General features: G+C 50.9%; 1 protein-coding gene across 1 annotated transcript; it reads left to right on the top strand.

The window, feature by feature from the left end:
• The first annotated feature begins 51,627 nt into the window (after nt 1-51,627).
• GALNT2 (polypeptide N-acetylgalactosaminyltransferase 2) lies at nt 51,628-243,344 on the top strand. The gene is given in 17 exon segments (XM_030334895.1): nt 51,628-51,797; nt 151,083-151,104; nt 151,107-151,175; nt 174,622-174,775; nt 206,525-206,623; nt 207,118-207,185; nt 207,404-207,469; nt 210,954-211,075; nt 213,522-213,609; nt 217,206-217,293; nt 217,896-217,999; nt 222,225-222,351; nt 227,495-227,587; nt 227,913-227,996; nt 230,484-230,610; nt 236,700-236,819; nt 240,878-243,344. Coding segments are annotated over 17 exon segments (1,713 nt in total). The 5' UTR covers nt 51,628-51,671; the 3' UTR covers nt 241,034-243,344.
• The last annotated feature ends 13,817 nt before the right edge of the window (nt 243,345-257,161 follow it).

Here is a 257,161-nt window from a genome sequence, read left to right on the forward strand (position 1 = left end):
TTTGACCAACCTCCAACCGTGAGGATGAAGTTTTATTTATGCCTGCCCTTCTTTCCAACATTCCTTATCCCCTGCCCCTGCTTAATTTTTCTCCTTTGCACACATCCTCCTGCAGCATGCTAAATGTTCTGCTTATTTATTTATAACCCGCATCCGGGGCAGGCATTTTGGTCTGTTTTATTCGCCATTATCTTACCAACATCTAAAATAATGGCCGGCCCGTGTTACGTGCTCAATAAATATTTGTTGGAGGAAAGCACGTTGAGAATGTGGCTCAAGGTCTACCTGTTTTACGTAGAATGTTTGGGTAGATTTATTCCTTTGTTTACGAATCTCCTACTTCGCCTTTGTGCGCCCTGTAACCTACTCTTTCCTTCCCGGTTCAGTTTCCTTACTCCTGACACATACACTTAGTCATTCTTTCGGTGAGCTTCTCTTGGCAAAAAAAATTATTGTAATCCCTGTTTGTACGAAAACACCTTTGTTTCTCCCGACTCGTAAATAACCTTTACATGGACGTAGATTTCCAGGCTATCGGTTATTTCCTCCTTGTACTTTAAAATGAAAGTCCAGTGGAGTCTATGTTCTGTTGTCGCTGTTGAGGACTGTGCTGTCGCTCTAATGGTGTTTACTTTGTTTACTGTCTCATTTTCTGTGGTTGTTTTTAAGGTCTTTAGGTCGGGTATTCCGTAGGTTCAATCTGATGATCCGCATGCCGATTTACTTTTCTTGATGTTGCTGGGCATTACTCTATCACAGGCTGGGCTCTTGCCCTAATCGCCCCAACTGAGGTACCAGACAATTAAGGGAACCAGAGCCCCCAAATTAGCCAGTCCTGAGCCTTCTTCCCCTACTTGTTCTTTCCCATGGAAACTACAGTCAAGGTTCACATTTCCCCCTGCTCTGTCTGCCTCCTGACCGACCCTGGTGCTGGTGTCCCACATAGGGTGGCATCCCCCTCCTCTTGAAAGCTGTGAGCATGACTCTTTGTATATCTGTCTTGAGGCCAATGGAACAAAATTCCAGGGATCAGGTGGCTCATAAACAATGAGCGTTTTATTCCTCCTAGCTCTGGAGGCTGGAAGTCCAACATCATGGTGCCAGCAGATCCAATGTCGGGGGAGGTCCCCCTTCCTGGTTCATCGATGGCCATCTTCTCACTGTGTCCTTACAGAGCAGAAGAAGCAAAGGAGCTTATGGTAGAGTAGGCAGTGAGCTGGAGGCAAGGGTAGTGATACATAAACTATGCATTAGAAGCCTAAGGGCACAACATCCTGACTTTGTGGCTTCTAAGACTCCGGGGCTAAGATATCAAGAGTCACAGGTGCAGGACATGCTCTCTCCTCTTCCACCCTTGCCGCAGAGTAACCCCTAGACTCATTATAATTCCGTTGCATTGTGGTCATGCCCCCCCCCCCCGACCATGGGGGAAGACTGCCATGACAGTTTGGTACAAACCTTGTAGGGTCAAAACCTCCCTCTTCCTGACCTATGGGAGGAGTCCCTCAAATGATTGGAAGCAGCCTCCATTAGAGACCACCCCGGCCAGGACCCCAGAAAAGAAAAATCCCCTGTGGCCTCAGGGCGGTTGCCACCTCTGGGCCTGCCTCTTCTCCCATCTTGAGAGTGTGCTGTCCTTAATAAACTGCTTTGTGCTCGCTACCTTCCTCCTGGCTGTCTTTTGTCAAGCGTGGATCCTCATGTAAATCTTCTCTTCTCTTGGGAAACCCGAGAACGGAGACCTCCATTCGCACAACACAGACTCTCCCACCGGTGACACTCTCTGGGCCTCTCCTATAAGGACGCTGGTCTCATTCATGAGGGCTCTGAATCCCAGAGGCCCCATCTCCAAATGCCATCACACTGGGCATTAGGTTTTCAAGACAGGAATGGGGCCGGGGGGAGCACACAAACATTCAGTTCAGTCCATGGCAGTAAGAAACTCTCTTCTCCATGGCATCATCTCCTGATCTGTGGGCCTCACGATAGGTGAAGAGTGATAAAATCTGTATTTGAAAACAAAGGGAGAAGAACACTCCTGATTCCAGGAGCACTAACGTCAAAGAACCTGGTGAGCTCCAGAAACTACCAAGGCCAGTGTGGCTGGAGCAGGAACACAAGGTCTTGTGGGCCTGTCCCTGGTGCACTGGCAAGGGCCAGGGGCAGATGGGACCAGGAAGGGCCTGATGCCCTTTTCTTATATTTCCTCATTAACTGTACCACACAGCGCTACTCCCCAGTCACCTTGCGACTTCGTGCTTTCCAGAACCCCTTCACCGGGCCTATCCCAACCCGTTCCTTGAGAATCACACCCTGTTATGAATCTTCCTCCTCCTTCCCTGAACCCACTGCCCCCCTTTCCTCCCCTTAAAAGCTCTGTTATCTTTGCCCGACCACTTGATCCCTGATTTTTAGGGTAAATTCATCCAGCCTAATTTATTGTTGGTTACGAGTGGGTTACTGGGATCTCCCTGGTCTAGAAGACACATTCATCCATTTATTCAAAGAGTGGGTAACATACCTATTGAGCGCGTGTTACGGGAGAGCTGTATTACACAACTACAAGGCAACAGAAGACATTCCAGGAAAAAGAAAACAAACAGTTGAATTCGAAGGAGCGACTGGAAGGGAGAATGGTAACCACACCAAAAGAAGCTGTTGGAGCAGACACTTGGGAGGAAGATGGGAGTGTGCCTGAGTAGCTGACGGTCTGCCCTGCTTGCGTCCTGGTCGCTCTGGCGTTCCGACCAGCCCAGGTTGACCCTCTGGTTTTTATGCACCTTCGTATCTCTACTGGTCTCCTTTGTTTAAGAAACAAAACCAAGTTCCTTAGGCTTTTGAGTTTGCTCCCAGACAGCTTAGATCAGAGGGTGACTATTTGGCTCACATATCATTGGGTCTTCTGGCTTTTCACCTTGTTCATATCACAAACAGCCTCTTGGCCTTGCCCAGAGATTTGGATTTTGTATTGGCATAAGTCAATAGAGAGCCATAGAGAGGTCTAAATCCCAGGAGTGGTTTTAAAAAAGTTATCTTGGCAGCAGCATGGAGAGCGTCTGGAGGAGAGAAATTGTCATCTGTTACAGGGGAATGAGAAGGCCCCACAGAACGCAGGTGTGGCATGGATGAAGAGGAGGTGACCAGACAATTGGGAGGTGAGTTTGGGTGCCATCACGAATCGTGGCGGCATTCGTCAAAGAGAAGAAACATTAGGAGAATATTTAGAAAAGAGGGCAACGAGTTCGATTTGGGAGAGATCAACCCTGAAGTGCCCGAGGGACATTTGGCAGGAGATTTGATAGGTATGGAGAGTTGGGGGCCCAGAGCTCCATGGGCAGGTTCCAAGCCACACACTGCGGTGTGAAAATTGTAAGGGAAGAGATGGCAGGGTAGAGCCATGAGAAGAGACAAGCAATACTGAGACACAGAGACTTCGGGGAAGGATCCACTTGCAGATGGAAGGAAATGAGCATCCCTATGGCCTGGGCACTGGAAGAGGGGATGTCTTCTGCAAGAGTCAAACGGCAACAAACATAATCGAAGACTCTGCACTGAATCGAACCACCGGGCACTGGGAAATGTGGGTGGCGCCATTTGAGAGAAATGCTAAGGCGAGGTGTCATGGGCTGGCAGGCCGCTGAGAGTGAGCAAGAGACCACCGACAGCCTGCTGATGGGTTCACTTTTCCAAGCGGGAGGTGCTGGTGGGGGTGACTACGGAGAAGGTGGAAAGAGGCCCCTTCTATGGTTAAGGATCACCTGATGGCCAAGCAGGGAGTTTGATTATTTTTCCGTTAAGGAAAGGCAGCCTTTCCTCTTCATGCTACGTATGGATGGGGTACTTATGAACCGGCAGGAAAGGGAGAAGTGGGTCAGTTCCTAGATGGAGGTGGCTGAGGGAGAGGGTCCAGGGTGGAGACCTTGAGGCACAGGAGGGGGGCTGGCTGGCTTTGGGAGCACGGGGACAGGAGAATGCTGCTTCCAGATGGGCTCCATTTCCCCTGTGGAGTAAGAGGCACCTGCAGGGGCGCCTGGGTGGCTCAGTCAGTCGAGCGTCCGACTTCAGCTCAGGTCATGATCTCGCGGGGCGTGGGTTCGAGCCCCGCGTCGGGCTCTGTGCTGACAGCTCGGAGCCTGGAGCCTGCTTCCGATTCTGCGTCCCCCTCTCTCTCTGCCCCTCCCCTGCTTGCACTCTGTCTCTGTCTCTCTCTCAAAAATAAATAAACATTAAAAAAAAAAAAGAGGCAATGTTGTTCTACAAAGAAGGCACAGGGAGGTTTGAGGAAAACGATGGGGGCTGGAAATACTCACTGACAGGAAGGTGTGAGTGCAATGGTTGTGACAAGGAGACCAGGGCCCTCAGAACCCGGTGAGGTGTTCACTGCACCCCCCCTGGGAGCCCAGTGAGGGCCGTAAGGACAGAGACCACATGGGGACAAGTGGAGAAAGGCCACCGAGACTGGACCACACATCACGGAGGGGGTGGAAAGAGAAAACCGGAATCAGAGCCCGGGGGAAGACCAGAGTTGAAAACTTCCCCTCCGATTCATTTCCACAAAAGGCTTGGACAATATAACTCCCAGAGGTGGGGGGGGGGGGGAGGATCTTCAGGTTAGTGTAATTTTGTTTTAATTACAGCTTTGTCACAATGCCCTGAAATTGGGGGATTAATGGTTTGCGTTTCAGCGTCCTCGAAGACTCAAGATTCAGCTGTTTCCTGTAAGGTGTCACTCCTTTGTAGATTTCCTCTTTGGAGACGGGAAGATCGATGCTGCTTTACAGATGTCGAGGGTCCTGGAGTTGAAAAAGTCAACATGGAATTTTGGGACATCAGGGTGAGGGGACAGATTCCCAGGGACCCCCACCCTCTGACCCTCATCTAGCCCACACGCACCTGCAGCATTGTTTAGGTCTGACCTCAGACGGGCAGCTAGAAATTGTGCCTGGGGGGGTTGTCGGGAAGGGGAAAGCCAGAGTTGTTACAGTTGCATGAACGGAATGCTTAATTTGCACACACCCGCCCTGCCCTCCTTTGAGAGGCCGATGTCCCCATCCCTCTATCACCCACCTTCCAGATGAGGACTACAGCGCAAATCCCAACATCTTCAGTTTGAAAGTGAGTAAACAGATACCCAGAAAGACAAGGTGACTTCCCAAGGTCATAAGTCCACCCACCAATAAGGGAGGCGAGACAGAATCCCGACCTCCTGATCTCGACCACTGCACCGATTCAACCGACAGTGACCACCTCTCTTTTCCTTCCACCCAGTAGTATACGTGGGGGATAAGGAAACAAAGAGGACGAGTTTCCATCTTGTTTCCAAAGTGAGAGCATGCCGGAAGTGAGCCAGTTTAAGCCTCTCTGCCCACCCGTTCGCGGCAGGTGCCTCTTACTAGCCGATCTGGGCTGATGGGGGCTATTCAAAAGTGCCTTGGGTTTTGCCCTTGTGCAGCCCTCTGCCCAGACTGACGCGTTTTATTCCCTGGAATCGTCTCGATCTTAAGAAGCTTCAAAAAGTCAAAGGCTTTGGGGAGATGGAACTAGGGTTTCCACCGGGAGAAAGAGCTGGGGGGGGGGCGCGGTCATAGACTCTTGTCAGGCTCAAGGCAGCCACGTGATCTGTAATCTGGCCGCCTGAACTGGCACAGCTCTGGAACTTCTCCTGGGTTCCCTCCAGGAGCTCTCAGAAGCGCCCCCGAGCTGGGCGCTCTGCCGTTCACATGCCTCTTAATCTGCTCCCCACATATGGCTATTAGGGAGGTGAACGTCCGCCACAGCACAAGGAAAGATTTATTCATTCTCCTTGGGTCTGTCTTCAAGGGCAGCGGCTCCGCACCCACTGGATCAAAGCCGCACACTCATTCGGGCTCCTTGATCGGGCCACAACCCGCCTGTTGGCTCTTCCACTCTCTCCCCTCCTCTCTCGGCCGCTCTTGTCTCTTTCTTTTGGATGCTTTCAGAGCTGGCTCGGAAGGTTTAAGTATGCACTGCACATTTCTTGCCTTGAGGCATTTGCTCCTCTGCCTGATACAGATCAAACACACAATAGACATTTGTTGAGCAAATAATTTTTTAAATGAGTGAATGAATACTGTGATTTTCGTCTGCCCAGAAGAGCGCCTTCCTCGGCCTCATGGATTTAAAACCCTCATGCTCCTCAGACTTTACCTACTTGTCAGAACTAATCCAACACCCGTTGCCCAAACTTCCTGGTTGAACCCTTTTGGTTTTTTTAAGAAAAATATTTTTTTTAATATTTATGACTCTTGAGAGAGAGAGAGAGAGAGAGAGAGAGAGCAGGGGAGGGGCAGAGAGAGAGAGAGACACAGAAACGGAGGCAGGCGCCAGGCTCTGAGCTGTTAGCACAGAGCCCGGTGCGGGTCTCGAACTCACGGACCGCGAGATCGTGACCTAAGCCGAAGTAGGATGCTTAACCAACTGAGCCACCCAGGTACCCCCTGGTTGACCTCTTTTCAAGGCGGCTAGGCATGCTGGGTATTATGTCCTTGGGTGCCATTGCGTTCCCTGTTCTCTGCCATCGCAAGGTTCCAATACACGTTGTTGATTATTCAACTGTTTCCTATGCCTGTTTACTATATAAGCAGTGTCATTTATTAAAAATATCTAACATCGCTGTAGTGCTTTAGAGCTTATCACGCTCTCGGACAACCCGTTCATTCCCCCAGGCGGTGCCTAGAACAAGATGGGTAGGGATTGGGTCCCCATTGGCCAGATAAGAAAACCGAGGATCCTGCAGGGAGTTGTAGAGATTGAGACAGATCTTCCAGAGGCAAAATTCAGTCCCCCTTCCACTGGCCCCACAGGCTGTGACGAACAGATGGTCGTCCTAGCCCATTCTTGATGTCCTTGCTTGTCCTTGAATTTTCGCTGGTTTTCCTGGTCTGCCTGGGCCAGGGGTTCTGGTTCAGTAGGCGGGCGCCTCATTATTCCCCAATAACCAGGTGTTAAAAAGAAAACCACGGGCCCAAAATGGCGTCACTGAAGACAAGTTTCAACTTCCCCCAGAAATGTAATTCTAACTGGTCAGGAATTTTCTGACCAGGGAAAGTGACCTTGCCTGAAACAAGCCTTTTGTTTGTTTGTTTTGCTGGTAAACAATCCTTTCTTTTCTTTTGCTGATAACTCCTTGGCCCATCCTCCTTCCTATAGAAACCTTCCATTTGGTACAACTCCACAGAGCTCCTCTCTGTTAGCTAGATGGGATGCTGCCAGATTCACGAATCGATTAATAAAGACAATTAGATCTTCACATTTTTTCAGTCGACTTTGTTTTTGAAAACAGGGAACCCACAACACATTCTTGATCAGCCCCCTAAATTAATTCCACCTTTCCTCTTCTCCAAGAGTTTGTTCCCAGCAAGTGGTAATTATTAGACACTTTGAAACTGCTAATTATTCAGGTAAATATATTTTTTCCTTGTTTGTACATTATGCAAAGGGTAGAAATCCTGGATTTCCACATTGTGTTGGTTGCTTCGCCTGATTAAGTTTTTAATTAAATTAACTTTTGCCCTAGTCAGATGAAATGCAGAAATAAATTGGCTGATGCATGAATACTTAGGATGATCAGGCTTGAGGACAGCCAGGGTGGAGAACAGGAGGAATAAAACAACACAAAAATGGGGTTCATTTATATTGGCTTCAAGTGAGCCACTCAAAAAAGGGGCTCCCAGTCATTTTTCTCTAGAACCATCCTGGGTCACAGGTGGAGCCCCAGACTCTGGGTGCCCAAAGAACTCTTTTTTTTGGACATGTCCTTCAGGTTGAGGGTTTGGTACATTTGTTTATTATTATTATTATTTTAATGTTTATTTATTTCTCGAGAGAGAGAGAGAGAGAGAGAGAGAGCGTGGGGGGGGGGGGGGCAGGAAGAGAGGACATACAGAATCCAAAGCAGGCTTCAGGTTCTGAGCTGTCAGCAGGCTTCAGGTTCTGAGCTGTCAGCACAGAGCCTGATGCAGGGCTCGAACTCACAAACTGCGAGTTTATATCCTGAGCTGAAGTTGGGATGTTTAACCCACTGAGCCACCTAGGTGCCCCTGAAGGTTTGGTACATTTATTTATTTATTTTTTTTAGTTTATTTATTTGTTTTTGAGAGAGAGACAGAGAGAGTGAGCGAGGGAGGGGTAGAGAGAGAGAGAGAGGGAGAGAGAGAATCCCAAGCAGGCTCCGCGCTGCCAGCACGGAGCCCAATGTGGGGCTCGAACCCACAAACGGTGAGATCACGACTTGAGCTGAAACCAAGAGTCAGAAGCTTAACTGTCAGAGCCACCGAGGGGCCCTGGTACGTTTAAACGCAAATGTCCGTGGGGGCAGCTCACACCTTAAGGTATTATTGGCAATCTTGGTTTTTCTTTGAGAGTACCCGGTGGGGGGTGGGACAGAGGCCCAGAACAACCTTAGTTTTGCATATCAGTCCAGTTAGACGCCAATTCTCAGTGGTACCCAGCTTGCACCCTAGAAAGATTAAGAACCGGACACCGATTAAGTTTAATATTTTTTCGGGTCAAGCTTCTCCTTCAGTGTGTTCATTTTATGCCTAGGGAGGCAGTGAGGGCGGGGCGAGTTGGGGGGGGAGTGGGGGACAATGTCATCCTGTGGTTACTTCTCTTCCAAAAGCAATTTAAAGAAGGGCTTGGCTTTCCCAATTTGTATTTACCCAACGGCTTCCTGGAGCTTTATGTTTGCAAGCCTCAGCGTGCTGGATCTTTCTCTGGACAAAGCCTGCTTGTCTAGATTTCATGTATTCTATTTAACTGTCTGCCCCCTGTGATTTCAAAGCCTGCCCCCCGCCCCCCCCCACCCCAGACGCTGAGATGGGGAGCAGGGAAAAGAGCCTAGTTCAGCCCTGTTCTTGGATGTCTGATTATCCTGTGAGCAAAGCAACTGAATGGAAGAAGAATCCCCTGGGAACTCTCAGGTGCTTCCCTAGGAGGGTCTGGAAACCTGGGGCCTCAAGTTTCAGAGGCTCACATCCAGCAGGGGATTTATCTTTTTCCCCACACGTGGCTAACACTGTTGCCTCTCCACCTGACACCACAGTAATTTAAGGAAATCTGTGGCATGTCAACCAACAGAAGACACAGAACCAGTCCTCCAAAGGCTGCCTCAAGGCTGAGCCCCACTCCCACCCCATCCACTTAGCCGGTGTCCCGACTTTTATTCGCAGATGCAAAGCACCACCCAGGATGAAGGGCCTTCCATCCCGCTCCGGTATTTTCCGTCACTTCCCTGTTTGTTAGCTCCTTGTTCTGCGTGTTAGTTCCCCCAGTGTGACGGCAACCAGCCCGAGGACGTCACTCACAGGTCTCCATGTGTTGTCGTGCCCCTCCGACAGCCCCTTCCCCTAGACGGCGCATGCTTTTATATTGCACTGAGTCGCCAGTAATCCAGGAAACCCTAAAACGAACCCCAGGGAAGCCTTTGAGCTGCTAAGGTCTCTCATGAGCCAGATCTTTTTTTCCCCACCAGTTTTATTGGGATGTAATTGACATAAAACAGGGAGTCAGTCCAAGGTGTACAACAGAACGATTTGCTATATGTATGTCCTGTGAGATGATCACGACACGTTTAGGTAACGTCTACGTATAATTAGTTTTTCTTGCGTTGTAATTATTTTTTCCGGTGATGCTGAGAACTCGTCAGGTCTACTCTCTTCGCAACTTTCAAATATGCCAATACAGGATCGTTAACTCTACCCTCCGGGCTGTAACTTACACCTCTATGACTTAGTTATCTTGCCCTGGATGTTTACATCCTTTGCTCGCCTTACACATGCCCACTCCGCCTCTGCATCAGGCCATTCTCTGTATCTATGATTTTTTTTGTTTTGTTTTGAGATTCCACATATAAGGGATATGATACAGTATTTGTCTTTCTCTGACTTATTTCACTACATATACACGCACATTAGGTTGTTTTCATGTTTTGGTTAATTACCTAATTCGTTGGTTGCCTAACGCTGCCGTGAACACAGTGGTGCAGATATCTTTTCAAGACAGTGATTTCCTTTCCTTCATTTAAATACCCAGACGTGGAGGGGCACCTGGATGGCTCAGTCGGCTAAGCATCTGACTCTTGATCTAAGCTCAGGTCTAGATCTCACGGTTGGCGAGCTCAAGCCCCACGTCGGGCTCTGTGCTGACAGTGCGGAGTCTGCTTGGGATTTTCTCTCTCTCCCTCTCTCTCTCTGCCCCTCTCCTGCTCATGCTGGCTCTCTCTCCCTCTCCAAATAAATAAATAGACTTTAAAAACAAATAAATAAATACTCAGAAGTTGAATTACTGGATCACACGGTAGTTCTATTTTTAATCTTTGGAGACGCTTCTCTACTATTTTCCATAGTGGCAACCCTAGTTTGTATTCCCACCAACCATGCACGAAGGCTCCCTTTTCTCCACGTTCCGGCCAACGCGAAGACAACATTCTTGTCTTGTGAATGGCAGTCATTCTGACAACTGTGAGGTGCTATCTCACTGAGGTTTTGGTTACATTTCCCTAACGATCAGTGATGTCGAGCACCTTTTCATGTATCTATACGTGTTCGTCGGAAAGGTGTCCATTCAGTTCCTCTGCCCGTTTTTTAATCAGATTGGTTTTTTGCTATTGAGTTGTAGGAGTTCTTTACATTTGGGGAGTATTACCCCCTTGCCAGATAGATGATTTGCAGAAACATTCTCCCACTCTGTACCATCGCTCTTTCATTTTGTTGGTGGTTTCCTCCGTTGTACAGAAGCTTCTTAGTTTGGTGTAGTCCCATTTGTTTGTTTTTTCTTTTGTTGACTTGGTTTTTGCTATAAAATTCAAAACAACAACAAAAAATCACTATTAAGACCGGTGTCAAGGAGTTTACCCTCTATGTTTTCTCTGAGGAGTTTTATGGTTTTAGGTGTTAGGTTCCATCTTTAATCCATTTTGAGTTGATTTTTGTGGATGGCTTGAGATAGGGGTCGAGTTTCATCTTTTATGGGTGGCTGTCCAGTTTTCCCAATGTCCTTTATTGAAGACACTGTCCCTTTCCCATTAAATATTCTTGGCTCCTTCGACATAAAGTAATTGACCTCATATGTGTGGGCCTGGTTCTATACTCCCAATTCTGTTCCATTCGCCTATGTGTCTGCTTTTATGACAATGCGTATTGTTTCATTACTATACCTTGGTAATATAGTTTGAAATCAGGAAATATGATACTTCCAATTTTATTCTTCTTTCTCCAGGTTTCTTTGGCTATTCAGTCTTTTGTGGTTCCATACACATTTTGGAATGGTTTTTCTTCTATTTCTGGGAAATATGCCACTGGAATTTTAATAGGGAGTGCATTTACTCTGTAGGTGGCTTTCTATAGTAGTACATTTTAACAATATTAATTCTTCCAGTCCATTAACACAGAATATCTTTCCATTTATTTGTATCTTCTTCAGTTTCTTTCATCAACATCTGATAGTTTTCAGCATACCTCTCTTTCACTTCTCCGATTAAATTTCACCCTAGGGATTTTATTCTTTTTGATGCAATCACAAAGGGGGAGAGGGGCAGAAGGAGAGAGAGAACCTTAAGCAGGCACAAGTTAGGGAAGGTTTGGAACGAACTTTTCTGTAAACGTTTGGGAAAATTTCACCACTGAAGCCATCTGGCCATGGACTTTTGTTTGTTGGGAATTCCTTCGATCACTGATTCAATCTCCTTACAATAACTGGTCCGCTCGGATTTTCAATTTTCATGATTTGATCTTGGTGGGTTGTATTTTCCTAACACGATCTTATTTCTGATTACTCTCTTATCCAGTCTCTGATGGCTACTGGGCTCCTCCTGGTCTCCTAACACTCTCCAGGGCTTATATTCCCCTCTGACCTTGAAGATCGCTTCAGAACTCTGGTTCTTACTTAACTGATTGATGTTGGCACGAAAACCGAAAGCTGTTCTTCCTTGGCATAGCCCCTTTAATGGCAGAAGGGCTCATCGCTAGTCCAGAGAAGCGGATTTTGGTACCGGGTGATACAATACAATAATTTTGGCAGAGAAGAAGGGTAACGGTACAGATTAACGTTCGTTCATGATACATTAAGAACGTAGGTTGCAATTCCTGGGGTAACCACTGAAAGCATAGAAACATCCTGCATAACTCCTCCGCCAAGAGGGGGCAGCTGGAAAATCCTGAGAGCTGGAGACGGAGCTCCAACTGGGCAGGAGCTCGAAAGTGAGAGGTCAGAGCACCAGCAGGTAAACGAGCCCGTGGGATGGGTGGCCATGTTGCTCTTTCCAATGGGAGCAAAAGTTCTAGGGGAACAAAATGTACTGGACAACTGCAGCTTGTCTCATACCTGCTTATATTTGATCACCTTTTTATACACAGCACTACAAGCCAAACAATACTATTGCTGTAGCCCCAGGACGCCCTCAGCAGGGGAAGGGTTCACGGTCGGCATCAGCGGGGGCCTGTGCTCTCCGAAACAGTTTGACTGGGGCGCCTGGGTGGCTCAGCTTGTTAAACATCCTGCTTCAGCTCAGGTCACGATCTCACAGTTCATGAGTTCGAGCCCCGCATGGGGCTCTCTGCGGTCAGCACAGAGCCCACTTGGGATCCTCCGTTCCCCTCTCTCTCTGCCCCTCTCCTGCTCGCCCTCTCCCTCAAAAACAAATACACATGAAGAGAAATAAGCAGTTTGGCTTCTGGAGACATTTTGAAGAGTCATCTGCCAAAGGCTATTTTCTTTCTTACGTCTCCAAGATTTACTTACGCCTTCACTTTTTTGACCCAGAGATTAGAGTTCAATAATTACCACGCCTACTCTGAATCCCATTAACAACACCACCACCACCACCAAGAGTAATTCTAGGAAATAATTCCTGACGATAGCAAATGATAGCCAGAGAGAGCCTGCACAGCTCAGACAAATGTCTAGTGACTAATCATGATTCCTGAGGGCCTCCAGTCACTCAACTAGCACCTACTCAGGGCTTATCATGTAAAATTACATTAACAAGCATTTACTGAGCACTCGCTATGCCTCAGACATGATTCCAAGCATATTACACATATATACGCATTTGATCCCCCTGCCAACCCCCCAAAGTAGGTCCTATTGTCATGTCCATTTCACAGAGGAAAAAAAACCTGAGGCATGGAGAAGTTCAATAATGCACGAGATAGTAAAGGGCAAACTTGGGAATTAAACGCAGACTGTCTGGCTCAATTTCATACTGTTCTCCACGCTACGTATGTGACGGTTCCCAGAACCGTCTCTGGGAATGTCTCAGCAAGCTTTTTGTGAAGTAAGAAAGTAAGCAAGCACATGCACAGCTCTGAAAGCGGACAGATGGGATGAAAAATATAGTCACAGGTGGGGTAAGAAAAAGGGAGGGATTATGCAACAATAAGAAAGAGAGTAGCTTTGTAAAGATAAGGAGGATTCAGTTCTACCAGCCTCATCAATAAATACTAGCCATAAAGTTTAGTATTAAGAAGAGATGAGACAGGCATGCCAGGGGCAGAAAACAGTGTGAGCAAAGGCATGGATCAAGGAATCAGTTTATGTTTGGGAAATGGCCAGCAAGGCTGGTTTTCCTGGAATGGAATAGTAGGAACGCCATTTTGCACAATGAAGGAAACCATAGACAAAACAGAAAGGCGACCTACTGAATGGGAGAAGGTATTTGCACATAATATATCCAGTAAGGGGTTAATATCCAACGTATATAAAGAACTTCTACAACTCAACAGCAAAACAAACAAACAAACAAAAAAAAAAACACAACCAAATGATCCAATTACAAAAAGGACAGAGGACCTGGATAGGTATTTTTCCAAAGAAGACATCCAGATGGCCAACAGACACCTGAAAAGATGCCCAACATCGCTCATCATTAGGGCAATGCAAGTCAAAACCGCAATGATATACCCTTGTACACCTGTTCGAATGGCGAAAATCAAAAGGACAAGAAATAACAAGTGTTGGTGAGGATGCGGAGAGACTGCTGGTGGGAATGGTGCAACCACTGTGGAAAACAGTGTGGAGTTTCCTCAAAAAATTAAAAATGGAAATGCCATATGATCCAATAATTCCATTTTGGGTATTTACCCAAAGAGGGTGAAAACACCGGTTCGAAAAGATACGTGCACCCCTATGCTTATTGCAGCATTGTTCACAACGGCCAGGCGTCGGAAACAACACAAGTGCCCAACACAAGGGACTGGAAGCCTGTATCTCCCACTCCCCTTCCGCCATTTTGCCCGTCCCTCCACCTCCTGCCCCCATGGCAACCGGCAGTCTGACTGAGAAATACGAATACCAAATGGCTTCACTCATCTGTGGAATTAAACAAATGAATAAGCAAACAAACAAAAAGCAGAATCAGACCTGGAAACACAGAGAACAAACTGACGGTGGCCATGGGCGAAGGGAGTGGGGGCTTGGCCAAAACGGGTGAAGAGGAAAGGGAGACACAGGCTTCCCATTATGGAATGAATAAGTTACAGGGGAAAAAAGGCCCAGCATAAGGAATATTGTCGATGACATTGTCATAGCCTTGTATGGTGACAGATGGGAACTATCCTTGTGCTGAGCACAGCATAATGTATGAACTTGTCAAATCACTTTGTTGTACACCTGAGACCAATGTAACATTGTGTGTCAACTACACTCAAATAAGAAACGAGTTTTTTAAATAACAATTAAAAAAAATCTTCCCCCATATGTTCAAAAAAATGCCTTTAAGAACTTTATGTCCACTTACACCTTCAGCAGTAGAATAAACGATGCCTGTCTTGCTGGCCCGTCACCGGCACTGAGTGTTACAGCGGTTTGAACGATTTCTTGCGTTAATTTGTAAAGAAAAAAATGTAATATATTGCCTAATTTGCATTTCTCGAGCTTACCCGGGAGGTTGAACATTTTTCACCTGTTTAAAACAAAACAGTAAGAACCACGACGATGATGATGGTGATGGTAATGATAATAAAAGTAATTAATATTCCAATGCTCCAGGCATAAGTCTGCACACTTTATGTATAGTCACTAATTTAATCTTTACCACACCCCTGTGGGGTGGCTACTGTTATTACCCACATCTTAGAGATGAGGAAACAAATACAGACAGAGACAGTAACTCACGTGAGGTCACAAAGCTAGATGTCAGCCCAGGGTTCGAATCCTGGCAGACTGGCTCCCGCACGTGTGACAGGTTCCTCTCTCCCGTGGAGGTTGGGTGAGCATTAGTGACAGTCACCGAGGAAAAGAATACAGGCTTTGCAGATCTGGATTCAAATACCCATTAATTAGGGATATGACCTTGGGCAAGGTATCAGACTTCTCTCAATATCAATTTCCATACCATAAAATGATATCTGCCTCCGACCACTTGTGAGGATTAGAGATAATGTGTGTAAAGTGCCTGGTACATAACTAGAAAAAGGGTCTTGGAACACCAAGTTAAGGAATAAACAGCTAATTCGGTACGTGCCCTTGAAGGCCTTCCGCAAGAGGCAGGGTTACAGCTGAGCTCTAAGAAGACTCATTTGGAAGAGTGTATTAGAGGCACAGGCTCTTAATTGGAATGTTCCAGACCTTAAGGGAATTTCAGACTCCTCGGTTCATCTCGTCAAAAATTGTAGGCATATCATACATGTGTATGAAAGATCACTATGCAAGGACATGATATTTATAAGCAAATAGAAACCACTGAAACTTTTTTTTTAAATATAAGATCTAGTTATAGAAATGATACAAGGCATATGATGGAATGCTACCATAGATATTAAAAACACTATTTTGGAAGAGTATATGAAGACTAAGTCCACTAAATGTGAATTATTAAAAGGAGAAGGTTATAAAACAGTAGATATAGCACGACCACATAAATCCTTGCAAATCAGTTGTACATGTCCATAAAAAAACTGGAAAGCTATAAAACAATGTTAACAGTAGTCCTTTACCGGTGGAATTATGAGTAATTTTAGCTTTCTTCTTTGTATTTTCTCCATTTCCCCAAATTTCAGAGGGAACATTTATTACTTTTTATGTTTTAAGAAGTGTTTACATAGTTTTTGTATATTTTTAAAACCTTGGATATATAGCTTTAATTAGAAAAAATTTTTTAAGTTTATTTAGAGAGCGAGAGAGAGAGCTCGTGTGTGTGCATGCGTGAGTAGGGGAGAGTCAGAGAGAGAGGGAGAGAGAGAATCCCAAGAAAGCTCCTTGCTGTCAGCGTGGAGCCCGACTTGGGGCTCAATCCCACTAACTGTGAGATCATGACCTGAGCTGAAATCAAGAGTCAGGTGCTTAACTGAGCCACCCCAGGAGCCCCAAGAAATGTTTACTACTAATAATAAGCCCATAAGAAGGAAACCGATTCCGAAACATCTGTCTGGCCAATATGGCAGGTTACCAGGTGCTTTGTTTTGTTTTTGTTTTTATTGATTTATTTTTTTTAAGATTTTGTTTTATTTAAGCAATCTCAACCCCCAACACGGGGCTCGAACTTACAACCCCCAAGATCAAGAGTTGCATGTTCTACCAACTGAGCCAGGGAGGCACCCCTGTTTTTACCCTGCTATGGGCTATGTGTTTTGGGGTTCAGGGCAAAGGCTCATGATTTGAAATGACTTAAAAGAAGTCCGACCACGTGCATACACCAAAACCTTTTTTCTTTGCCTACCTTTTTGAGAACCGGGGCTTTAATCTCAGTGAGTCAGGGAGGTGACGGGCGTCCGAAATCGGCACACTGGTGGGAAGATTTCCACGTGGTCATGGCACAAGGTTACAGAAGAGGCATTAGTTCCGCGGCCTTGGTAATGGGGGAGGATGTAGGCTTCGTCTTACTGCTGACTTTCTGTTTCGGAAAAATCTTAGCGTCGTGGCAGAAAAAAACATTAAATTATTAAAGTCTGGGCTTAGGAAGCTGAGGAGAGGTGCTTTATGAACACCACTGTGTTAAATCCATTTCCCTGTGGACTGGTGATTTTATTTTCCGAAATTCACGGTGACATGCCCCTTTGACTCATGGAGGGTGGCAGGCACATTGCTTTATGAGGTAGTCTCCTGGTTGAAAAAAAATGCCCTGGAACCAAAAGGAGAAGGCACAGCAAAAGGGGAGTTCTCCCGTCTGGAAAAGAGTCCCAGTGGGCAGCTCATCTCACAGTTAGCTATGCAGGTGAGCTGAGGACTCAGCCTAAGAAGGCATAGAATTGTCGCGATGAATTACATTGTACGTATGGGGGGAGGGGGCAGAAGGAGTTGGGGGGCCTTCCGCCATCATTCAATGGCAGGTGGGGGTCTCATCTGTGTGGCTGAACTTCAGACCTCACCTAGCTCGAAGCCACGATTATAAACCTTTCCCTGGAGTTGCAACACTAACATTCATTGGATTTTGCTCACAGATCTCTTCCAGTTGTGGGTATAGGCTGGGTTTAATTAAAGCGAACTTGAATTCATTTCGTCTCAGGCTTTCTTTATATCCCTTGACATGATTTAAGACACGCTGGATGCCAAGACTGAGTTGGTCTGGGTTGTTATGTTTGGAAACGATGAGCGAGGTCATGTGGGGATGAGATCAGTCGTGCCCAGCATTTAGAGGAGAGCGGAGGACTGAAAACAGAAGCATCTCAGCGAAGACCAACCTCTGAGGGGCAGACGGAGAAGAAGCTTGGAAAGAAAACCAACATGGAGCAAGAGGTGAGAACAACCCAGGACACAGGACGGTTACGAAAGCCAGCAGAGAAAACATCGGCAAGGAGGGAGTGATCAAAAACACGTAGCTGGCAAATGAAGGCAGAGGCAGCTAATGAACCCGGAGAAGTCTCCGTAGAAAGGTGGGGACAGAGCCGATGACTGTGTGGGCTGAGCCGTGGTAGGGAGCAAAGTAGAACAAATGTCAAGTTACTTGCTCTGTGGATGTGTTTTTTATTTATTTTACTTTATTTTTTAACGTTTATTCATTTTATTTCATTTTATTTTTTTTAATGTTTATTTATTTTTGAGACAGAGAGAGACAGAGCATGAACAGGGGAGGGTCAGAGACAGAGGGAGACACAGAATCCGAAGCAGGCTCCAGGCTCCGAGCTGTCAGCACAGAGCCCCACACGGGGCTCGAACTCACGAACCGTGAGATCACGACCTGGGCCGAAGTCGGCCGATTAACCGACTGAGCCACCCAGGCGCCCCTGTGGATGTGTTTTTTAATCAGCTTTACTGAGGTGTAATGTTATAGCCAATAACACTCACCCATTTTACGCGCACATTTTGATGACTTCCAGCAAATATATATAGCAGTATAACTGCCATGCTATGGAACAATCTCATGATACCAGAAAATTCTCTTGTGTTCTTTTCAGTCAATCCTCTGTTTCCACTCCTGGCCCCTGGCAAACACGGATCAAACTATTACTTTCTGTCCCTGTAGTGTTGCCTTTTTTTAGAATTTCATTTACATGGAATTACTCATTATGTCGTGTTCTGTTTCTGGTTTTCTCCACTTAGCGTAATGCTGTGAAGATACATCCATGTTACTGTGTGTCGGGGCAGTTTGCTCATTTTTCTTGCTGAATACCCTTCCCTAATATGCCAAACAATATATTACATTTCTAATATCCCGCAAGGTGTTGATCCATTCATTAGCCAATGGACATTTGGTTGTTACCAGTTTGGGACTATTATGAATAAAGCTTCCGGGAACATACGAGGCCATGTGGACAATATTTTCATTTCTATTTTGCAAACACCTCGTTAAAAAAAAAAAAAAAAAAAGCTTTCTGGGCATAAGGTAAGTTTGCACTTAACTTTAGAAGAAATTGCTATACTGTTCATTAAAGTGGCCATACCATTTTGCATTCCCACCAGCAATGGGTGAGAGTTCCCCCCCAAAGTGGCAAATTTAGGCAAAGGTGCCACGCATCTTTACCAAAAAACTTGATATTAGCAATCTCGTTAAATTTAACTGTCCTACTGGGTATGTGGTAGAGTATCATTGGGATAGCAATTTATATTGCCCTAATGACAAATAATGTTGAACATTTTTTCAGAGGCTTATTTACGTATCTAATTTGGCGAAGTGTCTATTCAAAATGTCATCTATTTTGGGGGGCGCCTGGGTGGCTCAGTAGGTTAAGCATCCAACTTCGGCTCAGGCCATCTCATGGTCCGTGAGTTCGCGCCCCACGTCAGGCTCTGAGCCTGGAGCCTGCTTTGGATTCTGTGTCCCCAACCCCCTTGGCCCCTCCGCCACTTATGCTCTGTCTTGCTCTCTCTCAAAAATAAATAAATGTTAAAAAAAATTTTTTTAATGTCATCTACCTTTTAATTAAGTTGTCTTCTTTTTGAGTTGTAAAAGTTATTTATATATTCCAGATTCAAACTCTTTATTTATCACATGTATGTTTCGCAAATATCATTTCCCTGGCTGCAGCTTGCCTTTTCATTTTCTTATCAGCATTTTCCAAATAGCAAAATCTTTAATTTTGATGATGCCCAATATATTTACTCTTCCTTGTCGACGATTCTTGTGTCCTAAGAAATTTTTGCTCAACATGAGTCAAAAGTTTTCCTATTTTGTTCTGAGTTTCCTCTATAATTTTATTCTTAAATCAGGTTTATTATCCAATTTGAATTAATATTGAACATGGTCTAAAACTCTTATTTATTTATTTATTTATTTATTTATTTATTTATTTAATTTTATTTTATATATAGAGAGAGAGCATGAGCAGAGGAGAGGGATAAAGGGAGAGAGAGAAAGAATCTTAAGCAAGCTCCACAAAGCATGGGAGCCCGACGCAACGCTCAATCCCACAACCCTGGGATCATGACCTGAGCTGAAATCAAGAGTCAGATGCTCAACCAACTGGGGCACCAGGCACCCCCTATTTTATATTTATATTTATATTCGCCCATGAAGTTACCCCTACTAGAACTCTTTATTTTTTCATGTGGATTCACATTACTGTTTGCCCTTTCACTTAGGCTGAAATATTCCCATCGGTATTTCTTGGAGAGCTTGTTGGCTAGAAAACAATTCTCTTAGCTTTTGTTTATATAGGAATGTCATAATTTCTTCTTCATTTTTGAAAGATTGTTTTGCTGGATATAGGATTCTTTTTGTTGTTGTTGTTAACATTTATTTATTATTGAGAGACAGAGCATGAGCATGGGAGGGCAGAAAGAGGAGGAGACACAGAATCCGAAGCAGGCTCCAGGCTCCGAGCCATCAGCACAGAGCCTGATGCAGAGCTCGAGCTCACAAACCGCGAGATCATGACCTGAGCTGAAGTCGGACGCTTAACTGACTGAGCCACCCAGGTGCCCCAGGATGTAGGATTCTTAATTCACATTCTTTTTCTTTCAGCTCTTTGAATATGTCATCCCATCCTTCTGGCCTCCATGGTTTCCGATGAGAAGTTCACGGTTAATCTTCTTTTTTTTTTTTTCAACGTTTATTTATTTTTGGGACAGAGAAAGACAGAGCATGAACGGGGGAGGGGCAGAGAGAGAGGGACACAGAATCGGAAACAGGCTCCAGGCTCTGAGCCATCAGCCCAGAGCCTGACGCGGGGCTCGAACTCCCGGACCACGAGATCGTGACCTGGCTGAAGTCGGACGCTTAACCGACTGCGCCACCCAGGCGCCCCCACGGTTAATCTTCTTGAGGTTCAATAGAATTGTTTATTTTTTCCTGCTTTCATGGCTCTCTCTTTGTCTTCAACTTTCAACAGTGTGATTACGATGTGTCTAGGTATGGATCTCTTTGAATTTATCCTACTTGGACTTCACTGAGTTCTTGAGTATGCAGATTAATGTTTTGCATCAGATCTGGGAAGTTTTAAGCCATTATTTCTTCAAATATTCTTTCTGCTGATTTGTTTTCTCCTCTCTAGAAGTCTTATTATGCATATATTGATTTGTTTGATAGTATCCCACAGGTCTCTGAGGCTCTGTTTTGTTTTCTTCATTTTTCTTTCTCTTGCTCAGGCGTTCTTTGAACATACTCAAACTACCTGACTTACAATCTCGTCTAGTAAGTCCAATGTCTATAATCCATTAGAGATAGTTTTGCTGACTCCTTTTTTGCCCTGTCCATGTCCCAGACTTTCTTGTTTCTTTGCTTGTCTCATTCTTTTTCGTTAATATAGTGGGGCAATTCTGGAAGTCAGAACCTACCCCTTTCTAGGGTCGACGGCTATCGCTGCTGTTATTTGTTTCGTGACTTTTCTGAACGAATTCTGTTGAGGCTGCAGTTTTTGTCATGTGTGGCCTCTGAAGTCTCTGCGTGAACAGCTTAATGGTCAGCTCATCAAAAAGTTCCTTACACGCTTGGAACCAGTAAGTGTCCCAGTCTTTGCTGTGGGGCTTTGTGTATCTATGTCGAGGAATATATTCGACCCGCAGCCAGGCAGCCTACATTTCTGCTCTGGCCTTCACTGATTGCTTGCCCCAAGGTCACACAGCCTCAAGGTCAGCCAGAGGTGAGAGTATAGAGCCTTCTCAGGTCGTTTCTGAGGATTCTCATAGGCCTGGGCATGCGCCTAGCCCTACAGGTGCATGTGAACTTCTAAATTCCCAGGAATATCTCAGAGCTTTTCAAAGCTTCTTATAGACATCTCATTCCCCAGCTTTTACTTCTAAGCTTCTGGGTAACCTTTTGTTTTCCCCAAATGCTAATCCACTGCTTCAGACAGCTGCAAGGTTAAGCAATTACCCCTGGCTGTTTCTAACAAACACCCCTTGAGAAAAGGCTTTTCACACTTGGAAAGCTCCTAGTCAGATCAAATAAAGAGAAACCTCGAGAGTGGTCTCTTTTTAAAGAACCACCAAATGGGTCAAATGATGACAATTCTCTGGGAAAGGGGCTTCAAAGAGTTCCAGCCTTGTTCTGCCCCCTCTAGCGGCTACCAGGCTGCTGGTTTTCTTGGGATGGCGAGCTGTTTGCTTTTCAAAGCTATTGCAGAGCTGGGGAAATGGGGATGGGAACAGGGCAAGTTACAACACCACAAAACTCAGTGTTCTTACTGATAGTCAGCTGTTTTTCTTGAATAGAGACTCCCCAGTTTGCTGCAAGCTTTTGGGCAATTTCCACAGATCAGAAAAAGTTGAACCCGACCCATTTTTTTCAGTGGTCTCATCGCCCTAATGAAAGAAGGGCTTTTTAGAGGTCCTTAATCTGTCATTCTTGCTGAAATCCTGTACCCTTGACCTTCTACCTAAACACAAATGCCACACTCTCTCAAATCGCGTGTCCTTATAGTAAATCTTAAAGTCAGGCAGTGTGAGTATTCCAACGTGGATCTTAGTTTTCAACATTATTTTGGCTTTTTTCTAGGTCATTTGCGTTTAATTAGAAAATTTCGGTATGGCTTTCCAGTGTTTACCCAATGAACTGCTGGGATCTTGATTGGAATTCTCTAAATCTATAAATCAATTTTGGGGAAAGCGACACTAAAAAATATTGAGGCTTCCGGTTCACGAACATGATATATCACCCCATTTATTTAGGTCTTCTCTAATTTTTCTCAACACCAGTTTGTAATTTTCAATGTGCAGGCCTTGCCCCTATTCTGTGGACTATAACGCTAAATAGTTTTTGATGGAATTATAAATGATGTTATATTTTTAATGTCATTGTTCATTGCTGGTATACAGAAATACAGTTGACTTTGGAACCTTGATAGTGCTCAACTCACCTAATAGTGTGAGTTCATTAGCATTTGATACATGAACAATCATGTCACAACATCCGTGAATATAACCAGTTTTATTTTTTTGCGTTTGAATTCTGTGCATTTGGCTTCTTTTTCTAGACTCACTGGATCAGTGAACACATCCAGTACAAAGCGAAATGGAAAAGGCAAGAGCAGACATTTTTGTCTTGCTCTGGATCTAAGGGGTGAAGCATGTGTCTTTTATCACTGAGTATGATGTTGTTTCAGGGTGAGGAAATTCCCTTCCATTTCTAGTTTGCTGAGTTTTCTAAAACCGTAAACGGATATTCAATTCTGCCAAAGACTGTTTCTGCCTCTGTTGCGATCATCACATGGTTTTTCTTTCTAAATGTTAACATGATGACTTACATTGATTTTTCACATGGTGAACCAAACTTGCGTTCCTGGTTTAAGCTATACTTGGTAATGACGTATTCTGGATTATGTTACTAGACTTTATTTACTAAACTTTTGCTAAGAATTGTTTCTACGTCCCCAAAGGATCTCAGTCTGCAATTTTCTTTCCTTGTGATGTCTTTGTATGGTTTTGATATCAGGACAACACTGGTCTCACAGAAAAAGTTGGAAAATGTTCTTTCTTCTTATTTTCTTGAAGAGCTGGTATAAAATTCGCATTATTTTATTTATTTGTTTGTTTATTTATTTTAAAGACAGAGCGTGCACACGAGTTGGGGAGAGAGAGAGATCTTTTTTTGATGTTTACTTATTTTTGAGAGAGAGAGAGAGCGCGCGAGTGGGGCAGGGGCAGAGAGAGAGAGAGGGAGACACAGAAACCAAAGCAGGCTCCAGTCTCTGAGCTGTCAACATAGAACCAACGTGGCGCTTGAACCCACAAACCACGAGATCATGACCTGAGCTGAAGTCGGGCACTTAACCAACTGAGCCACCCAGGCGCCCCAGAGAGAGAATCGTAGGCAGTCTCCACAGTCAGCATGGAGCCTGACGCAGGACTCGATCCAATGACCCTGAGAGCATGACCTGAGCCAAAATCAGGAGTTGGATGCTCAACCAACAGAGCCACCCAGGTGTCCTGGTGTTATTCCTTTAAAATGTTTTATTGAATTCACCAGTGAAGCCTCCCGGGTCTGAGTTTTCTTTGTAAGAAGGTTTTTTTATTTTTCTTTTTTTAATACGCTTTCCATTTTAGGAAGGTTGTAGACTTACAGAGAAGCTATGATGATAGTTCAGACACCTTCCATATACTCCATTAAGACGTTTGCATTGATATGGTACTTTTGTCACAACTATTAGCTGACATTGGTTTTTGCCTTTGGGTTTTGTTGTTGTTGTTGTTGTTGTTGTTTTTCTTTTTGTTTTTGTTTTTGTTTTGGTTCCAGAATCCCGTCTAAGGTACCACATGAGCTCTAGTCATCATGTCACCTTAGGATCCTCTGGGCTGTGACAGTATCAGACTTTCCTTGTTTTTGGTGGCCTCGATGGTTTTGAGAAATACCGGTTAGGTATTTTGTAGAGTGTCTCCCAGTTGGAATTGGGTTTTTTTGTTTTTTGTTTTTTACTGTTTTCTCCTGATTAGACGGTGGTGTTGAGTTTGGGGGAGGAAGACCACAGAGGTAAAGTACTATTCTTATCACATCATACTAAGGGTACATGCTCGTAACATAACTTATCACTATGGATACTAACTTTGACCACCTAACTGAGATAGTGCTTTACAGGTTTCTCTACCCTAAATTTTCTTTTTTTTTGTTCTTAGAGAATTTTAAAGTATAAATTTAATTTCATTAATAGGTATAGGGTTATCCATAACTTACTTCTTCTTCTTTTTTCTTTTTTTAGTTTATTTCTTTTAAGAGAGAGAGAGAGAGAGTGCACAAGCAGGGGAGGGGCAGAGAAAGAGGGAGAGAGAGAATCCCAAGCAGACTTTGCACTGACAGTGTGGAGCCCAATGTGGGGCTTGAACTCACAAACCATGAGATCATGACTTGAGCTGAAATCAAGAGTCGGACGCTTAACCAACTGAGCCACCCAGGTGCCCCATAACTTATTTCTTCTTAAGTGAGGTTTGTTTTCTCAAGGCCTTTGCCCATTGTATTGAATTGGCATTTTATTGAATTGAGTTGAGTTGAGTTTCTTGATATAAATTATTCGTACTATTCCATTATATCCTCTTAATGTTTGTAGAATCTGGAACAGTGCTCCTCTCTCGTACCTAATATTAGTAATTTGTGTCTTTTCTCATTTTATTCTTTATTTTTCTTTTCATCTCTTATCTTTTTTAATGCTTATTTATCAGTCTGGCTTGGGGAGAATTATAAATGTTATGGATCTTCTTACAGAATCAGCTTCTGGTCTCATTGTTCTCTATTATTATATTTTCTCTTCTATTCATGTCTTTTGTCTTTACTATTTCCTTTTTTTCCTGATTATCTTGGCCTTAATTTTCTCTTCCTTTTATAGTTAACTGAGAAGGAACCCTAGTTCATTGGGTTTTGGAACTGTCCACGTATACCATATAAGCATAGAATGCTATAAATTTCCCTCCAAGCACTGCTTTAGCTGAAACCAAAAAAATTTGATATACTTCCTTTTTTTGTTGTTCAAATATTTTGTAACTCCCCTGTGACTTCTTTGACCCGTGGGTTATTAAGAAGAATGTTGCCTAATTTCTAAATATTTCCAAATACTTTACTGGAAATTGATCCAAATTTCCATCAAATATCATTTTTCTTCTCCCTGAAGAACTAACTGCCTGTAATATTTCTTATGGTGCAGGTTTTCTGGTGATAAAGAGCTCGGCTTTTGTTTATCTGAAAAAAATTTATTTCTATTTCATTTTTGAAAGCTATTTTGAAAGGTGTGAGGTTCTAGATTGTCAGGGTTTTTTGTCAAAACTTTATGTTTTATTTGGACAAAAACATAAAAAGAAACCATTGTCATCTGGATTACATAGTTTCTGGCAAGAATTCTTCTGATATTCTTATTTAAGTTCCTCTGTGTGGTTTTTTTGTTTGTTTGTTTTTTGGTTGCTTGCAAAATTTTCCCTATATCGTTGGTTTTCAGCAGTTTATTATGTTCCTTGGTGTCATTTTCCTTATATTTCTTTTGCTTGGATTTTGTTGAAATTCTTAAATCGGTGCTTTGTAGATTTCATCAAATTTGGAAACGTTTGGCCATTATTTCTTCAATTGTTTTTTTTTCTCTCTCTTTCCCGCTCCTTCTGAAACCCTAATTACATGTGTATCAGACTGCTAGATATTTTCTTACACACCACTGATATTCTTATTTCTTTTCTTTTTTTTCTGTCTGTACTCAATTTTAAAGAGTTTCTATTGCTATGTCTTTACTTTCATTGATATTTCCTCTTGCTGTATTTAATCTACTATTAATTATAGTGTATATATATTTTTTATTTCAGACATTGTATTCACCATCCTTAGAAGTTCTATTCAGGTATTTTTATATTTCCCATTTCTTGCCTCATCATATTTACTTTTTCTGTACTTTATTGCACAGTGAATCATATTTATAATAACTATTAGTATATTTTTCTGCTATTTCTATTACTTCTATCATTTCTGTACCTGTTTCTATTGACTTTTCCCCTAATCAGAGTTCATATTTTCTTGCTTTTGCAAGGAATTTTGATTGGATAGGGGACATTGTGAATTTTACATTTTGGGGGAGCTGGGGGGTTTTTTGTGTAGTCCTTTAAAAAGTGTTGGGCTTAGTTTTAAAAGGCCGTTAAGTCGCTTGGAGTCTCTCCTCCTTTCAAGGCTTGCTGTTAAGTGTTTTAGGACAAGTCTTCAGAAGTCTTTAGTTTAGGCTAATTTATCCCAATGACTAAGATAGTATCTTCCTGAGGGCTAAACCTGATGTCCTGTGCATTACAATGTCCCTTCACTCTGGCTGGTGGGAACACAAATTATCCCTACCCACATGTGAGCTCTAAGAATGTGGGGCCTTCCATTTTACGGGGTTCTCCCCCCACCCCCACCAAGATTCCAGTAATTTCCTTTCCCACCTGGGCATATCAGTAGGTACCTAGAGACTTGATTGGTTACTTCTACTGATACCCAGACCTCGTTCTCTGTGAAGATCTTCCCCCTCCCCCCGCCCACCGTGTTACGTCTTGTGAATTCTAACCACCTTGCCCCATAACTCCAATTTCTTTCTTTTCAACTCAGTGTGATCATCAGACTGTTTGGGAACCCCATCCCTGCAAGACAGCCAGGAAATTCTCTCCAGACACTAAGCCGGGTCACTTGTAGGACTTAACCATGTTTATTTCCCTTCTCTCAGCAATTCAGTCATGTACTGCCTGTGTCTGAAGGATTGCTTGTTATAATTCTTTCCAACTTTCTATGACACTTCGTTTAAGGTAGGGAGGAACATTCAGTTCCCGTCCTCGATCATGGGAAAAGCAGATTTCTATGATATTCTTTTAAGTTTTGCGGTGAGATAGGGAGACAGCGGGGGAAACACTAACTGAAAGCTTAGACAGAATCAGGGGAATCTTTTTCTTTGGGCTGGAAAAGATATCACCTCCTGCACACAAGAGAAAATGAGCAAAGGATAAACACCATTAGAGGTCAAGTTTGCAATTAAAAGACAAAACAACTGTTTTTCTATACTCTCACTGTATCTCTGATACCAAATGCGTGGTGGTTTTGTTCTCACGTGAGACATTTCTTACAATAACTACCTAGAGTTAGCGCAGACCCCACAGGTTAAGGGCTCAGTCCCACAAGGTTGTCCCCTACGTTAGACACTAACCTCAGGTCCCAGGCTGTGATCTCTACTTCTGACTGATCGCCTGTAAATCACGGTCCCCACGGCTCCCTCCTTGTGTTTAATAACTTGCTAGAATGGCTCACAGAACTCAGAGAAACGCTTACTTATATTTCATATATTGTAGAAGACACAACTCAGGAAGAGCCATAGGGCAAGGTCTGGGAGTGGGGGTGCTCAGAGCTTCCACACCGTCTCCGTCTGCACCACCCTCCTAACACCTCAATGTGGTCATGAACCTGGCAGCTCTCTGATCCCCTTGGGTTAAATGTTTAGGGAGGTTTCATTACATGAAACGATTGATTAACTCACTGGCTGTTAATGATTAACTCTCCCTCCCGCCTCCCTCCCTTCCATGGAGGTAGGGAGTGGGGCTGAAACTTCCAACCCTCTAGTCATAGGCTTGGCTGCCCTGGAAAATGGTCTCCCATCCTTCGAAGCTTTCAGAAATCCACTTCGTTAACATAAACTCGTGTGGACGATGGGATTTGTCAAGAACAACAGAAGATACTCCTTCCGCCTTTCTCACCCCACTCTTGAGCTTGGACAAAAACCAAATATTATCAGGGCACCTGGGTGGCTCAGTCAGTTAAGCATCCAACTCTTGATTTCGGCTCAGGTCATGATTTTGCGATTCGTGAGATCGAGCCCCACACTGGGCTCTGTGCTGACAGTGCGGAGCCTGCTTGGGATGCTCTCTCTCCCTCTCTGTCTACCCTTCCCCAGCTCTCTCTCTCTCTCTCCCAAAAATAAATAAACATTAAAAAAATATATATAATCATGGAAATATGTCCCTATTACTCTTTTTTTAAAATTAATGTTTATTTATTTTTGAGAGAGAAAGAGAAACAGAGCGTGGGTGGGGGAAGGGCAGAGAGAGAGGGAGGCACAGAATCCGAAATGGGCTCCAGGCTCTGAGCTGCCAGCCTGTGGGGCTCGAACCCATAAACCGGGAGATCGTGACCTGAGCCGAAGTCGGTCGCTCAACCGACTGAGCCACCCAGGCGCGCCCCCCCCCCCATTACTCTTATCACTTAGGAAATTACAATGGTTTTAGGGGCTCTGGCCAGGAACCACAGACAAAATCTGTATTTCTAGGGGCACCTGGGTGGCTCAGTCAGTTGAGGGTCTGACTTTTGATTTCAGCTCAGATCATGATCTCGCGGTCGTGAGATTGAGCCCCGCGCTGGGCTCTGTGCTGGCAGCGAGAAGCCTGCTTGGGATTCTCTCTTTCCCTCTTTCTCTGCCGCTTCCTCACTCATGCGTGAACTTCCTCTCTCTCTGTCCCTCTCTCTAAAATAAACATTTAAAAAAAAACCCATGTGTTTCTAATTATATCTAATTATATCTAATATATATACAGCAAGACTGGGTAGAAAGTTTCAAGGAGCTTATTTCTGGGGACATTTATTTTCTCTGAAATGTGGGAAACACAGCAATCCGGTAAAGATGGCTTCAGATTTAGAAAATGGAAAGATTTGGGGCGCCTGGGTGGCTCAGTCGGTTGGGCGTCCGACTTCGGCTCAGGTCACGATCTCGCGGTCCGTGAGTTCGAGCCCCGAGTCGGGCTCTGTGCCGACAGCTCGGAGCCTGGAGCCTGCTTCAGATTCTGTGTCTCCCTCTCTCTCTGACCCTCCCCCGTTCATGCTCTGTCTCTCTCTGTCTCAAAAATAAATGAACGTTAAAAACAAAACAAACCAAAAAAAAGAAAATGGAAAGATTTAAAGAATGGTAGGGGCGTCTGGGTGGCCCAGTTGGTGAAGCATCGGACTTTGGCTCGGGTCACGATCCTGTGGCCCGTGAGCCAGAGCCCCACCCCGGGTTCTGTGCTGACAGCTCGGAGCCTGGAGCCTCGGCTTCGGATCCTGGGGTCTCCCTCGTTCTGCTCCCCCCCCACTCATGCTCTCTGGCTCTCATAAACAAATATTAAACAAATTAAAAAAAATTGAAGAATAACTGCCGGAGGCAAGGAGGGTAAAGCAGGCTCGAATGAGGGGGAGGAGAAAAAAAAAGTCTGGGTGACCAGATTAGGGGACCCATACGTTCGTAACGGTGGCGAACGAAAAGAAAAGGAACTTGAATGGCAGGAGTAAACCCCCTCTAAAACCCTTGGCCACGAGACCACTGGTCACCACCCAAGGTTCATCTGCCTGCGTCGACCCTTATTGAACGTCACTGCCAGAGGCTCCCTCAGCCACCGGAAGCCCAAGCAAAGACTGACACCGCAGAGCTTAAACTGCGTTAGTGCTACATTTCCAGCCCCATTCCTAGGCCCGCCCGTAAAGCCTTCCTGAAATCCCTGGCTCTTGTCACTCTATTAAAAATAGAGCGGAGTTCATACATGGCCAGACGCTGAGGTCAGAAGCACGCCTTTAGCTCTTATGAAAGGGCACCACGGGGTGGGCACTCGGGGCTTTCAAAGAGGCTCTGTCTGAACAAGACGGTTGGCTTCCCCTGGACGGACCACAGGTGAAGCCCTGCCTCTCTGCCTTGTTTGCCTGGCAATCCCTGCCGGCTTTAGATTTTGGGTTTGCCTACAGTCTCAGCTTACTTCCCAAGCCCTGCCCAAATTTGCTATGTCAAATGTGCTAAGGGGCGCAGCCGGGTGCCCCCATTCGTCTTTCGTTTCACAAGCCGAGGTTCTACTTCACATCCGTGTAGTTCTCCGCTTTTGCACGAATGAGTCAAAGATACTCCTTTGCAGAGGTACACATAGTCTCATACGAGGGCTCCTAGCTTGGCAGGTGGATGTAGGCTAGATTTCAGCCCCTGCCCATCTCCTTCGCTAGTCACCCTGGTATGGTGCGCGACCCACACGACTGCACACAGCTGGCACGGTACCCTCGATCTTCCCGCCTTGGTTTCCCAACTTCTCTCTTGGCATTAGCAATTAATAATGGCTTTGCCCGCCAGGCTGGGTCCCGGCCGCTCAAGTTGCTGGTTTTTATAAGTCAGGACAGTTGTCCCTCTGGGTTGGCCCCAGTTCTACCTGCTGGCTATTTGTCCCATACTGCTAACCCCTGAATCAATGAAGTTCAAGACAAGGAATGTATTAGGAGAAACTACCTCTCTATTGGGGCATATGGAATCTAGGGCTAATGTCTGCTATGCAGGTTGTTTAAGGTGATCTGAGTTGCTGGAGCCCCTTGTGGGAACACGGCTATGGCTTCCCACCCACCCCACCAAAGGCTGTCTAATCTACAGGACCAGCCAGGCCTTCTATCCCTGCATGTCCCTGCTCCTTTCCAGTAGAGCCTGGGCCGTGCCATTCAAACTCATAATCTGGGGTTCTGTTTGGACCCCACACCTGGTTGCTACCAGACTTGCTCCTGACCCCCGCCCCCCGGCCAGGATCTTCTTAGTAAGGACTTCATTGCAGGTGGGGTCTGGGCGTTCTCCCGACCTCAGTATCTGGGATCCTCTGTTGCTCCTAGAGCATGGGTAGCATTAACACACGAAAGTCCAATTTCAAACTGGAAAGTGGTTCTCTGAGAAAGTTTTGCTAGGAGAAGGGTCTGAAGCTGATGGCCAAAATGTGGCCTGAAAATGGGCCAAGGCAGTATTTCTCAAATTGAAACTCTAGTTCCGCAGGCATATTACGAGTGAAGGAAAAAAAAAAATCGTCCGGAGAAGTCCGGGATTAGCGGCAGTGAAACGGATTTCCTTTGTCCGCAGGACTTCTCAGGGCTTTTACTATATCGATGTCCGTCGTATACCTGGAGGGGATTCAGAGTAAGGAGCATTTCCCAACCTTAGATGATTATAGAGCATCTCATGATACAAGCGCTGCCCGGAACAGTCTTGGGGGGAAGTGGGTGTGTGGATTTTTGTCTCTCCCGTTTCCCACGGTTGCTTCCTCTGGGATTTTCAAGAGGGACTGTGGGCTCTCCTCAGGTGAGGAGGAAAGGCCTAGGCCCCTCTGCAGTCACGTTAGCTGCATGTGAAACTAAGAAATAATTACGGAAAACGTCGGCTGATGAGGTCTCTGAATCCAGCCCCTTCGGTACTGAGACCTGATTGATCTCCGCTTAACATCCGGCATTTGATTTTCCTGCTTTCGCATTCTCCAGCCCGCTTTAACAATGCTGTTCTGGAAATATGCTAATAATTTCCTTTGAAACAACTGGTCTGCTCATTTAAAAATGACAGGTTTTTCTCTTTCAGCCCTTCTACAGAGCTCTCTTTGATTAGAGGTGTCTTAAAAAAAAAAAGAAGAAGTTGTCTTCTCCGCTCCCCTCCCTACCCCACCGAGGAGGGAAAGTGACGGGGAGGCTTGGCGATAATGAGCCCTCACCTTGACTTCAAACCGCTTACTTTGTGGAGCCGACTGGAGAGCCCCTTTCCACATCAAAGCCAGCTCTTGACCACTCTTTCACCCCACCTCACTCAGTCTCGCACGAGCAGGGAAGGGCCTAGACCTCCCGGGAGGCAGATGTTCCAAGACGATCGATTAACCAAGCCGTAGCAGTGAGACAAAGGGTATTTGGAGACAGCGGAGGCCTGAGTCCCCGCGCCGTGCAACTAACAGAGGCGTAAGTCAATACAGAGTTGAGCTGTTCCTGGTTTCATAGCGCAAGTTCTCTCTCTGAGCAGAGACTTCGCACGGCACAAGTCCAGGACTTTGAGAGGGCTCTTCATTCATCCACTCGTTCATTCATTCACTCTCTGCCGTTGGGCGCAAGGCAGCGTGCAAGCGTGCACTGCCGGGAGCTTGCAGGGCACGCGGGGAGATGAACAGGTACAAGAATCATCGCCTGCGGATATGAACGTCCGATATACGTGAGCGTGCCGTACCCAATAAGCAGAGAATCAGAGCCCAGGGGAGAGGGAGTCCCTGCATGTCGGGTCTGCGGAAGGCTACATGCACGAGGTCACGTTTGAGCTGAACCTCCAGTTCTCATAGGCCGCAGGGGCAAGAGCCACATGTGATGACCCTCGTTGCCTCCCCGGTCCCCACTCCCGCCCACCCTTCCGCTTCCTCACAGAAAGTTGATTTTAATTCTGGTTATCTCCTCCGTGCCAGTACAGTCCACGTCCTTTGGGAACCAGTTAACTCACCTAAAGCCCATTGGCACCTTCCATTCACGGAGCCACGTCAATGTTTGGGGGGGGGGGGCGGGGAGGAGGGGCTATGGCCCGAATCCGTCCAATCAGGGTGAACTTCTAGAGTCTTGCTTGGGATCCTGGGGTAGAAACACACTCTCTCGCCCAGTAGACACCAATGAGGAAAACCCACAGCTCGTGTTGCATGCGACGGCCATCCTACAGTCACAAGGGGAGTCACCTAAGCTGGACAACTGAGCGGAGAAACGGCGATGGTCTCTGATGCCATTGAGTCTCGGATGAACTAAACCAGAAGCCACGGGCTTGTCAGCCACGGAGCTCCCTCTAGCTAGCTCAGGGCAAGTGATACCACAGAGAACATTCGGAAGCCCAGAGCATGGCTGAAAATAGGCTCTAGGCGGCTTATAGACACGCACGCGCACACACACACACACACACACGCACGCAAACAGAACGGCACGAGAGGAAGCTTCTACCGCCATCACCCTGTGCCCCAGGCCAACAAACGGGATGCCCCAGCCCCGCCTGTTCCCACGCGTAGGTAGCCTCAGATGGGGTGACCAACTTGGAGGGGTGTGCCCCGGGGCCTCGGCCGATTTTAGCATCGACGGTGTCACGTGTCCTCAGTGCCAGGCCAAAAACCAGGATGGCTGGTCACCCTACTTCCCAATCGAGGCTCCAGGAGAACACAACTGGTGGGTGGATCTCAGGTCCCCCGGCAGCTGAGGGGGGCTGAGGCTCCGCATCGAGAAAGCGGCAGTCACAACGCGGCCGGCAATCAAACTTCAGGGAGGACGTTTAAAGGGTTTTGAGGCGCCATGCTAGACAGGCATCCAGTAAACCATCACCAGACTTTCCGGGTCCGCGAACAACGTCATTCACCACTTCTCACGGGACCGGCAACCAGAGGTTCCAGCCGGATCCGGGAGGCTTGTAGCAGCTTCGGTGTGAGACCCCTTGTGCTGACCTGGGAGACCGTGCCCTAGTGTTATCCACACGGGTGCGGGGCCATACCGTCCCGGGCCCTCCGCGTAGGATTGCGGATCTGGCACATTCTCCCTTGGGGCGCGGGGGACAAAGGAAGAGAACCAGAGCTGAATACATAGAAGGGGGAGTAACAGAATGTATTTTACTCGTTGAATGAAAAACAAAATGGGTTTGGTGTGTGAACCCTTGGGGACAGAGAGCCGCGCTACCTTTCTGCGAATGTGGCATTTGGACCCCGGCCCCCAGGTCCAGACCACAAAGCAGTAAAGCCCAGGAGACCCTGACTATACATCTCTGCGAAGTGCTGAATGGGCAAATGAGGGCGTGGGAGACGTGGTTTCAACTAATCGTTTCTATAAACCTGCACCGTAGCATTCGGCGCGTGGAGTTCTGGTCAACGTCACCGACAGTTGCTGCTGAAATACACGTGACATGACAAGTCCCCAGCCGGTCCAGGAAGCCAGCCAGCTGTAGCCACGCCCGAGGCGAAGCCCCTGTTGGCGGTTCAGGCAGATGCATTTCATTCTAGAGTGGATGGGTTTCTGCCCTGGGGCTGAACTACTCGATAAACCCGTTCTCCGTGGCATTGCCCCGCCCCCCCACCCCCTTCATTCCATCCAGAAAAAAATTAAGTTGCCTGAATTAAGTTGCCTGTATTTTAAGCCCATGAAAGGAACGACACCAAGATATTTGTTGCAGCCCCTGCAAAGTGTCTGAGGCCTCACTCATTTCTCTATTGTTCTGCCTCATTATACGCAATCACACTTGACAAAGCATTACCTAGCCTAAATTGTCCTTCTCTGGGGAAATTTCACTTTCTTTCTTGCGTGTTCCTGATTCTCACACTCCCATAGCCATTCAGACCCCGTCTTGGCTTTCCTTGCTCTCCTCTGATCTGTACGCAGGCTCCTCTTGGTTTCTGCAAGCCCCCGGCTCGGATTCATTCCACCCCACCCGCCCCACTCCTTCCCTGCCCCAGGAGACGCCTGAATTCACCTTCCCGTGCCCTCTCCACCAGCAGCCTACAACGGACCCTCGCTTGGATTTGTTTTCTGTGGTGCCTCCCCCACGCGGAGAGGGGGATGCATGTGACTCAAACCAGCCAAATCTTCAGCTCCTCACTGTTGAGCCTCAGAGAGCATCCCTACAATCTGCAGGTGGGAGGGCTGGGAAGTCATGTGAGGCCAGGCGGAAGAGGGCCACGCCTGGTCTCGTCAGCCCTGAAGTGCATAAAGCAGGTGCTTGAGGGGCGCCTGGGTGGCTCAGTTGGTTGAGCTTCCAGCTCTTGATGTTGGTTCAGGTCATGAGCTCAGGGTCGTGAGATCGAGCCTCGTGTCAGGCTCTGCACTCGGTGCGGCAGCTGCTGGGGATTTTCTCTCTCTCTCTCTCTCTTTCTCTCTCCTCCTGTCCCTCTCCCCTGCATGTTCTCTCTAAAATAAGTGAATAAGAAAGAAAGAAAGAAAGAAAGAAAGAAAGAAAGAAAGAAAGAAAGAAAGGAAACAGATGCTTGAGAGAGAAGAACGAAGCCGTGAGCGGGACTGGGGGTTACGCGATTCGTGGGATTCTCAGTTCAGAGAATCAGTTCCTCTGGAGCCCGGCCGCATTTCCTGTCCCCCCATTTGCTGCTTAAGCGGAGAGAATTCTGTTTATTGGACCCCTAACCGTGGCTGCTCTTGACCTCACTTTTAATTTGGTGGGGAGATTTCGCTGACGGCATCCGCCCCTCGCTCCACCGCCGCTTTATTCTGACACGGGCTTTGCCATCTCGGGAGGAAATGTGGTCCTCATCTAATCTCTATGTGTTAAGGGCTGAATTGTGCCACCCCCCAAACTCTTATGCTGAAGTCTTAATTCCCAGTTCTTCAGAGTGTGACTGTTTGGAGACGGGGCTTTTAAAGAGGGTAAAATGAGGTCGTGAGGGTGGGCCCTAATCCCATCTGACCGGTGTCTTTATAAGAGGCCATTGGGGCACAGACACCACCCGGGATGGCCATGTGAATACACAGAGAGAAGACGGCCATCGACAAGCCAAGGAGAGAGGCCTCAGGAGGAGCCAGGGCCGCCGACACCTTGACCTCGGACTTCCAGCCTCCAGAGCTGTTGTTGAATGACTTGTTGAAGGCCTGACTCTGTGATAGTTTGTCATGGCGGCCCCGGCAGACTGATCACTGTAGACCTCCATTCCCCTTGTCTGGGGCCCGCTCTCACCATTCCTCACGAGGCCGGTCTCTACCCTTCCAAGGAGTCCGCCCCTGCCCTTCAACACACAAGGCTGATGTCTCTTGCTGAGGCTCCCCCGGCCCCGTGTCACCCCTTTCCTTCCTTTGACAGGCCACGTAGAGGGGTCCTTTCCACTTTCTCTCCATTTTAAACTCCCTTCTGCCCCCTCCTTCACGTCAGAGACCAATCCGTCATGGCGGCTAACTAAGGAAATGAATGGGGGAGCCCCAGGGCACTGCTGGGGCCAACTGCTCCATCCCGGGGACCCCAGGGAGCTGGACAAATCAGAAGGGTAGCTCCCGGCTGGGTTCGCCAACCCTGTTGCAGAACAAACTCGGATAAACTTGTCGCCAGAGAAGGCAATAACACAAGGGTTGGGGTGAGAGAAAGGGGGAAATTCATTTCGGGGCCAGCAGCCTGGGGAAGTAGCCGGCTCAAGCCTTAACTGACCTCATAAAACACCAGACTTTCATGGGAGAGGTTCAGGGGGTATGTGCGAGAGAGCGGGCAGAGAGCACGTGTTCAGCCCACGATGACGAGCAGGGAAGGAGATGTTTGGTTGGGGGGGGGGGGGTCTTCCAGGCATTCTATTGCCATCCAGGCTCTTTTGCTCCAGAGGTTGGGATGTTCCGGTCATTGCAAAACACCTTCATCAATGCCTCAAGTAAGTACGATAAGAAATAAGCACCATGGGTTTAGGTAGAGAAGGAGTTAAGCGGTCTCGTCTATTTCCGACTTCAACTGTTGGGATCCACAGTTGAGCAAGGCTAAGACCCAGCTGAGTAGGGCACTGGCGGCCCCGCCCGTACGATGGCCATTCTCAGGGGGCCGTCCCACTGCTGACGGTGACTGGCATTTGCACCAGATGGCCTGCCATCTCCTCAGACTCAAAGTCATCTCACTGTTCAATCTGGTTCACAGACTCCCCGTCATTAAATGCAGTGCTCGTTTTTGGATCCCCGTCTCACCGATCGCCCCATTGCTTTGTTCCTGTTTGCAGCCAAACGCCAGGGTCCGTTCAGTTCTCTCCCTCCGATGCCCCTCCTCCATTCTCTTCATTTGCATCCTAGGCTTACAGTGGATTTGACTGTATTTAACTTTTTCCAAAAAAGGTTTACTTCTTGATTTTGAGCGTGCGTGCATAAGCAGGGGAGAGGCAGAGAGAGAGAGAGAGAGAGAGAGAGAGAGAGAATGCTGAGCATGAAGCCTAACATGGGGGCTCAATCCCATGAGCCCGAGATCAGGACCTGAGCTGAAATTTAGAGTCGGATGCTTAGCCAACAGAGCCACCCGCGCGCCCCTGCCGTATTTAACTTTTAAGTAATGTTAGAGAGAGCTCAGTCCTTGGCCCGCCTCATGGTGTTTTCTGTCATCTCTTGCCTTCTACGCCCCCTCTACAGCCAGACCCTCCGAGGTCTCTCTTCCCCGCTCCAGTCGTGTGCATCCAACGGTCTCTTGACTTGCTCCCTGGGGACTCTCGGACACGTCTCAGACTCCACACATCCCACCGCGAACTCCTGACCAGCCCTCAAGAGCCAGCCCTGCCTGCCCCCTTCCCTTCTCAGCCGAGGCAGCTCCTGACTGGCAGGGTCTCGGGGCCAAACCCTCGGGATCGACCTTAGCTGCTCCTTCCCTCCCGTGTCCCACCTCCTTCCCCGCAGGAAATCTTGTGGGCTCTACCTTCGAAACATCCACAGGCCGCCCCCCTAGAGCGCTTCCTCCACTGTTCCCACCTTGGCCTGAACTAACCTCCCGTCTGGGTCCCTTCCGGAAGGATCTTCCTGCTTCCGTCCCCGCCTCCTCCGATCAAATCTCAACCCAGCAGTCACTGCCACACCGGGTCACTCTGCTGCCCCAAGCCCCACCCCTGGAGGCTTTTTGCTTCGCTCAGAATAGAAGCCAAAGTCCTTAGGGTAGCCCACATTCTCAACTGCGCCTTTGGCCCATCTCTGACCTCTTTTCCCTCACCATCATTTTGCTCCAGCAACAGTGGCCTCCCTAGGTTCATCTCACACGCCAGACAAGCTTCCGCCCCAGGGCCTTTGCACTGGCCACTCCGGCTCCTGCTTGGGGAGGCCCTTCTCCTAGGTACCTGCTTGGCTAGTTTTCCCCCCCCCCCCCCCCCCCCCATCCAGGCTAGGATCTCACCTGCTCCACGGGGCCTGCCTGACCACGCACGCACATGGCCCACCCCTCCCTGGTTCTGCTGGTCCCCTATCCAGTGCACCTTCTAGCTCCCGGCATGCTGTTTACTTCCTGATTATACACAACGCTTGGGGCCAACCCCTCCCCTCCCTCGTCTCATCGCTCTGTTAGACTGGAAACTCCAGAAGGAACCTAAGTATGTTTGTCCCTGGTGTAACCCAAGTTGCTGGAACAGTGCCTGGCACCGAGCATGTGCCTAATGGGCCTTTTTTTTCTTAAGTTTATTTATTGTGAGAGAGAACGAGAGAGAGCACGTGCATGCCAGCGGCAGAGAGGGAGAGATGGAGAGAGAGAAAGAGAGAGAGAGAGAGAGAGAGAGAGAGAGAGAGAGAATCCCAAGCAGGCTCCGCATTGTCAGCGTGGAGCCCGACGCGGGGCTTGAACCCACGACCTGTGAGATCATGACCGGAGCTGAAACCAAGAGTCGGACGCTTACCCGACTGAGCCAGCCAGGACCCCCTGCCTAACAGGTTTCTGTTGAAGGAAGAAATAGAACTCTCCCTTATGTCCTCCTATTTCCTGAACTCTGAGGCTTTGGAGGCCTCTCTCACCCCGAGCCTCCTTCCCCTCTTCAACATTCCTACCCCCTCGGTGCAGCCGACCATCCCAGGGCGTCCTGGAATGACCCATTATTCCATCTCTTGTAAAACGCTGCCTGTGGTCTATCTCGCTCCGCCATGGCCTGTTGGGTCAAATTTGATGTCGCGGTCACCCTGACGTGGCTGTCCCTTCTCTGACTTCTCATAGCCGCCATCCAGGGCAGCCTCTGATTTAGAGCCCGATCAATACAGCAGGAGATTAAGCACATTAAACCTTTTTTCACTCGGAAATTCCAAAGAGACTCCGAAAGCAACCTGGCTTGCTCTCTATCATGTATATTGCATTTTAACTTCTCCACTGCCCCCTTAATTGTCCGTACCCGGCCCTGTGTCGCTTTATTTACTGCCTTCCTGTCTACTCCACGGGTGTGTGCTCCGTGTGTCTTTCAAGCAAGGCCGTAAGTTCCTTGAGGGCAAAGGCTGTTTTATACGGCGATGCCTTGATTAGAAATTCCTCAGGAACAAGGCTCATTTACTCAAAGTCAACTACGTGCAAAAAAGAAAAACAAAGCATCTTCATAAATCATTCTAAGCAGAGCCGCCTGCTTACAGCTGCGTGTCAGAAATACTTCAACGCAATTTCTGTTTGTCTCCGCGGATGCTGAAGGCAACAGGCCCGTCACCGCGGGGGGGTGTCAGCAGCCTAGAAGATTTGTCCCCGAGCCTGGCGTCTCTTCGTCACCATCTTTAGGCCCCTCAGGCTACTCTTGAGGACGTACCCCCCCAGGTCCCTGCTCCCACAGCCCGGTCTAGAGTAGATGGGTCGGGGACGCTGTCTTACTTGTTCACCCGTGAATTGTTGTGCACGCTACCCTAGATGCTATGAGGTTTTTCTGAAGGCTGAGACTTTTCTCTCCATCAGTGTGCTCCAGTAATCTAGAGCAGAGCCTGGCCACAAAGCACATACTCAAAAACGTCTTTGCGGAACGGGTGACTGTGATCTCTGTAGGAGTTGATACTCTGAACCCTTTATCCCCGATTATTCCACGAAATGTTCGGGAATGATCAATTATCTTCATGGGGAGAAATGTTCTTCTACGCCCTGGTAAGCAAAAATACCCTCTGAAATTACCACTAGGCTTGTTCACCTGATCCCTGGCCTGACAGCTGACCTGACCGGCCCCGGGGTGACGTGATTCCCAGAGACTTCCTCGCCCCCCCCCCCCAACCTTCCCTGTTCCTTGCTGGTCCCTGGAGGAGGACGGGATTTGGCTGTGTCCCTCTCTCAGGAACCTTCTTCATCGCGTCTACAGGCTCTTTAGGCCTCACTCTTGAGCTCTCTTGTCTCCAGGGCTCCCCGCATCCCTCATCCTGGCGGAGGTCAGACCTTGCCTCCGTCCACCCTTGCTGTTGACCCAGCTCTGCTCTCACCTCCCTTCCTAGGCCTTCCAGACACAGCATGTCACGTTTCCAGAACATCTGGCCCTTTGGGGGGAATTCAGGGATTTTCTTAGCATAACCTCTCCTTTCTGACATCCTGGCACGTCCTGTATTATTTCTCTTCCCGGTTAAATTTCTGACAAGGACAGTCTTCCTGGGACTGAAAAGTCTTTGCCTACAGAGGTATAGCTTAGGTGCCGTTTTAGACTCTCCCAAGGAGTTAGATCCGGAGCAAAAAAGTTTCATGAAACGGAACTTAATCATCAGGGCCTCGGGGACGGGAACTCCGTAGTGTACAATTTTGTTTCCTTTTTACTGTTTAGAGAAGTTCTAGACCCAGCACAGGCCTGTAATAAACACCTGTTGAATAATTGATTGCCCGACAGCCAGCCAAGCATGCCGGATGTTTCTGTCTGGCTACAATGTCTGTGTTTTTGTTTATTTTCTCAGGAAAAAATTGTGGTTCTTTTCACTGTAATTATTCACCAGATTCCCCTCATTTGTTCTCTACTCTTTCTTTTTCCCCCAATTTTTCATCTTGAAAAATTGGAAATATAGACAAAGCTGAAAGAATAGAACAGTAGCTCCCCTAATGCTCTCCACTTGGATTCAACAATGAACTCTTCTCTTCCTTTGCTTTCTCTCTCTCTCTTTCTCTCTCTATACCATAGATCTATCCAGGCTTATATTTTTATAACCCTGGATAAATATAAAAACTTGGTTGCACGGTCATTTGATGTTGCAGACGTCATGACACTCCACCTTCCAAATACTTCAGCCTGTACCTCCCAAGAATGAGAACATTTTCTCTACGGCCACAACAGCATTCTCACAGCTAAACAATTAATGATCACTTCAAACCAGAGTCTAGTATCGTTTCGTTTATTCTCGAGTCGGAGATGTTTGCTTTTGGACCACATAACGATTGTGCTTTCCCAGACCGAATTCTAGGCTTTGTTCCTTGTAGATTCAGGGTTTTGCAGGTGTGGTAAAGACCTGTGGTTCACAGGGCGTCGTTGTGTTCTCTGATCCTTGGGTGATGAAAGGTTGTTTGGGCCCCAAAGATGGGTTGTTTCCGGAATAGACCACGTCCACCCTCAAGCAGGCGCAGGGGAAGTGTTGTTTTGGGACATGGGGAGCTGCCCTGGGCCCATAAGAGTTTCTCAGTCCATGCAGCTATACGATGTATGATCTCTCTCTCTCTCTCTCTCTCTCTCTCTCTCTTAAATCTGTCCCTAGTCTCCTGTATCTCCTTGTATTGTGGAATAAAAACAGTATCTACAAGTCAGCTCCTCTCTTGGCAATTCTGATTCAGTAGGTCTGGGATGGGAATCTCAGGAAATTATATTTTTACAAAGCTCTCCAGGATTAGAAATCTGGCAGGGGGAAGGGGGGGAATGGAAAATCCCCCATTACATGGTCTGCCTACACAACACTTCTCTGAACATCTTATGTATGTGTGTTTGTGGGTTTCGTAAGATGGTTCCAATTATCTTTGGAAGTGAGTGGAGTATAAACTATAAATAAGCCAGAGACTTCCTCAGAACATCCACGCGTACCGGAGCCGGTCTTGGGACTCTGCAGCTGGTGTGGCCAGGGGGTGGGGGAGGAGGCTGCGGGTTTACAGTGAGGTGACCAGGCTCTGCCCTTGGTGCTGCTGTCCTCTAGCTGTGCGAAGGGTTTGGGAGAGCTTACCCGAATTCTCCGGGCCTCCTAGATGAGCAGAGTAATACGTACCTCGTGAGGCACTCGATGGGACGGTGTGTGGGGGAACACGAAATACGGAGCAAGAGTCTAGTTGAGTTGGAGATCTATTCACCCGGGACCCAGACCTCTCCGGGGGACTGTGGGGGCAGGTGCACCGGGAGTTCATTCACCCGATGAACTGAGGGGCCCCCTGGTTAGAAGCTCTTCCCCAGGCTGCAGGGGAGGAAGGGGAGGAGCATCTAAGGTCGGGGAAGCTTCCGCTCCTTCTTCTGCTTGACGCCCAGGGCCCAGGGAGAGAAGGGCTACCATACAAGAGCGTGCAAAAACTAAAGGAACCAGTTCTCCGTCGTCTCTGTGGAATGCGGCCGGGGCAAGGTGCCAAGCGTCCTTCAGGGGTCCCGACACTGGACCCCTACTTCCTGGGCCAGCTCTCAAGCGCACAGGCAGCCCAGGCCTTTCATCCGGCAACATGACATTGCCTGGAGAGAACGTGAATACTACGGAGGACTTGGAGGCGCTGCGGGGGGGGGGGGGGGACGGTCACTTCGAAGCCATCAACCAGAATTCCTTTTTAGGGCTGTTGTGGTGATGCCCGTCTTTCCCCCAGGCCCATGTGGTCTACGACCCAAGCATTTCGGGGAGTGGGGACGGGGGGGACAAGAGCTATGGGGATTGACGGACTACGGGGCCGCCGTTCTGGCTCTTATCTGGAGCTCGTCTCCACACTTCTGGACGGAGAGGCTGGGGTGAGGCCCCAGGCAGAATGATCCAGGAGATGACAAGCGAGAACCAGGCGCGTGAGCACCAAGGTTCACCATCCTTAACGGCTTGACGTTCCCCTAACGCGGGCTGAGGGGCTCTGTGTCCACGAGCCCAGGAGGCTGCGTGAAGGTTGCTGGGGACGTTTCCAGCGGTGTTGGAACAGTGCCTGGCATACAGTAAGCACATCATTAATGTTTATATTTTTAGGGCCACTGGATTCCTTAACTTAAATCACATTGATGAATTCTTATTTCTCAGTCGCGATGCAAGTCAGGACATCTCTGGGAAGCCTGTGGCAGGTGGCCGCCACACGCATCCACGGGGTATGGGAGTTGTGAGCTTCTGTCCCTAAGAGTGGCTCTTTTGAGAGACGCCTGGGTGGCTCAGTTAAGCGACTGACTTCGGCTCAGGGCATGATCTTGATCTCGGGGTTCGGGCCCCGCAGCAGGCTCTGTGCTGACAGCTCAGAGCCCGGATCCTGCTTCAAATTCTGTGTCTCCCTCTCCCTGTCCCTCCCTCGCTCACACTCTGTGTGTGTGTGTGTCTCTCTCTCAAAAAAATAAATAAACATTAAAAAAAATAAAATTAAAAAAAGAAAAGAGTGGCACTTTGGGGGGCGGTAGTCCTTGACTCGTTATGGATGGAACTTTCATAGTCCAAAATGTCCCTTCCCCTTAAAGCCAGCCTGTGGTACGTCCTGTGACTCCGATGGGACCTGAGCAGCTCACTTTAATATCCCCTTTTTTACAAAAGGCTCTGTAGAAACACACTTCAAATGTGGGGGAGGGGGGAATAAAAGAAGTTCTGATAATATGATCTTAGTGTTCAGTATTTTGGTCCTACGTAAGTTGTTGTAATTTTGTTTTCCTGCCCTCTCTTAGTTGGGTGTTTTGCCCTCATTTAAATACTGGAGGCAAAGGCAAATTGAGCTTCTAATAGAGGTTCTGTTGTATAAAGACACAAGGATCGTGAAGTTGTACAGGGCCCTTCACACTTCTGACGACAGTAGGCCTGGGGAGACCGATGTGGTGGAGTTTTGAGTTCCCGGTTGCGTAGCCTCAGCTAAATGATTTCGGGATTTGCCTCTTTCCTAACCTGCAAAATGAAACTAATAATCAGGGTCCACACACTGGAAGTTAAATCACTTTTTCAAGTGACTTCAAGCCTGGGTGGCTCCGTCGGTGAAGCGTCCGACTTCGGCTCAGGTCATGATCTCACGGTGCATGAGTTCGAGCCCCGCGTCAGGCTCTGTGCTGATGGCTCAGAGCCTGGAGCCTGCTTCGGATCCCGTCTCCCTCTCTCTCTGCCCCTTCCCCGTTCACGCTCTGTCTGTCTGTCTGTCTCTGTCTTTCAAAAATAAACATTAAAAAAAATTTAAAAATATAAAGAAACCAATATCGATATCAAATAATATCGCCCTTGCAGAAAGTTGCAAAGAGAATTCCACACGTTCTTTACCCAGACTCACGACTTTCTAGTATTTGGCCACATGTTTTTATTATTCTCTGTCTATATTTCTTCGGAAATTTTGGGAGTAACTCGTGTATGTCTTTGCCCCTTTAACTTTGGATCCTTCAGTTCACATTTCCTGAGAACAAGAATCTCCTGGGTAACCAGAACGCGGTTATCAACGTCAGAAAGTACAACGCCGTACGATAGGCTAAGGTGTGCTAGGGTACGTAATGCTATCTACCGTTTCCTACTCTGTAGTCCGCAGTTCAATTTTGTTAATTGTCCCATTCCTGTCCTTCACAGGCTTCTTTGGTCCCTCACACAGGATCGCGTATTGCATTTAGTTAGCATGTCTCTTTAGGTCCACTAATCTGGAACAGATCTTCACCCTTTCCTTGTCTTTCTTTTTTTTTTTTTTATTTTTTTTTTTTTATTTTTTTTTTCAACGTTTATTTATTTTTGGGACAGAGAGAGACAGAGCATGAACGGGGGAGGGGCAGAGAGAGAGGGAGACACAGAATCGGAAACAGGCTCCAGGCTCTGAGCCATCAGCCCAGAGCCTGACGTGGGGCTCGAACTCACCAGACCGCGAGATCGTGACCTGGCTGAAGTCGGACGCTTAACCGACTGCGCCACCCAGGCGCCCCTGTCTTTCTTTTTTTAAAAAAATTTTTTTAACATTTATTTATTTTTGAGACAGAGACAGACAGAGCATGAATGGGGGAGGGGCAGAGAGAGAGGGAGACACAGAATCGGAAGCAGGCTCCAGGCTCTGAGCCATCAGCCCAGAGCCTGACGTGGGGCTCGAACTCACGGACCGCGAGAGCGTGACCTGAGCTGAAGTCGGACGCTTAACTGACTGAGCCACCCAGGCGCCCCCTTTCCTTGTCTTTCATGACAGTGACATTTCTGCAGAAGACAAGCCAGTTATTTTACAGAATGTTCCTCAGGTTGGTGGTTTTTTCTTCTGATATTGATTCACGATTAGATTCAAGTGAGGAATCCTTGGCCAGAATACCCAAACAGTGATGTGTCCTTCTTGGGGTATCTGCAGACACAGGGTATCTATCTGACCCTCATGAGTGATGTTAATGTTTGGATCACCAGCCAAGGTGTTGTCCAATTTTCCCACTATACGGTTACTAATTTCCCTCTGCGATGAATAAGTACTCTGTTGAAAGATAATTTGAAGTCATTGTGAATATCCTCCTTCTCATCAAACTCCCCTTTCCCATGCACCCCCCCCCCCAAACACACACATTTTAGTGTCCATTGACGGGTCTCCACCAACCAATCTTTACTGTGATGGTCGCAAGATGGTGATTCCTCAATTTCACCCTTCCCTTCACATTTATCAGTTGGCATGCTAGGGAAACGATTTCCTTCATTCGGTTATCTATTTATTATCAGCATGTACTCATAGATTACTATTTTATTTAATATTTATTTTGATACATATACACTGGCTAGATTTAGCCAGTGGGGACCCTTCCAGCTGGTACCTGTGATGTTCTAACATTCCTCCACCTCTATTTCTTACTTTTCATTACAACAAGATCTTCTAGGCTCATCTAGCACCTTCTAGGCTCTAGTCGTTCAGTCATCTCTCCAAGGAAAACTTATGGTGGAGAATGGTGTTAGAAACCAACATCTGGTTGCAAGATGTGCTCATTGCCACTGAGGTATCATTGCTCTGGGATCTTTTCAGTGGACAGATCCAGGAAATATGTACATATAGGTATATGTATATGTGTACGTATATCTATATGTATATATTTACAGCTCATACTGTTCATTCTAATTCCAGGTTTACTCTACAGGAATCTTCCTTGCCTTCCTCACCCTTTCCTTGTCTTTCATTATACATCAGTCCGTCTCATATCTCCCTTCTTCCACAGTGAAAACCCTAGCTCTCCAAGCAATACATTTTCTTTTATGCTCAATCACACAATATGCATAAAACAGCTTAATTGCCACATCATAACACTATGGGAAAAAAAAACCATAAAGGAGAGTTCAAAAATTGTTTGAAGTTCTTTCATTCTCTAGGCTGAGGTTATACAGCCCAAGTACTTTGTTTAAAAGGTATACATATTCGTTCTTTCACTTCCTTGCAGTCTAGGTACGTTATTCATTTGTAACATAGTTAGGTTCAGGTCTTTCTCTTTGGATTCCATTTTTAGGTTCCCCCGTCCTGCCGTCTTTGTTGATTTTATTTGAACATGTTTCCAAAAGTCAAAGCCAGGAAAAAGGTATACTGAGGGAGGTGTAACTCCTTTTATCCCCTCTACCTTATCCTCTCGCCCTTTATAGGTAACTAATTTCATTGTTTTCTGGTATATCATTATTGTATGCGCGTGAGTATGTGTGTGTGTTGGCAAAATAGGCAGATACTCATTAAAAATGTGTAAAATTTTGGGGCGCCTGGGTGGCGCAGTCGGTTAAGCGTCCGACTTCAGCCAGGTCACGATCTCGCGGTCCGTGAGTTCCAGCCCCGCATCGGGCTCTGGGCTGATGGCTCGGAGCCTGGAGCCTGTTTCCGATTCTGTGTCTCCCCTCTCTCTCTGCCCCTCCCCCGTTCATGCTCTGTCTCTCTCTGTCCCAAAAATGAATAAAAAAAAAAGAAAAAAATGTGTAAAATTTGTAAAAAAACAAAAAAGAATACCCTTTAATTTAATAATAGCAAGAAGAAGGAAGGCTCCTGTGAACAGATATGGGCATATTATGGAAGACTTCTGTAAATGGATACGGATATATTATTAAATATAATATGTAAGATATTACTTTTCAAAGTTCATTATTTTGAGAGAGAGAGAAAGAGAGTAGGGAAGGGGAAGAGAGAGAGGGAGAGAGAGATTCCCAAGCAGGATCTGCACTATCAACGCAGAGCCTGATGAGGGGCTCAAACTCACAAACCGTGAGATCATGACCTGAGCCAAAACCAAGAGTCAGACGCTTAACCAACTGAGCCACCCGGGGGGCCCTATAATACATCATTAAATATAATGGATCCATAGCTGTTCTCAGAAGCCTTCCTTAGTCTTTCTTATAGTCCGTTTTCTCAAGCTTTTGAATTTTTGCCAATGTCTCGGGGCAGGGGGTGGGGGGGCTGGTTTCATAGTTTCTCTGTAGTTTTAATTTGCAACTCTATTATGAGTGAAATTTAACATATTTTTTCATACGTTTACAGACCCTTGAGATCTTTGCCACGCGTTGTCTTACTATGTTCTTGGCCCATCCCCATATTTAAGTTCTTTATATACTGGATCTTACTCCTTTATCCCCACATCTACGATGTGTGCGAAACCAATTGCCACGTCATTTTCTTAATTGAGGGAAACTAACATAACGTGAAATTTCCCACTTGAACCGTTTTCAAGTGTGCAGTTGAGTGACACGAAGTACATTCACACTGTCGTGCTACGCATCACCCCCACCCACCTCCAGGATTTTTTCATCTTCCCCAACCGAAACCGTGTACTTATGAATTTTTACTACTCTGGGTACCTCATATCAGCGGAATCATACAGTGTTTGTGTTTATGTGACTTGTTTATTTCCTTGACCCCACATGCTCAAGATTCTGTGACTTCAGTGACTCCAGACCGCCACATCTAGGTTTGTTTCTGTTCTTGTTTTTTTTTTTAAATGCCACGTGTGCACATTATAGTGATTTTAGACCTGTTACCACACACAATGGAAACAGACTTCCACTGACTTCTTTTCTGCCCTCAACATTGTACAAAGTTTAAACCCTATCATAGGTCCCTTACTCTATAGCATTAATAATGGTTTTACTTCTCTGATCAATAACTGTACATCCTGATAGGTAGTTGATACACCTTCATTGGGACTTGAAGTTTGGGCTATAAAGTGTCTTTCTTTGTTTCATTTGGTCTTCTTTGGTCTGTTCTACTTTGATATTAGGATCACAGCTCCTGCTTTTTGTAGATTTGGGTTTTCTTTTATGAACAAATTTGAAAATCTTTTCGTAGGCAAATTAAGCCCATTTGTAAATGATATAGTGATATGGTTTAGTCTCAACTCTGTCATATTATTTCTTTTATAATTACTACATGTATTATGCCATACTTACTGTGGTCCCCCCCCCATTATCTAGTATGTATTCTTTGCTTTTTTTTAAAAAATTTTATTTATGTTTGATAGAGAGAGACAGAACACAAGTGGTGGAGGGGCAGAGAGAGAGGGAGACAGAATCCGAGGCAGTCTCCAGGTTCTGAGCTGTCAGCACAGAGCCTGACACGGGTCTCAAACCCACGAACTGTGAGATCAGGACCTGAGCTGAAGTCGGACGCTCAACCGACTGAACCACCCAGGCACCCCTGTTCTTTGCTGTTCTAAAATTTTTTTCTCTTAGGATTTTAGAATAGGGTTTCCAATATTTGGGGATATTTGCATTTTGCTTTGTCTTGACGTTTTACCTTTTTATATCACCTTTAGTTCCTTCCTTTGTTTCTTAATCATTTTTTAAGTTTATTTATTTACTTGGAGAGAGAGTGAATAAGCAGAGGAGGGGCAGAGAGAGGAGGACAGAGGATACAAAGCAGCCTCCAAGCCGATAGCAGAGAGCCCGGATGTGGGGCTTGAACTCACGACGCTTAACTGATAGAGCCACCCAGGCACCCCTGTTTCTGAACCTTTTGACATCTGGTCTATCTATCCATTTTATGTGGTCTCACATAGATGAGATCATTATGTGACTACCATTATGTGACTTATTACCTATTTAATAGACAACGATAGGATTCTGTATTCCCTTTTCTCTTCCACTTCTCCTTCAGTTGCTTTAGTGGCACCCATCTTACTTAATCAGAAAGTGTAATATGTACATACTATTCTCAATTAAATATATAAATGCTCTCCATCAGTCATTTTGCTGTTTCCTCAGTTTTCTCTTGGTTGGGGGAAGCTCATTCTCCAGGAAAGGCATATAATGGTCTCTGATATTTGCATCCAGTTCCGATCTGTCTGTCTGGAGCTGGACACAAAAGTCCTTGGCTGGTATTTTCTTGCGTTGAGTTTCTTGTAAATGCTGCTTCCCTGTTGCCTTGCGTTGTATTACTCTACAAGTAATTTGATCTTGTTGCCTTTAAAATCTAATCATTTGACTAAGATACGTTTGGAGCTGATTATTCCAGAACAGTTTTCCAAGGTACACGGAAGTTACTTTTGATATGTAATTCAAATTTTCTTTTATTTCCGAATTCTTTCCTGGGATTATAGCTTTCCCCCATTTTTAATTTTATAATTGGCATACTGCATAAGCACTGTATCAATGGCACAGCATAATGATTTGACTAACATATACTGTGAAATGATTACCACTTTCAAGTTTAATCTCTGTCGTATGTATCCAAATGAAATATGGATACAAAAAAGACAACAAATGTTTTTTCCTTGTAACCAGAAGTCTTAGGACCTACTCTCTTAATCACCTTGAAATATATCATACATGTTACCATGTATCTTTCATAATAGAGTTATCATGTTGAACATGACATCTGGGATTGCAGTTTTAATATTCACTCAGTTTCACTGTGTTTCTACTTTGAGGGCTCCGGTTATATGTATTTTGGTTCTTCTTTACTGCCTTTCATTTCAACCACTTATCTCTGAACACTTTTTACTTCTTTATCTCATTTTCAACTTCTTGATGATTTTCTTGCCATTCCTCAGGGTCCTTTTACATATTTTTATTTGACTCTATTCTCCCTTGGACATTTTGTAATTTTTCTTTGTTTCTCGGACAGTTTTGTCTTATTTTCAATTGCTTTCCTGCATTTGGCCAACTTTTGCTGCGTTTCTTCCTAATTTTTGTCTAGTCTGCTCTTAGTTTTCGAATTTCGGATTGTAGTTGTAGATATGTAGGCATATGTGCACACACGTGTGTCCAAATACATGATACTTTGCTCAATTTGGTAGTTTGATGTGTGGTGTTACAATTTCTCCTGCTTCATGGTTTCGTGTGTGTGTGTGTGTGTGTGTGTATTTTCATCAGCTGAAAACGTTAGGATTCATTTTTTCATCATAGGAAATGCAAATAATGTTTTGCTGTCTTTTTGAGGTGGCTGGGTATGCAGTCGATTTGATGTTATTCTGTTACTAGGAATTTTGACACAGGGTTCCTAGTTCAGGAATGTTCTCTTCTATCTGTACAGTGAAGTGCGGTTTTTAATAGATAACAGTGGCGGGGGAGGGCCTGGCTGTCTTTTATTTCCGCAGGGTCTTTAATTTGCCCTTTTTACTTCCTTCTTTCCCTTTACTGCCAGGCCTCCAAAGGGCATTACCCTTTCTTTATTTATTTGACTTTTCCCAGAAGCAAGGCTTCTTCAAGGCGGCCACCTCCTGTCCCATTCTCTTTCAAGCCTCTTCCCTGTTAAGTACCCGACCTGTGTTCAGTTTTTAGTGCTTGGTGTCGGACTTTCTCTTTGTAGAGGATTTAAGCCTGGACTTCACTTAAGTCCTTGGCAACAGTGGAGGGAGCTGTGCCGGAATTTGATGTCTTTTCTTTCTTCTACTTAAGAAGCAATTAGAAGTTCAGATCACGGCATTCCCTCGCCTAGTCGCGCTGAAGGCTTGTTTGTTTGTGTTTGTATTTGCTGAAGATGTGAGTAGGGATTCAGACTCAGGCAGTTGCCATTATCCTCCAGACCCGGAAGCCCCCGATACCACTTTTGAAGTATCGAGTGCCAAGTAACATTTCTTTCTTTCCTAGGAGCACGGGAAAGTTCGCGTGTTGCAAGGGCATCCTCAAGGTGACAGCGATTCTGTTACAAGACAGGAGTGTTTTCCTAAGATGCTTATGTCGTAACTCCTTTCTTCTTTAAGAAAGCAGCAAACGGAAAGGAAAAGATTTAAAAAATATATATTGCTTCCCTTCTTCCTCTTTCATGGTTATTAAAAACAATATAAAACAAAATAATCCTGTTATTCAAGTGCTGTGCACCCTCGGAAAAATGTTCCCTTGACCTCTCTTATTCGACCTCTAGACCCTCCCCCCCCCCCCCCCCCCCGCACACCTCTGACTAAATGGACACATAAAATTGACACCTGGGGATCGGGGATGTTTTGCTGTAAAATTAGTAAGAAAACTGCTGCGAGCAGCAGCTAAGTCGGGGCCAGGAGGCGGGTTTGCAGCAAAAAAAAAAACTCAGGTGGGCCGGCCGGCGGTAAGAGCGAGCCTGTTAAGGGTCTGAGGAGGTCCCAAAGACCCAGGACCGAGGAGATGACAGCCTCGGCGGGGCGGCGCCAGGCAGCCGTGACCGACGGCGTCCCCGGTGCGTGTGCACGTGTGTGTGCGCACGTGTGCGCGCGCTCCGCCCGGTCCCGGGCAGCCACCTGTCACTCACGGGGGGCGGAGAGGGCAGCGGCGGGGAGGACGCAGAGGAGGCGGGGCGGCGGCCCGAGCGGGGGCGGCGCCGAGGCCGGCCCCGCGGAGGCCCTCCCGGCGGAGCCCCGCGTGCTGCAGCCATGGAGACGCGGTAATCCCCTCCTCCGGCCCGCGCCCCGGCCCCGCAGCCGCCGCCGATTGGTCGCCCTTTGCTCCCTGACCCGCTCGCCGCCTCCGAGGCCGCCGCTTCCTGCTCGGGCGCCGCGCCGCGCTCCCGGCCCGGGGCGGAGCTCGGGCGCCGAGCGCGCGCCGCCTCCGCCGCCGCCGAGCAGCAACCCGCGCCGGAGGAGGAGCCGCCGCCGCGCCCTTCCCCTTCCTCCGCTCCTCCCCCGGCCCGCTCCCCGCCCGCGCCGGCCCCAGGCAGCACTCGCGAGCAGCGGCGGCCGCGGCCGGCGGCCGAGAGGGGAGAATGCGGCGGCGCTCGCGGATGCTGCTCTGCTTCGCCTTCCTGTGGGTGCTGGGCATCGCCTACTACATGTACTCGGGGGGCGGCTCCGCGCTGGCCGCGGGCGCGGGCGGCGTCGCCGGCAGGAAGGTGAGTGGGGCGCCCTGCCCGGGCCCGGCTCCCCCCCCCCCAAGCCCCCGACTCCCCTTCCCCGCCGGCCCCTCCCGCGCCGACGCGCCCCCCGCCCGGCCGCGGACCCCCTGTTCGGACGTGGCCGCGGGGCAACGAGGGGGGCTCCCTCCCTTCCCGCTCTCCTCCGTCCGGATCTCCTCTCGGGTCCCCGCTCCCCGCCCCCCCCCCGGGCCTCCCGGCCGAGTCCCCAGGGCAGGGGGCGCACCCAGCCCTCTGCGCTGGTCCGACTCGGGCGAGGGCGACCCGGCGCGGCCCCGCAGGACTGGGGGCCCCGGACGCCTTTCTCGTCGCCCCCCCCCTCCGCCCGGCCCCCTCCGTCTGCCACACGTAATTGAAGTTGAGTCCTGTCCGGCCGCCGGGAGCCCATCCCCTGCGGTGGGAAGTTTAAGCGGTGGGGGTGTGGGACACACAAAAGGGGGTGGGGAGGAGAGGAGGGAGAGGCGGCTGCCTTTCCAAAGTGTCATGTACGGGAGAGAGGAGTCCAAGTTCTTCCCTTGCGTTTGATGCGAGCCGCTGCAAATCCTCACCCGTTTCCCCTTGTCACCCCGCGGCGGGGAGTGTTGGGGGGGGGTGCATGTCGGGGGTCTCTGCCCCTTTCTCTGCCATTTACCTCTGGGGGCGGGGGGCGCAGCCGGCCCCGTGCCGGGTAAAAGAGACTCCCTGGGCGGTTGTCAGCGGAGGGGCAGCGCGCCTCTGCGCCCCGAGTGAGGCCGGCCACGGACATCTCCGCCCCACCCTCCCCCGACCTTCCCCTCTCGGCCCCGGCGCGGCCCGGACGTGGCCGCCTGCGCTTGTCTTCCCCAGCCCCGCTCGCCGTTACGCGGGGATGGTCCCTTTTCTGTGGGCGCTCTGAGCAGGCTCCCAAGGGTCGGGCGGTTAGGCCGTGGGGACCGTGTAAGCCAGTCTGGACAGCCGGGCGTATCCGGGAGGAAATCGAGCGGCCGGAGGAGCCCCGACGGTGCGGTCCTGCGGCCGTGCTGGGAGAGGAGGGCTTTGGCCGTGGACCTGCTGCCGGCTGGCCTGTGGTGTTCGGTGGCTAATAGGCTTTGAAAGCAGCGTTATCTTTTCCACAATCCTGGAACCCTCATCGCTGTGATGTTTAGTGTCACCGCAAACCCAGGAAATTCTGAGTTCACGGAGGTGGACCGCGGGTTGGGCAGGAAGCAGGGAATGGTATTCGGGAACAAGCCAAACGGGACTGAGTGTCTATGAACGGACTTTTTTTAGCCATACAGTCAGACCTGTAAAGTCCGTGATGGGGTTTGGCTGCTTCAGAGGTTTCCCTTGTTCGTTTGTTTGTTTCAATTCATTCATTCACTCTCACCTGAAGGAATTAGATAGAGATAGGTATCTTGTTTTAATCTTGGGGAATCGTGTGGAGTTGCTTTGTCTGGAGGGAGCAGAAATGAAGTCGTTCCGTGTGCTGAAATGGCCTAGCTGAGTTCTGAGCTAACAGTGTGCCCTTAGCCCCGTTCTTTTGTAATGCAGGGAAGTGCTGTATATGTACCTGAAGGCTTTTGTTTGTTCTTGGATGGTAAAGAGCCCGGCGAGCAGCAGGAGCAGTGTGGCCCTTTGAAAACTGTGCTCTCGTTAACCTGGAATTATTTTCAAAACTTTTGCTGTGCAGTAAGCCGGGCCTTGGCAGGGCTGCATGGCTTGGTGTGCTGGTGGGACCTGGCAGAGCCTTCTGCCTTTCATGCAAAAGAAAAACAAATAAACCACACTGGTAGAGCTTTTCCTCGGTTTGTCGCTTTCATGAGAAACGTGTGATTAGAAACAGCAACGGTGTGGCCTTAGCATCCAGAGAAGCTGACTTCCCCTGTGGGCTTCAGCTGCAGGGTTTTGAGGGGGTCTCCTGTGTTGGCCTCTGAAGTGGTATCCTTAATTAAAAAAAAAAAAAAATCTCAGAACTCTTTGTGACCTAGTGGGAGATAAGAGATCAGGTAGGAAAAAATGTGTGGGAAATGAACAATTATACATGGATTGGTGATTTGGGATTCTATTCTTTCTGTCAACGAACCATAAAATTTAATCCCGGCCCTTAGAATGGTTTAGTGATTTGTCAGTTGAGGAAGAGGTGTGTAAATGCAATAGCTTTTGAAATCGCAGTAAAAGACTCATTAACTTAGTGTTGTGGACCCTGGTATGAAAGTCGAGCCCTGAGACCATTCTGGAGGACCTGAATAGAAAACCCCGCCGTCTTGAATTTCCTAATCTAGAGTATAAAACTGTGTACTCTTCCTTCCTTCTGAACTGTTTCCAGGGATTTAAAGACTAAAAAGCTCTCTTCAGATTTAGTTCATCCTTATGATAAAAGGAAATACGTAGTTTTTTTTTTGTTTTTTTTTTTTTAGCTTGTAAAGTATGGACATAAAAAAGATAATGTGGGACGAAAGGCAGAATTTAAATACTAGCTATAGTTTTTTAGGTGCAAGTGGAATTAATGTTTCTTCTCTTGTTTCATAGTATGCAAGTCAGTGCTTAGCCTGTGTCTCTCGGCCCTGATGTTTTTCACGGGTTCAGTATTAGACTTCGGGGGATTGTCTGATGGGAGCCTGCCTGGTATTTCTGCTGCTTCAGCACCCCCGCCCGGGCTTGTCACTGTGTGCCCTGCCTGTTAAATAACTCATCCCAGGACCGTTACTCTCCCATTTGGCAAAACCCAGAAAGCGTGCCGCACCTCGGATTGCAGATCTAATAAGGTGAACGGGAGGAGCAGGTGCTCAGAAGCATCGTGGGCATTGCCACACCATTCGGGACTCAGTGCTGAGGCATCAGGTGTGAGGTCAATCGGTTTACGCGTAATATTGTTTAAAAGTATTTCCTTTACATTTATGTAGATCACCCTCCCATAGTTGGCTCTGTCCCCTGAATTAATAATTTGCACTTCAAGGATGTCTCTCCTTTGATCTTAAATGCTTTACAATTTTAATCACGTTAAGTCTCCCCAGGCCTTGGCAGGTTGGCCGTGGGTGAGGCTGTAAGGAGAGAAGAAGGGATATCTGTTGAAGCGCACTTGCCTAAGGGTTAAGGGTGGCCGTGGAGGACGGAAAGGGAAGGGTTTCCCGGGATGTAAAGTTGACGGCTGTGTCAACCCGAGGGGCACCTGGGGAGCTCAGTAGGTTAAGCGTCCGACTTCGGCTCCGGTCGTGATCTCTCGGTTTGCGAGTTCGAGCCCCGCGTCGGGCCCTGTGCTGACGGCTCAGAGTCTGGAGCCTTCTTCGGATTCTGTGTCTCCCCCTCTCTCTGCCCCTCCCCTGCTCATACTCTGTCTCTCAAAAATGAATAAACATTAAAAAAAAAAAAGAGAGTCCGTCAACCTGAGACCCTGGTCTGCGCTGCTCACGTCCTCGGGAGGGAAGGGAAGGTGTTAGCTGAAGGATGGACCCCGGGCCCGGGGAGCCCGTTCGCTTTCCACCACCCTTCCTTGAGGGGCTTCGGGGGTGGTCCTGTCGGAGGCATGTGGGAGATAGAGGGAGTGGTGGGGGAGTGTGGTACACGTCAGGGCAACAGTAAGGTGTGAAACTGGACTTGGGACTAGGCTCTAGAGGGCCTCGTGTGCCGGGCTGACTGGCTGGTTCTTAATTTGGTTGATCACAGGGAGACAGTAATGCGTTTTGAGCTGGGCAGGGGACGTTCACAAGAAGGCATGGCAATGAGTCCATTTATTGGCACTGAGCGACCCTAGCTCTCTACCCGCTTCTGCTTAGTGACCTCTACTAATTTAACTGAACCTCTCCGACCCTCCGTTTCTCATCTTTGCAGCGGGGATAACCATTTTCACCTCGTGGCAGGGCGCTAGATGCCATTAGGAAGGTGTTGAGAAAGAGTAGACACCGGATGAATGGTTTTGGGGCGGTAGGGGGAATAAAGAAAAAGTAAAAACCCCAAATGACTCCTTGAAAAAAAAATTTTTTTTTTTAATGTTTATTTATTTTTGAGAGAGAGACAGAGCATGAACAGGGGAGGGTCAGAGAGAGGGAGACACAGAATCTGAAACAGGCTCCAGGCTCTGAGCGGTCAGCACAGAGCCTGACGCGGGGCTCGAACTCACGGACCGTGAGATCGTGACCTGAGCCGAAGTCGGCCGCTTAACCGACTGAGCCACCCAGGCGCCCCCCAATGACTCCTTGAAAATATAGTGAACCAGGAATCTCAAGTGTCTTCTTGTCCTCTGGAAACCATTGATGCTTTTGTTTTGTGCTTTCATCCTTCACCCGTTCCTCCAAGATTGATTGGTTTGGTTCATTGGGCTTGGATCAAAGAGTGACATTAAGGACCGCCTTCTTGGGAAGGGTCAGGATGCGCCAGCTCTCTCGTGCCCAGCTGTGGTGTCAGAGCGGGGGTCCCCCCTGGGATCCGGGCGGCCCTCCTCGGCCTTGCATCCCCCAGCAGGAGGGGAGATGGCTGGTATTTCCTCCAGCGTGAGTGGTGTGAGGTTGAACGTGAGGCTGCCATGTGTTACGATGGGGGTCTGTGAGCCTGTCTGTGGGTGGAGGCCAAGGAGGGTACCCAGAAGACACCTAGGCACCCCTATGAGCAGGGTAGAGTCGAAGGAAATTCTGTTTGAGATGGGAGTGTGAAGCCGAGGGTAGGCAGGGCAGTGGTGGGGGGAGAAGGCTACAGCCAGAGAATCCGACACGTGGCACCGTGATACCAACTTTTCTCCAAAGCAAGTCCAGGGTCCTTGTTCCGGAGCTATGTCGTGGCTGCTCTGGGTGCTCGAACATGAGGGAAGCAGGTTGTGGCTGATAAGCTGTGCAGAAGTAACGGGCGCTTCCCTTAACCCTCTGGCAGAAACGAGCAAGAAGCTGCTGTCCCCAGGGGTCGGCTGGCTCAGGCTGTCAGACCTCGAGGTAGGGGTGGGGAGACCTGGCTGGTAAAGGCTGTGCGTGGGCTTCAGGCCCTCTACCCCACCTCCTGGTGAATGGTGGGTTTCCTGTTTGGAACGGGGGGGGGAGAGGTAATGGAGAGGTGGTCGGGGGAAATGACTAGCCAGGGATATTTATACATTTATGTTCGGATCGGTAGCTATGTGTACACATAGTATCTTGTTTCTGCCGGAGCTGGAAGTCACGTTTGGGAAGACGTCGACTTCAAAGCAGGCAATGCTGTGCTGCCTACCTTCTAGCAAATCCAGAGACAGTTGGCTTAGTGGAAGGAGGGAGGGGGAGGAGAAGGGGAGGAGAGGGAGAGAGGGTGACCGCTGCCTGGGCTGGCAGAGACACAGGCAAAGGCAGGAGCTGACTTTGAGATGCTGGCTGAGATCCCGGGGAAGGAGGTGGGGTATTCCTGGGGAAATAACGAAACCAGACCAAACCTATGAAGTCTCCTAGCCGGCCCAGCCGAATTCATGGGATGAGAAAATTGCCACACCTGGCCAGATCCGCTCGCCTCTTTTAGTTCTTCCGCTGTGCTCCTTGTGAATCCTGTTCTGGAAGGTTTGTCTGGGCGATGCGGCGATGCACGAGCTGGGTGGATGTCCAAGTGGAAATGCACCTGCACAGCGATGCCACACAGATTAAAATAGGGGGATGCTTCCGTTCTGCTTGTGAAATAAATGCCACCCTCAAGACCCCGAATGCCCCCGAGACGCTGGCCGCCCTGGTCCTCCCTTGGGATCCCTTCGCTGTGTTCAGCACCCAGAGAACTGAAAACCTGCCACTGCAGGGGCCTTTTGGACCCCGCTTCTGTGTCCACGTCGCAGTGGGACTTACACAGGTGGGGTGCCACCCCCGTCGGTGTGCCACTCAGAGCCAAGAAGTGTTGGCCTGGTGTCACCCCCCTGACCCGAAAGGTCACCTTTCCCCTTGAGGCGGGAGTGTTTGATTCTCAGTTGCCGCTGGGGATCCGTGTTCACTCCTCCTGTCTCAGATCCTTGCCTCCAGACTGCCTTGTTGGTGAAGCGTTTTCGGGAGGACTTCTGGTTCCTCCATAAGCAAACCCCCCTGAGTGGGGTTTCCGGAGAGGCTGGGCCCGGCGAGGGCCTCTCCTCCTTTGAGAATTAGATCGAATGGGTTGGAGGGAGCACTCCGGTGGACACTCAGGTCCTCAGAGTGGAACTTGACCCTGTCTCTTAGCCGGTGTGGGGCTTCTCTAGCCTTTGGCCACGTGCCTGACCTTCAGGATCAACGCCAGGTGAATGCCCGTCTGGTTTACCTGTCTGGTCAGGAGAGCCTCCCCTGCCTTTCTCCGTTTTGACCGTGTGCCCGTTTCTAGGAGATGAAAAACCGGACTCGAGCCAACCAGGCCTTCCCTGCTGGAGCCCCTCCTCCTCCCCGTCGGTCCCCTGCCCTCACTCTGCCTCGGTGTTTCTGCATTCTGTCATGTCCAGTATAACGGGCCCGGGGAACGTGTCATCTTATACGGGTTGGGTTTCTTCGCGTGTTGGAATGGAGAAGGCAGTGATTCATCCAGAAGGCTGGATTTGGAAAAACCAAAAAGGCCCCACACGGGGCCGTTCACTCCTGGGCTTACACGGAAGCAGCTTTCCTGGGCTTTGGGGATGACGGGCCCTGGGTGCCACGCCTTACGGGAGCTGGCTGTCGGGAAGCCGCGAGCGGCTCAGGGGTGGCCGCCTGGGGACGTGCCACCTGCCTCTGCCCCTGCCCTCCGCGGAGTCCCTCAGGCCCTGAGGGTCGGCCGCCCGGTCCTGCCAGGGCGGGCACTTTCCTGCCCGGTGACTCTGGGAGGAGGTATGGTCAGCGTGGGCGGGACAGGGTTACTGTATTTCCAGAGCCCACATCAGGACACGTGTATTGTCAGGGTCAAGGGTCCCCTTGGGGCAGCGGTCACTCCGGATCAGAAGTTGCTTAGTCTTGGCCGGGCGGACATTTGGAGCCAGTTCATCTTTGTTGTGTGGGGCTGCCCTGTGCGTTGTCGGACGTTTAGTGGCTTCCCTGGCCTCCGCCTCGTGTGTGACAACCGGCAATGTCTTCGGGCCCTGCCAGGTACCGCCTGGGGGACAGGATCGCCCCTGATTAAGGACCGCTGCAGTGTCTGTGTGAACTTTGATTTTTTTTTTTTTTTCCCCATGCGACCTTTATGGTTAGACCCCTGCCGAACAGGATGGCCTCTTTGTGCGGTCAGGGTGGACCCCGGGGTGCACACCCGCTGTGTGCCAGGCCCAGGCCTGATGCTTTATCGATGTCGACTCGGTGACTCCTCGTAGCAGCCCTTTTAGTCCTCATTTTTCCGATGAAGACTGAAGCACAGAGAGGGTGAGCAACTTGCCCAACGTCGCAGAGCTGGCGGATGGCCGACCCAGCGTTGTCTGATGGGAGGAATCCCGGGCCTCCGGAGGCGGTGGGGTTTGCCTACAGCTCGAGGCCTGGAGGGTTTCTGCCTGCCCGCGGTGTGGGATGTGGCTCCCTCTTGGTAGCTGGTCTGTCTGTGCCCCTTCTGTGCCTTGTGGCGGCACCCTCGCCCTGCTGCGCCCGTCAGAACATTCCCGGAAGGCATTTTGGAGCACACACATAATGCTTCGATGGTGGTATCGGGTCCGTTTGGCTCTTTTCTTCATTTTCACCTTTTTGCGCTATGTGATTACATTTTACGTGTTCTTTTTTTTTTTTTTTTAATTTTTTTTTTTTCCAACGTTTATTTATTTTTTTTAAGACAGAGAGAGACAGAGCATGAACAGGGGAGGGGCAGAGAGAGAGGGAGACACAGAATCGGAAGCAGGCTCCAGGCTCTGAGCCATCAGCCCAGAGCCCGACGCGGGGCTCGAACTCACGGACCGCGAGATCGTGACCTGGCTGAAGTCGGACGCTTAACCGACTGCGCCACCCAGGCGCCCACATTTTACGTGTTCTTATCCGTCGGTCATCAGCCGGTCCTGAAGACCACAGTCGTCAGCTGCCCTCCTGCAGGAGCAGAAATGAAAACAGGTTCTACTCCCTTCCATTCCTTCTTTCAGTGAGTATTTCGTCAGCACCTACTACGTGACAGACACTGTTTGGGTACTTGGGAATGTAACAGACAGAATCCCCGTTCTCATGGAACTTTCATTCTGGGGGTGGGGGGAGCCAGACAGAAACAGGAGAGGTTAGTAAATGGTGTTGGGTGGAGAAAGGTGCTAAGTGCCAAGGGAGAAAAAAAGCAGCGTCAGGGGATTAGGAGCTGGGTGGGGGTGGTTGTGGTGCCTCGGTGGTCCCTTAGGCTCAACGGCAAAGTGAGGTTTGAGCAGGTTTGAGCCCAGACTGTGGAAGCAGGTGAATCTCTGTGGCTCCCTTGGCTTCGCACACAGCCCCTGGTTCCAGCTGTGTCCTGTCTTCTGGTGGTCTGTCTTCTCTCTTGCTTTTGCTAAACAAGAGAGCTGGTTTTCTTTCCCGAAGGTTGTCGCCTTTGGTCTGTCACTGGTGGAATTTCCTCTGTGACGTGGAAATCTTGGGTCTTCTTGTCGCAGGGCTGTCTCGGGTGATGCGTGTACCCACCGTAGTGACCACGGTGTGCATACTCCCGCTCCCCCTCTCCCGCTTGGGGCTTGAGACCGCTCTAGGTGCCCGCAGGTTAATAACGTGCATCGACTCGGTAGAACGTGCTTGTGGAACGATCCTGTCGCTTGATTTCTGAGCCGATCTGTGCGAAATGCTAAGCTGGACCCGGTCGGCGTCATGGTCCATTGTTGAGTACACTGTTAAATGACATTGCACGTTGGCGGAGCGCTTTCCAGGCGTATTCTCATTTAATGAGGAATCCTCGCGGGTCCCTGTGCACCTGCTGCGGCACGGGATTCCCACTGTGACGTCGTCTCTGTGAGCTGCTCTGGGTGATGGGGGTTGTTGATTCCTGCAGGGAAACCAGAGGGCAGAAGCTGGCCTGGCACCCGGGCTTTGGAGAGGTGGTTCTTGGCAAAGTGGGTCACACTGAGGCTCTGTGGTCTATAGTATTTGTGGAAAATAAAATGGACATGTGACTTCATTGCCCACAGCCGTGGTAGGGAGGGGAACGGTGGGAAATTGCACATCCTCCCGGTTCTCATGTGGGATTACCCAGCTGCTTTTCAGGGAAACTGTGGGCACTTACGAGGAGTCATTAGATACGTTATGGGGTTCTGCGCAGCGCCCCCGGCGTGTTTCCAGAAAAAACAACTGGAGCGTTTGCATGGCGGCAAAGGAAAGGTCCTTTTAAAGACCTTCAGACTTTGGAGCAGTTGTGGAGGTTTCTTTAGCTCTGCCCCGGGGGCCTTCTTCGTGGAAGGGTGCTGCTCTAGAAGACAGACACACGTGAGTGGCAGGGTCTGCCTGTCTCAGCTGAATCACAGGGACAGCTGGAGGAGCTGATGTAAATTAGAGGTCTGCATTTGGGAGATGCCCATAAACTAGGTACCCTGTTATCAGGTGGTGACTCTTGCGTGGGGGGGTGGGGGATGCACGGGCCTGTCCTGGATGGTGAGCTGGCTGGCCCTGCGTGGGATGCCTTCAACACTCATTGTCTTGGCGCTTCCCGCCTCAAGGGCTCTCCCCTCAACCTAGATTTTGAGCTTTTGCTCTGTAACCTTCACAGGGCTTACCCTCTTTTCACCACCCCGTGCCCCCTTCTGGCCCTTCCCTGTTCCCTTGTGCTGAGAACCCACCCACTTGTGTTTCTTGCTGCTCACTTCTTTTTAATGCTTATTTGTTATTTTTGAGAGAGAGAGCATGAGGGGGAGGGGCAGGGAGAGAGGGGGGGTGGGCTCCGTGCTGACACCAGCGAGCCCGATGCGGGGCTCGAACCCGCGAACCATGAGATCATGACCTAAGCCGAAGTCGGAGGCTGAACCAACCGACTGAGCCACCCAGGCGCTGCTCACTTTTGATAATCACCGATTTTCCCCTTCATCTGGAATATACCTCTTTTTATCAAGTCTAAGATGCCATTATCCATAAAACCATTATTTTATGTAGCACTGGGCAAGAAAAAAAAAAGCCACTGTTCATTGAACTGTGACACAATGGTTTCTTTATCAGTTAACGTTTTTATTTTCTACTTATTTAAAGAGCTCTTTTGGACTTAATTAGACATTGATTTTTCCATACATCACGCTTGTGCATAGATAAAAAGGAAAATACACATGAAATATATGGGGTAAGGTGTTCCTAAAACTTTCTCAGTGTCTACTTTTGACTCCGAGATATTTGTGCCTGTTTTCCTCAAAGTCATCTGCACTGCCAAGACCTTTGGTGATGCAGCATTAAAAAAAAAAAAAAAAAAAAATCAATGAAAGCTCTAAAAGCTCTTGGTTCTGGGCTCTTAACATAGCATGGCAGTTATGTAGAGTTAGCCAGATTTTAACTCATTTGGGAATTTTCCCTAATTCCCCAATTCCCCATTCATTTCTATCCTACTTGGTTTGGTTTCTAAGGATTACGAGTGCTTTACTGTTGTTTCTGGGGTTTTCTTCCAGGCCACTTGACGTGCATCATGTGGACTTTGCCACTGGTGTGTTGTATGTTTGAGCAGGTGCTGTGACAAGGTGCGTTGTGGCCCTTTTCCTGGCCCGCAGCGTCATCAGGCTCATTCATTGTGGGATGCGTCCCGATTTCATGTTAAGCTGTGAGAAATAGCGCATCTTAGAACTGATGAGTTACGGTCTTCTTTTTCTCACGTGTGAGACTACTCCCCTTTATGAGAACTCGGCTCCACGCCTTCTGTGCTCGATAAAGGGAACTGTGCTTGATAAAGGGAAATGGTAGCCCCCATTGGAACGTGTACATCTGTATCTGTTCACTCTCAATCCCCAGGATCCATGGAAGCAAAAGTACTTCTTGGCTTTTATTTTTGAGCGGTGAGCAGTGATGAGCATGAACCCTTTCCAAAACACTTTGGAGCGTTTTCTATCTACAGGTTAACCCTGCTGAATGCTGGGATCTGCAGGGGTGAGCAAGGCACTCTGTCTTCCTTCATGGAGCTCAGAATCACTGGACAAGCCAACTAGAGAAAGACAAAGAAAGAAAAGAAAGAGAAAGAAAGAAAAAAGTTGAAGAGGGATTGGATAGCAGTTGAAATGTTAAGCATCATCATTAATTTTCTTAGTGGCAGTAATGGTCTTGGGGTTGTTTTTGAAAATCCTTATCTTTTGTAGGTACAAACTAGATATTTATGGGTGCAAATCATGACCTGGGCCACAATCAAGAGTCGGATGCTTAACTGATTGAGCCACCCAGGTGCCCCTGAAAACCAAAATTTTTCAAAAAGCAACTTGAAGGCTTAGGGATAGAGCCAGTGAAAGGTTTCTGGTCCCAGTTTCCAACATGTCTGTTGTAGGGAGGTTTTTAGCAAACAATGCTTCTACACCAGCTGAGCGCCTTACGAGTTCAATCCAATTCTGATAGTGTCTGCCTGGAGACGGTGCCCGCTTCCACGGGTTAAGGGCTCAGTCCTACAAGATCGTCCTCCGCTTCTGCGGCCAATCACAAGCCCAGACTGTTCCCTGTGCTTCTGACGGGCTGGCTAAAAATTAGAGGTTCCCAAGGCCCTTTTCTTGGGTAAAAAGTTAGTTTGCTAGAACGGCTCAAAAACTCAGGGAACCCGTTTACTGACTAGATTACTGATTTATTACAAAGGATATCAAAGGATATGAATGAATAGCCAGATTAAGAAACACATAGGGCAAAGTCCCAAACAAAGAAGCTTCTGTCCTCATGGAGTTTGAGGCCTGGTGTGGTGGCACACAGAAGTGTTCTGGTTCTCCTAGAAGCTCTCTGAACCCCCTCCTTTTGGGTTTTTGTGGAGGTTTCATTACATAGGCATAACTGACCAAATCATTGGCCATGGGTGATCGATTCCATGTTTTGCTCTCCACCCCCCCCCCCCGAAATTGGGGAGGTGGGACTGAAAGTTCCAGCCCTCTGATCACACGGTTGGGGCCCCTGGCAACCAGCCCCCATCTTGAGAGCTTCTCCAAAGTCACCTCATTAACATAAACCCAGTTGTGAAAGGGGGCTTGTTAAGATTCACGAGACACCCATTTCACCTTTATGGCCCTAAAGGGTGTTCAGGAACTGAGGACAACAGGCAGTTCAAGGGTTTGGGGAGTCGTAAGCCAGGACCTGTGGACGAAAGAGAGAATATATTTCTCATAAATCAGCATCACCGTTAGTAAAGACATACATCAGTCTTGTGTGTCTTAGGAATACCCAGTGGTGATTAAATTTTTTTTTTTTAACATTTATTTATTTTTGAGACAGAGCATGAATGGGGGAGGGTCAGAGAGAGGGAGACACAGAATCTGAAACAGGCTCCAGGCTCTGAGCTGTCAGCACAGAGCCTGATGCAGGGCTCGAACTCACGGACCGCAAGATCATGACCTGAGCCGAAGTTGGACGCTTAACCGACTGAGCCACCCAGGCGCCCCCAGTGGTGATTCTTTTCAAAGGATGCTTCGGAGGTGCCTAAGATCTCGAACCTGTATCACCAGGAAAATATTCTTCTATTTGGTACCGTTTCTTCTTAAGAATTATCTGCGTAAACTCTCAGGAAATTACTAACCTTGGTGAATGTTTTGGTGGGAGAGTGTTTGTTAGTTTAAGGTGTTCTGTGAGATCGCTTACACCTAACCAGCCTCCTCCGTGGCCCAGAGACCCTGTCACCTACCTGAGTTTGACTTGGATGTTGTTACATTGACTGTATCCTTCTCATTTGACAGGTGCGAGGGCAGAAAACGTGTATGTTTAGTCCTGCTAGCTTTTCCACTCATCCTGGGCAGTCTGCTTGCTGTCATAAACAATCCATTAGGAGCCATGGATGATTTGGGAAGCCAGGGTGGGAGACCCTTAATAAATATTTATTATTTCTTTCCCCAGCAGGATATCGTTGGTAACACCTCATATTTTACATTGGATTTGTGAATGAGACATTTGTGACAAACGTATGATAATGCATGTGTTTTCTTGTAAGTTTTATTTAGGTAATCCCTACCCCCAACGTGGGACTTGAACTCACGACCCCGAGATCACGAGTCAAATGCTCTTCCCACTGAGCCGGCCAGGCGCTCCTCATAACGCATGTTTTCTGTAAGGTATAATTCCTGATACTTCCAATTTATGTCAGCCTTGTCACCGAGCTGCCCGAAGCACTTTGGAGGCATTGCTCATTTATCTTTCGTTTCTTCATGCCCGGAAGAGTGTCAGGAACTGGTTTTCTTCCTGCACTCATGCGTGCAGTTTCCAGCGGGCCCCAAGGTTATGAACTTGTCCCACAGGTCATGCAGTGGCAGTGTTGGGGCTAGAATTGTAATGGCTCCCCAACTACTTAAAATACGGCTTTGGAGAGAGTCGGCTCTGGCCGTCCTGATCTTAGAGCTGCCGTCCCTGACTCGAGAGTGTGCCGTGCCAAACGGCAGGTTTCTGTCTCGTTAATGCAGACCTGCAGCTTCAGACCTGGAAGGTGCTGATTGCTGGGGCTGGCGATCGTCTCCGTGACCTTTATCACTGCGTGCTGCGGATGTGGGTGAGCTAGCAGTGAGCTGGGAGGGGGTGTGTTCTGGGTTCTTAGGTGGCCTGAGCTCCGGCCTGAGGGCGGGCATCACAGAAGGAGCCTCGCTGTGGTCGCCGGGTCTCGCCGACGGGTTCACAGAGGCAGGTGGGGCCTCTGATGATCTAATCCGCCTGGTGCTTCACGCAAGCATCGCAAAGTGCTGGTGTCCTTACCACCTGCACCATCGGTCTCTGAAAGCAAAGCTCTCCTCAGTACTTTGAGATTTTATGTGGGTTTCGGCAGAGGGAAAGAGGGGCCTGTGGAGGGCCGGTGTGTGTTCAGGGTCTGAGCTGCCCGCAGAGCGGAGTCCTCGATGACCCGGGCTCCGTGCGCGATGCGGCGTGACTTGTGGCCAGTGGCCGCCTAAGAGCCGGTGTCCAGTGGGGAGCCCGGGTCTCAGGGGGTTGCCAGGGCAACTCGGTAAATCCACCTTGGGGCATTTGGAAACCGCCTTGCAGAGCCCAGGGCGATTGTGCAGTGCAGGGGCCCTCCGACGGCACAGCTGGCCCTGGGGGCACAGGGAGCCGTGGGCCTGGCTTCTCCAGGTGGCTGTGTAAAACCCAGGCAAGTCCCTTAACTCCTCCGTTCCTCAGTTTCCTCATTTATGGATCTCCTCGGGTGGTTCAGTGAAGAACGAGGCGGAATGGGGCCTGGTACTTCTGTAGTGAGTGCCTCTGACACCTGCTGGTGCTGACGGAAAACTCTCATGTTAGAGTGACAGGTGCTGGCGCCCCGAGCCGGGTGGGGCTGCCCTCCGTGGCAAGTGTTCACGAGCCCAGGGCTCCTGTGCTCACTGGAGCCAGCCGCCCTGTGCCGTGTTTAAGCAGATGAGCCTGCCCTTCCGGAAAGTACCTGCACCTCCGTGGAGCTTGCCTGGGACCTTCATTTTAGAAGGAGGGTAAGGACACAAGGGATTCCTGCAGCCTTTGCTCCTTCTTCAGTGAGGAAGCCGAGCCCAGAGGGGTGGGTGACCTGGGCAGGGTGAGGTGGGCAGGGGCTCCGGTGTGTGAGCGCTGAGTCGATGGGCGGGGGGGGGCGGTCTGGCAGACCGGAGGCAGGAGGCTCAGGCCGGAGCCCTCTCCTCCAGCGTGAGGTTCCCGGGAGCTCATTTCCCGGTTTTACCCCGTAAGCTCCCGTCTTTGAAACTACCCCAGGATGTGGTTTTTAACTCTGTGACTGTGTAATTAATTTTTTAACTCTAATAGGCAATTGGCTTTTTCAATATTGAGCTGTTATTATCTGAATGCGGCGTGTTATTTGGAAACTTTTCCACAAGGTTTTAATTAGGAAACGTTCTTTGGTTTCATCAGTACAGTTTCTGGCTTGCTTTTGAAACTGTAGGTGAGTGACAAGCGGGAGACAAATTAATAATCGTGGCAACGCGACAGAGCCCCCCCAGTGAGGGCTGAGGACTCGTTCTGTCAATTAGCAGGGTGTTCGTGTGGTTTCTCTGATGCCTCTAATTAAGACAACGTACAACTGGATTGCAGATTAATAGATAAACCGTGCAATGATGTCGAGAAGAACACTCCATGCAAAAACCCGGATGTTTGGTTGTGCCCACTCGAAGAGCCTGGTTCAGGTGTTGCCGTCACCCTTACTGGCCTCCATTTCCTCACCTGTAAACTGAGGGTGGCTGGAAATTCACGAGATGACGGCGGCCTTACTGACACGGGTTAGCCAGCGCCCTACTTTTTGCGCGTGCTCACTCTCCTTTCCCGCAGATGCTTCTGGGGCTGACTCCAGGCGTCTCTGATGGACAAGGGGGCTTGCTCGGAGGAAGAGACCCTAGCTGATGGTGACGTCGTGGGTGAGTCATTGGACCAGGGATGAAATCAGGAGCAGCCCGCTTCCTTTGCGGACTGTCTCCCTTTCTTGGACCACATGGAATCGCATGGCCCTGGGGAGGTCCCTGTTTTTAAGGGGAAGCTGTGGCACCGAGCGAGGCCAGCAGTGTCACGTCTGGGTTACGTTTTGAAGATACTGTAGTTGGTCAGAGTGCAGTGTGGTCCCCAGAGGCACCAGAACAAAGCAGACCTACTGGATTAATGGCACGGGGGGAGCGAGCTGATGCGACGGCAGTTGCGTGGCTGTGTGGCTTCACGTCCTGCCTTCCTGGCCCCCAGACGTTTAGGCTGGTCACCTCCTCCCAAGGCCTCAGGAGCTGGCCCACCCTAGGAGATCCAGCGTGCTCCTTGGAGGTCCAGCGTGCTCCCTCGCCCCCTGTGGCGAGCTCTGTTCATCCCTCCCCTGTCAGAGCTGGGGGAGAGTCTGGCTTGGGAGCCTTCCCTCCTGTGTCTGGGCTATTTGTTTGCTTCAGGAAGGTAATGTCGCGCCGTGAGAAGAACAATCCTGGCCTGGGAGGTCTGCACACAGAGAAGTGGCGGACAAGGCCTAGCGATCTGGCCTTTGCCTGGCGTGCTGGTCAGGAAGCCTCTGCAAAGAACATACACATTTAAGTGTAATTAGGCAACGGGGGGTGGGGGGAGCCGGGCTAAGAGATGACCTTTAAAGGTTGTCGCAGCCCTCCGGTACTTGGCAGCACGAAGAAATGTATCAAGATAGAGAATCCCTGTTTTAAGGCGTTGCTCTTTCCTTTAAAAAGGCTGTCGGGACTGTGGAGTGGTGCCCAGAGAGTTCAAGAGACGGACAACGTTCAGCATTTAGTTTCCCCTGCGCGGTAACGATGGGGGCAGTATGTTTGTGCTCGGCGTCTCTGGAATGATTGGGATCCACTATACCTGGGTGTGTGTGAAGCGTTCAAGATCCCGTGCGTGTCTCTTAGCGCCTTCCCCGGGGAGGGGGCCCTACTGCTCCGTCCCGTCCTCCGATCTGCGTGCGAGCAGAGGGACAAAGGAGGAGAGGACCCGGAGCTGTGGGTTGGCCCAAGCCCTTCTCCGCCAGCCGCAGACACTGGGCTGTGTGCCCTCGGGGGAGGAGGGGTGCGTCTCCGGATCCTGATAGTAGGACGCAGACTTCCGTCATCCCTGGGTCCCCCGGCGCGTGCCAGCGTTGATGCTCTTGCACCACTGAGCAGTCTGGTGTAAGTTCTAATCGCCTGCATCCCACTAGCCTGTGAGCACCTTGAGGCCTGGCGTGTGCTTAGCTCCTCCCTTCCCGCCTTTCTCCCTCCGGTAGAACTACACTAGCAGCCGTGGTGTGTCTGACCTTGGGGAACGAAGCCACGAGGATCTGGGAATCTGCATTCTGGGAGGGGTGCAGGTTGAAGGCCCACCAGACCGGTACTGGATAGCCCCACATGGAGCTCCAAGGGGGCTCAGATAATCAGCAGACAGGACCAAGGAGGGGACATTTGGGGAAGATCTGATGACTGGAAGGATCCAGCCACGAAGACGTGGTGGAAGACCGTCCAGTCATGGAGAGGATCACGTGCAAAGGTCCTGAGGCCAGACTGGATTGGTGTGCTTGGGCCACGAAAAGCAAAGAAGGCTTGCGAATAGAAGCACGGGGGCAAAGGAGGCACCGGGTCAGTAAGCATTTAGGAATTTATTCGTGTGTGTCATTGGGTTCCCGAGTGTAGCTCAGCACCCCACACACTGTTGGTGCTCTGTAAACATTGGGCAGTGAGATGCAATTCAGACTGGTGGGAGCCACCGTGGTGAGAATGGCTGTGAGCCCAGACTCAGTGGAGGGTCTGCTGCTTGGTGAACCACGTCATACTATTAGAACACATCCTGGCCTCTGCCTCCACTCTCCCCTGAGCTTTTCCCCCCTGCTGCGTGCCCTAGCCTTGAGTTTCAAGCCACTTGCCCCTTTTTGCACTGTCTCCGGTCTGTAACGGCTGTGGTCTGGCAGAAGCGGTCAAGGTAGGGAGCCGTTATCGTTTCTGGGTGCAAGTCTGGCTTTCCCCCAAGCGCAGTGCATCCCTGAGCATTTCTTTCCTCCAGAAATGCTGCATTGCTGTTGTGGCCCAACGGGCCCCAGCTGTATTTGTATGTGTGCTGTTAAATCATCGCGCCTTAATCAGCGGGGTGCCGCTTCACCTCTCCCGAGGAGTGCAGGGAGACCATGCAGGATGCTGAGGCACAAGAGAGAGACATACTGAGCTGAGCGATAGAATTATCAGTTGTTTTTAAACCGTCTTCGTTCCTTCCAGCTGTATTTAGCAAAGAGATTTTCATTATGAACTCCCTTCCACCAATCCATCATCGTAAAACTGCTGTGCATTTAGATGGTAATCTTTAGTCAGGCACCTAGGTTAAAGTGGTCTCTAGGCTGCCTGGCTGTGTAGACGCACCGCTGGGCTCCGGATTAGGCATCTGACGTTCTCTTGCACGTTACGTTCCTGAGCTTTGGAGCTGCCTGTGATTGGCTGTTTTAAAGCTCTGTGCCTTCAGTGGCCACTGGGGTAAGAAGTTTTGACACACCACTGACCTCTGATGTAGAGGATGGGAGGTTTAGGGCATTAGATGGGACGGAGGCGGATTTATGTTGTGAAATGTGGGGGCGCCTGCAGGCAGTCCTTCTGGAGGGCCACTGGGTGGGCGTGCGGTCTGTTCACACTTTGGTCGGCGCCCCCTGAAGTAATTTGACACTGCTCGCCAAGGGAGCCGTAGCACATGTTGGAATGCCTCCAGCAACCCGCGAAGTGTTCGTAGCCAACCCTGCCGAGTCCAGGTCGGGACGCAGGTGCCACGGGACATGTGCGGAGCAACAGGGGAACGTTCTGTCCGCCCTCGTGGAATGCAGAGACCCAGCCATAGGATTTGATTCCAGGACCTGGCATCCGTAGGAGCCGAGAAAATTCTGTCCTCCATTCTTTTGGAGAGTTTGGAGGTACAGAATAATGAGACCTGGGGGATGGCGTCTGGAGTCCCTTGAGCAAGAATTTAGAGTGGATGGGGGCGATTAGTGATAACGGCACATCGCTCTGCCCTGCGCTGAGAAGTGGTTAGTTCGGCCTTCGACAATTAGCAGGGGACCTCCTGGTGGGTAAATGGGGTGCAGGTGGCTGGAAGAACGTGTAAGTCAAGGGAGAAGGGAGAACAGGGGAAGCGGCAGGCCTGGAGGGAAAATCCACAGTATGACTACCTCCCCCTCCGGAGCTTGGAGCTTTCTGTCTTTTACATTTTGCGGGGGGGTGGCGGGGGGGGAGAGGGTGGTATTGTTGTTGGCCGGGGAGGAAAACAGCTGTAAAATGAGTCCTTTGCGTGCCAAGGGCATTGATCTGCCTTTTCACTCCTTGTTCCTCCTCTTCGGTTTCACCTCCAACACAGGACCTCGCTTTTGCAGAGTGAGGATTCAGTTGCAGGCTGAATCTCCTGGGTTGGATCTCTTGACGCAGTTAATGACCTACTATTGATAGACTGCGTTTAGGGCACAGCACCTTCTCCCCAGCTGTATGTTTCCGCGCTCCTGGTGCTTTTGGAGAACCCTGGGAGTGTGGGTGGAGAGGTGGCTTGAGCGGCTTTGAGCTCTGGAGGCATTGCCTGGGTCCAGTCTCCCCTTTCTAAGTCTGTCACCTCCCCTGTAAGATGGAAATAATAGACCCTCCTTTGTTATGAGGATGGAATGATATGTCGTCTGTCAAGCACTTAGTACAACCCTGTGCCGAGCATGTAGGTCGAAAGTGCTCAGTATAATTGTGTGTGTGTGTGTGTGTGTGTGTGTGTGTGTGTGGTACTTAACTCAGCTGGAAAGTCCCTGTCTGCAGCTACTGACACATGTACTTGTGCACGTGGATGTACATGCACATAGAGGCATGCGCTCCCACACCTTTGCGTCTTCCTGGCTGAAAAGGTGCATATGTCATTTCAGCAGAAATGTGAAGTACTTTGTGGAGGTCAGCATGCTTTTCTTCCACCACAGGGAGAAATTGCACCAGGGAAGGTGTCTGGAGGGTGGAATGAAGATCCTGGTCTGGAGGGCTTCTGCGCCCTTCTTTCGTGGGGCGGGCACCAAGCTAGCATCCGACACAGCTCCTTGACAACCTGTGCACACTGTCCCCGGACAGAAGGGGACGTGGCCTGTAGGACGTGCGTAGTTTCCATATTGTATGAGCTGCCGCATCTGATGACCAGTGCTCATTAGTGAATTTCACAAATGCAATATACACAGACTGAAGGAATTTGCCCATTGTTTGCACTCGATTTGTGCGCTGAAATGAAACGTCAAGGACTGCAGTAGCCTCAGACTCTGTGTGCTGTCATCTTCCCGCTTCTCCCCACTTGATTCTTCCCCGTGTCTAAATTGGTTTTCCTTACAGTTTACACCTTTCATCCCTGCCCATCCCCCTCGCTGTCGTCCAGTGTTCCTCAGTCTGACCGCACAGTAGAAACACCTGGGGAGATTTAAAAGTACAGGTGCCTAGAACCTACCCCAGCCCAATTAAATTGGAATGTTGGGCCATTAGGCCGAGGCATGTTTTGGAAAAAGCTCCCCACACGCGATTCTCATGAAGTCAGATTTGGAAACAATTGGTCCGGGGGGGGCGTTATGGAGAGTTTCCATCTTTTGGCTGTAACTGCTGAACATCGTGGGGTCCCTGCACGTATGTTTGGTCAGATTTGTGGGCTTTGAGTTTGAGTTGGGTCTTCTCTTTGGGTGCTTGCTTTTATATTCAGAGTTGAATATGGATGAGCGTATAATGGATTGCCCATTGGATTAGTGAATTAAAGAAAATACGACTTTCTTATAGGCTCTGGACTGAATGAATATAGGGAGTAGGGTATTCAGGAGTTGAGCAGTTCATGGATTTTATTTCTCTGTATTTTTTAAATCTGGGGGGCTTTGTTCTTTTGAGGATGGAGGTTTGACCCCATACTTTTGAATATCAGTGACCGTGTGGTTCTAAATCTCCAGAAAAAATAATTCCAGACAGCCTATTCTGGATCATGTACCATCTGATTGGGAGTGTTGGGAACTTTTTCATGACATTTGTCGTCAGACTGCCTGTGAGCCACTATCTTCTGGGTGGAAATAAACAAAGCTGTCTCCTGGAATTGACTGGTGGTTCTAAGAGCTCTGCCCAGCAGCCTGGCTGCTTCCCCTCCACGGCCTTGCCCTTGCCCATTTGAATTGAAGGTAGGAGACCCTCCAGTAGCATATCTGTCCTTTGTCAACTCTTAGGATGGATCACCTTATGTACTTGTGAAATACAGTGGGGAGGAAAGGGCTGGAGGTCCTGTGCTTCTGAGGTTTCTGAAGTCCACGGACTTGGGCTGATTCTCTATTGGAGGATAAACTGGTGAGAATGTATGAATGCCATGAGTAGGTTTATTCATGGGGAGGTTGAAGTTTTGCGTCTCTTTTCTTTATTCTGCACAGTTTGTGTGTGTGTGTGTGTGTGTGTGTGTGTGTGTGTAACACATTTGTAGAAACAGTTGAAACTTGCCTGATCACTTTCTTCAGAACACCTGATGAATTATCCAGTGTGTGCATCACATGTGGTCAATCACATGTGGTCAAATACACGTCAGTCACATGTGGTCAAATACACGTCAGTCACATGTGGTCACATAAGAGCAGCCACTAAGCTGTTTCAGACAGAGCTTTGAGAGAGCGAATTGCCACCGGCCCAGGATCTCACAGGTTTGGAAACTCAATTTTATTAGCTCATCTAGGAAGTTATCAGTCAAAGATTGGGGTTTCCGTGAACCAGAGTTGTAAAGTGTTGGTAAATAAGAATGGCGGTTCGTTCGTTCCTGGCGAGAACCATGCCTTTGGGAGCAGGCTCCAGGGGGCTCGTGTACTCAGGAAGCCACAACAGAGCTGGGTGAGCAGCTATGTTTTCTGTAGGCTTATTTCCCTCTGCTTGTGAAGCCTGATGAATTGGACTTCACCATTCTGGGGATATTTCTGTGTATAGAATCAATACTGTCTCCCTAGGGTAGCAGTGGAGACTCATTTTTCACAAAAACCCAATGTGCAATTTATTAAACTATTATTATCTCAGCCCCAAATCCTTCTGGACTCTGCTCTGTGATGCCTGCTAGGACTCTGCCCATCAGCCCATTTCTGCTCTGCCAGCGGCTCCCCTGGAGGCCCCGGGGGAGTTGGGGGGGGGCAGTCGGTCCTTCCCCTTGGCTCCCTCTTCCCACGAGCGGCCCTCAGGGACACTTGTCCCCCTCACCTGCACCAGCTGCGTCTGGTTTTCCCAGTGCCGGAGAAACCACCATCACGGTCCCCACCCGCCTTCGCGCCCCTCCTCAGCGGTCTGGGTGCCAGGACCCCTTCCCTGAGTGTGTAAGGTTCAGCCCTTGCCACTTCTGGCCTTTGTTCCCTCGATCCTAGGGGCAGCGGCCTCCCTGATACCGTAGGATTTTCTTCCTTTCAGTTACCTAGTTAACAACTTTACACCTAGTTAACGATTTATATTAAAGCCCCTCTGTTCCAGAAGCTTGTGTGGTGCCTGACTTCCAGTTGGATCCCGGCTGAAATCTGACTTTGTTTTCAGCGTTCTTCAGTATTCAGTATTCAGCCGGCAGAATCATTTCCTGAGACATATTGTACTTAATTAGATTACAGTTTATGTTACGTTCCTCAGATTTTGTGCTCAAGTTATCCTGATGAGATTTTGTTTTTGATTCCTCTGTGAGATGGGAGACATACTCGCTTCTCATCAACTACACTTCTAAATCATCGGCTCGACTGAGCTATTTCCTGGAAAGATGGCCCAGATGGCTAATGCCATTCATTCTCTTGGTTCTTTTTGGCTTTATTTTGGAGGGTGACATTTTCCAACCTTATCTCCAAATTCCACGTCCCTTATGCAACAACCCTGAAATTTCCTTCAACTTCTAGATGATGGCTGTTGTGTATTTAAGCTGTACGCACTTGTAAAAAGATTTGAGGCAGCTCAGAAGAAAAAGCGTATATGTTATGTGTAAACACAGACTCATCAAAACGACAGTTTAAAAATCGGCCAGATAATTTGCAGGGGTGGGGAGGTGGTTGCCTAGGGTGAGGAGAAGAAGGGGAAGAAAATAGAAGAGCGCGGAGAATAGGGGAATGAACATCGAGCATCTCGGTTGGGTCAGATTCTGGTTAGATGTTGCCCATCAGTGTTGGGTTTAACCCCCAACAGAATCCTACCTGGCAGGCATTATTCCCCATTTAGAGAGCAGTCCCATGCACTTTTTTTAGCACATCTCCTGACACTGAACCGAGGGAAACTCCTTCAGTGGAACACAGAGTTGTATCTCGGTAGCCAGAGGAAGCGTGCTGGGTTAAATAGTCCTCATTTTCTAATAGGACGAAGCACTTCCTTGTGAGCGACCAACATGTTCATAGCCTTTACGCTTGGTAAGAATCTGCTGATCTACTGGACTTTAAAGGTCACTGAACATCCTAATGGATAGTGTTGGTTGGGGAAAAGAATATCAGAAACCAAATGCAGGGATTCACATAGAGCCGTTTGTTTAGGTCAACACCTAAAGCTGAAGCAAGGGCCCGGAGTTCGTTGCTGGGTAAAGGCATTCTCTGAGAGAGCCCCGTCTCCTACAGCTCTGACCCGGTCCAGGGTGAGACCTGCGGGGGTGGCGGGGGGGGGGGCGCCACTGGCCACACGCCTCATCCTGTGTATCCTTTCACTCCTGAGAGGCAGCACGAAGGGGGTGCCAAGAAGGCAGTCTTGAAATGGGTTTGAACCCACCCTCTACCGTTTATCGGCCGTGTAAACTCGGGTGATCTAATCCACCTGTTATAGAGCCTTAGTTCCATCACTTAGTAGATGGGGGGGGGGCGGGTAATAACAGTGTTACTTTTGACTTAAATACACTTTCCCAGAACATCTCATGTTAAAAGGCATATGTGTAGTGGACGTAAAAACTACCAAACGAGAAAGAGAGCCAAACAGTTTAGGGAAAGGAGATGATAAAGAGCCAGGCGGGTGGGGACTAACCAGTCACCGTTAGGTGATTGTGAATCGTCCCCACAGGTCTGCAGGGGGCTGGCGATCTCCCCACATAGATGAAACCGATTCAGAAGTGGAAGCTAACCTGTGGTAGGTATGCAGGAGGCCCTGGGGAGCTGTCAGGGGGACAGGAGACTCTGGGGGGGCGGGGGGGGGGAGGCCGCATGCAGGAGCAACCCCGGGCCTAGGCCTCGGGTGAGAGAGGCCACCCACCCCTTACGCCAGGTACCTGTGGCCTCACCCCGGTGACACCGGTGGGCTACGAGAGGTGCCCAGGCGACCCAGAACGCCCCGAGATGCCATCAGTCATCGTCTGAGCCACTGCACTTGAGGAGGACTTTTTGTGCAGGAAGGTAATTGGAGCCACCCCAGGCTGGGGAGCGGGGAGCCGCGCGCTCCATATTGCCGTCACGATTCTTCTCGCTGAGCCAGGCCAGCTCCACTTTGTGGCTCTTCTCATTCTAGAACCTGCCAGTGCAGCTTGAGCCACGATAGAAGATTTTCCCCTCGGATTTTAATTACTGAAACCGAGCATATTAAATATGTACTTATCTGTGATTTATGACTAAAGGATTCCTTATCGATGCAGCTTAGTCATTTGCTTAAGTGATTCAAACGTGGTAGTTGTTAATATGCATGTCTTGTCGAAGGGAATCAGGAGGGGCAGGGTGATGAGAAAAATGCTGGCTGCTTATCCCTGAGGGGGCCAAAGGATGTCCTGAGGGCCCCGCTTCAGCCTTCCTGCCCTCCGGCCTCCTTTCCAGGACCTCTTAAATGTTTCTGCGTTTGACCCTCATCTTATTTAAGAGTTTTTTTTTTAATCCATTAAGCAAAAAGTCTTTCTTGATCCATAATTAATTCCGTTTTCCAGCCTCTTCCTTGTAATCCTTAGCAGCCCCAGGGTGGGGGTGGGAGCGGGGGGTACCAGGTTGGGAACTGCTGTCCAGGTCGAATCTCCTTAGGAGTAGTCCTTTCATTTACTGGGGAAAACCCATTTGGCCTGAATTCTGTATAAGCATAGAATCAGCGGGACCCGAAACCTGGAAGGCACGTTTCCTCCTTGGGTTTAATTCACTCTGAGGTCCTCCGGCTCAGGCTCCCATTCAGTGAAGACGTCCCTTCAGCAACAGATGGTAAAAAGATTCCGCGGAATGAGTAATTCCTTCATTTCTGTCTGAATGGTTTGTTTAGAAGCAAACAGAATGATTCCCTCCTCCTATTAAATTTGTTCGGAGAACATCAGGATCATACTGAGTTACTGTCCAAACCCACGTCTGGGAGGAGGGAATGGAGAGTGAGAGAAAGGGCATGTCTGAGGTTGCACAGCTCAGACCCGGGATCACAGGGGACCTCAGATTCCCCCAGACTCCGAATTTAACGAACGCTTCACCCAGATTGTTAAAACACCAGGTACTTCGCTCGGGAGATACAATTTTTGTCCTGTCGAGATTACCATTCTTTGGCAAACCAAGTGTATTTCCTCTCCCACCGTTTTTAAGTGTACATTTCAGTGGCCCTAAGTACACTCACGTTGTCACGCGTCCCTTACCACCATCGGCCTCCAGAACTCTTTCGTCTTGTAAAAGTGAAACTCTGTCCCCGTGAAACACTAACTCCCAGTCTCCTGCCCCCTTACCAGCCCCCGGCCACCACCTTTCTGCTTTGTGTCTCTATGAGTTTGACTCCTCTAGGAACCCCGTATGAGTGGGATTGTGTAGTGTTTGTCCTTTTGCCATTGGGGTGTTTCACTTAGCTTAGTGTCTTCGAGGTCCACACATCGTAGCGGGGGTCAGAGTTCCCTTCCGTTGTAAGGCTGAATAATACCCCGTCGTGTGGATATAGGCCACGTTTTCGGTTCATCTGTCTGTGGACGCTTGGGTGGCTTTTACCTGTTGGCTGTCGTAAATGACGTTCCTTACATTTTTAAGCTTAAAAATGAACTAATCATCTATTTTTGGCATTGTGGAACTTTGAAATGTCTTTAACTAGTAGAGAATTATGGTAACATGTATGGCACTTACCTGATGGGCAGCTTACGGCAACGCATGCATCTGAGTCTTTAGGTCGGGCTTTATAAAATCAGTAACACTGCAAATTCTACTTTGGTTTTAGAGATTAAAAAATATGAGTTAATATCTAGGAGTATCCCTTGTTTAAAAGAGTATATAAATGTTAGTAGTCAACACCACAATAAATTCTGAATACCCTTGTTTGCATTCTGGGTAAGTGGCCATTTATAATTGCATTTTTCTAGAAACTTCCAGCCCTTTCCACTTTTCAGCAGAGAGTTGAACTATAAGGGGTTACTTGTGGGATGATGAGGTTCGAAGGCATATCTAAATACTGTGTATTTTCTCCAGAGTTAATGTGGCAGGAGGTTCCAGACCCCCATAGCATACCAGTGTCCTGCTGGGAGTATTGGGCCTGGCATCCTCTGAAGAATAGGTTCCCAGTCAGGAGGGTCCCTCACAACGCGGGGGAGGGGAGCAGCTCTGAGAAGGGACATGGGCCACGTCCTGTCCTCGCCACTTGGCTTCCGCTCACCACACACCTCGACAGCCCAGCTCAGAGTAGGAGTGTTAGGGGACTGGGCTAACCCCTCCCTCTCCAAACTTGGTGTCTACCTTATGCCTCGGTGGTCCTTCCTCCCAGTGATTAGCCGGGTTGGACCACCTGACCCTGTTGGTAGCCCAGCCTGACCCAAAGCGAGAAGTTCCCACAACATACCGTATTTGAGCCATTGTGAGGGTTGCAGGCTCCTGCAGGCTGCTGGGATCTCTGGGGGCTGGCCCTAGCCGGAAAGACTCCCCAGGGCCACAAAATTAATCCGGGATGATAGGCATTGAGGCCGCCACCCAGAGTCTTGTGGATTTGCTGTATCCCTTTCTAGGATATATTTATTTATTGACTGCATGCCATGGACTGCCCGAGATGTGGCATGAGGCTTGGGGGAATTCATCCTCGGTGAGTCTGGGAGATTGGCTAGAAAGTCTAACTGATACGGTGTCACGCGTCCGTCATTCCTTGAGTTTTCATGTTCAGCATCGCCATCTCACCGTAGACTTCGACTTGCTTTCTCGGAAGAGCTGGCCTTCCTTATCCTGCCATATCCTCCTGGGCATCTTTGATGTTGACGTTCTGCAAAGCACAAGCCGCCCACCACGTTGTGCTCTGGGCCTGCTTGTGGACCTAGAGCAGTCTTCGCGTCCCTGGCCCAGGTTTGTTTTCTTTACTGGCACCATTTTGCCCCTTTTGCTAATTCCCTGTCGCGTACAAAAGGCTATCCCGTCGTCCTACCACAGCGATGCCGGAGTTCTCCAAGCCCCAGACTGGGGGAGCGGGGGCAGGGGCGCGTCACGTCATATGTCTTGGGAGTCTAGGACAACAGACAGAGTTAAGACACATTCTTGTTGCAGTTTCTCGAAACGCGCGAATCCATCAGTATGTTTCGTGACTCTACAGCAAGTCCGGTGCGGCTCGGTAGCTCTCACCAGGAGACGTCTCTCCCCTTGATAGGGCTTTTCACATGTCCCAAGGCTGGGACGCCCTAAAGATGCCAGCAGGGAAACCCTGTTTGGGGGTACCATATGTTATACGGCCACGGCCCTGCCTGTCTCTTGGCAACTGCCCCTGCCCTCGGAGGGTTCACTGTGGATAGCTTTAATGGCATTTTGGCCTTTGTTCCTAGAAGGACACTTCTTCTTCCCCCATGTTGTGAGGCTGCCAGCCAGGAGTTCCCTGGAGTCTCCCTCCATCTGGCTCTCCAGATGGCTTTGCAAACCCGGGCAAGAGGGCTCCATCGTCCTTCCTTTGGGCCATGTGCCTGCCAGGGGCCGGTTGCTGCTGTCATTCTCGGCTGCTTTCTTTCTATGTTCTTTTTTTTAATGTTTATTTATTTTGAGAGAGAGAGAGAGGAGAAACAGAGCGTGAGCAGGGGGAGGGGCAGAGAGAGAGGGAGACACAGGATCCAGGATCCAGACAGAGGCTCCAGGCTCCGAGCTGCCAGCACAGAGCCCGACGCGGGGCTCGAACTCACAAACTGCGGGATCGTGACCGGAGCCGAAGTCGGACGCTCAGGCCGACTGAGCCACCCAGGCGCCCCTCTCAGCTTCTTTCTGTTCCAGGGTTAGGAGATGTCCGACCCTAAGGAACTGCTTTCTCCATGGCCTGGCGTCCCAGACACTGTGGATGTTTAGGTAATAGCATTTCTTTCCTGTCCACTAGGACCTAGGTGTGCGGAGGGCACGGCCCATGGTTTCTCCCAGTTTCTCATGCAGTCTGTAGTGAAGAGTAGGGGTTCAACATACTGTTGGCTAAATCAGTGATTACAAAATGAAAGGTCAAGTTCTGGAAGTAATTTAAAAAAAAAAAAAATTTTTTTAATGTTTATTTTTGAGAGAGAGAGAGCGCATAGGGGAGGGGCAGAGAGAGAGGGTGACCCAGAATCCGAAGCAGGCTCCAGGCTCTGAGCTGTCAGCACAGAGGCCGGATGTGGGGCTCGAACTCACGAACCCGTGAGATCATGACCTGGGCCGAAGTCGGCGCTCAACCGGCTGAGCCACCCAGGTGCCCCGGGAAGCGGTTTTCATTTGCTACAATTCCAGGCAACTTGCCCCATCACTCCGTGCCTCAGTTTTCCAAATTCTAAGGGGTAGCTCATATTCCTCAAATAGCTGCGAAGGACATTGGAGAAACTCCTTAGTTCTGCACCTGCTGTGTGCCTGCTGCCGTGCACAGGGGGGCGTCCAGGTTTCTGTCCATCGCCAAATCCTGTGAGGTGTAGGTATCACTGACCTGCTTCCGCAAATGGACGGGCACAGGGAGCTGAATAACTTCCCCAAAGTCACAGTGCTCTTCAGTTCGACAGGTGTAATTAACATGCAAGGCTGCCTCACCTCCAGAATCTGTGTGTGTGGTGTGTGTGTGTGTGTGTGTGTGTTGTGTATGTTCGTGTACGTGTAAGTCTGCATACACACATACTCCTATGTATATATGTACACACATTTAGGAAGTGGGGAATATACATCTATGCATGCATAATGTACACACACACACACCCAGGTGTTTAGAAAGTGTGGGGAACTATGCACCCACACACACACACACGCCACACATATACACACACATTCCATATGTATGTACCGTTGACCCTTCAACAACACAGGTTTGAATTGTTCAGGTCCACTGGGTAACACAGATCTTTCCCGATAAATACAGGTGCAGTATGTAAATGTATTTTCTCTTCCTTCTGATTCTCTTAATAACACTTTCTTTAACTTTATTGTAAGGATACAGCACATGAAGGGCGCCTCGTGGCTCGGCCGGTTTAAGCGTCCGACTTCAGCTCAGGTCATGATCTCACACTCCGTGAGTTCGAGCCCCGCGTTGGGCTCTGTGCCGACAGCTCGGAGCCTGGAGCCTCCTTCGGGTTCTGTGTCTCCCTCTCTCTCTCTGCCCCTCCCCTGCTCATGCTCTGTCTCTCTCTGTCTCAAAAATAAAAACATTTAAAAAAAAATTAAAAAAAAGAATACAGCACGTGATACCTAACTGTAGACAAGATGTGTTCATCAACTGTTTACATTCTCTGTGAGGCTTCCAGTCACCAGTAGGCTATTAATAGTTAAATCTGGGGGCGCCTGGGTGGCTCGGTTGGTTAAGTGTCCGACTTCGGCTCAGGTCATGATCTCATGGTCCGTGAGTTCGAGCCCTGCGTCGGGCTCTGTGCTGACAACTCAGAGCCTGGAGCCTGCTTCCGACTCTGTGTCTCCTCTCTCTGCCCCTCCCCTGTTCATGCTCTGTCTCTCTCTCTGTCTCAAAAATAAAGAAACGTTAAAAAAAAAAAAATTAAAAAAAAAAAATAGTTAAATCTGGGGGGAGGTCCGAAGTTAGACTCTGATTTTCGACTCTGTAGGGGTTGGTGCCCTTAACCCCTGTGTGGTTCAAGGGTCAGCTGTATGTGTGTGTGTATTTCCCCCGACACTTCCTGAACGTGCTGAACGCCAAGGGCGCCTCACTGTAATTCTGACTTTCGCAATAAATGTTGCACCATCACGTCCACCAGCCTTTCCTTCTCTGAGTGGCTGTGACCCTTTGGCCCTTGTGGTCAGCCCCTATTAGGTGCTCCCTGGGTCCGGTCACTCGCGCACCCATTTCCCATACACGTCTGCCTGCTGTTGAGTCTGTCAGGTGCCAGCGTGTGTGTGGTTGAGCGGAAATTCTTAAGCCTGCAGAGTATGTCCCCAATTTGTCAAGACAGATAAAACAGGTGCTTTTCAGATGACTTAACAGATTCTTGACACATCCTGAGGGTGTTTTCATAGGTTTTCAGGTCCTGGTCAGCCAAACTCTGGAGTACGTGCTTCATAAACAGGAGTAAATGTTAATATAAACAACGTAAGGGTGACGGAGGGAGAGCACGAGTCTCAAGTCAAACTCTGGGTTCTGTGAATCTGTGACGGATTCTCGTTCCCGCTTTTTTTGTGTGTGTTCTTCCTGAGAGGCTCCCTCTCTTCCCTCAAGAAGCTATATGATGTGGACTCCTCTCCTGGCACTTGGGGCCGGTTGGCCTGGGGTAAAGGGTTGATGCGTAGGGAGAGGTTCATAGGGGAGATTTGGGGGACGGTTCACCTGTTCCTCCCTTTGCCAGACGGGAGCAGCCGGAAGTGGTTGGAGAGTGGATTGCTGCCTCCTAAATTAGCCTCTCTTGTCTTCGGTTCCCGAACGCTCTTACTGTGCTGTTTGCCCTTCTTGGTGAGCCGTCCGCATTGCGTTCAAGTGCAAAGACAGATTGCCTATCGGGGAGGGGAGCGAATTTTAGGTGCTAGTAAGTTCTAAAACTTTTCCTCCTCTTTTAGAGGAAGGAAAACAAGCCTGACTCTGTTTTAAACATCAGGAAAGGGGAGACCCGGCGAAGCCCCTTGAGGGCAGATGTGCTCGTTTACTTTCCCTAGAGCGACTGGGGCCGGGCAGCCGGGAGCCCCTGGCTGGCAGCGCGGGTTTCCGTGCTCTAAACGCAGGGGTGGGGCATGCTCCGGGGAGCTCCTGCTGGAGGACGGTAACTCCAGCTTCAAGATAAATCCGTGACTTTGGTCCTCAGAGAGTGAAGCAGTGGCTCTCTGAAATTATAAGCCCGAGTGGGCGCTTCCGGTTTGGGAATTCCCAGGTTATTTTCCGGAAGAGCTTGTGACCGATGCGGTTTTGTGGGGGAACGTTTGGACCCAGTTCGGGATCTTGGAAGAGCGAGGGTGGAAATTCCTCGTCGATCTGACACAAGGCTACGCGGGCTTCTTGGTCGGACCGACAGGCGCTTGGCGCGGGGGGACTCGGGGCGGCGTGTGGCTCTTCTTTTTAAAGAGCAGACGTGAGTCACTGCCAGCTGTTGTCGTGGGCGCGGATGGGAAACGCAGATTCGTTGGGCAGGTGGCAGAGAGAGGCTTGGTTGACATCGCAGCAGCCGTGACGGTGCAAGCGCCAAGGGACTGTCTTAGGGGGGCAGGGGTGGGGGGGGGGCCCAGGAGGGGGGTGGGACTACTCAGAGTGGGATGGGGAGGGCTAGTATTTGAGGCCTCCCTCCGTGGGATCAGTAGTGACACTTGCTTTCCGCAGGTCACGCTGAGGCTGGGACCTAGGTCTCCCTGAGGCGGTGCCTGGGACACAGCACTCGGCCGCAAGGGGTTCTCACAACGCTAGTCAAGTCCATTTTTAGAGAAACTGTTAACAGCCTCTGCTCCCTCCTGGGCGAGGCTGTCCAGAAAAGGCCGTTGCTAGAAAGAGCTATTTACAGAGGCAGAGGGTGTGGTCCTTCATGTTTTAGTAATCATTCCGTAGATTTCAAGGAGTCCCAGATCCCCTTAATGGATGTTGATAACAGTGGCGGAATCTCCCTTTGCACATCGCGGGACCTAATGGGGCTTTTTACTCCCTTCACCTTGGTTTGTCCTTGTTCTTGCCCGTGGATCGAGTGACGTGTGCCCTTTGTGCAAAGGTGATCACTTTCTGTGGAGTGAGAATTGGGCTGAGCCCGGAGGTGCTCTCCGGCAGCCGTCCGCCTTTCTCCTGGACGACCGTCGACAGCCACGAGCAGGCCTCCGTCTTCCGCCGCTGGGCTGAGAAGAAATACAAGTTGGCTTCCCTCCTGTGGGTTTGGGGCAGAGGTGGGTGGACTGCAGGGGCCCATCTATATCCCTGGGGCTCTCAAGGCCGTGTCTTGTTTCCAGGAAAAAGATTCTTGCAGGATTTTCTCTGTGGCTCTAAGGAGAAGAGTAGGTGCTTAAGAAAAAAAAAAAAAAGAAGAAAGAAAGAAAAAAAAAAACAAGAACACAAAATAAAACCCCAAAACCCCCAAACGCGTAATGATCATGTAGGCACTGTGGTAGTTAACCCTGATTTTGGCCTCGGTTCTGGAACAAGTTCGCTGGTGTAGACAAACCCCCTTATTAGGTAATGGCTTATTATTTATTCCTTCCTTCCATGGTCATTTCCTCCGCGAGAGTCGCTCCTACCTGCCCTTGCGCTGATTTCTGGCCAGCGTCTCCCCGGAGTGGACGCCGTGCTTCTCCAGCACGATTCCTTACTCAGGGTGCCAGCGCTTGCCCCAAAGAGCCAGGCGTGGGGTGTTAATGAACGAATCGACTTGATCCGTGCTCACTGCGCGCTCCCCACGCGGGGCCCGCCCTGCGTTCCTGTTCGGTGCAGAGCTGCATTTCCCTCTGACCCCAGCACCCTTGGCTTCTCTCGTTCCCCCGCGATGTGGGATGGGGAAGCTAGACCCCTTGCAGCCGGTGGCCCCGGGGCGGCCGGGAGGTGCTGCGGGAGGCAGGGCAGATGGGCTTGGCCTCCGTTTGGGCACAGGGCCCTCTCACCCAGCGTCACCCTGGTCCTTTCCCCAAAGCTTCGTTAATGGAACCGCTCTCTTAAAAAAACCTGAAATCCTGTCTTGCGGGGAATCGGGTGGCATGGCCGGCCGGGGAATCCCTCGCTTCCATGGTACATTGGGTTGTCAGAGCCAGCTGGTGGCCGTCAGAGGGCTGTGGCTGTCGTTGTAGCTTGATGATCCGGGTTCTCAACCCCCTGCTGCTCTAGCATCAGACACGGGAAGCTTTGAAACCCCTGCCTCGTTGGATACCTTGAGTCATAAAAAAATGTGTGCCGAGTAGGGGTGGGAGGCGGGAACAGGTGGCTGGAGCTGCTTCGTGCCCTCGCCACCCACTTCGCTCTCCTTTCTTAATAGGCTTCAGGAATCCTGGAGTGCTATACCCTTGTCCCCTGACGCTTCAAAATGTAAGTGAAGTTTGCAGAGCTGGGAGGAAGGGGCCCCCGCATTCCTGCTCTCTCCCTGGGTCCCGGGGGGGGGGGGGGGCGGCAAATGCGCCCCTGAGCAGCGATTTGCCTGTTATTACCAGTCCTGGCTGCTCGCTGAGCTAATAAAGGGGCAGAAGGAAGCCTCTGTAAAGGCACTTGGGGCTTTGCCAGGCTGAGTCACAGCTGACTTAGGGAAATGCCACACAGGACGCCTTCAGTTCCCCCCCCCCCGCCCCGTTCTAAATGGAGGTTTGCAACTGCATAGTCAGAAAATGAATCAGAGTCGGGGGAAAGCGTGCATGAGAAACGCAACAGAAATGGGAGTGTGGGAGGGCCACAGAATGGCGCTGCAGATACAGACCCACACCTTCGGTCTGGCTCGTCCCTCGCGGAAGATGTGTCCCGATGCCAGAGGTTAGAGCGGAAGGGGGAGGGAGGGGGCCCGCCGTGCGAGCAGATCCTGTTCTGTCCGTTTGGCCGGGCTTTTTTCCCTGGCTGGCACAGGGCGCCCTAGGCACGGGAACATCTCTTCACTTTCTCAGCCCAGGGCATGGCAGCGGGGCGGCTGGCGAGGGCCAGCTGGAGGGCGGCAGGAACCCTTCCAGGGCCTGTATGACGCATCGTCCGAGGAGCTTTGAGAAAAGGATCCCCAGGCCCCATTCCAGATCCACTGACTCAGACGCTGCAGGAGGCGCCGGGAGTCTGGAATGCATGCGAGCTCCCAGGGGTGATTAAATTGCATCTCCACCACAGACCCACTGCTCAGTGGGCTCAAACTGGCCTCGAACCTTGTCCAGTGAGACTAGACCTTGGGTTCGAGGCCACCCTGGGGTCCTCGTTACACTGTGTCTCATTAATTCTAAAATGCACATCCCCACCCCCCACCCCTGGGGTTTTAACGTCTCTGAGACCAGGATGTTCACGATGGACAGTGTTTCATGGTTTAATTGATACATTTTTCCTCCTAAGCGGTATGGAAAAGTAATGGTGTGCCCCACAGTTGATGGTGTCTCGATTCAATGACCCCCGTGTTGCTTTCGCTTGAGCTCCTGTGGGAGCATGTTCTTTCTGACCCGCCTCCTACGTAACTCCTGGTGGTCAGCGCAGGCGAAGCGCCTAAGCTGCGTAAACGGCGGCGTACGACCGTGAGGGCTTCGGTTCCCGTCATCACACTGTGGCTTTACGGGAGACTGGTACCTGTGTTTACTCTGCTTTGGGATCGATGTCCTACTGGCTCGTGAGGGTGACGATGCCATTTTACACGCTGGCGCTGCCCCCCCCCCCCCCAGGAGTGACTGGACAGCGTGTTCAAGGCGGACCACTAGTTAAGTGGCGGATGTAGCTCTGCCACCGAACCCAGTAGCCGGTGTCAGCACGCACCGTGTCCTTCCAGCCTTTCCCGCTCACCTTTGTTGGCGGCCCTTTTCGTTCCCCGATAGCGGTTCGGGTGAACGCAGCAGAGACGATTGATTCCTTTCGTCCGGTCTTCCAGCCTGACTTCTTAGGAGCCAGTCTTGTGCAAGAGTTGTCCATTAACCACTTGGAGACTCCACGAACTCGGGTATGCAAGCTTTTTTCGCTCAGGGCTCCGCACTGGAGAATTGCCAGGCACCATTTCCTCCGTTTCCTGGACTTTGAGTGATAGCAGCGTTCTGTGTTCTCCGCGTGGATGAGCCGCGTATCTCCGGGCAGCAAGTTTATTCCTCTCTGTGAACTTGGCCAGGCCTGGCGGGGAGGGTGTTCCATCACCCAAAGGTTTCAGCACGAGGAATGGCCGTGGGTGGAGATAATGGCCCAGTGCCTGCTTCGGGGACCTGGTGCGTCCTTATGGCCCTGGGGCGGGTCCCTGGACGCCTGAGCCTCCGTGTCCCTGCAGTTGCAGAAGCCAGCGGTGATTGGCCCACTGTCTGGGGACCCGGCCACGGAGGTTGTGGCCTCAGTGCTGGCCTTTGTGTCTAATGCCTGTTCTTGAGAATTTTACATCGTGGGCTTTAGGGCTCGAGAGGGGTATCGGATGACGTAACAGTAATGAACAAGGATCGGACACTTCTGTAAGCCAGGCATCGGTGATACTTCTCGTCAGCCCTCACTTAAACAGTCCCTCTCGCTAAGTCAGTAGGTTGGCCGCGTGCCAGTGTCCTGGGCCGTCCCAGGATGCTCTGCCGCCCCGGCGTGGCGATTAACACACTCCCTTTCACTTGCACAAGTGTTCCCGTGTGGATGCAATGCATGAGTTCATCCTGGTCACGTGCCCCGTCTCATTTGATCCTTAGAACGGCGCCGCGGAAGAGGCAATATTATTCTCCCGCTAATTTCAGTGATAAAACGGAGGCCCACGCATCTGTGAGGCTTGCTGGTGGGCACGTGGCAGCGATGCGCGGGGTCACCCCGTGGATCCGTGTGGGCTGAGCCCCGAACGCAGTGCTCCGGCCTGCACAAGAAGGAGCTGCTTCTGGAAACTCGACCTCAGTGCCAGGAAGCCTGGGCTCCTCGGGCATTCTCTTCAGCAGGTTGCACCCTGTCAGCAGAACAGGTGCTCTGGGAGTATGGAGACCTAACTGTCGTGGTGAGAAGACTGCAGGGGTGGAGATAAGGGGTGGCGGTGGCACAGACAGCGGCTGATAATGCAGGTGGTTGCTTCCTCTGCGGGGGCGGGGGGGAGGCGGCGGTCAGCTACCTGCACAGACTGAGAGGCGACTGTAGTCAGGAAAGAGGGATTGTAGTTCCTTCTCACAGGTTGTGTGTGTGCGTGTGTGTGCGCGCACATGGGTGCAAGCACGCGTGTGTGTGCGATGCGTGCGAGCACGCGTGTGTGTGTATCTTAAGCTGTTGATTAAAGAGAATCACAGAGGTCTTTAAACTTCCAAATAGGTTTTCCATTTGCTGCCAGAGCAGGAATTTTGGAAGGTGGTTTGGTTTATATGAAGAACCGAGGCAAAAAGTCTTCCCAGAAGATGTTCGTTAGACTTGAGGTGTTGGAAAGCAGAGTCAGAGATCAGGGCGGAGAAGCCGCTCTGAAGCCGGCTCTGTGGCCTCGGGCGGGTCGTGGGCCCCCGTTCTTCGCGCAGGTGTGGACAGGTGGATGTTCTCTGTGTAAAGCGTCGAGTGCTGCGAAGGGTGTTGCTGAGTATGGCTGCGGTCTGGACAGGCTCATTCATCGGGCTCACTGGCTTGCATCGCACAGGATGTGGGCTTGGGGGAAGCACAGCAGGAGAAGACAAGCTCACTGCCACCTGGAGCTCTCACTCTGAGCCACATGGAATTGTTCCACCCCACTGAACTGACTTCACACGCCACTGCCGGCCTCCCCTGGCAGTTGCAAAGCACTGCCCTGAGAATCCATGTCTCCCCGAGAGAAGTGGCCGCAGCAGTGCTGGAAATGGGATGTGGCTGTGGAGGGAGGCTTTCTCAGAGGGGGTGATTTGGGGCCAGATGCTTAGGGAGCACACCCAGGTGTTCCTGCTGCAGGCACAGTGTGGGAGGAGCAGGTGGGCGGTCCGCTACAGCAGCGGGCGTTGGGGCCACACAGGCTCCCTGTGGGTTGCGGCAGGGGACCCATCAGGGGTCAGCGGGAGGAGGGCCAGCGCCCCTGCCGCGTGCATGGGTGCACGGTCAGCCTCTCTGCGACACGTATCTGTGTCTGGACCACCAGGGTTGCACCTGGATCCTCTGGCCCGGCTGGGACTGGCTCCCATGTACGCCTTGTGGCTTGCTTACCATTTAGGTCACGACTCTGGCTGCAACGTTGTGAAATTCCAGCATCTGTAAAATTTAGACCTACTGACATTTAGAGACAGTGGTGAAATGAGGCAGGCGAAAACTGCTCAGGTTAGATACCAGAATTTTAACACTAAACTGATAAGTGGACACTTCTTATTTTTTATTTTATTTTTTAGTTTCTTTATTTTGAGAGAGAATGTGTGTGTGTGTGTGTGTGTGTGTGTGTACACGCCCATGAGCGGGGGGAGGGTCAGTCAGAGAGAGAGGAAGAGAGAATTGCCAAGCAGGTTCCATACATATCAGCGCATGGAGCCGAACTTGGGGCTCGATCTCACAACCCGCGAGACCGTGACCTGAGCCGAAATCAAGAGTCAGACCCTTAACCGACTGAGCTACCCAGATGCCCCAAATGGACCCTGCTTATTAAAAGATAGCTCCTTTCTTTAAGAGATGTGCTTTTTTTTTTTAATGTTTATTTATTTTTGACAGAGAGAGAGAGACAGAGCATGAGAGGGGGGAGGGACAGAGAGAGAGGGAGACCCAGAATCGGAAGCAGGCTCCAGGCTCTGAGCTGTGAGCACAGAGCCCGACGCGGGGCTCGAACTCACGGACCGTGAGATCATGACCCGAGCCGAAGTCGGGCGCTCAGCCGACCGAGCCACCCAGGCGCCCCTAGAGATGTGCTTTTGACTGGCAGATCATTCATCAGGATTCATCAGAAACCAACCAGCGTTTCTTCAGAGACTGTCCTAGGCCCCGTGGAATGCAAGAGAAGCGTAACGTGTGCCAAGACCATACTCACCTGCAGGGAGCACGGAGTGACCCAGGCTACGAGTAACCCAGAGGCAGCTTCTACGGAAGGCCTGGTGCCAGATCAGCCCTCATTCAGGCTCGCAGTCTGCTGGGGCAGGGGGATGGACATCAGCAGCCAAGGTTAAGAACCGTCGTCCTAAAATAAATCGCCCCGTTGCTGCTACCAGAGCCTTTTCCTGTATCTCTGAGGACACTTGGTTACTTTCTCCTTGGCAGAGTTGTTTACCCTGTTTATTTCCACCCTGGGAATTTGTAAGGCCAGGATCTGAGCGTGTAGAGGGGCATCTGCCAAGTGGGCATGGGGGGTGGGGCAGGAAGCCCCACATGGTCCTTCAGGTTCACACCCCCTTAGGGCCCCCTCTCAGTCACCGCTGCCTTCACACTGGCCGGGGTGGGCGGCTGGAGAGCTCCCCTTGAATTCTCTTGCCCAGGCGGGAGCCCGCACCTCTTGCTTCAGTTCATGCCGCCCAGCTGGGGCCCATCTGGGTATTTTGATGCAGCTAGATTGCTAGGTAACTAGTGTGACTAGATCTGACCACCTTCTTGCAGTTGGGGGCTGGCTTGGCCCCGCCTCGCCCGTCACCTTCTTCCGGGGAGGGAGGTGAGGGGGGCAGGCGTCTGGCCCGCAAGTGGACTTGGGAGTCTGACCTGCTTTGCTCGGTTTTCTTGTTTAGGAAGGGAGGAAAATAGAAACATCCACCTTGGATGGTGCATGCAAAGGCTCAGTGCTGGTCTTGACCAAGCACAGTGAATGTTACTGTTTTTCTTGGTGCCCCCTGCCTCCCCCAACCCAGGGCCTCCAGACCCCCAGACTCCTAGACCACAGAGCACCCAGGGAGAGGCAGGAGGACTCTTGCTACTGTGAGAAGACCTCTTTCTTCCCCAGATGACCTTCCCCGTCTCCCACTCAGCCCCCCACGCCCAGCACAGGGCATCTGCTCAGCAAGTATCTTTCAACTGGCAGAACATGCCGGCGAATCTTAGCGCTTCACGGTTCTGAAGTTGGGGTCCGTGGAAAAGTGACCCACAACCATGGTGGGAGGATTGTGGGTGCCCCCCAGCAGGTGTGGCAAGAGGTGGTGGGTGGAGGCGGGAACACGACAAGCAGCGAGGTCCAGACTTTTAAGACGGGGAGTTGGCTTGGAGAGCTGGGAAGAGAGCGCCCTGAGGCGGTGTGCAAAGCTCCCCCCGAGCCTCTCGGCTACTCTGCCCAGTGCCCCGGGAGGACACTCGAACAAAAGAGAAGGACGTTGTCTTCAGGGTGTGGTGGAGGCCTACACGTCGACACTGCCACTTGGCTCCCAAAGCCGGGGTGGCCCTGGTGGCTACGATTTCACACCGTGGGCCATTCCCCCCCGTGTAATCACAAGAGACAGGAGCGAGCAAGGAAGCCTCCTGGCGAAGCGTGAGCCGTGCGGTTCGCAGGGGCCAGCGCGGTGGAGACCAGCGGGGAGGAACGGCGCTCGCAGGAGGAAGGGCCTCAGAGGCTGCGCGGTGTTGGGACGGGAGCAGGAGAAGCGCAGGTTTGGGAGCGCAGAGGCGGGCTGGCCGGGGCGGGCCGGTTGAGGGCGCTTCTTGGGGCAGGAGGCCTCGGGGCACAGGGTCAGCCATGGGACGCAGGGTGGTGGGATGCGGGCGCACGTAGGGAGGAGCCTTCGGGCGAGCCAGGCGGTGAGCCCCCAAGTCAGAAGGCCGAATGACTCCGTGTCATAAGCGTGCTGACCCCTACCTCGTTTTGGACGTGGGTTACCGATCGTCCCGGGTCTGTTTCTGTTTCTGCAGCGGGGTCCGAGGCGGAGCACCGCCTGGGAGGCCTGCGCCCCCTTCACCTGACCCCCTGCCCTCTGGCAGGCACTGGGGGGGGGGGGCGATGGTCCCCCCTGGCCGGGGGCGGCTCTCCTGCTCAGAATGCCAGCGCCGAGCAGCTGGTGAGTGCTGCCAGTGACCCTGACCTGTGGGTTCCTGGATGGCTTCCAAACCGCGTGGCCCCTCTGGTTGTCTGTCTGGCCTGTAGCTCGTTGTTTAAATGCTCTTGTGGTTTTTAAGCTCTGTGACTGCCTCCTTCACCTCTCCTTTGCGGTGTTCCTGTGTGGTAGGGACATTTTAGGGGGGAGGAAAGGATCTCCGTCTTGACTCCGTGCATGCTCTGAGGATGGAGCAGAGAATATTCTGGGCTGTTCTTGTCTGAGTCACTGGGCTGCCATGAACTCCAGGGAACAGGGCGTCCTGGGGCAGGACACGGAGTGACCCCAGGATGGCTCACTGGGACCTGTCCCCCGCCCTGTTACCTGGCCTCAGTTTCTCCTCTTACGCAGTGGGGGTACCAAGGCTCGTGTGAGGACCGGATGAGTGAGTGTAACAGGGTGTTGGACGTAGTCGTAACGCAAGAAACTGCACACGTTGCTGTTGTCCTTTATTTGGTTTCTAGACCTCTCTGCCTGAGCCCTGAGGGTCCCCCCCCTACCCCCACTTGGGCTTTTCTGTTTTTGTTTTGTTTCTGTCTCCAACATATTTTTCTAGGGACTTTTCCGGTTTAAGTGAGACCAGGAATGCAGATGCACTGAGTATGAGTTCAGAGGGGTTTGGACATGAGCCTGGCCTTCGTGGAGAAGCAGAAGAGGCCACGGTATATAGTTTTCTTTGGGCAGGTCATGGGCGCAGACCACAGGGCTTTCGAATACAAGAAACGTGGCTTGGGAAGAAGCAGGTAATGGAAGAGTTGAAGGCGTTTTGAGAATATGTGTGTGTGGGTGGGTGTCTATTTGTGTGAGCACCTATGTGTGTGCACACGTGTGTGCGTGTGTGTGTGTGTGTGTGCGTTCCACGGGGAATCTTCCCCCACTCAGTTCTGACCGATGGTGCTCTTGGGCTGCCCAAGACACCGTCCTGTGGAAAGCACTACCCCCAGGGACCCAGGTCGGCTTCCTCTAGCCAGCTGAGATCGTCAGGGATTGCTTGAAACTTTTGGCTTCTGATTTTCCCCGTAAACACCCAGAGCCAGCCCTTGAATGGAAATACGTTTGCTGTTCCGCCTCTCGTCGTGATTAGCTTGTTGCATTACATTAACTGTCGGGTTGCCTGGAACCAAAGCTTCTTAAAATGAAAACTGTTTCCCTCTGGAAATTTATGCAGGATCGAAATGGAAGATGGTCCTCCCGCGGAAAGAGAAAAGTACCCTGAACGCGGAGTCTGGAGCTCAGGACCTGAAATTGGGTGCAACATGCTTCTTGTTCTTTTCCTGCGTCACCTGGGAAGGGCCGCCGGATTCGCATGCCAGCTGCCTGTATTTGTTGTTCTTTGATTTTTAATGTTTCCCGTTTTATTTATTTTTTGAAAAAAAATTTTTTTTAACGTTTTATTTATTTTTGAGACAGAGAGAGACAGAGCATGAATGGGGGAGGGGCAGAGAGAGAGGGAGACACAGAATCGGAAGCAGGCTCCAGGCTCCGAGCCATCAGCCCAGAGCCCGACGCGGGGTTCGAACTCACGGACCCCGAGATCGTGACCCGAGCTGAAGTCGGACGCTTAACCGACTGAGCCACCCAGGCGCCCCTCATGTATCCCGTTTTAAACGATCCTCTTGGTTACAAGTAAGAGCTGCCTGCTGAGGGCTATCTTATGCGGAGAAGGGAATTTCTTACGGGGATGTGGGGGTATCTCATATCACTGAGCGTAGGAAGGCTGCCTGGCCTCAGAAGGCCAGGGTGAAGCGGGACGGGGAAGCAGCCCAGGGCACGGACTGGGTCACGGCCCAGACCGCAGCAGCCACGCTGGGTCACTGCGCTCTCCTCTCTGCAGAGGGCTTGTCGCCGGCTTGGGAATCCTCCGCCTGTTCGTCCTGGATTCAGCCTCCCAGCGTGGACTATAGGCCAGCACCTCCTTGGAGGAACTGATTGGCTTCGCTTAGCACCAATGCCCGATCCTGGTGCCTCCGGCAGTGGCGGGGTGGGTGGGTGGGGGTCGTCATGGTGCCGGTGCACGGGCCGGGACACTTCTCCAAGAAAGGAGGTGCTCCCTCTGAAGATGCTCCGAGTGCCTGCATTTCAAGCGTGTGTCCGAGGCACGTAGGTTGCCCTTGGCGCCCGGGAGCCCAAAGGCTCTGAAAGCATTTTGCTTCCAGGTCTGTCAGAGACGTTCCCTGGCCCGCGCCGACAGGCAGGTGGAGAGGAGGGGAGAGGGTGGCAGCACAGGCCCAGGGACCGCACCGTCTGTCACGTCCTCTCCCGGGGGTCTCGGCACGAGCCATTCCTCCTGTCTGTGGGTGGGGGGTGGTGACCGGAGAAGAGGGAGGGGGGGCGAGGGCGCGCGGGAGCAGGGCTGTCCGGTTTGGGTTCTCGCCCAGCGACTCGTCCCCCCTGGGCCTGCCCAGGGAGGGGGCGGGGAGTGCCCTGAGGCCCCGGTCTGGCCGCCGTCTGCTTGGGGCTGTTGGGCAGGACAGAAGCAGAGCCGGAGCAGGCGTCTCTCCCGCTACGGCCCGGTGTCTTCGTGCGCTCACAAGACGTCCAGCGTGACCGCATCCTGTCCTGCCACCGAGGCCTCCCCGATAGCTGTGGGAGGGGGCGAGGGGCTCTGGGCAGACCGATGGGTGGCCTCGGCACCCCCCGTGCCTGCCCTTCCACGCACACGTTTGTGGGGCTCTCTTCCGGCGCCGTGGGGCCTGCTGATGAGCGCTGCCTGGGTGGCAGCTGGACGGAAGGACCGGGCGGTGCTTGTCTGGGCAGCACTTGGCATCTCTTCTTCAGAAAGCGGCCTGCGGGGTCACCGGCCACGGAGCACGGCGTCTGGCGGAGGGGGAGCACCCCAGGGCCGAGAGCGTCCACTCCGATGAGATGCTTGGCTCCGGGCCGCGTCTGTCCAGCTTGGAGAGGCGGGGGCCCCGGAGAGAGGGTGAGCCCCGTTCTCCTCTTGGCCTCCCCGGTCTTCCTCACGCCAAGTTCCTTGCTCTTTTCCTCTCCTTCCTTTACAGCGCAGTCGGCCTGGCGTTTGTGTCCGGTCTGTACGTGGAGCCACAGGGCTCGGCCGCTCTCAGCAGGGGCCTGTTTCCGAGCAGTCGTCCGGGGAAGGGACCGGGCAGCTATGTGAGGGCCAGGAGGCGTGACCTTCCCTCGAGGGCAAGCCGTTCCCTGCGCGGAACGGCCCCCGACGGTCTTGGGCAAGAGTTGAAAATCTCGCAACGAAATCACAGTGCGGCGTCCCGGACGGCGTGCGGGGGAGTGGATGGCACGGACCGTGGCCAAGGCGGGGGTTAGTTAGCAGCTCCGAATGTGTCGTGGCTGGTGGTGCCCATCGGGACTTCGCCACCGTGGCCGGCACGTGGGGGGTTCCGATTCTCCCCTCGTGGCCTTCGGAGCCCAGGGAGTGACGTGAGCTTGTCGGTACCCGGTGAGACAAAAGGCCGTGTTCCCTGTGAAGGTGCCTTTAGGGGAGGGGGGGTCACTGGTGCTCCTGGGCCTGCGGACAGGGCGCCGATTTGGGAGATGGGGAGGGGGGCGTTGTCTTTCCGGTGCTGCCCTGACCCATCGCCGCGACTGAGGGCAAGTCACCGGTTCCTTTCTTCGCGGCACGTGCCAGCCTGTGCCGTGTCGCTGACGTACAGCGTGAGGCCGCGGAGGGAGGACTTCGTCTCTGTGCGGCGCTCCGTGTGACAGAGCGAGAGTCGTCGTGTTACAAGCCTTGGGTGGCAGATTTGCATCCTGAGGGAAGCCAGTTTTGACGTATATTCCGTTCAGGTTCAGAGCCGGTTCCAGTTGGAGTGGGAGCCTCCCACTCGCTTCACCGTGTGCCCGGCGATGCCAGGTTTTGGGAGCTGGGCCGCCACGATTCCTTTCTGGCCACAGAATATCAGGTTTTCAGTTTAGCTTCCTGATGATTTCATGCTTCGTTTCCAGTCCTCTCTCCGGCCCTTTCTCTGCCGTCACTTGGTCGCTTCAGACTGGCTCGCGGAGGGATCCGCTCACGTGACTGTTTCTCAGTGAAATGCGGGGTGAGGTTTGAGGTTAATAAGTTGACATTTTCCCTCTGATTACCTCTTTATCTTGGAAAGAGTCATTTTTAGGTGGTAGTGAGGTGGGAGGGGTTCCTCAGCAGGAGGAGGGTGATTGGCCTCAAGTAGGCCCTGCAGTGACCCGAACGCCGGAAATAGGGTTGGGCCGATCGTGGGTCAGAGTCCCGCTGACCTGGTGCATCCTGATGTGACCCAGTGAGCTGGCTCTCTGGGATGGAAGTGGCACCGGGGCCCAGGGAACGTGTCCCCAGCTCACCTTTTCATCCAGTCCGGAACGTTGGCTTGGTCTCCTGCTCACGGTACACACGTGGTGCGGCATCAGTAATGACAGGCGGGGCCGGTCGTGTGTCACGTCACCACTTCCTTTGTGCGGGCCTTAACATCGATGAGGGCGGTCAGTCACGCGTAGTGACTGGGACCGTCGGCCTGCCTTCCGGGGTGGTCCCCCCTCCATTTTTGTCCCCTTCGGCGCCACCGTCTGCTGGGTCATCAGCGTGACCTGTAGGATTTGAACCACAAGCGCGGCCAGGCTCCCCATCAGAGTCTCCGTTTGGCGGCGGGGTGGGGGAAGGGCTGTGCGTGAGCGAGCTTCCCCCACCTGGCTCCCGTCTCGGCTTTTCTCCGTCGCGCCCGCACGGACTGTCTGTGTCTCAGCCACACGACACCACACAGCGGGGCAACAGCAGGCATTCGCTTCTCGCAGTCCTGGAGGCTGGAAGGCTGACGTCAGGTGCCCGCACGGTCGGGCCCTGGCGAGAGCCGTCTCTCAGATCGCTTTCTCCCTGTGTCCTCACCTGGTGGAGGGGACCTGGGGAAGGGAGGTCTCTTCTGTGAGGGCACTGCTCCCAGGCAGGAGGGCTCCACCCTCGTGACCTAACCACCCCCCCGAGGCCCCACCTCCTGACGCCACCATATTGGGTGTTGGTGTTTAAACGTGAACTTGGGGCGACACAAACATTTGGACCATAGCAGACTCGTGGGGAGCTTGCTTCTTACGTGGCTCCTCCTTACCTCGGATCCCTCTGCTCCTGTCATCTTTGTGGCCACACCGTGCCAACCTGTGGCCCTGACCCTGCAAGACGTGACCTGGATCTCGCCACGGAGAACACAGTCAGTTAAGCATCCAACTTCGGCCCAGGCCGTGATCTCACAGTTCGTGAGTTCAAGCCCAGCATCAGGCTCTGGGCTGACAGTGTGGAGCCTGCTTGTGATTCTCTCTCTTTCTCTCTCTCTCTCTCTCTCCTCCTCCGCCCCTCCCCTGCTCACACTCTCTCAAAAAAAAAAAAAACCAAAAAAACCTAAAAAAAATTCAAATAGCTGTTTCAGTTCATTACAGTTTTTATTCCTTTTGATGTTCCAGTTATCGCAGCCTCAGTCAGTGAGCCCTTCTCTAGGTGGCTCCTGGTCACCTTTGATCACTGTCTTGCTACCTGGCATGAAAAGATTGCTGGGGTCACGTTGTGCATTTCTCACCCCGACCCGGAATCCGCCATTTTCCCAGGGAGCCTTGGCTCCTTTTATCAGAAAGTGATGTTTACCGCTGCTGTCGGGCCCTGGGGCAGCCGGCTTCTCATGCTCCTCCCCTACACTCTCTCGATACCTGGCGGGTCCTTCTGCAGGTACGGCCACCGCGGGTTGCAGTGATCTGTTATCCCCGCCATCCCCTCTGTGACCGAGGCTGCGTCTCTTGGGGCTGCCCAGCTGCAAACCCCCCGGTGCCCAGCCCTATCACTGTGTCCCTGGAGTCTTTGCTTTGCGGAACGCTGTGTTCTATGTTTAAATGGAACCCGCACGCCTCTCCTCTTCCAGTGCCGCTGTGCCAGCGGGACGCCACCGTCTAGACCCCGGGGGCTCAGAGCTGGATGTTGAAATGCTCCTTCAGCTCCTTTTCTGCCCTTCCCTCTGCAGGAGTCACTGTTCTCGTCTTCTGCAGGCTGCCTGGGAGGGAGAGTTTCTCTCTTACACACACACCTTCCAGTAGATTTTCTCTCCGGTGCCCATGGCCCCCGGTCATCAGACGTGCCCAGACACGGCGGAGCCTCAGGCTGGGTCGTGCTGGCACACCTACCACCGCTTGTTTAAGAGAAAACTTCCGGTGACTTCCTTAACTCTTTGATAGGCGGAATGGCTCGTAAGCAAACTTTGATGTGGACACCAGGCTAGAAATTGGTTGACTTTGTTTGGACTCCCCCCCCCCCCCCCCCCCCGCCTCCCCTGCCCCATCTCTCTCCAGGTTTATTGAAAGCATTGCCTGGGGTGGGTTTACACCAGGTGCTTCTCCACGGCGCTGTGCCGTGCCAGCGCCACGGCCCTTCTCCGGTGCTCCCCGTGGAGCCGTGAGCCTAGAGCAGTGAGTGAGCTCGAGCCCGTGTCCAGGTGGGCTGCAGCCACCTCCCCTGACGCCACCCGGGTCTGGATCCGCTTCCGGATCTGGATGTCTGCTTCCCGCTCTTCCCTCTTTTCTGCTGGAGAGGCAGCCCTCCGCGTGCCTGCCGTGTGCCGGCAGAGGCCCGTGAGGACGTGAGGAGTCCCCGAACCACTCTTGGAGAACAGCTCCCAACCCCGGAAGAAGCACCAGCAGGGTGTTCGCGCAGGAGCGGGCAACTCCGTTTCTGCTTCCCTGTCCTCACCTCCTCCGTTCCTTGTTTCCCTCTCTCTTGTGTTCTCTGCTTCTGCCTCAATCCCTGTTTCAGCTCCCTGGATCTCTCCTTCCTTTTGTTCATCCGTTTTTCTGATGGGCTACGTGGTTCGCGGGGAGAGCTCCAGCACTGTTTCTGCATTCTCCAGGTTTGGGCAGGGATGCGCTTTGCCGGGCAGGAGAGCACTTGTATCCGTTTTGGTTCTGGGCAAGTGTCCTGTCTCAGTCTGATCCTCTTTTAGTTTTATTTTTGAGAGAGAGAGAGAGAGGGAGGGAGGGAGGGAGTCTGACCGACCAAGCAGGGGAGGGGCAGAGAGAGAGGGGGAGAGAGGATCCAAAGCAGGCTGCGTGCTGGCAGCAGAAAGCCCAGCGTGGGGCTCGAACTCATGATCTGTGAGATCGCGACCCAAGCTGAAGTCGGACACTTAATCGACCGAGCCACTCAGGTGCCCTTCACCCTGATCCTGTTGAAGGTGGACGGTGTCACCTTTGGAACCCACTACTGCTGTGTGCGTGTCCCCTGTGGAGGAAAGTTACACTGGAGGAGGCTTGGTGACCTCACCATAAGGAACAACAACTGGATATTTTCCCAGTCACTGCACCAGGCACTTAACGTACAGATCCAGTCCTCCCGGTGGCCCTGGGTGGACACACGCTATGACAGAATGCATTTCATGTAGCTCCTGTAAAGGGGACATTGGGAGGATAGCAGCTTGGCTCTGGGTCACACGGCTAGAAGGGCAGAGGGGAGACTTAGAATTTGAGCCCAGGTCTCTCTGATCCTCATGTTTGCCCTGAACCCCTGGGCAGCACTGCCTCTGTAAACGGCCCCAGTTGCCAGGGCTTGGCAGAGGGCCCCTGTCCTCATGAGCCTTTGCCCCACAAGTGTCGGTTGGCTGTTGTCACTTCCCGCAGGTGTGTTTGTTTAACTAGAGGTTGATAGACCGACTCATTCATAGTTGGCGGGAAAAGAAAAGCGGCGTACCTCTGCCTTAAAAAAAAAAAAAAATTGTTCCCCGTTAGATCCGGGTTTAAAAACTGGGAGTCCCAGGGGCACCTGGGTGGCTCGGTCGGTTAAGCGTCCGACTTCGGCTCAGGTCATGATCTCACGGTCTGTGAGTTCGAGCCCCGCGTCGGGCTCTGTGCCAACAGCTCAGAGCCTGGAGCCTGTTTCAGATTCTGTGTCTCCTTCTCTCTCTGACCCTCTCCCGTTCATGCTCTGTCTCTTTCTGTCTCAAAAATGAATAAACATTAAAAAAAAAAAGACAAAAAAACCCTGGGAGTCCCAAGCCTCGAGGCCCCCAAATCAGTGACTGCACACTGATCCTACCTCTCCCCCAACCTGATCTCTCAGTGAAACCCACACTTTATCAAGTCATAATATTGGGAAGCAGGTGTCCTGGGGAAGTCCCGTGTTGGCGTGCGTGCTTGCGTTTGATCTTGTTTCTTAGTTGTATCTTTTTAATGCATTGTTTTCTTGCAGAAAACCACAGTCGATCAGTCAATGGAGGGGGATGAGTGTGTGTCTTCTTCCAGAGGATCCTAAAGGTCTCAGCTATTATTAACACTGAATTTATTATCTGTATTTATGATAAACCGCTAAGATGATTGGGGGATGCGCTGTCAGCCTGTGTGTGTGTGTGTGTGTGTGTGTGTGTGTGTGTGCGCGCGCACATGTGTAATGCATGTACACGCTTCTGGGCTTTGGCAGATACCTACGGGGGTGCTAATGTCTCTGCAGGGTTGTGGTTCATGATTTTCTTGATTAGCTGTTGAAGCGCCCAGTGTCCCCTCGTTAAGCATAACTTATTTGGGGTTACGTTGAATTGGGGAACGTGTCGAATTGCTGTTTCAAGGGATGGCTGTAAAATCACGAGACTGGATGTCATAGACTCACCGGTATGTGTGCATTCAGAGGAGGGGCCATCTTCAAAGATGTTGTTTCGGGAAGGGGCTACCCACTCACTTTCCCGACACTGTCACTGTTCAGAGCATTGTTGGAGCTCTGCTTCTGGCATTGCCACCAACACCTAGTTCACGGGCTTGCATGAGAAAATCGCACTTGCTCTTTGGGACACACTGTGAGTTTCTGAGCAAGAATGAAATTACTGAACTTGGTCGTTTGCCCTATTTATTTTACTCTTGGCTCTGAGTGATTGTTAGCTGTTTCCAAAAATCAGGTGTGCCTTAAAGGATGAAAAGTATGCCGTTGGCTCTGGGGGAAGCCAGTCCTGCCAAGGGGACTGTTTTGAAGGGTGGCCTATAGTCCCACTGTGTGAGTTCCAGGATCTGAAAACAGCCCCTCTGTACCCAGTGACGCCCGTATTTGTGTTGCCTCCACGGTTAAGTTTAGACTCTTAGGTGTTTTAGGCTTCTGGGAGCGGGCCCCCCTTACCTCTTTTCAGTTTTGTACCCATTTGAGACTGTCCTGCCTGAGCCCATATTGTGACAGACCTTTATGTCATTTCTTAGAGGCTTTTTTTTTTTTTTTTTTTTTTGCTTCCTAGCTCTCTGCTAACATGAAAAGGGGAAATGTGTGTGTGTGTGTGTGTGTGTGTGTGTGTATTTATAAGGCAGCAGGTGTGTTTAAGCCCTTCTTACTGTGGGAAACAGAATGTTTTTTTAAAGAAATATTTATTTTGAGAGACAGAGAGAGAGTGAGCAGGGCAGGGGCAGAGAGAGAGAATCCCAAGCAGGCTCCACACTGTCAACGCAGAGCCTGACGCTGGGCTTGAACCCACGAACCGTGAGATCATGACCTGAGCTGAAATCAAGAGTCCGACCCCTAACTGACTGAGCCACCCAGGCGCCTCGGGAAACAGAATATTTTAATGACCTTCTTTTGTCTACTCTAGCCCCGTGATCGTAACCCTTGTTTGTTTGTTTCTTAGCATCTGCAGCTTTGAAAATGACTTGCGCACTGAGCAGATGTGATCTAGAAACCAAACCACAAACCCACACTGTGCAAGCACTCTGAAAGTGTGAGCATGCCATAAAAATACTTTCTTAGTCATTCTGTTTGGTGGTGAACTTTGTAGGCCCCAAAGTACAGCTCTCACCATGTAATTAAAGCATGCCCACAGTGACATGTAGATGAGCTAAAGATTTTGTCCCTGCCCTTTGGACTTCCAGTGGGACGTAAACAATTCACACGTCTAGCTCCGATTTAAAAAGAGACACAGGTGTTCTCAGAGATGGACTCAAATCAAGTACAAGTTTTGGTAGGTACTTTCGCGCCGTAAATTTTTATCACATTTTTCTCTTTAATGTTGATGCAGACGCAGAGACTAGGAGAGGGGAACGCACTTGGTCTTGAGAATTCGGTGTGTTGGTTTGTTGGTAAGCATCACGGAGAGAGCTGTCCCTCCACGAGAAGAGCCCTCCTGACCCAAGCTGTGGTCATACTGGGCTTGGGCCAAGCTACCGTGTCGTCTTGTCACCAGTGGAATGTTTACGTTTATTGAAAAGCAAAGAAAATATTAATTAGAAGTTCTCCCCAGATCTGCCGATGGCATGAGACGTCCCTCTGGTTGTACTGTCGGGAAGTAGCTGTGAGTGTCACATACGGGGAGTAATCGCAGGGCTCCTGGTGCTTCAAGGAAGCAGGAGCCAGTTCCCCTTAGAGGGACTGGAAGGTGCTTGCCCTGTGTTCCGGAATACACAGAATTTCTTCAGGTCCTTGGAGAAAGCATGGACGGGATCTTGGAACCTCCTACTGATTTTTGGGCTGAGTCCTTTTCGTGAACTCAGCAACCCAAATGAGGGTGTTCAGGGTGGGCAGGACCTCCTCCGACAGCCCCACCCAGTTCCCCCCGTGACAGGTTAGGGTCCATTCGGGACCGTGGTCTTTCCCTCTGAGAACCCAACTGTGTGGTTATTAAATCTAGGTTGCTGTGCTCTAATCGATCGTACGAATACTGGAAGATCATAGCATTCATTTGCACCCCCGTCTGTTTTCACGGGCCTCCTTCTCTCCCAAACAGACCACAGCCCTACCTTCAGAGCTGCTTTATTTGTTGATGAGGTCCAAAAGACTTGACGTGTTGTGTACGCTGATCCCCACCAAGCTGTTACTCTTTACTCTTGTGACATGTGAATTCTTCCCAAGCCTGCTTATGCCTTGTTGGCGGAAAAATGTTTGAAGTCAGTAGACTTCCAAAGGAGACTGCCAGAGTTTGAAGTCAGGACCAGATTAGAGCATTTGTAAACAGAGATGCGGTAACCTGTCACCCAGCTCCAACGTAGCGTCGGTTTCCCCAAAGCAAACTAACCGAGATGGGGCGAAGGAAGTTGTACAGGGTAGTGGGGGGCCGTGGAGAAAGAAAGAAAGAGCAGCTGGTAAGAGGTCTCTGTGTTCTCCAGATTCTGCAATTTGCTAGGCGCCCCTCCCTGAGGATGTCACGCCAGGCCGGGCTGGAGTTTGATAGCATCACGCGGCTTAAATTAAAGGCAGACTGAATAATGTGAGATGAAAGGTTTACTTTGTGTGTTTGGACTGTGAGCCTTTCAGCCAAGATTGTGTCTTAAATTTTGTGCGGTATCGCACCCATGGAAAGGTCAGTAACATTAAAACAAAACAAAACAAAACCAAAGTTGAGTGGCGGGATCGTGGGACTATCTTCTCAGGGGTCCTGGATTTGGGTAGGCTGCAGAGCTGGGCCTTCTGGGCAGGCCAATAGCTGCCTCCAGGCAACGAGCAAGGTATACTGGGGTGTGAAGGGTAACAAGGCAACTCTGTGTCGGATGGCCAGATCCTGAGAGCTCTTCCAGTGATATTCCAGTCTTCCGTTTAAGTGAAAAGTTAAGCTGTTTTTAAACCTCTCGTCATGCTTTATATCGTCATTTCTTCAGAACTGGAGCACGTATGCCAATCCCTCTAAAATGGATTTTCGGCAGAGTTCTTAGTTCCCCCTCCTGTCTGTCCTTCTTTCCGTCAAGTCTGTGTTTTCACTGGCCAGATACGCCAGAGAGGGGTAGGACGGGGTGTATAGGTGGAGGCCACGTATAAATGGATAGCGGCCCTGCGGTGTGGGAAGGCTGGGGGTCAAGGGGAAAGAGGAAGGACCCTTAATGGACGGATGGGGAGGGAGGACGCTGGAGGGCCTTTTGGAGCTGGGGACCCCTGAGCCGTACCTAAAGCCTGAGGCAAGTTACACAGACGAGAGTGGGTGTGCACAGGACGGCCCGAGCAGAGACCCCGAGATGGGGAACTAAGTGGAGCGGGGTGCCTGGAGGGGTGGGTGCGGGGATAGTCCAAAGCCTGGAGTGGGGGCACCGACAGGGCCAGATCTTGTGGGGCAGGCAGAGAGGGGCCTGATGAGGTGTATAGTCCAGAGGGGGAGGTCAGGGCGGGCTTCGAGGGCTCCTGGGGTGCTGTGAGGAAATGGGCGTGAACGGGATGAGGAAGGAGCCTGCCAACCCCGGGACCACGTGACTCTTCACCTTAGTTTATAGGGGCCCGCGGCTGAGGCCTCATGGTTGCGGATGCTTTGAGAGGGCCCCTCCCCCACCAAACCCCACCCCACCCCGAGGCGAGTAGAAAAATGCCAGCACCACTAGGCCAAAGAGCCGGAACGCAGGGGACCCGTCAATGGCCACACTCTGGGCCAGCCCCCAAAAGGCCCTTCTCTTGAGTTGTACGAGGGCCTTGGGCCATCGGCTTTGGAGGGGGGGGGAGGGGAGGGGAGGGGAGGGCCGCGGGGCAGAGGGGGGCAGAGGCCGTCTGCTTTCCTGAGGCCAGCCAGGGCGCCCCGGGGGTGATGACATGTGGCACCGCTTGATGGCTCTCCCCCTCGGGGCCGGGAGCGAGCGGGGGAGGATTGACGTGGCTGACTTCGGTTTCCAGACCTAAGCCGCGAGGTTGTAAACTTCCAACCTAATTGCTCAGTCTGGGGGTTTTATATTCCCAGTGGTGGGTTAACGGGATGGATGGTAATATTTTGCAGAGCGCCAGAGCCTGCGAAAGATCCATAAGGCAAACGCTCCCCCCCCCCCCCAATCGGGTGCCGCGCGGTGTTTTGTTTGGAAAGAGGGACAGGGTCAGAGACCCCTCCTCAAGCCTGGCGTTGGTGGCACCGCCCCCCCTCCCCCCCCTCGCTCATTTCGGTGGCTTTCCGTATTCGCCTGCTTTGGAGGACTGTCTTAATCGTTTGCTTTAAAATTCGCGAGAAGCCGCTTTTGGAAAGAACCGAATGCATCGACGCCCCTCGCTGTGTGCCTTAATTGTCCCCAGCGACGTGCCCACGCTCTCCATTCATCAGTGCTGTTTGTCTGCCACCCCGTGCATACCGCTGGCTGCGTGAACTCTTTCCAGGTGTGAATTAATTGTGCTATAACTCACTCCTTGTTGCCAGAGCGTTGCTTCCAGGGTGTGTAATATAGAGCGTCTTTGCAGGCGAAGACAGAGTGTCCTCGTGGTCCTGCCCTGAATGCGGGCGACTGCGGCCCTCTGTGCTCGCTGAGGACTCATTAACCCCGTGGCCTTTGTGGGGTGCCGGAACAAATGGAGCTGGGCCGTTTGCCTCAGATGTCATTTTTCTTCCCTGGAGTTTCTCACTGCAAGCCTGATGGTCGCAGGAATGGTCTCTGGGTCCTTTCTAGTGCCTGTGGGGGCAGGGCGGGGGGGGCGGCATTTGGGCCCCCGAGAGGCCACTGTGCGGCTCGGCTGTGACTTAGCGCCCTCCCAGCCCACGTGAGGCCATCTGTCCTGCCTTCCAACAGGCCTCCTGTTATAGCTGCTCTCTCACACCCCACTCACCATATGCAGCTAGTTCTAAATGCAGGTGCGCTTGAGAATTGCGTCCGTGGGGTCATAGAGAGGAGCGGTGTCTGCAGAACCTTTGGCTGTCCTGGCATCGACAGGGTCACGCGGGTGCTGTGGTGCCACAGGCTGACTGGCTCTGGGCTCCTCAGTCCCTGGGAGTTGGTGGAGCCCCGCCTGTCCCCCAGAGTGCCTGTCAGTCGGAAGGCGTGGAGCCCAGGCATCCGTGGTCCTTCCCATTTCTTCAGTAAAGATCCTCAGTTGGTTCTTGTAGTGCGGTTGGAACCACTGGTTTCCAGGTTTGTCTCCATAGACTCACTGCTTCTCGGGTGGGGAGGGGACAGAGAAAAGCAGGAACTATCTTAGAGAAGGGACTTTGGGGCATCCACGTGAGACCTTTCTCTTTTCTGGATGTGTCTTGCCTGAACGGTCAGAGGACCTGAGTTTGGGACAGGGAAGCATCTCCCAGCCCCTTCTGCGTCCCAGACCCCCGTTCTCCTGAAATTCCGCCTCGCCTGTGCCAGAGCCCCCTTCCGTGAAGGGCCCAGCCGAGAAGAGGCTTCTTGAACCTCCGTCTTTCCAAATCTGGGTCCGCGCCCCTAAACTCTGTCCCAGAGCACCTTGTGCTTGCCCCGTCCGGGACTTCCTGTGCCTCAGCATCCTTCGGGGCAGCTCAGCCTGGCGTGTTCTGGATACTTAAGAGTCGGCAGAGAGGATTTTCTGGGTGATCTGTCATACTTCCGCAAGCCCTTTCTTCCTGCAGCACTGTGACACTGTTTTTGCTCGGTGGCCACATGCCGCTGTTAGCGGTGCATAAGTAATGCGGTGTATTTTGGGTACTCTCATACTTTTGTGATGAGTGTGCTGTTCGTTTGTAGTCTGTTTCTAATCTGGCTCATTAGGAATTAGCAAACTTGTCTCATGCTCAAAATAGATCACGTTGCCAGGATTTAAAGCCAAATTCTGACTGCAGATAGGCTGTGAATTTTGCTATTTCTTAATACTTCTGTCTTTCCTATCCTATAGCCCGTGTGCTATTTGGGGAGAAAATCCACAAATCGGAACCTTTTGAGAGGAGACAGGACAGACAGGATACCCGAGTGTCCTTCAGGAGTGGCCACACGCCCTGGTCCTGAAAAGGTGCCTGCGTCCTGCAATTCACTTGGCGTCAGAGTCTTAGAACTGAAAGGGACCACAGTTGGTCTGGTCCAGATGCTTCCTCTGCAGCATCCCTGAGGACGGGCACCACCTTCCTGCTGCAACACTCTGAGCAGACAGCCCAGCAGCCTCAGGATGTTGTCTGAGCCATGCAGAAAGGTCTGGGCCACCTCATTTTCCTGATTGGTGAAGTGCGGGGGGTCGGGTAGACAGCCCCTGAAGTCCTCTGTGCCTCTGAAACTTCCGGTTAGTTGACATCCACCAATTTGGAACTTCCTGGCCCTCCCACGTCTTGCACCTGAAAATCTCCCAAATATTTGAAAACTACTCTCCTACCACCTTCTCTTACCACCCGCAAGTGCAAGAATCCTCTCCGGATCCTTCACATGTTAGGATTTTGAGAAGTTCCTTCCACCAGAGCGGTGTTCCCTTTGTGTGTGATCTCTCCGTCCATCCGTTGTAGTTACTGTCAGCGCAGAGCAGAGGCCACTATTGCTTTCCTTGTTAGGTAAATTAAGTGGCTTTGGAAAAGCACTTAACACGGGGTCTGGCAGTTGGAAAGCACTCATTAAATGCTCCTTTCTAGATGCTTGCTGTGCGTGCTCTCGCTAACTTACGCAGAGGCTCCACTGTGCTGGGAGCCCAGCTGGGAGGGGTAGGAGCCCTGTGTTTACCCCCGCTGTTGGCTGGGTTGCCTAAAGGAACACCGGTTGCACATAGAGGCAGTTTGGGGCTCAGGGGGGAGCCAGCCGGCACCAGCCACGCTGTATCTGGAGCCCGCTGGGGCCTCCGCTGACCCTGTCTCCTTGCCCAAGCAGGGAGCCCCTGCCTGCTGTGCCCCGCAGAGTGTCTGGAATTTCCATTTAGACAGGTTTGATAGTCTCTGAGACAGCTCCGTGTGTTCAGAGTCACGCTTGGCTGATGATGGCTAAATCGCTTTAATGAGTTTGTGGGCCACCAGCAAAGCAGCAAACTGGGTCAGGATGGCGGCTGGGGGGATGGGTGGACCTCGGGCGGGGGGGAGGATGAGCTCTGGGTGGATCGGGGCCGAGGCAGCGGGGGGGGGGGGGGCAGCCCCACGCTCCCTCCACACCCGACTGCTTTCTGTTTTCTGTTTCTCATGGGAGTGGAAACATGGGGGGTGAGCCCCAGAGATCTAGGAACGCAGGGACTTGGCTGGTCCAGGTGTGGGGTCCCTGGGGTAACCGTCTTCTGAGCCGGTTTGTATGGCAGAGATGGGGACGTCAGGACCTCTGACGCAGGAACCCACCAGCTCACCAGATTTCTGGGGAAAGAACATCCTCGACTCCTTTCCTAGGAGGGGTTTGGTGGCCATCTGGCTGGGCCTGTGGCGTGGGTACCTGGTTTACATGGGTTGCCCGGAAAGCCCGTGGGAGCTCTGGGTCCTGGGCCCCTTCTGCCTGACCCCCCAGGGGGTCCGTGGGACAGACAGCAGACTTGTCTGGCAGCTTGCCCGGGCCCCTCCTCTGGTTTTGTCTCAGGGCTGGGTCTCGCTGGTAAATATGAAATTAGGAGGCTTAAGGAAGGGACCACCACAGTGAGCCACGGTGACCTGCAAACTGTCTTGGAGCTGACTTGGGAGAAAAAGAAGTACGGGACGACAACGTTCCAATGAAAACGGGCAATTTTCGTACGTTTCCTGAATCCTGTACAAGCCAGTGGTTGAAAGAATTAAACGGGTGATTAAAAACACGCTTTGAGGGGCGCCTGGGTGGCTCAGTTGGTTAAGCAACCGACTTCGGCTCAGGTCATGATCTCACAGTTTGTGAGTCTGAGCCCCGCGTCGGGCTCTGTGCTGACAGCTCAGAGCCTGGAGCCTGCTTCGGATTCTGTGTCTCCCCCACTCTCTACCTCTCCCCTGCTCACGCTCTGTGTCTCTCTGTCCCTCAATAATAAATAAATGTTAAAGAAAAAAAAAATAAAAAAAAAAACACGCTTTGAGCATTTTGTTGCAGAATAAAGGCCTGCCGTATTAGATGTTTCTCTTCTTTCTGAATACCTCTAGGAACATTCTAGTAGCTGTTGTGCCGGCCTCCCTTTGCTCTGGAATTGTGTTTCTTGAGCGTGGGGTGAGAGGGTGCTTACACCCCCTCCCCCATTATAGAATGGCCACACGTTAATGATAAAACTCCAGAAGACCATGGGAAGCGGAAAGGAGTAATACATCATCCATAGGTATAAGCACCATGGCCATGGTTCCCTCTAAGCTTGATTTTCTTTTTTCTTGATATACTAGAGGTTGGGGCGCCTAGGTGGCTCAGTCGGTTGGGCGTCCGACTTCAGCTCAGGTCACGATCTCACGATCTCGCGGTCCGTGAGTTCGAGCTCCACGTCGGGCTCTGGGCTGATGGCTCAGAGCCTGGAGCCTGCTTCCGATTCTGTGTCTCCCTCTCTCTCTGCCCCTCCCCCGTTCATGCTCTGTCTCTCTCTGTCCCCAAAATAAATAAATGTTAAAAAAAAAAATTAAAAAAAATATACTAGAGGTAATAATAACCTATTCCCTTTTTTTCTCCCCCTCGCTTGAAAATTTTAACCCTACCTCGTGTAAGTGTTTTTACATGATCTGACAAGTTTTTTTTTTTTTTTTAATTAAGATTGCATGGATATGTCTACCTGGCTAATTCCCTGCTGGTCATTTAACTTAACAACGAACACATTTTTACACAAACCTTGGCTGCATTTTTCACCGTTTCCTTCAAATAAATTCCTGGGAGTGGAATTACAGGGTCAGAGACTTTCGAACCTTTCTAAGGCTCTTGATAGGTGTTGTCCGCTCCTTTCCAGAAAGGTCGAACCAGTCTATACTTGGACCAGAAGCCTCTTTTATACCTTTGCCAGTGGAAATGTTAACGTTTGCAAATAGAGTCTTTGTTCGTAGCCTAGGGGAGATAGACATTGCCATTTTCAATACTTTAATTCTATTGAATTGAACAGCTTCCCGCGTGTATTAACTGATTCTGTAGCCCGTTTTTTTCCCATCACTTTGTATGCGCCTTGTAATAGAGGTTACAGATTACATCCCTTTGTCTGTTTCTAGGGGTAGTATTTTCCGCTTTTTTCTTTTCTTTTTTAAACAGGGAGACGTTGCTATATGCAGATTCCCAGTCTTTTCCTCTATGGTTTCTTCCATGGATTTTAACCTCAGAAATGCCCTTCTCATCTAGAACTCAGATAAATATTTACTTACATATTACTCTGGTGTTCGGCATGTTGGCTTGATTTCTGTGTTTAACTCTTTATCTGAATTTATTTGGTATTTAAATTTTTTTTTATTTTTTAAATTTTATTTATTTATTTATTTATTTATTTATTTATTTATTTTTGAGAGAATGAGAGCATGGGCAGGGGAGGGGCAAAGAGAGAGGGGGACAGAGGATCTGAGGTGGCCTCTGCACCGACAGCAGAGAGCCCGATGTGGGGCTCGAACTCAGGAACCATGAGCTCATGACCCGAGCCGAAGTCAGATGCTCGACCAACTGAGCCACCCACGTGCCCCAAGTATGTGCGTATGTATTTATTTATTTATTTTTACATGTTTGTTTATTTTCGAGAGAGAGAAAGAGAATGTGCGTGAGCAGGGGAGGGGCAGAGAAAGAATCTCAAGCAGGCTTTGCACTGTCAGCACAGAGCCCGATGCGGGGCTCAAACTCATGAACCGTGAGATCACGACCTGAGCTGAAATCGAGTTGGAGGCTTAACCAGCTGAGCCACCCAGGTGCCCCTATACTTATTATTTTTTCTAAGTAGGCTTCGTGCCCAGCACGGAGCCCAATGAGGGGCTTGAACTCACAACCCTGAGATCAAGACTTGAGCCGAGATCAAGAGTCAGATGCTTAACCCTCTGAGCCACCCCAGTGCCCCTTTTTTTGAGTATTTTTGAGAAGTGAAAGTGAGTTGATTTCCCCCTCCCCTGCAGGAAGCTAACCAGTGGTCCAGGCTCCACAGCCAGTCACTATTTCTTCGTTTCCAGGGGAGCAGCTTCTAAGTGTCCCTCTTTTGTCCTGCCCTCCTTCTGGGTTGTGGCCAGGTGGAAGGAGTCCCAGGATGGGTGGGGAGGACTAGCTGCCTTGGCTCAGCCTCTTTTGACGCCAGTGATGATCTGTATTGATAAAGCTCTTCCCCCCCGACATCCGCTCAAGGGACCTCTCTTGGTTGGAACCTTCACCCTTCTCGCTACCGGAGGGAGAGGTGTGGCGGGGCTGGGGAAGAACACAGTGAGTTCACAGGGCGTCAGGGCATCCTGACCTTTGTCCTCTGCAGTTGACTTTCAGGCTCCTCCCCACGGGCCCAGCTTGAGGAAGATTCAAGCCCAGGCTTGGTATTGCCACTTGCTTGAGCAAATCACCGAGCGGTCTGCCTCGGTTTCTCCATTTTTATTTAAGTAAAGAAGAATGGGAATTAAAAAAAACCTATCTGGCTTACTACCTCTTGCGAAGCTCCAACGAGACACTTTAGAGTGTTTTGAATCATCTAAATGTTAAACGATGAAATGTTACAGAACTTCACAGCGTTCTAACGTTAAACTCAATCTTAGAAAAACGAAACAAAACAGAACAAAACAAAAATTCACCCTTAGGCGCTACGGATTGTAAGAGGCGCCATCATTTATTTCATTACCCCTAAGAGAAAAGAAAGCTGTGACCAGCGTGTTCCGCCATCGGTTTTAGGGCGCCTCTCCATTTCAGAGACGTCGCGATGGGAAAGACCGTGCATCTTTGAGCAGGTGACATTCGATGTGTGGGCCTGACTCTGCTGAGGGGGGAGAGTTGGAAATGCAAGCCTGAGGCACCAGCGTGGATTTTGGGTGCACCTGTAAGGGCCGCAGAGGAAGGCAGTCGCTGAGACACCCACATTTTTTTCCTCCAATACAGAATTTTCCTCTCGCGCCGATTCCTGAGGCTTGTGTTTCCTCTTTGGAACTTCACGTTGTGATGCTTTTCTCAGAGAAGACGCTAGTTTCCGAATTTCCACCGTGCTGACCTTGAAACTCTGAGTTCGGCCCAGGTGTCTTCCTCCGGTCTTTCTTTGAATTGTTCGGCGTAAGCCACAGAAGCCGTCAGCCTCTGCCTTGTAGGGGGAAGTCGGCCCTTCATCCTGTCCCCTTGCAGAGATTGGGGGGCGGGGGGCGGGGAGGACCCTCCGCGGTCTGGCTTTGAATTTGAATTCTGTGTCTGCTGTTTATCGTCTGAGGGGTCTGAGACCCGTGCCATATTTGCAGTCCTCGGTTTTTTTCTTCTAACAAATAAGGGTGAAAAGGATGTTTCCTGGAGCCTTGTCAAGAGAGTGAAATGAGCTGATGTGTGTAAAACCCTGGCAGCGTTTCTTGGGCGCATCGTAGACACTCCATCGACACCACGTTCCTTCTCGTCTCTCTGTCCAGCGTCCCCTCGAGCCGCTGGGTCTGGTTGCCAGCTGTCTACAGATGACCCCGGCACAGAGCTCCCGAGAGAGAGTTAAGGTCCCTACCCTGTGGCCCGAGTCGGTGAACTGTACTTTTGACATTTAGCCTCGCGTTTCCAAATACAGTGAAGTCCGTAAGGCCTGTCTCGTGTTCTCTTCCGGCTGTGATTTCTAGCACAGAGCGGCCTCCTGACCTCCTGCTGACCCAGACCCACAACCTTCCCTGTCACAGTACATTCAGCCCTAAAGAGGAAGGTGTTTTCTTCAGATCGCCAATGTCTAGGGCTTTGCTTCTGGAGCACCGGGCGTGACAGGGTAACTTGAGAAATCCTGGAGGCAGTGTTCTGCTTTGATGCTATTATTAGACGCTTCCAACCACTGCTTGTCTGTAGCCTTACAGGACTTGGAGAGGGGCAAGAGGAAGGAGATTCTGGTAATGCCATTTTCCAGGAAAGTAAAATGTCATTTATCTAGTCCAAGGTCATTCAGCAAGAACATCCTCGACCTGAGAGCTGAGATCGGCTTGCTTTTCCCACAGCCTAGCCCAGCTCTTGACCTGGCTTCCTTCATCATCAGGCTTCGTGCACGGGGAAGTGAGTCAGATAGACGGGGGCCTGGGGATGACACCGGCTTCCAGTGGTCGGTGGGTTGTCCCCACATTAAGAGACCCTTTTTTTTTTTTTTAAAGTTTATTGATTTATTTTTTAAGCTTCTTGATTTATTTTGAGAGAGCACAAGTAGGGGAGGAGCAGAGAGAGAGGGCAAGAGAGAGAATCCCAAGCAAGCTCTGCACTGTGAGTGCAGAGCCCGACGTGGGGCTCGAACTCACAGACCGTGAGATCGTGACCTGAGCCTGAATCAAGAGTCGGACGCTTACCTGACTGAGCCTCCCGGGCGCCCCCGCGGAGAGACCATTTTGTTGAGACAAAGGCGGATCCTTCCCCACCAGGAGCTTCTGTTTAATACCCGTTTCCTGAGGGGAGCACGGGGGCTTCTCCAGGGTTGACTGGGTGGAGCCAGATGGTGTCCCTAACTCCAGCATGAATGGGTGCCAGGAGGCACAGGTGCTTTGTGGAGAGGAGTCACGTGGGCCCCATCGTGGAACGGAGTGTAGGCTGGGCCTGTGCTGCATGGCAGACGCAGCAGGAGGATGTCGCCGGGAGCCAAGTCCATTTCTGACTCATACTGTGCTCAGCGCCGTCGCCCAGCAGTGCGCGTGATCAGGCGCGGAGGCTGGGCCTTGCGCCTCCTCACCTGCCGCCACCCGAAAGGCCGCTTGCTGGTGACCTTCAGCTGGGCCGCCGGCCCGAGGCTGTTCTAGCCGCGAGGGGAGCATCTCTTTCTTTCTCTTCCAAGGCCGAGGAGTGGACGTGAATCACTGGCTTCTTTGCAGAAGGGTCTTGCTGTCATTTGAATTCTCCTGGCTCGGGGGTGGGGGCCCGCTGCTACACACTCCCTCGCCTGCCACCCCCATGGGGTCTGCTGGGCTCTCTGGATGTGCCCAGCTCGAGTTAACTGGACACACTGAAAAGAAGGGAGAATAGAGATAAAGTAGGATGTGGCGCAGGATTGCCATTGTATGTGGCGTCGCTTTTATTTTCCTTCGTTAATGAACACTGGAACGCACCCTTGGATTTCGATTGACTTGATGTTGGAGAAAAAGGTTTCCTTCCAAGTCTTTCGATGTTGTGGTTATTCCCTAGCTTTTAAGTTGTGATTTCTTTTACAGGGAGCTGTGCCTCATCCTGATCTCTCTCACCCATCCCTTTAACCTTTTTCTCCTTGGGTTTTGTCCCAGCACAGCTTGATAGAAAAAAAGTGATCTCGCGGGTCATTGTCTGCACCTCTCCGGTTGCGGCCCCCCCCTCCTGCTTCACCCGTTGATGCCCAAGCACCTGCTGGGGACCGAGGCGGAGAGCGCCTTCAGGGAGTTACAGTCTTCTGAGACCAGTAGAAGTTTCTGGCTTGTTCCAGCCACTGTTGACCATCGACCACTGGCAGTCACCACATCCCTAAGCTTCCCTTTCCTTGCTTTCTAAAACAGACTCCCCTTCTCTGAGTTTATATGTTTAAATGAGGAAATTTCGGAAATTGAGAGGAGAACTTAGGAAATTTTATATTTGCAGGAGGAAATTAGGTGAAATTTAAGCGTGGACATATTTTATATTTAGAAAGTTTCGACACACCAAGGTCTGACTGGTAGATCGGAAGAGTCATGGTTTCAGTGTGGAAGCCCGAGTGCTTTTTCTTCTCCCTGTGCGTTCTTCTGATGACAGGTGCATCCGTCTGTGTCTGCTTTTCCTAGAGTGGCTAACTTCCACCGCGGGAGGCTTTTTTGCAAATGTATTACAGTTTCATCCTTTCCCCTCCTACGCCTGATTCTGTCTGTGTCAGTGTTTAGATATCATCTTGTTTACAAACCCTCCTCCCCAGCCCCCCCCTTCCCTTTTTCCTCAGGGAGAGGCTTGTGTGTATCTCCCTGGTAAATGAATTGTCTGAATCGTTTAGCATAACGCAAAATAAGGTGATGCCCATAGCGTGTGCCTTCATACAACCCATTTACACAGTATTTAAATTTATGCGGAGGTTCTCCTCTCTGATTACCGAACAATGGTGTTAAAGGGAATTAAAAACAAGACTTCTGCTTTCCCGGATCCTTTGTGGTTTGGGAAGAGCTGTATCCTCATTTCTCTGGTTTTGTGCCTTCATGGGAAAACATCAGCATTCCTCACAAAGGTGTGTGTTTCGGGAATAACCCGCAAACTGAATAAGAATGCACAGCCAGTGATAAAGATTCTTAAAAACATGAAAACAGATGACGTTTTGGTTTTTTTTGTTGTTGTTTTTTTTTTCCACATATGAATTCGGTCACCCTGCGGGAGAGCGGTGGGAGCTGATCTATTTCAGAAATGTTCACCCTATTTTCAAGAGCGAGTCTTAATATTACCCCTGAAAGAAAGAGCCTTACCCATCATTTAAGATAGCCACAGGAGGGGCGCCTGGGTGGCGCAGTCGGTTAAGCGTCCGACTTCAGCCAGGTCACGATCTCGCGGTCCGTGAGTTCGAGCCCCGCGTCGGGCTCTGGGCTGATGGCTCGGAGCCTGGAGCCTGTTTCCGATTCTGTGTCTCCCTCTCTCTCTGCCCCTCCCCTGTTTATGCTCTGTCTCTCTCTGTCCCAAAAATAAATAAACGTTGAAAAAAAAAATTAAAAAAAAAAAAAGATAGCCACAGGCTCCGAGTCTAGACGCCGGCCTCAGACGCTGGCTGTGCTCCTTACTTGGCTTAAAAAACGAATTTTTTTTTTTTAATTGTAGTAAAAATATGTATAACATAAACATTTCCACGTAATCGTTTTCTAAGTGTGCAGTTGAGTGGCATTAAGAACATTCACGCTGTCGTGCGTCCCCCGCCACCGTCCACCTCCAGAACGTTTTCACCTTCCCCCAACCCCGATTCTGAACCCATTCAACACTGACTCCCCGTTCATTCCCCCCCTCCGCCTCCCCCAGCGCCCGGCCCCCATCAGGCCACTTCCTGTCTCTGTGGATTTGACTGCTGTTGGGCACCTCATACGAGTGGAGTCACGCGGTATTCGCCCTTTTATGACTGGCCTGCGTCACGTGCGTAATGTCCCGAGGGTTCTTCTGCGTCGTGGCCTGGGCCAGAATCGGTCTCCCTTTTAAGGCTGAGTAGTATTTCATCGTACGTACGTATCAGGATTGGTTTATCCGTTCACCTGCAGGTGGACGCTCGGCATTGCTTCCACCATTCGGCTCTTGCGAAGAAGCTGCCGTGACCACGGGTCTGCGTGTGTCTGTTCAAGTCGCTGCTTTCCGTTGCTTTGGGTCTGTGCTCAGAAGTGGGATTGCTGGGTCGTAGGGTAATTCCGCTTTTACCTGATTTTATGAGGAACCTCCATACGGTTTTCCCCAGCGGCTGCGCCCTTTTCGCCTTCCCACCAATAGCGCACAAGGGTTCTGATTTCTCCGCATCCTGGCCAGCACTGGTTGTTTTCTGTTTTTATGTATTTAATGTGTTTTCGGATGGGCTTACTTGGCTTCTTGACCTCGGGCAGCTAAGAGAGTTAGAGGAGGTGACACGTGTAAAGAACACAGAGCCTAGGAAATTCTCCGCAAGCCTTGCTGAGCGATTCGTGCCAAGTGTAAGTTTGTGGCTAGGGGAGCTGAGGCAAGACCCTGACTACAGCCACACACGCCCTTCCTCAGGGCCACCTGCTGAAGGTCAGGGGCGGCACCGGAGTCACCATGGGGCCACGTCAGGATGGGGGATGGGAAGAGTCTTCTCTTTCTTCTATTTCCTGGCGTCCTCACGGGCTGCTTCCTGGTTTTTGGCAAGTGATTTCAAAGGGACTATAAAACATTTTTCGGGGGGCGCCTGGGTGGCCCAGCCGGTTAAGCGTCCAACTGGGGCCCAGATCATGATCTCACGGTTCGTGAGTTCAAGCCCCGCGTCGGGCTCTGCGCTGACAGCTCAGGGCCTGGAGCCTGCTCTGAATTCTGTGTCTCCCTCTCTCTCCACCCCTCTCCCCCTCATGCTCTGTCGCTCTGTCTCTCAAAAATAAATAAACATTAAAACAATTGTTTTTTTAGTTTTCTGTGAGTTGATAATTTGGAACTTGAAAAATCATCGCACTTGGTGCTTGTGTCAGTCCAAAGGGCTGGGCCGTTTCAGGATCAAGAACCTCCACCCGCCCTCCCTGCAGGGACAGGGGAGGGTGGGGAAGACGAGGTGGAGATGCAGTGTGAAGACAGGCCAGGCTGCTGGTGAGTCTTTTATAAACTGAGCATTGCCCGTTCTGTTCAGTTCCTTAATAAAATACATTGTTTATTTGCTAAATGCTCTCTGGGTACTTCTCAGCCCCCTGCCTTACCCAGGTGCCTGGGTAGGCTGGTTTTCATGGGTCTTCCTTCCTTCCTTCCTTCCTTCCTTCCTTCCTTTCCCCTGAATACTCACTTCTATTATTCTAATGTTCATTTTAAACCCAAAGCGGGGATTGGCCTGTATCCATACCAGGAAAAGGTGGGGAGTCCCCCCACCCCACCGGGTCCTCGCACTGGCTACCACTGAGAGCCCCCCAGTGTGTAAGCAGGTCAGCCCCTGGGCCCAGCTGGTCTTTGAGGAGTGGGCTGGAGGGCTGACTTTGGGTGAGCAGCTGGCAGAGGGGATGGTACTTGATCGGCTTGGCTTCTGGGGTTCCTGGAGCCTGACCCCAGAGGCAGGACCCAGGAGTCCTTTCTAGCAGTGGACTCTAGGAATCAGGGCCCTGGGGCACTCTCTGCCCGGTCACCAGTGGGCATCGCGACCTGGACAGGGTCCCTACTCTCTGGCTCTCGGCGTCCACATCTGAGCACCCCAGGGAAGACACCATCTGACTGGCTCTGTGGCGCGAGTAGTTGTTTTCTGGCAAGAGATGAACGGGGCACTCTGTCCATCTGTCCACCGCTGACAGCGGCCGCGGGAATGAAACCCAGAAACTGGATCGTTCGGGGGAAACGGGAGGGGCAGCAGCGTGGGTGTGCGCAGGTGGGCGCGTTAGCACACTGTGCCGGCTCCCACCCTGCAGGTGACCCTGACATTCCGGGAGGAACCCACCTCGGAGACCAGCTGCCTTTTCTGTGAATGCCGCTGTTGCTCTGTAAAGAGACGTGACAGATGCAGAAGGGACCAAGGAGAAAGGGATCATCCGACTGCCCCTGAACACTTTTTTTTTTTTCTTGGCACTATGCAGCATATTGTTTTTTGCCTGGGAAAATGTCAGTCCCACGCCCTTATTGAAGCCCCTGGTTTTCCCAGGCCTCTGTTGCTGCTCTGATAATTCAGAGGGGGTTGGGCCCGTCTTTATCTGTGACACCAAGTGGGTGACATTCATAAGACGGCCGGGCTTTCCAGCTGTAACAGCTGTTTGTTGACGTTTCTTTCGGGCAGCATTTGACTGTCACCGCGTTCGGCGTTAAATAGCTCGTTTTGTTTCTCCCAGATGATGTTCCTCCTGTCATTTGGGCAGTTGTCAGATACCAGGAGTTTTGTTTTTAATGGCTTTAATTGCTAACCTTTGAATCTTAATCAGTTTTAAAATAGCACCCTTTCGAACACAACCATGCGTCTGAAGTCTGCTGAAATACACTCAGCTTCCAAAAGCATCACCCAGTCGTGAACGCTTTACAGCCTGGTGTCTATAGCGAGGAGGTGTGTGAAAGCAGATCTGGGTCAGTATTTTGACCTAGATCATGATGTAGAGCAGGTCAGGGGAGTAAATGTTACTCTGCTGCTTTGGGGCCGCGTTTCAAAGAGCGAACCCTGTTATTACAGGCTCATTGTTCCCTGTGTCTAGAGGGACTGTGCAGTTTAGGGTCCGGGGTGCTTGGGGAGTGTTAATGATTACTGGGGGGGGGGGGGAGCGGTAGCTCCAGGTCAGGGCGATTGGGGTCACTTGTCTATATCCAAAAGACCACAGATCTAGTGGCTTCCATGTGGCCTCTGTTCCTTGCCACTAGAATTACGATTATTGATTGTAATAAATATATAGGCTTTTAGTAATTTTTCTCAACAGTTTTTTTTTTTTATTTTTATGTTGCAAAACCCGCAGCAGTGGAAGCAGTGAACTCCTGTGTGCCAACCACCCCGTCAGTAGTCATGGGGATTTTGCTGTGCTTGGTTTGTCTTTTCCTATTTGTGCTTCCCCCCCCCCCCCCCCCACACTGTAGTTTCAAGCAAATCCCAGGCATTGTTTTTCTGCCTGCGATGCCTACTTCAAAGGAAGCCTCGCTGGCCTGTGTCTGTATTCTCACAAGGGCAGGAAGAGACTGGAAGACTGGGGAGGAGCTGCCTTCAGGAAGTGCCAGAACCCCCCGGGAGATGGTGGCTGATGGGCGCAGAGGTTATGGCGAGCATTTCTGAAATCATGGCTGCCAAACATCGCACGGAGGGTGGCCACGCAGTTTGCCTCTGGCGACCCTCAGGGATCTCTCCTCAGGCCTTCGGGAAAGTTCTCTGAGAGAAGTCGGACCCTCCCTGCTTGATAACCTGCAGAAGCAGGGGGAGCAGAGGCCGAGCGCCCCAGCAGCTCCCCGGCGGCCCCTCCCGGGTCAGGGTATGTGCTCTGCTATGAGGTCCGCGGACTTTCTCACTCATTATCCCCCTTCTTCCACCTTCCTTCCAAGACTGTCCTCAGACCCCCGTTGCCCAGAGTGCCCCTGTGTTGCTTGAGAGCAGGCCGATTTCAGTCCAGACCCTCTGAATCCGAATCCCTGAGGGTAGAAGCACCAAAATCCACATTTTAAGTCCCTGCCCTGGGCACCCAAGGCTTGGGAGCCTCTGGGTCAGGCCTCGGCCTCGAAAGGTGACTTGTCGTGGAAACCACTGGCCCCCTGTGTGTCTAGTATTTGAAGCCAGTCTCCAGTTCCCTTTGTATTTTGTTTTTGAAACACTTTGTGGGTGGGTGAGGCAATGCGGCCGAGTCAGTGGCTCTCAGCCCGCCAGATCACCTGGGGGTGCTTGGACGCCGCTATTCAGTTGCTGAAGCCGGGGCTTAGGCATCTCTGTGTTAAAAAATCCTGGGAGGCACCTGGGTGGCTCAGTGGGTTGAGCTTGTGACTCCGGCTCAGGGCACGATCTCACGGTTCGTGAGTTCGAGCCCCACATCTGGCTCTTAGCCTGCTCGGGATCCTCCTTCTCCCTCTCTCTCTGCCCCTCCTGGGGCGCTCTCTCTCTCTCTCTCCCTCAAAAATGAATACGTAAACATTAAAAAAAATAAAAATCCCGCTTCATAGCTGGTGTTGAAAGCCACCCCCCTTGGTGTGCTTGGCCGTGTGGGTGTTGGGTCCCGCCTCCGAGCAGCGGGCACAGGAGGAAGCCGAGTGGTGTCTCCAGGCCCAGCTCGGACGCCCCGCTGAGAACCGGCTGTCCTCTTGGTGGCAGTGGTTCCGTCTGGACTGGGAAAGATCACATGTGAAAGGAGGTCTCTGTAAACAACTTAATTACGGAGAAAACGGGAGTTCACACCGCTCGTTTCCTTACCCACTTGCCCAGCTCCTCTGGGAAGCGTGTGTGTTTTCGAGAAGCTTGTGGCAAGCGCTTTCATCATCCTGAGATTAATTATCCAGAGAAGAGAGAGAGGACGGTCCCCGCCTTGTCCAGGCCGCTTCGGGCGGTCCCTGCACACGTCTCCCGTGCTGCCCGGGGAGGGGGGTTCTCTTGGCAGTTCTGATCTCTTGTGAGATTTCTCTCTTCGCCTTGGCTCCTTATTGATCTGTGGACGCTTACGTTTTTTTGGCTCGGCTAAAAATAAGCACTTTTTCCTCCTTCCTCCTGAGCCGGGAATTAAAAAGACAGCCGTCGGACTTCTGTTCTTTGGAGTCGGACACGAGAAGCAGATAAAGGCCGGCTGGTTATTCTTGCCCATCCCTTTTCATGTGACTGGTTACGGGGGGCCCTGGAGGAGCAGGGCTGGAGGGTCCCGAGTCCCGTCCCCAGCCCCCCCGGGCCGAGAGCTCGACCACCCCTCCGCCTCCAGCGTTTTTTTTTTGTCAATGATTCAATCACGTTTCGGAATCTGTCCTCATTCAGAGAAGGATATTCTCCCTTTTGTGTTTGAGTGTTGGGTGCGGGCTGTTGCGTCTCTCCCTTCCCTGCCAGGCTGGGGGGAGGCAGGTGCGGCCCTGGGAAGCTTGCTGGGGAAGCACTCAGGAATGCCCTAACTGCCGGGCCGCCTGTCACTGCGCGGGCACCACACGCTGGCTGTCAGAGCGGGGAGCCCACCCTGCGGTCAGGGGGCTGATGTCTTTAGGGGAAGGAAAGGCACCCTGAACGAATCATTTGATTTCAGTGCAGCGTGATCGGGACTGAGCCGGAGGTGTGGTCCGTGCTGGGGTGGGGCAGGGGGTCTTGTCTAAGAAGTGTGAGGGCATGTCAGGGAGTTGGTGTGGCTCCTGTTGCCTCGGATGCTTGGGGCGGGGGTGGGGTGGGGTGGGGGGTGCTTGGAAATGCACCTGTGAGAAGGCAGAAGGTGAGAGTCGCGTAGGGCCCTGCAAGTGCATGGGATGTTCCCCTGGGAGCATGTGTGGGAGGAGGGAGGAGCCAGACTCGAGGCACGTGGGCCATGAGGAGGGTCTCTCTGAGGGGATCGGGAAGGAGGGGTGGAGTTGGAGAAATGGAGGCTGAGTCTGGAGAATTGGGGGGGGGGTGGGGGGTGGCGTCACCGAGTCCGGGGAGATGGCCCACGAGGACAGTCCCATGCCGTTCTGTGATTTGACACAATCCTCGGTTGGGAGAAATTGCTTTTGTATTCCTTTCAGCCTGTTGCCCCCTGACCGATACAAAGGATAAAGAAAAGGAAACGCGCCCCACAAGCCTTTTCCTCTGTCACTGCCTGGTTTCCACTGATCGCGAGTTGTAGTGACTTTCATTTCGTGAAAAACATTCATTATGGTTGAAAACTTGTCACAGACGACAGCCTCCTTCCTGGCGAAGGTGTGGTGTTGCCCGGGGTTCCCTCTGCCTGTCCTGACTCCCTGCAGAAAGTGCTGGAGAGCTGGTCGGGCTCTGACTGGGACTACTGTGGAGTCGGGTGGGCGAGCGCCTCTCCCCTGGGAGAGAAGCAGCGGACACATCCGGGGCTGGTTCCCCTTTCCTGGCCCTGTGGTCCCTCGTCCCTCCCTCCCTCCCCTCTTGTGGGATCTCAGGCCAGGGCGCTTTCAGCGGATCCTGTCTCCATTTAGGAGCATTTGCTGGCTGATGACCTCACCAGGCTGCCCGGCCGGGGCTAAGGGTCCGGGGTCACTGTTGATAGAGGCTGCCTCCTCCCGCGGTTGGTGTGTGTGTGGGGGGGTGACCCTGCCCCTGCCATCCTCTCCTTTGCGTGGGAAGCTTCTCTGTCAGTGTCACCTGGAGGGTGTCGTGGTTTGCAGCCTGGGACCTCTGGCTGAGCAGTATCCCAAAGGATGTTTGTTCACTGGAGGCCCTAGATCAGAGGGCTCAGATGAAGGCACTTGTCCCAGATCTCCGTGGCAAACACCACCCCGTGCGCCATCCAGCTTACTTCTGAAACTCTTACACTTGCCGGCCCTTAAGACCATTGTCGTCGGTAACAAGTGCAGGCGCTAGCCTTCGGCATGCCCGCGTCGGTGCCCAGCCCAGGGGACACAGGCCGCCCCTCCCCCTCCCCTGTGTTTAGGCTCTGAGTCTTAAAAGACCGAGGCGCTGACCCAGCTGACAGAGGCAGTGGCCCACAGATGAGGGCTGTCCCCCAGGACAGCCAGATCGCCCGAGAGAGCCCTGTACCTACCCAGTGCTCACTCAGGGCGAGCACACGGCAACGAGCTACTGTTCTCCCAGACTGCAATCGGGAACCGTGATACCCACCAGGGGCCTTCTGGAACACTTCAGTACAGTCTCTGTGACGGCGAACCCTGTTCTCAACCTGTGAGTCAGGTGTTCCTTAGGGCCTGCCAGACTGGAGAAGCCCCTTGTGCCCCGCCCCCCCCCCCGCCCCGCCCTGCTGCAGAGATGGCTAGATGTCTCGCTCCCTCAAAGTCACTTCCGGGTCGTGCAGCCTCCTCAAGGGTTTTCCTCGTCGGATTCTTGGTCGTCTGGTTGCAACAGCTGCTGCCGCCGTTTTCCAGCTCCTGAGGTTGTCTTGTGGCCCAGATCTCGTGTCTCCCGGCAGGGAGGCAGTGCAGGGCCACTTAGGGTTTAGTTAGGAGCATCGGCCGTGGTTGCTGCCTAATTGCAGGCTTCTGGGGCCCACAGCGTGTGTGCAGCGTTAGTGGTTGGGGCGCTCTGTGATTGTGGTGGCTCTCGGGTCTGGTGTTGCGGGGAGGGAGGTTCCCGAGCTGAACGCGTCCCTTCTCCTCTGCAGTGACTCCGGGACAGGCCACGGTCGTGACAGGGACACGCAGGACTCCTGTGGCACACGGGAGTACAACACAAGTGTGGGGATCCTTGCACTTAGGGGATTGAAAGCTCCACCTGCTCGAGGTGTCGTCCCTCTCCGGGGGGGGGGGGGGGTGGCGCCTAGACCGGCTTAACGACGTGGGCGACGGGCTCCGTTTTGGTTTTGTTGTTTCACATCTCAGCCATGTGAATACGAACAGACAGATCGATCGGACGGTTCTGTGTCCGGAGCGGAAAACTTGCAGCCAAGTTCCCTTCGCTCTCAGAAGGGCGTGGCGTGACGGGACACCCGCGACACTGCTTCCGGGCTCTCGTCTCCGGGGGGGCTGGCGGGCCGTCGAACGAGTGCGGCAGGGCTTCCCTGGGGGGGCATCAGAGCATGTGTGGGGGTGCCCCTGCGGGCCTCCCGCTCTGATTTAATCCTTACGGACCCTTCGTGTCCCGCCGGCGCCTTCCCTAGTCACGCTGCAATTCAGAGTGACAGCCCCCCAGTGTGACAGCCTCCAGGGTGGGGATGGCTGCACGGGCTTGGGGAGCCACTGGGCCGCCCGACACCTGCTAGGCTGCCGTCCACCCCCGGGCTTCACTCAGGGAGCCGTCAGGTGATTTGGTGTCTGGGCAGCTGCCTGCCTCCCTGCGCTCCTCTCTCTCTGCGCAGGGGACTCGCTCCTTTTTTCCCGCCAAAGGACGCCAGAGATAGAGCACCCAGAAGACAGTTGACAGGCTTGAAATAAAAGACGGGATTTCATACGCCTCCCGAGGTGGCATACCCGCTCCCAGAGACTTCTGTTGGGATAAAACGGACAAAAATCCTTTTTTTTGAAAAAAAACCTTTTGAACCTCTTTCTGAAAGCTACTTTAGGAAGCTACGCTAAAACAGCTACCTCGAGCTTCCTCTTTTCTTCTGCTTTTGTTTTAGTCAATAGCTTCCCCCCCCACCCCAGAAGTGAATGTCTCCGTTGGAGTTGGGGGGTGGGGGGTTGCGTGTCTGCTCTTATTCTGAAAGGAACGTCTCCTCTCTTCTGTCGCGTAAACCTTTCTTCTAGAGATGTCTTTCCTCCCCGTGCAGCGGTTTCAGGGTTTTTCTGGGTTGTTTGGTTTTGTTTTTCTTCTTTTTTTGGTCTTGTTTTGAAACTTAAAGCGCTGCTGGTAAATCCTGTCCAGGGCACCTCTGTAGAGTTTTCTGCAGTATTCTTCCGGTTGAGGCTGTGCTGGACCACCGGCCCTCCCCTCACCCCTGCAAGATGGCAGGAGGCACAGAAACTGCTGCCTTCCCATCCAGGGAGTGGGGTCAGCCTTCTGAATGGGGGCTGCTCCGTTGCTCGTCTCTGATGAGTTTCCCGGATGGAAGCCTGCCGTCTTCCGAGCACAGAGGAGCTCGCCTTTGCCTTTCCTTCCCTGAGGAGTCTGTTCCTGTAGTCTCAAAGCAACTCCCATCACCCCCAGTTAGGGCCACAGTATGCAACTCTTAGGACTGGGGTGCAGGTGTATTTCGTGCTTTTGTGTGACTTGACTCAGTGCTTTTCTCTTTAAAGAGTGTTTTTTTTTTTTACATTTATTTATTTTTGAGAGAGGGAGAGAGAGACAGAGCGAGAGCACGCACAAGCGGGGAAGGGGCAGAGAAAGAAGGAGACACAGAATCCGAAGCAGGCCCCGGGCTCCGAGCTGTCAGCACAGAGCCCGACGCGGGGCTCGAACCCACAAACCGTGAGACCATGACCTGAACCGAAGTCGGACGCTTAACCGACTGAGCCACCCAGGCGCCCCTGCTCTTTTCTGTTTAAATTCCACTACCTGAGTTGTTTCCTTCCTGGAACAGGACATTCTTCCTGTTGGGGAAATACGGTCAGGTTTTGTGTGGCCTCCTGGATCAGATTTTGTAGCTTCGTCAGCATAGTGACTTGATGGTCCCTGTGGTCGCCTTCTCCCTCCTTGTGCCTCGAGTCCCTGCATCCTCTGGGAGGGAGGAGCCTTGAGGACGGGTTCCGGAGGAGCCTCGTGCTTGGATCTCTTGATTTGACCGTTCCCATTCAGACACAGCACGGCACGGTTAGATCCAGACGAGGGTAGGACAAAGGTGGGCTTGTCCCTCTGCGTGCCTCCAGGCAGCCAGTGGTGACGGCCCAGCCAGAAATGTAATGTCCTCAGAGCACAGGATGCTAAGGAGGTAGTGCATGGCCCATGTTCCCTTAGTAGGGCACTGAGACCCTGACTGCCCTTCCTCCCCAGCATGGCCCCGGGAGGAGAATTTCCAGTTCTCCGATCTCAGGATTGCCTTCCCCTGGGGCACCTTCCCTCCTGGGCCAGGCCCCTGCCACGCAGGTGTGAAGAAGGACAGCACAGCCCCTGGTGTTCATCTGGGTCCTCAGCTACAGGTGAACAAAAGGAAGGCCCTCGGAGGGTCCGGGTGTCGGGCTCCCTTTTACTTCTTCGACTCAGGCTCGAACCCGTGGCCTGTAAGTGTACCTGATACCAGTCTGGAACCTTGACCGTGACTCTTCCAAAGGCTAGAGCAAGGTTTTTCAGATTTTAAGTCACAACCCACAAAGTAGGTCGTGAAACTCATTTAGGAGGGATGGCATCCGTATTTAAAAGAAAAATTAAGTAGAAGATATTGGGGCACATCACACATGGTAAAAATAGGTTTATTTTATAAAGCTTGTCACATATATAGGGACGTGTGTGCATATGTGCACAGGTATATGTACTATATATATATATATATATAGTATATATACTGACGTATGAATTGAGTACTGGGTCTCTACATTGAATTTATTTCTTACGGTGGGTTTTGTCAAAAAAATTTGAAAGCTGCTGGGCTAGTGCATGGCTGGGAGAGGAATAAAGGGGGAGACTGGGGAGCAGGATAAGTAGCTCATCTGGTTTAGAACACATACTTGGGGCGCCTGGGTGGCTCACTTGCTTAAGTGCCCTTGGTTTCTGCTCAGGTCATGATCTCACGGTTCACTGGGCTCTGCAGTGCAGAGCCTGCTTGGGATTCTCTCCCTCTCTCTGTCCCTCCCCTGCTAGCGTGCTCTCTCTCTCTGTCTCTGTCTCTGTTTCTGTCTCTCTCTCAAATAGATAAAATCACAAAAAAAAAAAAAAGGACGTGTATTTTATGTTTTGTGTGTGACAAGATGACTGTCATCGTCATGTGCAGCCTTGGTCCACCCTTCAGATGGTTCCTTCACATCACTTGTCATGAGGAAGGGTCCATCTTCCCCCACGGCCGTTCCCCATATCTCCCTTCATTTCCCACCCCGGCCCCATCCCCGTCCCCGGCTCCCCGGTGCACCTGCCCGGATAGTGATTGGCCCACCCTCGTTCACATTCTCAGGCTTTGCCTTCTTACCCTGTCACCTGTTTTATTGCCTTGTGCCTGGCTCTGGTTCGGGACAGAAAATCATTCGCGTCTCCCTGAGCCTTGGGTTTTCCTGTCCACCACTGTGAGTAAAACTTAATACCTGGTGACGTGACTAAAATGCATTCAGCCCTTCTAAGTACATTTAAAGGAGAGAAAACGAAAAGAGATAATGAAAACAAATCTGCTTGGTGCCATGCCTGGGATGCAGCAGACACACACTGATTGTCAGTTCAGTTTTTCTTACATATGAGAGTATTTCTGTGGTCAGATTCGACAGACACCCTAAAGAGCAATTTATGAGGGCTCAGCCTTAGTTAACATTTTAAAGATCTTTTTTCCTTTTCTTTTTTCTTTTCTTTCTTTTCTTTTCTTTTCTTTTTTCTTCTTTCTTTTCTTTCTTCTCTTTCTTTCTTTCTTTCCTTCTTTTCTTTCTTTCTTCCTTCTTTTCTTTCTTTCTTTCCTTCTTTTCTTTCTTTCTTTTCTTTCTTTTCTTTCTTTTCTTTCTTTCCCAATAAGGACATTTGAGTATATTAGAAAAACAGAAAACATACCGGTAATGCGTTGAAACAAGCATTACAGTGACCTTGGTGTTAATTTACCCCAGTCCTCTTGAAAAATAAGTCGTAGAGAACGTCCAGTTTTGTCTGAGGACGCCTTCTCAACTCACCAGTCACCCGTCTCCCAAAGTGCCCTCCCGACCCCCCACCCCCACCCCTGCTCTCTTTCCATAATTCCAACCCAAAGGTCTCGGTTGTGAAAAGTTCCTTTTGTCAGACACGGTGAGCTCAGCCCGTCTGGCCGTGGCCCTGCTCCCCACTCCTGCGAAATGGATTGCAGCCATTGTTCTGGTCTCCGGCCCTCCTGGCACGCCCGCAGCCCGCAGGAGGCCGTGGGGCCTGGGGGCCTCCAGCCGGTGGCCCTCAACATTCACTCTCTTTCCTTCCCTGGAGTCTGGTGGAATTGATACGTTCCTAAAAGCGACTGGTGCCCCGGCCTCTTACCAACTTCTGCACAGATTGATGGTGTGGGCCTGTCTGCCTGGGTGTCTGTCTTCTAAAGACTCAGAAATGGTATCTTTTTTCACCCATTATTTGGAGAGAACAATAAGTCTCTGTCAGATTAGCTTCTTGGAGGCCCGACGCTTTTTGAAAAGAGCTTGCATAATCAGAGTGTCTGTTGAGCTGTTATGCCAAGAACTTTTCCCCATTGTGCAAGGGGAATGTATATTTTGTACGTTTTGAATAGTGCACTGTTCAGTCCTGTCAGAAATCAAGCTGCCCTAACACCCTGTGCTTGGAATCAAAATGTGTGCCCTTCGTCCCACGATGGATGAGCTTTTCTCCACGTGGGGCAGATGCTTAATAGAGACGGGCCACAGGCCGTTAGCTCACTGACCTCTGTGCCCGCTTTCCCCCGCTGGGCCAGAGCTGTGCCTTCTGCGTTTTTAAGAAACAGTCTTGAGCCAGACGGAATGCCAACGAATAGGCATAGGTCAGTGTGAAAACCAGCCGCTGAGTGAGAGGTGTCTGGGCCCTTCTGTCTGTATACTCTGCCCCCCACTGCGAAATCTCGGGGAGAGAGGTGCTGTTTATAGGTGTCCCCTCAAAAAAGATCTGATGAAACCTAACCCCCGTGGCCTCAGAATGTGACCTCATTTTGAGGCAAGGTCTTTACAGAGGTCGTCAGATGAAGCTAAGGTTATTATATTACGGTGGGCCCTATTCCAACATGGCTGGTGTCCTTAGAAAATGGGGAAATTTGGACTGAGACTTTGCTGGGGCGGGGCGGGGGGGTGGGAGGGTCTAGGTTTGGGACTTTGTTTTCCAGACCTCGGAGCACTCCCAGGTAGGGCGGCCCCCCGCTCGGTTTTAAGTACTAAAGTTTACACGTGGAATTTAGGAAACAAAACGGATGAACATAAGAGCACTGGGCGTTGTATGGAAGTGACGAATCACTAAATTCTGCCCCCGAAGCCAATATTACACTATATGTTCACTAACAAATTTGGAGGAAGAAAAGAGAAAGCACTTGAGTTTAGGTGCGGAGCCTGTGTCTGGCCTCTAAGCAGTTTCCCGGATTTGTGGGTTTCAACCTGTCAAAGGGCGTCACGTTCCCCCATATCTGTAGAGCAGAAATCAGAGGGCACTCACCCACTGTGCTTTGCCCGAGGGTTGTCGAAGCCATGCGTGCTGAGCTCTGGCTCTCTCTGCCCCGCCTGCCTCTGGTTCTCTGTCTAGAATCTCTGTCTGTTCCCGAAGATGGGCCCACTGCCTCTGACCCATCACAGCCCACCTCTCTCTCCCACTCGGTGCTTCAGCTGGGCTGTCCGCGGACCGAGAAGCGGCATACAACTCAACCGGGAGCTCTTTCAGGACGGCCTTTACTTCAGATGTTTACGATAAAGAAATTCTGGCTTCTTCCAGAACCTTCAGAAACAGATCAGAAATTGAAGTGTTTGGGCGTAGGTCATTAAGTTCCCTCCACCCCAAGTGCCACGAGGGGGGTAAAGCATAGGGTGTGTGTGGCCAAATGGCGTCTGGTCCCTGGGAGAGCCGGTAGCAACGGCTCGAGACCCTCCGGGCACAGTCCCATGGGCACATCCAGGCTTTGTGGGTCTAAAGCTTTTATAATCTGAAGACCATTTCCAAGAGGAAGAGTGATTATAAACCCCAAACGGGGTTTCCAAGTGAGGAGTGCAGAGGGAGGAAGTCACAGAAGGTCAAGAATCACCCAGGCTGACAGGAGGAGGGAGTGCTGACCAAGAGAGCGAGATAAGGGGCCAGGTCAAGAGAAGGCCCCGTGAGTTCTAAGAAATGAAATATCGAGGCCCACACGGTTTGCTCCAGGGCTCTGAACAGAGGATGGAAGTGTTGCTTTAAAAGGGCAGATTCCGGGGAGCCTGGGTGGCGCAGTCGGTTAAGCGTCCGACTTCAGCCAGGTCACGATCTCGCGGTCCGTGAGTTCGAGCCCCGCGTCGGGCTCTGGGCTGATGGGCTGATGGCTCAGAGCCTGGAGCCTGTTTCCGATTCTGTGTCTCCCTCTCTCTCTGCCCCTCCCCCGTTCATGCTCTGTCTCTCTCTGTCCCAAAAATAAATAAACGTTGATAAAAGGGCAGATTCCCCACCTGGGTGGCTCAGTCGGTTAAGCGTCCCGGTTGCGGCTCAGGTCACGATCCTCGCGGTTCCCGAGTTCGAGCCCCGTGTCGGGCTCTGTGCCGACAGTTCGGAGCCTGGAGCCTGTTTCGGATTTGGTGTCTCCTTCTCTCTCTGCCCCTCCCCCGCTTGTGTTCTGTCTCTCTCTGTCTCTCGAAAATCAGTAAATGTAAGAAAAATTTAAAAGGGCAGATTCCTCGGTGGCTTCCACGTGGACAGAAGAGGGAGGCGTTGCGTCCGGTCAGGAGACACCGTGGAGTCCGTGCCACGGACTTGGGTGCACTGGCCCTGTGGATGGCCGGCGCGGTGTGAGAGACACTTTGGTAGGACCCTTGGAACACAGAAGATGGGGTGAGGGGAGGGAGGAGGTGAAGGTGACTGGGAGCTTTCTGTGGGCGATGGATAGAAATAGAGGGAAAGGCTTTCGTTCTCTAGGATGTGGGGTCATCGATCTGAAATGCTCACGGGACAGGACAGCACGTGAGCCTAGCTGGTTCGATGATGTGGGGCTGAGGTTGGGGAAGAGGAGGGAGCAGAGTACGGAGATTTGTAGCAAAGTCCTGGCTTCTGAATCCTGTAGGGAAAGGAACATGGTGGGGTCAAGCACATGACGAATTGGTTGCGTGTGCTAATTGGCCTCCAGGTGTGACTGCTTTCCAGCAGCTTCCGGTTACATGGCTGAGGTCTGCTGTGTTGTTTTGGGATGTGGTCTGGCTTTAGCACTGGTTTGCACTGTCGTCCTAAGAAGACTCCCTTGTCCCCGGTAGTCCGTCTTGTGCCTCTATTGCTTTCAAGGTTGTTTCCTAAAACTGGTTCGTCCTTCGTGATGTCACCAGCTGTTTTCACCCTGTTTTCCAGACACTGGCTATTTTATTATCATTGGTCATGGAGCAGTTTGTGGCAACTGGGGACGGGGGTGCTTTACAGTGACCCATAACCTGCCACAGTTTCTCTAAACTGCCTGAACTTTCTGATCCCCCTGGTGGGGCAGAATACGACCCGCAGGTTGTGGCTGCATAAAGCACTGTGGAACTCTGGGCCCTGACATGCAAGTTGTAGCGTCTGTTTTTTATAGCACGCCTTCTCCCTCAATTTCCAGACACTTTCTACGTGTTCTGATTCGTTTCAGTCAGTGCCTAAAATGGAGAAGATGAAAAGCAGTGTTGGGGAGACCAGACACGTGAGTTACTTGAAGAATGCTTTGGTTCTCTAATTGGAGAGAAAGGAAATAATTAGGGAATTGATCAAGGGCCCTAAAAGGCAAGGTCAGACTGGGTTGTATTACGCTACGATTTGGAGAAACTGTCACACAGGCGGCGAAATTTGAGCAAGAGCCCAAATGACTATAGAGAATCCGTGAAGGTGTAAGGAAGGCCATCCTCAGAGAGATCTTACTTAAGGCCACGAATGTTGTGGTCGTTTGACTTCGGATCGAAGGCCACCTCCGTTTCCTCATTTAAAAGCAGAGAAAATACCGGAACTCACTGTGGCGATTTGGAATGGGCATTAATTGAAAGGGAATGAGCCACTGAGCACAGCGGCCAGCGTGTCGTAAGCATAATTCCAGCAAATAAGAAAGTTGCCCTGTGTCACTATGTACCCATACAGAATGACCTAATGAATAAATAAAAAAAATACCCAAACGATAATACCAAGTACTGGCAAGGATACAGGGCGGCTGGAACTCTCATGTTACCGGTGGGAAGGCAAAATGGCACGGCTGGCTTGGAAAAGAGTTGGGCGGCTTGTCAAGTGAAACATACGCTCCCGTACCACCCAGGAGTCCGGCTTAGACGTTTCTCCAAGAGCAGTGGCAGTGCGTGTGCTCACGGAATTCATGACGACCTCATTCACATTTGCCCCAAACTGGAAGTCCCTTGGCTGTCCCCAGCTGGAGATCGGACGCACGAGCTGTGGTACCCCCACGAGGAGCGTGGCAGGTACACGGTGGGTTACCACCGCGCGGCAGAAGGAGAGCAAGTGCTGATGGACGGATCTCCATGCGCAAGGTGCGGGGAATAAGCTGACATCAAAAGGTCACTTACCGTACTATTTCACTCACGTGACGTTCTGGAAAAGGTGAAGCTATAGAGACAGAAGGCTGCTCAGGGGATGCCAGAGGCCGAGTTAAGGTATGCGGGAGAATTTTTTGAGTGGGGGAACTGCTCTACGTCTTGCTTGTGGAGGTGGTTTCATGAATGTGCACAGTTGTCAAAACTCACAGAGCCGCACACGAGAGTGGATTTCACCGCATGTAAAGCATATCTTAATTCAAAACAGATCATGAGCCAAGTGAAGGAACCGAGAAGGAGCGCATCGTATGTGGGGAACCTGCTGGAACAGGCCCGGGAGTGGGCAGTTGGGAGGGTCAGTAAGAAATCAGCTCGGGTGGTGGGGCGCCTGGGTGGCTCAGTTGATTAAGCGTCCTTCTTCGGCTCAGGTCACAGTCTCACAGTTGGTGGGTTTCGGCCCCGGGTCAGGCTCTGTGCTGACAACTCAGAGCCTGGAGCCTGCTTCGGATTCTGTGTCTCCCTCTCTCTCTGCCCCTCCCCCGCTCACGCTCATTCTCTCTCTTTCTCTCAAAAATAAATAAACATTAAAAAAAAGGGGGCGCCCGGTGGCTCAGTCGGTTGAACGTCCGACTTCGGCTCAGGTCATGATCTCCCGGCTCGTGGGTTCAAGCCCCATGTTGGGCTCTGTGCTGACAGCTCAGAGCCTGGAACCTGCTTTGGATTCCGTGTCTCCCACTCTCTCTCTCTGTCCCCTCCCCTGCTCGCATTCTCTCTCAAAATAAATAAACGTTAAAAATTTTTTTTTTTTAAAGAAAGAAATGATCCCGGGTGGGTCGGGTGGAGCCTGGTTGCAGGGGGATTGGAAGTGTCTGTACCTGGGGGAACATAAAACAGTGAGCCCTCAGGACCACCCAGCCAGCGGGCGGCAGGGTGATGGTGGCATTTCGTGTCGCACAGGGGACAGATAAGGGCCCAGCCAGGGGCCAGTGCGTTTCTCCAGCTTGTGGGTCAAGCCTGCACGCAGTGGATCTGTTGAGGGATTGTGGAGGGGGGGGTTGAGGCCATTGCTAACGTACGCTCCCCTTTCTGGAGATGGGGGCACTAAGATGCAAAGTCCCTAGGCTTTTGCTTTGGAAAAATGCCCAATATTGGAGCGAAAGCTCAGGCGTCCTGTGACACTGCCAGACTTCGCATGCTGGACCGGTGGCTGGTCTGCAGAACGTTTTTAGCCAGAGGGCCCCCTCTTCCCCTGAGAACAGGATCGGCCAGTAGGCGGGCAGTTCTTGAAACATCCCATGAGACAGCCGGCCTGGCCTATGGTGAGAGTCCCTACCCTCTCTCCCTGGAGGCCAATCAAGTCAGGTTCACTCTCCCTCGGGAGCTCGTGCCTTTTGCCATCCTAGCACGGCTAAAAATTGTGCACCGACGGTCGGTTGGACGAATGCTGTCTGACGGCTTTGCCCCCGTATCCGCAGAGCTGTGGACCACCGGCCTCCGAGGCAGTGTTTCCACGCGGCGCCCCGGCCCCTGCCGCTGGCTTGGCCGGCGCCTGTGCAGCGGTCTGTTGATTCTTGCATCACGTGCCTGAAGCGGGTGAAGGGGCAGACCCCACGTGTCTGCTGAGGACGCCGACACTGTCTTCGGATGAGACAAAAATCCGGGGTTGAAATAGAGCCATATCACAAGCGTGCTGTCTCACCCGTCGTCTGTAAACATGCGAGCTTGCCCAGCCCCGGGGAGAACACCAGCCGCCCTGCACTCTGGGCTGCAATCGATGTGATATTTTATTTACCCAGGGAGCTGTCTTCCCTTCTCCTCCTGGTTGCTCCTGCCTCCACAGAAATGTTATATGCGCGTGACTCGTATTTGCCCTTGAAGCCAAGTTGTCCTGCTGCTTTCTCTCCCGTGTTTAGTAATCCCTGGAGTTTATTAGAAGGGTCTCAAGAAAGGAGATACTCGTGTGAGACTGGGGTCAACGAGAGACGTCCACCTAATTATTTTGTTTCTTTACATGGACCCCCGCTCGGCGTGTTAGCCGGGGCTGAGCAAAACATTTAAAACTGAAGTCTCGTTTGGGACCACACGAGCCAGACTTTTCTCAGTGGGAAAAGGGTGGTCCCTTTGCTCTGTGCTTGGCCCCAGGGCTGGACGCTGCCATGGCCAGCCGGAGGACCACACACCGCGTCCACAGGGAACCGTGGCGTGTGCAGTGGCCTCGGGGTGCCAGATCACCCAGGGCCATCTTGGTTCCGACTGGGTAGCTGTACCACTAAACGCAGTGGAGACCGAATTGGATGTCTCAAGTGGGGCAGGGCCAGGTGAAAATTGGTCGGCTCCGAGAGGGAAATGGAGTTTCCCCACCACCTGTAGGCAGGCTGGCTCTGGCCACAGTGCTCCCCCTCTTCCCTTCGTCCCTTTTCTCCTGGCACCTGGTAGACCAAGATGCCTCTCGGGAGCCGGAATCCTGGGGGAGTGCCAGCTTTCTCAAGCCCTTGGCCAAGCCCTGTTTGCCAGTTTGTTTCTAGCTCTGGAGGAGTTAGCCCACAGGCCTTCCGTTCCTGCCTTGTGACCCAGAATGACTCCCGAGAGCGTTGGAGGGTAGGGCAAGGAGGCTGAAGTCATAACCTCGTGGGGTGTGTTCTCCAGGAGCCACCCACCCGGGTGCTTCCTCCCTGGCTTCTGGGCCCGTGTCGTAAGTCTCTGCTCACTGGTCAGACCTTCCTCTCTTTTCTGCAGGATGACCACTGTCGTCTCAAAAGTCCCTCCTCACTTCCTCCCACCGATGACTTCTCCAGCCCATCGTCCGTATCATAGGGAAGGGATACTTCACGAGTTTCAAGGTTGTAGTTTTAATAGCAGTACCGATGTTACTGAATATATAGTATCCGTCAGGCACTCTAGCAGGAAATCCTGTGCGGTGACCAGCGACCGCTGTCCCCACTCTACGGACGAGAGCTGAGCCTTAGGTCGTGCCCAAGAGCACAGCACACACCTTATACTCACTACACCTGTGATATTCTCGGCGACAGGGCCTGACCACGCACAGTTATGTCTGCCTCTCTGCCAGCTAGCTAGCAAAGGACCTGGCGTATAGTAAGCATTAAGTAAGAAAAAAACCCAAAACTTGTTAAATGCATAACTATATCAGAGATGGCTTCTGAAGCGCAGAAACTCAGCCCCGCTGATACACAGGCTCTCCTGGATCCTTTTTGCTATTTACTCAGGGGGAGGTATAATATCTAAAATGGGGGCTGTTGGCTCCGACTGTGTGGACGGTACTGGTTTTGCTTCATGCAGAATCCGTTGACTGATTGGCCTTTCACCTCGCGCTCCCAGGGTTTTTATGGGCGACGGCCATGGAAGATCGCTTCCTGTTTTGTGTAAGCTGCTCTTGAGGATTTCCTGTATTATTTCATTCCCCATCCTTGTCGTCATCTGGTGCTGCCTGGCAAGTCACCCTGAACGTGGTGGCCTGGTCCCTGGGGCTGTGTTCCGAGAGGGCAAGTCCGGTTACAAGCCCCGCCTTGCCTGGTGGTCCCAGGCTTCCGATTGGCCAGAGGAGGTCACGTGGCCAAGCCTAGCGTCCGCGAGGGGAGGGCCCTTTTACTCCAGCGCCCGTGGGAGGAGGAGCCGAGAAACGTGACCCTGTTTAATCCACTGCAATCAATCCGTTACTTTCAGGACAAGTTGCGGATTTTCCACCAGAAATTCAGTCTCTCTTAAGGTACTTACGACTTGACTTGGGAGCCGAAAACGCAGTTAGTTGCAGCATACATAGCCTTCGGAGTCTGGTCTGAGTTGAGATTCCGACTTGATCACGTACCATTTTGTCTTTGGCGGGTTACTTGCATCCATATATATTCTGGCTTATGACTGAGTCTCATTATATCCTAATTCTCGTTCCCCTTACTCCTCTTTTACTTCTGTCCCTGGGAAGCTCAGAATTAAAATTCAAGGCGACCACAGCATTTTGCTTCCTCATTTCCTCAGTCTCGGTGTCTCATCTCTTTTACATTGCTATTTAGGTCTTTGGTTTTAAGCTACCCAATCCCTTTTGGCAGCAGATCGGGTATAAACCTTGGGTAAGACCCACTAGCAAAATTTCCTAAAAACTAAAAACTTCCCGGCACTCCTAGTTCATTGGGAAGTTGTGCTGGGAAGATTCAGGGTTATAGTGCTATTGCATAAGCCCGTGTACACAGGAATGAAAGTGAGTGTGCATGTCCTGCTTGATTGGACTCAGATGAACTTTGCCGTTTTTCGCAACCATGTAAGCCAGCCAGCTCTCTAGTGTGTTCCTCCCAGCACTTACTATATCTGGTCGGACACATCGTCAAGGTTGTTACGATGCGGCTTGGATATTGGAGCATATGCGGTGTTCCCATACACCTACTCTAATCCTCTCAGAGTCTAGCCTTCTGGATAATGCTGCCAAGAATTAGAGAGACTGTGGGGTGATTGGGTGGCTCGCTCTGGGTTGGGTGTCCGACTGTCGGTTTCAGTTTATGTCCTAATCTCACGGTTTGTGGGTTCAAGCCCCGTGTCGGGCTCCACGCGGATAGCACGGAGCCCGGTTGGGATTCTCTCTTCCTCTCTCTGTGCCACTCCCCTGCTCATACATATTCACTCTTTCTCAAAAACAAACAAACAAGAACCACTAAAAAAAAAGTATTAGATGGATCATTTATAAAGTTCTGGAACCTGGATTTGCATCTAGTTCTTTCTTGTTTCAAAGCCAATGGACACATCAATCTTTGGCCTGTAGAGAGTAAATTAGCATGTAAATAGGCTCTTTGGAATGCAGCATTAAAAAAACAAAACCCTACGTTGAAAGAGAGTGTTAATTTCTCAGACCTCAGTGCAGAGATGAGATACGAGCACCACTTGGACAGATTCTGTGGAGTCCGCACTTCTTGGTGGTGATTCCTGAATTCCATAGACTCTGTGGGTCTGCAGTGGAACGAAGGCTTGTGACTGGTTATCAGTAACTATGGGGTCTTGGGTAACTCAGGTGATTTCTTGTGCCTTAGTTTTCTCTGCTACAAAATGGAGTGCCGTATGACTTATAAGGTGATTGTGTGGGACAGGGGCTCACTTTTTATTGAGAACCTACTGTCGGTCCTTGCCAGCATCATCATGATGCATGTTACCTCATTTAATTCTTGCAACCTCACCGTGGATGGAAGACATGATTCCTGTTGCCGTGAGCTCCGGCTCAGGAAATCTGAATCTGCCTGCAAGGCCTGAGCTCTTTGCAGCAAATCACCTTCTCCCCATCTTTCCCATTATGATTAAACGAGATAAAGTGTGTAAGGAGAACAGCGTTTGAAACGCAACATTAGCGTAACTTACAATTTTTCTGAAATGGAATCAGAGACGGTAAGAGGAAGGATGGGCGGTCCCCAGTTACTGTCTAACAAACTGTGAGCCAGACACTTCACTTACTTAGATGAGCCGGATTTAGCTATTCTAACTATCCGAGCAGGCACTGGGTCAGCCAGTCCATCCCTGAACTGGCTGGGCGTTGTGGATAGAGCACGGACCCTGGACCACTCAGAGCGGGGTGTGACGCTGGACGCCGCTGCGTGCCTTTGATCCTCTTTTGGGTTCTCAGTTTTCTTGTCTTTGAATGGGGGCGTTAATACCGCATCTCAGTGAAGAATGAGAGACCCTACCACTACCCTAGAGCTACCCTACCACTCGTGGCGCAGAGCGGCCCCACTTCTCTGTACGTCAGTTCTGTGGAGGTGGCGTCACTGCTATTGTTAGCTTCATCCCGTCCATGTTCTGCATTGGAGGGACAGGGGCAGTTGAGCACGTAGGTTCCTGCGAACTCAAGGTTCGTGTCCAGTGTACCTCTTAGTTCCAAAGGTCAGTGCCAGCAGTGGCCATAAGCACACAAGATCAGTTTTGTCTTTTGTTGACCAGTTTCTTGGAGGGAATGCTCGGTAGGGAAGGAGATGGACACAGAGAAGAAGGGCCCCTCGGCAGGCCTGGAAGAGCCAAACCCTGTCCGGGACAGCAGGGACCTTCCCAATTCCTGAGGGAAGATGGAGACCTCCCTGGGTTCTAGAATAGCGTCTTCACCTAACGCCTTGAGAGCAGAGGCCAGGCTCACAACCTCTTTCTAGAAACAGCTCCTGTGCCGCCCCTGGTCCTCCAGCTGCTTTGGGCGGTCTTCCCAGCCTGCCGCCAGATACAAGCCAACTGCCATAATGCCTTAATGATATGAAATAGTGCATAGGTTTGAAGTTCCAACCTAAACATGTCTGTGTTTAAATTTATTATTCATGAAGGTAATTTAAAAACATGACAGAAAGTTTGAGAAGTAGAGACAAAAGCTCATTATTCTTCACGCTAACACAACCCTTTTTTTATTTTAGTGCGTTTCATTCCAAGCTAATCCATATGGCTACGTATTTTTATATAGTTGTTTCATTGTGTACATAAAATTTTGTTTCCTGCTTTTCCCTTTAACACATTATAAGCATTTGCATATGGCTGTGTGATCCCTATAATTATAATTTTTAATGGTTGCATAATACTCTTTTGAGGGGCTATAACACAATTTAAGCAGCCTGCTTACTGGGGACTGTTTTAAGTTTTTTCTTTCTTTCTTTTTTTCTCAGAAACAATGCTACAACATTCATGCAGAACACTTGCTCCTGATCTCGGGTTAGTTCATTAGGATAAACTCACAGAAATGAGATTTCTCAGCTTAAAGGTTGTAAGTGTCTTTCCAGCTCTTGATACGTGGTGCCCAGTTGAGTTCCGGTCAGGTTGAGCTAATTTACACTGTCTCCTTTTGCTTTTTAATAAGATAGCGGGATGTTTGCAACCCATGTTGTAATCCCGCGTGCTGGAATAGTGTGGAAAATGTCCCAGCTGTTGCAGGCAGAGAATGGACGTGTAAATAAACCTGCCAGGGGTTGAGGGATCAAACAGCTTGCCCCCGACCGGCACTGTCCGTCCTGTCCCCTGGCAGAACACAAGAGGGAGGGAGGTTCCTGGGGCAACCAGCATCCCTGGACCAGACATTGCCGGCTGGGCTGGGGCTTTCCCTGTTCTGGGGTGCAGGGCTCCACTACGCGCCACGCAAACTAGGGGCTGGATGCGAACGCCCCACTTGGCCCCCTCTGATCTGATCTAAATAACCTCCTAAGAAAAGAGCGTGGCGCAGTGGAACAAAAAACAGTGTTTGGGGACAGGCTGGCGTGGAACCCGGGCTCAGCCTGTACTACGGCAACCTACTTTCCCCGTCTGTTTACTTATCCGTAAAGTTGGGCTAACGATGTATGACCGTGTTCTGTTTGCGCAAATCCTTTGTGAGAGAAGAATTTACAATTAATAAAAGGAAGTCCCGGTGAGAAAAAACAGATTTGGGCCAGCCATCCTAGGGCTGGGGGGGGGGTCTCGTTCCTACGGCGGGCAGGGAGCCATCGCGCCCTGAATGAAGAGAATGTGCGTGAGAACATGTAAATTTTAAACTAATCAAGGTGAATGCTGTATAGTTCCCGTGTGCTGCTGCTCATTTGTTAGAAACTTGAGATGGTTTCTCCCCGCCGCCTCACGGAGATGCTCCTGAGTGTGTTTTCCTTGCTTTGCGTGCCTCACACGTGGAATTTTCCGGTCCTCCGGCCACATTCATTGGTTTTCTGGAAAGACCCACATGGGTCACCGTCGTCCTACCTACTCACCTTGCCACGAATTATCATATATTTTCCCAACACCTCCCTCCTCAGCCCTCAGGTTGCATGGCCTTGGCCTTGGCCCTGGAGGTGTGCTGGGCTCCCGCTACCCTCCCCTTCTATCCCAGGGCAGCTTTGGGGAAGCCACCTCCTCTCCCCCTCGCTTCTGTGTTTCTTTCCTTTTTCCAACGCCCAGGTCTCTCTGAATTTAATTGTCCCCAAAGGAAAAGGAATTGAAATCCGAGCTGTACTTGAACTGAGCGTCTCCCCTTTGAGGGGCACGGGTAAGGTACTGTGAGGGGAGCCTCAGGGTGGGGAAGAATTGCCGTATCCGCCTTGGCGGGCAGAGGAACAAGCGAGAAAACACCAGTTCCGGCTCAGTGCTGGGTATGGGGCGAGGGTTTGGTAAGAGATCCTCCCTCCCACTCGCACCTGGTCAGCTGTACCTGGGCTGTGCCACCAGGAACTTCTGACCCTCACGCTCTGGGATTACGTAAGGGAGGGACAAAAACTTAATTGAAAATGTTCCATTTAGTTCCCAACCCGGGGCCCCTTGGAGCGCTTTAAGGCGTGTCATTCTAGAACTCACTTTTCTCCCGGAGATGCTCTTGAAAAGAGATCTGATGCCCAGGGAGGCTCTTTCTCTTAGACAGTTCTCGACGCCAGTGGTTACAGAACCGAGCAAGGAAGGAACCAACTGTATGGACCTTAGGTGCCCAGGGGAGGGATTTCATCAGTAAATGTACGAGTTAGTGGCACCTGCTTTTGACAGGGTAGCAAGCATTGCAGCGCAGTTAGTTCTGTGAGACCCCATACACCTCTGAGCTGAAGCAAAGCGGGGTCGCAGCTTTGCCACGGTATTGACAGAGAGGTCCGGCTGCTGCCGGGCATAGGGGAATCCTGGTGGTGATCGGGGTGAGGGAGAAGGTGGGGCAGCGTGGGTAGAGGGCAGTGGTTGGGGGGGGGACATCTTGGCGGTAAAAGGCTGGTGAGGATGCCACCTGTCTGTCCCTGCTGGCTGCTTGACACCTTGCCGTGCTGACTGCCTGCTTAACCTCTCTCTTACCCCTTTTTTCTCCTCTGTTGGGAATTCATCATTTATTAACACTTTAATACGCAGTTGACTTTTGCACACGTCACAGGAGAAATGATATTTCTAAAACACAATTTTTTTTTTCTAAAAAGACATTTTCTTGGGGCGCCTGGGTGGCTCAGTTGGTTAAGCGTCCAACTCTTGATTTCAGCTCAGGTCATGATCTCACGGTTTGTGACATCGGGCCTCGAGTCGGGCTCTGCGCTGACAGTGCAGAGCCTGCTTGGAATTCTCTCCCTTCCCCCCCTCTCTCTGCCCCTCCCCTGCTCATGCCTGTGTACACGCTCCCTCTCTCCAAAATAAACATTTCTTAAAAAGCCATTTTCTTGTCAAGTTTGGGGAAATTCATCATTTCTCTAAAGTAAGAGAACCTGCTTCAGCTAACGTTGAAAATTCCAGAACAAGAAGCAGCAGTTAGAAAGCGGCTTTGTCGCAGACCTCCCTCCCCGAAATCGGAGACGCTATTTCTCTGATTCTAGGAAGAAAGAGGTGGAATCCGATCACGCGATTAAAAAAATGAGGCTGTAAACGACTCCTTAAAATAGCAGGTGCTCAGCTAACTTGGGGGCTCTGGATTAAAAAACTGCTGCTCTTGCCTTCGGGAATGTTTATGACTTGGCCCCAGAGCCGTCTTGCTTCATAAAATCTTATTTAGGAGCAGGGATGCAGAAAAGCTGCATGTTAATAGCCTGCCTCGTGCCCCCCCTGCCCTGGGCCACCTAGTGCTTTGGTCATCTACTGTGAGCATGGGCGTTTGGGATGGATTGATTGCTCTTGAAAAGAGAAAATGGTGGTGTGAAATAGATTGCTCCTGGGCTGTGTGTCTCATTGCAAAAATTGGCTTTAAAATCAGCATTTATCAAGAGATTCACACCTTAGCTCCCTGCCGGGAGAGGGAGTGGGATTGAAATTGCTATTAGAAAGTGACAAGACACCCTAGAAATACGTAGTTGACAGACGTTGAACCAGGAGTGTTTAATGTAATTATTTTCCTTTTATGTAAATAAGATCTCTGCACACATTTAATTTAAAAAATTTTTAAACTATTTTTTAGAATAGCTTTAGATTTGCAGGAAAAAAAATGGGAACTTAGTACAGAGAGTCTCATAGACCCTGCACCCAGTTTTCCCTATTACGACCATCTGAAATTGGTATCCTACGGGGGCACCTGGGTGGCTCAGTCGCTTAAGCGTCCCAACTCTTGATTTAGGCTCACATCATGACCTCACAGGTCATAGGATCAAGCCCCACGTTGGGTTCTGCACTGACAGCTCGGAGCCTGCTTAGGATTCTCTCTCTCTCTCTCTCTCTCTCTCTCCCTCCCTCCCTCCCTCCCTCGCGTGTGCACATGCTCTCTCTCTCTCTCTTTCTCTCAAAATAAACATTAAAAAAATGAGTATGATACATGTATTACAGTTAAAGAACCAATACTGATATGTTGTTATGAACTGGAATCCCTACTTTAGTCAGATTTCTTGAGTTTTTCTTTGAGTGATCATTTTAGGCTCCTCTGGGCTATGACGGTCCTCAGCCTTTCTTGCCTTTGGTGACCTGGATGGTTTTGGCGAGTCCTGGTCAAGGATTTGGTAAAAAAAAAAAAAAAAAAAAAAAAAAAAAAAAAAAAAAAAAAAAAAAAAAACAAAAACAAACAAAAAACAAAAACCTACCCCGTGTTTGAGGTTTGTCTAATGTTTTTCTCCTGATGAGACTGGGGTTAAGGGTTTTGGGGAGGAAGACCACAGAAGTAACAGACGCATACCTGTTAACCAATCAGTGAATGACCTAATGAGGGAAGGCAGGTCCCTCAAATCGGCGGAAGGCAAGTTTGATGTTCTCAGTGATGAGACTTCATGTCTAACTTGTTTGGTGCCTTACAGTCTAGCGGAGCCCTGGCAACATTTCGTGGGCTAGGACGGATCAATTTGCCATGCCCACGACACACCCCAAAACCTTTCCTCGGTGCATCTCAGGTTCTGGAGGTTCTGGATTGAGCGGGCTGGGGCACCGATGGACCTTGCATCTGTACGTGGGGATCTAAACAGGAAGATGATGACTAAATTAAGGCAATTGGCCGTGTATGGAGAGAGTGGGCAGGGTGATGCCCCTGGCCCTCTGCATGTTAGAAAAGTTAAATAACAGGGGAGAAATAGCAGTGCTATTCTGACTCACGACTTCGGTCCACGGGATCGTTACAGCTTCCAAATAACCAGCAGCCCCCACGGTACTGCTCGGCAGCCTGCATTTCCCTGAGACGACGCTGCGAACCAAACAAAGCCGTGACCTTTATCATAGTGTGTTTTTCATCTGTGAGCAAGCGATCATGTACGAAGCAGCCTGTGACTTGAACCCACCGTAGACACTTGGCCCTTCCATTTTAGCAGCATTGGGTTTCATGAGCTCAGTTGGAGTCGTGAATGGGAAAAACCGTAAGTGCATCAGCGAGACTGGTGGCTCTTAACCCTGACTGTGCATTAACGCTGCCTGGGGAGCGTCTGGAAAACCGTCCAGCTGGATCCCATCCCCAGAGGTTGTGATTCAGTTGGCTGGGGCAGGACCAGGCCTTGGAGAAAGCCGGGAGACTTGGGCTTTCTGTCTTGTTTCCTTCCCCGCTGCTCTACACAGGTCCCGATTCTTCAGCCCTTCCTGTGTTTTGACACTAACCTGAATAAAGGTTTTGGAAACTGTCCGGAGGTTGCTGTTGGAAGCTCACCCTGAGCTTTTTGTACTCCTCCAGCTTGTGTGACCAGCTCTCCCCCAGCAATGAAACCTGGGGTGGGGGAGTTCTCACTGGTGCCCTTGGAGAATATTCAGAAATGGTTGAGCGACTGAGCCAGCATAGTTCTGGTCTCTACAGTATGTTATGCTCCCTTTCTATTCTGATTGGGAGGTAGGGGAATACTTTTCCTCTTAAGTTATTGCTTTCAGTGGGAACTTATTTAGAAGTGGAAATCTTTTTTTTTTTTTCCTCTAATTACTGTCATGTCTCATTGCTTTGATTTAAAAAAATGTTATTTAAGTGTAGTTGCTGTATGATGTTATAGAAGCTCTCTCTTTTATAAATGCATAGTGTTTGTAGGGTACAGGCTTCTGTTTTTAACAGATGTTTGGTCAGGGTTCAAAGTGATGTGACTACTAGCCTAACTAAAGGGGCTTTCCTTGGGTATTCTAACATTTTTAGACTGTTTCCCAGTGAGTTAAAATTCCATTCACCAATTTATTAACAGGTCACACACCCTATTTGGAAAGAAGAATTTCAATAGTGACACCTCACATCAGCAGGTTTTTTTCATCCTCTCATAAAAAGACCTAGGAATTATTTCCCGGCACTATTCTGGGGGGGGGGGATACCCACCCGGAAACATTAGAAACAATAAATAGTCCTTCTGGTTCCTCTGTAGATCACTTTATAGTGAGAATGCTGGGGTGTGGGAGTTCTTGGTCTTTAGCAGGGAACTAAGTCGACTCTTAAAAATTTGCCTCCAGGTGGGGGCCCCTGGGTGGCTCAGTCGGTTAAGCATCCGACTTCGGCTCAGGTCATGATCTCACGGTTCATGGGTTCGAGACCCACATCGGGCTCTGCGCTGACAGCTCAGAGCCTGGATCCGGCTTCAGATTCTGTGTCTCCCTCTCTCTGCCCCTCCCCTGCTCACGCTGTGTCTCTCTCAGAAATAAATAAACGTTGGGGCGCCTGGGTGGCGCAGTCGGTTAAGTGTCCGACTTCAGCCAGGTCACGATCTCGCGCTCCGTGAGTTCGAGCCCCGCGTCGGGCTCTGGGCTGACGGCTCGGAGCCTGGAGCCTGTTTCCGATTCTGTGTCTCCCTCTCTCCTCTGCCCCTCCCCCGTTCACAGCTCTGTATCTCTCTGTCCCAAAAATAAATAAACGTTGAAAAAAAAATTTTTCAAAAAAAAAAAAAAAAGAAATAATAAACGTTAAAAAATTTTTTTTTTTTTTTAAATTTGCGGGGTGCCTCGGTGACTCAGTTAAGAATCCAGCTTTGGCTCAGGTCATGATCTCATGGTTCGTGGGTTCGAGCCCCACATTGGGCTCTGTGCTGACAGCTCAGAGCCTGGAGCCTGCTTCGGATTCTGTGTCTCCCTCTCTCTCTGCCCCTCCCCCACTCACTCTCTGACTCTCTCTCTCTCTCTTTCTCTCTCTCCAAAATATTTAAAAAACATTTTTTTTTTTAAATTTGCCCCCAGGTAAACAATTCAGTTAGTTTTCAGTGTCACTGGGCTGTGGAAATATAAATGATCACATCTTTTCAACAAATCTGGCAACCTGGCCTTTCCCCCCCACCCCCGCCCCCAGAACTTGAATGTTTTTGTACGGATTGGTTGTGGTCGAGGTGCTACTGAACAGTCATTAAGTAACAGTGGAAAGTAGACAATTGAGGAGAAAAAAAGCCAAGTAGTCATTCAGAAGGTATTTTTGGTTACTTAATCTGCCTCGGAGCATATGGTCTCGTCAGCTGAAAAAAATTTAACAGTGAGAAACTATATTTCAGTAACGGGAGATTAAAAACACCTATTTATTTCTCCCCCCCCCCCCCCCCACGGTGATATTTTTATCTCTGTTACCAAATACAAGTGTTAGCCACTTAACATTTACAAGGCAGCCTTTGATGCGCCCACAATGTGCATCCACCTTTCTCGTCTTGGTTTTAACGCGTGGAGGTATGTTTGCTTCCGGGGTGATTCGGGATCCAAACGTGTTACCCTAAGTGGCATTAGTCCTTTATGTGGCCTGTGGACAAGAGGTCCACGTGAGATGAGGGAACGTTTACTGCGCAGGCTTGACCTTTTGTGACTCTGCTCTCGGGCTCTCATCGCCTCGTGGCCCCCATGTGTGGATAACTGACTGGGCTGTAGCCGTGTTCTGTCCTCCTCTCCACCACCCTTCAGGTCTTGGGCATGGAATGAACGTAGTGGTTTCAGAACACGTTCACCAGTTCTTTGGCAGTCTTCTTCTGCCAGAACGTGGGCTCTGACTCCCCTCCCCTTGAACGTGGGCTGGACGTAGGGATGTGCTCCCCGCCACCAGAATGTGGCCGGTGTGACAGTGTGTGGTTTCCAAGACTAAGTGGTGAAGGGAGTCCTGGCATCTGCCTCCCTCCCTCTGTCTGTCTCCCCTCCACCTTCCCCTCCCGTCAGATCTCTCTCACCGTGGGGGAGGCCAGCTGCCGCGCTGCGAGGGCACTCGCGCAGCCCTGGGTCAGGAGTCCGTGGTAAGGCACTGTGGCCTCCACCGGCGGCCGTGTGAGTGAACACCCTTGGGGAGCAGCCCCCTCAGCGCGGTCAGACCCTCAGATGGTTGGCAGCCCTGGCCGCCGTCTTCACGGCGGCCTCATGAGAGACCGTGAGCCGGAACCACCCAGATTCCTGACTCTGAGAAGCTGGGTGAGATAATAAACGTTTCTTGTTTCAGGCTCCTCGGGTTTGAGGGAACTTGTTTTGCGCTGGTTGATAACCTGATAAGTCACTTAGCCCTTGCCGATCGCTTTTCCCATCTGGGACAAGAAGGGTTGGACCCATCGGTGCCCTTAACAAGTCGATGGCGATCTGTTAGTACGGAAAAGGCTGCTTGCACAGCCCGCTGACCCTCGCTGTCCCCGCCCCAACCCACCACTGAGGCCTTTCTGCCTCCACAACCCGTGACCCGGAAGCAGCTTTCACAGCTCTTCCCTCCGCAGCCTCTCTGGCAAAAGCCAAGCCCAATTTTTATTTATTTCTTCTTACCTTTTTTTTTAAATGCTTATTTTGTGAGAGAGAGAGAGTGCACGCATGAGCAGGGGGGGAGGGGCAGAGAGAGGTGGGGACAGAGGATCCAAAGCAGCTCTGTGCTGACAGCAGAAGGCCTGAGGCTTGAACTCACAAACTGAGATCAGGTCTTGAGCCGAAGTCGGACACGTAACCGACTGAGCCACCTAGGCCCCCGCTTCTAATTTTTTTTAATTTATTTTTTATTTCTTCTTATTTTGAAACAAAGACAGATCATACTGGGAATATGATGGGGAATATTCCTTAAATAAATAAAGCTATATTTACACCGAATTAATTTTTGTAACTATGCCATAAACCAACCTATTGGAGTGACTATTTCTGAAAAACGTGTCATTTTATTAAAACCTACTGCTCTTTTATCTTCTTAGAAACGAGATGAATTTTGGCTGCTGCTCTCTCTAATTATGCTAGATAAATAGACATCACTCCGTCATTTATTTCCATCTGATCTCAGTCCCAGCCTGACTTGATCACCATTTGTGCTTCAGGTAACAGACTGCTTCTGTTACCCATTCGTAAGAACAGCGTGGGCACAGTGTGTATCTAGAACTTCTAAAGACTCTGTGAAAACTCACCCAATTCAAATACGCTTAATAATAGCCACGAGCCCAGGTACGTGAGTAAGTGGGAGGACAGGAGATTGCGTTTGCATTATCTGGGCTCATATGCCCTTTCCCAAGGGAGAGACAGCCTCAGTGCCAGAGGTGAGGCTCTCTCCGGGTCTTTCCCACACTGTGGTCTAAACAGTGAAGACGAGTGGGGGGTGTGGGGTGGGGCGTAGCAGCATCCTCCCTCTCCATGATCGTTGATATGGGTGGCAGACCTCTGGCTAAAGAAACCTCCCTGAGGGAACCCACTTGCAGCCTGATCCGCAGTCCCGTGTTCAGCCTGCGTTAGTCATTCCGCATGTCAGTTCCATGTCAGTATCCCTCCTCTGCAAGCCAGAGACACAAAGCAGAGAGGAGGCTGCCGGCCCCCGGGGAATAACAGCAGGCTGACCGGATCCCAGGCCTTGAATGCTCTGCAACTTCGGACCCAAGCATCAAACCGCATCATTACTCCTCTAATCTTAGCCGTTTCTACTTGTCACTGAAAAGAGGACCTGCCTGTCACCGCATCATTTTCTCTTAAATGGGAGGAAACAAACAGATCAGTTGGTAACCACGTCCCGCCTGTCAGCGGGTCCTGGGCACTGGAGCCTTCTCCACACTGTTGCATTCACACGTTCCCCTTTGAAACGAGCCTCCACCACCCCCTCCCCACCCCCCCGCTGGTGTAAATGCGTTTCATCATGTATGTAGATGTATTGGGGGGGGGGTGTTGTCATGAAAAGCTTCCACTGCAAAGTGGGCGAAGCCAGTCATCAATCTGAGTAAGTAGCGTGAGGGTGAGCGTTTATTATCATGTGACCAACCTGAGACCAGTGCCACACTTGGTGCCATGGGATACACCAGAAATGTGACAGAGCCCTCCTGCCCTCCAAGGACCTGAAGAGCTTTTGATACCAACCATGTGAAATGGTGGAAAAGCATAAAAAAGTGCTGAGAATACCCGGTACCCCAGGAACGCCAAGGGGCAGGCAGGGACCATGAGACCTTCAGCCCGGTGCCGCAGTGGAGGGAGGGAGGCTGGTGACTTCCTCAGATCCCTGTGGCGAGACCCCGAGGCTCCAGCTCGTGGGCCAGGGCTCTTCCCAATTTGTCGTGTGTCCTGCATCTCCCTCTGCCCTGGGACCCGTTCTCACTTGGCTCATAACCCCCACCCCAGCCGATGGTCTCACATACCCGCCAGCAGCTTCAATGGCCTCCTGCCTTTCCAGAACTCCAGCCGTGTGTCTCCTGTGTCTGCCAGGTACCTCCTTTCGATATCTTGCGGGAACCTCCACATTTCCTGAACAGGCTCGTCTGTATCTCCCAGCTCCCTCTTTGCCCCACTCAGAGAACTTTCCTCGTGTTCCTTAGCTGTGAATGCCCCTCCTGTCTGAAAACGCCCAGGTCAGAACTCTCCATCTCGGATTCCTTCCTTCCTTCCTGCTTTCCTCTTCCAATCCTCGCCCTGTGGTCGCGCTGGTCTCCTCTCTGCATCTCTAGGACCCAGGCTTGAGCCGGCTCCCCACCGTCCCTTGCTGCATTGCCCTCGTGGCCCCCTGGCCTCTCTTCTGTCCCCTCCGTCTGCTCCCTACACTACAGCCAATGCGATGTTTCCGGAACGGAAGTCTCAAGTCTCAGTATCTCACCACTTCCATGCCTTCCCATTTTCTACCTTTCATTTTCTTCCCTCCACCAGAACCCTCATCTCCCCCAGAGCCCCATCATTTCTCCTTGCCAGGTCCATTCTTGACCCCTCAGATCTCTGCTAAGGTGTCACTTCTTGGCCACAGGCTTCTCGGAGCCTTCCCCACACTCTGCAGGGTCTGTGGCACTGTGCCACCAGGTGGGATGCTTGTTTGCGCCCGAGTGGGCACGCTCAGCCAAGGTGAACCTGCCCACTCCTCACTGTATCTCTGGGGACGTTCTTACATCTAGCAAAGGCCATGGGTCAGGGTTACGGAGGAAGTGGAAACATGACAAGCGTCTGGAAGGGTGAGCTGTTGACAAGGTGTGCGTTGTACATGGGCACCGGCTGTCTCAGCCAGTGAATCAGATCAATCATCCTGAACAATTAGGAATTTACAGTGATCAGACATATCCTGAGATGAATGAATGGCTAATACATTGTTTTGCTTTACTCGTGTCTGTCTAGCTGGTAGTGGGGGAAGTTATTTACCTAAAGGCAGTACAGTAGAATGATTGAGGACCGTGGACTCCGGTACTGAATCCCCTGGGGTTTGGGCACCTGGGTGGCTCAGTCGGTTAAGTGTCCGACTTTGGCCCAGGTCATGATCACACAGTTGTGAGTTCGAGCCCTGCGTCGGGCTCTGTGCTGACAGCTCAGAGCCTGGAGTCTGCTTTGGATTCTGTGTCTCCCTCTCTCTCTCTTCTCCCCGCACCCCCCCCCCTTGCTCATGCTCTGTTTCTCTCTCTCTCTCTCTCTCTCTCAAAAATAAACATTAAAAATTTAAAAATCAATCAATCAGTCCATCCATCCCCTGGGGTTTGAATCTAACCTCATTATGTACTTAAGCTTCCAGTGCCCGCTTTCTCACCTGTAAAATGGGGGTAGTAATAGCACTGGAAGGAAGTTCAGTGTGTGCGCAGTGGCTAGAATGGGGCTTGAGTGGCCTAGACAGTTCCCCCTTTTCTTCCTCCTCCTCCTCATGTTACTCTGGGAGCAGGTAGTTTACGTGGTAATTTGCAATTTTTAACTTGGGAGTCCAGAACGAACGAGTCCTTTGCGAACGACCTCCTGGCACCGTATCCTTGGGCTTTTTTTTTTTTTTTTTTTAATTTTTTTAATGTTTATTTATTTTTGAGACAGAGAGAGACAGAGCATGAATGGGGGAGGGTCAGAGAGAGAGGGAGACACAGAATCCGAAGCAGGCTCCAGGCTCTGAGCTGTCAGCACAGAGCGCGACGCGGGGCTCGAACTCACGGACCGCGAGATCATGACCTGAGCCGAAGTTGGACGCTTAACCGACTGAGCCACCCAGGCGCCCCGTTATCCTTGGACTTTATGATATTGTGAGAGTCGGGTTCTTCTAACTTGGTTTAAACTGAAGGCCTGATTCATCAAAGGCCAACTTTAGCTTCTTACCCACTATGTGACCCAGGTAGTTCCACGTCCCGTTGTGAACTAGGAATTCTCTGTGAAGCATCCGTGCGCAACACCACGTGTGTCGCAGGCATTCATAATTGGCCCTTAGCGTTATTTCACCTGCTTGGGACTTGGCCGTTCAACATGTTCTCATCCCCAGCTTTGGTTTTAGGGTGGGCATGGTGGATTTGGGAGGGGAAGGGAGGCGAAGGAATGTCGCCTCTGGACCCAGTCCGTCTTGCCTGCGGGAAGAAGGAAGCATTTATTTTCTGAGAGAGCACTGATGGTTGACCTGCCTCAATGCTGATTTGTCAACAGTACAGACAATGCCTTGGTTCTGGGGCACTGGCCCCAGCAGCACCCTTCACTTTGATTTTATTCAAGTACAAGGTTAAATGGTTTGATCTATTTCGCCACTGTAATGCCTGCAGGGGGGGAGAGAGTTATTAGCCACAAAAGGCTACAAGCGAGCTACAAAGTAAAAATTAATAATGCTTAATTAAAAGTACGCACAGCATGACTCTGGTAACTTCATTACTCACTGGATTTAGTATTCATACATTTCCGTATATTGTAAAGGCAATAGGTTAGATTCTCTTCCTCCCACGCCTTTGCCAAGCTTTCCGCGAAATCATCACTGATAGTAAATTGAAAGTTTATTTTTAACCAAATGGTCTCAAAAGCCAAATTATGAATACCTTTGAAAAACTGCTTGCCGCCAAAAATAAATTGGGATACTGGTGCATTTTAATATTTTTGTTAAAATGCAGGATAAACTTGGGGCGCCTGGGTGGCGCAGTCGGTTAAGCGTCCGACTTCAGCCAGGTCACGATCTCGCGGTCCGGGAGTTCGAGCCCCGCGTCGGGCTCTGGCTGATGGCTCAGAGCCTGGAGCCTGTTTCCGATTCTGTTCGCCCTCTCTCTCTGCCCCTCCCCCGTTCATGCTCTGTCTCTCTCTGTCCCAAAAAAAATAAATAAACGTTGAAAAAAAATTAAAAAAAAAATGCAGGGATAAAACTCTACAGAAGTCACAGGACTTGGGGCATTTGAAGGGCAGAGGTCTTGTGACAGGTGTGGGCAGGGACAGGACCACCAAGGCACAGGAGCGTTTGTCTCCAGCCCATTGTTCTGCACCTCCCGGGTGCCCCCAACCCATCATTCCCGAGGTGGCCCTGGTGGGATAAACCCAGCTATAGCACTGAAGAAGCAGCTGAAGAAAAAGCTGGCCTCAGGGGGGTTGGGGGGGGAAGCTTAGGCATGGGTTCTCTTTCGTTACTGTACCGTTTGAGTGAAAATGGAGGTTATTGGCAAAGCAAGCCGCATTTGGGAAAAATGCCTGATTTGGGCCCAGCACCTGAGAATTACCCTCCTTGCAGATCTCACTTTACGTTGAAAGAGCCAGAATGTCTCCAGTGGTCCCCTTTTGCACAACACGCAGCCCACGCTGGTCTGGAGGAGTGCTAGCGGACAAACCTATGCAGACCTGGTCTGGTCTGTCCCCAGGGAGGCTCATCCCGACAACATCTGCTCCAGAGAATGGCCAGTCGAAGACGGCTTGGCTCACGGAAATCTGTGTAGGAAAATGACTAGCCGTAGGACATTTCTGATGATCTGGGTTCTTCTACAGAAATCTTTCTTACTTGATTCAGAGAAATCAGATTCCAAGTGGTTGAAAGATATATTAGCTCTGTGGTCATGGAGATGTTTTTTGGTTTGATTTAATGTTGATGGATTAGAGTAAATTGTTTGTGCAGATGAGCTGAATAAGTTCTGCCAGAGCTTATATCTTATTCTGGTTTCACATTAAACCCTTAATTTACAGCTCTGTTCCATTGGCAGTCCTATTAGAGTGAAGCCCGAGGAAAAGCTTGGCTGGTCCTTCCTCCTCCCTCCACTGTTACTCAGCAGAATTAAACAAATCATTTAGCAACGTCAGATGAGGGCTCAAAGGGACCCAAGAGGGAGAAATCTGGTCCTAAGGTGTCCTTAACCATCTAAGATGTCTGGAGAGCTACCATCATTTTAATGGCTTTAATTTAACCACTACTGAATTATTTTGTTTAATCTACTTTCCCTACCTCCCTTCCCCTACCTTCACAAATCCACAAAGCCCTGGGTTTTCCGGAGTATTGCCTTCCCCGAGTTATGCAGTTAAATATAAATGAAGAGAGAAGTTGCAAATCCTTCCTTGGAAAAGGTCATTCCCACGCTTTTCTCCACCCCCCCCCCCACCCACACACCTCCACCCTCCGAGAAGGTTCTGGGATGGGAATTCTCTCTCCCTCCTTGTTACGTCCCCAGGGCTCTCTGGCGTCCCAACACTTCAAGTGTTTATTGAACTGGTGAGTGAAGGTGTGCTTGAGGAACTGATCAACCCATTTCGTGTCTTTGTTCCCCTTAGGAGGACTGGAATGAAATTGACCCATTAAAAAGAAAGACCTACATCACAGCAACGGGGATGAGAAAGCACAAAGCATGGAGACCCTCCCTCCAGGTACTGCAGGGACCCATCTAGCCTCGGGCTGGGAGCTGGGGGCTGGGAAATCCTCTTGCTCAGAAACCACAAATGAGTCGCGTGTGGCCCTCTGTCGCCTGTGGAGCCCGCGGAGTAGACAGCATGGATTGCAGAGGGCTGCTGGAGACACTGCCCTCTAGTCATGTTTGGCTGACTTCCTTCAAGCTCCTTAGGCGGGGGGTGAAATAAGTGTACTTAGGAGGTGACCAAAATTTGTTGGGAAAAAAAAAAAAAAGGAATAGATAGAAAATACAGATGGTATATATCGGTTCACAGATTTTTTTTTTTTTAAAGACTTTATTTTTTAGAGCAGTTTTAGGCTTGACGGCAAAATTGTGCACAGAGTGCGGAGATTCCCATACATGCCTCCTGCCCCTACACATGCGCGCCTCCCCCGCTGTCAGCATATCCCTGCAGAATGGTCCATTGCTACGTTCAGGGAACCAATGCCGGCACGTCGTAATCCCCCAAAGTCCCTAGTTTACGTTACGGTCCACTCTTAGTGCCGTACGTTCTGTGGGTCTGAACAAATGTGCGGTGACGTGAATCCACCCCTGCTTTATCCTACAGAATAGTTTCACTGCCCTAAACGTCCTCGGTGTTCCAGTTATTCATCCCTCCACCGCCCCAGTCCCTGACAACCACCGATCCTTTTTCTGTCTCCATAGTTGGGACTTTTCCAGAACGTCATCTAGTTAGAATCAAACAGCCTGTTGCCTTTCAGATTGGCTTCTTTCACTTAGTAACGTGCATCGACGCTTCCTCCGTGCTTTCTCGTGGCTTGATGGTGTATTTGTTCTCACCACTGAATACGACTGTGTTGTCTGAGTGGACCCCAGTTTACCCATCCACCTCCTGAAGGACATCTTGGTTGCTTCTGAGCTTTGGCAGCTGTGACTAAAGCTGCCGTAAACATCTCTGGGCGGGTTTGTGTGTACGTGTAAGTTTTCCGTTCATTTGGGTGCGGACCACGGAATAAGACGGCTGGATCACGTAGTAAGAGTACGTGTGGTTTTGCGAGAAACTACCAAGCTGTCTTCCGAAGTGGCTGTACCATTTTGCATTCCCACCAGCAACGAATGAGAGTTCCTTTTGCCCCGCTTCCTCGGCAGCGTCTGGTACGGTCAGTGTTTTTGATTTGGGCTGTTGTAATAGGTTGGAAGTGGAATCTCGTTACTTAAATCTGCATTTCCCTAACGATATATGATACTGACTTTCTTTTGATAAATTTATTTACCCTCCATTTGTCTTCTTTGGGGAAGTACCTGCTCAGGTCTTTCATCCATTTTTTTTTTTTTTAAGCGGGTTGCCCATTTACCGAATTTTAAACGTTCTTTCCATATTGTGGATAACCATCCCCCATCAGATATGTCGTTTGTAAATTCTTTCTCTCAGACTTTGGCTCGTCTTCTTGTTCTTTGGACAATGTCTTTCCCAAAGCAGATATTTTAATTTTAATGAGATTGAGCTTTATCAATCCTTTCATGGATCATGCCTTTGACATTATATCTGAAAAGTCATTGCCAAAATCACCTAGATTTTTTTCCTACATTTTGTTTCAGGAGTCTTATAGTTTGGCTTCATAATCAGGTCTTTGATCCATTTTGAGTTAACTATTGAGAAGAGTGGAAGATCTGTGTCTAGATGGGCTGATTGTTGCATGTGGATGTCCCGATGTCCCAGCCCCGTTTGTTAGAAAGCTGCCTTTGCCCCATTGTATTGCCTTTGCGCCTTTGTCAAATACCACATTGTCTTGATTACTTTAACTTTATAGTAGTTCTTGAATTTGGGTGATGTCAGTCCTCCAACTTCGTGCTTCATCTTCAATATTGTGTTGGCTATTCTGTTGTTTTTTTTTTTTTTTTTTTTTCCTTTTTTATAAACTTTAGAATCGGTTGATGCTCAGAAAATAATTTGCTGGGATGTTCATTTGTTTGTGTTGAATTTATAGATCAAGCTGTAAGAATTGACATCTTGACAGTATTGAGTCTTATTACTCATGAACGTGGACTGTCTCCATTTATTTAGTTCTTTCTTTATTTCCATTGTCAGTGTTACGGTTTTCCTCATACAAATTTTATGCCTATCTTGTTAAATTTCTATCAAAGTATTTACATTTGGGGGTGCTAATGTAAATGGTATTGTTTTTTTAATTTCAAATTCCACTTGTTCATTGTTCGTATATAAGAAAGCAGTTGGTTTTTATATATTAACGGTGTATCTTGCAGCCTTGCAGTAATTACTTAGTCCCAGGAGGTTTCGGTGCTTTCAGATTTTCTACATAGACATATCATTTGCAAACATCTTCCTTCTTAATCTATAGCGTACTTTTTGTTTCCTAGCATTAGCTAGGACTTCTAGTATGATGTTGAAAAGTGGTAAACATCCTTGCCATATTATTTCTTATCTTGGAGAGCGAGCATGAGCAGGGGAGAGGGGTGGCAGGGGGGGGCGGGTAGAGAGAGGGAGAGTTGCAAGCCGACGCCACACTCCGCACAGAGCCCAACAAAGGGCTCGATCCCACAACCCTGGGATCGTGACCTGGGCCGAAATCAAGAGTGGATGCTTAACCAACCAAGTCACCCAGGTGTCCTTCCTTGCCATATTTCTGATCTTAGCAGGAAAGCTTCTAGTTTCCTACCACTAAGTATGAAGTTAGCTCTAAGTTTTTTGTAGATGTTCTTTATCAAGCTGAAGAAGTTTCCCCTCTATTCCTAGAATAGAGTTTTTATCATGAAGGAGTATTGGATTTTGTCAAATGGATTACATTAATCGGCTTTCACATGTTGAACCAGTCTTGCATACCTAAGATCAGTCCTACTTTGTCATGGTTTTGGATTCAATTTGCTAATATTTTGTTGGAGATTTTTGCATCTACATTCATAAGAGATACTGGTTTGCCATTTTCTCGTGATGTCTTTGGTTTTGTTATTAGGGTAATGTTGGCTCCATAGAATGAGTTAGGAAGTATTAACTTTGCTTCTATCTTTTGAAGGAGATTGTAGAGAATTTGTAATGATTTCTTCCTTAAGTGTTTGGTAGACTTCATCAGTAAACCCATGTAGGCTCAGTGCTTTCTGTTTTGGAAGTAGATTTCTTGAGGACAGTATACAGCTAGTTGGGTCTTGTTTACTGATCTTCTCTGACTCTGTCTTTTAATTGGTGTGTTATTGCTATTTAAGGTGGTTATTACTATAGTTGTATTGACATGTACCATATTTGTTAGCCTTTTCTATTCCTTGCCTTGTTCTGTTATTTTTGTCTTCTACACTGTTTCTGCCTTTTGTAGCTTTCATTGAGCATTTTACATAATTCCATTTTTCTCTCCTATTTTTTCCCATTGTTTTAGCGGTTGGCCTAGTGTTTGCAATATGCATTTAGAACTAATCCAAGTCTAATTTCAAATAACACTAGACTGCTTCACAGTTAGTGTATCTTATAACAACATATTAAGAATTCTTCCCTCCTGTTCCTTGAATCATCACTGTCATTCATTTCATATGTATAGTGTGTACCTAAATATATATACTATAGATAAGCATGCAAAATTGTTTCTATTATTATTTTGAACAAACCTTTACCTGTTAGATCAATTGAGGATGAGAAAAATTAAAGTTGGGGGCGCCTGGCTGGCTTCGTCAGTTAAGCGTCTGACTCTTGGTTTCAGCTCAGGTCATGATCTTAGTTTGTTGGTTTGAGTCCTGAATTGGGCTCTGTGCTGACAACACGGAGCCTGCTTGGGATCCTTCCTCCCTCCCTCCCTTTCTCTCTCTCTCTGCTCCTCCCCTGTGTGCGCTCTCTCTCTCTCTCTCTCTCTCTCTCAAAAATAATAAACTTAAAAAAAAATTAAAGTTGTCATTTTACCATCACTTACTCCTTCTCTGATGTTCTTACTTTTTTATGGAGATTTGAGTTTCTGCCCTGTATCATTTTCCTTCTCTCTGAAGAGGTCCTTTTAATATTTCTTGCAAGGCAGGTCTACTGGCCACAGATTGCCTCAATTTCTGTTATCTGAGAAAGTCTTTATTTCTCCTTCACTTTGGAAGATTATTTTCACAGAGTATAGAATTCTAGGTTGGCAATTTTTTTCTCTCAAAACTATAGATATTTCATTCCATTCTCTTGCTTGCACGGTTTATGAGAAGCTGGGTAGAATTCTTATCTTTGTTTCTCTGTTTCCTTCCTCCCCATCTTCTTTCAAGATTTTTTTAAAGGGGCACCTGGCTGGCTCACTTGGTAGGACATGCAACTCTCGATCTCGGGGTTGTGAGTTCAAGCCTCATGTTGGGTGCAGAGATGACTTACAAATAAAAATCCTAAAAAAATAAATAAATACAAGTAAATAAAAAAAATTTTGACTCTTGCTGTTTGAATATGCTATGTCTAGGTGTAGTTTTTGGTTTTTTATGTTTTCTGTCTTTTTTGTTATTTATCCCACTTGGTATTTTCTGATCTTCCTGCAGCTGTGATTCAGCATCTGACATTAACGTGAGGAAATTCTCAGTCATTACCACTTCAAATAAATCTTTTATTCCTGCCTCTCTTCCTTCTGGTTCTGGTAGTCCCATTATACATGTGTGTACATTTTGGTAGTTATCCAGCATTTCCTGGATAACTCCATTCTGATTTCTTTCAGCGTTCTTTTGTTCTTTGTTTTTTAAATCTCTGCTTTCCAGTTCGGAAGTTTCTACTGTCATATCCTCAAGCTCAGAGAGTCTTCTGTCAGCTGTGCCCAGTTTAGTGATGAGTCCATCAAAGCCACTCTTCATTTCTGTTACAGTGTTTTGATCTCTAGTAATTCTGTATGGTTCTTGACTAGAATTTCCATTTCTGTTTCTCTGTTCTTCATTTGTCCTTCCATGTTGTCTACTTTTTCCATTAGAGCTTTTTTTTTTTTAATTTTTTTTTTTAACGTTTATTTATTTTTTGAGACAGAGAGAGACAGAGCATGAATGGGGGAGGGTCAGAGAGAGGGAGACACAGAATCCGAAACAGGCTCCAGGCTCTGAGCCATCAGCACAGGGCCCGACACGGGGCTCGATCTCACGGACCGTGAGATCATGACCCGAGCCGAAGTCGGCCGCTTAACCGCTTAACCGACTGAGCCAGCCAGGCGCCCCTCCATTAGAGCTTTTAACATACGAATCGTAGTTGTTTTAAATTCCTGGTATGGTAATTCCTACATCCCTGCCATATCTAAGCCCGTTTTGATGCTTGCTTTGTCTCTTCAAACTTTGTTTTTTGCCTTTTAGTATGCCTTGTAAGTTTTTCTTAAAAGCCGAGTATGATGTGCTCGGTAAAAGGAACTCAAGTAAATAGGCCTGTAGTGATAAGGTAGGTGTGGGGACAAGGGAAGCCTTCCATAGTCATTTGCTAGGTTTCATCTTTTAGTGAGCCTGTGCCCCTGGGCTGTGAACTTCACAATTGCTTCCCAGTTTCTCTCCCACATGGGTGGGACAGAGCAGCTAAAGTTGATTAGAAAGGAGTATTTCACTTCTTCCACACAGAAGGCTCAGGGCAGGCTGGGGTCCAGCATTTTCCTTTCTCCAGGTTGGTTAAGCTCTGATAAACTTCCATGGGGTTAGGCTGTGGTAAAATAGTTTGTGTTGAGGGCAGGCCTTGTCAAGAACAGAATGCTCTGGCATATTTCCAAATGATCCTTTTTCCTCTCCTGCTGGAAGCATGAAGGAAGGGGTCTGTCGTCCAAAAACCTAGTTAAGCTCCTGGAGGTAAAAACTCACAGAGGTATGGGGGGCCACCTATGACTGATGCCCCTGGAGTTTTTAGCTCTCAGGCTTGTCCACAGCGACCTCCCTCCAGCAGTTCATCTGTCACCGTTCTGATTTCGTTACCCGGACAAGGTTCCTGCACAGATGGGTCCTCCAGTAAGTTGTGATTCTCTGTATTCACCTTTGGGTGTCTCCAGTTTTTGGAGTAGCGGTTTGCTCTATGATCTCACTTCTCTGAGGGAACTCAGAAGAGTCATCGATAGCTTAGGATGGAGTGATAACTTCCCAACTCTTCACGCGCTGGCCCGGAAAACCAGAAGTTGGCTCACGAAATTTTTACTTTGTGGTGACGGGGAGTTTGTACATTCATGTGTCTAACCAAGGTTGGATACGTATCACCCCAGGGAGTGCAGGTCTATACCCTTTGTCTATACCCTTCCGTTGTCCCAATTGGCGCTAGACGGGAGCATGCGTGTGTGAGCACGTTAGATGTATCTATTAGGCCGGCCCCCTCCCTTCTTCCCCAACTCCTGGATGAGTCATGCAGCTCTGAGCCAAGGTTCCTTCCTATGTAAAATGGGCATTCCCCACGCAGTGGGGAGCATCTGAACGGAATACTTCGCTAATAAGGATTTCTTTATTATAATAATAGGATACGCTTCTACTGTGTGGATTAATGAGAGACTTCCTGTGGGTTGTCTTCCGTTAAAACCAAGTGTTCTAGTGGATTTTAAGTCCTATATGGAGTGGGAGCGTGAGGGGGAGGCCATCTTCAGGGTGTAAACCAGCTACTACTAAGAGTCATACTCTAGTTAAAAATCAATTCAGTGTGGTATTGACCCTGGCTGTCATGTTTGTAGCTGTTACACAGTTGATTTTCTTCAGAGATAGGACAGGAATGTACTGACGGTCCCTTTTTTTTGAGTTATTACCGATAACTTGCTGAAGGCACCGTGTCCTTTTATTTTGCCGAAGAACTTCAACCTTTTGAGTTGTAACCTTTTTCCTCGCTAAATCCACGTACACGTGAGTTTTTTCTTTAGAAGTTATTTTGCTCTGGGGCGCCTGGGTGGCTCAGTCGGTTGAGGATCCGACTTTGGTTCAGGTCACGATCTCGCGGTGCGTGGGTTCGAGCCCCGCGTCGGGCTCTGTGCGGTCAGCTCAGAGCCTGGAGCCTGCTTGGGATCCTGTGTCTCCCTCTCTCTTTGCCCCTCCCCCGCTTGCGCTCTGTCTCTCTCAAAAACCGAATAAACATTAAAAAAAAAAAAAGAAGTTATTTTGCTCTGGCTGCGAAACACATTTTCCGCAAGAATGATGGACACTGCCAGTATTTTGTGGTCGGCAAGGAACCACTGTGCACAGCTCTTTCCTCTGGGTAAAGTGGGTTGTTCAGAAACCCAGCTTCCTGTGTTCTAGGTGTTGGATATCTAGCAGTTGTAGACAGATGGGTGGGAGGAGGCAGCACGAAGCCAAATATAGGAGCCTGGTGTCTTTTAACATGGCCACAAAACCCACTGACAGATGTAGGAACCAGATTCAAGATAGCAGTGATGCCCCCCGCGATGGCTCCCGCTTTTTTGACCAAACGCCCTATTAGCAAAAATATTTTGAGGATAGCTCTCCTTCCTCCATTTATATTAAGACACTTACAGATTAAACACATATTATCACGCAAATCTAGTGATACGTTCCAAAGCACATTTTAAATAAAATATTATGAAGGGTTTGGAAAGACCCACTGTGGCTTTACCCCTAAAGCCCCACTCTGGGGATCCCGCTCTTGGGTCCGCCGTGGCTTCCAAAAGCCCAGATTATTGTTCCCAACTCGATTTCCCGTCCCAGCCCGCGCTGCTTTTCGGTAGACTCTGGGATTTTGTTAATAAAGCCAACCAGCAAAGTGGCTGTGGCAGAGGGGAGGCCCGGAGGCTGGGGTCCTGGCCTTCATTTTCTGGTGGAAGCTTAGTCGTCCACGCTCAGCAGTCGATTCACGGGGCTTGAGGAGCACAGAGAAGCCTGTACGCTGAGCCAGGGCGCAGCCTAGAAGGGCTTGGTGACCAGGGTGCAGGAACGGAACCGCAAACGTGAGCACCAGCAGCTGGATTTATGAACGGCCCAGATCTAGCGTTTGCCTGTTAGAGACCCAGGATTTCCTCACCAAGTTCTTGAGTCGCAACCCGGTCCGTGAAGGAGATCTGAAAATTGGAGTGAGAGATCTGGTCGGCGTCATCTTTCAGTTCTGTTTATTTGGATCCCACTGTCATCGGGAGAGGCCAGGGGCTGGGGGTGGGGGGCAGTTATGAAGCAGTTTGCTTCCCATCTCACTCAGGTCACGCTGGCCAGGAGTCCTTCTGTCGAAGCTCCCGAAGGTCAAGGGTGACTCAATGAATCCTGCATTTCCCTTGGTAGAACTGCACCTGGTCTGGGGTCACAGGCACTTGAAGCCAGATCGATGCCTGCAAATTGGCTAAAGAAGGAAGGAGTCGTGGCACGCCTGGGTGGCTCAGTCGGTTAAGCATCCGACTTCGGCTGAGGTTATGATCTCACAGTCCGTGAGTTCGAGCCCCGCGTCGGGCTCTGTGCTGACAGCTCGGAACCTGGAGTCTGCTTCGGATTCTGTGTCTCCCTCTGACCCTCCCCCGTTCATGCTCTGTCTCTCTCTGTCTCAAAAAAAAAGAAGAAGGAAGGAGTCGTTTGTTTTCTTTGCTCCCTGGGCCGGTTTCCTGGAGCCTTGGAGAGAAGGCTGTGGTCATGCTCATGGGGGGAGTCCTGCCTCCTGGGAGGCCGCTGGCTTCACGGAGGTAGCATAGCATGCTCACGTGGACATGTCCTTCTACGACGACTGCTTTCTAGAAGTTGAGGAGGAACTGTGAGATTCTTGATGTCCCAAATGCACTGGGATAGCCCAGCCCATGTCCACTTTCCATTTTTTTCTGGCCATTTCTGAAATAGTGGCCTCATAGGAACTGGAATGTGAGAGCTGTCCGCGAGAAGCACGGGGCTCGAGGACAAGGACACTTGTCCACTGAGCTAGGCACTGGGGCGCGGCGCTCAGTGCTGCCACCAGGTAGTTGACCTTAGACGGATAGTGACTATTTTCAGCTTCATTTTCCTTATTTCATGGCCACACTTTCTTCTGTGAGATCCCTTGATTCTGTTGTTTATTTTTAAAAAAAAGAAATTTTTTTTAACATTTATTGATTACTGAGAGACAGAGAGACACAGAGCATGAGCAGGCGAGGGGCTGAAGCAGGCTCCAGGCTCCGAGCTGTCAGCACAGAGCCCGACGCGGGGCTCGAACTCACAAACCGCGAGATCATGACCTGAGCCGAAGTCGGACGCTTAACTGACTGAGCCACCCCGGCGCCCCGACTCTGTTGTTTAAACTATACCTTTCTGTTGCCTTCCAGTCTCTGTCCCCAGATTAGGACCACCAATCGTACTATCTTGGAGACGGGGTGAGGATATGTCTTCGTGTCCCATCGCCCTCCTTGTAGATGTCAGGTCTGGAGCCCAAGGCCTTTGGTCCTTAGGTTCTGGGCCCCTTTCTTCCCTTTTGGTCACTGAAGTTGCTTTTCAGTGCTGACTGTCCTTTCTTTCTTTCTTTCTTTCTTTCTTTCTTTCTTTTTTTTTTTTTATGTCTGTTTATTTTTGAGAGAGAGAGAGAGAGACAGAGTGTGAGCGGGGGAGGGCAGAGAGAGAGGGGACCCAGAGTCCGAAGCAGGCTCCAGGCTCCGAGCTGTCAGCACTGAGCCGGACTCGGGGCTAAAACTCTAAAACCTCAAGATCATGACCTGAGCGGAAGTGGGACACTTAACCAGCTGAGCCCCCCAGGCACCCTTCACTGCTGATTTTCAAAGTGTTCTGGCAAATAGAGTGTTAGTCAGGTTTTGTGTTTTTTGAAAATTTATCTGATGGAGACGAATTTTATCTTCCCCCCCTTCCCCGCCCCTGGGTACAGAAAAAGCTCTCTGGTTTGAAAAATGAGTCTCTCCCAGTAAATGCCCTCCTGTGTCCTCTCCTCTTGTGCCCTCCGCCTCTCTCCGTCTGACTGATGAGACCAGTGGGCAGGATGGCCAATGATCCAGGACAGCGAGGAACAGGGGCCATCTGAAGGGCTCTCGTCCTTCAGATGGGGACGTGTCCTTGGAGAGTAGATCTGTTTTTGCCTTTCCGAAACCTTGCTATCGTTCTTGTTGTTCATTACAACCTCGTGGAAGGGGGCGAGGCCTCGGAGAGACACGGGTAGGGAGAGGAGAGTCCTGATTACGGTGTGCGTCGTCTGGGAGGACCCCCATCCTTCGGGGTGTCTTCTCCCGCCCCTCCCCTGCCCGCCGCTGCCTCATTACCCGAGACAGTTGACTTCTCAAACAGAAATTGCTTGCATTTACGCAGAGCTGAATGACACGGGAATGGCGAAATGCGTAATAGAACCCAAGTCCCGGTGCAAATTGCCGCTGACGCTAATGGAAACGTTTTAGCGTTTCTACTTCCCACCTGCCAGAAGAAAGAGGAGATGAGCCACTTGTGTGTTCACGCTGCATTGCTACAGAGTCGGGAGAAGTGCTCTCCTGAACCTTTTCTCCTTTCGAGGGGTTTACGGGGCTCCGGCGTTGTGCGTTCTTTAAAAAAATCGTGGTGAGATACACATAACGGAGACGTTTGCCGTGGCCGCCGTCTTTAAGTGCACAGCTGAGTGGCATCACGTACGTTCACACCGTTGTGCGGCCGTCACCCCCATCCGTCTCCAGAACTTTCTCCCTTTCCAAGCTGAAACTCTGTCCCCGTGAAACACTAACCCCCGTTCTCCCCACCACCGCCCCCCCCCCCGGCCCCTGGTAGCCACCGCTCTCCTATGTGTCTCCTTGAACTCCACTCCCCAGACACCCCAGGGAAGGTTGTCCTTCAGTGACTGGCATGTTCGCTCCGTGCAGTGTCCCCCAGGCTCATCCATGTTGTAGCACGTGTTAGAGTTTCCTCGCTTCTTACGACCGAACCCACTTCCCCTATAACTCTGTGCGCCGTGCGCCCGGTGAGCCGCATTGCCTGGTAGCACGGTGGGACAGCCGTGGGACGGCTAACTCTGTGTGGCTCGCTGTGACCCGGGCCCGAGCCGGAGGTCTGCCCAGTGTCATTGTTAGGAAAGTAAGTGGCTGAGTATCCTGAAGGATACCCTAAAAGCAAGCAACATGGGGCGCCATGGGTGGCTCAGTTAGCTGAGCGTCCCAACTCTTGCCGCCAGCTCAGGTGGTGATCTTGCGGTCACGAGATCGAGCCCCACATCAGACTCCACACTGACAGTGCGGAGCCTGCTTGGGATTCTCTCTCCCCCCGCTTCTCTCTGCCCCTTCCCATGCCCTCTCTCTCCCTCTCTGTCTTTCTCTCTCAAAATAAGTAAATAAATGTTAAAATAAGCACATACGTAAGTGTAATATACTTATGTGGAACATTTAATTCAGATAAGCAAAAATAGGGGCGCCTGGGTGGCGCAGTCGGTTAAGCGTCCGACTTCAGCCAGGTCACGATCTCGTGGTCCGGGAGTTCGAGCCCCGCGTCGGGCTCTGGGCTGATGGCTCAGAGCCTGGAGCCTGTTTCCGATTCTGTGTCTCCCTCTCTCTCTGCCCTCCCCGTCATGCTCTGTCTCTCTCTGTCCAAAAATAAATAAACGTTGAAAAAAAAAATTAAAAAAAAAAAAAAATAAGACAGTCGTTCACACATAATTCTACCACCCCAAACTAACCACTGTTACTCTCCCACCGAGTGTTCCTCTGGACTCGTTCTGGGCATGTGTCCCACCTGACTGAGGTGAGCCGGTGTCTGCCTCCCCTCGGCTGTGCCGAGCCCAGGGACAGGAGGCCTGGAGCCATAGACACAATTTCGGAGTCAGCTCCTGGGCCTCTCGGCGTTTCTGTGAGTTCTTAGGAAAAAAATAGGCAAGTCTGCGAGGTGAGTAACATTGCTGACGATTTGGAGGAGTACCTGAGAAGTGTCCCCACACATGCCCCTCTCTCCCAGCGGTAGCACCTCAGGGTTCTCCCTGCGTCTGTCCTGGAGGCCACCTCCCTCCCCCCTCCTCCCTCTTCCTCCTGGTTCAGCTCGGGACAGGCCACAGACATCCCCTACCAGCTGGTTATGTCAACATTTTTACATATGTGGCACCACACTGTATTTCCACCCATTTCTTCCTGGCGTTTCCATCACAAACACCTTTTCGTGTCCGTCAATACCCCCTCGGCAGCATTTTCAATGACCGCAGTGTATCCATTAGCATAAGCTCCTTGAACTTGTCCTGTGTTGTAGGACATCTTCTGAGGTGACTCTTGAGATGCCCTTAATTACTTCCTTGAAATAAATTCCGAAAACTGAAACCGCAGGGTCAATGGCAGTGTGTGTATTTAAGGATTTTTTTCATCTTAATCGCCAAATGGTCTTCCAGGGGGAACGATTTCCTTGCATCTCAGCCGCCATCGGAAAACAAACCTTCTAACGTCCTTTCCCCCCCACCTTCCAACAAGTAGCAAAGCAAAAGCGAGGCCACGGATCAGGTCACCAGCCAGAAGTGTGATAGAGCTATTAAAGTAGAATGAGTTTGGGGTGCCTGGGTGGCTCAGTCGGTTAAGCGGCCGACTTCGGCTCAGGTCATGATCTCGCGGTCCGTGAGTTCGAGCCCCGCGTCGGGCTCTATGCTGACAGCTCAGAGCCTGGAGCCTGCTTCGGATTCTGTGTCTCCCTCTCTCTCTGACCCTCCCCCATTCATGCTCTCTCTCTGTCTCAAAAATAAATAAACATTAAAAAAAAATTTTTTTTTTTAAATAAAGTAGAATGAGCTTAAGCTTGAATAGGTAGAAGTACGGCATCCAGAACAATCCGGATGGCATCTAGTGCTGTGTGTGCTGACAGGCCACCCCTGAAGTATCCCGTTCCCTTCCGGGCACAGGGTTTTCCGAGTCGCTCATAAGTTAGAGCAGGTCCAGATGATGATGACTCAGACGGTGAGGGGGCCGGAAACAGCATCTGATGAGGAGCACTTAAAATAACTGGATGTTTCTGCGGAAGGGCCTAGGAGGGGAAAATGGAATCGTGATGTCCAAATATTTGGAAGGCAGCCATACAAAAGAGGCTGAAGACTAATTTTTTTTTTTTTTTTGAGACTCCCAGAGAGTGAAAGTTACAGGCAAGCAATTTTTGTTACGGTATAAGGAAGCCGATGTCAACAATCCCAGCTGTCTGATGAAACGGGCTGCTTTTGAAGCAATGATTTCCCCATCATTGGAAACTTGTAAGCGGTGGCTAGATGCTAGGGTTTTTTTTTTTTTTTTTATTAGTATTGAAAAACATTTTTTTAATGTTTATTTTTGAAAGAGACCGAGCGTGAGCGGGGGAGGGGCAGAGAGAGAGGGAGACCGAGAATCCCAAGCAGGCTCCAGTCTCCGAGCTGTCAGCACAGAGCCCGATGTGGGGCTCGCACCCACAAGCCATGAGATCATGACCTGAGCCGAATCAGGCACTTCACTGACTAACGCCACCCAGGTGCCTCTTTTATTATTATTTTTAAGTGTTTATTTATTTTGAGAGAGAGAGAGATGAGCAGGGGAGGGGCAGAGAGAGAGGGAGGGAGAGAGAGAATCCCAAGCAGGCTCTGCCGTGTCCGCACGCCGCGAGGGGCTCGAGCTCGCAAACCACGAGATAGATCATCACCTGAGCCGAAATCAAGAGTCAGACACTTAACTGACTGAGCTGCCTGGGCACCCCTTAGAGGACAGGGGTCTTGGTGAAGAGACTTTCCCACCCGTGTATCAGCTTCGGTTCTGTTCACTCTGATACTTGTACTAATATTCGGGATGGAAGAGATGATCAGGAGAGACCATGGACATCAAACCAAATTATTCATAATTAGACACTGTCACATAGAGAGAGAATGAAGAGTTCCTTCCTATTTCAAATTTGGAAAAGGAATCCACGAAGATACCTGGATTCCAAACCAGGTGTAGACCTCGTAATGCAAAGCAGAACTGTGTCCCCGTGTGGTTTTTTAGTTATTTTGATGGCACCAAAGAATTTTAAATAAATTTTAAATAAATTTAGATAAATTTTAAATAAATTATTTAAATAAATTAAGAACATTGACCCTGTAGCGATTCTGATTTTTTTCTTCTGATGTCTTCTTTAAGTGATTAAAGTGCTTGTAATCTTTGCATTTCCTATTTCTTCATCCTTAAAAATGCGTTGTGTAGGATTTCTTATTCCAGGAGACCGTTTCTCATGAGTGAGCACCATGTCCTGTCACACCAGCTACCCAGTGACAAGTGAAAATAAGTGTCATTACGTGTCGTTGTCATTTAAAATGGACACATTTGTCTGTGATCCTAGCCCTGACCCATTCTCTTTCTTCATCTGGTAGCATGATGACCTTCTAGAGGAAAAATAGGAAGAATTGTTTTTTTCTTTGAAGCATAGTAAAACTACATTCCGTTTGAGATCAACCAAGAGGTCAAAATAAATCTGAGAGCTCTGTCCTTTGATGTAAATTACATTCTGTTTCCCTTCTTGGCTGCTTTCCGGGAGGAAGCGGCTCTGTTTTATACAGACTGGCGTTCAGTTTGTTTAAGCCGTCCTTCCCAGGGAGGATTTGAGTGAGGCACTGCGGAACGGCCATGATACCCGCAGCATCCAGAAGGTCTCCAGCCACCCGAAATCCGCTGGCCCGGTGGGACCCGCACCAGCCACGTCACTTTCGTCACTTTCCCTCCCTGTGTAGGCCTGTGAGTGTGGACAACAGGCCGGTGCCTGGGGGCACATGTCAGCACTTGGGTTTTCACACGTTTTGTGAGGTTAACCCTTTGGAAGTTCATTTGCATAGATGGAGGTCATTGTTTCCTTAAAGATGAGGCCTAGGGGAAAAACTTTTAAGAAAGAAATGGCGTGGTTTGGAAATGTATTCTTTTAAACTGAAACAAACTGAACGAGTCCTCCGAATGCGAGCAATTCCCTGGCTTTAAAAGTGTCTTTTCCAAAAGATCAGTTGTAGGGTTGGTTATTTAGGAGAGGAGAATGAGCTTTCCCGTGGAAATGCTGTCCTGGGTGGCACTTAGGACCCCCGCACCAGTTGGAACGGGCCCCGACCTCAGGCCACAGAGCAGGGGGCTCCCCCCTATGGACCTCAGCACCTGTCCCGCCTGCAGCCTCCGACTGGGCCCCGTGGACCATGCATGGTTATGAGGACCAGCTGGTCTCTCTGCCCGCGGGGTGCCCTGCTGTCCTCCCGTGTGGATTGGATTGGGGCATGTGTGTGTGGCGGGTGGACTGCTAATCCTCAACTAGGAAGAAAAAGATTGGGAAAAGCTTTTAGAAGTAGCTCAGGAGGCTGCTGGGGGGGATTAGGAGGGAGAGAAGAAACTCTGGATTCAAGAAACTTCAGGCTGCAAAGCTTGTCCTGTGAAGGAGGCAGGTGTAACAGAAGAATGTCAGTGGGCAGGTGTAACACGTGAGTCAAAGATGGGAACAGGGGCGCCTGGGTGGCTCAGTCAGTTGAGCTTCCGACTTTGGCTCAGGTCATGATCTCACCTTCTGTGAGTTCGAGCCCCGTGTCGGGCTCTGTGCTGACAGCTCGGAGCCTGGCGCCTGCTTCGATCCTGTGTCTCCCTCTCTCTCTGCCGCTCCGCTGCTCACGCTCTGTCTCTCTCTGCCTCTCAAAAATTAATAAACATTTTTAAAAATTAAAAAGACGGGAACAGAAAACAAGAAATCGTTGGGGCTGAGGTGTGTGTGGCCAGGGAAGCACTGTGGTAACGGCTGGCACTGAGCGGGCACGTACGTGTCTGAGGCATGGACCAGCACATACAGGTGGCTGGAAGTGTCTTCTCACTGCCAATCCTAGGGACCCCTTCCCCACGGGGCCCTCGAGCAGAGACTCATGAGGGTCTGATCTTTCCCTTCAGGCCCGGGCTCTTGTCCCAGCAGGTGGTTGCCCCGGGCCTCACTCTCCCCCGTCTCCAGACACTGTTTCTTGTGCTAGAAGGCAAGAAGGGGACCGTGCCCTTCAGCTAGCCCACACTGGCAGGCCTCGGAGGTCAACCCGAGGGTGCGGGGAGTGGGGGGCGGTGGGAAGTAGCCGGCCCTTCCCTGGACTGGCCTCTGCTCCCAGCAGAGACCAGATCTGGCAGGCGGGCGGGCAGCAGAGGAGGCCCAGGTTTCCAGCTCCACCACGGATCTGTGAGAGGGGCGACAGGACAAGCCGAGGCTTCGGGGGATGGCAGGCCATAGAAGGGATTTGCGGGATACTGCTTGGCGCTATTCAACATGCACCGTGTGGCAGATTTGAGGCCGCTGCCTAGAAGCGGAGAGAAAAAAGAGCAAAGAAACCAGGCAGCGAAGAGAGCGGGTGCAAGGTGCACCGGGGCTGGGGGACGGGCCGGAGAGTAGGGCCAGTCCCCACGCCACCCACCCTCTGCGCTCAGAGCCAGGGCATCAAGGAGAGAGTGCAGAGCTCGTCAGTTTCCATTCAGTTTCCATCGCCTTTCTATAGACACTGATATTCGCAGAAAAGGGCACCGATGGGGTTAGGAGGATATTGTGGGCTCAGCTGGGTGAAGAGGTGTGCGAGGACCCACGGCTGTCTGCAATTCCAGGGGGAGGACGGGGCATACGCGGTCATCTCTGTTTTCAGGGGTGGACTTGGGCCCCGTCCTCGGCAGAATTCGGAGTTAAATTATTAGAGGGTTAGGGAGCACTTTCAAGGCCCTCTGTGAGCAGGTCTGTGGAAAAGCTGTGGCTGGAATGGAGTCATGTGTGAGGAAGAGGGAAGAGGCGTGGCCTAGGACGAGGCCACAGCTGCGGACACACGCGAGGGCCTCTGGGAGGTGGTGGCCATGTTGAGAAGCAGCCCTACCTTGCGCTGGGTGAGCCGAGACCCTCACAGGTTCAGGGTCCACGAGGGCTGGGCTTCGAGGAGAAAACATGTGCTTGTGGGGACCCGGGACTCATCCTCGGGTGCAGGCAGGGTCTTCCTGAGCAGGGAGCTGAGGGGGCAGGTGATTGGGGGGATCGTCTACGTCTGTACCTTGGAGGTTCCCCCTCTGAGCGTCCATCCTTGTTCCTGAGGCCAGAATCGTATTCCTGGAGTGCAAATTTGATCAGCCCTCACCCGCTCGAAACTTCTGTGCTCCCCAGAATGTGGACTTATAGTCTGAGCAGTTGACCCAGGGGTGAGCCTCGGGGCTGGGCACGGACTGGCCTTCTCCTCTCCTGTCACCCCTGTCTTCACACGTCCTTCCCTCCATCCTGTCGCGTCTTCCCACACAGCCCTTCCGTGCGTCAGGCTTCTGCTCGTGCCTCAAGACCCAGCCCAAATGCCACTTCTCTGGGGACTTTTCTGAGCCCCTGTCCCTGGATTATAGACTCCTTGTCCACACCACTTGTTGGCGTACCTTTCCCACTAATGACATATACAGCTCGAGGACAGAGGCTACATTCCTTTATGTGTGCTCACGCGCCCAGGGTTGGCATCTTCTCCGTACTGGCCCGTTTCACCCAGCTTGGGGAAAACAGAAGGCAGTGAATGTTTTCTCCAGAATTAAGAACTTCCTTACAGTGAGTTTGCCCAAAATAGAATGGCCGTCTTACGAACTGAGTAGTTCCCCAGGACTGCAAATGTTAGCAGGAACAAAAGGCTGAGATGCCCCTTAAAAGAGAGTTTTCGTGGGGCCCATGGGTGGCTCGCTTGGTTAAGCCTCTGACTCTTGATTTCTGCTCAGGTCATGATTCCCAGGGTCATGAGGCCGAGCCCCACATCAGGCTCCACACTTAATGTGGAATCTCCTTGGGATTCTCTCTCTCTCTATCTCTCTGCCCATCTCTCCCACTCGAGTGTTCTCTCTCTCTCTCTCTCTCTCTCTCTCTCTCTCTCTCAAGAAAAAAAATAGAATCTTCCAGCCATAAGATGTGACAGCATGGGTTCTGGGGCTCCACGGGAAACCCACCCCACCCTGTCCCACGCACACATGGCCTTCACAGGGAGACCCTCTCCCTCCCTCCCCTTCCCCTTCTGGGCAGAAGGGTGGCATCTCCGTCTGCAGCTGGCCTCAGGGTGGGGAAGGGTCAGGACAGGGGGGGCACCCCGAGGAATGGAAGATAGGCTGCTCAGCACTGTACTTCCTGCCTACGCCCCTGGGATATCCCCCGTAAGAAATTCCGAAGCCACTCAAGTGAGACACTGAGGGGCCTCGCTGATCACGAGGCGCAGACTTAGATGAACTTGGCCACGGGCCCCCTTCTCCCTAAGATCAGAGGCAGAAGGTGCTCGTGGGCAGCAGGGAGGTGTGGACTCTGTTGGCCTGCACGTTCCGGCCTGTGCTCACCTGGGCAGGTGCCCACAGGAACCTTGGCAGACGAGGATCCCCTGCAGTGCTTCCCACTCATTTCTCATTTCTCAGCTGCAGAGGTGGGACTCCCCCCTGGAGGGGCTGGACGGGCTCAGCAGCTCCTGGCGACCCTCCCAAGTGAGGCGGCCACACCCGCAAAGTGGAGGTAATTGTGTTTGTGTTTAGCCGTTCCGCCTACTAAGCCAGTTCATTTTGGACGGTCGGTTGTCAGTGGCTTAGGAATTATTATCGCCGTCATCACTATCATTTTTCGTAACAACTTCAGAGGCAGAATGTTCTGATGGCATACAGACTAGAGGCTCAGGAAGGGTGGGTGAGCTGGGCCCCTGCTCCTCAGCCTGTGTTCCGTGAACGCTGGCTGTGGGCCTCCAAGCCCCATCCGTCCCGGGGGTTGGCATGGGACCGCTGTTAACCCCGCGTCCTCAGCTTCTCTGCACCGGGACCCGTGATCTGACCAGCAGGCTCCAGAGGGCAGCGCCATCAGCCAGGCGAACAGAAAAGCCGCTGTCCAGCACGGGCGGAGAGCGCTTCTCAGATGCGGGTGTCCGCACAGCGATGCCACCCCTGAGAGCCGTTTTGAGGCTGGGTTCCTCCGAGCAGCGTGCAGGATTTGGGGTGCTTTTTTAGGATCAGTCTCAGGTGCCTTGGACCCAGGTGGAGACTACCTGTAGGGGTGGCCAGTCTTCGTGCATGCGGTGTGCGTCCCGTGCTGGCGTCTGTGGGTAAGAACTAGCAACAAAACAGGAGGTTTGGCCCTCGGTGAGGAACTCTTTCCCAGTCCAGCTGGGAGGGGAGGGGAGGGGAGGGGAGGGGGTGTGCCTGTGGCAGGCATTGGGGGTGGGGCAGATCCAAAGATCCTGCTTCTCAGAGGAGCTTGACCTTGAAGGACAGGGAAGGCTTGAGCCGGCTGTGCTGTTCACAGAAGGGAACAGGGGACCCAGGGAGGCTGCCAGAGAGAGGGCTGGAATCTGGAATCGGGGTGGGGATCCTCACCCAGCCCCATAAGTCAGTGCAAGGTCGCAGACAGGTGGCTTGTCCCGCCCGCGCAGGAATCTTTGGGAAGAGTCTATTTGACAGAAGCCTAGGTTTCCACACTCATGGGGCCGCACAGCTCCTCCTTCTCAGAGAATCTGTCTGTCGTCCAGAAATGGATTTCTTCTTAAATACTCTCATAACTCATTTAATAAGCAAACAATTTTCCCAGGCGTTCTTAGGATAATGCCCACTTTCTCCTCGTGTGTTCTTTAATCGCAGGTGGTTTTCTATGGTCTTTGGTGATGGAGCTGCTTTCTGGCTTCTCCTGCAAAGTTTTTTTTTTAATTAAAAAAAATTTTTTTTTAATTTTAGAGAGAGAGCAAGAAAGCACTAGCAGGGGAGGGGGTGGAGCGAGAGAGAGAGAGAGAGAGAGAGAAGGAGAATCTTAAGCAGGCTCCACACTCCTCACAGAGCCCGATGCGGGGCTCGATCCCACGACTTTGGGATCATGACCTGAGCTGAAATCAAGAGTCAGACGCTCAACTGACAGAGCCACCCAGGCACCCCCTTTTCTTGTACAGTTTTATATCTTTGGGGTATTTCATGGCCTCTGCTTCTGCCTAGCTAGCCAAGTTCACTGTCTGTAGGTGTTCGTGTATTTTTTGTTTTCTAAAGCTCTTCATTTCCAATGCACTTTCGAAAAATTTTACAGTGAAAGAAGTACACGATGATTTATGAATGGCATTTTTTAAAAGTCAGGCTCTTCAGACATTGTACCTGTTGTTTTGACTGTTTCTCTCCAACCTGTAACTGAGGCCCAGCCTGTTCCGTTGTCTCTGCATCTGGCTGCTTCCCCTAATGCCCGGGTTGGGATGGGGCACGCATGCCCTCTGAGAGCCATGCTCTCTCTTTCCTGCCTCTGCTCTTTGGGTGGCTCCAGCCCTAGGAATTCGATATAATACAGAACTGATTTCTATAACGGTTCTTTAGCCCAGTGGTTTTCAGATTATGGGGTGTGACCCATTATTCGAGCATGAAGCCACTTCTGTAGTGCTGCACCCACGTAAGCAAAACAGGTCAAATAGATCCATCTGTTCACACAGAGGAAGGCTGAAACCTTCATTTCAATTGTGTGCCTACGTATGTGTGTTCATGTGTCGGGGACATGATATAAAATGTGTGTCATAGTCAAACGTGTTTGAGAGTCCCTCCCGTATTCTGACATATTGCTGAACTTCCATGACAGAAAAACCAGTTATAACCTGTCTCCAGTAAAATGGTCGCATGCCTTGGGAAAATTGTCCCAAGGCAAGGCAGAGTCCACGAGGGTCCTGTGGAAGATGTTCCCAAGTCGGAAGGAGTCACTGTGGGCTGCTTCAGAGGGGGTTCCTGCAGTCTTTGGAGGATGGCTTCTCCTACATTACTCCTACTCGTTCTTCAATTCTCAGTTCAAATATTCCTTCCCTGGGGGAAGCCTTCCCTACTCCCCCTGTCTACATCGGTTTCCTCTGTTAGGTGCCTCCGTAGAACTACATTTCTTAGTATCAGAACACCTAGCTCAGTTGTTAATGAGACAGTGATTGGTATAGTCATGTTATTATTATCTGTCTATCTCCTAGAACATGACCTCCACTGGGCAGGCATCAGGTCTGTTTTTGCTCACTGTATCTGCAGGAGCCAACACAATGCCTAGCATAGAGTCCACACTTCGTATACACCAATGGCTTGGCTCCGTCCATCTCCTAGAACATGACCTCCACTGGGCAGGCATCAGGTCTGTTTTTGCTCACTGTATCTGCAGGAGCCAACACAATGCCTAGCATAGAGTCCACACTTCGTATACACCAATGGCTTGGGGCCAAGTCCCCACAGTCACCCGACATCAGGAACCCCGTAAAACCCTCTGCTGTCCTCATGTCTTTTCTAGAAGGGGGGAAGGTTTTCTATTACAAGGAGATCTATAGGTGGGATTGAAGCCCCAGGAACTCAGCAGAAGCCTTGCCCCACACAGGCCAGGAGTAAGCTGACTCCCTTCTTACTGTCCCCAGTGCTCCCGGTGAGGGTCACGGAGAGCATAAGCAGAGTGACAGACAGAACTTCTCTTGGGTGACGGTCCCTTCTCTGGTTGTGGCTGGGGCTCCACGGTTCCTGGTTCCTCGTGGTAGTAACGAATATTCCGGCCTTTACACATTAGTTGGAACCAGCTCATTTGGATTCCGTAGTAAGTACTGCAGATATAGATCTTAGCTGAGGCTCTGATTTGTGTTAGTCCAAGCACAGATGGGTGGTTTTTTTCTTTGCTATCCTCAAGAGTCTGTGAGGGTGAAGGCAGAAAGGTGGGGAGAGAGGAGGATCCAGAAGTATTTCCAGGGTTGCCCTAGCATGAAAGGCATGTTTCCAAAAAGGTGTTTTGGAAACGTTTTATTTTAGGCAGGAGAAAACGCTGACACTCTGGCCAGCTCCCATAACCTAACCAGACATTTTTTGGGGGCACGGCGTCGTCATAGCCAGGGAGCTCGTGAGTTTTGAAACTGCTTTTCCATTTGAGAGACCGGACCTCTGTGACCCCAAGCATCATTTCCACGGCAACCAGCTGTGATGAGATGGGGGTTCTGACCTCGCGGGACAATCGCAGCAAGAAACAGATGAGCTTGTGGATAGAAAATTTACTCTATGGCCTTGAACAGATCTCATGTAACCGAATCTCAGTTTCCTCATCTCTGAACTAGAGAAAGAAATGGGACGTGCCTTTGATTGGACGCGGAGAGATCCATGTTGGAAAAGCACGCATGTAGGTATTGTTGAGTTTAACTGAACAGCCCAGCGTTTGACAGGAGGCAGAAGACCTGTGGCCTGCACACATGTGCCTGTTGTGGGTAGCTGTCAACAGGCCTGCTCTCACGTCTCTGGCCAGCACCTCACTCTTTGCTAAACTGGCTTCCTGGCCGGTCCTGAATGGGGTAAGGTAGTTCACTGCCACCCCAGGGCCTTTGCACCGCAGTTCCCTGAGCATTTTCCTATGCTGTTTCCAGAGGGCTCCGTGGCCCACTCCCTCCCTTTGTCTGGGTGTCTACTCGGACATTAGAGCCCCTATCAGACACCCCACAGAAAACGACCCCAGAACTATTTGCCCCTTAAGGCCTTTTCTTCAGAGCACTGTGACCATTGGGAATTTCATAAGCTTCCTGGGGACAGGTTTGTTAATCTTTTTCTTTTTTCTTTTTCTTTTTTTTTTTTTTTTTTTTGAGTTTGGTTCAAGTTTGCTACACCTACCAAACTGGCACATAGTAGGCCATTCAGTCCTCACGAAAAACCTTTTTTCATTGTTTTAAGTTCATTGATCTTTAGGAAACTCTTATTTCAAAGAATAAAATTAAAAAAACCTGCCCAAGATCATAAAGGTAGCAAGCAGTAGACAGGGGTCTAAAAGCCAGGGCGAACTTCAAGTCCTGAATATTCTCTCTGCCTTGAGTCGGTCTTTTCTTCTGTCTTTCCCTCTGAGCACTGATGCCTTTGCTGTATCTCTGGGTCTGCCTTCATGATGCCCAGGCCTGCCCAGCCTCGCCCCAGCCTGCAGTGCTCTTTCCTCTAGATCCAGCTACAGCCAGTACTGCCCCTACCCCAGGTCCCAGTACAAACTCCCCACTCCGCTGTCGTGTTCTTGGAGAACCTCATGCTTGGCCTTCTAGAGTGGCAGCAGCTAATCTGATCACGAGTCAGGGCTGACCCACGCATGGACAGGTCACCTTGGCCCCATTCCCTCTTGAAACGTGTGCTAGAAGGTGTCCGTGCTAGGATTGGTTCCTCTCACCTCCTCGTGGGGTCAGACGTGGCAGCAGCTTCGAGAAGAAGCCCTGAGAAGCGTCTCACCGAGGGATGTGGGGATCGCCTGTTCTTTGTCATGTCACGTTTAAACACTTACTTTCGTGTCACCCGATGTGACTCGACAGGATAACCTTGCGTGTAATTTGGACATTATCTTTTTCACCGTGTCTGGGATGCTTCTGGGCCTTACCGTAATCCCTGGAAAGGTGCAACAAGCAGGTAGCAATCTCCTTTCTTACCAAGTGTGTGTGGAACCATGCTTACGGATACCTTGGCTGGCACAGAATATCGCTCACTAGACAGCACAGGAGGTCCGAGTCTCGTTGCAAACTGTCAGCATCCGGCTTTCCAATCTGGGCACGTGACGATGCTTGCTTGGGCTGTTTTCAGCTAGTTTGTGGACGAAAACTGCCTTCAGAGGAAGCCGTGGGCTTCTGGTAACACCGTTCACGTGGCATATGCTGGCCTCTGCTCTCATTTTCCCCTCGTCCCACACCCTCTGTCTGCTCTTTCTCTCAGGAAAAGTGCGGTGGCGGGACTTTAACCAGGAAGCTTACGTTGGAGGGACAATGGTCCGCTCCGGGCAGGACCCCTACGCCCGCAACAAATTCAACCAAGTGGAAAGTGATAAGCTGCGGATGGACAGAGCCATCCCGGACACCAGACATGACCAGTAAGTACTAAGCTGTGTGTCGGCCTGGGGCCTCCGCTTGCTTTCCCACACCTGGTAAGTAGCTTTGACCACGACGCAGCATTTTTCTTTTACCCTGGGACACTGAACACGCGTCGTGTCTCTACGGGGCGGTAAAACTCGGAAAAGGCATACGGCATTGGGGCTCCACTCCCTGGAAGAGACAGGCCCGCTGGGGATGGGATTCTAGTCTTTCGGATCCCCCAAGGCAGTATCGAGAGGCCGTGGGTGGCTGGCCAGAGGGTGGGGGGTCAGCACGAGAAGGGCATGTCATGTCTCAAACCCCTTCCCAAACACGCGTAATTTGCCATAGTTCGTAGCGTCGTCGGAAGGAAGGAAATCTGAATTCTTGCTCTATGAGGACAGCTTAACTCAGAAATGTTCTAGAGACTGGAAAGGCGAAAGAAACAACCCCGGCAGGGCGGATGTGAAACTGAGCTGAAACACAGAGACAGAGGAGGACTACGTCCTTCTCTTGACTCTTCAGGGATCTGGGCCCCGAGGGCGGAGGGCACTCCGGGGTTCATCGGGCTCGGCTGATGAGGTCTCCAGGCATTCTAACGTGAGTTTGTCACCGCTTACTGTCAGGCCTCACTGCCGCTACGCCTCTCAGCCTTGCTGGTAAGAGCTCTGACTGGGAGGCTGGTCACATGGAGATCATTGCGGGGGTTGGGCTTGTTGCAGATTGTTAAAAAATAAAGAGTTGTATTTGGAGGACAGCTGTTTCCTGGCTGTTTGGTAGATGTTCCCACTCACCGGGTTACTTAGGGAGTCATTCATCGTCATGGATGACACATCCACTGCGACTCAGACACTGTGTTCGGGTCCTGGGATTCCAGACAGAAGAGTCTCTGGCCCCAGTCCCGTTCTGGCTGGGGATGGGGCAGGGGTGGGGTGGGGCAGGTAACAGGTGCAACCCAGGAAGCGAGGGGGGGTGGTACCCCAGGGCTTGGACAGTCTGCTCTAAAGCAGTGCAGCCAGGGCCCCCAGGAGGTGGGAAGGTCAGGAAGCGCCCGAAGGAGGGGGGAGTCCTGAGCTGGAGGCATCCAGAAAGAAGGACAGGGGCAAGGCCGTGACAGGCAGCGCTGGGCTTCCAGAGAGCCCATCAGCGATCGGATCGCCCTGCGTGTGTGTCCCAGGGACTGAGAGGAGGGTAAGCTGGCGAGGGACGACAGTCAGCTACCTTACACGTGAACACTTCTTCAAGTTTGGCTTGATTTTGTAAATTAGTAGCATGCACGGAAAGGGTGTTTTCCTCTCCTGCTTTCGGGGGAACTTGACTTCACCGTGTCGGTTAACCATTTAGCTGCCAGGTTATCACTCCCTTTGCTTAACGGTCTTTTTGCGTGTTTGTTTTATTGCGTGTGCGTGTTCTAGACAGCTCTGTGCTCCCACAGCAGCTCATAAGCAGGTAAATTTACAGGACTTTTGGACCAAGGAGTTAAGTGCGCAGTGTGTGTGTGTGTGTGCATCAGAGAGAGAAAGAGAGAGAGAGAGAGAGAGAGATTTAATATATGAAACATATGGCTGATATATAATTATATGTGATACATAATATTAAGAATCTTACCGTTTTTCTAAATCCAGTCCAGGAGATGGTCTTTGTTTAATGTCTCCTATAATCCATTCATTTTTTTTTTCACAGGCAGCTTTGTTCAGTCTTTAGGCTGTGCTCCCGATTAAATTCAGCAGGGTTGGCTGTTGAACAGCCTATGTAAAAAGGTTTGCTGACCTGGGATCCACGGACCCCAGGGAGCCCACACGGAGGCTCTGGGACCCTGCGAGTCCTGGAGCTGTGTGTATGCACATGCCTGCATCTCTGGGGAGAGGTCACGAGTGCCGGTGTCCCCACCCCCCCCTCCATCCCCAGGCTAACCAGACTGTCTGCACCCCGCCTCTGCGAAGCGCTCCTCGGGGGCACTTACACGGTCCTTGAGAGTCAGACTCTGGACACAAAGGTTGTCTTCATTGCACGGAGTGGGAGGGGAGGGTCCCCCTTTGTTAAAAACCTGCCCAGTGATTAGGAGCAGCGGACTTAAGGCCAGAAAGGGGCACTGTGGCTTTTAAGAGGGGCTTGGCCTAAACTCAAGAGCGTGGTTGACGTTCCAGCAGAATCTGGCTCAGAAACCTTACCTGGTGGTTTGAATCAACTGCTTCGAATCACATCTCCATGAGACGGTGTGAGTGTCACTGCACCGTTGGGTTGTGAGTGGTTTTTCGGCTGTGACTTTTCCTTAGAGCTGAGAGAAAGTAGTGTCTTTGTGATGGCTCATCAGTGTGTGGGCTTCAGAGTCCCCCAAATTAAATATATGTGCGTATATAGCTTTTTTTTTTCCAGTTTTTTGAAATACGAGTTTGTCCAAGCAGATGTTTGACTATTCCTCCCATGGTGGGATGTGTTAGAGGTGAGTTTAATTTTAGTGCCAGCGACAGTGGCATTTTCATTTGCATGTGTTAAAGGAACAGCTGGGATGCCTTCCGTGTTGGTTTGACTTTGGCTAAATTAATGTCTCCCCAAGTCAGTCAGATGCCTGAAACTGAGCCAATGTGCTGTCCTCGGAGCGTAAGCTCATACTGAATGTCAGGTTAAGGAGATCAAGCTGCCTCTGTGAATCTCCCCCGACCTCCACCATACCTCTCATTGAGAACTATTAAAGCATTTGACCTTCTGCATAAATGTTTTGTTGGGTTTTTGTTTTTGTTTTTTTTCCATCTCGCCGTCTCTCCCTTCGTCTAGGATTATGGACACGTTTGAATTCAGCCTTCATGTGTGATGAATCTGAAAGCCATGCACGTGGTTCATTAAGAACAAGGTTTTTGGAGTCACATAGATCTTGGTCACGATCCCAGACCCTCCAGTCCTTAATCCTGTGGCCGGTAGCATTTGTACGATGATGGCACACGATCACCTCTGGTTACCATGAGGAGAAACACGTTGTCTACAAGGTGTTGGTTTCTCCTCCCTTGAGATTTTGTTCAGAGGCACCCTCAGCGAGGCGGCCCTTGACCTCGACCACCTCCCCGAGGAGTGCAGCCGCCTGGCCCCCACCCTTGATTTTCTCCATAATTCTTATCACCACCCACACACCATATGTCTTACTTATTTACATGTTCATCTGTCTTTACCCATTAGAATAGTGAGATACTGCCGCCAGGATCGTTATTGGACGACTGACGGCATTCAGGAAATTCAGTAAATATTTGTTGAGTGAATGTATTGCTCAGCACATATGGTGAGCGCCTACTAAGTCATCAGTGATACTAAGAGTCATGAAAGAATAAGGGAGATTTTTAGCAGTAGAGATCATATGAACCCCAAATAAACATAACGTGTTTACATTCTTCCAGGACTGAAAAGCAATGCAGTTACATCCCACCCTTTATTTCCTGTCCTTTGGGACAGATACAAGAACACATCAGGTGTTCAGAGCCTTGCAAAAACAAAAACAAAACAAAACAAAACTTCACATATTTGGGCAATGTTTTATTTACCTTTTTTAAATATATAAAATGTACTGGGCACCCTCCCCCGCCCCCCGCAAAAAAAAAAAAAATACATACATAGAAGCAAGTAGCCTAGAAAAGCTTGTCAGGAGTGAAATGTAGATCTGACATACAGGAAATGTTGGCTTATTCTAATAAGCCTTAGAAATTAGAAAATAGGAGCCCATCCTAGTCTTTACAGTTGCCCACTCAAAAAAAAAAAAATTCCCCTACTTCATTTAAATTTTTTTTAATATCTATTTATTTTTGAGAGAGACAAAGCATGAGCAAGGGAGGGGCAGAGAGAGAGGGCGACACAGAATTGGAAGCAGGCTCCGCGCTCCGAGCTGTCAGCATAGAGCCCGACGCGGGGCTCGAACTCACAGACCGCGAGATCATGACCTGAGCCGAAGTCAGACGCTCAACCGATTGAGCCACCCAGGCGCCCCCCCCCCCAACTTCATTTAATTTTATTTGAAATCTCAAATAAATTACCAAGGCTAAAAGCAAATTAAAGACCAATGGGAATTTTGAAAATGCTTTTTCCGACTATTTAGGTCTTTCCCTTCCCACCTTTGGGAAGCTGTTGTTAGTGCCCGGACAAAAGATCATACAGAACAGCGTTGGACAGACATAGATATGTATGGAAGGGGGAGCCAACAGGATGTGGCAGTGGGTCCGATGAGGGGTGTGATACGCCGTGAAGCAGAGCTCCAGGATGTATGGCTAAAACAAGGGAAGAGATGGGTCACCTTAACTGAGATGAGGGGGCTGAGTGGAGCGGGTGCGGGGGACACATCAGCAGTTAACGTTTGGACATGTTAAGTCCAAGGTACGTTGTCTGTGATTGGATATGTGTCTGGTGTTCAGCAGAAAGGTCTTAGTGGGAATGTAAACTTGGGAATGGTCAGTATACAGGTGGCATTTAAAACTATGAGATGGACATCACCCCCCAGGGCAACGAACATAGAAAGGAGGAGAGGCTCAAAGACCGCCATTGAAATTCAGCTGTGAATTAAAGCCAAGGCCAACACTTGGAGTACAGTCCAACATGGTCGACCGCTGACTGTGTCCTCTGGGTGCTGAGGTCCCAGGGGAGGAGTACTCTTGTTACCCTGTTAGAGTAGGGGTGAGGAGGGGTGTTAAAGCCCCTCCCGAGTCCAACTCAGAAGAGTTTTGCGCTGTTTCATGTTAGTGCGTGCGCGCACACGCGTGTGTATTTTGTTTTGTTTGCCTAGAAATGCATCTGACGGGAAAGTCAAGTACAGGAATCAGGCGCAACCCAAGGAGTTTATATAGAGTATCGTTCTGTCTACTGGGGAAAGCTGGAGCTGGCTTGCTTTAAAATTGTGTATATAAGTAAAATCAAACAAACCTTAAGGGGGGGAAAGCCTTATTCCCTTGTTTTCTTCTTTTCCCTGTCAGCTGCACACCATTCCTTTCCATTTATTTATCCAAGTCCCTTAAAAACGAGAACCGCTTGATAAAAGGGCAGATTTTGTTCAGGTGTCAAAAGTTGAATTTCTAGCAAGTTGCTCTCTGTGCTACCCCCCCTCTTTTTTTTTTTTTTTTTTTTTTTGATCACTAAATTAAAAATGAAGGGTTTTGAAACATTTTTGCGTCTAAAACTGAAGTACTGCTCCTGACCACGGGTGATCTCAACTGCATCCCACAAAGGATCGAGAAGTTTGTCCAAGGTGCACACCTCATGGCAGCCTTGAAATCAAAGGAACACTGTGTTTACTCTGTCTGTAAATTTGGGGTTACTCGTAAGGTTTGGTTTTGTTCCGTTCAGGATAATCACCCAAGGGCTGTGTTTTGAACCAGTTTCTCAAACGTCTAGCTGTAATGCAGCCCAAACCCAGAGAGGGGGACTCTTGAGGGGCCATTCTTTTCTTTCTTTCCTGCTTTTATTTTTTAGAAACCTTTCAACATGAGGGCAGGCATTGAAGTAACCGGCTGGGCTATTTAGTCTGGCTGGAGTGTCCACGTTGATGTCAGGGGTTTTAAGAGTAGCTAATCGGGATTAAGGGTTGTGGGGAAAGATACAGTCCAACTTTTCATTGTTACTCAGTGAGCGTAAACACCGTGAAAGCCAAGAAAAAGTTTTCTATGTCAACTCAGCTGCTTGGAGTGAGGCTTTGGTGTGGGCCGTTATGTTAGGGGGACACAGAGGTCGGTTTTTAGGAGAGCAGAAGATCCGGGGAAACAAGAGGAGAGGAGTGTGGCTTCTCCTGAGTTGGGGGGTGGGGGTCTCTTGGGGCCCGGGGCTTTGTTTTCATTTCACATTTTTTTTATAAAAGTGGCGTCTTACAAACATGCGTGAGCAGCTGACCCTCTTTTGTGGCGGCTGCTCTGGGACAGAGCTGATCTGCTCCCTCGGCAGCTCAGCGGGGCTCAGACCTGCTTTGGCAGACCCAAGTCACCTTCCTGTGTCCCACCGGCAGGGTCCTGGGACAGGAGACAGGTGCTTCTCTAAGCAGGGGCCCCCCAGCTCCCTCTGAGTTTCAGGTGGCCTCGCGGGCATTTGTGGCCGGTGGGGCAGAGGGGGTTTGGCTGCGGCACAACAGCGAGGCTTTAAGCTCTGTTGCATAGTAACGGCAACAAAATATTTATTGGGACGTTTTATCAGCGTCATGACCTGCGCTCAGCCTTTTATGTGCATTGATTTTATTTAATCTGCTGGCACTCCTGCGAGGGTTAGGGAGTCGCTGACAGCGTGCCGCCTCGCCCTCGCCCTTGGCAGGTGGCTTTCCCACGCCTGGTCTTCAGGCACGAGGCCCGAAAGTACCTAAAAAACAATCGATCCCGATTGGCCACTGCCATTGCTGGTGGAATCCCGGGAGGTTGAGAAGAAGCAAGGTTTCTGCTTCTGTCTTTCCGGGGTCAGTTCTCCTCGGGAACGTGATAGAAGAGTGTGCTCCGTTTCTGTTCCCCGGGGGACGGGGGAGGGACCTGCGTGCCACCTGGACAGTCGCAGGCGGCCGGCCTCCAGGCTCTCTGCTCTCACGGGCCCCCCGCCGCCCCATCCCACGGCCTGACCCGCGCCTGACGCGCGCAATCCCGGCCACGGCCTCGCCACCGTTCACCAGCCTGTTGTGTTCTGTGTTTGTCTTGCTTGCTTTTATTTGTAGTGTTTTTATAAAAAACCAGCTCCGGCAACAGTCTACTCTTCTTTTTCCCCTTATCCGTTCCCCTTTTTGACCGTTTGAGGCCTCCTCTGCATCTAAAACAAAGAATGCCCCGGACTGGGAGACGATATAAGGCGAAGACAGTGGACGCTGTCTGTGCCTTGTGTGAGCAGCTCCGAAGGGCCTGGTGGAGGCCTTCTCGTAAACAGATCAGCAGCAAACGTTTTGAAAGCTCAATCCCTGAGTGCCTGTGCACACGTGTGGCTCAGTTTCCCCCGGCTGGGACTCTGGCTTATAGTTTGGGCAGAGACGGATGGTCCTAAATGAGTAACGTGATTTTGTTTCTTTCTTCTTCGGTCCCCTTTCCACCAGCATCCTGGGAATACAGCGGTGTGCACAAAGGTCCTCTCGGTGCTTGAGGAGCTCGCAGTGCAGGGGGAGAGGCGGTGGCTAGTGGACAGTGGCGTAGTCCAGTCCACTGGGTGGTCCGGGAAGGGCAATCTTGTCCTTTTTAAAATTTTTTTTAGCGTTTATTCATATTTTTAGAGAGCGAGAGCGCAAGCAGGGGAGGGGCAGAGAAAGAGGGAGACACGGAATCTCAAGCAGGCTCCAGGCTCTGAGCTGTCAGCACAGAGCCCTGACGCAGGGCTCAAACCCACGAACCGAGAAATCATGACCTGGGTCGAAGTCGGATGCCCAACCGACCGAGCCACCCAGGCGCCCCAACAATCTTGTCTTTTAATTAGAATATTTACTCCATTTACATTTAGTGCAGGTTCTGATGTATTTGGGTTTAACACTGGCATCTCTCTCAATGTTCTATTTATGCCACGTTTTGTGTTCCTTTTCCTCCTCTTTCCTGCTTCTTTTAGATTAAGTATTTCTCTTTGTTAGCTTGTTGCATTCTTCACTTATGAGAGTCTAATATAAATGAATAATTTTCTTATTTCCTGAATAATGCACAGACCTCATAGCACTGGACCCCATTAGCTCTCCTACCCTCTTTGACACTCTTTATTGCCATATGGTCTAATTCTCTCTATGTGTAAACTCCACAGGACATCTTCTGGTGTTTTGTGTAGTAAATATCCTTTTGATTTATTCACGTATTTATGTTTTTTCCTTATTTCTTATAATTTTCACTTTTCCTCCTGGGACCATTTTTCATCTGTCTGAGAACTATTAGTATTTCTCTTAGTGCCAGTTTTCTGGCAATGAATTCTCTCCCTTTATTGTCTCCAAATAAATTTGTCCTTTACTTCACTTTTACTTTTGAAAAGTATTTTCATTGAATTCAGAATTCCAGGTTGACCGAAGCTTGGGCAACTTTTCTATAGTCATTCTGTGGTCTTCGGGCTTCCATTGTTTCTGGTAAAACATCAACTGTTGATCTTACTGTAGCATTTTTGAAGGCATTTTAACTTCTTCCTCTGGCTTCTTTAAAGATACTTCTCTTTGTCTTTGGTTTTCAGAAATTTCACTGAAATGTGCCTAAGTGTCTTCTTTGTATTGAACCTGTTTGGGTTTGTAGATTTCCTGAATCTGTTGCTTCCTGTCTTTGGCAAGCTTCTCTTGTGCCCCATTTTCTCTCCTGTCTCCCTCTGGGCCCTAAATACATCTTTGTTAGAGATTTCAGCATGTCCTGTGTCCCTCTTGTGCTCTTTTCCATTTTATTTATCCTTTTCTATTCTTTGTGCTTTAACCTAGGTGTAATTTTATTGGCTTTCCTTCTGGTTTACTGATTCTTTGCTATCTCTATTTTGCTTTTTTTTTTTTTTTAACGTTTATTCATATTTTAGAGAGAGTGGTGGGGGGTGGGTAGGTGCAGTGAGAGAGAGGGGACAGAGGATCCGAAGTGGGCTCCGGGCTGACAGAGCCTCATGTAGGGCTCGAACTCATGAACTGTGAGATCACAGCCTGAGCGGAAGTCAGACACTTAACTGACTGAGCCACCCAGGTGCTCCCATATCTATTTGGCTTTTAAGCCCATCTGCTGAATTCTTAATTTTAGTTATTTTATTTTGTTGTGTATGAACACATAATAGAGATATTTAAAGGGCCTCCTTGATGTTTTCATCCTCCAAAGAGGATTTCGTTTTGCTCTGTGACAGGCGAAAAAGGGCAGATCGCCTCGGGCAGGTGTGGCACTGAGCTGGCATCAGCTGGGTTTCAGTCTTTTGTAAAACACTGATGAGTTCCCGGTTCTCTCTTGCTATTGGAAGGGAGCCCTTTGGGATTCCACCTGGAAGTCTGCGATGGTTATTAGAGCCCCTTTTTCCTTGGCGAGACCCGAACTGCAGTTCTGGCCTCCACAGCTCCGTGACACCTGCAGAAACTTACCTTGCTTCGCCTCCTGCAAAGCCATCACTTCTGCTTAGCTTTTCCAGTCTATCGGCTTCACGCGTGAGGGGAGGAGGGATCAGAGAATGTTGGCCTTACTCTGGGGGCCTCTCTTCTTTCTGGGAACCCGGCCCTGTAACACCCAGCTGCCTTGTTAACTCTCCAGTGCCTTCAAATAGATTTTTTTGGTGTGTTTCATCCAACATTTCTAGTTGCTTCTTGTGGGCAGACTGGTCTATACCAAGGAACTTTGCTATTACTGAAAGCAGGGAAAAAAACCCTGAGTGTTCTGTTTGGAATCCAAATTCAGTCTGAATCTTGACGGTTCATAAGTTTTTCTCTGAGCAGCACTGTCTATCCCCAGTCCGAATAAGTAGAAATAGCTATGGGGGTGCCCGGGTGGCCCAGTCGATTAAGTGTCTGACTCCTGGTTGCAGCTCAGGTCACGATCTCACAATTTGTGAGTTTCAGCCCCACAAGGGGCTCCTCACTGACAGTGCAGAGCCTGCTTGGGATTCTCTCTCTCCGCCCCCCATCTTTCTCTGCCCCTCCAACGCTCACTCTCCCTGTCTTTCTCAAAATAAATAAATAAACTTAAAAAAAGAAAAAGGAGAAAAGGAAGTAGCTGTGGACTTGAGTGGTTAATGGCTCTGTCACTTAACTCCCAGACTGAGGTCGGAACAATCTCTCTAAACTCCTGAGTTTCTTATCTGCGAAACCACAGCAGTGCATGCCCTATCCATCTTACACATAGTCGTTAGGCTCAGATATGTTTGAAAGAGCTTCATAAACTACAAACAGCCCCACAGAATATTATCGTATTGTTATCGTGTGTGACGAGCAGCTTGTGTATGTGTGAAATCAGCTTTGAGAGCTTTGCTCTCGATACGTGTGTGCCATTGAGGGCAGACGTTCAGCCTTCTTCATCTGAACGGCTCTGTTGTGCTGAGGTCTTGTAGGTCTGGGTCTTGTCGTGCAGCGCAACCCTGGATCGTGTTGGCATTGACCGAAAACAGTTGAGGAAATGACCGAAAACAGTTGAGGAAGTAACTGAAATAGCGATTTCCACCTGTTTCAAAAGGAAAGTAGTGCAAGAAGAATGGGTCCTCAGTATGTTGCTTGGTAAATGTGATGAATCTTTGGGTCTGAACAAACCATCCTGTTTCAGCCACCGTCTTAAACCCGTTGCTTCGCCGCCACCATGTAACTGTTAAAATTTTTTCTCTTCTTTTTTAATGGGAAGGATTTTGTCTATTTTAGGAAATAGTCAAAACAGTGTAAAATGTGTTTCGACTCTCTCAGCCCCTTAGGCTGTATATTTTACTTTTTCTGGAACACTGTGATTTCAGAGATCACTTGTGACTTTTCTGATGAGCTTGAGAGGAGCGGCATTGCCAGCTCATGGTACCTGCGTTCTTGCACTTGGAACGTCTGCCCATTCGCTGGTAGAGCTGACCAGTCCCCACATACCCTGGAGTGCTAAGCGGTGTGGCCGAATCTTTGAGAACCCCGATCTCTATCCCAATCTGTAAAAATAGAAGTACAGACTTAAAATTAACACTCAACTACGCTGGATCAACTGTGATTTCTTCTATCAGGCAATGATGGGAGAAGAAAATCCACGTCTTTGGAAATTTGAATCTGTTAAAAGAATACCCCAATAAAAAAATTGCACTCAGATTTGAAGTTTTATATATATATTTTTTTTGACTCTTGCATTCATGCGTTCATTTAGCAAGCATTTGAGAGCTTCCTGTGTGACAGGTGTTTTTCTGGTCACTAGGGAAACAATAATGAACAAAACTGATTGTAAAATTTCTCTGCTGCCTAGAGCTTAGATTGAGGGGGTAGGAGTGGAAGACAGCAAAAACGAGTGATTAAACTCTATGATAATAAGATGTTAAATGCAACAGAGAGAAATAAACTAAGCGTGGGGTCAGAGAGTATGATAGTCAAGGTCAGAGGTCCAATATTAAATAAGTGATAAGGCACAGTAAAAGAAACAGTCAACAAAATGAAAAGGCACCAACAGAATGAGAGAAAATATTTGCAAATCGTGTATCTGATTAATATAAAAAATATATAAGGAGCTCATACAACTCAATAGCTCTTTCTGGGTATTTTTATTTATGTATTTTTTTATCTATTTTATTAATATTTAATATAATTAAAATATATACTTTTAAGTATATATATTTATATATACATGTAAATTTTAAATGTATATAATTTTAAATACATATATATTATAGGTACATATAAATACATATATATGTAATTTTATGTAAAATGGGCAAAGGACCTGAATAAACATTTTTCCAAAGAAATTATATGAGTGGCCAACAAGTACATGAGAAGGTACTCAGAACTACTAATCTTCAGGGAAATGTACATCAAAACCACAAGGAGATACCACTACGTCTCTTAGCATGCCTATCATCAAAACAAGAAATAAGAAATGTTGGTGAGAATGTGGAGAAGAGGAAACTGTTACACGCTGTTGGTGAGAATGCCAACTGGTGCAGCCACTCTGGAAAACAGCATGGAGGTTCCTCAAAAAATTAAAAATAGCACTACTCTTTGGTCCAGCAATTCTGCTCCTGGGTATTTATCCAAAGGAAATGAAATCACCATCTCAAAGAGATAGCAGCATCATTTTTAATGTTTATAGCAGCACTATTTATAACAGCCGACACATGGCGCAGTGTAAGTGTCCATAGGTGGATGAATAAAGAAATGTCTCATGCACACACACACACCACACACACACACAATGATACATTCTTTAGCCATAAAAAAGTAGGAAATCTGTCACTTGTGACAACATGAATGGACCTTGAGGGCATTATGCTAAGTGAAATAAGTCAGAAAAAGGCAAATATTACTCTCCGATCTCCCATATATGTGGAATCCAAAAAAAAAAGGAAGAAGAAGAACAAACTTCTAGAAAAAGAGATCAGGTTTGTGATTGCCAGAGGTGGGGGTGGAGGAGGGAGATCTGAAGAAAGGTGATCGAAAGACACAAACGTCCAGTGGCAATAATCCGTAAGTACTGGGAGTGTCCTATGCAGCATGGTGACTCTCGTTAACACTGCTGTGTGGCATGTTTGAAACTTGCTGAGAGAGTCGGCCCTAAGAGTTCTCATCGCAAGGAAAACTAAGTTTCTCTTCCCTTCGTTCCTTTGTGTCTGTCTATATGAGATGACGGATGTTAACTAAACTTACTGTGCTAATTACTTCACAGTATATGTTAAATCGTTATGCCGCACACCTTATTCAATGCTTTATACCAATTATATCTCAGTAAAACCGGGGGAAAGTAAACAGGTCATTAGGGAAGGCTCTCACTGGCAGGAAGGCATGTAGCAAAGATCTGAGGGAGGGACAAGGGAGTGCCATCTGGATAACAGGGAAAAGATTCCCTGTAGGGGACGTGGCAAGGGAAAGTCCCCGAAGAGGGAGTGTGCCAGGCATATCCGGGTGGCCAGGGAAGCCGGCGTGGCTGAGCAGGGGGAGGAGGAGGTGTGAGAGGGGTCAGGACCCCTGGGAACCTTGGAGGCTTCTTGTAAGGACGCTGGGTATTCCTCTGAGAGAGGGGAGCCGCTGCAGGTTTTAGAGCAGAGGAACATCGTCTGAATTAGGTGTGCAAAGCGTCGGTCTTTTCAAGGTGGCTGTGTTAGGATCAGGCTTGTTTTGGGGGTGTGACTGGGAGATGCGAGAACAGAAGCAGAGAAACCCCCGGAAGGGACCCTGACGTTGGCTCAGAGCCGTGGGTTAGCAGAAGAGCTGATGAGAAGTGGTTGGATTCTGGATGCATCTTAAAGGTAGAGTCGAGGTGATGCTGAATGGTTGGGTGTGGAGGGCTGAAGGATGAGGCCAAGGACCTTGTCTCAACAGCCTGAAGAAGGGACTCGCCCCTTCCTGAGAGGAGGAGCAGGAGGGCTAGCGGGTGCTGCTACCAACTGCCCAAGTTCAAATCCCGGTGTCCCTTCTGAGCTGCCCGACTTCGGCACAGCGCTGAGCCCCCTGCGCCAATTTCCTCAGGTATAAGTTGGGCATGTCATGGGGCCGCGATGAGGAACGAATGGGTTAACACTTGTACGCCCCTCAGCACGGTGACCTGCACACAGTAGGCGCTGCATGAACGTCAGCCGTGGGTAGGGCAGCCTTGCTACAAAGCCCAGGAGGGAACTTTGCATCCAAGTGGGAGGCTCAAGTGGGCAGTGGAGATACGTGAAAATCTGGAATTCAGGGCACAAGCCTGCATAGAGGCCAGACATTTGGGATTTGGAAACAGTTCAACGTGGTCTTTAAAACCATTCCGTTATCCATCCCTGAATGTGTATTATTAAGCACGGAGAGATTTCTGATCGCCACAATGGCTTCCGCGTTAGCAGGTTTGTTCTCCACGGCGTTTTTCCCCTTTATGGTGATTGTTGTATTTCCTCCGGTATCCACGCTGTGACCCTTGCAGCCAACACCTTTTTATGGCTGGCAATTCCTTTTCATGTTCTCTTACACTAAGTGCAAAGGCCAAGGTGCTGCCTGTTCTTGATGTCGATGTGCAGGTGCCGTGTGTGGAACCTGGAACGGCCCCCGTATGTTGTCGGGAGCTAGAGGAAAGCCTGTCTGATTCTGGTTGTCGAACGTGGGACTGTGAACCATCCACGGGGCTTGGAGTGCCTCTCTGTTCTCCTGGCATGCCTTCCAAGTGAACTCCTTCTCTCCTTGCCTCTCAGTCCAGTCCCTGGCTTCTCCCCCTCGGCATTACTGCACGTGCTGGGGCGCCTGAATGGCTCTGTCCGTTGAGCGTCCAACTTTGGGTCAGGTCATGATCTCGCGGTTCGTGAGTTCGGGCCCCGCATCGGGCTCGCTGCTCTCACCCTGTCACTGCAGAGCCTCCTTCAGATCCTCTGTCCCCCTCTCTCTCTGTCCCTCTCCCACTTGCACTGTCCCCTAAAGGAAGGAAGGAAGGAAGGGAGGGAGGGAGGGAGGGAGGGAGGGAGGAAAGAAGGAAGGGAGGAAGGGAGGCAGGAAGGGAGGGAAGAAGGAAGGAAGGAAGAAAAAGGAAGGAAGGAAGGAAGGAAGGAAGGAAGGAAGGAAGGAAGGAAGGATTATTGCAAGTATTCCCTTGTTCCAGAGCTGCCCATAGTCTTTCTCCAGGTATTTTATTAGGAAGCTTCTCGGGGACAGACTGTCTGTAATTATACGAGTCCCCAATCCCTCACTTAAACTCCTGAGGAATTCTTTTTTTTTTTTCCCACTCCGGACAGATATCGCGGTACATACATTTCACGGTTTTATTACATGAGATCCTTAATTCTGGGGCAATACCTTGCAATTAAGTGCCAGTATTTTTTGCAGGAAAACTTCAATGAACATTCACATGAGGCGAGATGAATAAAGATGACAGACAGCAGTCCAGGTCAGGTTTTCCTGCCAAATGAATGCACGTGGGCCCAGGTCTTGCCACCAGATAGGATAGGAGGGTTTTGTTGTTGTTGTTGTTGTTGTTGTTGTACAGAGTGCCAAATTTCGGAGTTGTAAATTAGGGAGTATGGGGTCCTGCTAGGTAGACAAAGAAGAGTGGCAAAGTAAATGTCATTCTGCTGCCACATGATGCATAGCTAGTCCTGGAGGGTCAGAGCCTCATCCTCTGTTACCATAGCTTGAGATTAAGACCACCCAAGTTACCAGATGTATGAGCTCTGGTATGTTCCGTGGGATAGGAGAGGCCATAGTGGGGAGTAGAGATGCCAGGAGTCGTCTTCAGCCAACTCGACCTCCTGGAAGGCTTCTGGAGTCACCTGGAGGTGACCCTGGAGATTAGCACCTAATACATAGCTCTTGGTATATTCACCTGGATCTCCCTTGGCGGCTGCTTTTATGAAATAACTCCGTTGGCACTGTCGGCTCTAGAATCTCACTTGCAAAGAGGTGTCCTCCTCGCCTGGGTGGCTCAGTCGGTTAAGAGTCTGACTTGGGCTCAGGTCATGATCTCGGAACACCACGTGAGTTCAAGCCCCACATCGGGCTCGGAGCCTGGAGCCTGCTTCGGATTCTGTGTCTCCCTCCCTCTGCCTCTGCCCCTACCCCTCCGCCTCCCCTGCTCATGCTCTGTCTCTGTCTCTTTCTCTCAAAAAATAAACATTAAAAAAAAAAAAAGAGGTGTCCACCAGTGCTCGGTGGTGTCATCCTCGGAACACATCTTCGTCACAGCCTTCTGAGGGGAAAACGACCCCAGGATCTGTCCAGTCTGGGGTGTAAGCAGTACCAGCCCCGAGGAGCCCAGGGTCAGACACGGATGATGGTGCTGGTGGTGGTGGTGGTGACGCCCCCTCCTGTTGTTCGCAAACTGCCTCTTAAGCAAATAGTAGCTCAAAATCTCTGCAGTCTGTCCCTGTGCCTTCTACACCGCAGTGATCCCCACCAGAAGATCTGTTCTGCCTTGCGTAGGACAGCTTGTATCAGACCCTCCCAAAAGGCACCCAGTTTCTTAAACGGTTTTCTTTTTCTTTCGTTAATAGCTATTAAAAAGCAGACGCGTGTTTGTTTGTTGTATAGCCCACCCTCCAAAAAAGGAAATCACACCAAAGGGTTAAAAGGGATTAACCTTATCGAAAAAACCTCAGTAGACTGGAATAAGCATTAGCATTCTTGGGAGTGACCTTCCTCATGTGTCTCTTCCATCCCCTGATAGCGAGGTGCATGTAATTATATAAAAATACGATACTATATTTGCTGTTTGGCATTCTGCTTTTTTTCACTCAGTGATCCATAGGAAACATTTTAAATATAGCTTTCACTTCTCGTGGCTTTATGTATTCCATTTTATGTTTATGTGGCTGATTCTCTGGGGACGGAAGTGGGGATTGTTTCTTTTCATTTTTCATGCCGGCAGTGTTGGGGGTGAGTATATTTGAACAACCTTTTTTGCCCCCTCACTTGAAAGGAAGTCCTGTCTTAAATGTCAGTGTATTACTCGGTTCTGAGAATCTACCAGAATGTCTTCCATATATTGCTGAGTTTGGCTACTACTTTATTTTAGGTTTTGGATTAAGATCCATAATTGAAATGATCTGTGGTTTCCCGCTCGTTCTCCCCTTCTCCCTTCCTCCCTTCCCTTCATCTGGTTTTGGCTTCGTGTTTAAGCTAACTTTGTAAAATGAATTTTAGAACAACTGTCTTTCTTAAAAAGATGCTTAAGAAAAACTTGTTTACAAAGGAATTGTTTCTTGAAATTCACCTATAAAAGTCATCTAAACCTAGAACTGTTTTTGCTGGATTGAAAGTAGTCCTTTGATGACTTTTTAAAATGCTTCCTTGGATGTTGACATATGGTCGGTTTATCTATGTTGTGCTTGAATTAATTTTGATAATTTATATCTTCCCAGAAGATCATAAGCTTCACTTTTCAAACTTATTGGCATAGCGTTGTGTGCATATGCACTTAAATTTCCTTTTTGTGTAGAAATGCCTGGGGTTTGTCTCTCTGGAGTTGTTTTTTGTTTTTTTGTTTTTTGTTTTTTGGGTTTTTTTTTTTTCCTTATGCCTCTTCTTTGCCTTTTACTCTTTCTTCCTTTACATCCTTTAGGAACCAAGTGCTTGGGTTTTATATAAATTCTAATATCTGTTTAGCTATTTATATTTTATATTTTTATATAAATTTATATTTAAATTAAGTATATATAATATTTTTTATATATTTATATTTTACATAGCTATTTATATTTTATATTATCTATTTATATTTTCTTCCTTCTGCTTTCCTCCCCACCCCCAACAGAATTGAATGTTTATTTCACATCTGTTACATTCGTTTCCGGAAGGCAGCTTTGGCTGAATTTCCCCGTATTACAAAATGTAGCATTACAATTTTCGTTATGTTTAAACCTACTTTTTAAGTGACCAAAGTGTCATTTCTCACTCTTCTGGAATTCTTTTGGTTTCTTTTTTAATACCACGCGTATTTCTGAGAGAGTTTCAAAATTGTAAGAAATCGATGTGGGTTTTTTTTTTCTTTTGTTTTCTTTTTGAAGAAATCACCAGTAGTGGTGATTTGACTTGGCGGATACGGGGGGGGGGGGGGTTATTTGTGGCATGAGATTGGTGTCAGCAGTGGCAACTCTGTGCAGTTGTGTTTTTTGTTCCCTGACGCCATGCTCGACACTTTTTAGGCGTTTATTCATGTCATTCCTGCAACGGCTCTGAAGTCGGTTGCTCCTCTGGGTCCTGCGATTTCATACGTGAAGAAACAGAATCCACAAGGTTGCATAACTCGGGGTTGCTGGAGTCTATAAACTACGGCAGCCTAACTCCGGAGGCTACGTTCTTCACTTCTCATTTCTATAAATATCTCATGGGTTGTTGTTGTTGTGTGTGTGGGTTTTTTGTTTTTTTTTTTTTTTTAAGGCCAGTCGTATCTCTAATTGTTTCAAAGTTCAAAATGTACGTGTTCAACCAACAGGATTAATTGCATTCAGAATCCCTTGATCTTCATCGTCTACTTGATAGAAGGGTTTGAAGCTCCTACCACAGTTCTATGAGTTTCTGCTTGTTTGCTTATTTCTAAGAGTATTTGCTTGATACGTTTGAAGACCGTGATTCGGAGCCTAGAAATTGTATATTCATGATGGATTATACCTTTATTAACATAAAATTACCCTCTGGCGTTTCCCCTGATGTTTTCTGTTTTGCCACGCATTTTATTTTTTTATAAAGTTAATCTCTTGATTTTGCTTATTCTTGATATATTTTTGCCTTCCTTCCGTGTCGGTGTCCTGTTGATTAAGGTTGGTCTTTTCTAAGCAACCCTAGCACTGTATTTTTATTTTTAGGCCAACCTGATGGTCTAATAGAACACTTTGCCATTTTCACGGTAGATCTGTTCTCTGATGTTTTATGTCATTCTGGTTTTTTTTTTGTTGTTTTTTTTCATGCGTGCTTTTGCCACCATTTCTTTCTTCTATTCAGTGGAAAACGCTTGACTTTGCTGGTCTTTTTGTTTTGTCGGTTGTTTTTCCCTCCTACGTGGAAAGTTGTTTCCTACATGGGAGTCAACTAGTTGCCACTTTACGTGTTTATAAAAGTTCAACGGGGCGCCTGGGTGGCTGAATCGGTTCAGCCTCCAGCTCTTGATCTCAGCTCAGGTCTTGATCTCAGGTGGAAGTTCAGGCTCTGCGATGGGTGTGCAGCCTACTTAAAAAAGTTCAACGAAAGCGTCCGACTTCAGCCAGGTCACGATCTCGCGGTCCGTGAGTTCGAGCCCCGCGTCAGGCTCTGGGCTGATGGCTCGGAGCCTGTTTCCGATTCTGTGTCTCCCTCTCTCTCTGCCCCTCCCCCGTTCATGCTCTGTCTCTCTCGGTCCCAAAAATAAATAAACATTAAAAAAAAAAAAAAAGTTAAAAAAAAAAAAAAGTTCAACGAAACCACTGAAATTGAAGGAGCTTTGGTTTATTGCCAAGAATGAAACTGTATGTATCTTCAGGTCAGGAACTAATATGCTTTTACTTTTTCCCACTCATTTTCTGATTGGCTTGATTTATCTGGAATTCGACACAGATTATGGTCAGCATGATTTTGTATAATCACTTAATAAAATTCTCTTTGATATAACGATCTTTTAAGCAATTTTTATTTGCATAACCATATTTATGTAAGCCTGTTAGACGCTAATGCTGACGTCGTTTTCATGCATCCTACCATATCAGGCTGTAAGTGGAGTCTTGGTTTTATGTATTTATTTTTTATTTATTTATTTTAAAGTAGATCTTCAAATATGTTTTCAGGCAGCTCAGATAACTGAAATGCTTTGTGGGCTTGCTCACCCGAGAATTACTTCCCACTCCGTTTGTATTCGAATGGTAAATTCACGATGCACAGAATTCTAGTGGGACGTCTTATTTTGAAACTCTGTGTATGTTGTTTCATTGTTTTCTGTTAGTGTTGTCACCAAGAAGCCCAAAGCCCTTCTGCTTATGTTACGTATCGTGTCATATCAGTTAGGGTACTTTAAGCAAAAAAGACAGCTTATTAAATTTAGAAGTGTGGGGGTGACCCTCTAAGGCTTCGGGCAGACTGAGAACTTTCTGATTTCCTCACCACCATATTCAGTATTTTTTCAGCCCCATCCCTTTTGCCTTCTGATTATAAAAAGGCTGCCATAGCTCCATGCATCGTGATCACTTTGAAGGCAGGAAGTAAAGGGGTCAGAAGTGGTCTTTCCTTCAGCAGCTTATTACTTTTCTGGAAGTCTGCCCAGCAGACCTTCTGTTACAGTCCATGGGCCAGAACTAAGTCACGGCTGTTTGTGACCATGACCGAGGCGGGGAAAAACGAGTTTGTCTTGGGCCAATCAGGACTTGCCTCAAGGACTTGGCAATTCGTCCCAAACAAAATCTGTCTGAAAGGAGCAAGAGAGGGCGATCTCTGCATTTCCAGGAAGCATGTACCCCCTCCTTCAGGTGTGCCGAGAAGACATCCCACGGATCGGTAGCCTCAGCAGGACTGAGGTTGCTGCATCCATGTAGTAACTGTCAGTGCCCAGATAGGTCAAATAACCTTATCATTCTTCACCATAGCATACCATTCTGTCACCAACTAGAAGCTGATGTTTTTTCCCCCAAGATTCCAGAAATTGCTGTTAACGTTTGACACGAGCAAACAAATCATCCGGACGTTGGTTGGAAAAAATGTGAACAAGCCATGCCGGGACAGACAGACGCTGGGTGTTCCGTTCTGTTCTCTGCGTGGAACGCTGATAGGCCAGGACCAAGGGAGCAGTTAGAATAGGGAACCTGCTACGTCGGGGTTACGTTCTTAGGCTTGTCCAGTGGCCTGACTGAGCTGTCTGCCTTGGGCTTTGCGAGAGAATGGGTCCACTAGAACCTCTGATTCCTAGCATCGTTATCCGAACAGTTGATCTTTGTTCCAACAGTCAACTTTGAAAAGGGCAGTCCCTTCAGACGGCACCCTTGACAGGACGTAGCTTTCTCCTACCAAGTTTCAGAGGTCAGACCGCGGCTCAGTGGCCACCCGAAGTCCACTATTTGGCCCGAGTGTTGCAGCGACGGCTGAAAGAGAAAGACACAGGGAAGAAAAGAAAGCCAACTGCCCGAAGAATCCCTAAGAGGGCATACTCCTAAGGATTAGCCGCTTCGAGACTGTGGGGAGCAGATAAAAATAGAAGCACATCTCTTCGCAGAGCAGTGAAGATAAAAACTAAACCCTTGGCAGCTTGGAAACCGGAGTTCACGTATCAGGGAGGAAGGTGGCCGCCCTTGGGAGCAGAGATGGTGGGGTTGAGCCGATCAGTGGGTTCCTCATGTCCCAGGGGGACAGACCAGGGGCGAGAAATGGAACACGTGGTTCTTAGCGTCTCGTAAGCGGCGTGGGCTTCTATCCCCAGAGGACAGCGTCTTCCGTGGCATCAGAAAGAAGGATCATTTCAAGTCCTGTGCTTTTCTGCCTCTGAGCTGCCTCCGCCTGAACGGTGGGCAGGAGGTTGATGACTCGAGTGCTCTCGGACGCTTGATGAAGTTCAGATGGCTTCGTCCAGGACTGTTATTTTCTCAGCTTGCAACGGCTCTTGACTCCTGAAGAAGTGTTCAGTTACCATTTAGTGTCTGTAAAACCGGAGGCAGTAAAGGGCAGATGACGCCCTCTGAATGAAAGATTAGTTGGGTTCCATCAGACGGCGTGCTTGCTAAAGGCGGCCAGGGGAACCCTGAGGTCCCCCCGGCTCGGGAGGAGAGCACTCGTGTGCATCCGGGCGGCCCTTCCTATAGCCGGTGCTGAGCCTGGAGTGTTTGGTGTGTGAAGAGTGTGTGTTCGTGCGTGGCCTCCGCCTGCCTCGGGCGTGTGTGCGCTCTCACCTCTGGAACCCTTGCCTTTCCGGGGCGTCTAGAGGACTCCACGGGGAGTGTGGGAGATCAGATCGGCTCGAGCTTCTGGCGTCACAGCGAGGATAAATATTTTGTCTTAGAACATGCTCCCTTTCGCAATGCAGTACGGAATACGAGAACCTGTGGGAGGCGAGGGGGCTGTTTTAGACTCGTAATTTCAAAGCGAGACAAACCCATGGTGATTAATGGGGCTTATTCAAATCTCCTGCCAACTAGATTTTTAAGAAGCTTAATTTCAGATGAGTCCTGTAGAGGTTTTCAAATGTCTTAGGATTTGGTTCTCTTCCGCTTTAAAAGACCTCTGTAGACTAAGCTCTCTAGCTATTAGGACTGACCAGAAATTAGTTGATTAGGTGGAATATTATGCCGTTATCACTGTTTGGAGGAGTACTAAGAGTGTGTTTTAATTAAATGAGCATTATACGAGAGGTCTTTAGCTTGCTTCTTTTTTTTTTTCTTCTTCTGCCTTTTCAATTTTTTCTTCTGTTCCATTTTTTTTTTTTTTTTTTTTTAATTTTTTTTTTTTCAACGTTTATTTATTTTTGGGACAGAGAGAGACAGAGCATGAATGGGGGAGGGGCAGAGAGAGAGGGAGACACAGAATCGGAAACAGGCTCCAGGCTCTGAGCCGTCAGCCCAGAGCCCGACGCGGGGCTCGAACTCCCGGACCGCGAGATCGTGACCTGGCTGAAGTCGGACGCTTAACCGACTACGCCACCCAGGCGCCCCTCTTCTGTTCCATTTCTAATACCCGTTCTACCCCATGGTCTGTCTGTCCAACCTTCCTAGAACTCCGTAGCGAAGCGCACCGTGAACATGGCCACGGGAGGCTGATCTCCGTGGGTGGCCAGAGAGGAAGCGCCCGGGGGTGAAGGGTGCACCCACCTAGTTTGGCCTGTAAATGTTGCTCATGCTCTGAAGGTAGAGGGACAACGATCGGTTGCAAGGCCCGCCCACCTCTTGTTGTGAGCCCAGATCTGAGGTGTGGGCCGGATCTCGATCCACAGGGCCCCGATGCGTTGGAGCCTTATTCCAAAGCCTCGCACCTGACCCTCTAAGTGTCGGGCTTCTCACCTTGGCCGGAGTGTGAGGAACACGGCACAGGCGGGGTCCTTACGTGATGGACACGGGGACTCGGGTTGAGGTGGAGGGGGAATGGGAAACCACAGTCCCCTAGAGAAGTGTTTTTTAGCCTCTGTGCCCTGTGGTCCGTATCAGAATTCCATGGATAATTCCAGAGCTCCTCAGATGAGTCTAGTTACAACTCCATAGTAGAGGACCATTGTCGCTCGGTCTTCTGCAAACTTTCCTAAAACGAGGCCTGAGAACAGCCTGCATCAGCATCACTTGGGGAAGAGGGAGCTTCTGAAATCAGATTCTCAGGCGTCACTCAGACTTACTCGGGTGGGCAGGGCCAAGGCATCTACTTTTCAATAGGCTCTTGCGGGGGGGGGGCACCTGGGTGGCTCAGTCGGTTAAGCATCCGACCCTTGGTTTCGGCTCAGGTCATGACCTCATGGTTCCTGAGATTGAGCCCCGGATCGGGCCTCAGAGCCCGCTTGGGATTCCCTCTCTCTCTCTCTGTCTGTCTCAAAAATGAATATAAACATGGGGCGCCTGGGTGGCGCAGTCGGTTAAGCATCCGACTTCAGCCAGGTCACGATCTCGCGGTCCGGGAGTTCGAGCCCCGCGTCAGGCTCTGGGCTGATGGCTCAGAGCCTGGAGCCTGTTTCCGATTCTGTGTCTCCCTCTCTCTCTGCCCCTCCCCCGTTCATGCTCTGTCTCTCTCTGTCCCAAAAAATAAATAAACGTTGAAAAAAAAACATTTAAAAAAAAATGAATATAAACATTTATAAAAGAAATAGGCCCTTCTGAGAGTCTGACACTAACCATCTGGGCTCTGTGGCTCCCACGGGGACAAATAGACCCACCCTTTTTTCCCTTTGGAATGGAAATCGTGGATGTGTGGTCTCTGTGGGTGAGAGCAAGGGGACAAATGTGTGTTCAGGGCCTGTTTGGGGTCACCTGCTGTTGACGGCCTTCCTCCCAGTGGCCTGGGTGTTAACCTCCCCCCCCCCCCCCCCCCCACATACTCCATACACAAGCAGAGAGCAAAGGGGCTGGGAAGTGACCGGATCTGTTTTCATCTATGTCAGGGTTTCTGAAACATCAGGGCTTTGCTGTCTGAGCCTGACCCTCACACAGCTTCTCCTGCTTTGTCTCCCCGGCCTCACAGGTGTGCGAGGGGGCCGGCACACTTTCAGACGCTGGGTCTGCTGGAGAGACTGGGGTCAGAGCAGCCCCCAGGGTGGCCCTGTCTCCCCCGGGGCCCGGCCCTCAGTGTGTACCTTGGCAGAGCAGATGAAGACCTGTGCCCGCGGCTCCTTCCCTGAGTTAAACAGCCAGTCATTCCAAAACCTAAGGCCACCGTCTCCCCACGTCACCCCGCCCTGCTCTTGGCTGAGCACAGAACTGCCTTTGTCTCTCTGTCTAGAGAATTTGACTGGATTTGAAGCCACCTGTTTGTTGCATAGGCTAACCCCGGCCCACTCTGTGACCTTGGAAGGTGGAAGAAGACAGGGTGAAAAAAACCTCAACAGCGGAAGGAAGGACATAATGCAGGAAAAAGAAAAATTTAATGAACTAGAAAGACACACACACAACAAAATAGGATCATGTAAAACTTGATCTTCAAAAAATAGAAATCTCCAAGAATATTGATTAACCAAAATAAAGAAAAACCATGATAAAATAGTATTGGGGAAAATAGCACAGTTATTATTATTAATACAGTAGAGCTTGTAATGACCATAAGAAAATTGTGAGTACACTTTAATGCAAATAAATGCGACTTACATGGAATGGTTTTTTAGGAACATGGAAATTACCAGAATCACTCCAGAAATTAAAAATATGAATAGATACAAGCCATGAAAGACCGTCTGGGCAATAAAAAGTTTGCCTTCCCCACATTGACGGCTCAGGTGGGTTTACACAAACCACAGAGTAGTTTAAAGAATAGAAAACGAGGGAAGCTATTGTGCATGCTTTCGTGAGGGCAGGAGAATCTTGTTCCGAGATTGGAAAAGGAAAGTGTAAGAACAGAAACTTGCAGACCAGTCACAGTTACGTTATTGATTCAAAAGATCTCAACCAAATACTAGCAAATCTAACACAGCTCTATTTAAAAACAGTCATGGCCAGTTAGAGTTTATTTTAGGAAAAGAGGATTGACTGAGCAACAGAAAACTATATTAATACAATTTACCACCTCAATGCAGTAAAGAAGAAAGGCTATATGATCATCTTTAATAGATGAAAGAGAAAAAAAATCAGCAAAATATAGCACTTACAAGGGAATTTCCTTAACCTAATTAAAGGTAGTCTATAAAACATCTCCAGGAAGCATTCTGCTTAATGATGAAATTCTGGGGGCGTGGGGGTGTCTCCGTCAGTTAAGAATCCAACTCTCGATCTCGGCTCAGGTCATGATCTTATCGAGCCCCGTGTTGGGCTCCGTGCTGGGCGTGGAACCTGCTTGGGATCCCCTCTCTCTCTCTCTTTCTCTCTCCCTCTCCCTCTCTCCCCCCCTCTCCCCCTCCCTCTCCCCCCCCCTCTCCCTCTCCCTCTCCCTCTCCCCATCCCTCCTTCCCTCTGCCCCTCTCCCCTACTCGCACTCTCTCTCAAAAAAAAAAAAAAAAAGAAAGAAAGAAATCTAATTGTGGGCACATTAAAGATGAGATGGAGGTAAGGATGTTTTCTAGCCCCCCCCCCACTTTTTTAAATCGCATATTATGTTGTAGGTCATATAACCAGTGCCTTATTAAGACAAGAAACGTAAGATTTGTAAGAAATGGAAAGAAAAAAACAAAATGTGGATGAATTGATTAGTGGAGAATCCAAGAGAACCTATAAACTGTTTATTGCCTCTCCTCCTGCTCGTGTACTCTCTCTCTCAAAGTAAATAAACTTCTAAAAAAATATTTATAAAACAAAAGAACTAAGGAGTTCGGTGAGGTTGCTCAGTACTGCGGCCACATGCAAAACTGCGCAGCAGCACTGGCCTGTTAGAAGATGGGAAAATAGATCCCACTGTGTATAGCGAGCATAATGTAGGGGTAACTAGGAATAAATTCAACAAAAGATGTGCATGACTTTTCTGGAGAAAACTAGCAAAGTACAAAACACAATTGAAGGGGGGGGTGCCTGGCTGGCCTAGTTGGTGGAGTGTGCAGCTCTTGATCATGGGGTCGTGAGTTCGAGCCCCACGTTGGGCGTAGAGATTACTTAAAAAAAAAAAAACATAACTGAAGGGCAAAAAAAAAAACAAAAAAACCCAAACCCACTCGGTATTATAAAAATACTGATTCTCTTCAAATTAATCTGTGAATTCAGTACAGTGTCCTATGGTGCTTTCTTTCATGGCACTTCAAGAACTGATCTTTAAATTCATAAGGAAAGGCAGATGGCCCCGGATAGCCAATAAAGCATCTTGAATGAAGAACTACACATCATAGGCAGCCTGCCTTGTCGGAGGCGAAGACTTACCTCCAGGTAAGGCAGCATGGTGCGAATGCAAGGTTACGTGACCAGAGCAGAAATGGAACCAGCAGTAGACGTCTGCATATAAAAAATGCAATGTGACAGCAGTGACATTCCAAACCAGGGGTGAAGTAATGAGCTGTTAAGCGGTACTGAGACACGAATCATCCGTGTAGAAAAAATGAGATCACTTAGTCCTACCATTCATAAAAATATACATGGGCAGTTAGAGAATGTAAATGCGAAACGTATTTGTAAAAGTTTTAAAACATCCAGGGATGCCTGGACGGCTCAGTCGGTTGAGCGTGCAGCTGGCTGGTTTCGGCTCCGGTCATGATCTCACGGTTCGCAGGTTCGAGCCCCGCGTTAGGCTCTGTGCTGATCGTGCAGAGCCTGCTTGGGATTCTCTCTCTCTCTCTCTCTCTCTCTCTCTCTCACTCAAATAAATAAAATAAATGAATAAAAGTTAAAACATCTGGAAGAAAACCTACAAAGAATATATTAATGACCTTAGGTCATCAGAACATTACCCCAGGGCCACAGTTTGAAAAGTCCGACTTAAGACGCATGTTTGACAGAAGACATCGCGAACAAAATTAAAGGCTCTGCCACAGACTTGGAAAAGGTTCCTACAGTGCATCTGGCCGACAGAAGGATGACGTCCAGAAGATCTAAATTCCTGTCGTCAAGTAGTAAGGAGGTAATAAAAAGTGGAACCCCGAACAGCTGTTTCGTACCAGTCTGCCTGGCCAAATAAAAACACTCCGGTGATACCAAGGGGCGGGAAGACCGTGGAGCCTCATGAACCCGGGGGCCTTGGGAGCAGGAGCGAAACTGGTAACAGCCATTATAGAGAGCAGTTGACTGTCTCACGTTCAGTTGAAGAGGGACATCCATCGGTGACTGGCCCCTTGCGGGGACCTAATGGCCGAGAAGCTTCATGTAAGAAGACCTCGCCCACCACTGTGTTATTGCTGACAGGGAGAAGTCAGCCAGCAGCAGGGAAGGGATGAGGCGTGGCGTTGGCCCGCCGTGGAAAGCCTTAGAGCGGTGAGCGTGAAATACCAAGATTTACTAAAGCCGAGCGGGGGGCGCATGGGTGCTTGTATGTTGCTGTCCGGATCGTAGGTGTGAAGTTCTCCGCGTGCACACGACGTGGGTGCCGGTGCTGAGGCAGCGTGGGAAAAAGGCGGCATCTGCCCCTCTTCCCCAGAGGCCCTGGCGAGTGCATCGTGGTCCAAGGCTAGACCCTTGGCTTTGCAAACCCAGGAACGGAAGCTTCGCTCCCCCCACCCTTCCGCTTCGCTTTGTTTCACTGTCCGCAAACCAGAGCCAGCTTTGTCTCTCAGAGGCGGACTCGAACTGCGCTCACAGATTGAAGGAACCCAGGATGCCAGCTTCACGATTTATACAGAGAAATGCATACGACAGCAACCAGAACCTCGAACGAGACCGTGGCCTTGCCTCAGCCGGGTGTTTTTTTCCCCTTGAGCTGCTCCCCGGGAAGCAGAGACGCGGCCGGAAGGCGGCTGGGGGGGGCACACAGTAAGGTCTGGGCTTCAGAAACTAATCATTCAAGGCTCCCGTTGCCGGCAAATTTCCACCTACGCCAGAATCCCGACTTGTGATCAGGTCACGGGCTGTGTGTCGAATGCTCAGGGTCCTGGGGTCTGCACATCCCCCTTGTGGGACCGACTGGAAGTGCCCTACTGGCTTCACAGAGGGGCCAAGCGGCCTCTGAGTGCCGGGCACCCAGAAGATGCCTTCATGAGCTTGACGTGGCTTTTAACTTTGCTTTATTCTTTTTTTTTTTTAACGTTTATTTATTTTTGAGACAGAGAGAGACAGAGCATGAACAGGGGAGGGGCAGAGAGAGAGGGAGACACAGAATCTGAAACAGGCTCCAGGCTCTGAGCTGTGAGCACAGAGCCCGACGTGGGGCTCGAACTCCCAGACCGTGAGATCGTGACCTGAGCCGAAGTCGGACGCTTAACCGACCAAGCCACCCAGGCGCCCCAACTTTGCTTTATTCTTTTAAAGGGTATACATATCCCATCTCCTCCATGATAGACACCTGTCTTTATGCTAACATCGAATAATGCTTAATTACTACTTTAATTGCTAAATTAACTACTCATCGATCAAGTTGCTCGGTATTTTCCTTACAAAATCTGAGTTGAACAGGCGTTTCAGGGAGATGGAACTTACTCACCCAGTGTGTCTTCATTCCCGTGACCCTCCCTTTGGCTATCATGCCCATCTCATGCAGACCTTGCTCTGCACCTTGTAGAGGTTCTAGAACTCTCTCTCTTACCAAAGCCTGTTTTTCCATCCCCCTACCATTCTATCCACCGCGCTTTTTGTGGAGACCTGGGAACCCTTCTCCCACCGAGTGACCACACTGTCCTCCCATAGACCATTGTGTGTGCTTGTCTGTCCCATGCCCATCACGTCGGCCTCAACTCCACGTTACTGGAGAAAACTCCACACCGAGCTCCCCGCACCGATGACACACAGCCACCAAACACCTGTTATTAACCCTGCATTACAAGTAGTGACCTTTCGCCTTTTCGGAGGTTTTTTTTTTTTTAATAGGTTTTTATCCGATTGTCCCGACAACCATGCAAGATTACGAGGGCCATCTTCACAGATGACACAGTCAGTGACCAAGGTTACCGCAGGCCCTTTGCAGAAATACGAGATCAGCTGGGTGACAGTGAGCAGTGGCGTGCTGGGGGAGGCGTAGAAAACATCCCTTATTACTCGTCTGCATTATTACCCAGAGCCCCTAGCGTCCAGCGCATTTGGTTCTTTGAGCAACTTTGTGACCAGCCCCAAATAGGACACCTGCATCAGAGACGAGTCTGTCCCGGAGACAAATCCCCTGTTCCCCCTGAAGGGCTCAGGAGCACATTGTCATTGAGATGGGCCATTTTTCTCGTTTCCAGCCAGTCACGAGTTCAGATCATGATAGCCATGTGGTCTCAGAGAAGTATGAAACTAAATTAAGCATTTAAAAAAAACCAAAACACAACTTCTGTCTCCAGTTGTTCACGTGTCCGTTTGACCAGACAGGAAGTTACCAGAATGACCAGTTTAGTAGCAGACCCGTGGAGACTCCAACGAGCTCCAGTCCTCGGCGCCTGACCCAGAGCCCCGTGTCGTGTCCTCGGCCTCGCACCGCTGCCAGCTCGCATCAGCGGGAGGCCAGGACTGGCCGCACACTCTTCCTGCACTGACTTGAAGTAATCTGCAGTTTGTATCCCTTTCCCAAAGAACGCTCAAGTATGAACGTGCCCCCGGCCGCCAGCTCCCCTGGTGATCTTCGAAATTGGGCCGCCTTTCGCTGGCTCCGGAGTAGTGAAGACTGCTTGGCAAGGATGGAACTCTAAATGCAAGATTGATTCCGTTTCTATTTAAAGAAATTCTTCACTCCCTGCCACCCGTCCCCCCCCCCCTCCACTTCTCTTGGCTCAGCGTGAGGAGTTCGGATCTGAATTCATCCACATCCATACACACATCCACTCTGAACTCATGGTGGGGAGGGGGGTAAGATATTTCTCCGTTTTTGCTTGTTAGCCCTCTGCCTTGAAAAATGGGATACCTGGGGGCGCCTGGGTGGTTCAGCCGGTTAAGCGTCCGACCCTTGATTTCGACTCAGGTCCTGATCTCGCAGTTCGCGAGCTTGAGCCCCATTGCCGGGCTCTGCATTGACAGTGTGGAACCTGCTTGGGATTCATTCTCTCTCTCTCTCTCTCTCTCTCTCTCTCTCTCTCTCTCTCTTTCAAAAATAAATAAATAAAATAACCTTTAAAAAAATAACGGGATGCCTTTTAAATTTCCTGACTGCCAAATCCTGGCAAAACGTGGTGCCTTATGGACACGTAGAAGAGTTTTAATAAAATAATGTGCCTGCAGCAGCCCTTTTGGGTCCTGAAACACGTGAGACTTCCCAGCGCTCACGGAGAATGAGGCTCCCGCGGAGAACAGCAAACTGGGAGAATAGGACGTGATCGGATTGGTTAAGTGGACTGTGATTTGGGCATGAAAAATGCTTCCCAGTTTTAATCCTCGCGTGGCCGCGTCGCCCGCTCGGTAAGTCAGGGCGCAACCTGCTTAGCTCAGCACCTCACGCTGTGTTAGGTGGGACCTCACTGGAGAGGGTATTACCCTCCTAACTCGAGTTCTTGCTCATTAGCATTACGGATGGAGTTCTGGGGAACAGCACTCGTCGGTAATTTGTTTACAGCTGAACCTGGCATCCACCAGTTGGCTTCCTTCCTTCCTTCATCCAACAATTAGCTAATTCTTGAAATGGAAAGAAAAGGAAAAACAACAAAACCAGCCTGTCTATCTACTTGTCATTAAGGACTTAGCTGTCGGGAGCCGTAACGAGGTCCGCTATTAATTCCAGAATGCATTTCCCGTCCCTCCCTCCCCCCCCCCCAAACACATGACCGGTATATTATGCGGCGTCCTCGTGAGCAATTAAAATCAGGCTATCCAGATAAACCAAAATAAACAAAGGAAGCCCATTTTGCGATTCTGGACCTCATTGCTTTTTAATTGCACCGCTTTTCTGCTCCTTTGCCAAATTTGCTTCTCTGAGGTCGTCTTTCCCAGTCATGGAAATTTAGTGTGAAGGCTTCAGTCCTTCACTGCTTACACACTTTCAGCCGTGGCTGGGCACCAGAGATTTTTTGTTTGTTTGTTTGTTTCTAACCCGACTCCCTTTCCCACTGATTGGCCATTTAAGATAGACCCCTTTTATTCTGGAAGCCCATCGCTCAACAGCTGTGGTAGCCTACGTGAAGAGCTGACAGGGAAAAACAGGGTTTGTCAAATGCACTGGCCTCACGGAAGGTTGTGCAGCTATCGCAGAGGCCGGGGTGGAGGGACCGCGTTGGGGGCCACCTGACAGGTTCCTACCCTCGTGCAGGCTCATGGCACAACCGTTGCACCCTTCGGGCCTGGGGTGTTAACACGGCTGGTCAAAGAGCACCTGGGTGGCTCAGTCGGTTGAGTGTCCGACGGCAGCTCAGGTCGTGATCTTGCAGTTCGTGCGTTCGAGCCCCGCATCGGGTTGACTGCCGTCAACCTGTCAGCACGGAGCCCGCTTCTGACCCTCTGTCCCCCCCCCCACCCCCCCACCCCCCGTCTGCGCCTCCCCCGCTTGCACGCTTCCACACACAAAAAAGATGTTGAGAACTGTTTCCGTTTCCCTCAGGGCAAAGATGCTCTCCCGTCTTCCCAGCCTTTTTTTCCCAAGCGGGTTATCAGTGGTCCCATCGTTTTGGTAACTGCCCGAATGTTGCCGGCGGTCCTGACAGGCTGTGAGCCCACCCCAGATGTATTGCTCTCTCTCTGGAACCATCACCTTTATGCTGGCGTGTTCTGTGCTCTCCAAGTCCGTGGAGCCTGCCCTGGAGGGACGGTCCCTGAAGACGGCTTCTGCTGAGCCGGCTCTACCTTGATGGGTCGTTTCTGTCTCTAGCGTATGATACGTTAGCATCTTCGACCTAGAGCTGCCGGGGTCCTGTTTTTTAACACAGCCATCCTGTGTCCTTGCGGTCTTGTGTCTGTCTGTGGAGGCCAGACTCGAGACGTGACTTGTTTCGATCTGCCCGGAGCTTATCTGTGGTCCCTGTGACCACATCGCCCGTGAGAGCGGCCGGGCTCAGGTTCCCACGGGCCCGCCCCTCACCCCGCCCCAGCCTGCACCACTCCCGCCTACCTTGTTGGGACACAGGCTGCATTTCCCGTCCCCACCCCCCCAAACACAGGGTGACAGGCGTGTGTCCCTGCTGCCCTTGGCGGGGGGGGGTGGGGGGGGTGGGGAGACGGCCAAGCAGTCAGGGGGACAGAGCCGGGTTCCAGATACAGCTTTGCCGAGAACCATAGAGGCCCCACATGCTTGCCGGAGAGATGAGAAAAGAACATCGACTCGCAGTCGGTTCCACCCCTCGGAAATAACCACTGTGAATTGTGAAAAGCACATCTCTAGAGGTGTATCTGCATGTGGGAAGAAATGGGACTTCCCTGTTTTAAAACACGCTTTTTTTTTTTTTTCTTCCCTCCCTCTCTCCGCGTTAGAAAGATGTTCTCAATATGTTACTCTTCGCCGAAATCCTCTTTTAACGTGTAACTCCGGTTGTGTTTCTCTGTTTCCTGATGTCCTGTTGTCACTTTCTCTCAGAATAGGCCAGCCCCTCCTGCAGACAGCGGGTCCACCCGAGAACGCCCATCCCGGCGGGTCTTCGGGCTCGTGCCCTCCAGGGCCTCTCCGAGGCTGGTCCACGTGCGTTCAGAGGACGATGTCTCTCTCCCCTCAGATGTCAGCGGAAGCAGTGGAGGGTGGACCTACCAGCCACCAGCGTGGTGATCACGTTCCACAACGAAGCCAGGTCGGCCTTGCTGAGGACAGTGGTCAGGTAAGGGCAGGAGAGGCCACCCAGTGCCCACCTGCTGCACCATACGGGCGGTGGTCCCCGGCAGGGCTGCTGGACCCGGCTCGCATCCCCGGCTTGCCAGGCCAGAGCTGTCTGCTGGGGGTTCAGACGGGTCACCTGACCGCAGCACGAGGAGCGGCTGATTGATGGCTTCTCCAGCCAAGGATTGGGACCGTCGCAGGAGAATCCCCCACCCCAAGTGATACCCCTACAAGTTCTCCAAACTTTGTCTTTCTTTTTTTTTTTTTAATGTTTATTTATTTTTGAGAGAGAGAGAGAGAGAGCACAAGCAGGGGAAGAGCAGAGAGAGAGGGAGACACAGAACCCGAGGCAGGCACCGGGCTCTGAGCTCCCAGCACAGAGCCCGACACGGGGCTCGAACTCACGAACCGTGAGATCATGACCTGAGCCGACGTCAGATGCTTCACCGACCGAGCCACCCAGGCGCCCCAACCTTTATCTTTCTGTTTCCTCAGTGTGCTTAAGAAAAGCCCGCCCCACCTCATAAAAGAGATCATCTTGGTGGATGACTACAGCAATGACCGTAAGTACCAAGACGGATTCCTGCCCCTTGCCTGGCCCTTCTCCTGGGCGCCGGCCTTCCTTAGTGCCCGAAAACGTCAGAAATCTGGGCCGTGTAAAGAAACAGGTGCCTCTTTGATGCCCCAGGAGATCCGCCCACCGATGACTGGGAATCACAGTACTTGAATACAGAGCCCTTGCAAACGAGGTTCCAAATTCTCTGCTTCTCTCTTTCCCTAGCTGAGGACGGGGCTCTCTTGGGGAAAATTGAGAAGGTGCGGGTTCTCAGAAATGATCGGCGAGAAGGTAAGACTTTTTCTTAATTCAATTACCAAGACAGTTGAATTCTGACTTTTCCTGAGCCCAAAATGTTTCAGCTAAAAGAACAATTAACTTTCTAGTCCGTGTGTGTGTGTGTGTGTGTGTGTGTCTCTCTCTCTCTCTCTCTCTCTCTCTCTACGGGAGCCTCTTGGGAGCCTCTCCCAGCAAAGCCGAGGGAGGACATTCAAAGCTTAATTGAAATTGTTTGTATACTAGGGCAAGAGTTCAAATTACATTTTTATTTATGTATTTAGAAAATTGGCGTCTCTCTTCCCTTTGCAACCCAGGAAGTCTTAGTCCCTGGAGTACCAGAGTTTAGAAGGAAAACAAAGATTTAGCAATGAGAAGTTTGGTGACGCCAGGCTCCCGGCATCTGATAAAATAACGGATTCAAGTTTGACAGCCTGCCGAAGGTGAACCATCCCAAAAAGGGAGATGTTGCTGCAATTACATGCTTATTGGATTTTGCAAAGGCCAGCCGCAAAACCTGCGGTCAGTCTTGTCTGCCGGAGCTGGGCTTATCGAGTCCACTCGATTGGCAGTTAGGAGAGAGACTCCAAAGGGTGTGGGGGGGGGGGGGGGGGAGTATTACTTTGAAGCGTCCGGAAAGGAAGCTAAAACCACAACGCAATTACCATCCAGTGTATCGATGCTGTTTGAAGGGCTTGGTGGCTGGATTCTAGGCTCCTCCATGGTCCAGAGAAATCCTTCAGGGTAGGAAGACGGCACAGCTTTAAAACATGCCATCTTAGTTATTTGAGGATGACTCCGCTGATCCTGGAGTGGTGATTGTATTCTCTGATCAGTGTATATACTCTTCCTTCCGGTTCCCGTGCAGCCCGGTCAGAGCCAATCCGGGCAGCTTTTCTTAGCAGGAATTTCATCAGCGATAAAGTGATTGAGCCTATTAGGACAGTGCCATCAGCACCATGTTTTAACCAACCAAGATCATCGTTCCTCAGGTTCAAGATACGTAAACAGTGGCATCGGCCCTGCCCTTGGGAAGCTCTATTTGCTGGATTCGCATCTATCTCCCAAGCTTAGAATAAGCCAAAACCTTGAGGTCAAACCAAAATCTTGCATTACATGTGCCCCCAAACAAACTGCATGATAACTTTTTGAACTGAAACCCAAAGTGCCTGCTAGCACAAGGAGAAAAAAAAAAGAAAGAAAGAAAGAAAAAAGAAGAAGAGGAGGAAAAGAAAGAAATTATTTTTCATGGTGGCATTTTATAACTGACAGATCACTTGCTGGCCTTGTCAGAGTTTAACCTCAGACATCAGTGCCTCTGAGTGCTTTAAGTTAGGATGTTCACTTGGGTGAGAACGTGAGCTGATGCTTTGTTCTGGAAAGGGAGGGGGAGGGGCCGCTGTGGGAAGACAGAGTGTGGGAAGGAAACCTGTAAGCAAATGAAGCGGGTGGTACTGAGTGAGAAAAAGCACACACGGGAATGTATGTGTGCGCTTGGGTGTCCGTGTGTGCATGTATGTCTCCCATGTACTTGAACATCTATACAGGTGCTTCGTAATTCTTCGTAGATGTCAGAGAAAATCAGTTGCGTGAAACATTATGGCAGCGAAGGAACGGCCTTCGGTTTGTTTAGCGGGGGTTTTAATGTGCCAGTGACTTCATCTGGCTGCTTATTAGAATCGGCTGGGGAGCCTCAAAGATGACCCAGCCCTTCTAACTTGGTGGGAGCCCTGTGCCAAACTGTGTGTCCCGTGGTGGTTACCGGCTGAAATCTCAGTTCTCTCTGCCTTCTGATTGTTTCTTTTCACGGACTCCGCGGGGTCTCGCTTGTGCCTGAAGTTCAGGAGTCAGCCGAGGATTTATGAGGAGGTTATCTCCAGATTTGGGACGAACGAACCTCCTTTCCGGGATCTCCTCCTTTCAGTTTCTAGCCCCTCTCGAAACCCTGAACTCTGTCCTCTGACATCTCCAGCCAAAAAGGCTGTGTTGCAGCGGGTCGTGGCGTAACCTCGGGAGAAACACCACACACCCCTGGGCTTCACTCCCTGTGATTTTTCTCCTTTCAGGGATTGAATCCCCTCCAGTTTCTGCCTGCTTCTCACTGCTGTCTGGCCCTTTCCGATTCTTGCTTTTTCTCTTTTGGTCAGAGTTTATAACTCTTCTCTGAGCAAGAGCTTGTCTAACACAAGCTAAGACTCTCGACTTTGCAATTACCAGAACTAGAAGCCTTTATCTTTTTTCCCCCTCCCATAGCATGCAGATCTAGAAGAATCATTGAAAACCCATTTTGACTACTCTGTATAAAGGAACTTGAAAACGCTGTCCTCACGGGTCGTGAATAGTCACATCATCTTCATATACAGTTGTGCCCCCTTATCCACAGGAATACGTTCTAAGACCCCCCAGTGGACGCCTGAAGCCACAGATAGTAAGGGACCCTGAATAAACTTTTTCCCTATACGTGCGTATCTCCAGCAAGGTGTAAGTTATAAATTAGGCAGAGTAAGAGATAAATCATAATAACTAATAATAAAATAGAACATTTATAACTATACTGTATAAAAGTTACATGAATGTGGTCTCTCTCTCTCAAAATATCTTATCGTTCCGTCCTCACCCTTCTTGTGATGATGTGAGGTGATAAAATGCCCCCATGATAAGATGAAGGGAGGGGGATGACACAGACTTGTGACATAACGTTAGGCTACTGCTGACCTTCTGATGATATGTCAGAAGGAGGATCCCCTGGCTTCCAGACCTCAGTTGACCACAGGTACCTGAAATTGTGAAATGCACAACCACGGGTAATCATGACAGGGGACACTGCGGAAAGCCCGGCGTACACAGCAAAAGCCATTTATGACCGCGTCATCCAGTGACAGAGATACGACTTGTGATAAGACTTGGTGTGATAGTAAAAGATCCATATTATTAGCAGACCACAGTACGTAAACTGTGGAAATTTGACCTGTCGTGGAACTAATTTTCTGTGAAACCCGGTCAGCCGGGATTTGCCACCGATGTTCTTCGGCTGTGGCAGGTCTTGGACAGGCAAAGATATTTGCAGCACCCTTAGCGTTACGTCATCGCCATTAAAATCGGTACCACCAGCGCCTGAAGGTGTCTGAGTAACACCTCCCTTGCCCCAGTTAAGGAGAAAACTGTTGCTGCGTCAGAAGAAGGTAGTCGGAAAAGTTCCACGTTTCAGTTGCCTGATAAAGGAGACTTCAGGTTCTTAAAGGCCTGACTCAGAGGGCAGTCATTCTAAGAAAGTTGCCTTCCTCGTCCTCCAATGAACTTAGGAACGGAAATCCTGACAGAAGCCTGTCTTGGTAACCACGGGGCAGGATTGATCCTGCCCCCCAACTCTGTACTAGACTGTGCCCGGCAAGAGGGCCACAGAGCCGTGGGGGGCGGCGGGGGGATGTCAATGCTGTATGTGCTGTTCTGTTGCCTTTTTCTCAGATACTCTGATGCGCTTTTGAAATCACTTCCGCAGGCCTGATGCGCTCACGGGTCCGGGGGGCCGATGCGGCCCAGGCCAAGGTCCTGACGTTCCTGGACAGCCACTGTGAGTGCAACGAGCACTGGCTGGAGCCCCTCCTGGAGAGGGTGGCTGAGGTGAGGCCCGGGGCTCGTGCTGGGCTCCTCCCGCGTGCTGGAAAGGGAAGAGGGGGAAACGTGCCTCTGGCACAACCTCTCCAAGAGTATTCCGTTCACTGTAGGAATCTTATCACTGGAGAGAAAATCACTTTGATGAGTCGGAGGCAAGGAGCGGCGGAGGCTGGCGAGAGCCTGATTAGTTTCCCACGGTCCCTTTCCTCTTAGGAGGGTCCGCCTTCTCTCTGAGCTCAGGAGGGGTCGAGCGCTGAGGACAGCGCCCGGCGTCCAGCAAGTGCACTCGGAGGGGCTGATGCCATCGCTGCCTCCAGAGGGCCGGGAGGGCAGGCTGGCCACCTCCAGCCATGCTGCTCGCCGACGAGCCCAGCCTGCCGGCTCGTGGCGGAACGGGGTGCCCGTGAGCACACAGTTGACCGTTAGAGGCTGTCAGGGTGCCCCGGGGCGCAATTTGTGTACCTCTGTCGCTAGAAACGTCATCACTGGTATTACCTTCGGCCTTTTGTCATTTCGCTTGCCTTTTGCTTGCTTTCCTGACTTTTCTTTTCTCCGTACTGAGAAAGGGTTTCTTTGGGGTGATAAAGCGAACCTAACGGAAGTACTGGAGAAATCGGAAACGAACAAGTGAGGCCTTTTACGAGTCACGCGTGACACGGGTAGCTGAGGGGCACTGAATCATGAAATACTCAATAACCACAAGCTACCAGTGATGATGATGTTATGACGGTATTGATGATCTTGACTCCGTGTCCCAGTTATTAGTGATACTACGATATTCGGGACTGTTCACCGAACGCTAACTATGTGTTAGATAAATTACGTATTGACCCCGTCTGCCCCACGAGGAACCTGGGGGTTAACTAAGTGTTTAATAACACATCCAAAATTCATGCAGGAGACACAGCCAGGGTTGCAAAGCAGTTTCTGCTGCATCCCCTCTCACTGAGCCCTCTTACACCTATACACGCACCTAGCCGAGAGAAGAACCCTCTGGAATCCCGTCCTCTCCAGGCCCGTTCTCACACAATCAGACTCCTCCCTGGTCGCAGAGGCCACAGCCAAGATATTAGCGTGTGTGGAGACCGCAGGCTTCTGCCATCAAACTGTCAGAATTCTTTCAAATACTCTCTCCTCAAGTAAGGACAAAAGGAGTGGAAAATTGCAACTCTCACCAATTCCAGTCCTATCAGAAGAAGTCAAGGGGTGCCTGGGGGGCTCAACCAGTTGAGCGTTTGACTCTGGATTTCGGCTCGTGTCGCGATCTCACGGTTTGTGGGTTCGAGCCTCGTGTTGAGCTCTGCGCTGACAGTTCGGAGCCTGCTTGGGATTCTCTCTCTCTCCTTCTCACTCTGCCCCTCTCTTGCTCACGCTCTCTCTCTCTCAAAATAAACTTAAAAAAAAAAAAAAGTCAAAACAAAAGAAGTGGACTGAGAAGGAGAGCAAATTATGCTATTTGGTGCCCATCCCCAGGTCCGGACCGAGCCAGGCAAGGGAAGACTTGATTCTCCCTTCTCGGCGCACGGGGTTTTGTGTCCCGTAAACTCGCTCCTGGGTGATGTCAGAACTTTATGCTGTTCTTTTACGTGTTCCTCTGATGTATTAGGCTCTTAGCTCTGCTGATTCTGTTACCAATTTGTTTTTCGAAGTCTTTCCTCTGGTTAACACGGGTTCTGTAAATGGCTGGAGGACAGCACTTCCTCTTCCGTTAACTAGCCGCGTGGGGCAGCGCCTCTCCCCAGCATCAAGCATCTCGTTTGAAAGAGGGCAGGAAGGTTAAAAGGCCTTATGTTCACAAACTCTTACCAGAATAATAACCGCGGCATAAAGAAATGCCTCCATCTAAGGGAAAAAATGTTCTTGTTTGATAGAAATCACAGGTAAGACCTGCGTAGAGTCTGGAATTCTCTAGCCGACTTGGCTTCCGTTCTGCCGGAATAATACTTGGTAACTCTCCTCATGCCCTAGCGTTGCCGTGTGGGTGTCTCGGCCAGGAGTCTACTCCCAAGGCCGCGGCTCACAGCTCTGATGTTTCAGTGCAGCTGAGCTTAGATTCTCTCAGGATGAAAGCAGCCCCGTGGTCGGCGTTTTGACATTTGGGAAAACGGAAGAGCGCGCTGGGGACCCTGGCACGGTCCCTGACTCCAGCCGGGGCAGCAAACACCTGAGGCACCCCATGCCCACGGCTGCCTCCTCTCAGGGAGTGATTCTCTCTGCCCGCTCACCCTCGACCTTGCTCGGCACAGAATAGGGCCCGTCCACAGGTCGGCTGAGGGCAGGGCGCGCGCGTTGGATGGGGGGCCCCAAGGTCCCCTGGAGCACAGCGTGGTTAGCGATGGCAAGCGGTGGGTTTCACTGAAACTGCCTGCCACGAATGCCTGCCTTTTGTGGGGTGGGATCCTTTGTTCTGTTTGTGATACCTACTCCTGTCTTTTGTTCATTTGTGTTTCAGGACAGGACTCGGGTCGTGTCCCCCATCATCGACGTCATCAATATGGACAACTTTCAGTACGTGGGGGCATCCGCTGACCTGAAAGGCGGTAAGCGCGGCTCCTGGTCCCCCCCCCCCCCCCGCCTCGCTCTTGCTGTCTGTGTGGTGTCTGATCGCCGCTCCTTCTCAGCGTCTCGAGTGACAGTGACAGCAGCTTTCACGCTGCCGGTGCACGCACCGTGAGCAAAGGGTGTCTCTGTGCTCGACAAGTGGGATCTCCTAAAGAGAGCGAAAAATAGCCTTATTTCCCTTAGAGGACTTCCTGTGTTTCCTGTTCTTCTCTTATCTCGTTGGCCTTCTGTGGCTGTTATGACGCGTGTGGCTCAGTACACACGACTGGTGTCATTTTTAATCGGAAGGTTAAGCCTTCCCAGGTCGGAGTCTGGGATGAGGATCCACCAGAGCTGACAGGCCGTGTGCGGTGAGCATCAGAGCTCAGTATCGGGCCGGCTTTGCCTCCCCTGTGACGCCAGCTCCTCTGACAGCGACAGCCTGCCTCTCCCTGGTGGCAGAGCCATCCAGGTCACCTGCCCTGCCGCCCGGGTCACCTGGGTCATCCCCAATTCCCGCTGACCACCCAAGCCCACTCATCACCAAGTCCTGCTGATTTTACCCCTTCGCGTGGCTTGGTTGCAGGTCCCCCCCTACACACACCCTCCCCCCCCCCAGCCGGCCATTCACATCCTGCTTCACTTTCGGGTCACCTCGAGTGTAAGTGGCCACACCAGCTTCCTGTTGATCCTCATAGCGTCCGGATGTGTTCTGTCACACCCAGCCCCCTTGGGGCCCCATTGGTGACTTTTCTCGTGCTCTTCACGTTCCCAGAAATTATCACAGGCCCCACAGAACCCCTGTGCGACCATACCGTCCTGGCTGCATGTATCGGCATTTGCTGGGTTAGAAATTCAAGCCGAGAACTTGTTAAAACACGAGGCGATGCAAATATACATCCAGTTGTCCATCAGAGTGCTGATCTCGTACGTCCTACAGCTTCTGGAAAGCTCCATCATGGGCTTTGGAAAGAGTGAGCCTGAAAGAGGCACTTACATAAGGTCTCATGTAAATATAAACACGGTTTTGACGTGGCAGACCCCCAGAAGGGTCTGTGGACCCCCGCGGGCTCCTGGGCCTTGCCTGGGGACCCGCCGGTCTCGTGCAGGGCTCCATGGTGCTGATGGCAGCGTAGGGATCACACTGGCCCCTCGAAGGGACTGGTCACCTGACACGCGGCTCTTACTAGTGTCCTTCTGTCCCTGGGACTGTGGGGTGGGGGTGGGGCAGGGGGTGGCTGGTGACACAGGGCTCTGCCACCGCCCGGTCATAAACGCTCTGTGCTCTGAACCTCGGCCGGTTGGCGGTCACGCCTCTCGGAGCCCGGCTGAGAGCCAGGAGGTCAGCTGAGACCGCTCAAAGCAGCTGAAAGAGACGTCAGAGCCTGTGCCTTCTGCCTGTGTAATGTCTTCGCTCTTGACCCTTCCCACCTACGGTCCACGAAGTCTTTTCTACCTGCCCAGCGGCACCCCAGTTGCTCTGTGTGAACCTAGGGGTCGCTTTGCCCGTCTTCCAACACCTTGAGTGGATGCCACGAGGACGGACTATTGCAGACAGACACGGGAGCCACTGATGGCCTGGCACGGAGAAAAGAAGACCGCGAAACTCTCAAACTGGGCGCAGCCTCAGGAAACAGAATGCCGGGGCGGTCCGGGCGACTCCGGCTTTTGGCCCCACCTGCCAGCTGACCTCTGCTCCTCCGCGTGCCCGTCTGAGAAGCGGGGTGCTAGTGTCGTGGGCAGCGAAGGGATGAGCCTCGCCGGCACGAGGTCTGTGATGTGGCCAGGCAGGTCCCCCGTCCCGAGCCATCGGCAGCGGGGCCGTCGCCGTGGGAGGGCTCTACGTGCATCAGGAGACACGGAGTTCAAAAACGATTCTCCGCAAACGGCGAGACGGTTTGGCCGCTTTAAAGGGGACAGATCCTTAGTTACCAAGAAAGCGTCGGTCTTCAGAATGTCTTCGTCCCCGAGGACTTGCAAGAGCTGAGATTTGATGGGCTCTCTTGCTCCCAGAGCAGCTTCCTGTGTGAGAGCCAGTGCAGGGACCCAGATGCTCTGAGGGTGGGGCTCAGGCCTCCTGCCGGGGTCGGAAGAAGAAGAGGCACCAGGTTTACTCCAGGAGCCCTTTAGGGGGAAAAAAAATCAAGGACGGCACTTTTAGCACGTTCTCAAAACCTAACATAGTTTGTCTGTTTGGACCAAATTAATAAAATAAGAATGAACATTCGCAAGCAGCGGGCGGTGTTAAAGTCACCTGGCCCGCTGGGGCCTCTGCGTTGTCTGCTGATCACACAGGCAGGACGTTTGTCGTTTCCCTGGTTGAGGCAGGCCTCGGGGAGCGCTGGGCTCTTCGGGAAAGCCAGTGTGGGGCCTGCCTCAGTTTCCTGCCTGGGCTCCCATCTCTGCCGCCTGCCCCCCCACCCCCAGCCACTCGCCTCTTCTTTGCTAGCCTGTGGCACTCGGCGGTACCAGCGGGGGGGCCTCTGTGGTCCCATGCCTCTGGAGGGGCCATCTGGTGTGCCGTGCTAGCCCAGGAGACCCCCGGCTCACACCTCCCACCCTGCCCTGTTCAGGCTACAGACGTGGGGGCTGGCGGGACAGCCAGACCTTGACGTCAGAGCACCCCGAAGAGAGATCCGAACCTAGGCCTTGCACGGAACCTGCTGGCCCAGGCCCCATGAGCTGAAGGACAGATGGCCCTGGAGTGATTAGGTTCAGCTGCCAGACCGTTGGAAACGCAGTATCGTGAGCCCCCTGTCACCAAGAAGTGGTCTCCTCGTGCATCTCTGGAGCATCAGCGGGTGGGGTGTGCGGGCACCCACGGCTCGGTGCGGGGTGCCTTCTGAGTAAGGGCGAGACACGGCAATACAAACGTCAGAAACCACGGGCAGGTACCGGGCCTGCGCTCGGCTGTCCCAAGCAGCCTGTGGCTTCTAGAAGTGACTTGGGACGGCGGCCGTTATTTCTCAGAAATTGCAGCTTGCTGCCCACTGCGCTGGCAGCCAAAGGAAGTATTTGGCTCATTTTCGTCAAAAAGTGGTCCCTCTGCCCCCCCCCCCCCCCAATACGGTTTGGTTGCAGCCAGGAGACGCTGAGAGGATCCCAGGTTGCAGGCCCAGGGACCCTGTCATCTTGTCCCCTCCCCTGCGTTCTTCTTTTGCCCCAGGACAGCGTTGGAGGCCCGGTGGCAGATTTGACTTTGTCCCTCTTTTTTCTCTCGCCTCCCTACAGCCCTCGGGTGTGCAGGGTGTCTCCACACGGACCCCCCTTCTCTCCCTGGGTCCGTTACCCTCAGGCATTTTCATCCTAGGAAAACCTGACCCGCGTTTTCTGTTCAGAGGGAGCCTCTCCAGCATGCGCCTTCCCTGCCGGTCTCCCGCCCAGGTCCCCCAGGCGCCCTCTCCCTCCTGCTGCGGCTTTCGTGGTCACGCTCTTTTCTTGTTTTTGTTTTTTTTTTTTTTTGCTGTGTGTGGTTTCAGTGAGTCCAGTCCAAACATCAAATACAAATACGTCTAAGCCGTGAGGGACGGAGGTGCAGGAGCACAGTTCGTACTTATCGGCGCCTTGTGTTTTGTGTCTTCTCTGTGGCCGGCAGGTTTTGACTGGAACTTGGTATTCAAATGGGATTACATGACGCCCGAGCAGAGAAGATCCCGCCAGGGGAACCCGGTCGCCCCCATAAAGTAAGTGCCGGGCATCCTTTGGGGTGCCCCTCACAGATGAGACCCCAGGCCCCGTGTTTTCTAGACACTCAGTTAAGCTCTTCCTCTTCCTGCCGGCACTTGACATTGAGTTCTCAGGGCATCTACTGGGAAGGAAGTAGGGGCTCAGTTAACTGCCTCTCAGGCTCACCGGGAGACACAGAGGTGATGGGTCGCATCTAACGTGAGGAACCAGCTCCAGGATAAGGGCAGCTGATATTATTGGGTCGCTTGCAGAATCTCCTGAGAGCTTATACGTATCGTTCTTCGTAATCTTCTAAGGAAACAGAGGCACGGAAAGGCCACCTGTCAGTGAGTGCCCCCGGCTTCAGTGGTCACTCTCTCGTAGGGGACCGGGTCCGGCCCCTTGCGCTGTGGGAGCGTCTGAGCAGGGCAGGTGGGAAGCATTTGAAGTCAGCAGCGGAAAAACAGCGACAGCATCCTGAGCCCGACTGGGGAACGGTGGCTGTGGCTTCGTTTTTAAGCTCACCTTATAGACCTGACCTTGGCAGTAGAATGCAGGAGCGCTGTCCTTGACCTTTGACCTCTCCCTCTCTTCCCTTCCACCCTCTCTGCCTTTTCAGAACCCCTATGATTGCTGGAGGGCTGTTCGTGATGGACAAGCTCTATTTTGAAGAGCTGGGGAAGTACGACATGATGATGGACGTGTGGGGAGGAGAGAACCTGGGTACGTGTGAGCCTGCGTCTTGGCTCTCCAAGCCTGGTGAAGCCGTGGCCTTCCGCCCAGCAAGGGCGCCCGACTGAAAAGCGGAAGCTTGGAAGAGGCTGTTAGGCAAGAGCTTGTGGTATACAGGCGGCCAGTTGGCAACCAGCTATAAAGACGTTAGTCACCGTTCATCAGACCCCGTCCGTCCCCGAATAAGTATCGATAACCTACCTTTCTCTCTTCAAGGTGTCTTGGGTTGGCCGTTAAAATCCGTCGCCCTAAGTTAGAATGAGGGATGCTAGAAGACAGACACTGTCTTTGAAGGAAAATGCAAACTTTTCAATGTCGTGTGGACCCGAGGGTTTGGAAAGCGAGCTTAACAAACACGGGGAAGGGCTTCAGGCTATAGGATTTGCTTTCAGCCGTGTAGAGTGGAAAGTGAGTCCGGGCCAGCCTCGTGGGGTTGACCATAGTCCCAGAAATCAGACGGCGTGAAGAGGCCTTGGCATTTAATCCCTCCTTGACTACTTTGTGAACGGTTCTCATTTAGTTTGATTTTTTTGTTTGTTTGTTTTTACTAACCCGTGCTAATCGTTTTTCCTCAGGTTTAGGGACGGTGAAATTTTATTTTATTTTTTAACGTTTATTTTGGAGAGACAGAGAGGACAGAGTTTGAGCAGGGGAGGGGCAGAGAGAGAGGGAGACACAGAATCCGAGGCAGGCGCCAGGCTCTGAGCTGTCAGCACAGAGCCCGACGCGGGGCTCGAACTCACAAACCGCGAGATCATGACCTGAGCCGAAGTCGGACGCTGAACCGACTGAGCCACCCAGGCGCCCAATTCTATACAATGAAATTTTATAGACTCTGGTCTGGGTTAGTACCTGCACCATACTTACTGCATTGAGATGAAAAGATTTCTTGTTTTGTTTGATTTTTGCTTGGTTGGTTTTGTTTTTTGTCGTTGTCATCGTCGTTTTTTGCTGGGGGTCCTGAACTGATTCTCCTCAGCTATTGATGCTGTTCGGTACCATCCGCCCTTGGGTGGGCAAACCCTGGGAGAAAGCAGGGCAGGGACAAAGGAGAGGACAAATGATGTCACCGTCAGTTTTAGGAGTTTTTACCCGTAACAGAAACTTTGACATTTTTTGTTAGTTTAGAAGAAAAAAGCTCTCCGCGCCTGTTTTATTTCTCTGACTTTACGATGTTAAAGTTAGTGATAGCGTCTCCTCTGTGGAGATTTGTCTGCCTCGGTTTGATGTTGAAAGCTTCTTTGGGCTCAGTAACAACACTGGGACAAAGGACCATGAGTCAAACTCCTTTTGGTTGTTTTTTTAATGACACGGTGACAGGTAGGGAGGACTTGTATGAAAGTCGTTTGAGCACGAAAGGCTTCAGAAGAATGATTAACCTTCTGAAGAGAATTCCGCGTCACCCTCGGTCCCCAGACATCTCCTGATGGCTTCGTGGAAATCTGGCCAGCCGGGACCACCCAGTAGGACAGGGCATCACTTGGGTGACCGTGGTTTTCAAAAGGTGTGCTGTCAGCTGAAAGCATGGATTAGGCCAATGATGTGGCAGCCAGCCTTTGTGTCACAGAAGAGTGTCGATATAAATACCAAAGGGGACATTTCACCAGAGACCTGAGGGCTTCAGCAAGAGAAGTCCCCAGTCTGAGTCTGTTTGACACCTCTCTGACTTCTTTTCTGAGCGCCGGGTGGGTGTGGACGTGTGTCGGGAGAGGTGGGGTGCTCCGAGTAACACCCAAGGCCACCTCGAGGTGCACCCCCCCCCCAAAACCACCGCGCCTTCCGCTTTTCCTAGCTGGCAACGTAAGTCTAACGTAAGCAATGAAAAAGAAAGACGGAGAACCTGGTCCCCGGCCCCTGTGAGACGTAGGCGTTAGGCTCCTTGGACACGTGATTTGTCCTCTGTGCCATGTCCCCACAGCATTAGCCAGATGCTGACTGCTTCCGGTGCATCATCTCATTTTGTGCTTGCTTTCTTTTTTTTTCGGTTGAGGTGTAGTTAGGCACGGCACCACGGTTTCGTTAGTTTCGGGTGCGCAACCTAGAGATTTTCGCCAGCGCTGTGCGTCTCGTTTCATGCTTTCTTGAAGGACCAAGGTCCTGCCCGAGACCTCACGGCTGGTTGTTAGCAGAGCCGAGAAGCAAACAAGTGGCCTGATCCAAAAGCCACCAAGTTATCCTGCGTAATCGTTCCCAAGTTGTAGCGTCCCCAAGTTCAAGTGCAATCAGAGTTGAACGTAATCGTACTTCTGTGTGGCCTTCCAAATCTCCCGCCAGGTCTCTGAATGGATCCCTTCCTGGTTTAACACACGCCCTCCACGGAAGCCACGGGGCCTTCCTAGCCCCCAGATTGAATGTTCCAGTTAGGCGAGCGTATATTTAAATTTTTATTCTCCTGAAACGCAGAGAACTTCTTATTCAAAGCTTTGTTGGACACGGAGAAAGTCAGAAACCCGTCACGGCAGAGACTTGGGTTGGTCATGACCCTACGTTTTTCAAGGCTGCGAGGGAATTGGTTATGAGAGGTCCATGGCAGCTGCATGGATCACTCCTCTCGAGCCAACGAGGGGTTTCCTACTTGAGTTTGCTAGATCCAGTCCTAGGAACTCCCGTTGTGACCGAGGGAGTGTCACGTGCCTTCAGCGGTGCGGTCTGGGCGCCTACTGCCACGGACAGGGCTCTGCCTGGAGGATTTATCCAGCAGCTCGCTTGTGGTGTGCCCTAATCCCACCTTATTTCCGACCCTTTTATACTTCCAGCAGTGACTGCTAATTCTGTGCATTCTATCTCGCTTCCCCACCGTGTTCTTACGGGTGTGAAGTGATGTCGAGGAAGTGCCCTTTTTATACAAACCATGAAGACTGTTGCGGTCACTGAGATGGTTGGTGAGGAGGACAGGTGCCTGGTCAGAGGGTGCCGGGCTGTTCCAGAAGCCAGCCACGCGCCGAGCTTTTCCCCAGTACAGACGCTCAGGGCAGTGTGTATGTTGAAGTTGGCCTGAGCATCTCATTACTCCTGCAGGTAGATTCTGTGTCGAAGCAGGTTACTGACCAATGAAGTCCATGGCCAGCTCTGAGGGTTCTGTGTTACTCGGGCATCTTTGGTCATTACCACAGTCCAAAGGCACCTGTGAACTTTCCAGGTGACTTGCAGCCTGCTAATAATGCACAGTTCTGGATAAGCGTAAATTTTGGAATTTAAGGGGAGGGTCGTTTTCTCCTGAAGAGAGAAAGTCCAGCTGCTTACTCGTGGTCAGTGCCCTGAAAATAAGTTGTCGAGGAAGTTGGCCTATACGGTGGCCGGTTACATCTGACATCGGAGCTCCATTGTGGGTGTTTCATGCTTTTTAATTCATGGATGTTTATACACCTTCCTGGTGCCTTTTCTAAGGGTGTCGATACAAAGCAAGTGCGAATGTAATAGCCCCTGATCACGAACCCTCTGGTGAAGAATTCAGGGCAAGCATTTCATCAGTTAATACCTGTGATGCCGCACGGATACGCGAGGTCTTGTGCCTGGAGTCCCTCCATGTTCAAAATAGACCAGAGAATCGCACTTGTCTGCAGGTGTCTCGTCTGAATCTGAAAAACGTTTCTGCGTGCTCTTTTGTTGTTTTTTTTGTTTGTTTGTTTTGTTTTGTTTTTAATTTGGAACCGAATTCTTGAATGCAAACATGGGATTTGGTAACACAGATCTAGCTGACTCCATAATTTGGATCTGTGCTCAAATCTAAGCTAGTAAATGTCCCAGGGTAGGGAGTTTGTTTGACATTCTTCTTTTTGTCTACACCACTTCCCATTTCTGTAAAAAAACACCGCTGTGGAGACACCCTCTTGGTGAACCGCAGTACGAACTTTCGTTCCATCTTTTTTTTTTTCTCTTCAACTTTATTGAGGTGCCGTTGACGATTTAACGTTGTGTATATTTAAGGCACGCAACTTGTATTCGCTACAGTCAGGCTGACCTACCTGCACATACTTTCCTGATTGTGCTATGGAGCCAGGAGATACTGGGTGTGTCCAGTGTCCCCACTGTAGAATGTTCAGGACCAGGTTCTGGAAGGAGGCAGGCTCCCTGTTCACATCTCCTTCAGGAGACGAGGGCACGAGAGCCCTTTGATGGGCTACTGGCGGGTGGATGTCTGTGCCCTGTCTGGGGTGGCTGCTGCTAAGAACAGTCCAGGGCTCCGTCAGTCACCCTGTCTCATTCCTCGCCTCAGAGATCTCGTTCCGCGTGTGGCAGTGCGGCGGCAGCCTGGAGATCGTCCCCTGCAGCCGCGTGGGACACGTGTTCCGGAAGCAGCACCCCTACACCTTCCCGGGTGGCAGCGGCACCGTCTTCGCCCGGTGAGTGGCTATGAGGGGCTGAGCGGGGACAGGAACACCGGTGGCCACGGGACTTAACCTCGGGCTGTATGGAAGCAGGTGTCCTTCCCTGGGGTGCCACTCAGCAAGGACGGGGACCGACTGTGCCCACAGCAGCACGGGTGCCACTCACTCTGCTGAGTGACAAGTGGCATGGTGTTTAATCCCGTTTCTAGGACGGTGTCAGAAGGACACAGCTACGGTGACAGGGAGCAGACAGGGGTGGGGCGGAGGCGTGAGTACAGGGGGGCAGCCTGAGGGGTGTCCGGGGTGACCGTGCCTTCCTGCATCCTGATGTGGTAGTAATGACACCAGTCTGTACACGTGTGAAAGCTCAGACAACTGGACACCCCCCCCCCGTCCCCCCGCCGGCAGAATGTGTGAGAAAACGTTATTGTGAACAAGAGGAACTTGATATGTTACCATTCAGGGCACCGTATGTGAACAACACGAAAGTCAGGCCATACTAAATTCACGCCAGAAAGACGCGGCGTATGGAAATGATTTATGGTAGATAACAGAAATATCTTCGCAAATGTGAAGATACCAAATCAAGAGTTTTCTGAAGAAGACAGGCCAATTACCCATCGTGGGCCTACGGGTGTCTTCTGGGGAATTCTTCCAGATGCTAAAGATAAAACGGCACGCAGGCCCGTGGCCAGCCTGGCCCCAGGGAGCTGGGAGCGGTCAGCCCCACATCTGAATAGCTAAGTAAGACGGCAGCCACTGATAAATGCTGCGAGAAGGATCAGAGAAGGATCACCGGTGCTCACATGGCTGAGCGGGAGCGGACTGGACACAGAGGGACCCTCTGCGCCCTCGTTTCAGACCCAGAGGTGGGAGGGAGGGGCTCTGGGCTCCTGGGGGACGGCGCTCCCTGCAGGACGAGGAGGTCCTCGGCGCTGAGGATCGGTGTCTGCCACCAGGTGGGCCCGGAGCCTAGGGAATAAGGGGACAGTAGACAGGGTGGGAGAGCTCGACCAGCCCCAGCCTAGCACCCTGTAGGTGGGGGGAAACTCGGGATGATGTTTGGATGCCGGAGGGGGGGGAGTTACCGTAGGCACCTGACTTTTGAGCAGGTATCTGACTTCTCTGTTTTAAGCTTTAGCGAGGTGTTCATGGCCTCTGGGCAGAGGGTGGTGAGGAGGTGACATCAGGAGGAACCGATGGCAGGGGCGGGGGCCCAGGCAGAGAGAAGGTGGCGGGGACGGGGCTGTGGCTGTGACAGCGGAGCGCCAACAGGCAGCGATTACGGTGGCCTGGCTGTGGCCGGAGACCAGCAGCCGGGAATTATGAGCGAGCCCCAGGCCTGCGGTCAGCTTTGCCAACCCGGTGCCCCCACCGAACCCGGAGAGCTGGAGAGAGAGCAGAAGTGAGCCCGGGAGAACAAACAGCCTCTCTCTGGTCCACTGTTTTACAGCTTAGATTCCAAGTGCAGGTTGCACACCACACACGTTATTATTACCCGGAAGTGAAAATTATTTCAGCAGAAGTGAAAATGTCAGCACGGAAGGTCTGAGTTCTGGGAGCCTCCAGCGAGGCCAAGTATCAAATAAAACTTCCGGCCAGATTACCCTCTTTCAACAGTACGTCCTTTCCCGAATGCCATCTGACGTCATTTCTGCTCTTTACCAGAAACGGAAGTATTTCTTCTAGGGCGAGCTCCACGAAATAAACAGTGAGGGGTTTGTTCTTTCCCGGGGACAACATGAGATTCCTCCCAAAAGCCTCTCGTGTGGACATATTAAAGCCCTTGGTCGCTACCAGCACAAGGTATTTGTTAACATACACAGAACATTGCTTTACGCAGTGTCGTTTTTAAGCTGTTTAGAAGGGAAACTTCTTCGCCGTAACTTATGGCCCCCGAGAAGTCTGCGCACCAGAGGCCCGGACAAAAGACTGACCCAGGCCCCCAGAGATCTGCTGGCCTGCGGCGCATCTCCGCGGCCCTCTGCCTCAGCTGACTCATCTAAAAGATGAGGGGGCCGAATTAGATGGTTTCTGAGGTCCCTTTCCAGTTCCGCGTTCTCTCTGGTTTCCTCTGATATGCGGCATCAAGTGTGTATTTCACCATTAACAATTGGGACTTCATGACAAGAGCTAACACGTATGTGGCGATTGGTGTGCATCGGACTGTTTCTCAGTACTTTACCAACATTAGCTTACGTCATTCTCCTAAAACCTTATGAACGAAATACTCTGATTGGTCCCCGCTTCAGGGATAAGGGAAGCTGAGGCGGCGGAAGCGTCATCCCTCCGGCCAAGTTCACACAACCGGAAAGCACTTGAGCCAGGTTGCCACTCGGGGAGCCGGGCTCCGGACTCCACGGCCTTACCACATACCGATCTTTTTATCTAGATGCTAAAAGAGGCAACAGAACAACACGCAGAGGGTGATCTCATTTATGTAGGTTAGTTTGTCAGCGAGTGAGTGAGTGAGGGAGGAATGAATGAATGAGTGAGTGAATGAATGGAGCAAGCAGCCCCAGTGGGATCCTGCCTTGTTTTACCCCTCCCGTGTGCACATGTGGGCACTGGCACTTTAGAAAGGGTAAGGCTGTGACCCACCTGCAAATCCTTGCTTCGTGTCTCTGGTTGTGGCGGCCACATCCCTCAAGACCAGTTGAGAGTGGGCCAGTTGGGCGACGTCGCGACGTGTCCAGTTTGCTTCCTGCAGGCCCCTCAAGAGACTGTAGGGTGTTGTGTGCGTGCTGGAGTGTGTGTGTGAATTAGAATTTACCCGGAGGCCAGAGATGGCCCCAGTCAGAAGAGCAGCTGGGTGGTGGGGCACATCCCTTAGAGACGGGCATTGGGTTTTAGGTTTCGAGTTAATGGCGAGACTTCACCAATGCGATTGAAATGAAATACAGGAAACCCAGCGGTGTAAACTTACTTTCTTACCGGACTGTTTTCTGTTATTCCCACCGTGCAGTAGAACTGGCCCGTGTGACTCACACCTTCTTTTGTTGCCTGCTTTCTGAGAGAGCTACCCTGTCTGCGCTGAGTGTAGGGGTGGGCAGAGAGGAAGCAAAGGCAAGGAAAACCTGGATAAATCAAAGTGGACCTTTCTGGGTGCCGCTGTATCCATAGCACCAAGAAGACTGGCGTATAGTAGGTACTGAATAAATATTTGAATGAATGAATGGAAACTGGGGCGGAGTAAGCACGTGAAGCTTATTGGTTGAGTCTTACCTATGGATCTTTCTCTATTCAGCAGACAGAAGGATGTTGCTTTGCGTTTAGGGATTGCGAAATGGGTTAATGACTTAGGTGATTCAAAACCACTGTGTGATTGGAATTCAGAAAACCTTGGAAGCGTTCGGGGCTGAAAGGGACCTAGGAGATGCTTGAATCTAACCGTTTCATCCAACTGATGAGCAGTCCCGGTCCCAGAGGACTGACGTCACACAGCCTGTTGGAGATTGGGTGTTAAGTTGAGGCATGGGCCACTTGGTAAGACTCCGAATCCCAGTAAGCATATTTAATGGCTCTTCTGAGAAATAATACTTACGATCCCGCATCCCGGGCACTTCAGATCTTTAAATGCTCGTTGTTGAACGTCTTTCTTACAGAGCGAAAATAAACAATATCGCCAATTTCATTAACAAAGATGGTAGTCTTCTAATGTGGTAGGTCCTTCTCTCCAGCCCCCTCCCCTACCCCTCCCTTCCCTGCACGCACATATCTATCGCGCACTGTTCCCTAGCCTGTTTTCTCTTCACCCAACAGCCAGTCAAGGGCGTCATTCCACGGCAGCATGTAAGACGCACACCAGTATTTTCAGTGGCTGCAGAGAAGTCCATTTATTTGATCACTTCCCTGTCAATGGTCGTATGGTTTCTAATTTTTTTCGCCATTATAAACAATGCTGAAGTGAGCGTATTTTCACATGTGTGTTTTCCTTCCTAGTCGATAAATTTCCACGAGGTAGGTTGTAGAAGCGGGAACTTGCCAGGTCAGAGGACAGCCATGTTATTTCGTATTGTCTTGTCTGTCTAGTAGATGGCATTTGGAACAGTTCATCTTCTATCTCAGGAAGAGAAAAAGAGGCTCTGCATCACTTTAGGTGAAAGATATATGCCCCGAATAGAAATTATCTTCATAATTGTAGCTCACATCATTTGAAAGCCTCCCTACTTAAAAAGAGACCTTTTTGGTAGAGAAAAGGAATTCTTTTCGAAGGTAGAGAAAAGGAATTCTTTTCGAAGGTGAACGCTGCCTCCCTAATAATTTATTATGGAAGAACATAACGTGTTCTGTACGGATTCTTAAGGACGGGTGAGTCTACTTTGGTACCGAGTCCAGGACTTGGGAGCAGAGAGGCCCCCTGTATGAATGCTGCTCTATACATGCTTTGCAAAGAATGCCGGCAGGGTCAGATGTGGACGTCCGTGCGTGTGAATCCTTTAACGCAGGCCGTGTGTGCAAAAGTAGCTTGTTCCAGAGGCCTTATTGATCATGCATCATGGTTTTGAGACCGAAGCATGTGGTTTTCCTGCCTTCTAGAAAAGCACGGGGTAGCTGATTAGAGCCCCACGTGTGGGGCGTAAAGCTGCTGTCCCCTTCACGTGACGACTCCTTGTCCAAACAGGACACTCTGTCAGCTCAGGTCTGCAGGCAAAAAAAAGTCTTTTTTAATAGGAATTCTTATCTATTTTTGACTTTTGCCCGGGGCCGTCTGGTAGGGTGAGAGCCGTGATGAGAAGGGCCGTGGAGGCCGAGGGGTTCTCGGCTGTCCTCCCGGGTGCTTCCTTCTGCGCACACATTCGCACGGGTTGTTGCCGTGACGCTTTGTCCTTCCCGATGGTACAGCCCCAGTCTCTTCTTCCCAGTCCCTGCCTGTGCTGCATTTCTGACTCCGACTTTTGCTCTTTGACAATCCGTTTTCGCGCAACCCGAGAAAGCGAGCTCTGTTTGTTCAGTAAGCACCCGCTGAATGCCAGCTACCCGCAGACACGGGCCTGGGTGCTGAGCGGGGACAGCCCGCTCTCTACGCCGCTGCCCAAGCTGCCGGCCGGCGTCGGAGGACCTTCCTGAGTGGCACTCCGAGCGGACGAGTGCACACAGCGTGACGCTGATGGAAAGGAAGCAGATCACAGCTCAAGGAGATTTGTTTGGTTTCTAGTAACACCCGCCGGGCAGCAGAGGTCTGGATGGACGAATACAAAAACTTCTATTACGCAGCAGTGCCTTCTGCCAGAAACGTCCCTTATGGAAAGTAAGTGTAACTTGCACCCTCTCGTGCTGCTTTGCTCGGGATCCTTGGGGGTGGGGGGAGCCCCGTGGTCAGCCCGCACCCCAAGAACCACACCGCCTCCAGAGTCGAGAACAGGCGCCCGGGGGTCGAAGCAGGGGCCTCTGCTCGGGACCGGGCGAGGGCCTCGGGCAGGCGGGGTGCGGGAGGTGCCCGGGGTCATGGGGACAGGAGCGTGCGGGGTCCAAGGTCCACTGCTGCCTCAGTGCCGTTCTCAGGAGCAGATCTGATGGAGGGAGCCGGTCAGTTCTTCAGATTGGTAAAGGAATCTTGTTTCCCTCTTCTCCAGTATTCAGAGCCGACTGGAGCTTAGGAAGAAGCTTAGCTGCAAGCCTTTCAAATGGTACCTCGAAAACGTCTACCCAGAATTAAGGTAAGCCCCCCGGGGGGACCTGCGGGGGGCGGGGGGTCTCACTTCGCCGGGGCTTAGGAGCAGCAAGTATCGGAGAGGCGGCGAGGCCTCGGAAGGTGAGGAAGTGAAGATTGCACCTCGGACAGGAGGCCAGGAGCTGGACCCCCTCCCCCCCCCAGTGAGAGCTGCGTGTCCTTCCCCCGCAGCTGTCGCCAAGCGGCCCTGAGAATGTGCTCCCTGAATGGCGGCCTCCTGCCGCGCGTTCCCTTGCCCTTCTCTGGAGAGGTGGAGACAGTCCCAGGTGTCCCCTCATCTAACTCCTTCCCCGTTGGCAAGGGGGGCAGGGGCTAAGCGGCCGAGGACTGTGCTCTAACCGGCCGTGTAAGCGGCCCGAGGAGCAGCGCCCGCCCCCCCCCCCCAGGTGTGTGCGCTGTGCCCACCCTGCCCGGCTGCCTCCGTGCGGCCTCCCGGTTCTGGCGCCCCGGGCCTCCCCGTCCTCGCGTGTCTCGCCCCAGTTGGCGAGAGTCGGGAGCTGAGACCCAGCACCGACCCGGGCGCAGATCCAAGAATACCTCCGCCCTGCCGCTTGCCGTTTGGCCCCTGCTGCCCGGGCACCACCGCCCCCTCCTGTGCAACCGCCGATGGTGGCACCCAGCAGGGGCGCGGGGACCGGGACCCCGCCCACGGCGCCTCCCTCCTCCAGGCTGGTCTCTACCCCACGTAAAATGGGAGTCATGACGCCGGCGCCCTGCTTCCCTCCAGGAGAGCTCATCAGAAGCACTCTTCCGCGCCTTCTGTCCACACCCGGCGTCTCGTTGTAAATTAATGTGAGCCCCGCGTCCCGAGGGAGCACTGATACCCTCATCGGCGGGCGCGCGGGCCTCCGGCCTTCGGGATCCATCTCCGCTTCATCTTCGTAAAGGGGTTGCCAGACAGCTCTTGGCTTTAATGCGGCACATCCCTTATTCTGAATATGCCCAAAGCGTTTCACCGCGAGTCCCGTGTCTCCCAGCCCGGGGACCGGGAACGCGACAGCCCCCACCGTGATCTTTTGCACTAACGGCTCCTCCAGAGCCCTTGTCACAGAGACGCGTTGGAGGGTTAGATGATGCGGCTGGGCCTCATCGCGGCTACTCGCGCACATCCCCCTCTGGAACCGTTGCCTCGGCTTTTAAAGCAACGTACGACGTCCTGCCCCCCTCCCCCCGCCCACCCCCAGCCGGAAGAGCGGGCAGAGCGGGACGGTGTCCTCCCTCCGGCCCCCTCTGTGAAGGATGGCTTTCGCTGGGGATTGGGAACGGTGTCGGTCACCAGCGGGAGCCCCCCGGTCGTCGTCTCTCTCTCTCTCTCAGCTCATGCGGGGCCTCCCAGCAGCAGATCGTAGCCCCCCAATGGCACCCACCTCGTATTTGCTGGCCTGGGTCTTAGTGGGTAATGATGCCAGGCAAGAGCGACATCAAATGCGGTTTCACCCCGAGGTGCCACTGGACCGTGTCCGAAGCATCGCGCACCGTGCCGGCAGGTGACTCCGCTGCCCCCGACCCCGCCCTGCGCCAGGCAAGAGAGACACCAACTTCGTACTTGTGTTGTGGCCGTGGTAATCACTGCCACTTACCGAGTGCTTCCCAAGAGCCTGACTTACGAGGCAGTATTTTTACATGATAACTTGCAGCTGAACTGTTCCTCGGGTGCCGTGCAGAAGAGGGGGGTGAGGTGTGGAGAGAGCAGGAGGTCTGAGAGACGACGCAGCTGGTGCAGGGCCCAGGCCGGGTGCAGATGCAGGTCGAATCCCAAGGCGCGTCATCCCCCCCCCGCCAACCATGACCTGGGTCTGTTTGTGGCAAGGCCTCCCGACAAAGCCACTCAGGTTCTCCCCTCTTCCGGGCGAAGGTCAGATCCTAAGTTTTCTGGGAAGTTCAAGCGGCACGTGACCACGCTCACTGCTTTTCTTTTACTGTTTTTTTATTTTTAAATACATATCTTTTTTTTTTTTTTTATTTTTTTTTAAGGTTTATTTTTGAGAGCACGAGGCGGGGGAGGGGCAGAGAGAGGGGGACAGAGGCTCCGAAGCAGGCTCTGGGCCCAGAGCAACGAGCCCAGGGTGGGGCTCTAACTCACGAACTTGCGAGACCGTCAGCTGAGCCGAAGTCCGACACTCAACCCACGGAGCCACCCAGGCGCCCCTCATTCATTGCTTTCCTAAAGAACTCCCAACGGACCAACACCAAAGAATACAGGAGCTTTTCCTTTCCAGAAACGTTTCCCTGACGTGGAATACAAAGACTCGTCCTCCAACGTGATCTTCAGCCGGGCTTAGAAATCCAGGACGTGGGCGAAACGCTGCCTCGCTGACACCGCCCGCCAGTGGGGGAGGGGCACGGGGCCTAATGGAGGCCTTCCTCGTGTGGTTCCTGCTGCCTGAGATAAAGTCACCAAGCAGAGGAAGTGGATGGCGGGAGCTGGGGGCTCCCGCGGAATTAAGCAGATGATTCTCCCGTTGCTTTCCAGGGTTCCCGACCACCAGGATATAGCTTTTGGGGCCTTGCAGCAGGGAACCAACTGCCTGGACACTTTGGGACATTTTGCTGATGGTGTCGTCGGAGTTTACGAGTGCCACAATGCAGGGGGGAACCAGGTATGTGCGTGGGGTGGACTTTAGCTCCCGGAGACCCAGAGACAACGGGGAAGGGGCCCTGACGTTACAAGTCCTAGCTGCTGCCTTTCTCCTGTGACCCCAGTTGTCCGTGAGGTAGCTCCTGCCTGTCACCTGCTAGCAGACGGCCACCAGATCGGGTGGGGTGTCCCGGATCAGAGGCGTGGAGCCTGTCAGCAGCCTTGGGCCAGTCTTAATCTCCTCCTCCTCCTCCTCCTCTTCCTCGTCTTCCTGCTGCCTCCGTCCTCCCTGTGATGTGTGCTCATCCCCAGAGCACCTGTTCTGTGTCCCCATCTGTGTCCAGTCTCCGAATGTGCTTGTCAACACCTACCTATGCCCCAGTTAAATGGGTACTTAACCACAGTCCCTGTGGCAGCCGCCAGAGTCATTCCTGGTCCCCCTGCCTGTTAGACAGCAACGGCTTAGATAGAAAAATTAATAATTACTAGCTTCAGTCTGACACACACACACACACACACACACACGCAACTTTTCCAGGAAGCATAAAACCCCACCACCTTCTATCCTCCCTGAAAATGAGACCAAGAAGGCTTGATGGGCCTAACCGTGGCCTACGTGTTCCAGAAGACAACAGTCTAGAAAGCCATTTTGTAATGAGATAATAATAGGTGTTTGGGAAACCATGGGCTTTGTACACAAAAAAGGTTGGGCAATGCTAAGTACTCTTACCTCCTTGAAAATATGCCAAGCTCTCAGAGGGCCTGCAGTTTAAATGGGGTGAGGCGGGGGTCGGGAGGCAGTTTAACTCGGTGTATCCAGGTTTATTGATCCCAGAGCCTTCTTTAAAAAGGATTATTTTTAAAAGAGGGCCCCTGCTCCCATGTACAGCCGGTGGCTCCAGACCCCACCCCCAGGGAGTATCTAGGCAGACTGCGATCCCCAAATGCTCCCTTCACTTGGTGATGGCATCTTAGCAGATGCTTGGAATGGTCCGGACACCCTAAATCAGACAAGGGGCGGGGAGCCAGCTTCAGGCGGCAGCCAGGGCCGGCCCAGCACCTGCGTGCCGCCCCCACCGCCCCCCGCCTGGGCTCCCAGGGTGTCCCCTCTGTCCCCAGAGCCTCTGTCCTCTGGACAGGCTGTGAGCTTTGCGTGAGCGCCCGGCCAGCCTCTGGGTGCAGCTGGATTTACGGATTTCAAGTATTTCAGCCTGTGATATGTGGGTCCCCGTTTGTACTCTTTCCCAGGCCCCCCAAATGTGAGGGGTCAGCTGGAAGGAAGACCCGTAAAGAGGGAAGGAAGGAGAGGAGGAGGGAGGACACAAGTCGGGCAGTTTGTTGGTTGGGGACAGGAGGTGGGAGGGGGGGCGGGGAGGCACTGTTCCTGCCTTTCAGTCCGAGGCAGTGAAATTAAATGTGATCCCACCTCTTGCTGGGGACCGCATGGCCTCCGTGACATACTCAGCCTCACACAACAGGGGATGACACAGGGTCACGTGGCGTTGCTGTCATCCTTGTCCCGGCCCAGGTCTGACTGCGGGAGGCCGTGCAGGGATGGCTCCGTCTAAGCTGAGCAGTAGAGGTTCGGGGCTGCGGTGGGAGGTGGGAGGGGTGTGAGCACGGGGACAGGCGGGGTTTTTATCTGCTTGTGTCCAAAGCCATGATGAAACTGCTGAAAGTTTGTCTTCAAGTTATTTACCATCCCTGTTGTTAGGCGTTTTATAATTCTGCCTTGGCTTCACCCAATTCGTTCCTGGGGTTCCCCTCTGTCACATTCGCGATGTTCTGATGATGCAGTGAAAGTTAAAGGGCTCAGTCCTTTATATTTTAGCAGCTCTCCTGGGCAGTGAGAAGGCTTACTCTGTAGAACATCTGAAAGTAATTTTTTTAATGTTTCTTTACTTATTTTGAGAGAGAGAGAGAGAGAGCATAATCAGGGAAGAGAGAGAATCCTCACCAGGCTCCGCACCGTCAGCACAGAGCCCGACACGGGTCTCGAACTCACGGACCGTGAGATCGTGGCCTGAGCCGAAATCCAGTCGGGGGCCTAGCCTACTGAGCCAGCCGGGTGCCCCTCTGTAGGGCATCCTAAAAGTAAGTGTGCCGGCCGGCCGTGAAGGATTTCCCGTCACCGCCCACCCTGCCCTCAGCGTCTCAGGCACCAGCTTCTGTCCGGGGCTCTGTGCTTGGCTCTCGACCGCTCGGTGGCCCATGTGATCACCCCCACCAGTGACGGCTGGTGGCTGTGGCTCTGGATCCCCGGATCCCGCCTGCATGTTGGTATCTCAGCCCACGAACACTCCTCTGCTTGCCCCGGGCATTCTCGGTTTACACCTGTTTCTCCCCGTGAAATTTTTCTTTGCTCCCCCTCTCAGTGTCCGAGGTGTCCTGGTTATAGTCCCCTGATGTCTAGGCATCGGAGCTTGCTGGTGGCGAGCTGCTGTCAGGGCACCGTCTTCGGGGGAGGAAGTAGTTGGGGACAGTGGAGGAGGCCACCCAGACACGGCTGCTCCCAGCTGTGCACACAGGCGACAGTGCTGTGGCCCAGCCCCGACCTTGGCCTGTCCCAGAGCCTGCGCAAAGCAGACCCCGGTGCCGTGCCTTGGGGCTGTCGTGACAAACACACGTGACGGCCTGTGCGGAGCCAACCCGTTCCCACTCTTTTTTCCCTTTTCCTGTTGTGAGACCACTGCCGATCTCGCACAGGGTGACTTTTCCTCCCTTTCAGCAGATATTTGCGGGGGACCCGCTGTGCCAGGTGCTGCCGCCTCAGGGGTCATAGACAGGAGGACACAGCCCTGCCTCTCCAGGGAGCAGGTTTCCACTCGCTCTGAGCACTCCTCCTGTGGTTTTGTGCTGGAATAGCCCCAACGGCTTTTAAGAAATACGGACGCCAGGTCCCATGCCCAGAAAGCCTGGGATTTCACTTGGCCTGGGGCCGCAGAGCACTGGGGCTTTCGAAAGCTCCCGAGGCGGGTGATTCTAAAGGAGCAGCTGCACAGTGAAGAGTTTCCTCGAGGGAGAGGCCACATCACTGAGGGACCGGGAGGCAGTATGACGACGTGGTGTACTTTCACCCACACACCCGGGAACACCTTCCTCCGAGAACCGGCCTGAGGCCCAGAGAGAGCCGCCTTCTAGATCAGCGCCATCCAGCCGTGCTTTGTAAAGTGGGGACGGTGTTCTGGTCCGCCCCGTCCAGTGCGGTTCTCCCCGACCACTTGCAGCGACAGAGCACTCAGAACGTAGCTAATGCGACCAAGGGTGTGAGGCATTTGCTCTGTTTAACTGAACCGAGGCGGGGCGCCTGGGTGGCTCAGTCCCTTAAGCGTCCCACTCCAGCTCAGCTCACGATCTCGTGGTTCATGGGTTCGAGCCCCGCGTCGGGCTCTATGCTGACAGCCCACAGTCTGGAGCCTGCTTGGGATTCTGTGTCTCCCTCTCTCTCTGCCCTAGCCCCCCCCTTTCACTCTGTGTGTGTGTGTGTGTGTGTGTCTCAAAAATAAAGGATTAAAAAAATTTCTTTTTCCCACCGTACTGGGGAGTGTGGTTCTGGAAGGCAGAGCTCACGCCTGCCGCTTGCAGAGAACCCGACTCGTAAACCCGCCACGAGTGAGCCCCATCTGATCTGACGGAAAGTGATGCTTTCTTGAGGAGTGTGCCACAGGGGTGAAAACTGAGGGTAGATAACATTCCCTCACTGAAAATAGGGTCCCGTGCTCTGGAAGAGTAAGGTTTGTTATGTGGTTTCTGGCTGAGCCCCAGCAGACACACAGGAAATGGGAACATTAATGGCCGGGCTTTTTTAAGAGGAGCGGCTCAAAAAAGCGTTCCTTAAATATTTATGAACTTTATTTGACAAATCCAGATCATTGAAATGCAACACAGAAGAACAAAGTGGCAACTAGCTGTGTTGTTTGCACAGCTGAATTAGTTTTTCTGAAATTCAGCCTGAAGTCGGCTTTAAAATAATTAAGCGCACAGTGGCAAGAAGCTCGTAGAAACATTGAGACGTGAGCTTTAACTGGGTATCTGTTTGCAGCCCTTCCAGCGGCTTTTGACACCTGCTTCCCGGAACCATCTAAAATCTTAGCCCGGGGCGGGGGGGGGGGGGGTGTCTCGGTGCCATTGTTTCACACAAGCCTCGCTGGACACGTGACGAAAGACCGCATGCACGTCCTCCTTCTCGGGGGCCTTTGTACCGTGAGTGACGCCCTCAAGTGCCGGTGACGTTGGGCACCTGTTGGCACTTGAGAAGCACCGACTGTTGAGTGACGGCATCGTGGAAGGTTGCAGTCGCCCCTCAGAGGCGGCACGTGGCCCTTCCCAGAGGGCGCTCTGCAGAGCTCACTGCCAAGAGCCGCTGGTGGGGACAGGTGGGGACAGGGCTCCGAGCTCCCGAGTCTGAGAGTCGCAAAGGAAAGCAGCCCGGGTGGTTTCTTCTATCCTCGGACTTTCAGAGCCTTTAAGAGACTTCTTTCCGAATTTGCGGAGGGAAACATGGCCCAAACTCACCGTTTCCCAAGTGTACTTGACCTGGAACTAACTTCATAGAATTCCTCATGGAGCACACTTTGAGAAACACTAGTTAAAAGCTGAGGACGTTGAAGCCGAGGGGAGTGAGGGCACTGGCCCGAGTCGGCCTCCCTGTTAGGAGCGAGGAAGCCGGAGAACAGGCTAACGGCTTTTCCAGTCCCTGCGGGGGCTGCCTGTCTGGGGCCCACCATTTGTCCCAGGGTGACCTGGGTATTGAATAGTGAGGCTTCTTTAAAAGGTCATTTATTCCCTGGGTGCCTGGGTGGCTCAATCAGTTAAGCCTCTGACTCTTGACTTTGGCTCGTATCATGGTCTCATGCTTCGTGAGTTTGAGCCGCACATTGGACTCTGCACTGACTGCACAGAGCCTGCTTGAGATACTCATTCTCTCTCTCTCTCGATAAATACACTTTAGAAAAATGATAATTTATTCCCTCTCTCATCTCCGTCCCCTTAGAAGAAAAGGAAAATAGTTTCTCCAAAGCAGTTAATAGCGCCTAAGTGTCCGTGGTACATTCATGTGTGCGTTACGTGTTCTCCCCGCTGGAGAGCCAGCCCCACGAGGTCGGGGCCCTGCCTGTCTGTTCACCGCCCTGGGCCCGGCCCTGCGAGAGCACCTGGGTCGCTGCAGGGCGCAGTGGAGTCATTGCGAGGACGGCTGTATCGTGGCAGCTTTCCCGGGCACGCAGCAGAAATGACGCCGCGGGTAGGCTGTCCTGATAGAATTCTGCGTCGGGAGACGCCTTGCTGCTTCTGGATCCCGAGTGCTCGTGTGGGTGTTTACCCCTTCGAAAGGGTCCCGCCCTAGAGCGGAGGTCAGAAGCCACCTTCCTCCTGTCCCACCCGCTGCCCTGCCGGGAGCCCTCTGCCCGTGGCCACACTCCCACTTCTTCCCCATTCTCTGGCTTCCTGCGGTTTGAGGCCGTCTTATCGAGTACTCAGAATAACTAGTTTGTGTGTGTGTGTGTGTGTGTGTGTGTGTGTAAGTACATAGGCCCAGCCGCAGGGATCTCAGACCTTCCTGAGCATTAAATCACCCACCGCCCAGTAGTGAGGCTACACGCTGTACGTTTTGCCTAAATTGGCCCTGTGTAATTTATAATTTTCACACGTTACAATCCGCATTCGTAAAGGCTGTTTCCAGACCACGCCTGCAGGGGGCGCAGAGCCTTCCCAAAAACGACGTGGGTGGAAGAGTTGGCCCTGCACCGTCCGTCTTGTGGGAAGCACGCACGAGCCACGGTGTCTCCAGCTCGCATTTAAGGGTAGAAGATGAGCGCGGTGCTCTGATTTGCGTCTGGGGCTGACATAGTTAATACTGTGTATCTTGGTTCCTGGCGTTCTCGGAGCCCTGCTGCCACGACGGTCTGCAAAAACCTTGGTGCTGCGCCGGGAGGCACCCCCGGACACCCCCAGCTGTAGCCCCGCCCTTAGGCGGAAAGTCGCGTGTGGGCCCTGCGTTGGCCCAGGGGGCTCCACATCCCGGCTCCGCAGCGTGACCCTTTCCCTTTGGGGGCCCCGTCCCCTCACGGGCCCGCGCGTGGCCCGCCCCTGACCTGCAGTTTTGCGTTCCAGGAATGGGCCCTGACGAAGGAGAAGTCGGTGAAACACATGGACTTGTGCCTGACGGTGGTGGACCGGACGCCGGGCTCGGTCATAAAGCTGCAGGGCTGCCGGGAAAACGACAGCAGACAGGTAGGGTGCCCGTGCCCCTCAGCCTGGCCTCCCGGTGCTTCCTCCGTGGCCTCGACGGCAGCGCGTACGCCGTGTTTGTTGTCGTGCCGGCTGCCCTACCGGACTCCAGCTCCCACGATCTGCCCGCCGTCCCCCTACCCTGCTGGGCAGCCCCCCGTCTGTGGCCGGCTGTCCGCGAATCCCGTGCTGGGCGAACGTGGGATCGTCGTGTCTCTGCAGGGCGCGGGGTGCGAGTGCTGCGAAGGCTCCTTGGTCTCCATGGGCACCGGCCCTGGATGGCGCGCTTTCTCTCCTCTGCCCCCTGTGAGCCGCTCTCCCATGAGTGGCCCGTCCTGGGTTATGGCTCCCTGTAACTTCTTGACCGATCTGTTTCGTGATTGTATGCTCGGCTCCTCCGAAGGTCTGTGAACGCCTTGCCTTCTCTAGCCTGGGCACGGTGGTAGGGGCAGGTCATTTCCTCCCCTCCGTGCTGTGCAAGGGAAGCAGGGCTGGTGGTCCCCTGTCCAGAAGCTTCTCTGTAGCAGCTGCTCGTTTGTGGGCACGCTGAAAGTATCTGGTGACGTCGGTGAGCACCAAGGAGATAACGGACGGTGGTGGCTGTGGATGTGTAGGTCTGAGTGCTGGACGTGATGACCGCAACCCCGTAACTTTCCGCCTCGTCAGACCCCCCTGCACGTGGGGGCACAGGACCTCGGGCCCAGGAGCGGAAGGGTCGGCCGGAAGCGCAGGGCGGGCCGAGCAGGCGTGCAGGTTTGACGTGCGTGCGTGCGGGCAGAGGGAACGTGGCCCGGGCTCAGAGCCCGCTGAGAAGTTAGTGAAACACTGAGCCACAAATAAGTGCTAGGAAAGGAAGGGAGGTTCATAACAACATCGCCAAAGGGGGGGTGCTTTCATTCTGTTGCATTTTGGGGTGCTGACAAACCCTCAGCCCCGAAGGAAAGACCTGTGCAGACACACCTGTATTTCTTTCTTAAGCCAGTGGTCTGGCATTGCTTATTTCACATGTTAGTCTCATTCTCTCCATGCCGCTGGATATTTTAAAGAAAACTTACGTTCTTATTTGTTAAATATCTTTGCTTTTTAAACTTACAAAAATGCTACATAAGGTCAAGTGGATGAAACCTTATACGCACACTCTCTCAAGTGTATACGTGTGTGTGTGTATATATGTATACACACACAGACGTGTATACGTATATATGCACACACATATATACATGTATATACATATGTATGTATGTATGTTTCCAAACAGTTTAGAATGTTTTTGCCTTTGAAGCGGGTTTGCTCTGACATACTCCCAGGGGGTAACATGGAGACATGCCCTTTCTTGACTGGGGTAATAGCTAGTGTCAGAAATAGAAACGTAGCCGCAAAAGGACCTTCCAACATGCCAACGTGTGGAGCGGGCTTGTCTTCATACAGTCCCTTCTTCTCAGGTGGATGGGTGTAGGGAAACTGAGGCACAGAGCCAGGAGCCTGAGTGGGCTTCTAGTTCAACACCGGCTTCACAAAAGGGGAGGCTGAGACCCGCATCTTCTCTCCAGGGTCCCCTGGGAGGACCGAGGCCAAAACCCGGTCCCTTGCTTATTATATCCCGTTGTCGGAGAAACGCTTGCCTCTGGCCGCCGCTGGCCTGACCGCTGGGTGTCCCCGCATCCTCTACTCAGTGGAATCCCTGGTTTAGCAGCAGGTGCCTCCCCCGCACGGCTGTCTGCCCACAGTCTGCCGTCCTCAAACGTTCATCTGTGTTGACGGCACGGTTTCAGGAGTGCACGGTACCCCTAGTCCGCGAGCGCGACCGCCCAACGGGGAGGCCCCTGTCCCCTGGACCCGGGCCGCCCACAGTCCTGCTGGTTGGGCATCGATGCACCCAGGATTCCGTGATGCCCCCCGCTCAGGCTGCAGCCACGCTACCATGGAGTGTCACGGGGCAGGGGCGCCCACGGAGGCACAAAGAAGGGACAAACTGATGATTTTATCTGGTCACCAAACCTCCTAAAAGAACAGAACAAAACAGACGCGTAACCTCTGGAGGAGCTACTTTAGCGGGAGCTGGTCTTATCTCAGGAGTTGACAGGTAATCCTGCTGTAGTCCCAGGTCTTAGGAAGTGTCACTGACCCCCCCGAGAGGCTCACACCAGGAGATGGAAAATTGTTGCAGACTCTTCTGGCTTTGTGGCACGTGGAAATGTGGGGGCTGTTTCAGGAGAGCCTCGATGCCCCAGAAATCTGACCCGTGAGCCCGGGCAGAGGGCGCTGCCTTCCAGAGACACAGCTGGGGTTGGGTTATTTTTTTAAAGACCTTCCATTTAGCTGATGTTCTGACACATGACAGGCAGAGCCCCTCCAGAGAAGGAAATCAGATTCCATTCATTCCGTGTCCTTTGTCAAACCCGATTCTTGGCCACTCAGAGTGACACGGGGATGTGGGCAGGGCGTACACACTTCCCATGACAGTGGAGGAAACCTGCGCGAGGAATGACTGACGGCCAGGGAGCCAGAAAGGAGGAGATGACAGGCAGGTAGCCATGACCTCCCCCGTGTTCCTCTGATCACGCTGAATTTCACTGTTGGCAAAAACTCCAGGTTAGCGGGCCGTGCGAATGCGTATCCCAGGGTCCCTGTGCAGAAGGTCGGTTCCCAGGGAGCTGGGCTCCCCTCCACCTCTGCTGCCTCCTTCCCCACCTCGTTCATTTGCCATTTGAGACGAGGCTTCTCAGCTAAATTTATCTTGAAGCCGCACCGTCCTGCCAGTTGGACCATTTGGTTTCCAGGCACGTCTGTGTGCTCGTGTTGTGTGTGCATTTGCAGAGTCAGAGGGGAAAGGGAGGCAGGAGGAAGAAAATTCAATTCCACGGTGTCAAAAGGATTTGCAGAAATACTTACGGAAAGGAGCTTTAGCACACACAGTGTAAAAAATTAATTAGAATCACGGACTATGTTAATGAAGGGAGAGCTTTGGGGAGAAAAAAGTGTGATACTTTTTTTTTTTTTTTTTTTTTAAAGAACAAACATTGGAGATTTCTACATGGGGGTAAACAGCAGGGTGGGGGGGCTCAGATTTCCTGCCTTTCCTTCCCTTTCCTTTAGGCTGTGGGCTTTGTCTCCTGACTTGGTTGGTTGGTTGGTTGGTTGGTTGATGAGTTGATTGATTGGTGAGTTGATTGGCTGATTGAGTTTTTGGTTAGCTGGTGGGTTGAGGTTGGCGGGTTGGGGGCTGGGTTTGGTTTTGGTAGGGGGGAGGGTGCGCACGCTTGAGTAAGAAGACGTTCTGCCCTGTGCTCTCCAAGTGCCCCGTTTGGAACTCGGTTGTGCCAGGCAGAGCACTGGGAGACTCTGGTGTGGCTGAGGCAAGTTTCTCACACACACGGCCCCCAAGGAGCCCACAGACTAGTAGAGAAAACGGACAGTCCAGAAACAGGTTCCTCAACGTGACATTCTGGCCACTCAAGCATCTCTTTCCCTCTCGCTGCACCTGACACAGTTCCTCTGGCTCAGCCGAGCAGGAGGGCCTACGTGAGAGTGTGGAGGTGCCCAGGCCATGCCCTCTGGGCAGGGCTGCCTTCCAGTAACCAGGGGCACGATTGGGGTCCCCTCCAAGCTGGCTCAGCTTCCTGGGGCTCCTTCCTTGAGGTGAAGGATCATCAGATGAGGCCTTCTTGGGGACGAATGCAGAGTCCCTACATCAAGTCCTTGTAATGACTGAGGATAGCAGGTGCCCGGGCGCTGGTGCTCGGACAAGGGCACAGCCACAGGAGGGAGAGGGCGGGACAGGAGAAGCGGACCCCGGCAGCCTGCAAAAGGAGGCTTTGAGTTGCAGACCGAGGCGGAGAGCGGAGGTTTCTTTCCTGGGCGCTTCGCAGCAGCTGGGGCTGCTTTGTGGGGGGCCCGTTGGTAACTCCCATCCATCGTGATCAGAGACCACACCCCCCCCCCCAAAAAAAGATACTTGGTTCTTTGGGTTTTTTATGTAGTCAGAAGACCCCGCCAAAAGGATCTGTTTCGTGCCGTTCCGTTCGCGCCCTTACTGTAAGGCATTCTCCTGTCTTCTGCAGAAGTGGGAACAGATCGAGGGCAACTCCAAGCTGCGGCACGTGGGCAGCAACCTGTGCCTGGACAGCCGCACGGCCAAGAACGGGGGCCTGAGCGTGGAGGTGTGCAGCCCGGCCCTGTCCCAGCAGTGGAAGTTCACGCTCAACCTGCAGCAGTAGGAGAGCCGGGGAGGCCGCGCCAGCCTGTCTCCTACACCGTCGGGCTGAGTTTGGTGATCACGTTATTGATTATGTTTCTTGAACTTTCCGCGAAACTATATACCTCAGTATTCCATCACGGTCTGAAAGTCAGAGAACTTCTGCGAGGCGTGGGGCCTGGGCGGACACGGAAGAGGCCAGGAGAGAGCAACGGCTCTCCTCCCCTCACAGGAGACAGCCGGGCCCCCTTTCCGAGGCCACGGCCCCCCCCGGTGCCCCCCCCCCACCCCCCGGTTTCGGCCGGGGAAGCCCCGGACGACCCCCCAGGGACGGCGGAGAAGCGGCCCGAACGCGTACGAGTTGGGGGCAGGGAGGGTGGAAGGGGTGTCGTTGCTACGTCACCACGAGGAGAACTCTCTCGAAATCTCCATGTTTGATCCCATTGAAATCACGTCGGGTTTCCACAGCAGCGAACCACGTCGCTTTGCAGGTTTACGTCGTAGTCCCCTGTCCCCACTCCTCTATTCCCAGCTGTCTTCCCAGCACAGACCCCCCCTCTTCCACATGATGTACTTGCTGTATCTGAGTATGAACTTTTCTACAGTGGGACACTAAATATAAGTATATAGAACGAACGTACGGTCAGTTCCCTATGGTTTCTGTAGGTTGTTCTCATCTTGTAAATTCTCCACAGAGCAGTTCACAGCCGGAAGGAAGAGGGACGGGGCTCTCCCAGAGGGAGGAGGTGGTCTCCTTTGCCCTCCGGAGCATCCTTATGAGCAGGTGCTATGGGGGCCGCTGGGTGGGGGGCTGGGGGGGGGGGGGGCTGCCCTACACAGGGCGCCTCTGTTGGCTTCAGCCCGGAAGTCACCGCCAAATGTTGGGATCCACATTTTGTGCCCTCGGTATCTGTAAACGTGGATGGGTTACTTATTTTAGCAGACGTTGCTTTGGGTCTTTTTAAATTCCAATTTCTTTTCTCTTAGGGAAAAAAAAACAAAAACAGAAACAGACAAAAAAAAAAAAAAAAACCACCCCTTCCCACGGCCCTCAGTAGGTGATGGCAGGAAGCTGTCAGGGACCAGCCCCGGACTCATCGGGAGAGTCTGGGCGAGCTGGCAAGGCTGGCCACGGTCCCTGGGCTCTGGAATCTGGCCTGCCCACACTGTCCCTCCCGGGCCCAGGTGACTGCTGTCGGTCGTGGGCGTTGGGTCGACCGTTAGGAAAGGTACAAACCGAAAGACGCCTGATCCGTTGACACGGAGGGCATGGAACACGAGGGTTGTGCTTTCGGAAGCAGCTGTCGGTATAAACCACGAGACCGGAACTAAAGCTACTACAGGAAGAGGCACCCGGCAATGTCCCCGCAGAGTCCTCCTTGCCTTTGCGGCGGCCCCGCACGCAGGGACAGAGTGGCTCCTTGGTCATTCTCGCGGCCACTGCCTCCCTCTCCCCTCTCCTGCCTGCTGCCCACACCCGGGCCCGGTCTCAAAGAGGCCGGCCACCCACAAGCTGCGGCACCGTGGGGCGCGCCTCAGAAATTCACCTCCTCGGGCCCCTTTGGGCAGAGACTGGGAGGTCACAGAGTGAGAAGCGTCCCCAGAAGATTCCGCTGGGTTGACGCTCTGCAAAGTGCCACTCTCTTCCCTGCCTGTTCCTCTAGGAAAGGGGATCTTCCCGGTCTTTTGTTCTCCACTGCACAAGCCCTGCGCGTGTTTGCTCCGGGACGCTGGGCTCGGGCGTAGAGGCGTGGCCGGGTGACTGTCCTGTGTCTTCCTTTCTGGCCCCCTGCCAAGCACCCAGAGGTGCCTTCAGCGGGCAGGGAGGCCCTAGCCGGCTCGACGCGGCACACCTGTGTCCTCAGAGGCTGGTCTCGACTCCAGGTGGGCCCCTGGGGAGAGCGTCGGGTACCCGCGAGAGGCTGTGGGACGCAGGCGGGGCGGGAACCAGTGTCTACAGGTGAGCTATGTTTACATGACACAGTGTGCCAAAGTGACTTACTGTGGTTGCGTTATTTTTTTAGTCATCGGGACGATCCCACCCTCTCCCGTTTTTACAAGTGCGGATTCTTTTCCTAAGAGCCCTTTGAGCAAAGCGTGGCAAAGTGAGTCGTCTTCTCTGTGGTGGTCTTTTCTTACGTCCTCATAAACGCTAAAAACGATGGTATCTGTGAGTATGTTTTGCAAACTCAAAATATAGTTTGGTAAATTTTTTTTCCAGTTGATTTTTAAAAAGAACTGCTGTACAGAGCTTGTACTTTGTCCATTTTATAGATGGAAACCATCCTCGAAAATTGTTTAACTTAAATAAAGAGAAGATACTTTATAGATAACGCTCTGTGCTGGTGGCTAACGTCATTCCCGGGCTTTACAGGATGGAGGGGACTAGTGTGGGAGGACCAGGAAGACGGTCTGTCTGCTTTGGGGACCCCGCTTCCTATCACACTTCTAAAACGCATTCACTTTTTACTGCTGCGCCCTCGCGGGGTTTATTCTTATTTGTAATAATTACTGTTACTGTTATTGTTTGTGGAACGTTCCCGATGTGCCTGCCAGGCCCTGAGCCGTGCCCGGGAACATACTCTCGTCGCCTGTGAGACAGAGTGATGGGCTGCCTCTTATAGCTGGTCAGAGAGGCTGCTGCTGGAAGCCCTTAACCTCCTCAAGGTCAAGGGCTATAACGTGCTCAAGGTCATGCCACTTCTAAGTGCTCACCTGGAGTCTGCCCTGGGCACTTAGAGCCTGCATGCCAAACCGGGGTGGGGGCAGGGGGCAAATATTTTCACAGCTTCTTAGCATTTTAATTTTTTTTAATGTTTGTTTATTTGAGAAAGAGAGAGAGAGAGAGTAGTGTAAGCTAAGAAGGGGCGGAGAGAGAGGGAGACACGGAATCCGAAGCAGGCTCCAGGCTCTGAACTTGACAGCACAGAACCCGACGCGGGGCTCGAACCCATGAACTGTGAGATCGTGACCTGAGCCGAAGTCTGGCACTTAACCAACTGAGCCACCCAGGCACCCCAGCTTCTATAGTATTTTAAATCTATATACCTGCTTACCATTTTCCTGAGGCTCTCCAGTGCCATCTGAGGCTGGCTGAGGTCCTTTCCCTTCTGTCTTTTACCATAGCTACCGCTGGGGTACCCAGGGAGCTCAGCCAGTTAAGCGTTCAACTTTGGCTCAGGTCACGATCTCACGATTTGTGGGTTCGAGCCCCCAGGTCGGGCTCTGTGCTGACAGCTCGGAGCCTGGAGCCTGCTTTGGATTCTGTGTCTCCCTGTCTCGGTCTCAAAGATTAAAACATTAAAAAATTAAAAAAATAAATTATAAAAGCAAACATTAAAAATTGTTTTGAATAAAATGAAATACCTACCTTTGGAAAACCCCACCGGCATGTCAAGAAAACACTGAAATGACTGATTTTTTTGTTGAGCAATTTGGATTGCGATTGGGGGTGTGGGGAGTCACTGAAAAGGCTGGACAGATGAGTCTTTTTAATGTTCCGGAAGCCACATCTCTGCATCCCCTTTCTCCACTATTCGAGACAACCAAAAACTTGGTTCTCCTGCCATCTTTTAAAAAGAGCTCTTAGCGTAATTGTGCAGTATCCCTCAGAGTCCTTCAGGAATGGTGGGGTTGGGGGCAGGGGTCTTGCTTTGACATCAGGGAAAGCTTCTTCGTTATTTGTTGAGAAACTATATTGTCCTGATAGTCCCAAAGACGTAGGAGGGGAGGAAACATTAAATGCCAGGAAAGAGGACAGCGTGCTTCGTAGCCTCTGAGTGGGGTCGTTGCAGAGACCGAGACTGGGTAGTCCAGCCAGCTGTGCCCTCTGGACTGTTCTGGAAGGAGTTTGGGCTGGTCCAGGGGGAGGGGAGCTCTATGAGCTCTGGACTGGAGCAAGAGGACCAGATCTGCAACATTTTTCATAATCAAGTATGTGACTTGACCCAGCTATTTGATTCTGCAGTAATCACATTGAAAGAATATACATATATATTCAGCCAGGGGGCGCCTGGGTGGTTCAGTCCGTTGAGCATCCGACTTCAGATCCTCTGTCCCCCTCTCTCTGCCCCTTCCCCACTTGTACTCGCTCAAAAATAAATAAACCTTAAAAAAACATCAGCCAACAAAATAAAATCTTTTATGCTCTCTCCCGTCTATGGATGCACCTGAAAGAAAGAAAATTCTCTCCCAATATCCCTAACTAATTTACCAATAATACAGTGTATAGATGCTTGATTTTCTGTATTATGTGTGCCTGCAAATGACGTACGTCATTTCCAAAAAACCGTAGGGTCTCAAAGCAGTAATGAGAAAGATTGGCGTGTCGGCTCCTGCCTGAGCTCCTGGGGTTTCGGGCCCTGCTGGGCCAGGGCTGCAAAAAGGACCACCGTGGTCCTCATCCCGGGTTCCACCCACGGGGGAGTCAGACTTTGAACCAGACCTTGAACACAGTTATGAGAATAAAGACTGAGTCTCTTTATTGGCCGGGCCGCCTCACCGCTGTGTGAGCAACTGCCTGGGGGAGGGGTCACCAGGTGAGGGTCAAGATGTGAGACCGTGGAGTGGCCGATGCGGGCTCACCGAAGGACTTTCAGAAATGAGCTGTCGTGTTGCTGTTGAATTGCAGAAGATTCTCTGTCAGAGCACTTTTTTGGATTGGGTGGGAGAAATCCTAGTTACATACAGATTAGATTAAAAGAGACATTTGTTACCTTGTATAACAAGAAATCCACAGGTGACAGGGTTCTAGGTCAATCCTGGGGCTTGACGTTGTCGTGAACAAAACGCACTGCTTTCTGCCTGACTGCCCGCCTCCCCCCTCCCACCCAGGCTCTTTCTCCTTTCTCCCCTTCTTTCCTTCTCTCCCTCTCTTTATCTCTCTCTCTTCCCCCACCCCCCCTTCCTCCCTCCTTTCTTCTTTGTCCTGCCTGCCTTCCTTTCTCCCTTCTCTTTCCCTTCCTTTCTCTCCTTGGAGAAGACACATCTTTCCCAGTGACCACCCCACCCCACCCCACCCCTGCAGAACCGGGCACTCAGGTGCTTAGTCAGCCAGCAACGGTCCTATCCCAGGGCCACTGTCCTCAGTCGTGGAAATGGGTTCTGCTGGCAAGGAGGACCAGGAAGGGAGCACTGCTCATCCTTGCAAGAGTCCTGGAAGCAGCTGGACAGGCGGGGCCTGTGGACAGCTGGACGGCCATGTGGTCGCAGCGTCCCTACATCCTCGAGAGCGGTGGCTTCTGGGTCTCCCGGTGTCTGATGTCTGCCGGCAACGTGGGGTTTCTTCTGAGGTTTTCAAATGAATAAAACCCGTGGCCTGGGATTACAGAGATGACTAATTAGAGGGAGACACAATTATCACAATGTTTTGTGATACGTGCTTCTTAACGCATTAAATAACGAGGCTTCTAATCTCGTAGCTACTGTTATTTCAAAGTCGTGATGGGCATGAGCAGGATTTTCAAAAATCTGCAATAATTAATGTAATATGAAAATACCTGTGATCTTTTTTTCTGAAGATTTTATTTTTTTAAGTAATCTCGACACCCGACACGGGGCTCGAACTTACAACACCCAAGATCAAGACTCACGAGCTCTACCGACGGAGCCAGCCAGATGCCCCTGTGATCTTCTTCTTCTTCTTCCTTTTTTTTTTTTTTTTTTTTTAACTGGTGACAAAGTTCTCGGTTCAGTTGGAGTTCTCCAATTCAACTGGAGGTTCGTGAAAATAAAGATGTCATTTTTTGCCCCACCGAAGTTTCCGGATGCCCTGAATTCTAAGACCCCCAGTGTAGGTGACACTCGCGACTTACGTCTGCGATCTGGGACCATCTCTGAGCCTCGGGGGGTTCATCTCCTTGCTGCAGCATCACATGGGAACAGTGTGTGAGGCAGAGCGAAGCAGAGGTGAATCGGACGTTGACCTTGGACCTGGGCCCCCGCCCTGATGCTGAAGGCCAAGTGAGAAGAGGTGCCCCTTGGGGACAGACTTGTGTGAGCCACGCACCCGAGACTCACGGTCACTGAATTTGCATTCGTGTTGAGAAATAATAGGTAATAAATGCCTCGGGCGGGCGAGGGAGGGAGCCCAGGAAGGGCCGCAGGGAGGCCCCCTCGTCCTCAGGACGTCCAAGCGCCTGTTGAACCTATGACCTGTGGGCCAAGGGGCCTGGGGTTCTCTGACCGACTTCTCGCTCTCTTGGATCCACACGGGAAATGCAGGAGGCAGAAGATCGTCCAGGGAGCAAGGAAGTAGAATGGGGATGTTGTAGAAGTGCTTCGGGAGGAGAGGGATGGAGAGGTTTCTCGACCGCCACTGGCACGGCCTCTTCCGGGAGCCCATCACCCCCAAGCCCGCCTTGCGTGGACGGTCCACCTGCTTCCACGGAGCTCCTCACCGCAGGCCCGCCCGGGGCCGCACCAGCGCTCGACACGGGCGAGGTGCGCGATCGACGGAACACCACTGCCGGGTGCCATGCGGGGCGGGAGTTTCAGAATAGAGAGTAAGGCTTGAGGGGAAGCGAGAAAGGCAAGTGGAACGGGGTGACCCCAAGAAGCCTGGCTGTGACCTGCCAGGCCCTGGAACCAAAGTGCCACCCTCCGAATCCCCTCTAATCTTCACCGCCCACAAAGCAGTTGTCACCCCCGTTTCACCATCGGGGAAACTGAGGCTCCCATAAGCCAAGCCATTCGTCCAGTTTGCTCACAAGAGCAGCGAAGAGACAGGGGCCGCGGGTGGTTAAAGGGGAGCGTGGAGCCCAAGCGCAGAGCTGTGGGGGGATAAGGCGGTGGCCGGAGGGGGCTGAGGGGACAGAGGGCGGGCGTGGTTCCTCACACCACCTGTGTCACCCAAGGCGTGTCATTTAACCCGGGCCGTGAAATGGGCACAGTCGGTTCACGCGGGATGATTGCCAAGAAGAGGGGAGTCGTGAAGAGTGCCTCCCTCCTGGGCAGGGGCGGCGGCTGCCACCAGCCACCAGCCAGCGTGGTTTCTGCTGCAGGCTTGTGGGCACATGGGGGCCACAGAGGGAAGGGCGACTGAACAGGGGAACCGAGGCGATCCGTGCTAGAGACGCTGAGTTCTCCATGCACATTACACATCCTGGGAGTGGCGCCAGGGGCCTCAGAAGAGGGACAGCTAAGCACCTCTCCATCCTATGTGTTCCCCTCCCCCAGCCACATGCCAGGAGCAAGACCCGGTGAGAGCATGGCCCGGGTCTCTCCAGTAGGGGGCAACAGTGGGGGGTGGGCAGGGCACAGCCACAGAGTGACATCATTAAGCCACGTGGGTCAGGTCTTAGGAAGTGGAAAATAAAGTGTTCAAGGCTTGGGGCGCCTGGGTGGCTCAGTCGGTTAAGCGTCCGACTTCGGCTCAGGTCATGATCTCGCGGTTCGTGAGTTCAAGCCCCGCGTCAGGCTCTGTGCTGACGGCTCAGAGCCTGGAGCCTGTTTCAGATTCTGTGTCTCCCTCTCTCTCTGACCCTCCCCTGTTCATGCTCTGTCTCTCTCTGTCTCAAAAATAAATAAACGTTAAAAAAATTTTTTAAAAAAAGTGTTTGAGGCTCATTATGGAGCCTCCATTTATGTTCCCTCCACCTTCAGAAAATTCACGTTGAGATCCTATCCCCCCACCACCTCAGGATGTGACTATATTTGGAGGTAAGGTCTTGGAACGAGTGAATAAGTTAAAGTGGGGTTATTGGGTAGGCTCCAGTGTCTTTGTAATCTTATTTTTTAATGTTTTATTTATTTTGTTTTGAGTTCGTATTTATTTTGTGATCGAGCACGAGCAGGGGAGGGGCAGAGAGAGGGAGGGAGAGAGAGAGAGAGAGAGGATCCCAGCAGGTTCCGCGCTGTCAGCGCAGAGCCCGATGTGAGGCTTGAATTCACGAACCGTGAGATCATGACCTAAACCACAGTCAAGAGTCAGATGCCTAACCGACTGAGCCACCTGGGTGCCCCATGACTAGTGTCTCTAAAAGAAGAAGACATTAGGACATAGACAGACGTAAGGAAGACTGGATGAAGACACAAGGAGGAGATGGCTGTCTACACACGAAGAGAGGCCTCCGGAAGAGTCAAGCCTGCCAACACCTTGTCTCTGACTTGGCGCCTTCAGAATTATGAGCAGATAAATCTCTATTGATTAAGCCACCCGGTCTGTGGTTCTTTTTTTGGCCCCCCTAGCAAACTCACGCAGAATTTGGGACCAGGAGCTGGGTAATAAATACCTAAAAGGTATGAAAATGGCTTCAGAACTAGGTACTGTGTAGAAGCTGGAAGAGTTTTGAGGAGAATGTTAGAAAAAGCCTGGATTGCCTTGAAGAAACAGTTGGTAGAAATACGGGCATGAAAGCAATTCTTTTGAAGGCTCAATGAGAACAGAGAAAAGAGAAAAGAAAAGGAAAGAGAAGAGAAGAGAGAAGAGAGGAGAGGAGAAGAGAAGAGAAGAGAAGAGAAGAGAAAAGAAAAAAGAAAAGAGAAAAAAAAGAAAAGGCTTACATCGCCTTAGGGAGATGCATATATCATCACAGAATGCTGCTAGAATATGGACAGTAAAGGTGTTCCCGGGGCACCTGGGTGGCCCAGGTGATTAAGCGTCCGACTCTTGATTTCGGCTCAGATCATGATCTCATGGTTCGTGAGATCGAGCCCCAAGTCAGGCTCCTTGCTGACAGCACAGATCCTACTTGGGATTCTCTTTCTGCCCCTCTCCTGCACATGCTCACTCGCTCTCTCTCTCTCTTTCTCAAAATAAATAAAACTAAAAAAGAAAAAAAGTTAAAGACCATGAAATGCTCCCGAAGACTTCTCAGATGGACGTGAGGCACCATTGACTGGAAATTGGAGGAAGGCAGACCTTGTCAAAAAGTGGTCGCAACCTTGGCTGAAACGTGTCCCAGTGTTTTGTGGACAGTATAACTAGTACGTGACCAAGCCGGGTACGGAGCTGGGGAGGTTTCCAGGCAAATGGTTGCAAGTACAGCCTGGCTTCTTCTTGCTATTTATAGTAAAAATGCAAGAGAAAGGAGACAAACTGGAAGAAAAATCAGAACTTGAAGATTTGGAAAACTCCCCACCTATCTGCACTTCCCAAAGTGGGAAAGCCTGTTCTGGAGAGATCTCTCAACGGGAGGCAGGGCCAAGTTTGCTAAAGAGAATATCGGCCTGTCACCCGAGGATCCCAACAGCCATCTCCGCAGAAGCTGGGAATAGAAGCAGGCTTATCCAGGTCTGTGACGAGCCTCCTGTCTGAGGGCTGGGACTCCTGAGACCCATCTCAAGTGTTGAAAGAATTGTACACCAGCAGAAATGCCAACTTAGACCAAGGGGACCAGAGACGGGACAAAACGGAGGAAGGCTGTAGGACTTCTGGGACTCTGCCGGACAGCACAGCACAGCCATCCAGCTGTGAACATGCCTCGCCCTTCAGGCCAAGAGAAGGATGACCCTGAAGACAGTTCAAAGGTCACAGGTGTCCGTCACTGCCACACCGGCCCGAGGGCACAGCCCCAGGGGCACAGAGCTGACTCTTCTTCCGTTTCAGCAGGGTCAGGGCTAAGGGTCAGGGTCACCACCCTGGTGGGCCCAGAAGGCAGAGCCTGGAGCCAGAGGGTTATTCTTGAGCCTTAAAATCTAGAGGAACTCGTCCTGTAGGTTTCAGACGTGCTTGGGACCGCCACCCCTTTCTTCCCAATTTCTCCCTTTGGGCTTGGGGACATCTGTCCTCTGATCCACTGTTCTATTTTGGAAGCAGATAACTAACTTCACCCGGGGCGCACGGGGGTCCCAAACAGACCAGGTTCAGCCTCTTGCAAAACCGCTGGCAAAACCCAAAGGCAGAGACACGAGCGGTGGTAGAACAAGGAATTTATTTCCGTGAGGCCAACACCGGAAAGACAGCCGACTGGCGGCTCAAAGACTCTCCAAAGTGCTGAAAATACTTGGAGAACGTGGGACAAAGGTCAGTGGCCCCGGCATGAAGGTCAGGTGGAGGACCACTGTCTCGGGGTCAAGCACGCGGGGTCTTGCGGCTCGGAGCAGCCCTGCTTCTCCAGGGGGTAGTTGCATCACGGGATGCTGTGCCTGTGGGGGGGTCTTTTGCCTGAGTGAAGAGAGAAGCTGAAACGAATTTAATTGGTGCCGACTGAGGTCCGAATGGAGGTGGATGAAGTCCTCTTTCAACTTGTCATCTGCTTTGAAACCCCAGTTTGAGACCGTCGAGAACACCTTTACCTCTGGTCTCACCCACGCCTGATTTGGGTGCTGTTCGGATGAGATTTTGGACCTGTGGTGGATGCTGGGATCGGTCCAGGCCTTTGGGCCTGTTGGGACGGGGTGAATGTGTTTTGCGTACGAGAAAGACATCGTGTGGGGAGTCACGAAGCAGGGTGTTCTATCCCTGCCCCAGAGGACTTACGTCCGCCCTTCCCCCGCAATTCATTTGCTGCAGTGCTAACCCCCAGTACGTTAGAATGTGAAAAGGTGACAGCAGATGACAAGCTTTGCAACATCCCAGACCTCCTGCTCCGAGTCTGACACCCGTAATTCTCAAACCTCGGCTGCATCTTGCCATTCCCTTGGGAGCTGAAAAGCAAAAACGCAAAAGGCAATGCCCACACCAACCCAGGTTGTAGGATTCTGGATCAAGTGTTCTCACCTCTCCGTACTCTTGTTCCCTCGTCGGTAAAAATGGGGATATGACAGTAACAGAGTTGCCGGGACAAGATGGTGGCGTCCTCCAACTCGGCCTTTACCCGGACCTGCTTTGCCAGAAAACCATCCCCACCCCGGGCACCTGCTGCTCGAAAGGATTTCACATCACGGATCCTCACTTCGCGATTTCGGTGTGGGATCCTTGGGTTCAGGAGCCTTTGAGTGACAGATCTCTCCACCTCACTCCCGAGGCAAGGCTCGCAGCCCGTACCTCACCCCCCACTCCCCAAGCTGTCCCTTTGTTATTACGACAAAGTCCCAGCCTTTCTGCCTGCGCTCTCTCGGCTGCCAGGAGCAGGTGGGGAAGTGGAGGGTGGGGAGCGGGTTCTTGAGTCCTCGCTTTGTGCAGTGAGCACACCGCTGCCTCCCGGGGACACGCACAGTGTCCTCCCGCTGCTGGGGGTCCCCGAGAGGACCCGTGGCTCCCGCCAAGGCAGGGCCTGGAGCAGAGTCGCCAGGGTGATCAACACTGCTGTCTGTCAAAAAAGTCTCTCTCCCTGATGACACTTCTGGGGAAAGAACTGCTCAGGACCGCAGCTGTCACATACCTGACCCGAATTTCATCAGCCACGCCGGTGACAGCTCAGCTTTTCCTCCTTTCTCTTGCCCTGCTGTCCTTTTAGCCCCAGAGGCAGAAGATCCAAATCGCGGAAGATGTCTCCACGTCCAGAAGCCCATTAAAGCAGGGACGGTCTCTGGCACGTCCGTGGGCCCCATCGGGGAGGCGAGGGCCGGAGGCAAGGTTCACGGACACAGCCTGCCTCCCGGCGGCCGGGGTCCAGGGCCAGTGATTATGAAGAGAGGTTGCCTGGGTGATGGGATTGAGAGAGTCCAACAGATCCCCCTTCTCCAAACGGTCACCACCTGTCAATCTGTCACACCACCTGCCGTGTTACCACTAAAATCGTTTGTCCCGTGGATGTCAGAGCTTTCCAGAAGAGCGATGGTAGCCTCATGGGCAGCCAGAGGGGGCAGACGCCTGCGAGGAAGCCAGGTCCACCGTCCATATAAAGACGGGGCAGCAGGGGTCTCTAGGGACGATGCCGGTGCTCCCGAAGCCTGGCCCAGGGCTCTTTGTGTTGTGTCCACCGTCGCTGTGGATACGAAGAGCCCCCCAGCACCTCCCGCCCCTTCCAGTGAGCTCCTAAGTGCTTTTTTCTTTAAAAAAAATTTTTTTTTCAACGTTTATTTATTTTGGGTGCAGAGAGAGACAGAGCATGAACGGGGGAGGGGCAGAGAGAGAGGGAGACACAGAACCGGAAACAGGCTCCAGGCTCCGAGCCATCAGCCCAGAGCCCGACGCGGGGCTCGAACTCACGGACCGCGAGATCGTGACCTGGCTGAAGTCGGACGCCCAACCGACTGCGCCACCCAGGCGCCCCTAAGTGCTTTTTTCTTAAGACATTTTGTATTAAGGTGTTTTCCTGCTGGGAAAACACGTGGATTCTCGCCGCACACCCGGCTGACCTAAACGCCACGCTAGCACCCAGGCTGCTGGGCCGCGGACTGCGGCCCCATCCTCCTCCTCCGCCTGGGGACCTCCTGGTCCTCGTGAGGGAAGGAGACGGATCTGTGGTTCCGAAGGAGGTCCCACTGCTCCCGGGAACCTTCGCACCGCGAGGCCACGTCCCCACCTGCCTCTTCCCGGTCCTGCCGGCGTCTCCAAAGCGCATACACGTCTGGGCCTTTCCCGGCGCGATGTGTGGGACGAGTTGGCAGAAAGGCCGAGCGAGAGGCTGCGGGCGGGGACGCTGTTCACGCAGGAATCCGTGGTGTCCCCTCAGGAAAGCCCGCTCTTTGGAGGGCACAGGGTGACGGAAGAAGCAGCCCGTGTCGGCTGGCACGGCCGACCTCGTGTGAAGCGATTTGCCTCCCGTGTTGCCGTGAGCAAGTCGGTAAAACCCATTTTCAGGAAAGGCTGGCGCCCTCTATCCCCTGTCCTGCTCGTCGCCGTCCGGCGTGACCGCCTGAATGGTGGCCGAGACGGCCGTGTTTGAGGGGATGCAAACGAGGCAGGAACCAGCTGTGCACAGCTGCCCCGGAGAACGGGCTCTGCCCGTCCTCGTCATGATCCCGCTCACGCTGGCCATCCGCCAGACCTCCAGCCCAGGAAGAAAGAAGGGCCTGGAAAGAAAGTTCAGTAAGGGCCAGGTGCCCTGAGTGATGGTCATGAGGCAGGCTTGCCCTGTACCTAAGATATGATCGTGCTTAAAAGTATTATGTTCTTTTTATTTTATTTTATTTTACATTTTATTTATTTTTTGATAGAGAGAGACAGAGCACAAGTGGGGGAGGGGCAGAGAGAGACGGAGACCCAGAATCCGAAGCGGGCTCCAGTTCGACGCGGGGCTCAAACTCACGAACCGCGCGATCGTGACCTGAGCCGAAGTCGGACGCTTAACGGACTGAGCCACCCAGGCGCCCCAAAAGTATTATGTTCTTTTCTTTTAATGTTTATTTTTGAGAGAGAGAGAGAGAGAGAGAGAGAGAGAGATCCCAGACCCTGAAACCTAAGGGAATCTGCCCTGCTGGCTTTCCCAATTGCTTGGGACTGCTGACCCCCTTTCCCTTTCACTGTTGCCCTTTTAGAATGAGAATCTTGTAACTGTTATTCTCCGGCTGCCCACCACTCGTGTTTGGGGAATAGATTAACTTATTTCCTAGTGTCATAGGCCCAGAGAGAGAGAGAGAGAGAGAGGAATTTTCCCCGGGTTGGACCATATCCAGAGTCTCACCGATACCCCATTTAGATGATGAGATTCGGAACTTTCGATGAGATAAAGATGAGATTTTTTTCAACTTGAGTTGAAGCTGTCGTGGGTTGAGCCTTTCAGGGATGTTGGGATGAGGTGAATATACGTTGCACGTGGGACAGACGTGAATATCTGGCCGCCAGAGTGTGGAATGGTGGTAGGTTCTATAATGGCCCCCCAAGGGGCGCCTGGGTGGCTCAGTCGGTTGAGCGTCCGACTTCGGCTCAGGTCACGATCTCACGGTTCGTGGGTTCGAGCCCCGCGTCGGGCTAGTTGCTGTCAGCACGTAGCCAGCTTTGGATCCTCTGTCCCCCTCTCTCTGCCCTTCCCCCGCTCACTCTCTCTCTCTCTCTCAAAAATCAACTTTAAAAAATGCAGTGCAGAGTCCGAGAGTCCGAGAGTCCCGGCTCCATTGCCACACTTCCTGCCACACGGGAGCTGCGTCCTCTCGTAAGCATGTGGCCTGTCACTGTGAGGCCCAGGTCCTGCCTCTGTCCTTAAACGCAGGGTCAGCCTGAGGCAAACGGGGTGGGAGAGGCAGGAAAAGGGCTGGAGGTGTTCCCCTGGTGGGAGGGTCCTGCCTTCTGCGTCCTTCCACGCTGCCCACTGTGTCTCCGTCCTAGGCGTGACGTCCCGTCCCGGCAGGTGGCACTTGAGGGCCCGGCCTCTTCCTGGCCCGATCACAACTGACCTGCCTGTGTTACAGTCTTCCTTGGTTTCGGTGGCGATAAACTCGGGCTCCGTGCGGGGGCTTCGCCTGAGACAACAGCCGTGATCACGTGGGTTGGCCGTTGGGGCAGTTCTGTTAAAATACCGTTTTGCTCGTTGCCCCCACGGATCAGAAACACAGAAGTCTGTCTCGAGGCTGGCCTCCGCGTGTGCACTCGGAAGGGACAAAAGTCAGATGCTCTTGTCTTTCCGGGTTCTTACTCTTTCCAGGAAAACCGGCTCCCTCTGCTCTTCTGCAAGGCCAGGAGCTCCTGCAAGGCTGGGTAGCCGCTCACGCCGTGCTTATCGAGAAACTCCTCCATGTCCCAACTGCCCTCAGGTCTCTCCAGGGCTGAAACAAGTGACCTCAAACCCGGTGGCTCAGTCTTACAGTCGGGAGGTCCGAGCCTGGCTTGGGGTCCGCTGGGCTAAAACCAAGGTGTCTGCAGGGCTGTGCTCCCTTCTGGAGGCTCTGGGGGAGGATCCCATAGCCACATCTTCCCCAGCTTCTAGAACTTGTTCACGCCTCTCGACGTGCAGCCCCTTCCGCCTTCAACGGCCGCAGCACCGCACCTCTTACCCTTCTTCCTCCCCTGTGAACACACTTGGGGAAGGGGCTCACTTATAAAGACCCTGGGGATGACACCGGCCCACTGGGATAATCCAGAATAATGCAGAATAATCCAGCTCGCCGTCTCCAGCTGAGCTGCCTAGCAACCTTACTTCCGTGTGCCACTTAAGTTCTCGTTTGCCACGTGAGGCGGCATATTCACAGATTCCAGGGAGAGACACCTTTGAGGGTCACTGTCCTCTCTACTGCTCCTTCTGTTAAGACATCGTGTCTTGGGGACGGTTGCCTAGCTGGCTCAGTCGGTAGAGCATGCAACTCTTGATCTCCGTGAGTTCAAGCCCCACACTGGGTGTGGAAGCCTACTTAAAAAAAAAAACAAAAAAAAAGACACCGTGTGTTGATGGGCATCACTAAAGAGAAGGTGGCCCCAGGGAAGGGTGACACATTCACCACCTGTGCCCTTTGGCCCACTGGTCATGAGAGGGTTGCTGGCCAGAGAGCTATGGAGATGGGGATCCCGGAAGGAGGCCAGCAGGGGGAAGGGGGGCTTCCGTGGTGTCCATGCAGCCGGAGGAAATGAAAGAGAAACCGAGAGCCTCTGGGCTTTGAAACGTTGGGAGTCCCTCGGGGGTGATGTGGCAGCAGAGGGAGGTACCCGCTCCAGAAAAACCCCAGAGAAGGAGCAGGTGAAGCTGTTCGCAAATGAGCTGTTCTGAGAGAGGGAGTCACTGTGCCAGCTGCGCCCCCACCGCACTGATTGCTGCTCCCCAGTGTCGGGAGCCCCGCAGGCCTCCTCACCCTCCGGCTGGAAGGTGCCGGCCTTCCCACGGGGACACCGCCTCCGCCCTGCAAGTGCAGACACGTGACCGTGACCGCTGAGAGGGGCTGCAGGGCTGGCAGGGCCGTGCGGGGAGGAGTGAAGGCAGTGTGCCCCGGAGACCGGGAGACCACCCATCCCCAGGGCCCGAACCCCCAGAAGTTCAGTGCCCCCCCCCCCACTCCTGCAGCCTCTGTTCCCTGGAGGTGGGGCCCCGCCCCTGAGCTCTGAACTTCCACAGGGAACACCAAGCGGCTGATGGCTTTATTTTCCCCATTTGACAAAAAGAAAAGAAAAGAAGAGGAAAGGAAGAAAAAAAGAGAAAAAAAGAAGAAAAGAAAGAAAAAAAAAAATGAGAAAAAAAAAATAAAGAGCAAAAACAAAAAACCAGAAAAAAAGGAAGAAAAGAACAGGAGAAACAGAAAACGAAAAAGAAAATAGAAAGAAAACAAAAAAAGAAAAAGAAAAAAAAAAAAAGAAAAGGAAGACAAAAAGAAAAAAGAAAGACAAAAAAAAACGGAAACATAAAAGAAAAAGAAACAGAGAGGAAGAAAAAGAAAAGACAAAGCCTAAAGAAAAAAAAAG

The sequence above is a fragment of the Lynx canadensis genome, chromosome D2 (assembly GCF_007474595.2).
Source record: "Lynx canadensis isolate LIC74 chromosome D2, mLynCan4.pri.v2, whole genome shotgun sequence".
Classification (NCBI taxonomy): Eukaryota; Metazoa; Chordata; class Mammalia; order Carnivora; family Felidae; genus Lynx; species Lynx canadensis.